The 228,936-nt window shown below is 47.7% G+C and overlaps 3 protein-coding genes and 1 long non-coding RNA gene across 49 annotated transcripts in view; all 4 read right to left on the bottom strand.

Annotated features, from left to right (window-relative positions):
• Positions 1-10,604, bottom strand: part of RAMP1 (receptor activity modifying protein 1) — a 45,002-nt gene extending 34,398 nt beyond the window's left edge. Inside the window, exon 1 of the mRNA XM_027591487.2 lies at positions 10,491-10,604. Within this exon, the coding sequence (XP_027447288.1) occupies positions 10,491-10,542 (52 nt within the window). The 5' untranslated portion in view covers positions 10,543-10,604. The remainder of the gene's footprint in view (positions 1-10,490) is intronic.
• Positions 10,605-19,091: 8,487 nt separating this feature from the next.
• RBM44 (RNA binding motif protein 44) lies at positions 19,092-53,135 on the bottom strand. Its single transcript, XM_027591542.1, is given in 18 exon segments — positions 19,092-20,054; positions 28,095-28,239; positions 28,375-28,520; positions 31,994-32,014; positions 32,016-32,283; positions 33,575-33,648; positions 33,757-33,836; positions 36,283-36,411; positions 37,112-37,226; positions 39,093-39,177; positions 39,310-39,332; positions 39,427-39,610; positions 40,103-40,279; positions 41,446-41,504; positions 41,799-43,399; positions 45,804-45,894; positions 51,392-51,435; positions 53,067-53,135. Coding segments are annotated over 15 exon segments (3,159 nt in total). The 5' UTR covers positions 45,877-45,894; positions 51,392-51,435; positions 53,067-53,135; the 3' UTR covers positions 19,092-20,054; positions 28,095-28,115.
• Positions 53,136-63,481: 10,346 nt separating this feature from the next.
• Positions 63,482-205,307, bottom strand: LRRFIP1 (LRR binding FLII interacting protein 1). Of its 46 annotated transcripts, none has more exons than XM_027588824.2 (26): positions 205,134-205,307; positions 129,744-129,830; positions 123,048-123,065; positions 119,767-119,814; positions 118,453-118,497; positions 117,858-117,908; positions 115,239-115,277; positions 111,241-111,300; positions 108,927-108,989; positions 106,325-106,402; positions 104,955-104,999; positions 103,677-103,745; positions 99,139-99,216; positions 91,660-91,695; positions 91,136-91,258; positions 89,568-89,639; positions 87,628-87,798; positions 83,484-83,576; positions 82,393-82,485; positions 81,212-81,304; positions 79,815-79,956; positions 69,678-69,727; positions 68,033-68,150; positions 67,262-67,341; positions 66,059-66,163; positions 63,482-64,340 (listed from the first exon to the last, which is right to left on the bottom strand). In XM_027588824.2, exons 1-26 carry the CDS (start codon positions 205,227-205,229, stop codon positions 64,230-64,232), a joined length of 2,064 nt encoding a protein of 687 aa, XP_027444625.2. In that variant the 5' UTR covers positions 205,230-205,307; the 3' UTR covers positions 63,482-64,229. The 46 variants fall into 46 exon arrangements, with proteins under 46 accessions (XP_027444625.2, XP_027444627.2, XP_027444626.2 ...); XM_027588826.2 differs by having other exon boundaries at positions 63,482-64,235; XM_027588825.2 differs by lacking the exon at positions 104,955-104,999.
• On the bottom strand, positions 202,136-204,653 carry LOC113919508. Its single transcript, XR_003519041.1, has 3 exons — positions 204,506-204,653; positions 203,628-203,789; positions 202,136-202,853 (listed from the first exon to the last, which is right to left on the bottom strand). It is a non-coding gene; the product is annotated as an uncharacterized LOC113919508 (long non-coding RNA).
• Positions 205,308-228,936: the final 23,629 nt, after the last annotated feature.

Here is a 228,936-nt window from a genome sequence, read left to right as displayed (position 1 = left end):
ACGGGCTGCGGAGAACGGCCGCCTGTCCCCGCCTCGCCCGGCCTGCCCCGTCTGGTTGGCCCCGCAGTGAAGCTGGAGCCCAGCCAGCGCTACCTCCCACTGTGCAAGCCTCCCGTGGCCTTGACCCTGGCCTGCCTCTGGGCTAGTCCCCTGGATGCTGCAGCTCCTACCTGTCCGGGAGCCACCTGCGGCCTCCCCAGCGTGGGACCCTGCTCCCCAGGGTCAAAGACCCCTCCCCACAGATGCACTGCCCTTTTTTTCCTGTCCTGGGAGAGCCCAGAGCCATGGCCATGCCACAGCTGGGATGAGCTGGGGCAGGCTGCTCAGGAGAATCTGGAAACCGGGTTCCATTTTTAGGTACTGGAGAGCAACACTTAATGTGTTTCTTAAACAAGCCTCGTGGGATTTCTTGCACTGGAACGAGGGTACCTTACAGTTTTAAAGCTGACTAAAACTGCCAAAAGTTTTAAAACCAGCTGTGTGGGGTCAAATGGGTCCCGTTCCTGCCTGGCTGCAAATGGAACCACTCGTAAGTCGTGTCTTTAAAAGGCCGTGTGCGGAGGCTGTGAGCAGCCAGCATTCCGTCCTCAGCCTGTTAGCACAGGAACCTTCCCTGGCATGTGCGGTATTTAGGAATTAGGTGTCCTTTTAGGGAGAGTTCAAAGAGACAGCTCCCTCTCTCCACAGAGGAAAAACACCCCTGACAGGAGGGGGCACAGAGGCCGCTCAAAGGCAGCAGGCCACTCGGGCGAAGCGACTGGGGGCCAGAAAGACAGGGCAGCCGGGCACCAGGGGGGCCTTCTGGGCTCGGGCTGCAGGACAGCCACACGGAGACCTTTGGTTTGGGTTTTCAAATGAGAGATGAGGGACCCAGAAGCATGAACCCGATGGATCCCATCTTCTGGGTTCTTGGTCGGTGCCTGCACACCCAGCAGGAAGGGCTCTCAGCCTGCTGCTGCTGATTTCATATTTGCAGAGAGAGAGGCCTAGACCCTGCACTGCCCTGCACGCTGGGGCCGGGGGCGGCGGGGTGAGGGTGGGTGGGGGGCTGAGCTGTGCGAAGGGTAGCGGCTGGGAGGCCTTCCTGCAGGGGTCCTGGCTCGGGGCCGAGTCGGGTGTCCCCGAGGCGCCCGTGAGCTGGGGGAGGAGCCTCCAGAGACCTCAGACAGAGAAGGCCTCGCCTGGGGCATGGGCAGGCTCCTTCACCTCTTGTTCTGTGAAGTGGAAACCTCCTGTACCAGGTAGGCCACCGGGACTGGGTTCCAGAAGATGTGCTGTTCCTAGAAGCTATCCCACCTCAAAACCAGCAGCGCACCTCTGCGGGGTTTTCAATGTGAACCACACTTAGCAACTTACGGGACACTCAAGGCCGGACCCCAGTGGCCTGCAGGGGTGATGCGGAAGGACAGAGGGAGGGGCAGGAGGGGGAGATGACAAAGGCCAGGACACTTTCAGGGGTGAGGGGGATATATGCTCAGTCTTGAGTCCACACAGGTGCATACATGTGTCAGAACCTTCCAAATTGTGCACTTCAAATATATCCGTTTATTCTATGACCATCATATCTCAGTGAAGCTGTCGAACATCATAAATACAAAGGAAATGCCAAGATCTCTGAGTGGTGTGATTCTAGATGATCTTGACTTTTTACCTCATGCTCCTTTATTTTCCACAAGTTAAAGAAGCATATAATTGATAAAATGTGATTTCTCTGCTCTATGCAGGTCTTCCAATAGCCATCAGAAGAAAACCTCGCTCAGCAGGTTCTTGCTGCTGCTGTGAATCATTTCCTGCTCACCGGGCGGCAGGTAGAGAGCCGCCCACTTCCAGGACTCCCCTGGTTATACCCCCTCGGGACCCATATCCCCAGGAAGTGACATGCCTGGGCTGTCACCGAGTGCCCCAGGGCATGACGAACCTAGAACTTGGTTTGAACATGTTGCCCTCAGCCTACTTGGAAAAATGAGAACAAAAGATCAAAGCAACAACAAACTGAAAAAATTAAAACTCTTGTCTGTCTGGTAATAAGTCCTACTGGGCCCTCAAAGCCCCATGAGCTATCACCTCCTCCGTGACACCCAGCACAGAGCCCAGCACAGAGCCCTCCTCTGACCCCGTTGTAACTACCAGCAGGAGCCTGTCCTGAGCCGCCGACCGCAGGACCTTGGGGCCTGCGCCTCGCCCAGATGCAGCGCTGGGCAGTGTAGGGGCTGATGGCACAGGAAATGAAGGAGCGAGTGTGTGGGGAGGTGTCCCGCTCCTCGCCTGTGACAGCCCCCTTCACTTCTCAGGTCTCTTCCGGCTTCTGGAAAGCTCAACGTGGGTTGGGCCTCAACCCTTCCTCAGCCAGGGTCTCAGGAGATGGTTTTCTCTTCTCTCCTCTGAAATACTCTCCCTTCCGTCCCTCCTCGAGGGTGCTGGGGCCGCGTGCCGTGGCACCACATCGTACATGGGCACCTCGGGACACCCGTGTCTCTGTCAGAAGCCCCCATCTGTATTCCTTTTGGGGTTTTGCTCCAGAGGCGGGAGGCCCATGTGATGGATGGCCAGCAGCCAGCCGACACTGAGGCCCGGTGACGTGCAGGTCCCCCAGGGCCGCGGGGGTAGGACCCCCCACCCCCACAGGGAGGACCACTCCTGCAAAGGAGCTGCGGTGCGAGGTCAAGCTGAGACCAGCCTGCTGAGCCGCCCACGGGGCCCTCGGAGTCCTCAGGCCCATCGCCCTCGCTAACGTCCCGGGCGTCCTGCAGGGACGTGTGACGCCGCCGGAGCAGGGCAAAGGATTTTCATGATTGTATAAACTAATTTTCACAGCTCACCAGGTAATATTTGGAATAGGTTTGGTGATACACCGGGCAGCGGCACAGGCATAGGATTTACGAGAAGACCCGAGCGCAGGGGACCCACCGACGGGTCGGGACCAGGACTGCCTGAGGAGGGAAAAGAGGAAGCGCCGTCTCAGGCCCGCGGGCCCTTTCACTTCCCATCCACACAGCGGCTCGCTCCAACGAAGCCTTCATCAAGCAGATCCGCTGCCTGTGACCCTCCTGGCAGACCCCTGCTGTGGCCCAGAGACCCTGCTTCCCCCTCCCCTCCCCCCACCGAAGTGCCTGCTCTGTGCTGCATGTGGGGGCACCTGTTAACATGTCCCCCAAATCCGTGAGAAAACGGGGCAATCAGGCCAAAAAACTAAGTGACGCAGAATGACATCCGCAGGCTGGCAGTGGAGTCCGGCCATGTGTGACTCAGAAGTGAGAAACCACACCGTCACCCCTGACAGAGTCAAATTCCACCCGCAAAGCACGGAATGGCACTGCACACCTGTTGGGATGGCCACCGTCAGGACCCGGACAAGAGCGAGCGGCGGGGAGGGTGTGCAGAACCCCTGGGCGTCGCTGGTGGGAACACAGTCATGGCGGGAAGCAGTGAACCCAGAGCTACCCTGGGGCCCAGCAGTTCCCCAGTTCTAGGCTGGGGCGTCTGCAACAGGTACGTGCACATCTGTGCTCCCCGCAGCGTTAGTCACCGCGGCAAGGAGGGTGAGCGACCCGGATGGCCGGCAACACCTGGACGGATGAACGGAACGGGGTCCATCCACAGCCCGAAACGGCAATCCAGCCTTGAAAAGTAAGGACCCCCATCACGTGCTGCACGTGGACGAATCTCGAAGATACCACGCCGTGTGAAATGAGCCAGTCCCAAAAACGCACAGCCCGCTGGATTCTGCTCACCGGAGCCGCCTTCACGGACGGAAAGCGGGATGGTGGGAGCTGCGGCTGGAGGCGATCGTGCTCCCGAAGGGCGAGCGTCTACTGGGCCCGGTTACAGGCTGGGGAGATGGGAAAGTTCTGGAGACGGTGGTGGGGCGGGGTGCACAGCAATGTGCCCCAGATCTTCCAATGGCTGGGATGGTAAAATTTATGTTATGTGTATTTTACCACAATTAAAAATACAACAGTAAAATGGAAGGAGCGAGGAGGGGGCTGCCGGAAGACGGGGCGCGCGGGGCTGGGTGCGCGAGCGGCCCACGGTCTCTGCGGGCCCAGCGACCACGGAGCTTCCCCGCGTCACCAGCGTGCAGGGCTTTCCCCCAGCTCTCAGCTGCTGACGGGGCTGGGTGACTGAAGTAAGCAAGGACACCTAAGTAACAACAGTTTACCATGAAGACTAAAATCGACACACAAGACCTCAGGCTCCTCCCCCGGGCTCCTGGGCCATTTACAAAGGAAAATTTTGTAAGGCCAGGAAGGAACCCTAACCCACACAGGGGTGGTCCGCAACCCGCTCCCTGACCTCAGCGCAGTAAAAGCAGCATTACTGGGGGAGAAACCTAGGAGCCTGAGCTGTTGGGATTTCTGAAACCTTGCTTCCAAATAATTCATACGTTAAAGAGGAAATTAAAACCACAAACACAGAAACTCTAGAAAATATTACCAGTGGCCAGAAGACAGAAAGTCGGGGGAGGCAGCCCAGAGGCCAAGCAGAGGAGATACTGGACTAGTTTCACTGTTAAGCAGGAAGAACGAAAGCAAACAAATTTGGCATTGAAGGAGAAAGATCTGGTTCTTTGGGGTGGGGCTGGGGACGCATAACAGATATGCCACTGTCCCCTTCCGTCAAGGAACAACATGAAGCTATCCGCCCACGGAGGCCGGCTGAGAAGGGCCAACGTCCACGGATAACAGTTACAACAATAAGATAATTATCTCTATAATTATGTGTTGGATAAAAGGGACAAGTTCACAGAAAATGGGAAACAACCTCGCTGCTATAAGAAATAGGAAACCCAGGGAAGACCCTCCACTATGATGGCGGCCAGAAAGGGCCCGACCCAGCCGGTCCTGCAGGTGGAAACAAGGACCCAACGTGGAGCCCAATGTGGAACCCAAGGTGGGGCTTGAACTCACGACCCTGAGATCAAGACCTGAGCTGAGATCAAGAGTCGGACGCTCAAGCGACGGAGCCACCCAGGCGCCCCGAAAGCATCCCATCTGTAGTAACTGCTAGGATTCTGCAGGGGAAATGGGGTCCTGCCGGAGGGTGGAGGCGCTGACTGCCGCTTCTTAACCAGGCGGCCCTGGTATTAATCCTCCCCATCGGTCCAGAAGTCAGGGCAGCCACCACTCAAATCGCGACAGGTCCTTAGCCAGACAGGCAGCGATGCAGACGTAGCAGCTGAACCAGAAACCTGTGTATTTAACACCAGGGCACACAGAGGAAGTCTGCGGGGGGGCTGGCGCTCCGGCCAGGTCGCATTCGCATTGCTGCGCCCTCCCACAGAGCACCCCCACCCGGTCTCCCTTCCCTCCCCACCAGCCCAAAGACGCGGCCCCTGTCGAAGTGCCCAGTGGTGCGCAGCAGCCACATCTCTGTCTGTGTGTCTGTGGCCTTGGCTTCTGGCCCCCAGCCTGCCCCCCAGCTTCATCCCTTCTGTCTGTGGCTTCTCACACCTTCCCGCATCTGAGGCTCCCCCAGACGCCTCTCCCGGCCGTACCTCTCTGCTGTGCCCCACACTCACGTGGACACCTGCCTGACTGCCCTCGTCCCTGGGTGTCCAAGGGGGCGTCCAACCCAACGTGGCTGCTGTGGTGGGGGCTGCCAATTTTAGCAAATAAAACCCGGGGTCGCCCAGTTCAGTTTGAGTGTCAAACAATTTTGTAACTACTGCACACGACATACTCATATCCAAACAATTTGTCGTTTATCCGACATTTGAATTTAACTGGGCGCCGCGTGTTTTCCTTGGCAGCCCAGCTGTGCAGCTCCAGCTCCCCACCCTCCACCCCTGCGAGGCACCTGGCTGCTCTTGATGCCTCCCTGCTTCCTTGTGGCCCACACCCGAACCCATAGCGAGTCCCTCACTGGCACCTTGGGGACTCTCTGGGGTCCCTCACTCCTGCCATCTCAAGCCTCCGTCCTCACCCCCATCCCACCAGAGCTCCCCGGTCCCCTGCCTCCAACCCGAGGCTATGCAGTGGCCCAGGGCTCTTTTAAACCATGTCTGACATGATTCAGGCTTGCCCACTGCCCAGGGATGAAATCTAAACGTCTTGCCTTGGCCCATAGGATCGGGTCCTCCTTCAACACAAGCCTTGCTCAAAGCCCTCTTCTCTGCAAGCTTCAGCCATAAAAGGCTTCCAGAAAATTCCAAGACTCAGGGCCTTTGTATAACCATCCTGGGGATCTGAGGGGCTCTTTCCAAAGTGCTTGGGGCTTGGGATAAGGGCCCCCACCTCCACCTCCACTCCCATGGGCTCATTTCCTTTTGTGCAAAGAGCACTCTCTATAGATGTCCTTTACAGGGAAGGCTTCTCAGCCTCGGACCCATGGACATTCGTGCTGGGCCATTCTCGCAGGGCTGAGGGGCTGTCCCAGACTGAAGAGGGCAGCCTCCAGCAGTGGGCTGCTGACCAACCTCCCTGGTATCTACCTACTAGAACCCCCTCCCAGTCATGACACTACATGACCCACTTGTGCTTTAGGGCAGATAGAAGTTTCCAGGAGAAATAGTTTAGTGCTTTCCCCAAAGCTCCCTGATCTGTCCATCCACACAGCCAGCAGCCATCTTTCTTCTCACAAACAGACCCACAGAATCTCCTAGAGGCAATCAACATGCAGAGAGAAAGCCAACCTTGGGTGTTCACGTCACCAGGTTTCTAAGTGATTATGCTTTCTAGACTGCCTCCCCCCCAACATGGGGTTCTGCTTTGTGATACATGAACGGCTTTTATTCCTGTTGATAACTGGCCAGAGTACGTGACAATATGGCAGAGTCATCAGTATCCAATTGCTTGGGTCAACTGCTGCCTTTTGCCTTCCCGGGCACGTGTGGCTCAGGAGACTCCTTCCTGGTGGGCCTTGAGGGCCTGGGGTGCAGAGCCCCGGAGAGCATGGGTGGGTGCTGCCCAGGTCCGCAGCACTCCAGCTCCTGTGAGTGACCCAGTGGGAGGAAGGTCGCCCCCCCCCCCGGCCCCCTGCCCAGGGATGGAGGGTGGGGGCCGCCAGGGAAGGCTTCCCAAGGGAGGCAGTCACCTGGGAGGGGCGGAGAGAGAGCAGCCCAGCAGGGCAGTGAGCAGAGGGCAGAGCGGAAGTGAGGGCCAGAGGCGGGCTGGCTTCTGCTCTCTGGTCCCGGGACGGGACGCACCGTGGGACCTGCCCATGGCAGGGAGGGCGTCACGGGAAGGCGAAAGGACACGGTGTGAGGCCTAGTGAGGAACAAAGGCAGGCGGGCCTGGCTGTGGGCTCAGGCCCCCGGGCTCCCATCCCCCGCCGAGTCCTGGCCCGCGCGCCTCTGCGGACCGGGGCCGCTCACAACCTGGGCTTCCAGGGATGATGGGAGTCAGGTCCTTCCACGGCAAAGAAAATACGAAGATAAAACAATCTTAGGGGAAAGAATCTTCCGCGGACAACAATAACTTCATTATGTGAAAACGAACGAGGTCCTGTTGCTGCGTGTTGACATAACCCTCCTCACTAGGAACAAGGGAGTTCTCCAGAACCCGCGCTCGGCCCGAGGTCATCCCGGAGGGCGGGGGGGGGGGGGGGGGTGAGGCCAGCCCCCTGCGTGTGCGGACAGAGTCCAGTCCGCACCATCTCTGTCTCTCCGTGGGCCGGGGCCGGGGCCGGGGCCGGGGCCTGGGGCGGGTGAAGCCACGGCGGCCTCCTCCGCCCGGCTCCCCTTCTCCACACCCCTGCTCGCTCCTCTCAGCTCCACACTGTCCGTCCGTCCATCCGTCCGTCCGGAGGGCTTCCCGGAGTCCCGCTGGAGAAGAGGCTCGTGGGCAGGTTTCCAAGCCCCCGGTGTGCCTGCCGCCCACTGTCCTGCAAACGCGGTGGGGTCAGAGGGTGAAAACACCCCACAGGCTCCATCTGACAGGCTCCAAAGGTGTCGTCGGGAGAGCTCTGTCTGTCTGTCGTGGTTCCCCCGCCCCCGGCTCACAGGGTGGGATGTGGCGGCCGGTACTCAGATCCAGCCGAGAGGAGAGAGACGGGCTTCCCCTCTGCTCCGGCAGCAGACAGACGGTTTAGCCCTGGGGTCCCCCGCCCCCCCTGAGGCCTGCCAGGGGACAGGCCTGGGTTGGGGCCGGTGGGGAGGAGAGCCCCACGCTGCCGGGGGCGGCGGGGGGGGGGCGCCAGGAAGGATGGGCTCGGCCCCCACCGGTGGGGGGCGCAGGCAGCCAAACCTGGGGGTTCTACCCTGGGGGGGGCCCCGCATTTTCACTGGAATTCACACCACAAGCGGCGACCTCATCACACACTCTGCCAAACCCAAATTTTAACGAAATAGAAGCTGTGGAATTGGTTCATTCTGGGAGAAAAAAAATCAGGAGGAACAGAAATAGCTCTTTGCCTTAAGGAAGGGTTCCACCTGAAACATTTCCGGGGCGCGTCGCTCGTGACCACTTCCAGTGTGGACCCAAGCGTCACTCAACAACTCTGGCCCGGGACCCACCATACCCGAACTGACTGGCCAGCGCCAAGAGACAGGAGACAAAAAGCCAGAAATGTCTCCGTGCGGTTAAACACACGAGGAGAGTAAACGAACACACTGAGGTGATTTCGCAAATAAGAAGCCTGCAGCTTTGGATTCCAGGGTGAGAACTGCCTCCGGATTTAAACCAGCAAGACGATCTGAAGTCACGTACATTGCATTGCCTGGGACATCGCCGTCGGTCCCAAACAGTTACACTTGCACTGATACAGAACCCCATATTTCAATAAACACAGCGGCCTTGTAAGAGTGTCCTCAACGGCCCCAGCACGCCCGGCTCAGAGAACAGAGTCGGCCAGCGCTCCTGAGTGGAGCTGGGCGCCCTACAGAGTCCACGACAGACACGGCCCTCACAGCATAACCCTGGGTCCTCTGGAAACGTCCTTCTCTGCTGACTGGTGAAAAACTTTTCCAGTGGCTATATACAAAATTTAAGATGCATGTGGTCCTATCACAGTCTTCTGTAAACAGAAGAGTACGCACAAAGCTCAGGTTTACAATAGCTTGACTGTAAAACTGTTACAGAGAAGTTCTTGAGCCTATGGACTAGCATACTTAAAAAAGAAAGAAAGAAAGAAATTCCACATTGCTATTTTGGGTAGCAAAATCTGCATCGCCAAGGAGATCTGGCTCCTGCTACAACTTGGGAGGAAATACTGTGTGCTCCATGATTCTACTAATTTCTGCTGGCCTCCATGACATTAATTTACTGATAACCTCACAGAGTTGTGTTTATTTGGAAAAATAAAGATATAACATTAGCCAGGCCGCTCAGACTAATGTTAAAATTATAGGACTCTGGACTTGCACAAGAATGTGTGTTATTTTCCTGGTAAACAAGGAAGGTCTTTATAGGCACTCATGACATAGTGTTTATTTATACAGGCTTTAGAAGGTGCAGCTTCTGGAATCCAGGAAAGAGCATTTATTTAGTCAGTTAGGTTTAAAAAAAAAAAAAGACAACCTAGCCCGCTGTCCTGTTAGCAGAGAAATGCTCATTTCTTAGATTACAACAGTAAATTCCATGTCAAACCAAAGGGATCCTAACACAAAAGGATAGAATGCTATTGTAAGAGTTTGCTTTACACATAAATTCAGCCAAAACACTTTAAGGGGCAAGATCAGTCTTCAGATCACCTTATGGCAAGCAGACTCTAAGGGTTTTATGCAGAGGGACTCCTTGATCACGTTACGGCAAGCAAAGACGCTAAGGGTTTTAAGCAGAGGGACTCTTTGGCCAGGTTGCCACCGCGGGGCTCCTGGGCTGTCCTGAGCCCCTCTCCTCCAGGTGTCCCTGGCCATCTCCACTGACAAGCCACACGCCCCCAACCCCTTCACTGTACTGACACTCAGCGGGCACGCGTGCTGCAGGTGTTTCTGACCCACATCACCTGTTCTGGGGAAAGCCCACCAAGTACCAGTGGTAGCTGCAGGTTGCAGTTTCTTAGCATTGCGACAGGAAAGCCCTGAGGACAATTTCAGGGTAAATTATGCTAAGTCTGGTGCACGTTCCTGTTGCCCCTGGGTTTGTTTATAATCTCTCTCGAAACAGAAAGCTGAGTATATTCTGCCTCCTAAGAGGCCCTCTTTGAATTTCTATTAGCCAGAGGGCCAAGGTCACAAGCGAACAAAAAAGCTGTGGAAACGTCCGCGAGGGAGAAGGCTAGTCTCATTTTTGCAAAGGACATCCTAGGGAGGTTTGTTTGCAAATCAGCAACTGCTGTATGCGCCAGTCAGCTTCTCAGCTTTAACTAATTTCTAGATCAGTGGGCCGTGGATCTGAGACCCAGTGCTAAGTCGGCCAGGTGCCCGCTACCCGCGAGCGCCCAAGGACGCCGGCAGGGGCGGCTGCCGCAGCGCGGGCCAGAGCGCACAGGTGCGGGGAAGCGCGTTCCCGGGCATGCGCCAGAAAGCTGCCAGTGTCTGCGAACTCCCAGGCCCCCTGGCTCCCCAACCCCCCAACCGCCCCTCTCCCCCGAGGGACCCCGGCCCTACTCACCTAGGAGCAGGCAGAGGCCGCGCCGCGGGAGGCCGCGCAGGCTCGGGGCCATGGCGCACCGCCGAGCCGGGCCGCCCGCAAGGACTGAGCCCGCCGCGGCGCGGGGGGCGGGAGCGGGCGCGGCGGGAAGCGGCGGCGCGCGCCTGGCCCTGCCCATCGCGGCTCCGGGGGGGGGGGGGTGGGGGTGGGGGTGGAGGGGGGAGGCAGGTCCCCGGGACCGGGCTGGGCGGCTCCGCAGGAGGACGGCTGGCGGGCCGGCACGTGCCGGCCGGGCACGGGGAGGAGGCCGACGCGGGAGGCGAGGCGACCCCCCGGCGAGCCGCGCGCACGGCGAGGAGCGAGCTCGGGGTCGTCCGGACCCTCCCTGGGGGACGGGCACTGAGGCTTCGAGGGAGGCCCCGCGCCGCGCCCGCCGCAAGGGCTGCTCCCGAAATGTTCGCCCAGCGGGCGGGTGTTTAAGCCAGGGAGGGTCTCCCAGCCAGGGCACCTCAGTCTCAACCGGAGCACCATCCTCTCTTCCTCTCCCTAGGTTCCGGGCCACTCCTGCCCCGGGGGGGTCTGTCTGTGAAAGGCTAAGACCACATCTCTCTCTCCCCCAAGGTGCGGGCACTGGAGCAGCCGTGGGGACAAAACCAGCCCCGGAGCTTGGGGAGGCTCTTATTAATCAGAAAAGGACACACAAGGAGGAACTGGAATAAATGCTGAGACCTACACGGGATGAGCAACGGTGTGGGCGCAGGGGAGGGGCAGGTCAGGTGCACCCAAAGGCCCTGGGGCCGGAGTGAACAGGGGTCTTGGGAGGCCTGAAAGGTGGCCTCCCGGTGAATTGCTGCCTCAGATGGGTGATGAGAGGCAGAGGAGGCTGGAGAACCTCCGACGGTGTTCATCAGACTCCGAACTTGAGTAGAAAGAGGACAGCATTAGACTTGCCTTGGGAGGCTGTCACTTTGGGCTTCTGCGGGCGGGGGCGGGGACAAGAAGCCCGGGCATATTCCTTATAGAATGGTCAGACAAGGGCTCCTAGGGGTACACGAGAGGCCTGGGGAAGGAGGTCTCCCCGTGCAGAGGTCTGAGTGGGAGGCATAAGCTCTCCTGGTGGTTGGATCTCACCTCCTAGGGGCTCCTTCCCGTAACATCCTACCACAAGGAGAAGTCTGAGAAATTGACTTATGCTCACTGAAGGCGGGAGGGAGGAGAACTTTGCTGGTTTCATACACTTAGCAGGGTTTCATACGCTGGCCCGGGTCTGCCGTGAAGGACCCCTTCCCTAGCTGAATGAAAGGGAGCAGAGCCACCTGCTGTCTGCTCAGAGAACAGGAGGCAGCCAACAACCTGGCGGTCATCCATCCATTCTTCTGAACACAGGCCGGGAGGGCACCCAGGGCCAGCATGCCTACAGCTGGGGGCCCCAAAGAGTCCTGGGAGTGAGGGGTCTGCGTCAGATGGCGGGGGACGGCACAAGCTCTCTTGACTCGATTAGCCCCTCTTCCTGAACCTTAGGAAGGTACACCCTATGGGGTGGCCTGGCTTCCCCACTTTATTCATTTAATAGACATCTGAGTCCCTACTGTATGCAAGACTGTGTTAAGTAAACAGTGCGGGTCCTGCTCTTCAGTTTGTGAATCTAATGGGAAAATCAAAACTCTCAATAACGACCCATGATACGGGAACTGTACATATGGGGTGTGGGACTCCCGGCCCGCTGGAGTGTAAGACGGCTTGAGGGCCGGCTGGAAGGCGTGCAGGAGGGGACTGCAGGCCAGAGGGAAGGGAACGGTGAGGGGCAGGGCCCTGGCCCAGCTCCACCGCGAACCCCGTGCTAGGGGCCAGCTGCCACGGGTGAGGGCCAAGGGCACGCATCGCTCGGCTATCAGCCTGGTTCTCCGCTCGTGGACGGTGCCGCCCTTCCCACTCCTGGCTCACGAACCTCTCTGCGACCCCTCCACCTCGGGCTCTTTGGGACCCCTGTACTCTCATCAGCAGGCTGGGCAGGAGACATTTTTGGGCAACATTTTCTCTTTGAAACTCAAGTGGGACACAGATAGGACGCCAGAGGAGGGTAGGGGCTCTTCGCCACTCCCTCTCTCCGTGTGCCTGCACATACCCCTGACAGATGCACGCACCCAAAAGAACCAAGTGTACTTCTCAAGTTCCTATGTGTGTGTGTGTCTGCGTGCGGCTCTGTCTTTCCCAGGGGTCTCCATGTCTGCACCTGGGGTCTGGGCAAGAGATACCCAGTAATTACTGCAAGCTCCCTCTCCTGCAAGGGTGGGAACGTGGGCGATCTCCACACTTGCCCCACGGCCATGACACACAAGAGTTGGCAACTTCGCCCTGGCTAGATTCTGTCTGAAGCCTCTGGACTCGTAGCTGGTGGCAGGGAACGTGGGAAGCCATCCTGCTCCCCAGGCACCTCCAGCTAGGTGGACGTGAGGGTGCCCCACGGGGAGGTGAGACAGTGGCCGGGTGCTTGGCTGTGCGCACAGCTAGCTTAGAGACACAACCTTGATAGGTCAATGAGAACTGGTCAACATCACTAAAAATCCAAATTTAACCTAAGAAGACCTCTGCTTCCAGCCAGGATGAAGTAACAGGGACTGGATTTACCCTCCACCCCCCGACTTAAACAAAAACACTGGACAAGACCGATGAAGCCACCGTTATCACAGTGGGCCACGGGCAGGACAGGACCACGGTCGCGGGCAGAGGCACAAGTGAGGTAAGCCCTGACCGCTCGCTGCCTGCAGCTTCCAGACCACAGGGCAGCGGGGAACCCGAACAGAGCCTGGGGTCTTGTGGCGTCGATGAGAAAGCTGGGGGTCCAGGGAGGGCCTGGCCAAGGCAGCTAGGGATGCAGGGCCCCGGAGTACCGGGGAGGGCTGCTGCACAGGGGTGGCCTGCCAGGGGCCCCCCCGGAGCCTCGGCCTCTAATTCTGACTGGTGCTCGCACGAAGGACACTGCCCGAGGCAGAGAAAAGAACCACCAGAAAGGAGCGGGCTGGCACAATCCCCAAGAGCTCACACAGGGCCTGGGATAGCTCCACTTTCCACCAATCCTAGTGGAAAAGCCTTGAGATAAGCAGAACTTCTGACAGAGCAATTAGCAGGCTACTGCCTTTGTAGTCAGAAAAATGGCACACGCTGCCCTGGGGCCACCTAACAAAGCTGAAAAGCAAGAACTGACAAAACCAAATGATTTCCAAGTAACTACTACAGCCCAGAAGACTTAAAAAAAAAAAAAATAAAAGAACGAAGCACCAGGGAACCATAAGACCACCTCACGAGGCCTACCCCACGTGTAACTGGGAGTCCCATCAGACAGCAAGACGTGAACTACGTGTAGACGTTGTTCTATAAACCTACAAATTCAAGAATACGGACAAACCCCAAGCACGAGAATCATGAAGAAGAAAATACACCAACACATCACAATCAAATTGCTCAAAACCAGTAATAAGGAAAAAATCTTAAAAGTAGCCAGACAAAAAGCACATTGTATACAGAGAAACGAATTCAGAGGGCAGAAGAGTTCTCATGGGGATGGAGGGAGGGCGCTAAGTACTGGAAGAGAAAACCAGTGAGAGTTCTGTACAATGTTTCAGTAATTTGCTGATACAAAGGGGAAGATTTTGCTGGTGGCCTCACCACTAGGCTAGCAAGCTAGAGGCTAAGTTTTAGTCATCGTCAGTGATGACGGGGTGGTTCTGGAGAGATGTTTAAAAGTAGTAACTCAGTTCTGTCCTGCGTTTGTGTAGTACAGTTGTTAAGCATTCAACAGAAATAGCAGGACAGGAACACTCTGCTTCATCAAGCTTCAGCTTTTCAAATCCCTCAAGGGAGTCCTGCTGGTAAAACCCAAATACTTGGGACTTGCAAGTGGCTGAGAAAGGCCTGCATTGTTTCTGATTTCCCCAAATGCCCTCTCCAAAAGCAAACAAACGAAAAACAAGTGAAAAGTAAATTCTGCACAAAACTGTGTTGTCAGCAGCACTCGGAGAATTTTAGAGCTGCAAAGTAACTAAGAGGAAGGTCACCAAATGCCAGTGTGTGATCTCTCGTACCCGCCCCCTGCAGCGACCCCACCTCAGTGAGCAAAGGGAGCTTGAGAAGAACTGGGGGGCAGGAGAGAGGGGCTGGCACAGGCCCTAAGATTAAATCTTAATGTCCAAGGTATAAAACATCCAAGAAATAAAAATAAAATTTTAAATATCTCAATACTATGTAAAGTAATAAGAGAAAAGTCAATCTATCCAGAGCTACTGCAGAAAATCAGGAGATAAGATTTCACACACATGAGCCAAGGACCTCGCCCCCCCCTCCACGAGGCTCTATTACAAATGTGTAACATAACTACCCTGGAAGGGATCAGGAGTAAGAAACACCTCAGCAAATTCTGAAAACAGTCAATATGCTGACTGCACCCTGTAAGGCTAAAGACAAGAGGAACTGTACTTCTCACAGGGCCACGGCTTGGAAATGCAGTGACTTCAGGTGTCTACCAGGACTGAGTAAGTCGCAGTGAGTCTGTGTGCGGAGAGGGCCCGAGACCAACTCCGACAGCAGGGAGCACCCCTGCTGACCGGCCCTTGGCTTCTGGATAGCATTCTCCAATACAAGAAAATGGAGTTTGTTGGAGAAGTAGTTGATTTCAGGGCAGGGACAGTAAGATGAGCCTAAAATAGCCTGTGGTGTCAGAAAATGAGCACTTGAGAAAGGATGGCGACTTTCACAGAGACACAGAACCCAACCTAATGATGTTCCTAATCTCTAAAGGCTGATGGCTCCTTGAGTAACAAAATAAGAAATGATAGTATTTATTGTAACTCACAGACCAAATAAACATCATGAGTCTACACTGATCTAAACAACTGAAAAGATAAATTGGGGCGGGGGAAGGACAGCTTTTCCTCACAGGCAAATTCTAAGTAATAAATGTAGAAGGAATGAAAGACATACACAATCGTCATCAAACACACACAAGAATCATTTCAGGCAAGATCTGCTGATGGGTGCTGAAACCAGTGAGCGAAAGTTTTAAGAGAAACAGGTGTTTCCATACTGTCAAAGAGCTCCCTCCATTGTAAAGGAAAAGCAGTAACTTTACAGTGGAGAAACCCAGCAGAGGCCACCATAACCAAGTGAAGGGCATGACCTGTAGGAGACCTGTCATGTACCCCCAGATATGAGGCAATGATGGTACAGCACTCCTGCGGCACTCTTTTAAAAAACTGCATAACCTCAATCTCATCAGGAGAAAACAGCTGATCAACCGTAATTAAGACGTGTTCTTCCAAGTAGCCAAACAATACTCATCAAAATCATCAAGGTCATGAAAGACAAGACAATACTTAGGAACTGATCTAGGCTAGAAAGGGTACAGAAAACGTCATAACTAACCACGTGACATACTGGATTGGGTCCTGTGGCAGAAAAAGAACATCAGGGGCAAAAACTGGTGAAATCTAAGATTTGTGGCAGCAGTACTGCGCCAATGTTAACATCCTGGCTTTGGTAACTTTGTTATGGTTACATAAATTGTTAAACATGAGAAGCTCAATGAAGGGCACACATGAAGTCCGTACTATTTCTGCAACTGTTCCGTAAGTCTAAGTGTTGATAAATAAAAAGTTAAACAGGGGCGCCTGGGTGGCTCAGTCATTAAGCGTCTGCCTTGAACTCAGGTCAGGATCCCAGGGTCCTGGGATCGAGCCCCGCGTCAGGCTCCCTGCTCAGCGGGGAGCCTGCTTCTCCCTCTCCCACTCCCCCCTGCTTGTGTTCCCTCTCTCGCTGTGTCTCTCTCTGTCAAATAAATAAAATCTTTTTTTTTTAAAGATTTTATTTATTCATTTGAGATACAGAGCGAGAGAGAGAGAGAGCATGAGGAGGGGGAGAGACAGAGGGAGAGGGAGAAGCAGGCTCCTCGCCGAGCCAGGAGCCCGATGTGGGGCTCGATCCCAGGACCCTGGGATCATGACCTGAGCTGAAGGCAGACGCTTCACCATCTGGGCCACCCAGGCGCCCCAAATAAATAAAATCTTAAAACAAATAGAAAGTTAAACAGCTCTATACCAAGTACTCAATCTGAACACTGTCCGTGTACCTATTTCCCAGAAGTTCTTGATGAACACTGTAACTGTTCCTAATTATTTCAGGATTGTGTGTCAGTGTGATAGAGAGATGAAGACAGAAGCCTCTTGATCCAGCCACACCTGAATTCATTTCTGGAGTTGTCAATTATAAGCTGATTTTCCTTTTCTTTTCTTCTTTTGTTAAGAGTTGTGTTTTTATAATTTGTCATCAAATACCCTCTAACACACTGACTTTTATGGTCTGCTTTGTTCTAGTATTGAGGCAGGTTACAGACATTCACAGAAGAGAAAAAAATAAATTAAAAAAGTAAAATGAAAATAAAACAGCCGGAGATACAACAAAGTCAGAGTACAGTTGCTACAGAGAGGCGTTACTGCACCCTGCTGGTGGACCGCGGTACCACCAGCGGCACACTGCCTGAAGGCTCTTTGTCCAAGTACCGTGTGTTCTACTTTACGCCATCCCTATGAGGGAAGATACCTACCTCCATTTTACACACCAGACAACTGAGGCACAGGGGAATTACCTAACTTGTCCAAGGCTAAGCAGCTAACAACGTTGGAGCAGGAATTTGAACCCCAAAAACCTAGCTTCAGAGCCTGTATTCTTAAACAGTACGCCACTAGGCTTTCAGCTTCCTGGCAATAAAAGCAAAGTGATATACAGCAATCAGTGCTCACAATACATATACCAACGATATTCTCTGATCTCTCCGGAGACTATCAGCCCTAACTATCCTGCTGTCATTAAGATATAAGTTCTACATAAATAACAGCAGTTGAGGGGTTCTACAGCACTCACAGCTCACGCAGGACTGTCCCCCCGCCACCGCCCCGATAGTCAAAATTCAGGCAAAGATACATGGAACCTGTAAACTCCTATTGTTTGGATTAGCTTCCTATCGCTGATGTAACACACTACCACAGACTTGATGATTTAAACAATATAAATTCATTATCTTACACTTCTGGAGATCAGAAGTCCACCACAGGTCTCACTAGGCTAAAATCAAGATGTCAGCAGGGCTACGCTCCTTCTGGTGGCTCTAGGGAACAATCTGTTTCCTTGCCTTTTCCAACTTCTAGAGGCCACCCTCATTCCCTGGCTCCTGGCTCCCTTCTTCCATATTCACAGCCAGCAACAGCAGGTAGAGATCCTTCTAGAAATGCTGTTTCTCTGGTTTTCTCTTTTGCCCACCCAGATAACCCAGGATCATCTTCCAGGTCAGCTGTCTAGCAATCTTTCTTACTTCTGCAACCTTAATTCCCTTTGCCGAGTGACACATTCACATGCTTGGGGGGGATGAGGACATCATCCAGCTGGAGGTCATTACTCTGCTGACGAGAGGTGACACTTACTAAACATTTTATGTGGAGGTAAATACCCGATAATAAGTAACAATGATAACAGTGAGAAAGCAGTAAAGTTGATATACACAGAGCACTGGCTGGAGAACTATTCCTTTAAAAAGAAACTACTGATTATACTGGGCTGCTCAGTTACACACATAATTATTTGTATATTCTAGCTGATATAGCTAAAATGTTCTTGGTTGTCCCAATAATACAGTGTGAAAGAAAAGTGATTCTGAGCAATAATATAAGTATGTTAAAATTATCTGAAACTTTGCTAGTTTAAAATATTTGAAAACTTGGATAATTTGATCAGTCTTTAGAATTCTACCAGAGTTTTATATAATTAATGTCAAATTAGAGATTTTAGAGGAAGCTAAGTATTGACTTTTTACTTGAGTTCCAAGAGATTCACCAATTACTCCAGTTGTTAGATTGAACTTGGGAAGCTTCATAACAGTACTCAATTTACTGGTCATAACTTTTTGATCTATAAAAGTTATCTGAGCTTTACCTTTAGTTTTTTAACAGGACATTTTTATTTAAGAAACCTGAAAATTATAATATCAAATGATCCTTTCTATATTTTCCCCAAATTGAATGCAGTAACTTGCAGTAACTTCTATATTTTCCCCAAATTGAATGCAGTCTGTATTCTAAAAAGCGATTTTACTTCAAAACCTTTTGGAAACCAATGACTTAGAGGTATGCTTCTTATTGTTGCTAGCATGTTGAAAATAATGTCTAGTCCATGTTTCAACTTTATTCAATGTTAACTCTGAATGCAGCCTTTTAATATAAATAACCATATGATTTAACATTTGGGAAGAAATCTCCACAATCTTGGATTCTACTAATTTGATGTATGGCTAAAAGCAAGGATTCTCAAGTTTCATTTAAGAATTGTTTTTTTTTTTTTTTATCCTGGAACCCAACTCCTGGTAGAATATTTGGGGTGGATCTGGTAATACCTGGAGATAAATTAATATGAAATAAAACCAAAAATCCCTTAAAGGAGGAAAATTTTGAAATCCAGTAGTTTGATGGTTAGCCTTCCCATCCATGTGTATTCCACATAAACAGGATCATTCACACCTGGAAAATGCCATCAAACCTGCAGAAAGTATTAAATTTACAGTGATACTATAGATTCTGCCTTTATTAAATACAAATACATCAAATATGTTAAATGAGTAACTTTTAATCAAATGATACCAACTACTGAATGCTCTAAACATTTTGAACATTTGAAGAAAATAGATATTTAAATGTCCATCTTAATATTGGCAAAACTGCGACTTTAAACAGTATGTTACTTTAAGAAAGTAATCCATCAAAGAAATTTATAGGACATAAAATTAGGCTTTGAAAATTGTTGCAATTTACACTTTAACCTAATAGAACTTACTACAAAAAAACAAAAATAAGCAATATGGTGACTATTTAAGTGTTTTACCAAAGCACACATGGGTTCACTCTTCCTAGTGAAAATAGGGAAAATACATTTAAATGTTTTAGTATATGTGCTGCCGAAGCGAGCCCTTAAATGTTTTATACTAAAGTAAAAAATGCATTAAATGTATCAGAGCATGAATTTAACTGTCTTGGAAGCTTAAAAATATACACATTCCAAAATGTTATGTATCTATGAATTCAGTTTATCTGTTATCCTGTGATCCAATTAAGTCTTAAGATTACTGAAAACTGGAAGTACGAACTTCAGGTAAATTATATTTTTCATGTATGGAGATCGTTTAATGGACTCTGAAACAATAAACCTCTTGGTCACTATTTTTAAAAACCCATTTAACAAAAATTTTTTAAAATAGACATGACCATTTTTTCTAATCCAAAATATGCAACTTGAAGTCTCTGAGTAACAAGTTTGAAATATAAAGTTTATAAACATTAAAATTATCTTGTATTTTTAATATAGAGAAGATGGTAATATTGTAGGAACAACAGCTGCTAGATGTGAAGGGAAGGCTATAAAGTAGAATATACGCAGCTAAATCCACTTATTTAGCCTATTTAATCATGGCATCTTGTTATTACCACAATTATTTTCTAAGTGTTGTAGAACATTCTCTGGAGGAGGGAACTCATGCTTTCCAAGGAAATTCTATATAGATCAAGAAAAGAAGGGAGAAATCAACCATAAAACATACTGATTATGCTAAATCCAATGTTCCACAGAAGTAGATACAAAAGTCCCCCCTTCTCTGCGCTCTTCCTTCCCGAGGTTTCATCAACGGCAGTCAACTGGGGTCCAGGAGCAGGCACAGACCACCCTCCTTCTGAAGTACTGCCAGAAGGTCAGCGGTAGCCTAAGGCCACGTCACCTCCGACGTCACTTATCACGGGGGCATTTTACCATCTCACACCACCACAACAAGGTTAGGGACAGTGTATTTTGAGAGAAACACCACATTCACATGACCTTTATTACACTATATTGTTATAACTGTTTTATTAGTCATTGTTACTTTCTTACGTGCCTAATTTGCAGATTAAACTTTATCACAGGTTTGTGTGTATAGAAAAAAGCACAGTATATATGTAAGGTCTGGTATGATCTGTGGTTTCTGGCATCCACTGGGGATCTTGGAAGTTATCCCCTGAAGATAAGGGGGGACTACTCTAGTTATTTATCAGTACACTCTACTATTAAACCAATCATTGTCATTAAACTCATTTTTCATATTTATGAATATCAAAAATACTCCTTTACATTAAATTCTATCCTTTGACTAAGCATATCACTAAACTCTACTACTACATCAAAACAGAAACAGGCCACTAGATATTATACATACAGAGAACTATTCTGTTTCTACAGAGGAAACCAGAATGTCATTGTGGTAAAAATGATGACAGAAAATGAAATGAACAGAAAAATCACTTAAGTGACACATTAAATCTACTTTCTTCACTGGGAAGCACCTTGGCTGGTATCATACAGGCAGACTCACAAACTGGTTTATTAATGAATACCTACAATATGAAAATCATTATTTTAAAGACAAACATGCCCAGTATAATACAGATATCTCCCTCCGTGACAAAGGTCTGGTGGGTTTGCCTGCAGCCCGTAATAAAATATTTGGGTTCCCTCAGCATGGGGTTCTTCCTGTAATGTAACCCGTTGTATGTGTGTGTGGTTGTCTGCTGGCTCTCACTGGGTTGCCCTAGGTGCACTGAGGCTCGAGGAATGAGGTAAGAAAATAATATTCTGGCTACTGCTATCACTGTGGGAAAAGACTCTTTTGTCTCTGTCCCAGGAGGCTCAGGTCTTTTGCCAGCATTAATGAAATTATGGCAGGTTAAATTGTTAGTTTGCACATAAAATCTCAAGACCCTGAGATTTCTCATGAAGAAAAGATTTGACATTTTATATCTTGCTTGTTCAGAATTTTATCATGTGTGGGTGGTGAATTTTATCTACTTCTGTATCTACTGAAATAAAAAGGTGATTTTTCTCCATTGTTCTCTTCATAGGGTAAATTACATTGAGTTTCAAATGTTAAATGAATCATTCCTGAAATAAAGTCAATTTGGCCATAAAGTATTATTCTTTTTACAAATTGTTGGATTCAGTCTGCTAATACTTTCAAAAGAATTTTTGCATCCACGTTCATGAGATTGGTCTATAATTTTCCATTCCTGTGATGTCACTGGTCTGGTTTCGGTGTCACAGCTATACTGATTTCTCTCGAAAACTTAAGACTGATATTCCTTCTTCCTTAAATGTTTGGGGAATTCATTAATATAGCCATCTGAGCCTGGATTTTATTTTGTGGGAAGAGTTTTATTTATGATTCAATTTCTTTAATAAATACAAGACCAGTAAGATTTTCTATACCTTCCAGTGTCTGTTTTTGTTAAGTTGAATCTTCCTAGGAGGTTGCCCATTTAATAAAGAACTTGAATATGTTGAAGTCATTTACAATGTCCTCTCACCTTTTCAATGCCTAAGATTTGTGGTGATATTTCCTTTGTGAAAAATATTACCTTGTTTGTGTCTTCACTTTTTTGCTTTATCAGTTTCATCAGGGGTCTATCAACTTTATTATATCTCTTCAAGAATCAACTTTGGGTTGACCCTTACTGTATATTTGTTATTTCAGTAGTTTTCACACTTCTTTACTTCCTTTGGGTTATTATTTTTGGTTTTTCTTCTAACTTCTTGAGTTATATGCTCTGCTCATTAATTTTGTATCATTTTTATGATATAGGAATTTAAGGCTATCCATTTGTTTACAAAGCTCTACCAGCATCCCTTAGCTTTTGATGTGGAGGATTTTCATTATCATCCTTTAACTAAAACCTATGTTCTAGTTTTCCTTATATGATTTCTTCTTCCACTCACTGGTTATTTAGACATTTATTTCCAAACAGAGGGATTTCCTATTTATCTTTCCACTGCTGATTTGTAGGTTATTTGAATTGTAGCCAGAGAACACACTCTTTTTCAATCCTTTAGTATTTATTGAGACTTATTTTATGGTATAGCATATGGCCAACTTTGTAAACATTTCAGATGACCTGAAGAGACTTTGCAGTTGTGATGTGCCTTACATTCTATATAATGTCCAATAAGTCAAGTTCGTTATTTGGATTGTTCAAATCATTTATACCATTACTGATTATTTTTGCTGCTTCTATCAGAGAGGTATGTTATACTCTTCCATTATAATTGTAAACTTGCCAATTTCTCCTGATAGTTCTGGAAATAGTTCCTTTATATATTTTAAGGTGTTTTATTAGATGCATGCAAATTTCAAATTGTTATTTATTCTTAGTAAATTACATATTTCTTCTTTAGTAGTAGTTTTACTGCTTTAGAGTTTACTCTAATGTTAATATAGGATGGCTCTTTATTCCATCCTTTTATCTTTTGAGATCCTAATGTTTTTAAGATGTGTTTCTAGAGATACTATATAGTTGGTTTTTATTTATTTATTTAATTTTAATTTGACAGAGACACAGCGAGAGAGGGAACACAAGCAGGGCGAGTGGCAGAGGGAGAAGCAGGCTTCCCGCGGAGCAGGGAGCCCGATGCGGGGCTCGATCCCAGGACCCTGGGACCATGACCTGAGCTGAAGGCAGACACTTAACGCCACCCAGGTGCCCCTATAGTTGGTTTTTAAAAACCCAATCTGACGATCTGAGTCTTTCATAGGAATATTTTGTTCATTCACATTCATATTTAATTATTGATATAACTGGGTTTTCATCATCTTACTAAATATTTGTCCTGCCTATTCTATGTGTTCTTTTTACTCTCCTTTATTACCTACTTTTGTAGGTTAAAAAAACATTTTTATTAATCCATATCCCCATATTAGGATTGGAATGACAAATTTTTAAACATTGTGGTTAAAATATATGTAACATAAAACCTGCCATTTTTGAGTGTACAGTTCTATGGCATTAAGTATATTCACATTGTTCTGCAATCATCCCCACCGTTGATCTCCAGAACCTTTTCATCTTCCTAAGAGTTTAAACAGCAACACCATTCTCCCCCTCCACCAGCCCCTGACAACCACCATTCTACTTTCTGTCTCTATGAATTTGACTGCTCCAAGTACCTTGTGTAAGTGGTATCATACAGTATTTGTCCCTTTGTGACTGGCTTATTTCACTTATCTCAGTCTTCAAGGCTCATCCATGTTGCACTATGGGTCAGAATTTCATTTCTTTCAAGGCTGAATAGTATTCCATTGTATGTATATATCTCATTTTTTCTCTTCATCCACTGATGGCTCTTTGGGTTGCTCTCACCTTTTTAGTTCTTATGAATAGTGGTACTTTGAACACGGGTGTACAAATTAACTGTTTGTGTCCCTGCTTTCAGTTCTTCCAGTTACCCAGAAGTGGAACTGCTGGATCATATGCTAATTCTAAGTTTAGTGTTTTGAGGAACTGTCATACCATTTTCCACAGTGGCTGCACTATTCCCAACCAGCAACGCACAAAATTTCTAATTTTCCCCATCCTCACCAACATTTGTCATTTTCTGTTTGAGGTTTTTTGTTTTGTTTTGTTTTGTTTTATTGGTAATAGCCATCCTGTGGATGTGAAGTGCTGTGTCGTTGTGGTCTTGACAGCATTTTCCTAATGACTAGTGATAATGAGCATATTTTCATGTGCTTACTGGCCATTTGCATATCTTCTTTGAAGGAATGTCTATTCAAATCCTTCGCCCATTTAAAAATTATGGGGCGCCTGGGTGGCTCAGTTGGTTAAGCGACTGCCTTCGGCTCAGGTCATGATCCTGGAGTCCCGGGATCGAGTCCTACATCGGGTTCCCTGCTCAGCGGGGAGTCTGCTTCTCCCTCTGACCCTCTTCCCTCTCGTGCTATCTCTCCTTCTCTCTCAAATAAATAAATAAAATCTTTAAAAAAATAAAATAAAAATTATGGTTGGGTTGTAGATATTCTTTATATGTTTTGGATAGTGACCCTTATCAGATAAATGATTTGCAAGTACTTTCTTTCATTCTGTGGGCTGCTTCTGTTGAGAGTATCCTTTGATGCACATTTTAAATTTTGAAGAAGTCTAATTTATCTTTTCATATCCAAGAAATCATTGCCAAATCCAGGGTTGTGAAGCTTTTCCTTTGTTTTCTTCTAAGAGTTTTATAGTTTTAGCTCGTATGTTTAGGTCTTTGATCCATTTTGAATTAGTTTTTGTACATGGTATAAGGTAAGGTTCCAACTTCATTTTGTGTACACTTTTAAAAATTATTCTTTTAGTGATACCCCAAAGATTACAACATGCATCCTTTACTTATTATCAAAGTCTGGCATCAACTGGCATATGTGTAAAAGGAAAGTTAACACAGCAGGATCGGGACTGCTCTCCCTACGAAGACTTGCTCGCAAGGCTGGCCCTTGGCTAGAGTCTAGGAACGTGGATTTTGGAAGGGTTTCCACCAATCCCTGAAGAGTGGCTCACTGTACCAAAACTGTATGAACAATGTGGTTTATACCAAACAGTTGCTTTCCTTCTTAGAGTCTGGAACTTTGGTATGTGCTAGGCAGTGGTTCCTATGTGACCAGGCCCCAATAAAAATATTGAGCACTGATTCTCTAATGAGCTTTCTTGGTGTACAACATTTCATATGTGTTGTCATAATTCATTACTGGGGGAAACAAGCATGCCTTGTGTGACTCCACTGGGAAAGGACTCTTGGAAGCCTATGCCTGGGCCCCTCTAGACAGCACCATATGTGGCTTTTCCCTTTGTTGATTTTGCTTTGTATCATTGTGTTGTCATACATTAAAGCCATGAGTACAACCATATACTGAGTCATGTGAGTTTTCCAAGTGAATCACTGAGCCTGGGGGGAGGTAGTTACTGGGGACCCCCAACAGTACATTTTACCCTCTTCCCAACCTACAAGGCATTTAGAATAATAAGTACCTAATCTCCTTTCAACTTAGACACTACTATTGTCATATATTTTTTATTGGACCTGTAAAATACCACTATCCTTGTTTTATATAGTCAATACTAATTGATATATACCACATTTTAATCTTCACTTCTCCCGCATCTGACTTTTCATCTAAAACCACTTTCCTTCTTCCTAGAGAACACTCTTTAGTATTTTCTTTACTATAAGTGAGTCTTCTTCTAAGTAATGAATTATCTTAGTTTTGAGTAAAGATATATTTATTTCACATTTATTCCTGAAGGTTCTTTTTTTGAGTATAGAACTCAAAGTTTGTAGAATTATTTGATGGCTTCTGTAAAGAATCAGATGTCAATCTAATTGTACTCTTGAAGTAAATTTTTTTTCCTCTGGCTGCTTTATAGATTTTAGCTTTGTTTTTTTCTCGATATACTGATGTCTTTTTATTTCTCCTGTTTGGGATTTGAAAGGGTTGTACTGAATTTATAACATGATGTTTTTCATCATTTAAAAAATATTTCAGCCATTTTTTTCCAAAAATTTTGTCTATTCTTTTTTCTCTCCCTTCTTTTTGTTAAAACTCAGTTACATCCCTAGACTGCCTCACTCTGTCTCTCTCAGGTTTTGTATCCTTTTCTCTCTCTGTGCTTCATTCCATAGTTTCTTCTAACCTTTCTTTTTTTTTCCTAGCCTAATTCTCACTTCAACTGTCTAATATGCTATAGAACCTATTAACTGAGTTATTAATTTAAATTTTTCTTTTTTCATTAGTGGAATTTCCAATTTTAAAATATTTTCAGTTCTATATTGAAATTCTCAATCTTGTCTTTTGTCCCCCTGAATATAATACGTCTGAATCAGTTAGCTTTTGCTGTGCAGTAAATCACCTTCAAAACTTAGTAGCTTAAAACGACTATCTATTTAAGCTTATAATTCTGCCCATTTAGCAATGGGCTGGACTCAGGTGAAGGATTTTTTGCATCTTGGTTGGGCTTGCTCATGCCTCTATCTACGGACAGCTGCGAGGCTGGGGGGGAGGCGGGGCGGGGTGGGGGTGGGGGGCGGGAGGGGGGTTGATCTCCTGATCTATGCCAGATTCTGTCACATGTTCAGGAGCAGCTGGCTACAGGCTGGAATGCCTTGGCTATCCTCCATGTAATCTTTTGTTCTCTAACAGACTCTCTGGGCTTTTTCACATGGCTGCAGCAAATTTCCAAGAGAGAGCAGAGTAATCAAGTCCTCTTGAAGACTAGGCTTGGAAAAGGCTCAACTTGTCAAAATAAGTCAAAAGGCTAGTCTAGATTCAAGTGGGTGGGAAAACAGATTCCACATCTTGATGAAAGGAGCTTCAAAGTCACATTGCAAAGGGTCATGAATGCAGGGAAGAGAATAATCATGGCCATTTTTGCAAACAGTCTATCACATATAAGCATATATCTTTAAGTGTGTCTGATAACTTAAATATCTGGAGTCCCTGTGGCTAGTTTCTATTACCTAGAATAGGTAATATTTAATAGGAACTAATTATTTCATTTATTAGTTATTTTGGATTGTGCACTCTTATTTACAAAATAACTAGTATACACAAAATTGTTGGTAGAAATAATTTGAAGCCTAAAATGACATTACTTTGTTCCAGAGAATTCTTATCTTCATTTCTGCTAGGCGCATGTCAGAAATAACCCCATATCATTTCACTCAACTCAGGGAATAAATTCTGAAGCTGAGTTACAGTCCCTCTGAAGAACTATTTCTGCTTCATAGTTACTACTGCAGTACAACCTGCTGGGGTTCCAACCCACTGCTGAGAGTTCACCAAGGCCCCATCTCCCTGGCTTCAATGTTATCAGAAGGGTCCCTTAAACGAGCTCTACCCCTTTGCAAATAATGCCAGGGGAAATATGTCCCAAACACTGGGCATATTTTCCTGAGGCTCATCTCTGTACCCTGGCCCACTAATTCATGATCACAGCGATAGCTCCCCAGTGCCTTGTTTAAACAGACATTCTTTACATTTATTCAGCTTTTCTAGCTGTTCTCTATAGCAAGTTGGCTTTAATCACCTAGACAGCTATAACTGCAAACAAATCCCCATTCACTATTTTATAACAAAGAATCCCACGTTTGTGCATGTAATTAAAACACATACACAAATTCTTTGATTCACTTTTCTTCAAGAGGGGGGAATTCCCTTCCCCTTGAGTGTAGAATACATACAGTGACTCACTTCTAAAATGTGACAGAAACCATGGAGTATGCCTAGGTCACAAAGCCACTGCAGCTTCCATCTTGCTCTCTCTCTAGAGAAGCCAGTTGCCACAATGTAAAGGCACTTAAGCAGCCCCAACAAGAGGTCCATGTGGTGAGGCCCATGTGGCCAACAGCCCTGTGAATGAGCCATCTCAGCAGCACATCCTCCAGTCTCAGTCAAGCCTCCTGATGACTGCAGCCCAAGCAACATCTTGACTGCAACACTGCAAGAGTTCCTAAGTGAAAACCACCCAGCTAAGCCACTCCTGAATCCTGACCTGCAAACTAGGAGATGATGAAGGTTGTTTGAGCAATTGCGCTTGGGTAACTGGTTTTGCATTAGTAGTTAACTAATACAGTATGTTTGCCTTTTAATTTTATAATATCCTTATTTTATTACTTTAAATATAATACTATTTTTTATTTGAAAATATCAAGAACTTAAAAATTTTAAGTAATATTTAAATATAAAAGATATACTTGATTTACCTCTTGTTACTTCTTTCATTCCTAACTGGAAGCAGAATTTTTCAAGACAGATGAAGTCATTTCCACAATAGTATTAATAGATAAGCCATTCAGAAAACCTTTATGATTTATTCTTACTTCCTGAAGAGCATCTATAATATGGTCTCTATGCAAAAGGAAAACACACATAAGCACCCGTCTTTCCAAAGTAACACATTCTAAATATGGGTAAGTTATCACATTGAACTATATTTTTACATAAAAATATTAAAACCACTTTAAATAGAATTGTAGTCATTACCTGTGAACTTCTGGATGTAGTTCAGTCAGTCTCTTCATGATTTTGGTAAAGCTACGCAGATTCAATGTATTTGGAGGTATGAATTGAATAGGTGTATCAGGTAATAATTTAGTAGATTCAATCTGTTTACAATTCTTCTTGACACCCTAAATAAGCATTTTAAAGTTTTCTTAAAATCAGTGACCATTACATAGACACTTTAGCTTATTTAATTAAAATTTAAAATTACAAATGGTAAAATAAATATTCCTAAGAAATTTGCTTTGATTTGGGATTATTTATACCAAGTATATTTACTTGAGCCATGTTCAGAGCCATGTATTAAAAAAAAAGTCACACGTTTTCTAATAGTGACAAAATATTTGAAGTTATGTCTACATCAGCCTTTCTCAACTGGGATTCCTCATCTGAACCACAGAACACAGATGTTAACTATTTTCTCAATTTCCCCAAAGATAGGACATAATTAATTCCATTCTCAGTGCAGGAGGGAGTTTAATTCACTACATACAGTGGATATCTTAGGCTTATGGCATGGAGGCTTAGTTCTCTTACCTAACCTGACAGGGAAAGGCTGCTTTACATAGTTAATTATAAATATTCTATATTTACTAAATATGTAATCATCACAGACTGTATGTCCAGAATTGGACCACATACTATGGAAGGAAAACTAGTCATATAAATTAGAAACCCCTCCACCTATGAATCTTACAATCCAATCGAACAGACAAAATTAAAATGATTAATTAAAACCATTCAAGTAGGCTATAAATTGTATGAAACCACTATATTATCTCATAAAGATTCAAACTAAATGAAGAGCTGAGACTTTAAAGTCTAGATGAAAAGACAGGGCAAAATACATAAAATATTATATCCATCCCATCAGAACATTACCTATTTTACTTAATTGCTTATTGCCTTGCTTCACTAGATTTAAGCTATACACGAACACATATTTTTTGGTCTGTTTTGTTCTTTGCTGCTTTCCCAGTGCCTAGAATCTTTATGTATATAGTTGGTATGTAATAACTGCTGAATAAATAAAAGTTTGGGATACAACAGTTTAAGTGATAGTTTAAACCACAGAAAGGATGAGATTTCTAAGAAAGAGCCAAATTACTGCTCAACAACAGTACAGCTACTATTGACTGAGTGCATTTTCTGTGCCCGGCACTGTTCTAAGGACTTTTCTGTATTAAATTCATTTAAACCTAACAACATTTGTGAAGCAGGAACTATTATTCCCATTTTAAGATAAGGAAGCTCAGACACAGAGATTAGGTAACTTGCCCAGTCACATAATAAGTAGGTAGTGGAGCCAGGTTCTGCCTCTCATGGTAGACAATAAATATTCTCTAAATAAATGAATGTAATGAATAAATGTTGAGAAGCTGAGAAAAGAAAGGTGATAATACCTCACGTATTAAATAAAAATCAACTCAAAATCTTTGTGACCATGGGTTTTGCAAAGATTTCTTAGATACAACACTAAAAGCACAAGTTAAAAAAAAAAAAACTGATAAATTGTATTTCATCAAAATTAAGACAGTATTAAAAGAAGGAAAAGACTAAGTACAGGTTAGAAAAAGTATTCCGAAGTCATATATATGTATCTTATAAAAAGTTTGTATTCAGAACATAAAAACCTCTCAAAACTCAATAATAAGATAAACAACAATTCATCAAAGGACACTTGGGTGGTTGCCATAATTTGGCTATTGTAAATAATGCTGCCATAAAAATCGGGGTCCATGTATCCCTTTGAATTAGTGTTTTTGTATCTTTGGGTAAATACCCAGTAGTACAATTGCTGAATTGCAGGGTAGTTTTGTTTTTAACTTTTTGAGGACCCTCCATACTGTTTTCCAGAGTGGCTGCACCAGCTTGCATTCCCACCAACAGTGTAGGAGGGTTCCCCTTTCTCCACATCCTCGCCAACAGCTGTTGTTTCTTGTGTTGTTGATTTTAGCCATTCTGACTAGTGTGAGGTGGTATCTCATCATGGTTGTGATTTGCATTTCCGTGATGATAAATGATGTTAGGCATCTCTTCATGTGTCTGTTGGCTATCTGTATGTCTTCTTTGGAAAAATGTTTATTCATGTCTTCTGCTCATTTTTTAATCAGATTGCTCATTTTTTGTGATTGATGAATGGAAAAAGAAGATGTGGTATACATATACACGGAATATTACTCAGCCATAAAAAAGAATGGAATCTTGCTATTTGCAATGACATGAATAGAGTGTATTATGCTAAGTGAAATAAGATGGTCAGAGAAAGACACTAATACCGTATGATTTCACTCATATGTGGAATTTAAGAAAAAAAATGAGCAAAGGGGAAAAAGGGAGAGAGAGAAACTAACAGACTCAACTATAGAGAACAAAGTGATGGCTACCAGAAAGGAGGTGGGTGGGGGATGGGTTAAACAGGGGATGGGGATTAAGGAGTACATTTGTTGTGAGGAGCACCAGTTGATTTAAGAAGTGTTGAATTACCATATTGTGCCCTGAAACTAATGTACTGTATGTTAACTAACTGAAATTTAAATGAAAACCTTAAAAAGTAAACAACCCAATAAAAATGGCCAAAATATAAACTGGAATGAAATGCTATACACACAGCAATATGGATCAGTCTCAAATGCATTAAGCTAAGATGTCAGGCTAATAATGTTACATAATATTCATTACTATGACATTCTGGAAAAGGTAAAATCATAAGAACAGGAAATAGCAGAGTATAAGACAATGTTCTGGAATGAAGGAACTGTTCTGTATGTTGATTGTGGTGGTGGTTACACGTCAATGTGCCTAAACTTGAAAATACCAAAAGGAGTGAATTTTACTCTATGTAAATTTTTTAAAAAATCTGTGGAACTCCGGGGCACCTGGGTGACTCAGTTAAGCGACTGCCCTCAGCTCGGGTCATGATCCTGGAGTCCCAGGATCGAGTCCTGCGTCGGGCTCCCTGCTCAGCGACGAGTCTGCTCCTCCCTCTGACCCTACCCCCTCTTGTGCTCTCTCTCACTCTCTCTCTCAAATAAATAAAAATAAAAAAAAAAATCTTAAAAAAATAAAATAAAATAAAAAAATCTGTGGAACTCCTATAGGACCCCAGGCACACTTCTGAGCAGCGGAGAGATGAGAGTAAAAGGGGCAACCTCATCATTTTCCATGTAGTGTTTAAAACCCTGATGAGGTAAAATTGAGGGCATGTATATAATAAAATGACTATATTTTATGGTTTTAGTAATTATGAGCCAAGATTAACTGTGAGAAAGGATGAGAGAGTAATTAACTACTTACACAGGAATACTATCCAAGAATAGGTACAAAAAAGACTGCAAAGCACTGGCAAAGAGTCTAGTTAAAGATAAAGAGAAATAATCTATAGCCAGACCTACGAAGATCTACATCCCCCACTCCTCCAAGAGCAACTGGAGTTGTAAAAAAAACAAGTTAGGGTGGATCCAAGGTTAAAAAGGATACAGATTAACATTCTCATTTCCACTTCAAGCTCCCTGATTTTGGAGTTACTTGTTCTACAAAGCTACTTACTGCAGTATGGCCTATACGAAGACCACTGAAGGGATCCATCAAGAAAACTAACCTTCTGGTCAAAAGGAAAAAAACTCACTGTCTTGCTCAGATCCCAGCTGCCTTGGCCTAGTTCTGGGCAATCTTGAAATAGAGGAGACTGAGCTGATTTCTTTGTTGGTGCTTCTCTCCAAATTATTCCAAGTAACTTTATTTCCATTTTTGTAGGAAAGTGGTGATGTATATTCTCCAGGAGTTTTAACAAGCCGCACATTTACTGATTTTCCATTTATTTCTGTCCCATTCATTTCTTTCACAGCCATCTTTGCATCAGTGTTTTTTTTTAAAGCAAGGGATGCATATCTAACATATAAAAAGCAGAAAGCAAAGGGCTGTTAATGACTAAATTGCCTGAGACTTCACTTTATAACTACTGGATACATACAACATATCTTTTACAAGAATAGCTGCCCTTAAAAATAAAAAGGTCAATATACGTACCTTGGGATTAGGAAGAATATTCATTTAGAATAACTAAATAAAAAGAAATTAGGGGAGCCTGGTGGCTCAGTTGGTTAAGCATCTGCTTTTGGCTTAGGTCATGATCTCAGGGTCCTGCGATCGAGCCCTGCATGGGGTTCCCTGCTCAGTGAGGAGCCTGTTTCTCCTTCTCCCTCTGCCCCCCCACCCCACTCCTGTTCTCTCTAAAATAAATAAACAAAATCCTAAAAAAAAAAAAAAAGCAAATTAGGGGCGCCTGGGTGGCTCAGTGGGTGAAGCGTCTGCCTTCGGCTCAGGTCATGATCCCAGAGTCCTGGGATCAAGCCCCATGTCGCATCGGGCTCCTTATTCAGTGGGGGGCCTGCTTCTCCCTCTCCCTGCCGCTCCCCTTGCTTGTACTCTATCAAATAAATAAATACAATCTTTAAAAAAGAAACAAAGATGGGAAGTAAAAGGCAGCATTTCTTATGCTCTTCTATTTAATTTATATTAAAATTTGATGTAAAACATTTGCAAAGTTGCTCTATGACAGAGTAACACAGATTAGTAGTCTTAGGACAATTGGTTATCTATTCTAAAAAAATTAAAATTAATCTCTATACACAAAACATAACCTCAAGGTGGATCAAAGGCTTCAATGTGAAAGGCTAATTTTAAAAACATTTAGCAAAGTAAGATAATGTCCATAGGACCTTGTCGTGGAAAAATAACAGGACCAAAAAAGAAGTTGGAAAATCTAACCAGAATTTTAACCATCTGATTGAGAAAGTTAGGCAGGAGTCATCCTTCTGAAATCACCAGCCCTAGATATGTCAATGGAAGGACATACACCAAATCTGAAAAGGAGTTGTTTTCAAAAGACAGAACTATGGCTATATTGTTATAAGTTCCTCTGTTTTTCTTTTAAAATGTGTTTTCTAAATTTCCACACAGAATGTATAATACTTCAAGTAATAAAAAAGCAAAATTTTTTTAAAAAAAAGGATTCAACAAATACTAAAAGAATATTCACATCAAGTAATACTTCCAGGATCACAAAAGCTCTGCGAAATGGCCCTTGACTTTACCGCCACTGTGGCTGGTGTCCACGACACAACCCCTGGCACACAGCACACACCCAGTAAATGCACCTTACTGAATTTGGGAAACCTACCTATAATTAGTAGAAGAATCGTAAATTGAAATTTCAGAAACTTGGTATTTCTGGAAATGAGACCTTAAATCAGCCTGAAAGAAAAATAAAAGTTTGTGAAAGGTAGAAAAAACAAAAAATAATCAAAATATGAACAATTAATAGATTTTAAAATGAAACTCAGAAAATAAGTCCTGGCATACCTCAGATACTGAAGGGCAGAGACCACCAACATGTATCAAATAACCTTTATCTTTTCGTAAAGGTTCAATATTCTTCATTTCTGCTTGTAGAGAAACATAATATGTGACTATTATTGATATTTTAAAAGAAATGTGAAAAAATTTTATTATCATAAAGCTTATTACAGAGTTATTACCGAACATCAGAACTAGTCTGAAGACCAAGAGCCTAGAGTATAGTTTTAAGATTTTAAGGCCTTAATCATATCATCTTCAGAGACTGGACTGTAGCTCAAAAATGGGTCAATAACATCTCATCAGGACAATCAATTACATCACAATTAAGAAAGGAGTCTTTCATTTGTCTTTGGCTCAAAGACATGCTATCTAGGAAGCTGGATGTGCAGAGGACCCCCATGTTAATCCTGGCTAGGGCTTATGTATATTCCTGTGCTAGGGAAACACCACACCAACAAAACCTTGAAATCAGAAAACTATCAATAGCAGGTATATAGTCTGTTAATGGTAACGGCACCTTAGAAAAAGGGGGGGGGTACAAACTACTTGATTTACATAGCACTTTTTGGGAACCACAAATAGTAGGGTTACAGATATAGTTCTTTCCATTCTCAGAATGCAGGTTCATAGTCTCCATTTTGAAGAGAACTTGCTCTGAAATCAAAAAGGATTCACTGAATTGAAATTCTTTCTGTTTACTGTCAAAACCAATACCTGGCACATGGGTAGTACACGATAAATATTTGGTGCATGAATTCTTAGTTTTAATTTATTTGTTTTATATTTTTATATAACAATGGGATGGTTGTTAAGCTTTAGTTTTTTCACTCAATAATAATAGCCTCACTCCTCCTGAGTGCCCCTCACACTGCAGGCAGGATGCCCAGCACTTCACCCCACAAATCTAGTTCAGTGGTGGCGCTACAATGCAGGCAGACTCCGTCATCTCCAGGCAATAATAACCCAAACTTCTTCATTAATTTACTTCCTTTAGCTTGCTTAACCTCTTTGGTTTATAACGCACAGTCATAGAGAAGACAGTGAAACTATTTGTCTGTATACTTCTACACTGGGGTGTGGAGCAGCAAGAAGCTACAGCAAATAAGCATTAGGAGACATACATTCGACTCATCCCCTTTACCTTGCACTAGTTCAATACAACAAGACTACTAACTACCCCATGGGCAGAACACTGCATGTGGCACTAGAGATGGGTGCTGAACAAACTATAAAAAAAATCCAACCTCACTGAGCTAATTATGTGATGTGGGAAGGCCGTCCATAGATCAAGTAAGGTAAGTACACAGTATGTGCTAAGTGATATGGACAAAAATAATGCAAGGAAAAGAAGTAGTTATGATAAAACTAGATGATAAAATGTCATTTACTTTAAACTGTATATGTGTATGAAATATATGCATAAAATACATAAATGAATGGTAACAGTTGTTACTGCAGACTGGAGAACCTTCAGGTAATTTAAATTTTCATTTTCTTATATTTTGTTTAAAAATCTTTTTTTAAAAGATTTTATTTATTTGACAGAGAGAGAGAGAGAGCACAAGCAGGGGGAGAGGCAGAGGGAGAAGCAGGCTCTCCACTGAGCAGGGAACCTGATGTGGGACTCGATCCCAGGACTCCAGGATCATGACCTGAGCTGAAGGCAGATGCTTCACCGAATGAGCCACCCAGGTGTCCCTGTTTAAAAATTTTAATAAGCATTATTTATGCAAGCAAAAAAAGCCCAATAAAACCATTGCTATTATATCAAATAAAAATCCATGGAAGCATACAGAAATGAAATAAAGGAAGGTAGCATATATTTAGAAATGATAGAAGGGCAATGATCACAGATACTAGAGGAAATTCCAACTATTATAAGCAATTAAAGACTACGAAAGGTGAAAACATTAATCATTTGATCTATTTCAGGAAAGTAAGGGAAAGAGGACTATTTGGATCCCTCATGCCAATGTGACAGATCCACTGAGGGTTCAGAGGAAGAGAGTGTCCAGGAAGAGCACTGGTGTTGGCCCAGAATGGCAGGAAGGACTCGGATCTCTACTGCTAACTAAATCTGGGATTTAAGCTTTTAGCAGTTTTCTGAAAGAAATGAACATTTTAAACTGATTTACTCTCTAGATGGGGCGCCTGGGTGGCTCAGTCATTGGGCGTCTGCCTTCGGCTCAGGTCATGATCCCAGAGTCCTGGGATCGAGCCCCGCGTTGGGCTCCCTGCTCCTCGGGAAGCCTCCTTCTCCCTCTCCCACTCCCCCTGCTTGTGTTCCCTCTCTCGCTGTGTCTCTCTCTGTCAAATAAATAAATAAAATCTTAAAAAAATAAAATAAAATAAACTGATTTACTCTCTAGAAAAATTGACCTCTAAATGTCCAATTTCTCATTTTCTATAATTATAAAGGAAAGCCACAAACAATAAAAATATTAAAACAGTTTAGTTCTCAGAAAAACACAGAAGATGGTTACAAAATGAGCTAGAGTAAGATTTCTTAGTAAATTGTTAAGAACCAACCTTGTGGAAACTTTGGATCCCCTTTGTCTTTTTCTGTTTGATTTTCTTGTATTCCTGACAAGTCAACTCCTGTCAGGTTTTCTTTAGCATCAAACCAGTCTTCACTTATTTCTCGATAATTTTTGCAGTCTGAGAAATTGAATACAAGTAGCTATGAATTATGTATGTTAAACTCTGAGAATTAAGCTTCTCAGAATTAATCAGCATGAGGACAATTACTAGTTTTATGTAAAAATAAGTATCAGCAAAATATAAACTAAGCATAAAGATTCTTTGAGATTTTTTGCTAGCCCCGAATAAAAAATACTATTCTGAGTGATCTGCTTCCCAGTTTTCTTTTAATTAACACTGATTCCTAGCTCATTAAAAGCCTTATTTTTCTCATTTTTAAATTATCCTTTATTGGTGAAGAGACACATTTTTATACACAATAAACAGTAAACATCTTTAAAAGGGATTAATCAGTACTGCAGCTCTATTTCATTAAAATTGAATTAATGATCTTTCCGGAATGATTATAATCTATTCTCATAGAGGACAAAAATAAAACAGTACAATTTACATAGATACAAACTGGACAGAAGAATTTTCAGATTGGAAAACATGAACCAGAAGAATAAATCTGTATTATTGACATTATCAAATATATTAAGTAACCTTACAGATGTTAAGTAGATGTAATAAGAACATACTTAATGTTCATAATCAGAATGATGCCATTCAGTCAATTAAAAATGTTGATTTTGATTTAATGAATGGACACTAGGAGTATTTTAAACTTTGCTACTTGGTTTTGGGCAATGACACAGGACTACATCTATACACTGACCTTTGTCATCGAGTTTCAGCTGACTTAAGTCTACATCTATGTCACCATTTTTTAAACCATCTTCCTTGGGTAGTGCATCCTGTTTGGGATGACTGCTGTCAGACAGTAAGGACATCTGAGGATTAAAATAATAAAAACAACAATAAATACGGACTAACGGTTACTGCACTGTTATTATGTGGCAGGCACTCTTCACTAACATTGTTCAGTCCTCATGACAATGAAGGCAATGAAAGCAAAATCATTTTCTTAGGTCAGCAAACTGAAAGTAACTAACTTTCTGCTTTATGTTGGTCACACTTAACAAGAAAAGGATTTGAACTCAGCCTGTTTTATAGTGACTGACAACACTACCATTATTTAGCAAAGTGTGGCACACACACACACAAGGAGTACTTGAGATGATTTTCAGAAGTGCTCTACTCTTCACATTAACAATTAACAGTAATACATTTAATGTAATGTGTGCTTATATATACCTTTTATTTACAAAAAGTGGCGTTTCTTTCCCATATTTAATAGTTACTTTTTACACATAAATTTATTTAAAAAGGAGAATCATTTAGGGGCGCCTGGATGGCTCAATCAGTTGAGTGTCTGACTCCTGATTTCGGCTCAGGTCATGATCTCAGGGTCACGGGATGCAGAACCCCGTATCGGGCTCCGCGCTCAGCAGGGAGTCTGCTTGAGATTCTCTTTCTTCCTCTCCCCCTCCCCATCCTCCGCTCATGTGCACTCTCTCTAAAATAGATTAATAATCTCAAAAAAAAAATCATTTAAAGAAAAATACAAAGCAAGTAACATTATAGGTAATACATGGCTATGGAAAATTGTGAAGATGGTACATGAGTAGCTGAAATTTAGCAACACTACCCTCCACTGTAATGGTTTTCACACATAACCTGTTAATTTAATGAGACAGGTATTAAAATTTCATCCTAACTTATCATAGGTATTGTCTTATAGCCCAAACTAAGATTATATAAAAATTATTATATCTGTATCTTATATTTTTAAAAATAACTTATTGTTCTCCCAAATAAGGTTATATCATTGTTACCACTACAATGATGAAAAAAAATCCTCCAAAACATTATGTACCATTAAATGAATGTGTTTTAGCAAATTGTATAAGAAATGTGAGACTATAAAAATCTGGTTTTAGATGTTAAATCTTTGTCGGAAACGGAGATTTTTTTTTTAATCAAGTAGAACGATGGAATACATAATTTGCTAAAGTAATTTACTTTTAATCATTTGTTAATAGGAAAGTATATAACTCAATAAACTATTTTACTTTTGGCTTTGAAATGCATCTTATTATTTAAGACTACCCAAATGGCATAACCTCAGGGTGAAGACCAAAATCCGAAAACAGCAACAAAGTTCAGCTTTTCTACGGCACTGCCTCACTTCACAAGGAATAGAGCCTGTGTTTCTACCCCACTTCACACTCTGCAGAGTGCTCTTACACAGACTGTTACCGGACACATAATTCCTTAGGGGACAGAGAGATCAAGAACACCTGTGAAAGGCATTTAAAAACTAATTTTGTCATTTCAATAAAGAAGGAATTAAGCTTTTGCTTTGTCTAAAATGAATGAGGTATTACTTTACCTCATGAGATGCAGATAACATTTTACTAGTTTTAAGCACACTGCATCGGCGTGACGGTGGCCATGAGCCATGGTTGCCTTAGACAGTTCAGGATTATAACTACTGTCACGGTGAGTCATTAGTGTCACTGCCTTTCATCCTCAGCAGTCTCCTGGTTTGATGGTCACCTTACTGAACAGATACCACTGACATCTGTTTGATCAGGACATTATGTTCCTTCTAATCAGTTATATCCCTCAAGTGGTAGTACACAAAGCCAGCTGAGTGAATAAAAAGATGTGAGAGCTTCCGAAAATTATGGTTTATTTTGCTTAAGCCATAAAATTACAGATTTACACCAATGAACTATTTTTTAAAATCTCACTTGAGAGAGTGTCTTTTTTAGGCTTGAAGAGACGTTGACATCACGTGTACTTTGATTATCTACTTCAGGATCTGCTTCTGAAAAGCTAAACAGACAAACATTTCATTAAATAGCTTATCAATGTTCTGAAAAAGGACCAACAGAAAACTCAAAGTTAACCGAATTTAGCAATTTTTAAGATCTAATGAATTCTACATTAGATGAAACCATAACTTACACATGTGACTCTTCTTTCATTAGCTGGAAAGAGAGAAAAGGGAAGAAAAGTCTTTTAGTTTAAAATGTATTCTGTGCAAACAGAGTAAAATTTTAATTATAAAACATACATACACACCGTAGAAGCAAACGTAGAGAAGGCCGATAATAATTTTGATTCCACGGACAGCGGGGGCAGCTCTTCCAGAGGCATGCCCTTGTGTATTTTTTCTTTCAAGCTCTCATACCTAACCTTTAAGTCTCCCAAAACAGACAGTAGTGCTGATCCTAATTCCTTCTTAGTAGAATTACTTGATAAATTTCTGTTCAAAAGTCAAATTTACAAAACTCCTTAGGCACAAGTCATCCATTTAACACTATTATATTATACGCTGAGTTCCAACTCTACCAGATCTCTACAGATTTTTTTCTTTTAAATATTTAGTAAAAGAAAACCAAAGAAGATGTTTTTCTAGGGGTAGCAGAAGCAGCCCTCAGTATATAAGCTAGAGAGACTGTGGCAGGATGTCATGCAAAACTGTGCTACTGACTTCAGCCGTACTTGGGACTTTATAAAGAAACATCCAATCTATCGTTTCACTGGATTCGCCATCCTGACATACCCTGCTGCCTCCCCATGAAATTAAAATGTATGACTTTTTAAAGTCCATTACCCCTAGGCCAGCTAACAAAACCCAGTTACAATCTACCCCTCACTTTGCCTTTCAAAAATAAAAATTAAAGAAATTTTCTGGTATAAATTTAAAGTTTGTAATAACTTTCTAAGAAAATACAGATTTAAAATTAACAATCACCTATTTACCCCTGCCCTGTTTTCCACTAGGAGTTTGTAAATATCAGTGCAGTGGCGGTGACACATCTGATAGTGAACATTTAAAAGGTGCAACTCTGCTTTGATGGCTCGCTGCATGATTTTCTGACAGCACTTTGATGGCAAACTCTTCGCCGGCTCCTTAGAAAGTTGACATTCCCTTTAAAATAAAAGACTGGATTAGGTAAGATTCCAAATATTTTTCTCTGTTAATGACATGCCTCTCAAAGAGATTTTAAATTTCTTAAAATTTTCTGTCAAGTTTAAATCAATTTCTACTAAGATGGAAAGGCTGTAGGAAACATTACATCTTCAGAAAATAAGGATGTCAAGTCAAAGTAAATATATTCTTTCTAGCAGTCAAAGAAGTAAAAAAGTTTCCACTTTATACTTTCTTTTACCAAAAAAGGATTCTGAGGTACAGAATCAACTTTATTTATCCATAATCAATAGATTTTCAACCTAAATCAAGCTTTGGCCAATGTTTTTTAAAGTTATAAGCATTCTGGATAGAAATGGTTCTTAAATGTATTATCTCTCTCTTTTCAAAATATTTATTTATTTATTTGAGGGAGAGCGAGCAAGGAGCAGATTAAACTCATTAGGAGAATGAAGAATGAGTGAAGGAAAAAGTAAAGGAACTCAGAGCATGAAAACAAATTTGGCTTCTTGGAGACCTGCCCTTTCCTCTCTGAACCCCCACCCCAGGTTCTCCACAGATGCAGAGTAAATTACACAATGAATTAAAATCAAGATTAAAATACTCCAGTGAAAGCAGCTATTTACTTCTTCAAATATGTGAAGTTTTCCATAGGTGCTATTTTGTTTTGGTCTAGAGAGGGATCAAATGAAGGAAAATGGAATAATTAAATCAGTATAGATTTGGGTTGAATAAATAAAGATAAGACGCCATGAGTTTCTGAAGGAAATATTGAGATAGAATCTTAGTAAGTGAAAAGCTTTAAAGTGGTGGCTCAGTTGGTTAAGCGACTGCCTTCGGCTCAGGTCATGGTCCTGGGGTCCCGGGATCGAGTCCCGCATCGGGCTCCCTGCTCGGCGGGGAGTCTGCTTCTCCCTCTGACCCTCTTCCCTCTTGTGCTCTCTATCTCTCATTCTCTCTCTCTAATAAATAAATAAAATCTTTAAAAAAAATAAAGTTATACATTATCCTAATATTTATTTATTTGAAGGCAAATGGCTGAAATAGATGATCTCTTAAAGTCCCGTTTAGCTATTATCCCATATGGTTAAACCCCTACAAAAAAACCAAATTACTGTTTTGATTTTTTCCCCATGTATATCTGCAGGTTTATACATCTGATTTACCTTTCAGGATGTTTATTTAAGTCTGTGATAGCAGATGTTTTTCTTAATTCCAGGGGATCCTGGAAAACATGATTTAAAATGAAATTAGAAATAGATCACAAATAATATATGTTGTATCTGGAGTTCCAAACTGGTAAGATGTAAAATTCCAATTTCTAACTGACTTGGTGGTAACAGCTGCCACCAAAGGAGGACAGAGTTTGGCAGCAATCTATTCACCTTTCTCCTCATCCAGCATTTCCTCACAAAAGCCTTAGGGACCCCTGTTATAATTCAACAAACCATTTATTTTATCATACACAGCCTCTATATAAGGTCAAATAAAATTTTATTATTAATCATATTGGCTTTACCTTATTTAGGAGATTTCCATTAGGTTTTGAACTGTCAACGGAGAGAGATTTTCCCAACGATCCTTTTGTCGCAGCCCCTGGTGCATCGTCATCATCCTGACTGCATGACCAATCTGTATTACAAGCCACGCTTCTCTGTTTCTCACTGGGCCATTCACCAGGCCGTGTTTTGTTCATCATTGTGATCTCTGTATTGCTTGAAGTAGATGCTACAGAAGATCTTGCACTTGTTGCCCTGCTGGTTGTGAAACAAGCCCTAAAATCAGCGCTAACATCCACTGTCTGATTAACTGTCACTGTCCCGTTTGCTGCATCTGTCACTAATTTGGGACGTGTTCCTTCTATATTGTGAAAGCAAGTTTTACTTGTGGTACTGCCATCAGCAATCTTCAGGGAGATATGTTCTACTGCCTGACTGTCTTTGACTGCAATCCTCGGGAGAGTAACAGAAAAATCTAAGGCTGGATTAGGAGTATTTTGTAGGCTTTTATAATGTGAATATCCACAGGCAGAAATTACTGAATCATCAAAAATAGAGGTCCAGGATGTGTGACAATCTTTACAGGGTTGGAGTAATGTCTGTGAAGATTTGTCTTGTTGTGATGTGCTAGGATTTTCACGGTGGTGCGACTTTTTGTTCTCAACGATTACATTCCCACAAAAATCTTTACTTTCAATTATTTGACATTTCATTTTGCCAGTGTACATTTTAGTTTTTAATGCTTTTTGAGGGATCAAGAAACCACTCGTAGACTGAGATTCCTGGTTCTCAAGTGGACTACTCCCTAGTACAATTTCATCAAAGACTGTGTGGTACATTAAACTCATCTCTTGTTCCTTACACATTTCATGCTTTGGTTCATGATATTCTCTTAACGCAACGGAATTCTGAAACTTGGAGACATGAGGTGCATCTTCTTGTCCATAAACATCAATTGAATCTAAAGAGATGCTACAATTACTTTCCAATTTAACATGATTACTTTCTAAATTGCTAGCACATTCAACTTCATAACCTGAATTTCTCAGTCTAACAACTTCCAGATTAGGTATGTTCAATGTTTTCATTTGGTCAAAAGATAAATGGGTACTTATGTACTCTTGCTCTTCTGCAATGTGATATTCCTGCTGTGAGTCTTCATCTATATCATGCTTTTCTGCATCTTCAGCAGTTTCTTTATAATCATCATCTGAAATCTTATAGGTTCTTTCCAAGCCAATAATTTTATTACCTTGATATTCCAAAATATCAAAAAACACTCCTTCTCTTTTCTGCATTTCAGAATCTACTTCTGAATTTAAATGAATGAGACTTCCATTCTTTAGTTTCGACTCTGAATAATGTATAGAGTATGTTTCATTCAAGAAAGCAATACTGTCCTCAAACTCGCTAGACTGCATGCTCTCCCTGTTAGGATCTAGACTCCCGGTACAAGATAGCTCCAATAAATCCATTCGGTCAGTACTGCTGACTTCTTTGTCATTAGCTCTTTTTTCTAGTGCCAAGGAATCCCAGTCATCATCAAGAAAAGCCAATTTGGCTTTGTTACAACCATTGGAAGATAATAACAAATCTTCTTTCTTAGGATTAGAAGGTGCATCTGATTTAAAAAAAAGAAGAAGAAAATGTTGGCATCATTAACAATACAGAAGCTAAACACCAGAAAAACCTTAGATATGATCTGATCAAAGCTCTTCCCAATATAGGAATACTTTTTACATTACCCATGACAAATAACCCTTACGGTTGCTGCTATGCACTAAATTTTATTCCCCTCGAAATTCGTATGTCTGTCAAAGCCTTAACTTCCAGTGTGACAACTGGAGATGGGGCCTTTGGGAGGTAATCAAGGCTAGATGAGGTCACAAGGATGGGGCCTTCAGGATGGGATAAGTGCCAGAGAGCTTGCTCTTTCTTTCCACCATGTGAAGACACTGCAAGAAGGGAGCCATCCACAAGCCAGGAAGAGAGCCCTTACCAGAACCTGACCACACTGGCACCCTAATTTGGACTTCTAGCTTCCAGAACTGTGAAAAAATACATACATATTGTTTAAACCACCCAGACTATGGTATTTTGTTATGGTAGCCCCAGCTGACTGAGATAATAGCCAAGATTCTTCTTGAATTCTTTCAGTGGCAAGGTGTTTATTATTTATAAGGCAGCCACTCTATAATCTTTCGGTGCCTCCTAATGACAGCCTCAGGCATTGCAGAAACAAAAGGAAGATGACATTGGCACTGCACCCAAGCACTTACGGCTTTCCTAAGGGTCACAGAGAAGAAAAGGACACTTACATGAAATACAGTGACAGAGTTGTGTTAACGAGCGGGAAAATGCTTGAGAAGAAAGAAGAAGTAAACTTCAGAGGAAACTTCACATTTAAAAAGTGTTTTGAAACAAAACAGTTATTTTAGGCAAATCAAATAGCATGCACATAGAAAGTTAGCTACATGAAAGAACATGGCATTTTCAGGAAATTGTAAGCCACTCTGGAATACAACACCTCTATGGAAATGACAGGAGCTATGAACAGAAAGAGGCCTTTTATAATGTGCTAAGAAGAATGGCTCTTACTCTAAGGCAACAGACAACTACTGAAAGCTTCTTAAAAGGGTAGTCATGAGAATAGAATAAGTTTAGATAACCGTGGCGACAGTGAGAATAAAGGCTTGAAGGGGAGACTGAGGCAGAGAGACTAAGTACAGAAGAGGGATGAGAAGATGGTATAAAAGCGCCATACTGACAAGACTTGGTGGTTGATTAGGAATGGGAGATGAGGGAGAGATGATGGCTTTTGAAATTTTTTGGATTAAGAACATAATCAGAACCACGTTTTATATCAAGATCCAGTACACACACACACATATGTATGTATATAAGTGAAACAAAAATCCTACAAAACAGTAACTACTCAATGTCCAACGCATTTTGGTATTTTCTGGTCTGTTTAATTTATTTTAAAAAAGCTGATCGCAATCAGCTAAATTGATTTCATGACTACCAACTGGTTACCACCTGCTTGAACATCATTCTGAGATAATGCTAAGGTTTACAACTTGGTATTACAGTTGAATGGGCATATTTGGAGCTAAAGGGATAGAGGCACTCTATAAAGAGGAATAGAGAGAAAACAGGGTAGGGGAGGGAGGAGATACTGAGGGGTCAGTTCCAAGCAAGTGAAGTTTGAGGTCAGTGATAAAACACCCACATGTGAATATCTGATAAACTATTATAAATATGGGGTTGGAGCAAAGGCTAGAAGTGTCAGCTTCACTTTTAAATTTATCTGTTTTTCTTAGGGATTTGTAGAGGAGTTAGTTATGTATTCTGGATACTAATTCTTTGTTTTTCATATTTATAATATGAGAGACTTTTTCCTAGTTTATTGCTTATCTTTTAACTTCCTATAAAATCTTATACTATATGTTTTTTAAGATTAGTTAAATGGGTCAGTCTTTTCTTCCCTGACTTCTGGGTTTTGTCTTTCTGGCCTTCTCTACCACAGGATTATAAAAGTATTCTTTTATATTTCATTCTAATATTGTGTGTGTGTGTGTTAAAACCACATATATTCATAAGCATAAAAACTTAGTCATCTTGCTTTTTATGCTCTTGTTATTTCTTATTTTCTCATCTACCATTACCATAGAAAAAGAAATTTCTGATTGGGGTGAAGACAAAACATCTACAACTTGGGTAGCAGAGGCCAACCTGCCCACCTTCCACTTACCACCCTGAAGGCCTGGCTGGATAGAAACCCTCTCTTCTGGCTCACCTTTTCTTTCCTAAATGTTCCATTTACCCGAGAGGTCCTGTGAAGGCTGCCCATATTCACCAGGAATCACCTGAGTGAGTTTGCTAAATTAAAAACACGCTGAATCTTACCACCTTACTAGGAGAAAGGCTTAAAAAGTAGCAACGGTGGACAGGGAACTGCCTTGCCCAATTACAGTTAGTACCTCTCTCCACCCAGAATAAAGCCAACTGGCCTGGCCCCTCACCTTTCTGGATGTTTCCTCCATTATAGTGGGAGCCTTTACCAGAAGCTATCCCCACCACTGCAGTAGCCTGCATCTCTCAAGGATGTGCACTCTAGAAGAGGGATAAATATCAAACTATTATTAGACTTGGCATTATATTTTAAAAACTATTAGAAAATCAAGAATTTAACAAAATGGCAATTATAATCAGAGATTCTAATATAAGAGGGCTGATAAAACTGGTAGAACATTTGAATAACTTTTGTAAAAGCATCAACTGACAGCTAAGTAATAGATTATATTATTTAAACAGACATGGCACATTCTTTTAAAATTTCCAAGGAACATTAAAGGATAATATATTAGGCTACCAAAAAAGTCTTAATCCAAAAAATAGAGTATTGAAGGCTACAGTGTGACCCGCTGATATCAAATCTGGATCAAAAATGTTTCAAAACAAATGATAGACCTATTAAAGCTCAATGAAACAGTATATCCATATCCGTAAAATGGAGTATCTTTCAGCAACAAAAGGAACAAACTGAGGCGTATAATCTCATGGAGTAATCTCAAAAACATTATGCTGAATGAAAGACGTTGGACAAGAGATCACATATTGATGATTCCATTTAAATGCAATGTATAGGGCTGCCTGGGTGGCTCAGTTGTTAAGTGTGTGCCTTCGGCTCAGGTCATGGTCCCAGGGTCCTGGGATTGAGCCCCGCATCGGGCTCCCTGCTCCGCGGGAAGCCTGCTTCTCTCTCTCTCACTCCCCCTGCTTGTGTTCCCTCTCTCACTGTGTCTCTCTCTGTCAAATAAATAAATAAAAATTTTTAAAAAAATGCAATGTATAGAAAAAGCCAATTTATAGAGACAGGAAGTAGAATAATGGTTGCCTCAGGTAGGGGATGGGAAGAAGGGTTAACTGTAAATGGGTATCAAAAAAAAACCCCAACAACTGTAAATGGGTATCAGGGATCTTACTGGAGGGATTAAAATGTTCTAAAGCTGATTTATGGTATGATGGTTGCACCACTTGGTAAAGTTACTAAGACAAACTGTACATTTGAAAGGAGTAAAATATACCTCAATAAAGCTGTTTTTAAAAAGTCACTGACAAGGACTCTTTGAATCCAGCTGCCACATGCGGAAGTCCAAGCTAGTCACTTATAGGACAGTCAAGGCACCCCAATGGGTACATGAGTGACCCCAGAGGAGACCAGCAGAAGAAATGTCCAGCCAACACACATAACCATTTTGGGCCTTCTGGTTCCTAGTTATCTTCACTGTCTATACGTCTAAAAAGCTAAGGTATTGTCAATGGAATTCTGGTGACCAGGTGTTACAAAGGTTCCTGAGGAGTTCGAAAAAAAAAAAAACAAAAACAAAAACTGATTTTGTTCTAATTCTCAACGAACTATTTCAATTAATGACCCTGAACAAATCATCTACGTTCGCTTGCCCTGGGCTACAATGACAAGACATTACAGCTGACCTTTGAACAACACAGGGGTTAGAGGCACCAAGCCCCCATGTGTAATTCTGACTCCCTCAAAACTTAACAATAGCCTGCTATTGATTGGAAGCCTTACCAATAACCTAAACAGTGATGAACACATATTTTGTATTATCTGTATTATATATAGTATTCTCACAATAAAATAAGCTAGAGAAAAAAATGTTAAGAATTTCATAAGGGGGGGTGCACAACTCTTGATTTTGGCTGAGGTCATGATCTCAGGGTCATGAGACTGAGCACCATGTTGGGCTCCACGCTGGGAATGGAGCCTGCTTAAGATTCTCTCTCTCTCTCTCCCTCTCCCCCTCTTTCCCCTTGCTCGCTCTCTCTAAAATAAAAGGGGGGGCACCTGGGTGGCTCAGTCGATTGGGCATCTGCCTTTGGCTTGGGTAGTGGTCCCGGAGTCCTGGGATTGGGCTTCGTGTCAGGCTCCCTGCTTGGCAGGGAGTCTGCTTCTCCCTCTCCCTCTGCCCCTCCCCACCACTCGTGCTCTCACGCTCTCTCTCAAATGAATAAAATCTTTTCAAAAAATTAAAAATTAAAAACAAAAAAAATGGGGTGCCTGAGTGGCTCAGATGGTTAAGCGTCTGCCTTAGGCTCAGGTCATGATCTCAGGGTCCTGGGATTGAGCCCCGCATCGGGCTCCCTGCTCAGTGGGGAGCCTGCTTCTCCCTCTGCCTCTGCCTCTCTCTCTCTGACTCTCATGAATATATAAAGAAAACATTAAAAAAAAGCTAAAAATTAAAACAAACAAAAAACAAAAAAAATTTCATAAGGAATATACATTTATAGTATAGTACCATATTGAAAAAATCTGCATATAAGTAGAGCCACGCAGTTCAAACCCATGTTGTTCAAGGGTCAATTGTATAAAGCAGAGAGCTTACTTGATGGAGACAGCCTGTCTGGCTTTGAATCATGACTTAGCTACTTAATAAACAGTACATACTTCAACAACTGAAAACAAATTAATGACGAGAGCACAGAGTTCCAAAATATATAGGACCTGGTCAAAGTTATAACCAAAAGAAGACACAGCTTTAGATGCTTGTTATTAAGTCTAACTAAATAAGCTAATAAGATGTCAACTCAAGAATCAAGAAAAGAGCTAAAGTACTTATATCAAAAAAGAATTAGTTAAGACAAAAGCAGAAGTGACCAATTTGAAAAGAGTAAAAGTGATAACTAAAACTAAAAGCTATTTGAAAAAATAAAGTACATAAATATCAGACAAATCTCACTGAGAGGACTGAAACACAAGTTAGCAATGAGAAAATAAGCATTTTAGTAAGAGGTTTCTAAAAAGAACTTATAAAACCTGAGATTGCTATCTATACTTCTGATGGATAAATGAAAATTTAACCAAAACAGACAATTTTCTAGGTAGTTTTTAAAAAACGTACAGAAAAAGCTAAACAGAGATCATAGAAAAAAATTGAAAAGGCCATCAAAGATCTATCCTATATCAATTCCTATCAAGCCTACTAAATTCTTACTTGATCTGTGTAAGCAGGGAAGTTCTAGGTCAAGTGAACAAAACTCTAACCTGAATCATAAAAATAGAGTTCTGATCCCTCAATCAATTCTGAGACCTGTGCCAGTTTGTAGACCCAGAACCCCTTGAATGAAGGGGATGCTGGGTTCCTCTTGGGGAAGGACCCTAAACATACGCTACTAAAAATTAAAACTATTAATCTTTCTCCTAGCTTTCTCAAAAGGTTAGCCTTTTACCGAACTAACTGTATAATTGGGGAAAAGGAAATAATCAGACTACTGGCTCTGAAGTGACACTGATTTTAGGAGACCCAAAATGTCACTGTGGCCCAGCCCTCCAATCAGAGTACGGACTTAAAGAGGTCAGATGATCAATGCAATGTTAGCTCACCTCTATTTTGCGGTGGGTCCACTGGGTCCCCGAACCCATCCTGTGGTTATTTCCCCAGTTTCAGAATGCATTATTTTAAGAGACATAACAGATTAACCGAAGGCAGAGTCCTCTCAATAGTTCCCTGACCTGTTAAGTGAGGGCTATTATGGTGGGAAAAGCCAAAAGGAAGGCATTAGAATCACCTCTACCTAGAAAAAGAGTAAATCCCTGAAGGGATTGCAGAGATTAGTGCCATCACCCAGGACTTGAAAGATGCAAGGGTTGTGATTCCCACGTCCCCATTCAACTCTCATATCTGACCTGAGCAGGAGAGAGATGCACCTTGGACATGACAGTGGATTACCACAAGCTTCACTAGGTGGTGACTCCAACTGCAGCTGCTCAACCAGACGTGGTTTCATTACCTGAGCAGGCTAACATCCCACGGTAGCTGGTATGCAGCTATCGATCTGGCCAGTGTGTTTCAGGTAGGAAGCCAGGCTACCATAGGGCTCGTGTTGTATGTTTTCTTTCCTTCAGAAGTCACAGTCCTGTACTGCCTATTGCCCAGTGTCTGGAAACAGCTGTTTCATACACAAGGCCTAGTTTTCAAGTTGTTTTGTGGCAACATGATAAATCCAATTTCTGTTCTACAAAATTATGGCCAGAATCTTCCATATGCTTGAGAGTATGTTTTCTGACTACAGTACAATTACGAATGATAAAAAGGGTAACTTCCCACATATTTTTTTTTGGTGGGGGAGGGGCAGGGCGGGAGGGACAAAGAGATCCCAAGCAGGCTCCACGCCCAGCACAGGGCTCGATCTCACAACCCTGAGAACATGACCTGAGCTGAAATCAAGAGTTGGACATTTAACGGACTGAGCCACCCTGGTGCCCCATACTTTCCAAATATTTAGAAATTAAACCAAACACTTGTCAATAATTCATGGGTAAAAAAACATGTCACAATGGAAATTAAAAAAAATTTTGAACTAAACGATTACAAAAATACAACATATCAAAATTTGTAGTGCTTAGAGAGAAATGTATAGCTTTAAGAGCTTATACTAGAAAAGAAAAAAGGTTTAAGATCAGTGATTTGTCTTAAGAAACTAGAAAAATTAAAACAAATTAAGCCCAAAGTGGGATAGAAATAATGAGATGTAAATAAAACAAAAGTAAATGAATAGATAAAAATGAACACAGCCAAATCTTTGAAGATTATGAAATTTATAAACCCTTCACAGAACACTTAAGAAAAAGAGCAAACACAAATTGCCAATATCATGAATAAAGGAGAATTACTATAGGAATTTACATAAATTAAAATAATAAAGGATACAATGAACAACATTATCTGATAAATTCTACAACTAAGGCACAACCTTCCAAAATGGATACAAGAAGAAATAAATAATCTGGATAGTCCCATATCTCTTCAGAAAATTAAACCTGTAATTAAAAATTTTCCCTCAAAGAAAATTCCAAATGCAGATGGTTTCATTGATGAATTCCATCCATCAACGAAGGTAGAAGTAAAGTCAGAATTCAATTTTAACCAAAGTTCTTTAGAAAGGTGAGGAAGAGGGAAGACTTCCCAATACATTTTACAGATCCAGCAGAATCTTGACACCAAAATCTAAGAAGGATAGTGCAAGAAAAAAATAAAAAGACCAACAGCTCTCATGCACATAGATTCATATATCCTAAAATAATTTTTTGCAAAGCAAATCCAGCAACATATAAAAGCAGTTACTGACCACAGTAAGAGAATAAAGGAGAAAAATCACAGGATCATCTTAAGAGATGCAGAAAAAGAATTTGATAACATTTGTTAAAACTCAGAACCTATTCATGGTAAAAGCTCTTAGCAAACAAAAAACAGTAAGGAGGGCGCCTGGGTGGCTCAGGCGGTTAAGTGTCTGCCTTCGGCTCAGGTCATGATCCCAGCGTCCTGGGATTAAGTCCCACATTGGGCTCCTTGCTCAGTGTGGAGCCTGCTTCTCCCTCTCCCACTCCCCTTGCTTGTGCTCCCTTTCTCTGTCAAATAAATAAATAAATAAAATCTTAAAACAAAAACAAAAAAACAGCAAGGAATGTCCTCAATCTAATAACGGGTATCTACAAAAAACCCAAAAGAAAAAAAAAACTGTATGGCTAACATATTTGATGGTAAAAATTAAACAATTTCTGTCAAAAACAAGACATTTGTTCTCTTACCATTTATTTCATGTAGTAGAGGTCCTAGGCAGTACAATAAATGCCTATAGATTGGAGGGTAAAAAAAGTAAAACTGTTTTTATTCACAGATCATATAACAATGTACAGAGAAAAAACAGATATAGAAAGAAACTACTCAACTAATAAGTAATTTAGCAAAGTTGAAAAATACAAGGTTAGGTGCATTTCTATCCTCTAGTAACAAACATTTGGAAAATGAAAATTTTAGAAGACTATCATTTACAAAAGCATCAAAAACCATTAAAAACTTGGTGTTTAAATGAAATGAGAGATGTATAAGAATTTTATGTTGAAAACTACAAAACACTGCTAAGAGAAATTAAGGCAGAACTAAATAAAAGGAGAGATATACCATGTTCATGGATCAAAAGACTCAATATTGTTAAGATCTGTTCTTTACTAATTCAGCTACAGATTGACCACAATTTCAACAGATTGACCACAATTTCAATCAAAACTACAGAATGATTTTTTTTTGGTAGAAGCTGACAATTTCATTATAAACTTACATGGAAATGTGATGAACCTAGAATGCCCAAAACAATTTAGAAGAAAGTTAAATGACATATGTTTCAAGACTTCTTTATAAGGCTACAGTATTTGCAGTGTAGTATTTAGACTAACAGATTAAGGAACAAATTATGAGAGTCTAGAAAGAAAGCCACTTAATTTTTGAGAAAGGGACTAATTCAATTCAATGTGGAAAGGAAGATCTAAAACATATTCAATATGGTGCCGACATAGCTAGATTTCTGAAAGGGAGAAAAAAATGCCTGCACTCCGTACTTTACAACTTATATGGTAACAGAAGTGAGATAGATCACATTTCTGAATGTAAAAAATCAACCTATAAACTTTCTCAAGAAAATATAGGAGAATATATGCATGCCTCTGGGGGAGGCAAAGATTTCTTAGAATACAAAAGGTATTAATTAAAAAGCTGTTAATTTGAACTTCCACAAAATTTTAAAACTTTTGCTCATCAAAAGACACCACTATAAAAGTGAAAAGACAAGACAAAGACTGGGAGAAAATAGTCACAATTTATATATCCAACAGAGGACTTTCACCCCAATTATGTAAAGAATGCACACAAATAAAATTTTTTAAAAAGACAGTCTAATAAAAAAGGGATGAAATACTTGGATATTACTTCACACATATGTAACACAAGGCATATGAATTGCTATTAAGCATATGAGAAAGTGCTCAGCATCATTAGTTATCAGGGAAATGCAAATTTGAATCACCAACATTCCACTTCACATTCCTCAGAATGGCCAAAAAAAAAAAAAAAAAAGACTGATAACAGCAAATATTGGTGCGGATGGGGACAAACTGGAATTCATAACAACCTTGCTAGAGGGAATGCAAATTGTTAAAACCATTTTGAAAAACTGTCTGGAGGTTTCTAATGATGTTAAACATATACCTACCCTATTACCAAGAAATTACATTCCAGTTTCAGGAATGTGTACCCACCCTTCTCTAGAGAATCATTCTTTAATATATGCTAAGTGTTGAGAATATAGAGGTGATCAGTCTCTGCCCTCATGAAACATGACAGACATATAACAAAGAATTTCCAGAAGTGGGATGGGAGAATAGAGAGGAAGCACATAATGCATTATAGGGTCCCTTTTCTCAAACTTGCCTGATATGGGAATCACTTGGGACACTCCTTAAAAATACAGATTCCAGGGCACATGGGTGGTTCAATCGGTTAAGCGTCCAACTCTTGATTTTGGCTCAGGTCATGATCTCAGGGTCGTGAGATGGAGCCCTGCATCAGGCTCTCTGATCAGTGTAGAGTCTGCTTGAAATTCTCTCCCTCTTCCTCTGCTCCTCTCCCCCTCTTGTTCTAGAGCAAGAGAGAACAAGCAGGGGAGATGGGCAAAGGGAGAGGGAGAAGCAGACTCCCCACTGAGCAGGGAGCCCGACGCAAGAGCCATTATGTCAGGTCATGATCTCATGGGTCGTGGGATTGAGCCCTGAGTCAGGGTCCATGCTCAGTGGGGAGTCTACTTGAGATTCTCTTTCTCTCTCTCTCTCCCTCTGCCCCTCCCCCTGCTCTTTCTCAAATAAATAAATCTTAAAAAAAAAAAAAAAGATCTATCCTAGACTAAGGGTTAGAAAGGCTTTCCTGATGAATTGTCTTTTAAACTAAAATCTGCAAGACGAGCAAGTAGGAGTCTGCTATCATATTGATTACTAAATTGATTTAGTATTCACTTTGACATAAAGGATATAATGTCACACAGAAATGTATTTTGAGTTTTTAAAACTGAGAGTTGTATTTAAAAAGCAATTAAAAACTAATATTCTAGCTGAGTAAGAGAAACATAACCTATATCTACTTTGGATTTCACAGATAATTAAGTAGACAATAATATAGCATGGTTACATTGATAAAGGTAAGGAAAAACTTGTAAAGAAAGTGACATATAAGCTAAATCATAAAGGTCACATGGGGCCAACCACTAAGAAAGCAACTCAAAGGGAACAGAGCTTCTCAAGTTAAAAGAACAAATATGGGATGGCCCCCAGGTAAAATATGGGTAAAAGGAGGAGACAAGATAACTAGACTTAATATGTATAAAAGTGAACTCATTATCATTGATGGTATACTCACTGAACTAGGAACCAAGGAGAAGGAACACTTTTATATTATTTTGCTTCTGGATGGGAAGAAATGGAGATGATGAGTTCATTTAATTCATAAAAGTTTTAAGTGACTGTAACATGTACAAACTGAAATTGATATGCAGTTGTGAGGCTTAGGAATAGTCTGGGCTGGAAGTATTCAACCTCCAATTTAATGTTTCAGAAATTCTTTTTAGCTAATAACGGACAAAATTTGGCCTACTATCAAGAGCCTACTAGTCTTGTATTATTTGGACTGCCCTAAGTCTGGCTAGTGGCTGTTAATCTTTGTGGATATGGAGTTTCCAAAGATTTGGTAGAAGTCACACACTCACTTCCCTGAGAACATACACTTACACACACGTATAATTAAAGGATTTGTGGACTTTTATACTACGTCTAAAAACTTCTAGTAACTCCTGGCTTAAGGGATTTTATTTAAGTAAAGATCCTACTCTCGGAATTCCATGTATTTAAAACAAAGGGTAAGATGAAGAGAAAGCTAACTTATCAAAATAACTGACATTAGAATATACCAGCGGCTTCTTATTTTTTGGACTCAGGAAGTCTTCACATTGTTAAAAAGTATTGAGAACCCCAAGGAGTGTTTGTTTATGTGGACAGTATCTATTAATACTGATGTTAAAATTAAAATAGAAAAATTTTAAATATTTATTCATAAACACTAGCAAACCCATTACTGAAGTAACACTTTAAATGTAAAACTGCATATTTTCAAAAATGCTAGTGAGAAGAGCACTAACATTTGGTAAACCTCTTTAATATCTATTGTGACAAGATGGATTCTCATTCATGCCTGATTCTGCATTCAGAGCTGCATTCAATGTGTTGCAAGCTTCATTCCTAAATATGTAGAGATATCCAACATCGAAGACTTTGACAAAAGGAAAAATTTTGGTATTAAAAAAACACTTGCAAATCACACATCTGATAAGGGTCAACTATCCAGGATATATAAAGAACTCTTACAACTCAGCAACAAATAGACAAAGAACCCAATTTTGAAAATAAGCAAACGAATAATACACTTCTCCAAAGATATACAAATGGCCAATAAACACATGAAAAGATTCTCAATATATCAGTATTCATTAGGGAAATGCAAATCAAACCCATAATGAGATACTACTTTATATCCACTAAGATGGTTATTTAAAAAAAAAAAAAAAGCACACACAGAAAACGTGTGTTAGCAAGGGAATGAAGAAACTGGAACCCTCCTACCCTGCTGGTGAGAATGTAAAACAATTTCCAGTTTGGAAAACAATCTGGCAGTTCCTCATTAAGTTAAAGACAGAATGACCATGTGATCCAGCAATTCCACTCCTAGGTATAGACCCATTTTTATTCTGTTCTCTCCTTTCTCATTTACGAAACGATTCCCTCCTGTGTTTTCAATCCCAGAACCGAGCCAGAAACCACAGGACTCTCTCCTGACACCTCCTTCGTCCCTACCAGGTACTGGCAATTTTAACATCTGACATCTTTGTCAAGGGACCACTGATTCTCACAGAGATCGCAGCAACAACCTCCTGTGTGGCCAGAATAATCTTTCCAGAATGCAAATCTAATCAGTTCAACCTCCTGCTCCAAGCTCAGCAACAGACTTGTCACTGTTCTTTGGATGCAGATTAAAAACTCCACGAAGAAGGGCCTGGGCTCCGCATTAACCCGGGCACCTTGGGTGCCCACACCTGCCACCACACTTCCTCGACAGGTGGGCCACGTGCGTTCTCCTTGGCCGCCGCATCCCCCTTCCCGCCAACCACTTGCAACTCCCGTTCCACCTGCGGGTCCCACTCTAGACCCCCGTACGGCGGGGGAACCCTTGCCGGGCTGGCCAACATGCCACACTTCGGGGAGTCCGGGGCTGCTGTCTGTCTGTCTATCCAGCCGTGCCCGCCCACCGCTGGGGACCCGCGAGCGCCTGTCACAACGATGGGCACGCGGGTGGGTTTCCACCTCGCCCCAGGAAGTAACCGCATCTGCAGGACCGCGCCGCTGCTTAACTCTAGGCTCGCTCTGGGGGCACCAAGTCCGCCTCGGCGCCTGCGAAGCGAGGCTGGGGGCCACGCTCGGGATCGAATGTATGGGTACCAAATTGGGGGGTTCTGGAACGCCCAGGCCACCCGGGAACGTGGAAATCCGGGGCCGCCAAGCCCCGCCCCGCCCCCGGCCGCTAAGGGGCCTAGCCACCGGGACCCGCCACGACTGGGCTTCGCTATGGTGGCCCCCCAGGGGCCCGGCCTGCTCCCCGCGGTCCCGAGTCCACGCCTGTCGCACCTCAGAGCCACACGGCCGCTGACGCCGCCGCCGCCGCCGCCACCACCGCGCGAGAGGCCCCGGAGCTCAGCGGCCGCCGCACCGCGCAGTGCGCTCCGCGTGCGGCCGCGGGGCGCGTCGGGTAACGGACGCCCGCGGACCGCCCGCCACGCGGCGGGCGCTCCCATTGGTCGGCGCCGGCACGGGCGGCGCCGTGATTGGCCCAGCGCGCGGGCGCGGACGCAGGAACGAGGTGGCGGGCTGGCATGGTGCGGAGGCGGGCGCGGGACACGGCCTCCCCGCGGGTGGAACTCTTTCCTGTCCGGCAGCCCGAGGCCCTGGTCTGGATGGCGAGGTGGTGTCAAGCCACCGGACCGGAGAGTTGCCGGCACAGGCCCCGCTGCCCCCTGGTGTGGGCCCAGCGCCCGCGGAGCCCGCCGCCCGCAGTGGCGGGACAGCCCTCACCAACAGGTGTCCCTTCTCATCGTGTCTGGCACGACGCCCGCCCCCGGGCAGTCCGCTAGAGTGCCCCACTCGGGCGGGGGCTGGGGTGAGACGGCAGCGTTGAAGGAAGCATCAAAACCCAGTAATCAAGACAAATAATATTTTAATTTCCTTTAAGGAAATCAAAAGTAGTGAAAAATCCAAGATGAACAAAGTATCCATATCGGCATTCCTAATTTTTCCTTTTGCATCAGGCTCTAGTATGGCTCCGCAAGACACCAGATCCTGTCTTTAAAATGGGCGTATTTTTTTCATCCATCATGAATTTTTTTGGCATTAGTTTTGATTTTTGCTTAAGCCGTTATGTTTCAAATTTCTCAATTTTTTTAAAGACTTTTTTTAAAGATTTTATTTTTAAGTAATCTACACCCAACATGGGCTTGAATTTACTACCCTGAGATCAAGAGTCGTATGTTCTACCAACGGAGCCAGCCAGGCACCCCTAAGTTTCTTTGTTTAAAATCGTTTAAGGTGGCATTAAAAGTTTAGTTTTCTGACACCATCTCCACATTCCCCACCAGCCCTGGGTCCGTGAGATCCTTGCTTCTCTTTGTCCAAGTTCTGGGAGTCTGAGTGTGTAGCCTGCACCACCACCTTTTCTGCCGGGCACCTCTACTGTGACTGGACTCACATAATTGATTCGGGGCTTAAACCGTTCTGATGTGAAGTTTTGCATTTTTATGAAATCTGTCAATCTCTTTGTGGTTTATAGCGGTGATTTTTTTGCCCCATTCCACGTTCAGAATAATGGTATTTACACAACAGCTTTTACTTGCTTTTTATGATTTGATTTTTTACATTGTTTGTTCCTTATGACTTACATTTTTTAATGTTGTGAAAGTTACATGTGTTTAATGTAGAACATGCAGAAAAATGTAAAGAGGAAAACGGAAATCCTCTGTAATCTCACAGAGCCTCCCTTTGGGTATTTTGGGGTAAGCTGCATCAAGAGAGACACCACTGAGACCTTCTCTCCTACAGACTTCAGTAACTTTCTGCCTATCCTCCTGTCCTGGCAGGAACTGTTAACACTTTATTCCACAAACACCTGTGGAGGTCCTGCTGTGTATCAGGCAGGTCCAGGGGTACAAAGCTTAAAGCAGTTCCTCTTAAAGAACATACAGTCTAGCTGATAGCAGAGAGAGCTAGAATGTGTGGAAAAGACCGAGCTGGAAAGCAGCCACACCAGCATGGGAGCTACATTCTGGCAGTCCCCAGAGAACGCAGCCCGCGCCCTGAGCTAGGCTGTGGCTCTCCCCTCACGGGGACCTGTCTGTCCTTGCACCTTTGTCATATCCATAGCTCCTGGCAGAAGCTACTCACTGGCCCATGGTCTTTTATCAAAATGATCTAGGCTAGTGGTATGTTTATTTTTTTTAACTTCCAGATGACTATTAGAATAACTGTGAGATTCACCCCCAAACAATTCAAAGTGATTTTCATAAGAAATGTATTGAATCTATAAATTTGGGAGAAAGTTACATCTTTATGATATTTATTCTTACTATACATCTCTCTAGTTTTTCATGTTGTGTGTCTCCTAGCAGAATGTATAGATTTCCTCGGATATAGGTTCTCGGGTTTTTTAGGGTTTATTACTACTGTTTTGGGGGACTTTTTTCCCACTATTATGAATGAGATTCCCCATATTATCTAACTCTAACAGGTCAATGTTGAGATACAGGTTCCTAGGTATTAAAAGCTTGTTCTGGTGATTATTTCTTGCCTTCATTTGGCTTTTTGAGTCATTTGCGCTGTTGCAGTTACCTCTTCTGAAATGGGAGTTAGCAGCTTTAGCAGACTGGAATCACATTTTTCCCATGTATTTTGTTTTCACATTAATGCATTTATGGTTGCATTCTCCTGTTTTACTTTGCGAAATCTTAACTGTGCTAAATCTTGGGAAATTCTTTTTCTGGGTCTGGCTTTTTGTTTTATATTAGGTACACAGAAGCCAGGCATCTTTTTTATATTACCCCACAGACTGCCCAAACGGTTCATGGGAGGAGAGAACGATTGTTTTGTTCCTTTTATGTTCCTTTACCAAATTAGTACTAGATTTTTAAGATAGTAAATTAGGGACGCCCAGGTGGCTCAGTCGGTTAAACGTCCAACTCTTGATTTCGGCTTAGGTCGTGATCTCAGGGTCGTGAGATTGAGCCCTATGTTGAGCTCTGCGCTGGGCGTGGAGCCTGCTTGGGATTCTCTCTCTGCCTCTGCCCCTCCCCCCCATGACTCATGCTCTTTCTCTTAAAAAAAGAAAAAGCAAATTAAAATATTTTGATATGGAAATATTAAACCACATGATCTTAAACCCCACTTAGTAAAATCACAGTAGGTGAGGAACTACTGGTCTCAGTAGCTACAAAATCCCAGGCTGGCTGAGGCAGGTTGAGAAAATCCACACAGGCTTGAGCCAAGAAGCAAAGGTGGCTTTGCCCTGGGGTAACTTATAAGAGAAAAGCTCAGGCAGCAGAAAATCTCAGCACACCTGAATTGGGGAGGGGGCAACAATTTGTTCAATGTAGAAGAGAGTCAGACGGGGTGCCGTCTTCAAAAGGCAGAGCTCAGGGGACTCCATGCATGCCCATGACGGTGGTGACGGGCCCAGAATCTAGCTGTGAGGGGTAAACACAAACCTAAAGAACCCTCCTCCCTTATCTTGGCCACCCACACCTAAATACAGAATACGTATCCCTTGAGATTTAGGGAGTTCTTTTAACATTCTTGGACCCAGTGCCAACGTGGGGTGGTGTCCCCACACAAAATACCAAGCAATTTTTGGACACCAGCAGGTGTGAACTCAATTCTGACACGATCTACCTGGAGATAGCATGAGATTCCACAGGTTAAGGGTTTCGTCGTACAAGACTATCCCCCCGCCCCGCTACCCCACCCCCGACCCAGAAGATGCCAGTTGCAATTCCAGGCTGTCCCTTGTGCTATAGACTGGAGATTCCAATGGCCTCCTTCGTAGGTCCAGTTAATTTGCTAGAGTGGCTCGTAGAACTCAGGGAAACACTGATTTACATTGACCAGCTTATTAAAGGATGTGATAAAGGATATAAGTCAACAGCCAGATGAAGAGATCTATAGGGTGAGGTCCTGAACAAAGGAACTTCTGTCCTTGTGGAGCTTGGGGCCTAGGTTGGTGGCACATGGAAGTGTTCTTGCTCTCCAAATGTGGAAGATCTCCAAAAAGGAAAAAGGACCCAAAAGCCTCCTCTTGGGTTTTCATGGAGGCTTCGTTACATAGTCATGATTGACTAGGTCATTGGCCATTGGCTGATTCAACCTTCAGTCCCTCTTCTCTCCCTAGAGGTCACGGGTGGCACCGGCATTTCCAACCCTCTAGTCACATAACTGGTCCTCCTGGCAATCAGCCCCTGGCCTTGGATGGGGCCCCAAAGTCACCTTTATTAATAATAAGACACGTGTTTCACCCTATGACTCTGAGGCACTTTCAGGTAAGGTGGATGAAGACCAAACACATATAAGAAATACATTTTGGTCATCTGAATGGCCATGTCTATATTTCTTATAAATCATTATATCACAGGAGCATTAATCTAAGGCTTCAGATGTTTCTAGTTCAGGTCTCTTTCCCCAAGTCTGTGGTGTTCTTATTCCATGCCACCCACGGTATAGGCAATTGCAAAGGGAGACACCCAGCCACGGTCAGTGCCACTCCATTCAGGACTAGCAGAGCCTACTTAGCATTCAGTGCTCCTGGGGACAGAGTAGGAGCCATCTGGCAAGTGGTGACGGGGGCTATTCTGATAGAGAGGGGAAAGGAGCAAGCAGTGGGTGTTGGGAACCAGCCATACCAAGAGATCACACCAGCCAGGAAAGGCAGTGTGGAGGCAAATGTGGGGCTGGGACTTGGGACAACTGCCTGGTTCTTGAGAGATCGGGAGCTGGATGGAAACCTAGTCCTGGGAGGCTCTTGGGCACAGGGGCAGGGTCCCCGACCACTGAGCTGGGGTCCTCTAGATCCTCAAGTATCTCCATACCCAGGTGGGGATGAGGCTGCAGGTGCAGGGAACCAGGCAGGTCCATAGACAGCAGCTCACGTGCAAATACCAGAAAGGCAGGTGCACACATGTGCCACATCTGGCCTGGCCATTTGTAGAAACACACCAGTTGCTTATGCCCCAGTCTGAAAATTGGAACCTGGCTGTCTCCACCTGGCACTTCCCCACCCCCATCCCATGCTGCCCTCTTCTGTGATTATCTGCGTGTGTGGCCATTCTCTTCCTCAGGGCCACCTTCTTAAGGTGGGCATTCGTCTGGTGCTCCCATGAGCTCAGTGCTGTGCAAAGCAGAAATCCATAGTTGCTAAATAACCTAAAATTTCAAAAATATCAACAGTAAGTTTTGATTCTTTAGTTTACATTTCAGACGATCAGAATGGGATGTCAAAAATGAACAATGGAAAATAGCACCTCACCGCAGTTCTGAACTGCGTTTAATTTACGTTATCTACTGGTATTGTCCATTTATAATATCTTTTTAATGGGTTTCTCCGTGTCCTAAATGTCCTAAATGCCACTTTGTTTCTAAAAATGAGAGCAGTTTGTAGGAAACATCCAATAGGCATCTTGGTCCAGGTTTTCCACTACCTCTTTTCTTCTCGTTTTCTAATTCAGGGGAACGCAATGGTTCTCGGCGGGGGCGGCGGAGGGGTGGTGGCGCTTACACCCGGCAATGTCTGAAATACCGGTGTTTGTCATGGCTGGGGGTTGGGCCTACCTGCATCTGGTGGGCAGAGGCCAGGGATGCTGTTCAACATCCTCTGATGCACAGGACAGCCATCCAGCAACCATGGATGATCCCGCCCCGGGTGTCAGCAGTATGTGGTTGAGAAATTCAGGGATGAGAAAAGCCAGCAACAAATTCCCTATAGCCTTATCTGAGGAAAACTCATATTCTATGAAATAAATTTAAAGATCATGTTCTGTCTTCCTCTGGATTTGGAAGTGTGTGTAAAATGGATTTGCTACTTCTGTAAAGATTGGTGGGAAAGGTAGAGACTAAAGGTCTGACTTCTTTGGAGCCAAAGATTGGGGCAGGCCATTTGGGGCAGGTGAGCCCAGCAGCCCCTCCTCTAACCAGTGGTGGCGAGACTTGCAGCCTGTTAACTCCTTGGGCTCTGGCCTCCTCATCTTGTAACCTTACAGGGCTTTAGTGAAAATATGTATCTAACTGTCAGGCATGTCTGAGCGCTCTGTGTATTTGCTTTTAGTATTCTCTGTGATCTCTAGATAGGGAGATTGTGCTGGTTAAACATGTTTGTGTGCAGATGTTGTGGAAGAAATCTTAAGGATAAGACAAGGAAGGGATCATCTCCTTTTTGCCGGCTGGCCCACTACGGTCAGAAGACGGTGCTGAGAGGGGCCCTGCAAGAAGCAGGAGCTTCCCTTCCTGGTTCCTTCTTGTTCACGCGCAGCCTGTGGTGTGAACGTGTGCGACCCGGGGGTGCCCACCCTCCAGCAAAGTTTGCTCCCCAGTCCTGGCCCCTGGTCTCCTGCCTGCCGGTGTCGGCCCCTGGCACCCTGTGCCTTGTCTGTCCCCTCGCGGGTGGTGGCCCCGTGCCTTCTAGTGAGGTCTCAGTCCCAATTTGTCCTCTCTTTGGGTACTCTCCCTCAACTCTAAGGCATTCTTTAGAGTTCTCTTCCATCCTTTTCTCTGTAGCTAATTCCCTGTGGGTTGATCGCTCCCTGTATTAAATTTCTCCTGCTCAAATTACTGGTAGTTTCTGTTGTTGGACTGGACGCTTGCATTCTTGAAAGAACTTGGAACGCTTAATGCTCCTGAGGTAGAACTTCAAACTTAAAAGTCTTTTGAAACCAATGTGTTTTGACAAACCTTAGGTAAATATAAAAACCACGTTGCTGTGGAGAGTTGGCACTTCCATGGGATTAATGGGAGAGTAGGTTTCTGTATTAAAAAACACTGGTCTTGAATACAGCAGCTACAACATGTCTGTGGACACCAACATGTGGATGGGGATTGGATGATCTTATCTATGGCATGCACAGGAAGGAGATCTGAATCATAAACTGTCCTTGGCACCAGGAGACACGAACTCCTCTTGTGCCCAGTGAAATGTTGCCTTGTGTATCCTGGACCCAGACAGTGCTGGGGGACAGACCCTCATGACTTCGAGCACTATGTTGGGAGCGCTGTCTCAATGGTATATCATGTCCCCCACACCAGCATTCTCCCAAGTGTCAACATAAAGTATACTTTCGGGTGATACTGTCTGGCTAATATCCTGAAAAGCTGGCCTGCTTAACCAAGCCAGCTTGAAGCACAACATCCACAAGGAGGAACTAGAAATCAGTAAGTAGTCAAATTTTCTGTTTTGCCCCTGAAGATCATGTAGTTGGACTTTAGTGTGTAACTTCCTCGGTTTGCTTTATAGTCTAAGACTCTTATAAGTGCACTCACTATTTGTTCATTGTGAATATATATATATATATATATATATTTTTTTTTAACCAAGGAAAGAGGGTAAACTGATTTGATATACTTAAAAAAATAGAGATGACTCAAAACGTACAGAACAATGAATATGGAATAGAGATCTTTAGGAGTGGGGAAAGAAATAAAAACCACGTTGCTAAAATCTTTCAGCATTTCATTTTTTAATTGTTCTAATAGTACATTCTTTAAAAGGAGTTCACAACTTCAAGTCCAAGTAGAAGGGTTACATAGTGCGAATGGAAAAGCTGTCATTTTCAGGGGGGCTACTGGCTAATTACCCTGGAAAAAAGTGTTCTTAGGGTTGAACTGATGCAAAAATCCCTTAGAAAAGCTTCATTTGTTGCCTGTAAAGAGTCTTCTTAAGGTCACTTTTACTTCCAGACCATCCCCTTGTTTCTAGTGAAAGAGTTTTGCTTGGTAATGGCTTGTGGTTCCACAGTGTTTTGTGTATGAAAAGCGTAGACTAAGAGATACTACCGAAGTCGCTCAAATTGTAGATTCTGCCCCCAAAGGAAGTCCCGACACTGTAACACGTCCCCTCAGTTTTCAGCAAGACACGTGAAAAGAAAACTCAAGTCCCATTTTAATCTTTACCTAGATTGCCATGTTCAGTGGCGTCGCGGGGCTGCCGTGCCGTGGGACACGCAGCTCCCGTGGGCCCGGTGTGCTTGTTAAATACCCGCGGGTTCGGGGTGGCGGCCCCAGCCTGGGTCGGGGTGGGGGGCGGGGTCCGCAGTCAGAGAGGCATCTGGTGGCTGCTGGGGCCGTGGCTGAGCCAAGCGCTCACCGGGCGCTCTTAGAAGCAGGGGACCTAGCAGCACTCCCGGACAGTAACAGAGGCAAGCCCACGACACCATGCTCTCCATCCGCCGGCCGGGTTCCTGTGCAGACCTGGTGCTCACTGCTGAGACAAGAGCGCACTCCTATTTGCTTTCATTTTCTCCAGACGCTTCACTAAGTGGCCGTTGCTCACCTCAAGCTCTTCCGTCTTGTCCAGTGCACAGCGCAGCTGGAAACAGACGAAAGGCAGCTTTGAGGAACGTGCTTCCTCCCCACATTAAAGGATTGCCAAGATTCCCTCCTGCAAAAGACAGAGCCTGGACCCACCGAGCTCCCAGAAGTGCACGCATCCCTATGTGCGGACACACACATATTTCTTAACTACTCCTTAAGGGGTACAAGGCACAAGATTCTGGCCTCAGGAGTGACTAGGCAACCCTCCTCCTCTGAAACAACTTGACCCCAGACATGGCACAGTCTTGGGGGTCCTGATGGTCTCACGAAACACAAGTGAGGCAAACAGATAAGAGCTGAACCCCAGCCAGTTGGAGGAGTTGGTCCCCAAGGCGTGGGCAACCGGGAGCAAGGTTTCTACAACCAGAAACCAAAGTGGGACTGGCTGAGGCCAAGACGGCCACACCCCGGAGCCAGGCCCCCAGAGCCTGGGAGTCAGAGTGGAGGCGACACCAGCAGGGAGCCATCTGGCCCAACAGGCAGCAGGCCGGAGCGCAGGTGCCCTAAGGTGGGGGTGCAACAGCCCCGTGGTTGTGGAGACATGCACCATCAGAAGAGTCTGCGGCTCTGCTTCTGATCCAAAGCCCTCAGGGAGGGTGGCTGGGGTCCTGGAACAGGTTAGTCTCCCTGCACCCCTTGTCACTAGCAGAGGCAGAGGCAAACCCTCTTTGCAGGAAATTTCCCCAAGTCAGGCCTGGAGTGCTCCTGCAAATCAAAGTCAAGCATCACTACTTCACGAGACACCAAATGCATGAAGGACAAGCCATCTGAGCCAGCAACAGAATAGAGCCTCCAGGACTGACACGTGTCAGTCCTCGGATGGACGTGAAAAACAGAACAGCTGTGTATGACATCTTTAAAGAAATAAGGGTACCTCGGGGCACCTGGGTGGCTCAGTCGGTTGGGCATCTGCCTTCAGCTCAGGTCATGATCCCAGGGTCCTGGGATCGAGCTCTGCATTGGGCTCCCTGCTCAGCAGGGAGTCTGCTTCTCCCTCTACCCCTCTCCCCTGCTCATGATCTCTGTCTCTCTCTCTCCAATAAATAAATAAAATCTTGAAAAAAAAAAAAGAAATAAGGATACAGTTAACAAAGAAGCGTACACGACCATACACCAAGCAACCATCGGGAATGAATACACTTCAAAAAGACGAAGGACGAACAGGAAGATCTACCAGCAGAGCAGTAAGGAGCAGGGAAGGACAGGTGACTAAGAGATACGGGGGCTGCAGGGAGAGGGTCTGACTGCCTCGGGTTAGAGCCCCAGACGGGAAGGGGAGAGACCAGGGGAGATGAATACTTAAGGAGGTCACGGGTGAAAATTTTCTAAACTTGATTTAGAAATAGACTTCATGGATCCAAGAAACACCATACATCCTGAGCACAACAAACAGCAATAAACCTGCATAGGACACATCAGGGTGAAGCAGCGGAAGATCAAAGACAAAAAAGAACTTGAGAGAACCAGGAGAGAAGAGGCCACCTGCAAAGGCCCTGGTGAGAAGGACAGACTCTGGGCGGCCCCAGGGCCACCATCCCGGGGGAGGCCTGGGATTCAGCCCCAGGCTCCCCGGGGCATTGGCTCCGCCCCTGGGGGGTGGCTTGGCACCAGGCCCCAAACAGTCCCGGGTGGGAGCAGGGGCAGATGCTCCCTCTGCTGCCAGGTAGACCATCATTTCCCATTCTTTCCCTGCAAACAGCCTAGAAAATTTACCTCTCTTTGGAGTTTCCGTTTTTCGGCCTTAAGTTCATCTTCTATTTTTTCGGCATTTTCAGCAGCCGATTTATAACGTGATACTTGACTCTCTAACCTTATTACCTAAAAGGAAGGGAAACATCATATGTGTAAATTAACAGGCCTGTTTTCTTTCTCCAGTTGCTTTATCACATGTGGGATCAAAGGGTGAGGTTCATCAAATGGGAGGACAGACCATGCAAACCGGTATGATCTAGCCCCGTGGGCTACTGTGTAGGTTCTAGCCAAGTGAGCAGTTCTGAGCAGCCTACTGCTGCCAGTTGTGAGGGCCGCATCCCTCCCTGACCCTAGTCTAAACTCGTGGCTCCCACAGGGCTGCCATCGCTCCCCGACGTGGGGCCATTCTGCAGGAGAAGGTAGGTCGAGGCAGAACGATGCTGTGGGCAAAGGTTTAGCCAGGACCTCAGCTCCTGTCCAGTCTCTCCTGGGGCGGCATGGTGGGGAGGAAGCAGGGGAGAAGGAAAGGCCAGGAACTAGTGGAGAGAGGAAAAGAAGGAGCCTTGGGGGTGGCATTCCACGGCCAGGCCTGCGACGCGGGACAGGAAGAGCCAAAACCCACCGGAGACTCTCAGTCCGCTGAGACCAAAAGCGTGCTTCCTAAACTCATCCCGTCCCAGGCGTGCTGTTCTCATTTGTTTCCTCAAAAACGTCCCAAAGCGAGAGCCACAGGGGCCCATTAACTGCGAGGGGAAGAGTACTGGTACTGACTTCATCTCTCCCTTGGCTGAGGACGCAGCTTGCCCCAGATCGGCCCAACGTGCTAGAGGCATAAATACCCCCAATCTAGAAACCCGGTTGGGAAAGAAAGGCAGAAAATGCAGGCAAGAGGGATGGCCCCACATGAAGTGCTTTTTAACTAAATAATTTTTAAAGAACCACATTTTTAACCCCCTCCCTCCTCCCCCCGCCCAGCCACATTAGTGATTTTCCACAACCAGCCATCGTTTATAAAGGGTTAGTACCCAGGATGACAACCCGGATCCTCCCAGTGATCTCTCCTTCCCTACTTTCTCTCTGCAGGAGATACACGGAGGGCCCTTTCTGGTTCTGTAAATCTCTGCTCCTCTTTGTGCTCAGCCTTTCAGGGTGAGTTCTAGCAAGTACAAGTCAGTTAATCATCGCTTTCACTGCCCGTTATTGCTTAAAAGTGCACACACATACATTTTGTTCTAATGCGGTTATCTCTTGCTCAGATTTTGCAAGTTTAAATTTGAGGTCGCTGATCTGTCTGTTGGCATCCCCTAAAGGTTGAAAGAGAAGGAAAATTTGTTAAGCTCTTGGGCTTTTAAAATGTTAAAACAATAATTCCTGGGATCCAAGCCCCTACTGAGTACTTGGCATGCAAATCTGGAAGTTCTGGCCTGTGGCCCCACCAGGGGGGTGGGGTGTGTGTGTGTGGGGGGTGGGGGCTGAAGCTGAGAGAGGAGAAGGCACTCTCTCGCTCCATGTGCCCGGGCTGAGCAAGTAAGCGCCAGGCAGGAAAGCCCCTCCGGAGCACAGAACACAAAGACGTGGTCGGGGGAGGAGAAGGGGGGAGGCTGCAGGTAATTTTATCTCCCTTTAAGCCTCTTTCTAGTTTACTTGTTTGGAAAATACCTTCTAATTTTTCCATACAATCAGTTGATCACAAGGCAGTGGTATCCAGCATGGAAAACGCCGTTTCTCACAGCGCATCCTATGGTGGCAACTTGGTGCACGTTTTGGGGCACCTGCTCTAGTCCTGAGGCTCAGACAAGACACCCTCGCTCTGCCCACCTGCCCATCCCTTTCAATCCCACACAGAAACATCTTTGCACTGTTGTGCTCAAGGGCTTTGGGGGCCAAGGGGAACGCCAGGCGTTCTTTGCCATGGTGTTTTTTTCTCCTGTAGCCCAAGTATAATACACACAGGACCCTTAAAAGGTTTACTTGTACACAAGGAGGGACATTTACTTTGCAGATCCATTACATGCATGTCTGTCCCGTTTTCTAAGACATCACTTCCAGGGTGCAGGTTGTCTAGCTTGCCATTCTTCTGTCTCTCTTCCAGCTGTCCTTTGAGTTTCTTAATCTGAAAACACCCACCAATAAAATACGTGAATTTCTCTATTCTAAATGAGGCCGGAAGTTGAGCGTAGAGCCTATGACACAGGAAGCGGTGTGTAAAGGAAAAACCAACACCCCATAAATACAATCAGATGTTGCTGTGGAGTTATTTCGTGGGTCTCCAAGATACCAAAGAGATAGGAGTTATGTAATTCAGCACAAGAAAAATGTAGTAAATGGTTACAATGCACCAGCCACCACAGGGAGTCTCTCACCTTTAATAACCAATCCAAATAAAGAGATGAACAACCTTCGGCCAGTTGGTACTCTTCTCAGGAAGTAATAGCATAATGGGTGAAAATGGAATTGTATTCACCGTATCAGGCAGAAATTATTTTGTTACTCTGGGTGAAAAGTTATTTCTAAGTTTGAAATTCCTCTTGAATTCAGGAGGAGATGGTACATAACATGCTTTAAACGTTTATCTCAGAGTTAGTCAGTGCACTAGTCACCTTTGAGTTATTCACTTAGAAGCCGGGCAGGGCCTTCTGGAGGCTTCCAGGCCCAAAAGTAGTGTCCTCGAGGGCCTAGCTGAGTTGTGTGCTCCCTCACAGAGCCCATGCTCAGGGAGCTGGCTTCTGCAGGGCTCTGCTCTCCCTGGTAGTCAGCAGCCACGACTGTAGGAAGTTCCACTGTCTGATGGGCAGTCTCCCAGCCCTTGTCCTGTTAACCTCCGACCTCTGTGGACCCTGTGGAAGCCCCCGCCCCCCAACAGCCAGCACAAAGCAGAGCAGAGCCCCAGGCACATACTGCCCACTAGTATGCCACGCTGCTCTAAGGAAATACGTACAGAATTAGGATGGATACGTGTTTTTAAAAGATCACAGGAACCTCAATGCGGCTACCACATTGAGTGCTTTCCCCAATTTTGAGAGCAGCCTTCAGCAGAACTGTAAGCAGTATGGCAAAATATCTTTGATTAGGCTTATGAAGGAGACTGGGAGGAATTGAGTTTCCTTAGAAAGTGACTGTGGAAGGACTGAGTAACTACCCTGCACATAAAAAGACCAAACAGGACAGCCGGTTAGTGTTTCTGGAGGTGGAAGAACGTGACGAAGAGGAACCACAAGTAAAACCACTTTGATCAGCTGCAACAAGGAAATACCTTCTGGAAAGAGGTGCTGATCACTGAGGGATCCCAAGACCGACTTCCCTGAGCCAGCGGCAGTCAGAGACCTGGTGTCTGGAGTAACTCAGTGAAGCTCCTGCCTCTCCACGGTTATTCTAGCCCCTTCTAAGTAAATACTGGTTTTAGGCGGCAAATGGCATAGAGCGAACCACATTCGATTCCATGGCCTCGAGTCTTTGGGACACCCTCTCCGAACCTCACGTGACTTACGATGATAGAACTAGTAAGGACACAGGTTGGCTTGGTAATTGCTTTCAGGCATAACGCGTTAGGGTTTTCCCGATAAAGCAAGAAGTTAAGTATGGGAAGGTTCTCGGGCTCAGGTGCTGCTCAGGGAACTCATAAAGTAATAAAATGATTTACCTGTTCCAATAAGCATTCCCGTTCATCAACAAGCTTTTTCAACCTAATATCTAAAGAAACCAGAAAGATAGAGGTTGAAGTGAATCCATGTAGTGCACCGTTCGGCAGCATGCTAAATCGAAGAGTGAGCATTCAGGTTAGTGAAACTAATGATGAAGGTATTATACACGTACCACAGCGAATGAGGCCACACACAGGGCTGGGGGAGGTGTCAGCCGAGGGAGGGTGGGTTGGGTCAACCTCCCACAACATGCTTATCTCGTCAGGGGCAGCATCCGGCTGCATGCAAACAGGCTAGTCTTCTACTTTGGGTTAGCATGCAAGGGCTCTAGGGCCAAACCACACTGCAACACAAGATCTCACAGGATTCATAGTTTAACATCATTAGCAAGGTACAAACACACGGAGCATCGCGATCGGTATCAACGGCATTTTCATTATCCTTGACTTCCCAAGGTCACTTCCCAGAAGAATGGATCTTTCTTTTTTTCTCAGAGACTCCCCAGTGCCACAGCTTTGACTATACGTTTACAAATCAGAGGTCTGCGGACAACACATCCGCTCCCCTGCTCGTGCAGAGCAGGTATTGTCCGGAGAGATGCAGTAACGCTGTGGGTTTCTGTCACCCCTGCCACCCAGACATGGAAGAGTGTCATACACAGAAGCCTTTCAAAATCCCCTGGACATTTCTCTGAAGGGGTGTCGAGTGATGTAATCTGTAGAGTACAGAGGAGGAAACCAAAGCCTGGGGAGGGGTGCAGTTTAGGGGTGTGAGCAAAACCCTACACCAGTTTAAAGGCCAAATCAGGAAGATGTGGCGGTGACAGCGATGCTGATGGGTACTGCAGGGTCACGCTGTGCCAGGCACGCCCGAGCAGCTGCGCCTTCACCCACACAGCCCTACAGGTGCGCCCTGCTACTTTATCTCTCTTCCACAGGCGAGGGCCCACACCTCTAACCACTGCACTCCTCTATTGCTCCAGATCTAAACCCAGACCCTGGAGTCGGAGCTGGACTCCTGGCCCGAGACCCTTTCTCCTGAGGGCACTGTGCTTTCACTCGACGCAGCTTTGATTCACTGTGTGAGAAAGGAAATAAACAATCCGTATAAAATGCACTTGTTTTCATCTAAACAATCACCTATCTACATTCTCATCCAAGTTACATGCTTTCTCTAATTGTTCTTCCAAGCACCCTACGTTATTTTGAAAGGCACAACCACAAAATAAACTAAACCAGAAATGTCAAGCATAACATAAGATAAATTTATGATCCTCTGGAGTTCCCTTTTAATTTACACAAATTGCTTCCAATAGTTTATTCTTTCTCTTCTACAAGCCCATCCAACACTGAAACATCAATGTCATAAGCCCAGCTCTTTATTCAATATTACTTTTTATTTTATCTTATATTCTCTATACAAAACCCGTAGGCATCCTAAGCAGCAATGGGTATGTCAGAAAGTGATCTTGAATCTCATCTATCTGTTGTACAATTTTATTATTATAGCGCTTCTGTTATAGCCTGGATAGCAAGGACAAATAAATGTTAAGATAGAAGAATGGAGCTGGCCAACAAACACAAAACAAGGGTAACATGGCCTTCACTTGTATGGGGAGAATATGAAAAACACAGAAGTGAAATTTTAAGGGAGAAAAGTTTTACAGCAGAACTGGAGAGGAAGTTTAAACTACATCGTTTGAAGGGAATGGAAAAAAAGAAAGCGAATTAATTGGCTAGGAAGAAAACGGGCACTACTTTTGTAGTTTTAAAAATCACCAAGTCTGATTTGTGGAGCGCACAGCCGCTCATCATCGAGATGCTGACTGCATTCCTTCCCCAGAGCGCTGCAGACCTACCATTGCCCTGCATTTAGAAAGTTCCACTGCTCATCGCTGGCCTATAATCCCCGATGATAAACAGACATAAACTATTCATTTAAGGCCACAATTGCAGTGCTGAGAAACAAGGCAGGGGAGAACATGAAGTCACAGTGTCTCAAATTTAGAGTTTTCTCTTGTACGGAGAAGAAGTCAAAATGAGTTGGCTATGAAAGGATTTCAATTTTTTAAAAGTCTGTTTTTTCTGGGTTAAATTCCAATAAATGTTCTGGAACACATGTCCAGAGGCCCGTGAAATGAGATGCACTTATAGTGGCGAGGTCTGAGGACAGTCCCCGGGGGCAGACAGCGCAAGCAGCTTTGAAATTCTCTGAGCCCCTGTTCTCCTTGGTCTTTCTTCTGGCCTGTACCTTGTCACCTCACCTGTCCAGGGACAGCAAGGTCAACCCCCAGCAACGACCCCAATCACTAAGGACTCCCTCTCTCTGCACTGCTTTACCTGGATCTGGCCCACAGCCCTGGGGGGCAGGTTCCAACTCCATTTTCAGAGAGCAAATGAGACACAGTGCGGGTGAGTAGCTGGCTCATAATAACACCCCCTCAGGAGCAGAATTTTCATTTTGTGGGTTAATTTCAGCCATCGTGGGCCTCGGGCTTCCTCTCCCAAGGCAGAGGAAAATCACCTCCTCTCCATATTGAAAAGATAGTGAGGGGGAAGCCGAGGTCTCTCAAGGAATCCACTCCCGCCTTGCACTGACTTTGTCTGATTATAATCCATGTGGGCTGTTTTCATCATCCCTGGGGCCAGCCTCCCACGCCAGGAGAGCACCTCCTTCCTGCAAAAGGCAGAAGAGGGACAGGGTTTTTCTCCTATTTATAGGGCCCAGGAGGTGTGTACAGATGGGTACTGTTTATGTCAGCCAAAGCTGAAGCCGTTCACATCTTGAAAAATATATATGCAAAATATGTATATATGTAAATAATATGTGTAAAAATATATGTAAATACTATGTAAATAATGTATAAAAAATACAAGGGGCATTGGATAGGGTAAAAGGGAAAGAGTGATGGGCGCCTGGGTGGCTCAGATGGGTAAGCGTCTGCCTTCGGCTCAGGTCATGATCTCAGGGTCCTGGGATCAAGTCCCGCATCGGGCTCCCTGCTCAGCTGCGAACCTGCTTCTCCTTCTGTCTCTCTCTCTGTCTCTGTCTCTTATGAATAAATAAATAAAATCTCTGAAAAGAAAAAAAGGGCAAGAGTGAGGGTTCTTTCTCCTGAAAGACAAAGTTTTCTCTATATGATCATCACACTGATTAAGCATGTATTCTAACGTAACGTAGGCACGAACACCCCTTCCTTTTTTTCCGGAGCCTGGACATTTGGCACGAATCTCACTGCTGTGTTCCCCTGTTTCCATGGCATGCTGTTCAAGGTGGTCTCCTAGGAAAGGGGTCTACCGTAGAAAACAGGAACCCCAAACTGCATAAACCCCCAGGACTAGCACTCCAGGGTCCTAGTGATAGTAGAGATTTTAATGTTCAGGTCATTAGGTTTTCCGTCTGCTGGAAACACTAAACATTAGTAGAAAGTACTCAGTGCAATACAACTCATTTCTAAAAACCCCTGAAAAACATGTTATTGCTTCTCCACCTTTGTATATTATCAAAGAACCTCTAATTCAAAATTTTGTTGCCTTAAACTATTTTCTACGTACACCCATGATTATAATTAATTATACTTTTGAAGGAAGTACACTTTATATACAGTGGCTATGTTCTGGTTTGGGGCTGGAAGACATCCCTGCTTTTTGATTAAGGTATCAGTGATGAACATTTTCCTCTGCTCCGTATGGGACTGAAACGTCAGGGGCCTTGGTTCCTCTGGGGATGTGGCTGATAGGTAGCCTTTCGATCCTCTTGAGTCTGAATCTTTTGACACTGCATCTTTCCAAATTGCCTTATACACCTCTGTGCCTTCTTCACCTGAACATCCCTAAGGTCCTACCCACTTCTTGGTAACTTGAGGGCCTTCCCGTGGACATCAGTTACTGCTACAATGTCACGTCTCCCTTGGCGCAGGGTAACTGATGCTCACAGTGGAGCCTCTTAGATTATCAAGAAATGGCTTGGCTGTTTAGAATCCTTTTTTTTTTTTTGCTCATTTCCTGATTCTCAGCTCTCCACTTCCACTAGAAGCTGGGTCCTTTCCGCTCGTCCACTGGCACAGTGCCTTCCAGATATGAAGTGATCAAAACGTCTGTTACTTAAATGGATGCGTGAATAATCGAGACGCCTGGACAGCTGACATGAGGGGTATGAAGTGTGCCACAATGTCCTTAAATGTGCTGTTACGTAACAGAGGAAAAGACCTTAAAATGGGTTGATGATCTCACCGTCCAGTGAGCTGGGTTACTGAATCATCTCCCCAGGGGCCTCTGAAAGTAGGAATGAGAGCTCTTTCTGACGCCCATTCCAGGCTGAGTGCGCTTTGCTAAAGTTAGAGGCATCTGCTGCCCCCTTTCAAGGGCCTTTGCAGCCCTCGGGCTGGAGACTCTCCAGCAAGCCTTGTAGTTTTCCACTCCCGTGGCCCAAGTGGGGAGGGTGTATCAGTTCCCTGCTTCAGGACGCTGACATGGGAGGAGTCAATGCTTACTTGCCAATTTCACCATATCCTTCACAGCATTCTTAGAATTGGCACACGTGAGCAGAGCACCAGAATGGAGAGCCTTCTTCGCTGGGGCTCCTCACCGGAACCACAGACCACAGGATATTCTATGAGGGAAGATCTTCCCAGTTCTCCCCAGGAGGGCACAACACTAGCCCCGGTCTAGGTACCAGGAGAGACGTTCATTCATTACTGACGAAGTAATGAGTCTTTCACACAACACAGACAGGGAATTAGCAGCCTGGAAGTAGGCGCTACTTTGAAGATAATAATTATGTAGAACAGTAGCCACAGCCGAAGTCAAGTAGCCCAAAGAGTGGAATCACAGGCTTGTGAAATTATAAAATGTTTTTATTTCAATTACATAATAACACTTATGCTTACCTCAAATTTTATTGAGGTTCTGGTCTTTTTTGCATTCAATTATACCTTGTAACAGTGACATGAATTCATATAATCTTATAAAGTGTCAACAGCATTCATAATGTACAGTCCTTTGTGATTTTAGTATTTTACAATTGTTTTTTTTATTCAACTTTACAACTATTTTAAAAAATGCTTCCTTGTACAGAAAATATGTATTTCCTTCAGGAAGACCAAATCAAGAATTTTCCAATAATATATTGAGATAAAACAAATGAAAATATTTATACCAAAATGCCAAAAGTGATCCAACTATTTAAAATATCCTGTTATAGTTCAATTAGCAGTTTGCACAAGAATGGTACCTTTTGTATTTTTCTTTCGAATATAAGACAAATAGAAAGAGGAGTAATTTAAGAGTTAAAAAAATAAATTTTAGAAATGGTCCCCCTGCACAAAAACTGCATTAGGAAGTGCAATTTCAATGTATGTCTCTTCCAGAAACAAATTAAAAAAATTTTTTTTGTATAAAATGACTCTGGTACATAATCAGCATGAAGTGAAGTCAAAATCTACAAAATAAATTCAGGTATCACCAACAATGAGATCAAAAGTATCAGTTTGAGATAAAATACTTATATATGAGGTAAAGGGAATTAAGATGTCCCAGTGCTTTAAGATACTTATTTCTTATCCCTAACATGATTAATTACTGTCCTAAGGTGCAAATCTTATCACTCAGTGATCTATACACTATTGGGTCATTTACCTCCTTTTAAAATAAAATACCGTATAGATTATAACGTACACATCAAAATCAAATATGAAAGGACATATATTTGAATGAAGACACATTAACTTAAATATCAACTATACTCACAAATCTCAGAATGCCATTTGGTCATTTCAATCGGGTGCTGGTGTATTTGGTCAAGAATATCAGCCTAAGGCAAATGCTAAAGAGCTTCATTCGGATTGTAAGCAGAAACACGCAGTGTCTATTGTCTGACACGCCGGAATGTTCTCCATTAGGACTCCTACTGATTACAGGTGTGTCTTTCTTTCTAATCTGGGTGATAACCTTAATGGGGAAGAATACGTCTACAAGTAACAGTCTATAACTCAACGTGGTGGATAGCTCGGTAGCTGAACTGTCCTATGGTGCATCTATCTCAATGTGGAACGTTTTAGGAACCTCACCCGTGGAGAGAGCAGACGAGCCTCTGGCAGCTGGGCTTCATGTGCGGTCCTTGGCCCCTGTCCACTTACGACATGGTACAGTCTTCCTTGCTTCTGCCCTTCTCGCTTTCGCCTCTCAGCTCGTCCCTGCCTTCTGAAGTGGAGGCTCCCAGCTCCCCTGTGGGTGCTAAGTCATCGTTTTCTATGACCTTTTTGACTTCCTGACTGGGCCCCCCTGCCATCTCATGCTGCTCTGTACTTCCTGTTTGAGGGGCACCATCACCGGCCTTGGAGGGACCTTCACTCTCCGGCAGGGCACCGCTGGGCACCACTCCACTCCCCGGTTCGGGAGGACCGCCGGGAGCGGCGCCATCTTCTAGGACAGCCTCCTCTAAATCCTTATCACTGGCACTCGTGCCTGATGATGGGATTGTGTCACCCCCCACACCTAATGTGCCCCCGTCAGCTGTTTCTCCCCCCGCCTTAGCGTTTACATCATTATCTTCTCGGTTAAGTTTTTTATCCAACTCAATTCTAGGATTTTCTGGACAATCAACATTTTCACCACTTCCTGCTACACTTTTCTCTTCTGGACTTTCAGTTACCTCATTTTGTGCTTCTACAACTGGTTTTTTGTCGGTAAGAGCTACTTGCTTGTCGTCCTTCACCTCACTTAAATCTGAGTTCTGAAATGTTAACTCTTTCTTAGCATCTTTAAGGGTTTCTACAGGCACCGGTGTTTTTTTCTTCTTGTTTTTCTTCTTGTTCTTTGTCTTCTTCTGTGATGAATCCAGTGCCTCTCCCTGTTGGTCATTCTTTTCTTCCTTGGGTTCTTTCACATCTAGGGGCTTGCTTTCGGCATCTGCCACAGCAGGACCTGCTGCTCCCCGCAAACTGCTTTCTGCCTCTGGACAACGAGGAATGTTCTGCACTTCTGTCTGGGTTGGCTTCTCATCCCTCAACCCCCTTTCCTCCTCCTCCTTTTCGTCATTCTCCCCACCTACCGCTGTGCTCGGGGGCTCCTGGGGCTCAGCAGCTTCCTGCTTGGGGAGCTCTTTGTCTAGGTCCTGCCCTGCGCTTGGGTCCAGCTCCGCGGGGGCTTCGACAGCACACTCTTCATCAGGACTCACGTGGTCATCGCTGTAGGTTGGAGGGCCGGAGGCTTCTGTGCCCACCTGCTCCCCGAGCCCCGTTAGCCCTGCCTCCACCACGTCCTCTGTGGGGCTCCCACCTTGCTCCCCAGTGTCTGCGCTGCCCAGCCCTCCGACTTCAGATGGTTGCAGAGAGGCAGATTCTTGACATGGCTTTGTGCTACCCTCTCCCAAGTGGGTTTTCAAGTCTTCCTGGTTTTCTGCAGATTCTTTACTGTGGTTTTTGATATCCAAGGCATCGTAACTGTCCTGCCCAGTCCCAGGACCTGGGATTTCACCATCACGCAAACATTCAGACTGCTCAAGGGAAGCCCCAGTCCTATCATCTGGTGTGTTTATGACCTCATTGGACTCAACCTGCTCTGTATTTTCAAGGAAGGAAGCGTTCTCTAGGATCTGGTTTTGAGCCTGCTCCTCATTTGTGGCATCTGCTAATACTCCTAGGGAGGGGGCACTGTCTTCAGAGGCTTTCTGGTCCTTGGCATTTCCACCAGGATGGAACACCTCTGTGTCCATACACTCCTGTGCGGGGTCCTCTTTGTGCTGTTCTTGCTCAGTATTCTGCAAGATTTCTTTTTTCCCCACATTCTCCACAATTTCACTTTTCACCTCCACTTCACTGGCTCTTCCTAAAAGACCATTGAGAAAATTGAAGGGACCCCATGATGTGGTGACCACTTAACATACATTACAGCGTAAACACACGTTCTCTCTCCCACCCGACCCCATTCCTAAGGAGAGAGAGTCATCAAAGAATCACACGGAACAGAAGCCTTGGCCAGGTCTGTGCGGCAAATCAGTCATTAAATCAGCCAGCATTCGATGCGCGGAGGCCACCGCCACCATCTCGAAGGTGAGAGTGGCTGCTGGTGCCGTCCGGTGTGAACTGGTTTTCAAAAAGTGCAGTTAAGTTTTAACAAATAGAGCTCTGGATCAGGCAGCCAAACAATCCAAAATAATGGGTTTAGGAACGACCTAAAGTTCGTTTCTAAATGCACAGCTGGACAACTCACACTTCTTTGCCTGTCAAACTGCACTGTGCGTCACATAGGCCTAAAACCACCTTCAAGAAATTTTTAAAAGAAACCTTCACTCCACCTTAAGAAACTCAGCCTCAAGGTCAATCTCAAGGAAGATACTAACCTGAAATAGCTCATGTGAGGTGAAAAGAAATCCACCCCCACCATCTAATCACTGTGTTCCTGAGAAAGTAGCCTGGTGCCCTAAACTCCTCTGCTCCATCCCCACAGGGTCTGGCGGGAGGGCCAGCAGGTGGCAACTGCTTACGATCAAGATGACCACTTAATCAATAATAAGTTATTCATCCACTGAAGAAGTACAAACTAAAAACATGCTACGACTTTGGAATGGAGGCTTATGTTTTAGATTCTCCAAACAAACCAACCGCCGGCATATCAGATGCCATGTTGTTGAAAGTCAAAGCCTGATAATTTTATTACACCGTGATCTCCACAGGTGGGTGCACTTACCCCAGAGAAAATGGGAGAAGTAGCAGGGCTTCTAGTTAGTTTTGCTTCACCCTTTAAAGATGTCTGTCAGTGAATATGTTTTATAACACACACTTTGTATTGATGAATAGTATGTGTATATATAAATTAAAAATACACGTATTGGAAAGTTCCCACAATTCTTTACTGATAGGGATATGCGATCAAAAAACATTTGGACACCACTTACGAAAGTGATATTTCTGGTTCTTTAAGGGTTGGTTTCGTAACGGTTAACAAAGATTTATAAAACGTATGTTTGAACAAGAGCAACATGATCAAATTCCTAGCTGCTCACACAGTTTATATACAGGTAGGATGAAAACCAATCAATTTATCGTCTTTCAGTAACTTTTAAGCAATTGAAAGCGCCGTGTCCCTTTAGGAATCATCGAGATAATGAGGTACATCTCCCTATGAAGCAAGTCCTGAGAAGCTGCGGCCTACAGGTTTCTACATTTCCATAAATAAAAAAAAAAAAAAGGTGAAAGCTTCTATATGGAAATTAAGAGACACGGGGTCTGAGCACATTCCAGCCTCACTGTAGAAAGCAGGAATGCAATGGGTAATGAGGGACAAGGGAGCCTTACCTGCCGGCTGCAACTCCAGGCTGCACTCCGGATTCAGAAGGCTTATTTTATCCAAAAGCCAAATATTATGACCAATATTAATCGGTGAATCTTTTCAGATATTTGCAAATTGTATCAAGTATTCTTACAATTTACTGGATTCCCCAATTTATATTCCTCCCGAAGCAAAAACTGACGGACAAAGGAACATCACCTCTGACGAAGGGGAAGGCACCCCTTCCACCCTGCCCACACTCCCCACCGGGGGCTGCCTGTCCGCCTCGCCCCTCCCCCCGCCCCCCCAGCCCAGGGCCACTGAGCGGTAGCCTGAGAATGGCACCCAAGACATACTCTGTCACAAGCCATCTTCTGTCCACGGCACCTCACACCCTCAAAACACTTCATGGTGTGTGTAGGATGTGCAGTGTTGGCTTCGAACCAGGGTTAACTATCTTACTTTACAGCCTCTGCTATTCTGATCTTTGGAAATGTCCGTAACGGAGTAAGTTAGGAAGCCATCCTCGGCCCGTGGCTGAGGAGAACCAACTAGCACTGTCAGAACTGTCCCTTAATTTCTGAGACAATTCTCCTTGCATTCACAGTTTCACGTGGTGGCTTTGAGAAGCAAGAGAAATGTATTCCTTAGCCATCGGTGGGGAGCACTGCACAGAGATGCACACCAGACAACACGCGTGGGTGATCACATCGTGTGGCAAGGGCACTCCCCAGAAGTGGCAGGACGCATGGCATGCTGTGTGAGTGTTAATTGATCAGTGATGATTACGTCAATTCTAATGATGCACGGAGGGTGAATTGATGCGGACTAGAGGATGAAAAGACCCAAAGGAAGGTGAGCACTTACCTAGCGTCCCATCCCCTGCCGTCCTGAGGGCGTTTAACTCTTCTTTCGTTATCTTGGAAGGACGTTGGTGTCCGACGTCATTTAGAGTGTCTGAAGTCTCTCCATTGGTAGCTAGCTCTGAATTTAGGACTATTCCATGTTTCTGGGAACAAAAACAGACTCGTAATACTGACTGATACTAGGTTAAACTCTATTTTATTAATAATAATGAAAAGGAAGTTATTTTTCCTGAAGTTGGAACAGAATCAGAGAAGTGGTAGACACCACACTCGTCAGTGTCCTCTGAACACACACAAATCTGGGATGTCTTCCTCCACGCTCCAATCCACATCTCAATGGGCTGGTGATGAGACACTATTAACATGCATCCTTTTTAACCGGAGGTAAGGGCCTGCAGGCCGCCACACGGTACTGCAGCAGGCAAATCACTGCAAAGTGACCTCACTTTTAAAACCCTGGTTGCATTCTTTAAAAAGAGAGACCGAGATAAAGAAAGAGATACATGTGTGTTCTGGAAGGAATAAACACAACTTATGTTACAGAAGGAATACAGAAGCGGCTAGAATGTTTGGTATCTTCAAGGGAAATATAATTCGTCCTCACTACACTGTGAAACACTCTAGAAACAGTCACACTTCACATGGATCACGGACTCACTTGCTACCCCCGTGCTTGCAGCTCTCTCCTTGAGCTTGGAGGAGGCCCCAGCGCCAGGCTCACAGCCCTGGGAGAAGCGTGATAGGAACCTCTCCCCCTGGTTGACTGCTCTGGCCTTGACCCCTGATAATGAGCAGCTGACCCTGATCTGTTTCCACTGACGATCTCAGAATTTGCCATGGCCATACCCCCTCTTTTCAACACTGTCTCCAACGATGTTGATAACCCACCCCGAGCCCGTTTTCCTTCACTCGGTGTCCAGCCAGCAGCTGAAGACCCCTTGACATGGTGCAAACAGGACGTGGAACGTTCCTCAACCCACGGGGTCTCAAAGTCTAATTAGTGTGAGCCTCCCCCACGCCACCAACCAGTTGGAGAAGTCCTTAAATTTGAGCCTTTAATATAAAGAAACATACACATTGTCTAACTTGGAGTAATGTCCTGGAGAATTTATCAATGGGTATGAGAAAAAAATGTAAGCAGTATATAAAAAATTCTTGGAAATCAGAGTGGCTTTCAAGATCAGATATGCTTGTGAACATCTAAAGGGAACGGGCAGACCCGACCAAACCTACGTTCATTCATTTCACGGGTCTCTTCGGTGTCAGTTAACCGAAGATTTGAATTGATTAACAGAACTCAAATCAATGAACACAACTAATTAACACCAGTACACACACACAGTCATTCTTGAGAACATGGATTTTTTTTTTTTTTTAAACTATGCTTTGGCTTCATACCTTTAATTCCTCTTGCAGTATGACTACTTCTTCTCTAAGATCATCTCGGTCACTCCTTATGGAATCAAAGAACTCTTTCTGCCTCTCTAAAGCCTGAGTGTGAGCAGAGCAAAGAGAGAGAGAAGTTTGCGTGGGTGAGCAGGTGACTGAAACGAGAACAAGGAGGGTTCCACTACGTAGAACACTGCCAGAGTTAAAGCACTGTGTAGAGGCGCTTCAAGACACAGACAAGAGGCAAATACTAAGCTTCTCGTGAATTTGTGGCAGCCAAGGAACGTTCCCTCCTGCCGCCTTAAAGGCACTAAGAGGCCGCTGTATGTGCACAGCTTTCTAGCGCGGTGAGAGAATGGACACAAGCCATGCACCCATTCAAATGAGAGAGAAACGCGGAATAAGAAGAAATGCGTAAGAAACCCCAAGTGATGACTTAAGACTCTTTTTCTACATTGATTCTTGGTGTTCGCTGTCGCAGACGAACATAAAGTAGTCCTAAGGCAAACACACGTGCGCATGCTTGCCAGGTCCTAAATGAGGGTGGATGGGGATACAGAAGGGAAAACCAGCACAGCCTCCCGCGGCACAAGCACGACGCTGGGCCCCAACACCTGGAGATCCGCATCAGAGCGGTGCGGGACGGGCTGCTGTGTTTTGGAAGCCATTTGTCACTGGGAAGCATGGCGGTTACTCTAAGTGGGCTCCGGTCTTCCTACTCGTCACTCGTAAAGGCAGGTGGGCTGTGGTTGCTTTTCTTGTTAAAGGAGAGGGGCCTGGGGTCTCCACGGGGACAGGTCAAGGGGGGAACACACGGGCACAGCACCTGCCACCTTGCAGCTTCCTCAAATGCCTTCAAGAAAGGCCCAGGCCACACCGGACAGAGAATCCGAGAGGCCCGAGCCTCCCCATGTCCCACCTGCCCTAGGGTGCCTCCCTCACTCCTTGTAGCTCAGGCTGCTGCTGGCCCGCTCGGTGCAGGCTCAGAACCCAGTTAGCGTCGACAAGGTGCCCACACCATGTCGGAAGTGCACTTCAAGTTCAGAGTTACTGTCAGCTTGAGTAAACGAGTGTATTCTCCGTATTATCAGTTCTGTGTCACGTGGGGGTGCATGCATGCTCACACAAGCGTTTCTGCATCTGCTAGTGGACTGCCCCTTTGAACAGTTTCACAGACTCGGGAGTCCTACCCCTATCTTCTTGTCTTTCCACTCTATTGTTTCCTGAAGATCAGAAATCTCCCTGATATAACTCGCCTGCTTCTGCTGTAGCTGTCGGATTTCCTGAGGAATAGGAACAGATAGAAAGAAAGCAGATAAAGGGTTAAGCAGGAAGACAAAGTGCAGGGCTCGATAATCCGATAATCCAAGAGCGGTGACTGCCGGTGAGCCCACAGACACGTGTGGAGGAGGTACCAGCCCCACTTCCTGCGTTAGCCCGGATTCGCCTCTCAACGCCGGAACCTCTTCCTTGGCCTTAGCCTCCAGCGGCCAGAGAAGCGGGCAGAGACCCTGCCTGGGGCACATTCTTACTTACAGGCACTAGTTCAAGTTCTGATCGAGTTCAAAAGTTAGAACCAACCCTGTATCAGTTTCCTACTGCTAAGGTCACAAGGTGCCATTAAGTCAGTGGCTTAAAAACAACGCGAATTTATTCTCTTATAGTTCTGGAACTCAGAAGTCCAAAATGAGTCGATGAGTCTGATGCACTAGAATCAAGGTGTGGGCAGGTCTGGATTCTCTTCTGGAAGCGCTAGGGGAGAACCCATGCCCTCCCCGCCTTTTTTTTTTTTTTTTTTTTGGCTTCCAGAAGCCACCGCATTCTTTGGCTCTTGGCCCCTTCCTCACGTGGGACCAGCCTTGCTACCCCCCTCCCCCCCACCGGACCTCCTCCTGCTACCTCTCTCGCCTCCCAGCATAAGGACCCTGTGATGACAGTGGGCCCCCAGATAATTTAGGGTCACTCCCCATCACAAGGCCCTTCACTGCACCACACCTGCAACGTCCCTTCTGGTGTGTAAGGTGCCACATCCGAGGTCCTGGGGATTGGGACCTGGACATCTCAGGGGGCCATCATTCTGTCGGCCATGCCTCTCAAAACAAACACAAAGCCCCCCCAAAGAATGAGAATCTTCACCAATGAAAGGAACCATTTTCCTTAAGTGAGGCATGGAGAATTAGCCTAAACTCTCAATTTTCGAGGAAATGGTTAACTTTCGTAATGAACTCCCCAAATACTCCTAAGACACAGAAGGAAGAGCAAACGAGGGAGCGCCACTCACCTCCAACAACTCTTCCCGCCGCTTCAAGGCCTCCTTCGCTTCGGCAAACTGGAACTGCAGGATGCTGTGGGCATGCTTTTCCCTCTCAAACTCCTACACGGGAGGGAAAGAACATGGACACGGTGACGGAACCACACTTTCTTTCAAGGTCACGTCCCCACGACTTACGCTGACCTTGGAACAAACTACCTATTACCACATCATCACAATTTTCAAGGCCTTTTTAGCAACACGAGCCCACTCCTCTGGACTCTCTGATTTCCTGTAAACTTCCCTGTGGACCTGATGCATCAGACAGGTGCTCCCTGAATCTTTCCAGGACGGCAGGGCCTGGCGGGGTGGGGAGGGGGGCCCTCTCCATGGGGGCCGTCTGTGCGGGGGGCCTGGAGGAGGCAGCTCTGTGAAGGACTTCGGTTGGAACTAGCCCTGATTTTGAAATCTGACAATGAATACTCTTTAGGATAAAAAGGGAGGTAAATAGGGTCTCCTTTGGTAAGCTTATCTTATTAAGTGGATGGCCAACCCTGTACCCCGGCGCCCCCACTCCAGGGACAAAAGCACAGTACTGCACAATCCATGAGGATGGTCTGGTACCCAGCCGTTTAGGACAGCAGGGTGTATACCTGCCAGGTCAGTCAGGGGGTTAACCTGGAAGGGACGTGACCTTCGCTTCTCACCCTGGCCTCACCTGCTCACCCACTTTCTGAACTTCGAGGGTGACTGGTCCCCTCCTAGCTGTGACAAGGGCCTGCCTATTGGGCTCTGCTTGGTCCCTGTTCCCCCGCTTGGGACAACATTCCAGGATCATCCAAATTCTCTGGAATTAGACTTGGGGGTTCTTGGTCTACTTCCTGATGCCTGATTGAGGACATCCTAGGGGTGTTTAGGATGCATCAGAGTACCCTCCCCACAGTGGGGTCCACAGTGAGCATCTGCTCCTATGACTGTATAACCTACGTCATCATCGGGTCTCATGGGAAACTCCTCCTTTGTTTCAGAGTTTAGTTCTCAGGAACTTCATAAGTAAAATTCTTCTTTAGCTCCTAAATTCTATAGCCGTCAAAGAAGGAGACCTTTGAGTTGTTAATGGCACCTTGGTTTTAACCCTTTGGGATTTAGGGGATAAAGCCCGTTTAAAAAAAAAAAAAGTGACACAAATTAGGTTTTCTGTTTACCTCAGCAACTCTGAAAAATTGGACAATATCCTAGGGTTTGACAGACCAACTAATTCCTAAAACTGAAAAACAAGTATTCCTTGCTTTATATCCCACAAAGAACATCTAATTAGTCTTTTGTCATTGATTTCAACATAGGCTCAGACTTCTTGCTGCTATCATAACAACTTAATTTAGCTTTAATGAAGGTATGTAACTCTTAAATGGAATAAAATAAATGAATATATTTGTAACTGGCTATCTCTCGATGCTGTTAAAAGATAACAAAATAAAAATCCAGAAATGTATCTTAACAGGAAATTATTTTTTTTTAAAAAAGATATTATTAAGTCATCTCTACACCCAACGTGGGGCTCAAGCGTATGACTCCGAGATCAAGAGTTGCCTGGTCTACTGGCTGAGCCAGCCGGGTGCTCCGACAGGAAAATCCTGAGGCACCCGATTATGTCCATCCGAACACGCTGGTTCTCTGTAGGCTTGGTTTTTCCTGGTTACAACTTTATCTTACATACAAAACACAATGTTCTACCAGTAAAACTGTCTCTAGTTTACAGAGTGAAATTGTGCATATTGATATTTCAAAGCCCTCTACAAAGAGCATGGCATTTTTATTCACAGATGTTCGGGTTTCCTGGACAAGTGGAGAACTGGTATCTACACACAGACACACACACACATACACACCCCCCCCCCACAGACACGCCGTATGCCACACACACACCCCACAGACACGCCGTATGCCACACACACCCCACAGACACGCTGTATGCCACACACACACGCACACACATACACACCCCCAGACATGCCGTAAGCCACACACACACACCCCCCCACAGACACGCCGTATGACACACACACACACACACACACACACACACACCCAGACACGCCGTATGCCACACACACACGCACACCAGACACATCGTATGCCACACAGGCACGCACACACCACACACCCACACACCACACACACCCCCCACAGACACGCCGTATACCACACACACACTCACCCCAGACACGCCGTATGCCACACACACACCCCCCCCCAGACATGCCGTATACCACACACACACCCCACAGACACGCCGTATGCCACACACACACACCCCATAGACACGCCGTATGCCACACACACACCCCACAGACACGCCGTATGCCACAAACACACCCCACAGACACGCCGTATGCCACACACACACCCCACAGACACGCCGTATGCCACACACACACCCCACAGACACGCCGTATGCCACACACACACCCCACAGACACGCCGTATGCCACACACACACCCCACAGACATGCCGTATGCCACACCCCCCCAGACACGCCGTATGCCACACACACCCCACAGACACGCTGTATGCCACACACACACGCACACACATACACACCCCCAGACATGCCGTAAGCCACACACACACACCCCCCCACAGACACGCCGTATGACACACACACACACACACACACACACACACCCAGACACGCCGTATGCCACACACACACGCACACCAGACACATCGTATGCCACACAGGCACGCACACACCACACACCCACACACCACACACACCCCCCACAGACACGCCGTATACCACACACACACTCACCCCAGACACGCCGTATGCCACACACACACCCCCCCCCAGACATGCCGTATACCACACACACACCCCACAGACACGCCGTATGCCACACACACACCCCACAGACACGCCGTATGCCACACACACACCCCACAGACACGCCGTATGCCACACACACACCCCACAGACACGCTGTATGCCACACACACACGCACACACATACACACCCCCAGACATGCCGTAAGCCACACACACACACCCCCACAGACATGCCGTATGCCACACACACACATACACACACACACACACACACACACCCAGACACGCTGTATGCCACACACACACGCACACCAGACACATCGTATGCCACACAGGCACGCACACACCACACACCCACACACCACACACACCCCCCACAGACACGCCGTATACCACACACACACCCCACAGACACGCCGTATGCCACACACACACACACCCCATAGACACGCCGTATGCCACACACACACATACCCCACAGACATGCCGTATACCACACACACACCCCACAGACACGCCGTATGCCACACACACACACCCCCACAGACACGCCGTATGCCACACACACACACCCCAGACACTCCGTATGCCACACACACACACCCCCCCCACAGACACGCCGTATACCACACACACACCCCACAGACACGCCATGACACACACACACCCCAGACACGCCGTATGCCATACACACACACCCCCACAGACACGCCGTATGCCACACACACACACCCCAGACACTCCGTATGCCACACACACACACACACCCCCCACAGACACGCCGTATACCACAAACACACCCCACAGACACGCCATGACACACACACACCCCAGACACGCCGTATGCCACACACACCCCACAGACACGCCGTATGCCACACCCCCCCAGACACGCCATATGCCACACACACACACACACACCCCACAGACACGCCATGACACACATGTCCCCCCACAGACACGCCGTATGCCATACACACCCCACAGACACGCCGTATGCCACACACACACACACACACACCCCCCACAGACACGCCATGACACACATGCCCCCCCACAGACACGCCGTATACCACAAACACACCCCACAGACACGCCATGACACACACACACCCCAGACACGCCGTATGCCACACACACACCCCCCCCCCACAGACACGCCGGATACCACAAACACACCCCACAGACACGCCATGACACACACACACCCCAGACACGCCGTATGCCACACACACACACACACACACACCCCACAGACACGCCATGACACACACGCCCCCCACAGACACGCCGTATGCCACACACACTCCCCACCCACTGTTTTCTCTCACACTGGTGCTTACTTTGTTTTTCTCATCATACTGCCGCCTGGACTCAGCCAGCTGCTCTTCAAGCTCCAGCAACATATCCTTTAGGGTATCGACCTGGTACAGGAAGTTCGTCTTTTCATTGTCCAGCTGAGCATTGGAAACCATAGCCTTCTTGTATTTCTCTTCAACTTCTGCTAATGAGTCCTGCAGAAACCGTGTCATGTTTTTGAAATTGTATAAGAGAACAAAAACAGAGATTAGCTCAGTGCTCTTTGAAGAAAATAAAAAAAAAAAACAACCCAAAAAACTAGCCCTATTTTTAGACTTTATTTCTTAGGGCAAATGGATCAGAATAAGAAACACACGATAATTTCAAATGCACAGAAATTCCCCCCTTTCAATGGGGTCAAGTCGGTTATTAACCACTCAGAATATTAGTTATTAACTTAGAAAGTTAGTTCTTAATTGTATCTGGGAAGAAGACGGCTTCCATGGCCATCAGCACAAGGGAGACACGTGACGGGGAGGCTCTGGGCCTGACCCCGTGACCTGACCGCGGGACTCGGTGGCGCCCGTTGTAGCAGCGTGGGCCGTTTGACAGGTTTCGGAAGTAGTCCCTCACGAAATGTGACCAGAACCCCGGCAAGAGCCAGTGAGTGTCGGCTGAGAGAACGCGACACCTGCCACTGTCGGCTGCCCCTGTCTGGGCTTGTGAACCAGGAGAGGATTAGGTGGCATTTTAAGTTTCGACCTACAGGACGACTCAACAAGCTACACACGTCTCACTGGGTCTGTCCTGGAAGGACAGACGGCATTCCTTTGGAAGGACAGCCCCGGGGAGAGAGGCCTGCAGAGGAAACACGGCCCTCCTGCGGCTCAAACTCTCACTGGCCAGGCAATGGAGGGGAGCAGCAAGTTCGTCCCCAAGCACAGATCAGAGGAAGGGGACCCCAGAACAGGGAGGGTGAATCCCTGGGGGTGGGAACCACCCGAAGCTAAAGAGGGGTGGGCACTGCGTGGTTAGGGCCTCTGAGGAGGCCTCACGGAGATCCGTGCTACGCTCGCCTGCACTTGCGAACCAGGGTGACAATTTTAGGTGGGACCCGTGGCTCCTGGGCTGGTTCCGTGACCCCCTTCTCACCATGCATTCAAAGTCAACCATAACTTCCCCCTCTCTTCAAGGAGAGGTGACAAGCATGCCCGGGATTAATTCGTCATTTTAAAACAAACATGGCCTCTGGTTGGTGCCCCTGTGATAGAAAACTCAAGACTATTCTGGGGGCCCTTTCTGGGGACCTGAAGAGGAAGTAACAGGCTTGCCACCTACTGCTAGAACCACAGAGAACACAGTCCTCAACTACCCACCTCACCACCGAGGAATACGGCAACTAAATTTCCTGGTTGGCACACGGCAGTGATAACACATTCTTACAGTAGTGTCTATTTGCTCAGATAAACCCGAGAGGGTGCACGTTCGGACGCTGCTTCAATTAGTGGAACTTTACAACATGCAAGCAAGTACTTTGGGTGTTTCAGAAGCATGGCAATAATGACAGCCTTCCTGGTACACATCCGATGCTTTGAGAAGCAAATTAAGTGAAGCATTATTTGTATGGAGCGACTACAGACAGTGAAGAAAAACCCTCAAACCCTTCTGCAAGCATACGGTGCACTTCTGTGGGAAGTGAGAAGAAACCTGGGTGTGGGCCGGGCGAGGAGGGTGAGTCAGAAACATGCATCAGGAAGTGTGTTAGTAACTGTTTCTACTGAGGGTTACAGGGCCCAGGTCTCGGTTCAAAAGCTGCATCAGGGAGACCAGTCAGGGCACAAGGCCATGCCCGTGTTCCTGCCACCTCGAATTCTGTAGTCTGGAGGCTCTTGAGAGCGAGCATGCAGTCTATGTGTCTTCTTCAGGTTTTCTGAAGTTAAACTGGGTTAATACCATCAGCCCACACTTCCAGAAACTGGTATACCTTCATCTCTTTCAACCCCCGCATGTATTTGCCTTCTACGTCCTGAATCTGGTCCTTTAACTCATTCAGTTCCTAGGAATTGGCAAAAGAGGCAAATGACATCGGGGGGAGAAAAGTGAGCATGACCACAAAGAAAGAGAAGCCGTCCCCTAAATCTTTTCTACTTCTGGGTCGTTTCCCTCGTTTGGGGAGTCTGGGCAGTGATTTTCTTTTCTTCTCTCTTTTTTTAAGTGTTGAAGGAAAATAAAATGAATTTCAAAATCACAAAGCTTAAAACTGAAGTCTATCTCATATGATATTGTCACAAAATTTTACAAAATGCAGATCTATATCATTATGTTTTTGCACAATTTTTTATAAAACAGACAAAGGAGTTTCCAAAAGTGGAACAGGTTCTTTTACTCATATTTGATAGTTAAAACTCAGACTCTTTGGGTTGCTACCTGGTGCTAGATAGAGGAAAATACTAAAGGTGGGACTCAGCCGAGCTCCGCCCCTGCATTTACAGAGCCTCGCTCGCGTCTCTGCTCCGCACTCCTGGGGCCCGGCGTCTGGTCTGAGCTAGACTCTCAATACACGCTCGCCGAGCGAATGAACGGTGCTCTCAAGACTACGAGCAGAGACGACTCAGGATTGCAGCAAACTGCACTTGGACGCAGCAAAGGGACGGGCAAAGAGCCGCTGGTGGCCCAGGGAGGGCGCGCGGACGTTTTAGGAAGAGCAGCCCACAAAAACTGTCCTTACAAAGCACAGGACTCTGAAGGCACTTTTAGGGAGCCCAGACCCCGCCCTGGCTGATGCTAGATCCCTTCTCTAACCTCCCTGGCAGGTGGTCATCCAGCTTCAGATACCACCTGCAGCGGGGTTCCCTTTTCACCAGTTTTAATTAATAGAAAATTCTTCCCTCAACGAAGCCAAATCCCATCCTTGACATTTCCCCCTCGGGCCTTGGCTCTGCTCTCCAGAGGACAGCCAGTCTCTTGAGCTTCCTAATTACTTTTCCAGACAGTCCTGCCTTTGTCTCTTACATGCTCAGAGTGGCCCCCATCGAGTGGTGAGGTTGGAGCACAGAATGATGCTTACATTCCAGTGGGAGGAGAAAAAAAAATCACTAAAACACAACGATGATCTATTCGAGGCACAGTGTGCATACTACAGATAGAAAGGAGGGGCATATTCTAGGCAGGGGAGGGGGGACACTCAAAGGGCAGGGGAGTGTTGTCAGGAGCAGTTGAGTAATCTGGGGTCCAGAAAAATGGAGACTATTCCAGAAAAACGGAGACCACCTGTCTGTGCACGCCAGGTATACGGAAGGAGCCGAGCACCGCAGGGTGTGCCCGAGGGCCCAGGGAGGGCAGAGGGCACGGGTCTGCCCAGCCGGGGTGGGGCGGGCAGGTGCAGCAGCTTCTTGCGGGAGACCCAATCTGAGCTGGTCTTAGTGTGACTAGAACATGTGAACGTGGGGGAGACTGGACCCAGAAGAAAGATCCAGACCTTTACAAACTTATGCTCGAAGACCGATTTTCCTAAGAGGCTCCTCTAGGACACAAGTAGGTAGGCAGCCTTACCTTGATTTCCCTAATGGACGCCTCTGTGTCAACAGAGATGGAGGTGTCCCCACTTCCCCTCCGAGAGGTCCCGCCCAGGGAGGCCAGGGCGGCTGCAGACAGGCCGGGCAGGCTACGTGAGCCCTGCAAAGCCACAAGGTCCAAATGTGATTTCAGACAAAACCAGAGTCCCCTGCAAGTCTACTGTATGTTGTCAAATCTCCAGGGGCTTATGGAAAGCAATAAAGAGAGGTTCACTTTGAGGGGCCTCATGGAGACCTGGGAATTAGTCTGGGTCAACCCGAAGCTCATGCCTGGGTCCACGGTGGATGCCTCTGCTCTTTGCAGGCTTTAACACCCAGGCTGGAAGTGGCTCTGGGGGACTCCCTGGAGTTTGTGGTGCCACATGCACGCCCTGTTCACTCCCGGGTGGGCATCTTCATTCAAGGTTAACCAACGTATTCTCTTGTCAGTTTTGTCCATACACGTTGGGCCTCACGTGGTTTATCAACAACACAACATAAAGGCTTCCAGAGATTCCTTACCTTCTCGGTGAAATCTTTTTCTGGTCTCTCTTCCACCTGTGGAGGAAAATGGACAAATACGAAATAGTTAAGAGCATTAAATGGACAATATGGGTTTAGAGAATAAGATGGTAACACATTAGCTTCCTTTGTAATTTAAAAACTGCTTTGCCAACGAGACCCGCGGATCCGCTTCTGCCAGGCCATGCCGGGCACAGTGGTGGCTTGCAGGCAGCTCACGGTGCCACTGTGAACTTCACCGGGTGGTTTTTCAACGTTCGTAATTTCCACGGGAACACGACGTCTGAACGACATACACACCGACCGCAGGAAGAGCCTAATCAGGGATTTGTGAATGAACCAAATTGGCACAGGTTTCCTTCACAGCTTCCCACAGCCCTGCGTGTTGGTCCTGATGGGGGGGGGGGGCGGGTAATGATGACAAGCTCCAAGCCTGTTCCCCCCGCTGTTACTATGGTTACAGCCAGAGAGCAGGACCAGGCCTCTTGCTGCCTGGGTCTCTAAGGCAAGAGGAAGCAGCGGAGCCCACTGCAACTTTTCCTACTTCTCCTGAATAATGGAGCCGAAGTGAAGATTCTGGTTTAACCATCTTGGGATTGATGCCCAGAAGTGGGGAGCCGGCAGGGGGTGAAGGCACAGGAGAATCTGCCAGGTGAAAAGTGAGACCCCAGAATCTGGCTTTTCACGTGTCTCTGAGGCTGCTCTGTCCCTTCTTCAGGCAGGACTCTCGGGGGACCCAGAGCAGCCTGTGGGCCGTAGCTTTGCCCCCAAGGGAGACCCTGCACCTCGAAGGGGTCTGGGCGCCAACAGGCTGAGGCTGGCAATGGTGCCACGTCTCTTTGCTGAGCATCCCACAAAGGCCAACTTTCTTTTTTCTGCACATTGAGGGCTCCTTTCCACAAACCCACTGGGAAGCTCACAGAGGGTGAGAAAACCCCATGCCCACTTGTCTCCAAATCCTCTGGGGGAAGCTGACAACTAGCATGTCTCCGATCCTCCTTCCTGTAGCCCAGATGTTCTTAACTTTGACCTCCGTGGAGCCGACTGCAGACCACAGCTCTGCCTCGGCAGACCCGGTGGGCAGCCAGGAGCTCTGCAGGTACACTCGCACATTCAACCACAGACAGTCTGAACTCAGGTCGAGGAGTCCAAACAGAGCTGGCTGGGAGGATGTGGCGGAGTGGCTCACGGACACGAAAAACAGCCCATCATGAAGCTGGACTCGGGAGAGCATGAAGATGTGGGGCTAAGCACTGGTCGGGACACCGCAGAGTTCTGGGAAGACCAACACACCCTGTCTTGTGCCCACCCTGGGCCCACAGTGGGCTGGACGCTCAAGGCCTCACCAACCTGTCCCCCACTAACAGCTACCTTCTCTCCTCCAAACCCATCACACCTTCACCTTTCTCTTCGAGGGCAGGACACCTAAAGCAAATAGTAAAACGAGACCGCGAAGTGTAAGAGCGGATCAGCCAACCAAGCAGCTCAAATGGAATTCCCACAGAATATACTCGATTAATCCAAAAGGAGGTAATTTTCAAAACCAGCTCCTAGCTCAGCCAAGCTCAAGGGTCTCCTACTCAACAGATCCAAGTTCAGCCCCGGGGTCTCATTCCCAAAGCCACCCCATCTGGTCTCCCCGACAAGGCCCACACTTGGGTCTTCAGCAAGAACTCCCTATTTTCATCTCGCTGGTCTCCTTACTGTCCTAAGAGCAGGAGAAGAAACTAGAGTGAAGAGGCCCATCCCCAGGCTGGGGGGATGGATCCAAGAACAGACTGGCCTCACTCCCGGTTTGTTAAATAAGCCCTGGGGTGGGGGTGGGGGCTTTGGATGCTAGTCCCGCCCCGCCCAGAGGACTCTCCTTTCCGCTTGGCCACAGCTGGCTATCCTCCGAGGGCCCACGCCAGCCCGTGCGTCTCCCGCAAGTTTCCCAGGCAATCTCAGCCTGCACATGCCCTGTTCCACTGCTTGACGTGGACCAGTGACAGCCCATTACGGAGAGCTCACTCTCCAACCGTGTGCCATGCCTCCTGCCATTTGTTGGCATGTGTGTTTGGTAGTGTAAACACACACACCTAGAATTACTATTCTTTCTAGACGTGCATGCCACAGCAGCCTGAGGAGACGCTCCGGGGGGGGGGCTGAGGTGGCCTTCGGTCAAAATGGTTCTATCTCCTCGTCCCTGGCAGAGCCCCAGAGAGCCCGGGGCCAATGTTCTCACTGTGACGATTCCAGCACGTCAAGTGTGGTTCCTCTCTTCACTCGGGAATAAAAATATTCCTGAAAACTTCAAATCACTGAGGAAAAGCTGACTATGTATCAACTGGTGTGCAGGGGAATCAATGTATTAAGTCCCCTGGGCCCGAGGCCCTCACTCCCTAGAATCGCTTAGTTGGCAGGGCACGTACTCATGAGACGAAAACAAGGAAGGTAATGTAACTACTAGTCAAATAGGAAGAGCCAGCGGCACTGACTCTCAGTTACCGCCGAGAAGCTGGCTGCTCCTTGCCTCTGTGGGTTACACAGAATCTTTCCAAGTGCTGGTCAGCAGCAGGTAAATATTCTGTATACAAATGAAAGTCCAGAAATCCGCCTACAGAGATATCTGTGCCCGTAAAAGGAGGACCCCACGTTTTTTCAGTATTTCTTGTGATAAAGATGAGGAAGAACACAGACCAGACCAAAAACACTGTTTTGGGGGGGGTGGGGGGGCAGTCCTTTAACACTGCTGTGTTCTGCCTTGTTTCCCTCGATACCATCAACATAAATATTACTTTTGTAATTTGCAAAACATCAAATAAGGAAGAAAAAAACCTAAAACCACAGCTAGTTTTTTGGTTTTCAAAAAAAAGGTCTAAAAATAGTTTTAAAATAGTTTTAAAAAAGCCTTTGCTCAGAAATACATAATGGACCCAGAATGGGAAAATTTAGGCTGTGTTTTTAAGTAGAGACCATGCAGGGAAAAAAATGAAACTCTCAAGAGTTATAGCCAATCTCTGCTTAACCGCTGTTCCAATCTCTTGTGTACACATTAGGGTAAGTGCCCTTAGTCCGTTTCTGAACGACAAAGGATACGTGTGCTCACGGGCCTTTCTGAATTCCGAAGGACAAGGAGCCCCGGGGACAGCGACCCTGCAGCAAGGAGCTGCCGCAGTCCCGTTAGCTGCCACTAGATGGCAGCCTGTACAGACCTGGGCGGGGGTGCCGGGCGCTGTCCTAGTCGCTGTGTGACATGGTGTGGGGGAGGCCATGGAGCAGACCCGGGGCAGAGCAGGACCCAGGGGATGCCGTCAGGTGCACCTGCTGCAAGCCACTGAGGCCCATACCTGCGCGGGGCCTGGGCCAAGCCACGGGGCCTCCGTGAACACCGGCGTCCTGGTCCACGCCAGGGCAACGGGGCCCCACACCCGGCAGGCCTTCGCTTTGTCACTCCCCCGAACCAGCAATTCTAAACCTTTGCGGTCGGCGTGAAAACTTCACAGTAACAGATTTATGACGTGTGTGTACCAGCATTTTACAATCACAACCGAGTGTCCACAAAGACAGCTTTTAAAATCAACCAGAAATAGTCACTTCTAAACAATTTCTGTTGAATTTTAGATTTATGGCAACGCTTCCTTTCAAAAACAGGTGATCCAAGTAGCACATTAAGTATTTTATTAATTCCAACCTTCTGACATTGTGTCTACACGAGCATGCTACTCAGCCTCACTTCAACATCGAGTCTGCTGAGGCCTACAGTTCCCAGGCTTCCCTATCATCAGCCGGCCTGCCCACCTGCCCAGAGACAACACGACACGTGAGCATGGCTGGACCCTAGCAGAGAGGCCAGGCACAAAGGATCTATTCCTCACGGTGTCCCCAGCCTCCTGCTGGGCAACCCCAGGCCCCAGATGCAAAATGGGACCAGAGGAGCTGTGTCCGCACACAGTCCCTCTCAACAAACAAACTGACAATAGCGAACATTGCTCAGAAAACACCCATTTTAAGGGCAATCTTCCTTCAGATATAAATAGTAGTCAAGTCTTCCATTGGCGTGGAAATTTCGGGTTTTCATCCAATAATATTGACGTTCTCCTGACTTACCCTTGGACTCCTGGAGTCACACCATGACCTGTGTTTCCACCTGCTGCCCCTGCCTCTTCATACAACAGAAAACATCGGTCACTGCGGTCTTTTGTTTTTCTAGCTAAACGGGCTGGAGGTTCCAGTTTGTCACTCATGTTTTCTCTAAATACACACAGGAACATGAATCTGGGCTCCGCTCAGGACACCTCTGGTGGATGTGTCAGGAACACGGCAGCCTCTGCTGGATGCCCGGCAGGATTCTGGGGCCTGGATGACACAGGGGTGTGGGTGTCACCAGGCGAGGCCCTCCGCGCGACCACCAACCTCCCGATTCCAACTCTCAGAGCTTCCTGCATCTCTCCCGGGGAGGCTGCATCATATGCGTGCCCGTTTGTTGCCTGCCTGTCTCCTCCGGCCTATGCATCCCATATCTTGCTCACCACTGCAGCCCCATGCCTAGAACATTCTAGATTCTCAGTAAACACTGACTGAAGGAAAGAACCCCAGAGCTTCCTCAAGGGGAAGAGCCCAGACTTGTTGGAGAAGCACTTCCAGCTTATCTGCAGAACGGGAACAATGTGACTGAGGTCCTGAGGTGGCGCAGGCATCTGCTGAGAGGACCGAGGCCTGGGGGATGTCTTTGGGTGCTGAGGCACCTTTATTGTCTTCAAGTGGGAGGAGCAACCACTTCCTCCATTCTGGTTACGTTTGCTCTTTAAGAGTGCCCCCCTCCGGGGGGGGGCACAGGGCTTTCCTCCACACTCAGCCTTCCAGGGCTGGCCCTTGCCCGAGTCCTACTGCCTTCCCAGGGAGGCTCCTGTCCCCCGTCCACTCTCACACTCCCCTGGATCCACATTCCTGATGAATCAGCAGGCCACGGATCACTCCCCAGGAGCCAGGGGAGCAGCGGTGGGAGCCGTCGATGCCCAGATGGGGCGGGACAATGGCCAGTCCCACACAGCCCGCGAGATGCTGACCTTCGCTTGTGAAATGTGCCAACGGTAGGGCAGTCGGCTGACCTTCGTAAATGAGCGGTTGTCTCAGAGAAGAGATAAAGATGGTTTATATGTTTGTAGTGAACTGAAAAATCAGCTTGGCCACAGGCCTAATGGCGTCACTCACTCAGAGCTCTTCTGCCCACCTTCCCTTCAGAGCTCCATTGTGTTTCCTGTGCTGTAAACCCAGAGAACTAAACGAGAAAGAGCTTTAGGATCAGAGGGGCCCGGCAGCCCCAGTACCTGCTGCTTTTTCCCCTGACGGTACCTGGAGAAGCCCCGAGGACGGGCACAGCTGAGGCCAGGCCTCTCCCGGCCGGCCCGCCTTGCTCACCAGGTCCCGGGGACGCGGGCACGTTTCACGCCGCCTCTCTGGTTACGGTCACCCACGGAACCCGCTTTATGTGGGTACATTTTCCACAAATGTAGAAAGCACAGGACACCGAAATTTGTGTCTGATCTTGGCCACTTCAGTCTAAGCGACTAGACGAAGTCCCCTTATGCTGTGGCCTTGTCCTAATGTCTGAAGAGACCCAAAGCAGTGAAATAATCATGGCATTCATGGCTCCGTGCTTCCCGGGAGCTGCACCAAGGAGCTGGACCCAGGGGGGCTCGTGCTCCTTCGCAGGGCAGGCCAGGGCCACCTTCTGTCAACTGCAGATACTTCCCAAAACGTGACTGAGCGTGAGTGAGTATCATGCCTAAAGAAGACGATCTCCGTTAAATTTACCGTGGAAAAGTTTTCTTCCCAGTAGCTCCAAGGCTCCCCATGGATGAGTGTAACATGCGGTGCTACCACAGAATATGAAGGACACCGCACAAAGCAACTCGTCCGATTTAAAAACTGACGTCATGTGATATTGAACAATGAGTATCTTCCTATTCTTGCTGGGCTGGTCATCAGTGGAGCAATGAGCCCCTGGGCCCCGTGGGGCGCCTGCCACCACACCTTCCCGCACAGCCTGAGCGGTCAGGCCGTGGCTCGCCTAGCCTCCTCAGGGCTAGGCTCCAGGGGCTCTCATGGCCATGAAGGTGGCTGGTGGGTGCGTGAAACGTGGAGGCGGCAGGGACCGGCGCTGGTGTTTACAGAGCAGGCAGTCTTCACTTCCATGAAGAACTAGGCTCTCCTGTTTTAATCCTGGGCCCCTTGGTCTGTCTCTTGTTTCCTCATCCTCCATGTGTAAACGGTGGCCGGGAACACTCTTCCCCATCAGGAAAACGCCAGTGCAGGCCCAGGGATGACGGCTCTGGCCTTGGCCTTGGAGTCAGGGTCAACAGAGCACGGGGCAGTGTGGCTGCCCCACTCACAGATACGGGTTCAGCTGCCAGGGATCTGCAGAAGCGGATCCGGTATCTGCATTTGCATGAAACATCAAGGCTCGAAAAAGACTATCTAATTTAAAAAAGGAGCAAATCACCAGCAACCAACAGGTGCATCTATACCAGCAGGAAACCTCAGCTTGACGGCCTCTTCTCTGATGCCGAGGAACACTCCCTAAATTCCAGGCGTCTGCACATCTAACCCTGGTGCTGTATCACTAAGCTGAGAACCACATTCGAGCTTCTCTGTAACTGGGGACTAGGGCAAGAGATCCATTTTGCCGGCTTGGCTTTCTCGTAGTTGGGGTTTATCAAGGAGGGCGCCACTGGCCTTTGACGTGGCGATCCTCAGCCGCACGGCCTGGGCATGCGTACCACACAGCCCAGCGCCTGCCCACTGGACGTTGTGCCAGCCAGCCCAGGTGTCCCCCGGCAACTGCCCTGCACAGCCTTGTCATTAAAAGAACATACGGCGCCCTCGCACAAAGCATCGGATGAAGAGAAACCGTCTGAAATTGCAAAGACCCTGGGACAAACACGGACCACGGACACGGAAAGGGCAGGAACTAGCTGGAGAGGAACAGGAAGGCAGCTCTGTACTCTCCCCGATCCCGAGTAGTGCGAGAGCCAATGGCACAATGGCAGCACGGCCCTTCCTGGTGATTTTTTGTTCTAAAAACCGTCTGGGTCCAGTAACAGATGACATTACAAACAAAGTTAAAAGCCAATCCTTCCAACTTTTAAGTCATAAGAACCCCCACACATCACGTACCCGGCTACATTCCTCCCACTGTACAAAGCGTCCCTCCTCCCAGGCAGCCCCACGCACTAACTTCTTCCACGATCCTTTAGACATGTAGCAATGCGATTCTGCTATCACGGAATAGTAGTATTCTAAATTTGGAAGCATTTTTCCCAGTTGCGTTTCTGCTCAGACCTGGAGTAAGTCACAGAAAAGCCCTCCTACTTTACGCTGCGTTTGGGCCCTTTGGAGGCGGAGGGTTCCTTTTGCAGGACAGTGGAGTCAAGAGCATAAGGGGCAGGAGGGGGGAAGGAACAAAGCGGAAGGTAGCGGGGCAGGAGGCGCACTCACCACTGGGCTGGCCCGCGCCGAGCTGGCTCTGGACGAGGCTCGGGAGCTGGAGTTGAGGTGGCCGCCGTGCTCTGAGGGCTGCCCACACAGCCGCCGCCACGGGGACGCAGACAGAAACAAAGGGACAGGGTCAGCAGAGCTACAGTGAGCGCGGAGGTCAGCCGCACACCATGCAGAAAGGACAAGGGTGAGTGTGGAGAGCTGGCTCCCCTTGGAAAGGAAGGCTGTGTCGGCCACAGCTGCAAATACATGCCCACTAAGAACAGAAAAAAATTAGTCATAATATCAGAAGAACACAGGATTCTTGGTTAGTGAGAAGAAAGTAATACAAGGCATCCCGTTCAAGCCGGGCGTGGAGTCATGCCTGGTGCCGGCACAGAAAGCCCCCTTGGCCACGGGGAGATGACAGTTTCTGAGGCCCGGAGCGCCTGGTAGGGTGCTTGGCTTTTCAGCGGTGGGAAAGTTTGCTTCGTTGCTCTTTCCAGGGGAAAACAACGTAAGATCTAGGGCTCCTCCAAAGTCAGGCATGGCTTGTTTAAAGTGCCAGGTTACTGGTCGGGTTGCCTGAATGAAGGTTTTTTGTTTTGTTTTTTTTTAATCTGTCTCTCCACCTGCCTGAACGTTCTCTCTTCTGGCAAAAGAAAACACCGTAACTCACTGACCTGGAAGCGATGCCCTCTTAACTTTGACTTCTATTTACCTTTGTTCCGGTCCTACATAGATTTTTGTGTGTTTTTGTTTTAATCTTCCTTTCCTCTTGAGTGAGGTGGGCGAGGAGGGGAGGCAGGATTCAAACCCGACTGAGGGCCACAGGCACCCAGTGGATTGTGGCGTGGCCTCAGGGGGATAGTCCCAGAGTAATAGCGGCCCCTCCCCATCCAGCGGCCCCCCCCCCCCCCCCCCCCCCCGCTGAACACCAGGCATCCTGCCAGGCAGGGGCTGACTGTTCTCTCTGCTGCCCACACCACCCCACTGGGCCCTGCAGGCATTCTCCCTACTGCAAATTCTAGCAGGCACCTAACTGCAGAGGTGCTCGTGACTCCCATCTTAAACATCACCTTTTAGTTTGCACATTTTTCCACCAGAACGTAATCCCCTGAGGGCAGGTCTGTGTCTATTCTCTGCTGAATCCGCAGGGACCAGATGAGGCCTGACACACAGTGTAACCTCAAGAAATACTTGTTGAATAAACAATTTCAATTTCAGACTATAAACAGCCAGACCCACCCTACCTATTCATCATTCTTCTCATTCCTTTATCCGATTACGATTTACTACATAGTTAACACTTATATGGAACACATTGTTTCCGATGCACAGATAAATCTGCACACGCCGTATAAGACAGTCATTGCCACACTTGGCACACATAAGAAATTTACCACTTTTACTACTCTCAGCTTTTGCTTTATTATGCAACATAAAAGGAAATACTTAAGGTTAGTACTTTAAGAAAAGAATTTTGCCTTTGGGTTCACTGACACAAGAGCTAGGAAAACTGTCCTCTGGAAAAATCCTACTGTGTTCTCTGTCATTCGCGTTCTGGTTAACCGTGCAGAGACAGGACAGGTTGCTGTTAACAGGGCTGACTGCTGGCCCAGGTGTTCCTTTTTTTTTTGTTTTTTTATTTTTGATTTTTTTTAAATTTTATTTTATTATGTTAAGTTAATCACCATACATTACATCATTAGTTTTTGATGTAGTGTTCCATGATTCACTGTTTAACACCCAGTGCTCCATTCAATACATGCCCTCTTTAATACCCATCACCAGGCTAACCCATCCCCCACACCCCTCCCCTCTAGAACCCTCAGTTTGTTTCTCAAGAGTCCACAGTCTCTCATGGTTCATCTCCCCCTCCGACTTCCCCCACTTCATTTTTCCCTTCCTACTTTTTTTTTTTTAACATGTAACGTATTATTTGTTTCAGAGGTACAAGTCTGTGATTCAACAGTCTCACACAACTCACAGTGCTCACCACAGCCCAGGTGTTCCTACTTCCCTAGTCAAAACTGCTCTCAAATCAACTGACGGATCATGCGGGAAGGAATAAGTTTCGGGTCTGTATCACCCTGGTCCATGTGTCAACTTTGAACAGCTTGTGTTTGGAAGCCAGCATGGCTGGTGTGGGGCTGTCATATATTATAAAGACTCTGTCCAGGCTCCATCTCTTACGGGCCATGGGACTTTGGAAAAGTTTCTCAGCCTGTCACCTGGGACACAGAATTGTCAGGATGCTGGCCACACAGAGGTGCTGGGGGTTATGCAGAGAACCTGGGCGGGGGGGGGGCTCTCCCCTGCTTTCCTTTTCTGCCACAAGCAACTGGATCCGATGGCACCAGTAGTGACTGCTCCCCGGCGTGTCACACACAGCCACCATGCACACAGCTTAAGGACGGTGAGGAAGATATAAAATAGAAAGGTTTTCAAGCAAAATAGCGATACTTAAAAGAGAGCTAGTCATTTACTCTCTAATCGTTAAACTGTAACGAAGTCATTTAATTGTGAACATACACTGTAGATGACGCTACCTTCCAGGGGAGGCTAACAGAAGCTAGACGCTCTGGAGATGGGGATGAACCTTCCAAACCGGGATCAGGACCATCCCGTGCAGGCGTGGGGTCAGCCTGGACTCAGGTCGAAGCAGAGGGTCCTTCTCTTCAGCTCTGTCTTGGGCTGAAGGACATCAGCCGGGACCCCCGAGGGGGGGGTCAGCCTCCTCACTACGGGTATGCGTATCAGCCAGCGGTCACAGCTGCAGGCTGGACCAGAGCCTGAGGAAGCTCTCACCCCAGCCACATTCCCAAACGTGGGACACTGGCATCCACCAGGAGGGCAATGTCGGGGCTTGGGGAGACACCGAGGATGGAGCTCAGTGAACGAACGCCCCTCCCATCCAGCCTGCTAATTTGCTGCCAAAGATCTCTTCTGAGGGGTTTTACCCCAGGGTTCCATTTGTCCAACTTAATTCAACAAATGCCTGCTGAGCTCTTTCTGCATGGGAGCGCAGTGTTAAGTGCAGGAAAAAACTTTTTACTCTTTGACTTCTTCTGCATGGCTTGATGCCAGGGACATGTGGCCGTATTTTAGACATTTGTGCTGTTGGGACAAGAAGACGTTTGACTTCCTGAAGTTCCCGAACGCCACCACTCCTAGGTGGTTCCTACAGGAGGCAGAAAGCACAGAAGTAAGAGTGCTCAGCGATGCTTGAGAAGAATCGGGGGCTCGGCTTCTCTGAAAGTCCACCTGCAGAGGCAAAGTGGAACTGAAGGAGAACAGGCACCCCACCTGCTCGGAAGCTCTACTTCAGTCTTCGGAAAGTACCCAGTGCTTGGGGAAAGTTTCATTCTCTTGAAAAATTACTATGCGGTCTTTTTTTCTGATAAGAGAAAATCCTTTAGTTGCATTTTATCTGTCACACGCAGGCCAGAGCTATTTCTCCAGTAGGCATGATTTGTGAGCTTCTTAACGGCCTACACAAATGTTTAAGAACTGAGAACTAAGATATAATATAGTGGGCTCCGCCACGTTTCAAACGGTATGCAATATAAAATTAATAAATGTTTAATTAGACGTCAACAGAAACTAATGCTATGTACAATATTTATAAAATTTACATTCTAAAGAAAACAGTAGGTGTGGCAGCTCTGTAAGAATTCCTGAATATTTATGAACTACAATAAGCCAGAAATGGGATTATTTAACTAATTTAGTAGTCAATTAACATCAAAAGCAACATTATAAAAAGCACGTTCGAGTAGTTCTTTGTAACCCCTGTGGGCCCCGGGTGGTGTGCCTGCACGGGACTTGCACAGGACCTGCGGAGAGCAGCCCCCGCGGAGGAGGAACCCCCGCGGAGAGCAGCCCCCCGCGGAGGAGGAGCCCCCTCGGAGAGCAGCCCCTGCATGCAGAAGCATCCACACCAGATGGGTGTTCAGTTTCACCTGCCCCTCAGGACAGAGCCAACCAGCCTCCTCACTTCCATGGACTGACTCCATTTTTCTATTTTGCTTCCCTCTTTCATTCACTCATTTTTTTCACTCAACAAGCATCTCTTGTACCACACCTTTATCGTGAGAGCCGAGTCTGTTATTTCAAATCCTTAGAGGAGGTGGAAAGACAGCAAAATAAAAGGGAATTATGTACGGGTAAGATCCTGAGTCTTTAAATTTGTTCCTCTTCCTCGATTATCCAGAGGCGACAATAACTGTGGCCCGTGGAACGCCCCTCTCTTTCCTATTGTTACTTTAAGCGCACCTCACCCCGTGTGAGTACTGTTAGTGTGTTGCAGGGAAAGGGCCCAGGAACCTCAACTAAGGTCCGTCTTCTCCCTTGAACTCAATGTAAATTGATGTGTGAAGACATCAGCCCACCAGCCAGAGGCATCCGTGACCCTCGCTACAACAGAAAGTTGAGATGAGACAGTGCTTCCTCCCTAGAACCCCGGTTCTCTCCAGTGGCTGGACCTGTGCCCAGCAAGCCACTCAGGGGCATGCAGCACACGGGAAGAAATTCGGGAACCAGAGAAAATGCCTTACAGCATAGAAACTGCAGGCACTGCTCCGCAGAGCCCCGCCGAGCAGGCTGCTCTCATCAAACACAGACACCTGTGACGAAAAACAGACGGGCAGGTCAGGGCACCCTTCCCCCTCCTCAGTACCCATGACACAGGAAAAGGTAAGCAAAGGAAGGCTGACCCGTGAGGAGAACTGTCCTGCACAAATCAGACATGCAGGGAAGGCCTTCAACTGCCTTCACAGGCAAAGAGCTGAGCAGAACAGGCACATGCAAAAATCTAAGAGAGAAACCAGTTGCTGTCAACCGGCATGCAGTGTACTCTCCGCTAGGTCCTTAAAACGTATTATTCTGAAAAACATCCCTTGCTAAGTAGGAACTTGTTAATCCAGACTTCGAGGGAGCAGATATTTCAAATATCCTGAATTTTGTCATGGCATCCTCATACTTGGTATTTAGAAAATGACACTAATAGAAAATGACTCTGGAATAAAACAGCATGTTCATATAGTTCAGTATTTTATAATTTTTAAAAAATTGCTAACTACAAAACAATATTTGATTAACCTGAAAATCCCATATAATTAAGCCCCAAGGGTGAACGGGAGTTTACAATGCCGCGAATGGCCATCTGAAACTTTTCCCAGCTTAAAGGAACTTCAATTTTCCCTATTTCCCCTGGAGGACACAGCTGGTCTGTTCAGCCAGTTATATACTATTTCTTAAGTGTGAAATCTGATGGAAATTCAGAAACTTTTTAGCAATACAGTATAACTACTTTGTTTAGTATAAGTTTCCTGCAAGGCGTAAGTACCTTGTATTTAAAACTGGAAATTTCCCAAGTAATACAGCACAATACATTAACATCTGTTAAGGTTACCAACGCAATAAAAAGCCATCTTTCTTTCTGCCAGCAGATTAAGTAAAAGATGTCACTGCTCCATTCCTAGCTAACAACCCTATGCGAGCACATGTCTTCCTGGAGCCTGAAGTGGTATGACAGCTACTGTCAGCTTCGGGGAGAGAGAAAACCCAGATCTGGCCAAAGGGGACTGGCGGATACCATGGCATGTGTGAGCTCCACGTAAAGGCGTAATTCCCAAGTAGCGGGGCTGCAGACATGTGCATCCATGCTCCCAGAGCAGGTGTGTAATGGAGTGGAGTGCGCGTGTGCAGGGGGGTGGGGGGTGGGGGGTGCAGGTCAGGGGACTGTGGTGGGGGCGGGGGATGGGGAATGGGGTGGGGGCAGGTCAGCGGACGGGGGAGGGGCGTGGGGGCAGGGGGGCGGGCAGCACACGCACCCGGTAACTCCCAGCAGGCCGGGCAGCGCTGTAGATATAGGAGGGCTGGAGGACAAGAGCAAATGGCAGGTTTTAAAAGCCTTGAGAAAACAGCAACAAATACTAGTGACAAGAAAATCACGACGCTTTCAAGTGCTGACAGCCAAATTATTGCCCAACGGTTAGAAGAAAAAAGAAGTCAATGCAGGGCCCATGTTTCAGTACATCAATAGATGCAAATCCAACTTTTAAAATGGCCACGGCCCCCAGGATCTCTGAAATAGGACTATTTTCTAGTCGCTTCTTTCCAGGCGTTCCTGGAGGAAAGGGCCAGGGAGTGAGACAATGGTGACAGAGTGAAAACACCACGAGCAGCCACCAAACCCACAACTCAAAAGCCCAGGTTAATCACGCACTCAGGGGTGTTAATGCATAAATTTCCACACAGGAGGAGCGCGACGGAAATGGCGCTTTTATTTCCATCACGTGATCCCAGTCACGGTCGTGAGGACCCAAAAGGAGCTGCCAGACGGTGCCGGCCGGCGAGGTCTGGCAGCCCCCTGGGTCAGAGGACCCGGACCCACAGCACGGATCAGGCAGAGTCGTGCCCGGGTGGGCAGGTGCCAGAGCGAAGGGCAGCTCCCGGGGCAGCCGGGCCCTGGGTCCAGAACAGGATCATGACTCATTTGCAGGCAGAGGCCACGTAAGCCCGCAGTCCAGGGCCACCAAGCCAGTCAGGGATGTGCATGACCAGGGGTGAATCGCTCAGCAGCTCGGGGGGATGACAGTTCAACCTCCACAGCGTGATCTGTCCCGGACTCCGACACCGAGAGCCCCGTGTGAGAACGGGACTCATATGCCTACAGCTGAAAAGGCCGGGCCCCTCAGGGCCTGACCCGCACACCGGCCTTGGAAAAACAGGAAACAGGGGCGACTGAGCCAAAGAGAATATCCCCGTTCGCCCACTTCTCAAAGATGGAGGAGTCAGATTAAGCACAAAAGCCTTCCAAATTGCTTCCTGGACACATTTACAAGAGAAAAATATTTTTAAAGAAACAAATGAAACCCCAAATGGGGAACAATTGCTGGAAAAGGAGGAGAGACCCAAGGGACCAATTCTTTGAACCTGAGCTTTTGGAAATATACGTTTAATAGAGCCTCCTTCTTCCTCAATTCCCTTTTTTCTATATAAGGTCGCAGATTATTCTGATAAGTTTCAAAACGCTGAGAAAAGTCTTAGCAAGTTAGTCCAGACGAATAAAACGCCTGCTGAACTCTGGTGTCTGGACTTCAGATGGAGGAGGTTGAAGTGTCCTCATACCTTTGCTCGGAAAGTGAAGGGACATACGCAGAAGCAAAGAGGGAGGAAGCGGGTGACACGGAGAACAGACCCGGTTTCCACTCTGGGCAGACAGGGGTTTGGGAGCAAGGCCAGCACCAGGAAGCCCGAGGTCGGAGCAGGACAGTCCCTGTAATCAGAGAAAATGGGTGGGAGGGGGAGAAGGGCTCACAGCTTCGTTTCACCTCAAAGGTCCAACGGTATCGTAAATTCACACAAATCTGCTTTTTTACAACAAAATCGGTAAAGGGCATGCACTTAATGGAGCAGGGAGAAAGGACAGTCAGAAGGAAATAAAGACAGTCTAGTTAATCGACAAAACTGTGACGTGGGACTGAATCAGGAGTTCTGAGTCGACATATAGGCAAAATTAGATTTCATTAATTTTAATTGATAGTGAGACCATCGGGGTTTTCAAGGTCTTTGTAACTGAAGCTCTAAGTTTTAAAGTTTGGTGGGGGAAATTCAAAACTAAGAATCAGCAGAGGTATCAACCTTTATGTAATAAAATATTTCAGTGGACGTGATCTCTGGCGTCGCTTCCTTAGGTACTGACGTGATGCATGTGCGTGTTCAGGATTCAGAGAAGACAGGATAGATTCAGGGTCTAATTCTGAGACCAACAGTCTCTCAACATTTCTGGGGAATACTACGGTATCCATGGTTTCCCCAAATAAAACGTTCTATCCAAATTAAAGGCTCCTCGAGAAGGAAGCCAGCAACTTCAGGCTGCCCGGCAATGTTCTACCACGCGAACAAGCATGGGGCAGTCCTTGAAGGTGAAGTGGTTCCCTTCCAGGAACCTGATGGCCCCTGAAGATATCCCGCCATCCCTTCAAGGTCCCAAACTTGTGCCTGTCATTCCTCTGTGTGGCATAAGCTACACCCATGTGACCTGAGGGGCCAGCAGGTGGAACTCTGCGGGGGGGGGGGGGGGGGCAGGGAGAAACTTTCTAATGTTTCCCACAAATACTGAAACTTGTTCCAGTGGTTGGGAGAACATTCTGTGTAGAAACCATTTTGTCCGCCCCTCTGGGGGACATGGAAAGCCCACGACCCGGGTGGGGGAAAAAGCGCCCACAGCTGCGGCCGCCATGCCCAGGGTATGGGTCTGACAAATCCAAAAAGACTGGAGAAATATGTAGAAGAGTCTTCAGTACTCCATACAACATTAATACCTTTCTGTTTTTATATTTAAATAAAATCAAACAAGCCTGTGTGTTGTGCAGCAATAGATATACCTAAAGAGCATGATAATTACCGGAAGATTCTGCGGGCCGGTGAGTAAGATAAGATCTCAGGAAGAACAAGGGTGGGGACATGCGGCCTCATGAAAGTTCTGATGTTTAATGTTTGGAACGGATCCACTCTAATTTTGACTTTAACGCTCTGAATGTGGGTTATATCTCTTAAATGAATTTAAGTGAGTCAGAGACATGCTTAACTTTGGTGAATAATTCACATCTGCATATTAGGTACCTCTCACCATCTTCTACTTTAGAGCAAGTATCTCAGCTCGGAAAGTGAGGAGGAAGTAAAGTTTTCCGAATGAGAAAGTGCTCTTTGCAATAGCAAATCTCCCACCGAAATACACACAACACACAAAAAAATTCAAGATGGTGAAACCCACCAATAGTTGGTGCTTACAGCAGATCTGATGATATTCAGTCAAAATTCACCTACTGGCGGAAGAAGGGATGGGGGATGTCCCCCATTTTGTCCTATATGTCACATATGAGGCTGGGAGGCACCAGTGGGAGTTTGGAAAGTGGGCAAGCAAGCTGATGGGGAGATGGAGCTGCCAGCCATGCCTGGAGCCCCCCGCAGCAGGGGTGAAAAGGGTAAGGGGTGAAGCATGACAAGGGAGGGTGGAGCTCCACCTGCTTAGTTTCTCTTTATTTTCTTCCTATGTATTCTTCATGATTCAGTTCACATCCTTTGTTACGACACTTACTTCTCCCCATCATCCTACTGCCGCTGCACTAGTCTACCTGCTAGGTGGGTCTGTCTTCTACTCTAGAAGTAAATGCTTCCAGAGTACCTACCTATCTCACCTGTTTATCTTTGTGACCTTCCTACCTGAATTAGGTCCCTAGTGTTTGCTAAGTGATTATGAAACTTACCTAAAACAAACAAGCCTTACCTATGATAAAGGGCTCCTAAATAATTTAGAAATATTTGTGCCTGTCGAGATTGATGCATGTCCTTGAAGTATGGGAAGGAACCCTGTTGTGCAGACATTTGGATTTGGATTTGGTCTGATTTCCATTCCTAGTACATCCCTGAGAAATTGCCATAAAGTTTGCATGTACCCTACAAAGTAATTGTTTTCAGGAACGCTCAAGAATTACAAGGTTTTTCTTATTTTTTCCCCTTTTGATTGCTTCTGACTACAAAATATCCACATGAATCCTTTCTTTCCTGTGTCCAACTGAATGCAAATATGATTCAAGTGCAAGATGGGGGGGGGTAAGCCTGAATTAAATGTATCATGTTAGTTACTGCTCAAAAATGTACCTTAACATCCATCCAAATGAAAATTCATAAAATAGGTGTTAAAAATGAAAAGAGAGCTGAGTTCACACACAAGATGGCATGCTCCAAAACCTGTGGTTTCTGAAGAGAGGGTGTGAAAGATTTAAATGAGAACCAACCAACGTCTCCTCTCTGGATGATGACAAGGTAGAGAATCTGCCCTCACCGCTGTAGCTGGAATTCTGAGAACCAAAGAAGACATGGTAAGTGGTGAGCACTTTCTTACTGTCCCCAAAGCACTGCCTGTCCCAGTCAAAAGGCAAATATAAAATGACCGAACCAGTATTGGTACTCCAGGAATACCAACGTAGTGTAAGAATCAAGACACTCTGCTACGGCAGAAATGCTTACCAACTAGAAGTTCTAGGCTACAGTTTACATTTCAGTGTCTGTATCTTGGCAATGGCCTATGGTTTAACTCTTACTGGTTCTCACAATTTTTCATCTCTCGTATTACTTGTACTTACTTACTAAATCTCATGATGAGGCGTCTATCACCTCCCAACGTGGACTTTCCTCATTACATACTCTCTTAGGGAACTAAGATTACGTCTGTGGCAGATTTGCAATCTTTCCTCAGCCCAGCACGTGAAGGCTTCAGCTCTCCCGAGACCGGGGGAGGGGGGAGCTGCAGCCTGGGGGGGTCACCCCCAGAATGCGGTGGCCTGCAGCCATCTTCAGAGTGACCCGGCATCTACTTTATCAAGATCAGAGTCTGCATGGAGAGGCTCTGTGGTTCTTCAATCGGTGTATTTCCTGATTGTTTATTAAATCCATTTTATGTGCAATTTTACTTTGTGGTGAACAATTTTATAATCAAGTTCTTTTGCATCTGATGTCTAGAGGCACTGCTTAGATCTCAAACCAAATCACAGAGAACATTTTTGCCGTTTGAACGTAAAAATCAAAGATGAAGATATACGGGTGTACGTATGACATAGAGCTTGGTGCTCTCCCTTTTGTCCCTGGCGTGCGGGCAGCCACATGGCCGGGATATTCTAGAGAAGAATGATACCAGTGGGTAGAAAGTGGATTACAGAACTTCTATAGTAACTTCCAGCTCTAAACGAGGGGTCCTTACGATCAATTCTGGTGAAAAGTTGCCAATTAGTCAACGTAGCCCCAACAAGCAGTCCGGGGCCGGGAGAGAGTAGTGCGGCTCCTGCCCTAAAAAGCCGGCAGGGAACAGTCCGCGGGAAGGCTGAGCAGGAAACGCAACTGTCCACGCCCCACAAGCACAGAACGGCATGCTGCTTGGTTCTGCCCCTGGACTACTGCCTTCGCAAAAAACATAATCCAAAGGCCGTCCATGTAAAAACATAAATAGGAAGACGCAGCCTTTAAACCAGGAGGATTGTTTTAGTTTGGAACGAGAAAAGTTTACGTAAAATGGACATGTATGCCATCCATAATAGGACGAGAGGCGAAAAACCTCATCAGCCAGTTTCAGAAAGTTAGATGGGACTGGGTTACCCCTCTGAAACCTGAAAATATAATTCAAGTGTATATATATCTTAATATGATTAAGATAAATTAAAAAGAAATACTATTTGCACAACTAGTAAAATTTACTATAAGGAAAAAAGTAAAGCAAATATAGGAATACGAAGATTTTAGTTAATTTCACATATAGTAGATCTGCAAGTCACGAAACTTAATTAGAATGTACGCAGTTTCACTTCGTAAAGTCCCTTAAGTCTCCCTGCTAAATCCAAAGCCCTCCCCGCTTCTCCTGGACTCTCCTGCCACTGGTCCCTTTCTCCTTTCTCCCACCACAGGGCATTACACTGCTCTTCCACTGCCTCCTGAGCCTGCACTGGGGGCATCCCGTGACCAGTATTCAGGGGCACATGGACCCTAAAATACATGTCTTTAAGATGACAAATGAGGGGCGCCTGGGTGGCTCAGTTAAGTGTCTGCCTTCAGCTCAGGTCCCGCTCGGCAGGAAGCCTGCTTCTCCCTCTCTCTCTGCATGCCGCTCCCCCTGCTTGTGCTCTCTCTCTGTCAAATAAAGAAATAAAATCTTAAAAAATAAAGAAATAAAATGACAAATGAGAGATGGGCACAGAGGGTGAGAATATGCTGAAAGTAAGTATACCTGAAAAAGCTGAATATACTTAATATAGACGTTGTGCACATACACCTAGGGCAGCAAAATAATGAAAGAGCAAGTATTTAATTCAACACATTTTTAAACCTAAGAGATTCTTTTTAATACCGATCTCTTGCAGTAACACTTTGAATGTTAGAAGGCTAACATTCCAAGAATGTTTACCAGTTGAAAAATTAGTTTTCATTCATTTATGGGGTGGGGCTGGGGAGCGGGTAGTGACCCACTATAACAAAGAAAAATAAGCTAAATTTAGCGATATTTTGTTTAAGCTTTGCAGCAACCTGTTGGCATTTTGTGTCATGTAAATTTACTATACTAACCCTGCCAGATCTTCTATTCAGGGACTGGGATCCATAGAAGTCTCCATCATAACCATTTGTCTGTTTCAATGAAGAAAAGAACACTGACATCAGTATACAAATGAAGACACAGGCACCAATCAGCAAGGAAGAATTAGCTGGGTATAAACTGAGCTTTCTTAGTGGAGCAGAGGAATGACAAGCCCAGGATAACACAAATCTCAGCATGCCCCTAGATGCCTCCGTGCCTCTGATCCGCTCTATTACGACTCAGGAGAAATCCGAGACAAATCTCGGGACAGTCGGGCTCATCCGATCAGCCCAGGCAGTATTACTTGTAACTACAGGTCACTCTAGGACTTCTGTGGGGTGCAGCACATGGGCATGGGCGCGGCTGCTTTTGTCGGCAGTTTTCCTGTCTCCAGGTTTGTGACGATGCCACAGAAGTCCTAGCTTTGCAGCAGCCTGAGCGCCAGGAAGCAGGGTCACGACCCAGCCTGCGTCAATCAGGTTTCGGCTCTTGGTTCATAGGTAGGTCCTTGAAAATTATGGCCCATTATGAAGTTGTATCCAGAAGGTTCGGAAATAGCCTCTGTTCAATCTATAACTCAGTGCAAAGGTTCATCATGGAAAAAATGTTTATTGTGGGTGTGTATCCTCTATAGGATCCTCTATAGGAGCTCCTCATTCATCTAGTCTTCCTGAGTTACTTTTCAAAATGAAATCTGAGGCGCATTTCGCGAGTTCCTAATGTGTCCTCCAGAAGAGAGGATGAGTAAGTGTGTGCCCACCTCCCTTCTCTTCCTACCTCTACACCCACATGCCCGCAGCCAAAGCCCAGCCTTTCTAGAATTGGTCTCATTCATCTATAAGGACGTTTCTGCTGATCGAAGACAAGAGCTGCCAAGTGTCAGAGACATAACCCGCTCTAGAGATAGAAAACGGAAAGCAGTCCACACAACTGGTACAACTGGAAGGAGGTGCCAGGGCGTAAGGGAAGGGAGTCCAAATTCCCAGTCAGTGCTCTGTCACGTGACATGATTAAACAGGTTTGCTTAATCCTCTGGCACCTCTACTTCCTCAGCTGTGGAAATGTGCACAGAAATCCGTACTTGACAAGGCCACTGAAGGCTAATTCTGATTAAAATGAGTATCCCAAGTGCCTGGAGCAGTGCCCTCCTGAGCTGTGTGCTGGCAGGTCCCCAGAGCCCACGGGGAACAGGAGCGTGTCCTTGTTCACAGGGTCTGGCGACAGGAGACTGGTTAGCATGTATGTTGCAGCTACGACACTCATGAAGAATAAATAAATCAATTTCTAGACAGATCGTAAGTCCAGATTCATGAAATCGTGACGATCAAACTACCTATTTAGTTACAACTCAAAAACAAGTCAATTTGAGGTTTCTAAATCAAACAGGAGAGTGTGAAATCCCTCAACTTTAAATCTGAAAACTCTGATGAGTAACGTTAAGACATCTCTGAAATAAATTTGATAGTAAAAAATCCTTGGAGATAGGCAGGAATTTTACTCAATCTACTTCCCTTTCCTCTCGACCGACCGACAAGACTATCTGAGATGGAAATGTGTGTCAGGGACTTGTAGATTTCAGACCACAGTCTTATTCTTTTGGTGGCTGTTTAGAGACTTGTTCCTGGAAAAAAATTAATATAATAATAAAGGCTAACATCAATCAATTGTAGATGACTTTGAGTTTTCTAATCAGCGAGGAAGTAAAACATACCACATATATAAGCCCCCTGGCTTTCCACAGTTGTTTTGTGGACTACATGCTGCTCTAGATAAACCGTTCCCTCTGGTCATCTCACTTTCTATGCCAGCAGAGCAGGGCAAAGGACAGGAGAGCGAGTGCACCCCTCATCTGTCACTGTTTCTCTTCCAGCCTTCTGTGGCCATGCAGGAAAAACTCTCCCTTCACAGGCTCTGTGGACATCCACACTTTCTGTTGTAATGCAATTCTGTCATTGGGAATATATTCCTAGCATGAATTCTCAAATCCATAGGAGCTCACTGACATCCCTATAGTGAAAATGACTTTGACCTCTTAAAGGACACCACCGTTTTCCTCTTGGATAGTTTTTATGTGTTGGATTTGGGTGGGTGGAGCGGTTTTTATATGTAGCCCATAACAGGATAAGGAGAGTTGAAAATTAACACAGTAGAATAAAAAGTCCACAGATGGTGTATCAACTTCATCTGAAGTCAGGTCTCACAGATGGTCAATCTTCTTTGCCGCAGAGACTGTTTTTTCAACACCCCTTACTGTGCATCATGGTGACCTCATGTGCCCCTGACCTGGGCAGTCAGAACACCTAAAGCTGGGGCCAGGGTATGTGAATCTTACACACAGTAACACTGCGGAGCGCTGCTCTCAGAGAGAATGAAATACATAAGACATTCACAAATTAGTATTTTCTAAAAGAGTGTAAGTAACATACAAGAATGAAAACCTTATCAACACCAATGATTCCAGTGGTACCTTGTGATTAGTCAGAATGCTACCAACCACCCTGCCGTTGCTATCAAAGCACCAGCGCACTTCACACTGACCATGCAAGCAAACATCGACCGCTATCTTGTTCGATTAATGATGTTAGATCATTTTTATACTGTCAAAAGATCACATCCAAGGGCAGGAGAGACGGGAAGCAAAATAAGAAAGGCCAAATCAAACCTCTGAAGTGCAATATTTGATGCACTCAACTTAGTTTGAAAACAGAATGAAAATGGAAAAGAAAAACAAAATCCAGAACGTATTTCTGACTATTGCTAACACATGTACTCATTCATTCCACCAGGACTGGCCCTTAAGTACAGTTTATTATCAGTTTAAAATAAGAAGGCTAAAAATCTGGAAATACACTGTGCAGACATTTACTTAAGAGAACAAAAGAGCTGCTAGAACCGAGTCACTCTGAAGTGCTGTGGGAAATTCTGTGAAGGGCACTTCCTGAATCTTGTTACGTGCCTCTGTGCCTCGCGTTCTCCACGGCGGATCTATTGCTCGCCAGTGGCTGAGGCCAAGACCGGGCTGGAATGCCCGGCTCCTCCGTGGCCACCAGCTTCTGTCTGTAAAGCGGTGAACTGCAGCCCTTCCAGGAGGCTCAGGGGGCAAGTGTGTGGTGCAGAAATATGGCACTATTCATTACCGTCTTCAAGGTAAAAACTACATTTTAACAAAAAGTTGCTAAGTAATTTTCAAAGGCAGTGGAATGAATGAAGCACAAAATGCTTTCAGAAGAAGTCCTAAAACATGAAGTAGTGCATAATCTGCTGTATCACTTCAGTGCAGAGGCACTTTATTGCTCATTTCTGGCGAGATTCGATTTCTCTCCTTTTTGGCGTCATTTAAATGTACAGGTTTTCAGATGCACAGGTTTTTCTGCGCAAAAGGTGCAGACAGACAGATGTAAGAAGGGAAGTTCCAAATCAAAATCTAAAGATTTCATTTTTGGTACCGGAACCGAAGTTTTTCTAAAACAGCACTTTTTGGCAAAAGAGCCAAATTGCACATTTAATTTGAATGGATGCAGATTAAAAAATAATGGATTTTTCATTAGAGAAAATGACTTTGACTTTAATCTCTTGAAAGGAAATGTAGAAGTTTTGGGAATTCTTGATTTGATTTGAGTTCCTTGAAAGCAAGACACTCTAGTCCTGTCTTGGTACCCACAGCTGTTAGCACAGCGTGTGGCAGACAGCTGGTACTCGAAAACCGCGTGGCGAGTGAGTGTGTTCAAGCACGGAGCCTGACCCTGAGGATCAGAGACACACCCAGGGGTCTCTGCAAGAAGAACGCTCACTCTGGTAGGTACAGCTGCCCTCCAGCCTGCCGCACCACCCCAGGGGGCCTGGTGCACAGCATGTGTGTCTTTCTAGACAAAGACAGACTTGGCTTTTTGGACAAACACACCCACGAGATTAGTGGAAACACCACAGGTTAGTCCCCATCACACAGCACTATTAGGATCACGCCTCAACACCTATCCGACCATCTCACCCAGGCATAAGGACCCCCATACTCCAAGTCAGGCTGCGACTGTCAGCATGAGGGTGGAAGAGGAAAAGAACAGAAAACAGTTGCCAAAATCAATTACAAAGCGAACCCAAATGTCAGAAAACATAAAGCAAAACCCAGGTAATCTTGAAATCGTGAAAAATTACATTTTTACATGCCTTCCAGGATCTCACGTGTATTTACAAAAGGAATCACATTAGAATAAGAGCCATCATAAAATCCAGTAATATTAAATAAAATTTGCATGGCAAATGTTGCTATAATTCATGAAATCTGAAGCAGTTTGAGCAATCTTACTTCTTCCTCTATAAAATACATTCTATTTATATTAGGCAAAATGTGAACACATACATCACTATCAATTTTTAAATAAGAAAAATTAAAATCTTATGATATCCAAAATCTAGGTTTACTGAGAAGAATGCCCATGCAAACACTGGGAAAGTAAAATTTCCCCCCATCTTTAAGGGTTTACTATCGCTGCCAGTTGAATGAAGAAGGCCTGTATTTTGAGAATGTCAAAAAATAAAAGATATGATCTTTGAACTTTACAAACTAAAGATTTCAGAATATTAACATATATCAAAGCAGAACACACTGACCCTGCATAGGGAGTGCGTGAAAGGAGGTTCCTCTCTGCAGGGCAGCTGGTCCGCCAATGAACGGAGGCCAGAGCTCCCAGGCCCCTGAGGGCTTGGGGACTGATGCTGTCACCTCCTCACTGCTCTGTGCTTGTCCTGAACCTGTCAAAGGTTACTTCATCTGTCATCTTACTTCCAGGATCCAAGTTCTCAAGGTCTGTGATTTTTTTTTAAAGTATTATTTCATTAGACCAAGTATATCATGCGAAAAATAGCGTAGGAAGCCACCTGGCTAAACACAAGAATCCTGTCCACTGTTGATTTTCCACTTTCTGCTCCTCTCTTATTTCATGTCCAGATTGTGGGCCTCTTCTATAAAATTTTATACCTTAAAACAAATATGCTGGAAGTCTTGGCAGAGAATGGTGACTAGCAAAGAAACTTAACTCATGTCTGGTTAAAATCACTGAAAATGAAATGAATGCTATAAACAATGATTTTAATAGTTTTAAACTCTTTGGGGTCAGGAATCTTTCTGAGGATCTTAGGAAAGGGACAAGTTCTTTTCCCAGAAAAATCCAAGTACACACAAAATCTTGAATACAATTTCAGGAGGATCACAGATCTGAAAATGGATACTGTGATAGATTTGGATTCTGTGTCCAATTTCTCTGCTGTTCTCTCTTGAGCCTGCATTAATCAGATTTTGTTCTCACCATTTCCACCAAAAGTTTCCTTGTCAAGGTCACCGACGTCCTCCATGACGCTAAGGCCAGTGGTTGGCCCTTAGTCCTATGCTCCCTTGACCCCTCCCCCTCCTCCTGAAAACAGTATCTTCTTCTCTTGGTTTCAAGGACTCAGCCTTCTCCTGCGCCTGCCCAACATCTGTCATTCTGTGTCTCTGCCACAGATTCTGCAAACTGAGTTTTGCATTTATAATGCTTTGGTTAAATGTTACTTCCTCTAGCTTGACTCTTGTCAGAGACAAGATCTTTGAGGAAGTTATAACCGTATGGCTAAGGGGAAAGTTTCAGAGAGCAAGGAAGCTCTTCAACTGACTTCACATCTGAACCGTTACTTTCTGGCAAAATCACTACGATCTGCTCTGGGCACTGCTAAGACCATGACAATGATTGCTCAACAGAACAACAACGTGTTACCTTTACACTTACTGTTGTGAAGCCAGATGAAATACACATTCACGGTGCATATAGGAAGTCTAGGTTTAATTGTCTAATTTAATTGTCATGGTGATCAAAAACAAGCCTTCTGCTCTATACACTTCTTGAGCGAAACAGACGGCTGCATTGAGACCTACTTCCTGCCAGCAGTGACAGCAATTGTAACCTGGTCGTAAATAAAACTGACAAGCTCAGAGTAATGTACTGACTTTAAGAGCGAAGCAAAACACAGTTTCTCTACTTCACTTCCCAAGGCATGCAATGTTTTCAAGTCTCATTATGGAGATTTGGGGAATATTTAAGGAAAAACATGTATTTGTCTTTGTCAACCATCAAGCTGTTAGTGATGAGATTTCATCACAGTTGACCAAAGGTAAGACTCCTGAGGGTGAGCAGTCCTGGGGCTCATGGATCCAGCCTGTGCCAATTTCCCACCGGGCAGCCTACAGCAGCTTTCAAGGAGCTACGCAAAAATAGCACTGAAGAACGGTTACTTTACCTGAGATGCAAATCTGACTGGGAGCACGTATGCCAATAGACCCCTTCATCACAGCAGCATCGCCAAGAAGCTTAATCAAGGCGTGGCAGTGCTGTGATGTGGAGAAATATACAGACATTATGATGTCCACTCTTGGGAGAGAGACACAACAGAGGGCCCTATGCTTATCAATAATCTCTCTGCAACACAAGGAAACGCCCCACCTTTGATTAGATTTCAAATGAGCCGCTTCTCAGGTAGACTCTGGGGTAATGAATAGGAAATGTGAACACAGGGATACAGCACAAGGATGGCCAACCATAAACTGTACCATGCAAACCCAATCATTCTGGTTACTAACCCTCAGACTTCCACGACTACCCACTGACATGCGCTCATCTTCATCAGAAGCCTAGTAAAAGAAAGGATGAAAACAACCATGAAGCATAATATAAAGAAACCCATGTCCAGCTTCCAGAGAGATGCGGCCGATCTGACACCACAGCAGTGGGGCAGATCAGGCGCCTCTGGAAACCTCAGTGGACGTGAGCCTACGTCTTCCCCAAATGGGCCTTGTGTGTGCACCTCTGTTTACAGAGGGCTGTTTTTAGGATGCTACTGCTTCAAGTTAATTTCACTGAAGTGGTGTTATTTACTTTGGGGGTAATCTACAAACAGAGCCTCAATGCATATCACTCTGCAAATTATTTGTGGGTACTGGATAGCAAAAGAGCATTAAAATTGTCATGAATATATATTAATACTCAGAAATTTCCCATTCTCCCCTCACAAAGTTAGGTCAAAATGCTAGAAGTCGAGTTCACAATCTTTGTTTAGATAATAGTATCAATAGTAGTTAGTTTCTTCCATAATCATCACTAAGGTATATGTGATTCACGTATCTCAGCCACTACAACTATAAATTAGACTTCAATCAAAGTGAACACAGTACTAACCGATGTGTTTCTTCTGGATCTACGCGAATAGCGCTCACTGTCTTCCTACCAAAGCAATGGAAGAAACAGTATTAAAGGTCAGATATAGACAAAACAGAAGCCATAGTCTGGTTGTGACACAATACAGTATTTCTGATATAAATGTCAAATAAATATTTTCTTTGATGCCATTAAAAAGGCTTCAATTAAACCACTGAGGAAGAATGTTTTCTTTGGGGGGCATGTAAGCACACAAGCAGTTGGCATATTTCATTCTGGCTTTAAAAGTGGGAAAAGATGGGCCTTTGTTTGTCCCTAACCTCTACAATGTGGTCCATTTTAACCAACCTACTTTTCCACCTACATTCAGAACCTTATTCTCTCTCCTTTGGGAATCAGAAGATAAATCATTTCCATAAAAGCTCGAGTAAGGATGTCACCCAATCTACTACATTTTGTGCATTCTGAGACACACAGTTTTTCACATTTGGATAGCTCTGATGTGGGGGTATATCTTACCATCAAAGTCGTTCACATTAAAATTAGCAGCGTTTTTTTCTTTCTCAGTGGTATAGAAAACAATGAGGCATCTTTTACCTGGGTCTTAAGATGCGATAAACATACATCCGCCATGGAAGCTTAAAACGATGGTTTATACATACTGAAGGCCGAAATTAATCATTTCTTTCAATAGAAGAAGTGTATACTGTTCATATTTCAGGAACTATTCTCTTTACTGTTCTACACAGGTGTCTAAGATATTAGGAGATAGTTTTACATTTCCTTGGATTATTTATGCATAAGAGACATCGAATATGACATTTCCACACTGGCCAGGTTCTCAGTTGCTAAAAGTATGTGATGATGTTCATAAGGCCATTCAGTAAGTGTCAAGGACAGTAGGAGGTGGGAGGAACTCATGTGGACGAATTAAGGAGAGGAGTGGGTCCACGTTCTTTTGGGGCCAGTGGACAGCAAGGGGAATGCTCCCCCTTCTAGAGCCTCATGCCTGGGGCACCATCTCCTCCTGAGTGTGCTAATGGAGAGCCCTTGGCCTGAGGAGACAGGGCAGGGTGGCACTGGAGACCACCAGCGGCTAGCCTGGAGACTCCAGGAGTCAGCAGCTACTGACCAGACCAGACAAAAACGCCAGCCAGGACCAGTTCTAACCCAGCTTCATACGGATATAAACAATCAGGCCAGATGCAGAAGTCCCTGGAAGAAAATCTCTCAGTATTAAATTATGGTACAGTAGGAATCTATCAATATAATTAAACTTCCTAAGAATCAAATTATAAACTATTTCAGTTTCTTAAAATTGTATTCAAGGCCTACCATCCACTGCTCGATGTCACCCCATTTTGTATCCAGCCCATAATACTTCTATAGACAGAAGGGAAAGAAAATTAGGCAAGACGTGAAACAGTAACCACATAAGATACTGTTCTGACATGCATTTCCAAACTGCTGCCCAAGCCACACGGGGAAGGGAGCATGCTGAGGCACAGCAGTAAATACCACATTCGGGGCTATGCAGGGAAGTGCCTCCAGTGAGGGGGGCCCATGCAGAGAGACCTCCTCATCTCAGCCCCTCCCAGGCAAGCCCACTGGGCCAGGGTGGAGCGGAGCGCTGCGGAGCGGAGCTGAAATTTGCCCGTGCAGCCCCTGTGTGAGGCTGTTCAAGCCTGCGGAGCCAAGGTACTCGAGCTGCTACAGCAGCGAGAAAGCCCAGGGGACGGGGAGAGAGCGCGTGATGACCCCTAGGTTTCTGGTGCCCTTGCTCCAGCTATCTGATATCTACACTAAACTTAGGCCCATGATAATTTATGTTCTTTGGATGTCTTCATAGCATGTCACTGATGGAAAGATGACTGAGTGGCTAAGAAGGGGCTTGGAACAGAAAAAAAAATTTATGGTAGCAGGTTATATTTGACATTTTCTTTAGCAACTGCCTCCATGTTTTTACCTTGCTTGTCTCAGCCCCGGTGGTCCAAGTTAAAATTAGAAAGCAGATTCAGAAGGCTACTGCGCTTACTAAATATAGTCATTCCCAAGATAGGCAGGAGCCCAAGTCTAGTCTCCAATAATGGGGTTTTGCATTTCTCCTCACTTTTCCCACAATTCCAATAGAAAAAGCAAGGGATGACCAACCAAACCTCCATATCATCTAACACAGATGTGGTTTTCCTCTTTATACGTTAAAACTTCATAATCAGAAAAAATATTAGATGCTAGAAGTCCAAGACACGTTTTGAAGTTGTTTTCTAATTGCCAAAACATGCTGCTATGTTTGGCTTAGTTTCAGTTTATTTTGAAGGGTGGCCAGATTTTAAATATAATGGCTTCCCGACAGTCTTGCCCCTTTCTCTTAGGGTGCTAAGTAGGCCTAGTGGAAAAGAAAAAAAACTGAAGGGAGAATTTAACCATGCTTTCCAAATTTCAACCAATACAAAAATGTAACATATCAAAACTACATGCACCTAGTCTTTTTCTGTAAGTCACTCTCCTAACTTCGACTGAAGGGAAATGCAACAGCTTAAAGCCATTTTGCATTCAGCTAATGTTGGCCCTGCTCTCATAGCCAAATTCCAGGTTTCTCACCTGTAAAATGTGACACCATCAGCCCTCTTCAGCTCATGGCTTGATTACAAAGATAGAAAGAAGACAGTTTTTGTTTTTAATGGGGGCCTATATAAAGGCACAAAAAATATTTCAATTCCAACAGAAGTCTGTATGATCTGTTCTTCTATTTTCATATTTCCCTTTTTTTGCCAATTCTATACTTGTATCAAATACTGCACACCATCTCTTGCTCTTTTTGTGATAAAAATAAGAACTAGCATTCAAAATCTTCCATCTAGTTTATGGTGACCTTACACATCACTGCTGCGCCTGTAGCTACATTTCCCCGCCTGTAGCTACATTTCCCCGTCATTTCAGGGAGAGAGAGCACCCCCCTCCCCCAGCGGAAAGTGCAACTAACTGGAAGTTCTGATGTTAGTGAGCAGGCAGCACAGCCAAGTGCGGAAAGCATACAATGTTTCAAATGTAAACGACTATGATTAGCCAGTGAGTCATGCAGAGGAAGCAAGAACCAGACTTACAACACAAAAGGTGCTCGACTTTCAGAAATAGCTTTGGTTCAGTAGAAGAGAAACCATCACACAGAATAGCCAAGTGGACCGAGAGAGACGTTTACTGCCTCCTCTTTCTTTTCTCAAATCTTAATGATAAGGAAAGCCTTCCCTTCCCTTGGCACATCTTTGTTATAAAAATGTGTATCTGCTTTTCTACTGTGGACTTCCTGAGCTCCTTTCTAGGTTACTTTGTATACCAGTTAACATTCTAAGGAAGGTCTAACATTATATCCCTGGTGGGTTACTAAACAAAAATAATAGTGCTCTGGAACCAGAAAGGAATGGGCCAAAGTGTTAATTACTAGGCGGGTCTCTTTCCTAGGTTTTGGACAGTTTGTTACAGGGAGGGTTCCCCAGCCTTGCCAGCTTTGCCTCTTGTTAAATTCTTCCCAGCACTCTGTAAGTATGTTTGGATCTAGCTTCAACATGCATTCCAATACCAGACCCTACAAAAACTAATAAAGTGCAAATAGATTCTGGCACCCATTTATCTGATTTGTCCACACTCTTCTAGACAGTAGTTATGCAGACTGGGGGTGGGGGACAGGAAGCAAAGGCAATCCAGTATTGTAGCCAGTAAAGGAATCCATGGCCGGAATTTTAAATTTACTGACCGTGTATTTAAAAGGACCTGCTTATTCTAACCTCTGAAACGGTCATCTTATTTTGATTTTCTTAGCTGCTCTAAAAGAAAAAAAAAATACAGTTCTTAGATTTATAAAAAGCAACGATAATAGATGTCAGAAGTAACAAACTAGATTCAGGTTTGGGAAAGATTCACTGTAGACATACACTATAAATTATCAGGGAACCAACCACTCCCTCCATCATCGACGAGGAATCAGGAACCACTGATCTAGTTGTTTCGACCTTAATTTGTGTGCCTGGCCTGCTAGTGTATTTCTCTTTAAATCTCAGCTGCTTCTAAGTGCCTAGGAAATAGACATGCATGCTACCACCATGAATGTTTAGGGATAGAGGGCATGTTTATTTTAAGCTATTGGATTTTACTGTTGTGTCATTTTTTTAATCAGATTTTTAAATCAGTATATAACAATCTCTAAATGTGTGATAATCTGCACTGAGATTTTAAAATTTTTCTAATAAAATCATATGGAAGAATAATCTTTCTCTTTACATATCTGACTTCAAAGGTATCCCCAATTCTGAAGTGTGATTTTATTTTGTCTTAGAATTTGTTTTTCCCCGAAGAAACAATTTTCTAATTCCTTGAGAAAAGCAGAGATGAGGAAAACATTCTGTGGACAGAGGTGCATCTGATGGTTGCTTTTTTCTGGGGTGGAAGTAGAGATGACTTCAGCATTCTTGATCAAACCAATTTGTAAACAAAGCAGTAAAAAATTCTATGTATTTTCAATGAAAGGCATTATTTCTGAAAGGTGACCAGGCCCTTGGCAAGGCAAAAAAAAAAAAAAAACGAGTGCATGCAAATTAGAAAACAAAGAACAAAGAGCCTACCTTTTGAACCTGATAGATCTACAGAGAAGGGCAAAAGAAACAGGAAAAGAAATATGAAATCTAATTACAGAAGTAGTTACGTCAGAAAGATAGGTTCTCTAAGTCTCCGGAAATGTGAAGAAAAGCCATACTGGAAAAAAACCCAACACTGAATACCAGTAGAACACGAAAAATGTTTGAAGTCTCAATGAAAGAATTATTAATTTCCTAACTCATTTTACATTCTATTTCAGATACAATGGTGAAACCTGGGCACACACACATGGGGTCCCTGCAAGAATCCTGGTATGATTCCACTGCATGGGTCCATGTGACCCATTACCAGCAGTGGTCCGTGTAACCCATTAAAAGCACTTCATCTTCAATTCGAAATCTCTTTGCCCAGTGATAAAAGTTCCACTAGAAAGTAAAGAAACAGAATTGGAAAGTCAACTGGTCAAGTTCACATATAGGGAAGGAAGATGCTTTCCTGTTCTGATTCATGCAGGTACAAACAATGCCAGGAAAATGACAGGTAAAGGAAAAGCAATCACTAGAATAGAATGGAAATATTTTTTTAAAAAGCGGATTATTGCACACTGACACATTCATTTGCTTCCGATGTTTCTCCTAATTGTGTAGTAATCATTAGGTAAGACTGAGATTTCAGACTCATTCATAGAACAAAACATTTGCTGAGTCAGGCTTTATTCAAGGCACTGTCAACGCTTGGCATTTCTGGTCTTACACAGGTGGCACAGGTGAGTATATTCAACATTATGACCATATGACACACAGTACTCTCCATGAAAACGTTTATCAAGTCAGTAGCAATGAAAGAGATGCATCCTGTTCATCATATTGGCTGGTCATCTATTACCATTTTGTTTCTGTTAGTGGAGGTCCTCATGTGAAGTAAAAGGTTCACTTGGAGTTCCCAAAGAATATCTACATATTATTCTTCCCTAATGAATCCATTCAAAAGGAGCTCATAATCCTTTTAAACAGTCCCACAGCACAGGGAACATAGGTCATAGTCGGGTCTCAATTTGCACAGAGAAGAACCATGATGGAGAGAGCGGGAGGGCTGGGCAGGCCTGGGTGGTCCAGGTAAATCCACAGCCAGGCCACAAGCCCTGCGTCCTCAGGGTCTGTGGGCCTCGAGGTCAGATCTATGCTCCAGCATAATATCTGCTTGCTCCCCTCACCCCTCTGTGCACTCTCCACGCCCGACTTGGGGTATCCCAGGCACTAGTGTGGTTCCAACCACAACCCACCTCCAAAACCCCCAACCTTTGTCACTGGCTTCCTGCTTCCTGGCCCCCAAGGACAGTCACCCCTCCTCCTCCAAGGAGTCAAGGCTCTGTCCACCGTCCCTGGATCTGAGCTCCCTCTCCAGGAAAGCCTCGCCCCTGCTCAGAAACACCTGTGTAGAGGTGGATGGCTTGCCACCAGATGAAAACAGAGATCGTGTTTCTCAATTTTCTTACACCAAAATATCAACCCTACTAGTTAAACACTGGCCTTCCAAAGCATATTCATTTCCACTTAATCAACAACTTAAATGCCAATGGCTGGGGCTATCAGATTGTATAACCTCAAATTGCGTTAGCTAGTTCTAATAAAAGCCAGGCCCAGAGATATGATATGCAAACGGCGGGCTGAAAGAAGTGTTGTCTGTACACCTTCCTAAATCCTTAGACCCTGCTAGCTTGTCTCGCTTCCCCCTCTAGAGGTAGACACAAACACTCACGTGGGCACATGCGTGCACACAGGTACAGTGCCCCCCTCCGGACTTGGCTCACATCAAGAAAGAGCTAGATGAACAGCTAAAGCTTCTGTGTTCTTGCTAACCAAGCTGCCTATTCTGTGTTTACTATACTGCGCTTCCAAGGCCACACCAGTGGAAAAACTGGTTTCCCGGGGTATGCTTCTGCTTGTAAAATGACCGGGATTATGTGCATCTTCTCTTTCCCCTCTGCTGTGGGTGCCAGCCAGCTCCCAGACAACCGGAATCCCAGAGACTCCGCCCTGGATTTTTCTTGTTAATTACACATTTGTCTTTGGAGGTAGAGGGCACACCAGGAGGACCACACTTTGAAGCCGTCAGGCCTACATGCGAATCTGGGCTTGCCCATTTCTTAGCTGTAGGGATAACTGTCCACTCTCCTCCCCTGTAAGTCAAACTCGGGCAGAGTCCCTCACAGATTGTGACAGCACCCAGGTGTGCTGCTGCCCCGGACCAGGGGCTCTAGGACGTCCCTGTGGTTCCCCTCTGCCCCACCTCAGCTCTCTTCGACTAGCAATAAAATATACATCTATTTTAATTTAAACCTTTCAAATCCCCCCTTTTTTGAAGCATTAGATAAACTTTAAATATCAATGCTTTCATATTTCAAAGACCCTCAATTTCTGCTAGCAAAATCATCATTTGGATGGTTCAGTGCTGCTGCTGAGCCAACCAAATCAGTATAAACTGCAGGACAGACTGGGGCAGGGTGTGGGGGGGCTCCCTCCATGCTTCATCCCTTCCTTGACCTGGCTGTGCTTGTGTTCTGCCTTAGCCCACATGCCACTCCTTCACTCAGCGTCCCAACAAGCTGTGTGGACCAGGGTTAGTTTCTCTGCTGACTCCCTGACACATACAGATTATCACTGTGCACACTAATAAATCCCACCATGGGAGCTGGTCATCAGGCATGTGACTGACCCCGAATAAGAGTCTGAGGTGAGCAGAGAAGGAACTGTAGAGGTGCCTCCGCTAACTCACTGCCAGTTTGTGGGATCACCCAGGGAGGAGGGTGGGATCACCCAGGGAGCAGGGTGGGATCACCCAGGGAGGAGGGTGGGATCACCCAGGGAGCAGGGTGGGATCACCCAGGGAGGAGGGTGGGATCACCCAGGGAGGAGGGTGGGATCACCCAGGGAGCAAGGTGAGCACAGGTGGTCTGTGGGATCACCCAGGGAGGAGGGTGGGATCACCCAGGGAGGAGGGTGGGATCACCCAGGGAGGAGGGTGGGATCACCCAGGGAGCAAGGTGAGCACAGGTGGTCTGTGGGATCACCCAGGGAGGAGGGTGGGATCACCCAGGGAGCAAGGTGAGCACAGGTGGTCTGTGGGATCACCCAGGGAGGAGGGTGGGATCACCCAGGGAGCAGGGTGGGATCACCCAGGGAGCAGGGTGGGATCACCCAGGGAGGAGGGTGGGATCACCCAGGGAGGAGGGTGGGATCACCCAGGGAGCAGGATGGGATCACCCAGGGAGGAGGGTGGGATCACCCAGGGAGGAGGGTGGGATCACCCAGGGAGGAGGGTGACATCACCCAGGGAAGAGAATTAAGAAACTGGTGTTCACCAGAGGTACCTTCTCACAGGCAAAGCCAAGCTTTCCTGCTGGCCCCTCAGAACTCAAACCCACTCGCTGTGGAAACCCGCTCCCGCGTCTGCAAGCCCCTCTGTGGTGTAGCTGAACACTGAAGGGACCCCAATGACCACCTGCTTTTGTGTGAGACGTTCCTTGGAATTCAACTCAAGATACAACATCTGATTCCCAGGAACCACTTCAACGTCTTGACAATAGACGTGAAACGTGGTTAAAATGGAGAATGTCACAATTCTAATATGTGTACGACCTCGGAGGCCAACCGTGGCGTTTTTGATCAGATCCCTGGTTTTAATCAGCTTTTCTCTGCAAAGCTGAGCTCCTCGGCCAGCACCAAATGCCGGGGACGGGCTGTGCTGCCCAGGAGCGGGGCTCTGCCAGCGCACAGGCCCAGGTTCAAGTGCCCTGGGGCGGGAGACAGGGGGCTCCCCTGCCCCGTGTGCCCAGTGGGGGCTTCCTGGCCTCGTGAGGCTGCTGTGAGGGACAGTGGGAGCCGAAGGGAGCAGGGGGGGCTTTGCTTCTAAAGGAGGCCACTCAAACAGTCATTTTCGCGGCTCAATTCTTCACTTTCGTTTTCTAAATCAAGAACTTTTGCTAAAGAACTTTGTGAGTGATAAGCCACTTATGTTATCAAGCACGTATTTAAATCAGCTCCACCCGTCATTAAGGACAGGCCATAGTTAATCTAAACACATAATTTGGAAAACAGATGTGTATATACATACCGCATAATTCATTCTTGTCTCGGTTTTGTAGAAATTTCACATCGTACTCTTGGTGAGTGTAAGCTTCTCTTACACTGGAGGACGATGATAAAATTACGATTCCTAACACCAGCCTGAGTGCCTGACCGTCCCCCGCTCTGCCCAGGGCCGGCCCGCCGGCTCCAGCAGCGGGCTCAGATGCAGCCACAGGCCGCCAGAGACAGCAACGCTGCTGGGACTCAGTCAACTGTGGAGAAGCTGGTAGAGCAGGAACACGTGTCGGGAAGTTCTCCCTACAAGGCTTTTACGACCTTAATATACCAAGGAACTGGGGGCCTGTTGCAGAACCAGGAGAGCAGATTAAAACCAAATGAGCCCCAAGAGGGCGGTGGCCGTGGGCCCCTGACGGTGGTGCAGCCTGCAAGGCAGAGTTCGTGGCCCAGGTCGTGGCCACCTTACCGCCCCACTGACGTGCTCCTTTCTAAAGCGGGGCAGGGGGTAGCAGCGTCCTGCACACAGTGCGTGTGCAAGTATTTGCTGAACGAACGGAAATATTCTAACGGGAAACGGACACCAGGCAGTTTGAAATAAGCATCTGAAAAAGGAAAAATATCTATTTTTAAAAACCAGTTCAGGCTAAAAGAACTTTTCCATTGGGTGGCCTCTAGTTACTATTAATACCAGCGTCTGAGTTTGCAGAAGCTGCCTGGTGTCGGGGGGGGGGCTCCTCCAGCATGGTGACAGGGTCTCAGACAGGTACATGACAAAGTCTACAAGCAACCAGATCTATACTTTTTCTCGACCTCCTGTTCAGATACTTCTCTCCAGAAATGTTCTGGAAATGTGTCTCTGAATGATCTTCGACCATCGCTCCTGGTGAGACGTGTCCCCTAAGCTGGTGGACGGGTATCCATCAGGCCCCCATCCCGACTGGGGCCAAACCTCACCCTTAAGTGAGGTGACAGGAAGGGGTGCTTCACGGTAGTCATCAGTGCAACGGGCGAGTCCAAATCACCCACGTGAAAATTCCAGAGTGCCTATTTCCAGTTTTAAAATGGCAACTGTGATTCTCGGGGGGAAGGCACTGGGAAAATGCCAAACCCGTGCTTTGCATAAATTAAGAGAAAAAGTACAAGAAATCAAAGCAGAAGTAATTCTACAGGCAGAATATCTTAGAAACTAGACTTAGTTCTGACTGTGTTTGTATTTCTAACGAGGGGGGAGGACGTGGTGAATTACCTTCAAATATTTGTTGAGGCTTTACCCACGTTGTAAACACAGGATGAGTAGTAGCTAAAGCCTTGTTGCAGGGTGGCAGCTCGCTCATCTGCTTGAGTCGCTTCCCAGGCACCGCTGGAGCGTGGTGTGGCCCTTCTCTTGGAAACCACGTCCCCCCACGTCCCCCCTCGGGGGCCCCCCTGCCCTCCCACCACTGGGCCTGTGGTTTGACTCTCCTAAGTAACATCCTGGCCTGGAGCTTCTAGCAATCTTCAATCCATTCTTCAAACCCCGGGGAAGAGGTTTCTTCCCCAGATTTGAATCTGGTCATGCCCCTTCCCTGCGTGAACCTGCCCACCATGTGGTGTGGTACCCCTCCGCACGCAGGGAGTGGCCATGAGCACGTCAGGCTGGTGGCCGGGCCTCCCCCTACGGGGAATGTGAGGGCGTGCGCTGGAATCTGCAAGGATTTGAAGAGAAACTGGAAATGTAGGTTTTTATCGGAAATCTCACATGCTTTAAAACACTGGCTCAGCTTTAAAATTCTGGCTATGTGAAATCAGCCCTAGGAAAAGCACCTGGCTGCCTCTCTCTGGCTCAATAAATCCAAATGTTCTGAACAAGAAAAGCCCTCGAGTGGGGTCTGGTGTGGATGCTCCAGCAGGGTGTGGCCCACAGAAAACACAGGTCTGGTAGACGGGGACTTGCTTCCTCTACCACCCTGACTTCAAGGTCACAGAAAAGCTCACTGCTCTAACCACAAGTTCAAGAGTCCTCGTGCTGTCCATATGACCTCGGCTCGAGCTCGAGATTATGAAAGTAAGTCGCAAACAACATGAACAGGTGTGTAAGCCCATGCCTGAACACTTTCCCCGGGGTGGGGGAGGGGCAGTTTCTTCCCTAACTATTCCACCATGGTGTATAGTCTGTTTTCTGCATCACACGTGGGTTTCAGGCATCATGAAACTTATTAAAACAGGTAAAAGCCACAGGAGAAATATTTGTAAACAAAATAGTTTGGTGAGTTTAAAAAAGTAATATTCTGTCCTTTCACATTTTAACTCAAGAGGCTTGATATTCTAGCTGGACAGTTGGGACCTTGAGGTTCAGAACCAGCACCTCTTGGCTCCTTTCAGCCAGAAGGCTGGGCTGCATGTATGCAGGCAAGTGGCCGTGCGGGAGGCTGTCTCAGGATCTGGCAGGTTGAGGACTGGGACAGGCACGCCTGGTATCCGTGCTATGTGCACTCCCCGGCCTGACCTTGAACAAAAGTCACAGGCCCGGTGCATTCCGATCATGAGCAACGTCAAGCGGACAGGTGCGTCAATAGCAACAGGTGTCTCTGCACTTGCATGCTCTACCTAAAATAAAAATGCCCGTGAAAGGAACCAACGCAGAACTTCAAGTGTTACCTCTTTCTGCTGCCGCTCCAGCTCCTTCATTCGGATCTCTCGAGCCTCGGCGCGGGCTGCCCGCTTCGCGGCCAGCCTCGCCTCCGCCTGAAACAGATGGGAGATTTCATGAGAAGACAGACCAGTGGCTCGTTTCGTGTGAACAGTGAGGCTGTTAGTAAGAGACTTTGTTTGGGGTTTAATAAATATACAATAACACATCGCAGACTCATATGAGTTAAAGGTCATCAGGAATGACAGTAGCAGTGGTTACAGTAATAAGGATCCCTACTGTTTATGGAGCCCTTACTAAATGCCAGGCAGGCACAGGTTTGTTTTCTTTTTAAAGATTTTATTTATTTGAGAGCGAGAGACAGAGTAGAAGCTGGGGGAAGGGGCAGAGGGAGAGGGAGAAGACGACTCCCCACTGATCAGGGAGCCTGAGATGGGGTGATCCCAGAACCCTGAGACCATGACCTGAGCAGAAGACAGACGCTTCACCAACTGAGCCACGCACGCGCCCCTAAGTGGGCACAGTTCTAAGGACTTTATATATATTGTGCCATATACCCCTTGCAACAGCCTATTAGGTAGACACTATTCCCATCCCCAGTTTATAGAGGCGGGAACTATGGCACAGAGAGGGTACGTAACTTGACCAAGGTCACACAGCCTGTAAGTGGCAATGCTGGGCGGTGTGCCTTCCTCCGGAGCTACAACAGACAACTGCCCGGGGCAAAGCATTAGAGCTGGGCAGGACCACAGGCCACTGGTTCAACCCCTCCCTTTTACAGAGCAGGGCACAGGGCTGAGACTCTGACGCTGCTTTCCAAAACTCCTGTCTAGTCACCTCTCAGGACGCCCTGCTGCCCTCAGCTCCCCCCCTCAAACACCTGCAGTGCTGGGCAGCTCGTCTTTTCTCAAGACAAGTAAGACCAGAGCAGGACGGTCAGTGAGACCTAGCTATTAGAAGCATTACATTAAAACAAAACAAAACAAACCATCTCCATGCAACTCTTTATCAACTTGGATAGCTATTTAGCCAAACTGCTGAAGACCACTTAAAATGTTGGACCAGGGCTGACCTGCGCCCTTCAACCTGCCACTCAAACACTACTTCCCGCTTCACAGATCCCCTGTCGTCTATTCACTATTTCAGCCGACACAGCACACGGCTCAGTGAGGACCTGGTGCAGGTGTACCCGGATTCGGGTTTTTCGGTGTCAAGCAAATGCCACCTTCTTTCCACCGTTTTTTGGGGGAATGAATACACTTGTAATTCTCCCACCGACAGTTCTGTAGATACAGTTTCAGGTGTTAAACTAGGGCCATGAGAAGTGTGGCCAGTGGTCCAGCAAGCAGGAGGTGGCCCAAATGTCATCGCCCAGCTTCTCCCACAGGACCAGGCTCACATCAGGGGGGTGGGGCCTGGGGTCAAGGATGTCCATGTCCCCCATGCCATACTTGTACTGACTTACAAATTTATCTTCTGTCCAAATTCGAACCTAGGGTGAAAACTGACCGTAGCTGATGTGTCAGAGATTGGCTGGTGTGTGGCCTTATAAGGAATTTCTTCTGTAACTTGGTTCACTCGTGTGGTTCCTTTAACAACCCAAGCCCAGGTCCCTCAAGTCAGGGGCGGCGGGGGGGGGGGGGGGGAGGTGGTGTCAAATATCACAACTGCCTCAGAACATCGATACCTTGGTGCCATTTTCAATTTTCTAAACCATGTTACACTGTGTGAAGGGCCACTCGGGGTCTATAAAAAGATCCAGCAAAGCTCACAGGGAGGGGAAGGGAAGGTTTGTTTGATATCTGGCCATGATGAGATGTTACAGTCCCATGGCCGGGCCAGCAAGACGACTAGGTTCACCCTGAGTGCAGCCTGCTTCCCTGCCTTCCTGCGGGGAGGCCGGGGCTCCCTGCCTGCCAGCTCTGGGGCTATGTCTAAGCTGGTACAGACCAGGCCACCATAGCCTCCAGCTTGGGACCGGGGCGGAGGGGGGGCATGGAGGTGGGCGAAGGCCAGGGGCGGAGCGGGAATATGAGAAACAGGAAAGGGAACAGAAAAAGGGAGGGCTGCCAGGGGGGACACAGGCAGAGAGGAGTGTGGCAGGCCCGATTCTCAGGGGGTCCCCAAGATTCCTGCCCTGGTGCACTTGCTCCACATAATCCTCTCCCCTTGAGTGTGGGCAGCACTGTGAGTAGGAAAGATGCCCCTCCTGTGACTGGGTTTCGTCGCATGGCAAAGAGAAACGCAAAAATAATTAAGGTCCCTCATTAGCTGACTCAATCAAAAGACAGATTATCCTGGGTGGGCCTCACCTAATCAGGCGAGGCCTTTAAAAGAGGGTCTGGAAGTCAGACAGACTCTCCTGCTGGCCTGGAGAGAGCATGGTGGCCTGTGTGAGAGGACCACGTCAGGGGCCACGTGACAAGGACCAGCCGGTGGGCTGTAAGAGCCGCGAGCGGCCCCGGTAGACAGCCAGTGGGAAAATGGGACCTTGGTTTTGCAACAATAAGGAGCTAAATTGTGCCTATGACCCCGTGAGCTCGAGAGGACCTCAGGCTCCAGAAAGGACCACAGCCCGTGTGACCGTGAGCAGAGGAGCCGGTAAGCTGTGCCCAGAACTGTGACCACAGAGCCTAATACGATAAATGTGTGTTTTAGGTTTCTGGATATTTGGGATATTTGTTACAGAGCAGAGATAAGGAGATAAGGAGGCGGGGTCGGCTCGCACAGGGTTAGTGTCTCCGAGCTGCGGGGGATCTGAGCACTTACACACCCGCCCTGTCCTGCCCTACTCTCATCTAGCTCTGCTTGGGACTGGGCCGAAGAGCCCTCAAGAGACCACCTACGTGAACATGCAGTCCCTGACCCCTGGCGCGACCTCCCCACCAGACGGGCAGGCCTCCAAAATAACATCCCACCAGACCACATAGACTACATCCCAGCTACCCCGTGGGCCTCCCTGCACCCAGGAAAAGGCTCCGGTCATGGCCCGCCCACTCCTGTGGTCCTCATGTCCAACCCAGGACGTCTGTCCTGGCTATGAGAGGACAATGGCGCCAACAGACCAAACCCCACCAGCCCCCAACTTGAGGGACCCGGGCTGGGGATGGTAAAAAGGAACCATGTGCATGAACCAAGTCATGGAGTAAATTCCTTAGGAGGACACATCAGCCAGCCTCGGAGACACACCAACTGTAGTCAATCGACCTCAGGTTAGAATTCAGAAAGGGGAAACCTTTCTTTTTTCTTTTTTAAAGATTTTATTTATTTATTTGAGAGAGAGAGAATGAGAGAGAGCACGAGAGGGAAGAGGGTCAGAGGGAGAAGCAGACTCCCCGCTGAGCAGGGAGCCTGATGCGGGACTCGATCCCGGGACTCCAGGATCATGACCTGAGCCGAAGGCAGTTGCTTAACCAACTGAGTCACCCAGGCGCCCAGGGGAGAAATTTCTAATTTAGTACAATTTCAAATCCTTGCAATTGCCACCTTCCTCTTTTAGGATTCACATGGGACTCAGGCAGGAAGCAAGATGCCCGTGATATAGGAAGTGGTAACAATCATGCTCGCTTCTGGGAATCTGGCAAATTAAAAACCAACAGACATAGAGGCCAACATTTAAACCGGTCCAGAAACTCTGCACACCCAACTTTGTGAGCACAAGACTAGACCAGCATCAGAAGCCTGGCCCTGGCCTGAGATGCCTGAAGGAAAAACTAGAGAGTTCTGACAACACAATTCACCCTAAAACAATGACATTGTCAAGAACACCAAAGAGCCTGACCCAGAGCCTAAGAGACAGTGATCACCCAAATGATCCTTGCCAAATCACCAGAAAAAAATCTGTTTGATCAAGTCATTAAATGAACAAAAACTACAAAATAGCTCTGGTCCACCACAGTGAGAAGCAAACACGAATTCATTCCCCTGCAGCATTTCCTGGGAGGCCCAGCCCTGCCCTCCGATTGCCCCAGGCCAGGTAAAGGCTTTCTCTTGGCCTCCCTGTGCCTCGGGCCACTGCTCCTATGTACGGGACAAACCCATCACCACCCGCCACTTTTGTGAAATACAAACTCACATTCTTGAGGTCACAGCCATGTCAGTTTGTAGGAGAGTTTCCAAATGCTGACTTTCACTTCTGTACTTAGCTGGTGGGGACTGCAGCTCTTGGTTATCACCAGCCCAGGCCCACCCAACCTTGCCACACCTTCAGACATGGCCAGGGAAGGACCTGCAGACCGCGGTGGGGGTCCCCAGTCTCCGGAGGAGAGAGCCAGGGCTGGGGAGTATAGTGATGTGGCGGGGGGGGGGGGGGGGGGGGACAAGGTGGAGAAGCCTGAGGGCCTGGGGTGTAGACCCTAGCTCTCAGGCCCTGTATCTGGAAGCTTATCCTGAAGGAATGTGAAGCCACTGGAGGGTTTTACAAAGGGACACAGTGGGGTCGACCTCCGAGAACCACCGTTCTGGCTGAAACGTGGGGAACGAGAAGGTGCTGAGTCTGTATGGAATCCAGGAAGCAAGCCCGTGAACGTGAACAGGTGGGATGAAGCAAAGTGGCGTGGCCACAGAGGGCGCTGGAAAGGGTGCCAGGAGCCCAAGGTCCTGAGGAGAGCCCGTGTGCTCCAGCAGCCAGAGAACCCTGGTGAAGAATCCCCACGTACCACGTCCGGATGCTTGTGACGCGCAGGGTGCTGCCCCAAACCTGGACGTGCCGAGCACCCAGCCTGCTGACCCCGGCACGCCTCCAGGGCCTGTGTGGGTCTCAGAGTCGGGGTGTGCCGCTACCTCGATACCCCCAAACTCCCAAACTCAAGGGAGATGACAATGGTCCATCGAAGCTGGAAGGACGAACGGAAGGGACAGAGAAAAGGGAAGGGATGGGTTTGTGGAATTCAGGACAGAAAGTACAAATGGCACAGGGGTTCAGAAAAGCAAGCTTGGAAAACAAGACGGCGCACCCCTGCCCAGTGAGCAGTCTGCTCCATCATTCTTCAGCCCCCATGGAGCTTCTTGGCTGCTCCCCTGAGTGACCTGCGACCAAGCTCATTCTGTGACCTCAGGGCACCTGCTGGGGCAGCAGCAGGGCAAGCTGGCTGGGCCCCTCCTCCGGGGTCCTGGGCGGCCCTCTTCCCTTCCTACAAGAGCCAACAGGAGAGGGGCGCCAAGCCTTCAGCATCTGCTCTCACCGGCTCCAGAGAAGGCACAGCTCTGGGCCCCAAGCCTCCTCCCCACAGCGTTTTTGAGAACATACTAAAATATTTAAGACTGAAATAGTATCATCTCCATCAGATTTGCCTTCTGAGAACTAGGGGGAGAGGGGTCTAAAGGGCTGTACGCTGACAACTGCTGGGCCCTTCTGTCACAGTGTGCCCCCCACCCCGAGGATCCGCACACCTGGGGATGAGTTAGAGATGCAGAATTCCCCCCCTGGCCCCCCCATCAGAACCTCTGGGGTGGGGCCCAGCCAGCTGGGCTTCAACATGCTCCCAGTGTGTGTGGGGGGGGGGGGGGCAACACTTCCTCAAGTGTGGGGACCTCTGTCTTCTGTTATCCCATCTATGTTTGGGTATGTTTGACATTTTTCATAATAAATAGCAAAATTTTAAAAGGAAGGGAGAAAGGGGGAGGCAGGCAGAGCGACAGGAAGGAAGGAAAGGAAGGAGCCCCCAAACCAAAACCACGCTCAGGGCTGCTAGAAGGTGGCCGGGGGTGTTGCTGGAAACTCCTGCAGGGCTGCCGCTCCCCCAGCCCCCCTGCCGCTCCCCCTGCCGCCCCCCCCAGCAGGCCCCTCCAGGGTCTGGGGAGGAGCTGATCCAGCCAGGCTCCCGGCCAGAATGCAGTGTCGTCCTCTCCCCTGACGGGCCAGCCACGCCCTTCTCCCCCGGGACCCGCTGCCCTGGCCTGGAACCCCACAAATGGAGCTTCAGAGCTGCTGGGCTTTTAAGCAAGGTGCCCGCTGATAATGGAAACAGTCGAGAAAAGAAGCCTCCACTCATCACCAGAGGTGCCCTAGAATAATTCTAAACAGCAGAGCCCTTGACTCCCCAGGGCCTCTGTTATAATTTATTGTACTGCAGGTAGGACAGCTCTCCCACGCGAGGGTGTCGTGTGCGCTTCCAGAGCTGCTGCAGACACAGAGCAGCACAGGCCTGACCCTGGGTCCTCCTCACAAGCGGCTCACACACCCCGGCTCTCCCAGCAGGGTCTCCGGAGGCACCGAGGCCCCCAGCCTGGGGTTGGCCGCAGAGGTGCACAGGTGGCCGGGGGGGGACGACACATGTCTCCCCCACAAGCCCCATCCCCGCAGCATAGGCCTGACCAGGCCGGGGAGCGAAGTGAACAAACCAGGGGGCAAGCAGGAGTCCTTTAGCAGGGTCACTACGTTCTGCCCGCAGCCTCGATGGACTCCGGTTCCAGAGTGGGTTCCCCACGAGCAGGACCCGGGAGACGGCAGTGAGAGGAACAGCCAGAACGGGCCAGGCCTCCTGCTCAGAGCCCCGGACGGTCCCCAGTGTGACAGCCGTCCCAGGGTGCTGGCTGGAGCTCAGGGACCGCCCCGCTCGGCAAGGGACCGTGAGGCTGAGCAGAACGGCAAGGAGGAGTAAGGACCTCCGCACGCCCGGCCGCCCCGGCCAACCTTACCTGCGCTCCCGCCGGCTGGGGGAGATTCTGCCTGCGGGACGGGACGCTGCCCAGCCTGGGGCAGCCACACACCAGCCCTGATACCTCGTCCCCCAATCCCGAGGACATCTTGGGGGCTCGAAGAGCTCTAAGGGTGTCTGTATCTTTCTTGTAGCTCCTACCCGTTTAACTACCCGGAGGACCCCGTGCGATAATGCTCACAGAGCCACAAGGTGATGAACACCCGTGGAACGGGAGTCCCAGAGCAGGATCTGCGGCTGTGGGAGGAAGACTCGGTCACTTCCTGGAGAGCCTTGTGCTGCTTCACGGCAGCCCGGCTCCGTGCGTACGCGTCCTCGGCTTCGACGCTTTCCTAGGAGTCCAGCGGAGCATGGAATTCTATATCCCGAGACCGCGCGTCCTGCGGCCACAGAAAATGGTCTCACTCTCTCTGCAACTCTGCAGTTGCTCCCAGGGGTTCCAGAACTCTACGCGGGAGCTGGATCCCGTCTGGGTTTACAAGCCCCAACTCGGGGGTGATTCTTGAGAAACGGGACTGAGATGCGCTTCTGTCCCTTCCTCCAAGGGGGCTAAGAGGCTTCTGTCCCCGACCGTCTGCATCTCCTGGGGGCTGGAAAGGCACCACGACAAGGGCTCCAGAAGCGAGCTGCCACGACTATGATGCAGAACCCTGGGCAGGCTCACGCACACTGCTGACGTGCTGCCCACGGTGCGCCACGCTCTGTGACCATGTGCGCTGCCATTCTAGAACAGGTGTTCGGGAGGAGACTGTCCCCACACATTAAGAACACCGCTGGGGTCCATGGAGAGAGGGCTGGGCCGTGGCCACACCTCAGGGACCCCAGTGACTGCCACCTCTTTGTTCTGTTCGCTCAGACGTAACGTGGGAATGAGCCACATGCAATCTGTCGGCTGTAGAGCATTCTAGAATTAGGAGGAAGTTTTGGTATTGATTGTACACATTCATTTTGGCCTTCAGGTTTTAGAATCAAGCAGAACTGAGAAACCGGACTTCTCTCCAGGCCGCATAATCTAACCAGAGCTCATCAGCTCTCAGGGAAAGGTTCGCTCCTGCGAAGGTAATAGGAATCTCATGCAGCTGAAGCCTGAAGCTATGACAAAGAACCAATTTTGTTTGGAAACAAGCAGAGCCTTCTGTCCATGTGAGATTCTGCCCCAGGATGACAAAGGCTCACGGCTCCCGCCGGGGCAGGCTGGAAGCCACCGAATCGCTGAAGCCCGCATACACGGGCCCATGTGAAAGTGCCTCATAATGCGCTGCCCATTTCCCACCTGGAGTGGACGGCTGTGCAGAGTAACCGCGAGGCTGACAGAGTTCCTTCCCAGAGTGGCCTTTGCTACAGGAAGTGGCAACAGCCAGCTTGTTTTCTGGGTAAATCCCTAATCCCTTGTGTGTGGCAGATTCTCGAGATGGGCTGCTCTTCAAAGCAACCAAGTGGAACAAGGGACGTGTTCTCCCACAGGGCCACGAACAGGGAAGGGAGCGTGCTCGCTAGCAGCTCACACACAGTGACTGGTGCCGCCTCTGTACCCCGCACCCACCACCCCGTGGCCCTCGGCCGCCATGTGCACTTCATGCCAGTCTCAAAAGACATGCTCATCTTTCCCAAACCCTTGCTTACACGATTACTGTCCGTTCCCCCGGTGAAGGGCCGCATGCTTCATGGCCATGCCTGTAAGTACAATCACCATGGAGGGGAAGATGCTTTGGGACTGCATTTGTTGATGGGGGCAGGGCCAACTCGTTAGAGGGCATTTTGGAAATGTGGGGGGCATTGTGAGGATGTCATGATGACTGGAGGCAGGCACGGATAGCATGTAAGGGGCAGGACATGGCAGGCCAAGCATCCTGCATTCAGACAGGCCTGCACATTGAAGAACTTTCCCACTGACGATTCAGACGGAGAGAAGAAAAATAATTTTTAGATCTACAAACTGATTCCAACTTACGCATAAAATCAAAATACAATTTGCACAGTTTTAACATACATTGGATGTTCCAGGAATGCAATCAGCATTAAAATTGAGGGAAAATGACTTGGCTCCGTTCAGAACTTTCTCAAGAGTTAATGACCACTTAGGAATGTCAAGTCACCAACAGCAACAGAACGCATGGCGTCTGAGTCAGCACCACACACCTGCATCTATCTGTGTTTGCGGCTATGGCTCGGGGCACACGTTTGCACACCCATGACTGCTCCCCTGGTCTTCTGGCACACCCAGAAAGGGCTGGAGCGTTTCTCTATCCAATCCACTTTCTGTTACTGAGATTTACCTTTATTTTATTTCTTTGCAATGCAACAGTTGACATATTATATTGACTTGACGTTATGTGTACCAGCAGATTTTACCACGTATGAATTCCATTTCAGGTTAGCAACAAGGATGTTAAAAACTTGTTACAAAAAGGGGGCACTGGGTCCGACTGGGTTGAGAACCATAGCTTTGAAAGTGCAGAGTGGAATGGGGGAGCTGAGCCTCTCTACGGCTCGGCCGCGGTCCAAACAGCCCAGCCATAGGTTAAGGGCACGGGGCTGGAGGCTGCTGTGTGAGCCACAAATGAAACATGACACGCTTTGTCCATTTTACTTGAAGGTTTGGAAAACAGAAAGTTAAAGACTAAAGTTTAGGGGCGCCTAGGTGGCTCAGTCGGCTGAGCGTCCAACTCTTGATTTCGGCTCAGGTCATGATCTCAGGGTTGTAGGATCGAGCCCCGCATCTGGCTCTGTGTTGGGGGTGGTGGTGGTGGTGTCTGCTTGGGATTCTTTCCCTCTGCCCCTCCCTCTGCTCACTCTCAATCTCTCTCAAATAAATAAATAAATAAATAAATAAGTATTTTTTGTTTTAAAAGACTCAGGTTTAACTAGTTATCTACAACACCATGTTTCCATCAAAACCAAGTCCAATGAGTTCTGGAGTCGACTGTAAAATCATCAAAGAGTTTTATGATAAAACAAACACCAGCCTTCAGAGAGGTCTCTACCTTGCAAGGCTTGGGCCATGGGCCTCCAGGAGCCCAGACCAGGGCACCTGGTAGAAAAGCCCAGAGCATCCAGCACCACCTCTCCACAGGCTGGGCCACAGGGCTCCGGGTCTCTGCATGCGGAGACCACCCAGAGAGGGGCCTCAACACCCAGCCTCTGGTTCTGCTCTACTGTTTATCAGTCACATGGGCTCTGACAAACTACATCACCTTTTTTGTTGTTGGTGGTGGTGGTATTAATCATGCAATATTTATTTATTTACATCCTTCATTTTATCTTATTTCCACGGTAATTAACGTACCATATTATATTAGTTTCAGGTATACAATATAGGGATTTAACAGCTCCATACATTACTCTGTGCTCATCATGGTAAGTGAGCTCCTTCAACCCCATCACTTACTGCCCCCCTCCAGCCCCCTCCCCTCTGGTGACCATCAGTGTGTTCTCTCTAGTTAACAGTCTGTGTTTTGGAAACTGCATCACTTTTGGACGTTAGCCCTCATCATAGGGAATGGAGGAACCAGGCTATGTGATCTCTGGGAGCTTCCTTTACTTCTAAAATGCTGTGCCTGTACACCAGGGGTGAATTGTTTCTACAGTGAGACTGTCAGTTCTCTTTCCCCATTTTGCTACTAGAGATCTCCTGACTTTGCCTTCTGAATAATGAACTTCTTAAAAGCACCCCACATACCAAAATAACAAACTGGTATGATTCAGGAACAGTATTATTCATGTTACTTTATAGAAAGCAATGACTAGTAACATTCATCCAAACTTTACAAACTGACATTTACCCAGTCATCCCAACACAATCTTCAGTTTAGCAACTACTCATACTGATGTGGATGAATAAACAGTTGCACAGTATCCTCCATGTGGATACATTTCTCCTCTTGCTGTTAACAGAAGAGGAGAGAGAGTTTTTTCTGAGCTGAGAGAAGGTTCACATTTCCTTCAATAGCCTCAATGTGCTGGAAAGACAAAGGAAAGCATGACAGTCACAAATAACCATGTGTGACTGACAGGTGAGAGCAGCTTGGCCCCACCTGTGCGGCTGGCCCTCCAGGTGACAGGTACCCTCCAGCCAACGCATCTGGGCTCCACTCCTTTCACCTCAACCTGCTCTACAGATGGTCTTCCCTGCAAACCCCACATTTTAAGGTGTCATGAAACATTGACATTGTTCCTTCTCAGAATAAGGCTGGACACTCCGGTAGCACCAGGGCTTTCCTACACCGGGCAGCGCACAACCATTTACAACCTTCCCCCTATTCAAGCGATACTCCTGGAACCAAGCCAGGAGAGAAACAGAGACTGACTGCATCATTTCTTTTTCTTTCTTTCTTTTTTTTTAAGATTTTATTTATCTAAGAAAGAGAGAGATAGTGAGAGAGAGCATGAGTGGGGGAGTGGGAGAAGGAGAAGCAGGCTCCCTGGAGCAGGGAGCTGGATGCGGGGCTCGATCCCAGGACCCTGGGACCACGACTGGAGCTGAAGGCAGATGCTTAACCGACTGAGCCACCCAGGCGCCCCCAGAGGCCATCATTTCAATTCTCAGTGAGCTTATCTGTCTGGGTGGGGTGGGGTAGAGCCACACAACACCCAGGAAGGAGGCTCCTGGGGGATGCCGACACACGTAAAAGTTACAAAGTTAGGGCAGTGTGAAAATAGAAAAATAGAAATTTCTGTGGCTCTTCCATTTTTACTCTTTTCCTTATTTAGAAAAATAAAGTCCACTGAAAGTTCTTTTGTCTGCGGTGCCTGCATGGCTTAGTTGGTTAAATGTGTCTTCCCAGGGTGGGGTCCTGGGATGGAGCCCCTGTAGGGCTCCCTGCTGTGCTGGGAGTCTGCTTCTCCCTCTGCCCCTCCCCCCTGCTTGGGCTCTCGCTCTCTCTCCCTCAAATGAATAAAAAATCTTCTTTTTTAAAAGGCTTTATTTATTTGAGGGAGAGAGAGAGAGAGCGAGCAAAGTGGGGGGAGGAGCAGAGGGAGAGGGAGAAGTAGACTCCCCGCTGAGCAGGGAGCCGGATGTAGAGCTCCATCCCATTATGACCTGAGCCCAAGGCAGACGCTTAACTGACTGAGCCACCCAGGCAGCCCAATAAAAAATCTTAAAAAAAGGAAAGTTCTTTTGTCTAATAACTACCAGAGAGAAAGGATATGTCTGATAAAATGAAAATGTCTCACTATGCATTCGGGGGCAAGGCCATGTGTCCTAAGAGGCTGCCTCAGTAACAAGAAATGCTTCCGCCCCACATGGGGATGTGAAACCCCGGGGGCTGCAGAGAGAAGCTCACAGCAGTAGCTGCTCGCCAGACCCTCCGTGAAGGCTACACTGGTGACAAGTATCAGCACCAGCTCTGAGTCAGCAGGCCTGGGCCTGAGCTGGCTCTACCGCCTGCTAGCTGGGTGCACTTGGGAAAGTCCCCTGACGGTTCTGAGCCTCAGTTTCCCCTTTATCTGTATGTGGAGATAACCAAACAAGGTTCTGGCAAGGGTTAGGGAAGCTGTCTACAGAAAACATTTAGCAGGGCTGACACTGCAGGGTCTGGGGATGTTGCCTGCTATTAATACTTACACAGCATCCCCTCCAGCAGCTAGGGATCCAGCAGGGCAAATTCAGCTCAGACTGAGTTCAAAGGCACTGGGAGAGGGGCGCCTGGGTGGCTCAGTTGCTTAAGTGTCTGTCTTCAGCTCAGGTCATGATCCCGGGGTCCTGGAATCGAGCCCCACACCAGGCTCCTTGCTCTGAGGGGAGCCTGCCTCTCCCCCTGCTTATGCTCTCTCTCTCTCTCTCTGACAAAGAAAATCTTCAAAAAAATAATAATAAAAATAAAGGCACTGGGAGAAGACAAGCAAGCAGAGGCACCCACCAGGAGAATGGGCACAGGGGAATTTCAGAGGAGGGAGGGGAGGTTCCCAGCCCACACCAAAAGGCCACTCTATTTCTCTTCCCCTTGGAAGATTACACACCCATTTGCCACAAAATAAAAAAGACATGAGGATCAGAAACGAGGTTGCTTTGAGAAGTCTGATTACACAAACATACAAATGAAACATTTTGGTTATAATTAAAAGTCCTCATTACAGTAATTTAAGATAAATTGCTTCCCTACTACAAAGTAGTTGTGCTTTTCGACTCAAGGCAAAACCACTTACATGGCTTTAGAACTGTCAAGTTACTGTATTAAGGAGAAAACCACTTGAACTCTGGCTCTCACCCAAATGAATGTATGAGTCTCAGAATACACATTTGTGTTGTTGTTGGTTTTCTTGTTTATTTATTCTGGAATTTGGCCAGGGGAAGGGGATTTTAGTAGTGGTCTCAATCAAATGCATGGCAATTCTGAATTATTACATCATGGATGTAGTAAAAAATAGTTGTTTAACAACGTGGAAAAAGAAGCCAATGTAATTTTATCTAGAAAATAAATAATGAAAATTTAGTAAATCCGTTCCATGAAAATTAGTTTCTTTATTTAAAAAAAACAAAAACAAGATTTTGGTGGCCCAAAGTAAAAGCTGTAGGTAATAAAAACTCCTTTGCTCCCTACCCCATTCCAACCTGTAGTGGGGGTGTAACAGGCTTAATCGATAACAGGTTAGTGATTTGAACCTTATGGCCTCTGAGGTTCCAAGATTAATACTTTTAAATATGAACAGATACTTGGAAACACTGAGTAACTAGTCATAAACAATGCCTCTGCTGAGTCACATAGCCTGATTTTTCAGGGATAACAAATTCCTCCTGAACATTGCCTTTTGAGGAGCACACTTGTTGCACCAACATTTGCCCCCACAATTCTGTAGAAACTAGATAAGGACCTCTAATCAGCTAAGACTCCAATCAACTTCACTTGAGAACAGTTCTGCAACTATAAATAACTTGATTTCCTGTGCTCCCTATAAGTGGCAGTTTAGACTGCAGGGTTGGTTGTTTTTTTTTGTTTTGTTTTGTTTTAATTTGCTAAGGAGGCTTCCGCTATGTTGAATTAGCTCAGGCTGAAGAGAAAGTAACTCTTAAAGCAAAAGGGAAATTTAGTCTCCATCTCTGCCCTAGGGGAACACTCTTAATCCTGTAAGAAAAGACCTTACTTCACTATTTTTGTGTCTTAACTGCTTGGGAAAGTGACCCATCTAAAACAAGGCAGATTTCCAGGGCTCAAAATCTCAGACTGAGCGACAGCCAGGCTTACCACCTTTGCACTGACTGCAACCCCCACACTGGTTAATGCTCCCGCTCGCCAAGAGCTGGGGACCTTGGCACAGCTACCTACAATGATGACATGGGGCTTGGGAGACCGTGTCCACGTTCGGCCCAGACAGGCTGTCCTCAGGACAGGACCAGTGGTTGTGAGGGCTTAGTGCTAATCAGTATGTGGAAAGAGACCAGAGGTGACACAACCCGTCATAAGCATGAGGAAGTTACAAAAGTTAAAGAAATGTATGGTTTCTACACTCACAGAGCTCCAGGGCCAGAGCTCACTGTTGTGTAAGGCACCCCCCAACTGGCCATTCAGCACTTCCTTTTATTTATTTTATTTTTTATTTTTTTATAATTTTATTTTTTTTAAAGATTTTATTTATTTATTTGACAAAGAGAACACAAGCATGGGGAGCGTCAGGCAGAGGGAGGGGGAGAAGCAGGCTCCCCTCTGAGCAAGAAGCCCGATGTGGGGCTCGATCCCGGGACCCCGATATCATGACCTGAGCTGAAGGCAGACGCTTAACTGACTGAGCCACCCAGGCGCCCCTCAGCACTTCTTTTAACCAGACCCTTAACCTCATAAAAGAAGGACTGAGTTTTACTTCTATTTCCCATGCCCCACTCTAAAATACTTTTTGCTGCTATTTACTAAAAAACAAAACAAAACAAAACTCCTATAATAGGTTTACAACTTCTTACTGGAAACCCCCGGGGCCAAACAGGTTTCAGAATTCAACGTTTTTGGATTTTAGAAGGGTAATATGTTGCATAGGCCCTTATAGTCCGCAATCACCAGAGTAACAGCCCTCAACCAAGGACATCCCCAGGCTGCAGAGAAATGTATGAATATTCACAATGAGGGGGATAAAGACAGAAAATAGCCTCCCATCAGCCAGGGCAGGCCTCCCTGCCAAATGAATTCTGCCACAGACTTAAAAAAAAACAACCAACAAAACAAAAACAATTTTCAGTTTTCAGAGCTTACTGGATCCTCGAATTGGGGGTACAGTGAAGCACCTCAATCAAAGCCCACTCCACACTCTCCTGTGACTTACCCCCACAGCTCCTCGATGAAGTGTGCATGGGTTAATGGGACCTGGCAGCCGGTGCCACAGGCAGCCCACGTTACTTCTCATTCCTCCGATGGCCTGTCCCTCCTGTGCTCACATCCTGGTTTTCCATGTTTACTCTTTTCTCCATCAACAGCTCCCTGCCCAGCACTTCGTCCCTCTGAGCCCAACTCTTGTCCAGGGCTAACAGCACCCTGCTCTGGCCATCTATGGTTTGTCTAGGCGGCTCTGCAGAACCCCAGCATCTCCTAGCAAGCTTCTCCTCCTTTCTTCTTCTGAGGGCCCTTCCCTGATGGTGACATAAGGATCTCTCCGTAAGCTCCCAGGCCCCCAGACACCAGCCAGGTGAAGGGCTGGGAACCAGCTCCAAAGGTCTGGCTCATGGCAGGAACTTTAACCGAGGCCATAGAAGCAGCACACTAACCCAAACTTTAAAAACATCCACCGGACAGTACTCAGCAAGGAAAGCAACCTTCAAGTGTGGATTCATCAAAGTCTGTTTCTATGCCTCTCCCTGGCGTCTACCAGGAAGCTCCCCAAGGTCAGGGCGGTCCTATTTACCTTGGATCCTCCACAAACACCTAGTAGATGATTAATTTCTGCCTGATGAAGGAGTGATTGTGTCCTGCTCACCCTTCTATCAAGGCTTCCACAAAAGCCAGGAAAAGTGAAAATCTAGGTAGGGTCTCTGCAGTACCGACCTCATGGTTCTTTTCCAAAGTGCACCCTTCTGCCTTTATATTTCCATTCGCAGTCAACCACAAGCTGCCAGAAAATGGGTAATTACAAAACTCCCCTACCTTACCCCATGACCAATTTTAAGGCCCAACTATCCCTATATACATGGATCCCAGTATTGGGTGGGTATTGAGCTGGATAACTGCAAAATCCCATGCATGGAGGATCCTGCCCAGACCTGGAGACCCCAGGAGACTAACCAAGGTGGATTTTGTGACCGGAGACCCTGGAGGTATTTGGAGCAATCGGGCTCAGCCCCACTGGTCCTAAGGTCCAGAGCAAGATAAGTACCCCAAACTACCCCGGCCACTGGTGGTACCAGCCTCGGGGTGAGGGCACCGGCTTCGGGCACCAGTTCTCAGGTGCTGTATTTTGTAAAACACCAAACCAGCAGCTGCGACTGAAACTCGACCACGCGCAGGTCTGAGACCTGGGCTGGACCCACGGCCATCGCCGGCTGGGTTAAGCACGTCCAAGGCCGCCACTACAGGCACAGGGGAGCGACCGAGTTTCTTTTGGTCCCGGCGAGGGGCGGCTTCGTCCAGTAAAATGTGTTTCCCAGCGCTCCAGGAGGACAGTGCACACGCAGCCGCGAACGCCCCCGACAGCAGAGCCTGCTCCCGCCCGCGCATCGTAGCGTAGGGACGTTCGTTTCAGGGAGCGCCGGCCACGCGGAGCCCACCCCGCACTTCACCAGGCACAGACGACTGCGGCGGAAGGTGCCCGCTGCCCCGAGCCTTAGAACGGCAAACAGAAGCAAAGCGAAAGTTTGGAAAACGTGCTTTCCTCTTACCAGTTTCTGAGCTTCTGGGCTCAGACAGTCTATTTCCTTGTTCTGCGTGGCCGCAGGGTTGGTCATCCTGCCCAGCTATAAGTCCGCCTTCTCGAACAACCGGGAAAGAGACTCGGTAAACTCCTCGGATCCGCGGGCGGGCAGGCTCTCAGCGCAGCCGCATCCCCAGAGTGGCGGGATTACTGTTCCCGGAGACAGAGCGCGCTCGCAACGGGAACTCGCCCTTCCCAGAGCAGAGGCGCGTCTCCGCCTTTCCCGGGCTCGGGCGCGGCCGGGGCGGGGCGCAGGTGGCCGGGGCTGGCCGGGCCGGGGGCGGGGGCGCCCGGGGGCCGAGGAGCCCGGGCCGCCTCGTGAGCGTTCCGCCCCCGAGGGTCCCCCGCCCAGCCGCGCGCGCGCCCCCCGCCCCCCGCCCCCGCGGGTCCTCCCCCACCCCCACCCCCGCGCCCACCCCCAATCCCGTTCAGCCCGTGCGCCCCGTCCTACCCGCCCCGCGCCCCAGCTGCGCGGTTATCAATCACCGCCCAACCCCCTCCTCCAGATACCGGAAAGGCGGAGGTGGGCGGGGGAGAAAAAAAGCCGGCTCCGCCCACAACCCCGCCCCGGCTGCGCGCCCAAAGTCGGGGAAGGGCAAGTTGAGGGGCCGTGGGAAGAGGGGGCTCGCCGGAAGAGCCCACGCGGGGCAGGGGTCCGCTTGCGGAGGGGCCCGCTTGCGGAGGGGCCTGTGCCGGTCTGCGCGGGGGAGGGGTTCTCAGGGGAGGAGCCAGCGCCTGGCGGGGCCTGCACGGGGGCGGGGCCTGCACGGGGGCGGGGCGGACTGCCGCCCTGACCCCGCCCCCGCCCCGCCCCGCCCCGCCCCGGAGCTGTCTGCGCCGTGCTCCCCGCGGCTCCCACCCCGCGACGTCCCCAGAACTCGGGCCAAACTGAGCTTCTACGTTGCCGCAACCTCCGCCCGAGCACAGCAGCACTTGCCGGCGGGGGTACCCCGTTAACGGGTCACCCCGAGAAGGGCCGGCTTCCAGAACCCCAAAACCGCGCCAACCGCGCCCGCCTCCCGCTCAGCAAGCCGGCGCAGCGAAAAGCTGGGGTGCCAGCGGTTCGGCGCGGATCCGGGGGGGCTGCAGCGCGGCCGGGACGATGGTGCGAGGCAGGGGCCGAGCCGAGAGGAGAGATGGCAACGGCCTTCCCCGCACGCGCCTCCTCCAGCCGCAGGAGGAGGCTCTTTCTTTTCAAAGTCCAATGGGCAGAGCAACGCCACGTTTCCCGACCTCGCCAGGCTGGGGCAGATTTTCATGGGAACGCTGACCTGTCCTGGCCAGGCCCTGTGCCCGCGGTGCCTGGAACCTGACTGCGCGCCCTCCTCCTTTCCCCCCTCTCCTTCGACGCTGCCCGCCTACCCAGGAGCCCCTTCTCAGAAAGACCACCTCCCCGCCTCCAAACCCGAACTTTGAACAGAATCGCTTGGCCTAATTCTCTGCAAAGGCGGCTCCAGAAGGTCTTGCGAGACCACAGATTCACCTTTCGATGTTACAGTACCCCAATTTCCTACTCTGCCACCTCATCCAATTCTCGCCAGCATGTTAGCGCAAGACCCGTGCGCACGGACCTTCTTCCCACTGTGGACCGGGCGCCCCTGAGCACCAGGCTTCACAGGAGGGGGCTCGTAAAGGAAGGGGTTAACTCGGAGGGTGGGCGGACAGAGGAGGTACCCGAGGAGGATCCGACCTAGTTGAGAGGGTAGGGGCCACAGAAAAGAGAGGCTGAGTAGATGTCTGGAGTGACCGCTGTGGGAGGAATTCACCAGGCTTCAACTTTGATTAAGACGAACACAGCGCCAAGCTTTCCAAGCTTTGACGGATAGCATCGTTAGGTTTCCCAAAATAACTTTCAAAGAGATGGAAATGCCCACATTTTAATACCTGTTTTCTTGCTATACCTCTTTTTAAGTATGTTACTATGTTACAATTCCTAATTCTTGAAAGTTAAATTCACTGAAGAAAATAATTTTACACTGTTCTGCATAAACAAGTACGGAACTTACGGAATTTATCATGGAAAGCAATTATAATTTTAGTTTTAACTCCACAGATGAGAATAACAGACAATAAAATAGCCGTCTTTGAGACTTCAGTTTGAATATTCCAATCTAGATAGGCAAATCCTAGAGCTACTAACCATCCTAAACCCTGTGACCACATCTCCCAGGGCAGGGCACAGGGAAAAGGTGTCATTTCCTGGAAGGCATCTGCATTCTCCCCAACCCCCAGGCAGCCATCCGGTCTCTAGGTATCAGCTCCACGAAACCATGCAGGGAAGGGGTTAAATGGGCTCTGGAATTAAAGCACCTGGTTCAGAGGCACCTGGGGTGGCTTAGTAGCTTAAGCATCTGACTTTTGATTTCAGCTCAGGTCCTGATCTCAGGGTCCTGGGATCTAGCCCAGCAGCAGGCTCTGCACTCAGCAGGGAGTCTGCTTGTCCCTATTGGTCTGCCGTGCGCCCCTGCCTCAAATAAATAAATAATATCTTTTTTTAAAAAGATTTTATTTATTTGACAAAGCACAAGCAGGGGGAGCAGGCAGAGGAAGAGGGAGAAGCAGGCTCCCCGCTGAGCAGGGAGCCTGATGTGGGACCCCATCCCAGACCCTGGGATCATGACCTGAGCTGAAGGCAGATGCTCAGCCGCCTGAGCCACCCAGGCAGGCATCCCAATAAATAAAATCTTAAAAAACAAAAAAGCACCTGGTTCAATTCCTGGCTCTGCCACTTATTGTGGGATCTAGAGCAAGTTGCTTAGCCCTGTGTCTCAAGCTTCATCTGAAACATGCCAATGGTAAGGATAGTGCCCCCGGTGTAGCGCCCCCGGTGTATGGGAGGACCAAGGGCACCCACGTGCAGACCGCCCCCCCTCCCCCAGCAGCCCTGCTGGCTTGCTGGAAATGCAGACCAACACTATTGGTCAGCCACTCTGTTCCCTTGGTCGCCAGAGTCCCCATACAAGTCACCCAGGCCTTCCTGTCCTTCTCTACAGCAGGAAGGAAGTGGGGCAACAATAGGTTCAAACAGCAGAGAAACGGGATGACCAGAGAAACTTTGGGAAGGGCTGGCTGCAGAAGCTGTGGGTGGCAGGAGACTGTCAGGGAGTAAGAAGCGACTACTTTTAGTCCTAGGAACAAACTAACGATACCAGCAATAAAATAATAAGAGTCAGTGCCCAGGAGATTTCTTATTGCACAGAGTGGTAGCACATTAGAGAAACCTGCTGTTCTAACGCCCTTCCAGATGGGACACCAGCGCCTCTGAGTGTGTTTCAGTCCAGCTGACCCCGTGAGATGGCCAAGCCTCAGAACCATTCCAGCCACGGGCAAGTGGCAAAGTCTATACTGTGAGTAGAGCGAGCCCCGAATCCTAGTTCTTGGTGTTATTATATAGATCTCGGGGCCCAAGAATAACGCATAAAGGGTCTATCTAGTCGCCTTCTGTTAGTTTTGATTATAACTAGGTCTCTAATGGAAAGGGCCCCTCATTGAAGCCCCCTTCCCAAACAGGCCTTTTTTTTTTTTTTAACTCATAGCAAGGCCACTTGTGAGGATGATTAATGAGTGACTGGAACCTACAAACTTGTTTTTGGAAAGTGCACAAAGACGTCAGAGACAGGGGTGCAGCTGTGAAAAGTGACGTTCAGTAGAATGGGACACACTCCAAGACACCTTTTCCCCGTGCTCACAGCTTGAAAGACGCTTGGCACAGTAACAGAATTAAAACCGCCTGAGAGTGTCAGGTGAGAAGGAGCACTTAGGAAGCCCTGGGTTCCCAGGGTGTCTTCGAGAGGCCTGAGTGGCATGGGGTGGGGGTGCTCAGGAACAAGGCGGCCCTCCGCCTAGCCGGGACCAGTGCTCCCCCAGGTCCTTATATGAGGAACTGTGAGGTTAAGGACACTGGTCCAATTTCCCAGTTCCACTCTCTGTTGGTCAGGGTGCCCCTTGTAACAGGTTGACTGGGAGTTTCCAGCCCCTTCCCAGGTGCCAGGCGGTTAAGGACCTGCAGACAGGCAGTCACTGCTCAGGCGGGGGAGCTCTGTACGGGGGAGGCGCTGTAGGTGTTGTAAAAGCTCTCCCTTGTCCTAGGCATTCCTAGAAGCCGCCAAGCTTGGGATCCTCTGTGCCCTCCCGACAGAAGTTAAATGTCCAACATCTAAAGAAACAGTCCTCCGACGTACCGTAAGATTATATGCAGGGACTTAAATTTCTTAAGGAACCCCTAAGAAAAGAACCAAAGGTAAATAGAGCTGTCTCACTTTGTTCTGGGAACATCAGAATCATAGCTAACCAGCAAATGCCAGAACATTTAACCAACGTGGCCACACCCAGACTTGGTTTACTCATCTCCACAGTGTTGGCCTGTTGCCTGATTCACGAGCTTCGCCTCCTCCTGTGGTTTGGTTCTAAGTGCTAGAACCACAGAGACAAGCCCTTCCTGGGATCTTAGCACAGAGCAGAGGGCAGACGGTGGAGGTGGGGGAGGGGCTCTCAGCCTCCCCTTTAGTCAGATGACTGACCCGAAACCATTTTTCTAAGTCACACCCATAATTGCTGTTTTTTGTGAACATGAATCACTATTCATATTGATTACAACAAAATAAACAACTCTAAATACTTTTATAAACAATGAGCTTATTTTACTTTTTTTTTTTTTTTTACTTTATATGGATCCTTTTGACTAATATCACAGAACACCTCATATTAAAAAGCTGGTTCATGAGGAGATTACCCAGGCCTGCACAGCACTTTTCCGTTTACAAAGCACTTTATACACACACCGAGGCCCACAAAGGTCGGATAACTTGTCCGCAGACCTGCACTGTAAGAATGAGGCTGGGCTCACTGACCCAAGTCCCCACCAAAAGTCTGAGCCCTTAGCATCCCGTGCACAGCACAACAGAGTTGCCCTCCTCCCAGCCACCACCCAGGGGTCCTCACTGGGAATGGACAGTCAGCAGACAGGCCAGGTGAATGTTCTCAGTGGCCCCCCCGGGCTTAGCCTGTACCAGTAACCCCCTCTTCCACTCCAGGGGTGCCGAAAAAGCCGTGTACACACCCAGATCAATGTGCTAGCCAGCTTTCCCCAGAAAGACTTAGGGCATTGGTAGGGGGCATCTAATGGAGGGCAGACGCTGCCTGGCATCTGCAGAGAAGCTGCACCCCATGCAGCAGTGAACATAGCTGGCGGGCCAGAATCTGGACTGTCTCCAGTGGATAGAAGCATCTGGAGCAAGAGTAGCTGAAAAGAAGACTGAGCTAGTTTCCTGCTCAGGCGCCTGGGTAGCTCAGGCACCTAAGCATCTAATTCTTGGTTTCAGCTCAGGTCATGATCTCGGGGTCGTGAGATGGAGCCCCAAATCAGGCTCCGTGCTGGGCATGGAACCTGCTTGGAATTCCTGCTCTCCCTCTCCCCCTGCCCCTCCCCCTACCTACTCGCACGCTTTCTCTCTCTCTCTAATACATACATACATACCCACATATAGCTCCTGCTTATGGGGCACTCGCCTGTGTTGGGTGTCATACAACCACATCCTTCATTCTCTCAGCTGCCTACGACTTGGCACTCACCCCCCCTCCACTAGGAGTGGGCCCTTCCAGGATGGGAGGGTGTTCTCGCCTTGGGACACAGGAAGCACTTCACAAATGATGGAGGGGTGCGTGAATGATTCTCCTGATAAAATGGAGGACTTTGGCAGGTTATCATTAACTCTCACTGATCTACTCTTTTTTTTTAAGATTTATTTATTTGAGGTAGAGGGAGTGAGAGTGAGGGAGCAAGAGAGCACGAGAGTGGGGAGGGGCAGAGACAGAGGGAGAAGCAGGCTCCCCGCCGAGCAGGGAGCCCGATGCGGGACTCGATCCCGGGACTCCAGGATCATGACCTGAGCCGAAGGCAGTCACTCAACCAACTGAGCCACCCAGGCGCCCTTTATGATGTGATTTTAAGTGGTACCCACAGCCAACGGGGAAATTTAAGGGCAGGTGACATGAATTCAAGGGTTTAAAAATCAGGCACTCCCACTAATAAGCCGTTTGACTTAAAGACGACCTGACTTAAGGACAGATGAGAACATCAGAAGTGAGCCCCCTTCCACCCCAAAGTACAGAAACTCCTGAAACAGCACCCCTAAAATCATCTCTCTAAGGAAAATAAAGACTAGTTAGCACACTTCAGCATGGCACTAGAAACACATGCCCACACCCTACTATAAGGGTATTTCCCCTCTGCACCCGATGCCCTGAAATACAGGGCCAAGATCAGTCATCAGCTACTAGACGCCAGAAAAGTATCAGATCATGAACAACTACTTTATCATCAATTTGTATGAACTGTGTATCTTTACAGAAGACTTTAACATAGAATCAAGAAGCCTTACCTTTGAAAAATGAGTATTTCAGATGAAATTCAAGGGAAGTTTGAGGAAGAGCAAAGACCAGCAGTCTGGAGAGGCATGTTTGGCACAAGAGTGGAAATTCTGGAATAACTGGAGATCAAATAGCCACTCCTGACCACGTCACTCCCAGTACCAGCAAAGAGGTCAATTACAGGCACTTTTATACCCAACATCTTGTGGGGCGGCTTCGACCCGCCTTTGAACAAGGGGAGGGCGTGGTTCTCTGAGCCCACTGGAGGCTCTCGAAATGCTTCTTCTGACCAGGAGGTTTGGTTTTAGCTACTCAGATTATACTGAAGCACCCTCCTCTTAACCCCACTTCCGTGGAGGCATCCGGTATCAAATGTGGGATTAGACTTTATGAGGGAACTCTAACATAAATAGAGAGCAGGGTTTCTTAACCTCAACAGTGTGGACATTGTGGGCCAAACCATTCTTTGCTGTGGCATCTGTCACGGATGTTTAGCAGAGTCCTTGGCCTCTCCACCCTACTTGTGACAACCCAGAAGGTCTCCAGATATTGCACAATGCCCCCGGGGAGAAGTCCTGGTCTAGAGGGGCTTATACCTTCATCAAAGGCATCCACGTTGTACCAGAACAGTGACTTATCAACTTATCCAAATAAGTCATGCTCCAATAGATTCACAGCTACCCATGCACAGAAATCATGGTCAAGAAGAACTATTTCAAGCCACCGCCTAGTATCTCTGGTCCTCTTTTTTCTTTAAGTGAGAACTCAAAAGCAAGGTTAGTTGTAGCAGGAAGAAAGTCAGCACCAGGCACTGCGAGACAGGACGTGGGGGCCACAGGGTGGGAAGTTGGAAGCTGAGATTTCAGATGTAGTACAGTCATGCCAAGGCCAAGGCCAAGGCCAAGGGGTAATGGTGGAAGTAAGAGCCTTGCAAGCAAGAAGGTCAAAGAATGGAGTTTTGCTTCCTGGCCCATCTGGGCGGGTAAGGGCCAAGGAGTCGGGGCTGAGGGGATCCCCAGCAGCCTGCACAGCTGACCCGGAGGCCCAGCGATTCCTGCAGAAAGCCCTCAAACCTCCAAAGTGGAGACTGGGGGGGTGGTGGTGGGACATCTGGCTGGAATCCCTGCTTTGCTGCTTATTAGTTTGTAGTTTCGGGGACTCCCGTGACCCCTTCCAGCGTCCTATGTAAAAGGGGAGGGACGCAGCTACCCTATAGGAGGGCAGCTCACAGTGGGACCCCAGGCTGGCCCGAAGAGCTTGCGGCACATTCTGTCTGTTCTTCCAAAGCACACAGACTATATTTCCTGCAAGATAAGGGACTCTGGAATTACAGTTCACATACAGGTTTAGAGAAGCCGTAGGTAGTCTTGGTCATTTAATTAGTTTGGATTAGGTTTAAAACTTTAATCAGCATTTTTGGAGCACCCAGGGAGCTCTGCCCTCTGTCAGGCAACTGCCCCCGCTCAAGCCCAGAATTTTGGCATTGCCTACTGCTCTTCCCAAAGCCAGGCTTTCGGTGTTCCCGCCCTTAGACAAGTATATTATGAATATGACTAGGTAAAAATGGATGCATATAGACAAAGACTGGAAGGAAACACAATAAGCAACACAGCTGTCCTATGCAAGCAATGGCATCGGGGGAATTTTATTGCTTTTCAGAGTACATTTAGATATTGTTAGAATGTTCTTTTTTTGTAATAGGTTAAGGAACTTGAACTTTATTCCGGGAGCAGTAAAGGACTCACTGGAAGTATTTGAATAGGGAGGTAGGATTTTGTTTGAACAAAGAACCCGTAGGCTACAAAACAAGTTGAAAATCGCCCTCATTCTTTTCCAAAAATTTCTTGATGGTTTCACTATTTACTCTTCTAGATTAATGTTAGAGCCCACTTGTCAAACACAGAACCAGTCCTGTCCCCTAAACTGGAATTTTATTTGAATTACATTATATTTATAAATTATTTGGGGATGGATTAACATCTTTACAACATTGGGTTTTCTCATTCAGAAACAAGGCATGTCTCTCTCCATTTTAAAATCTGATGTGTCCTTCAGTATACTGTAATAGTTTTCCTCATATAGGTCCTGCGTATTTCTTTAGTCCTAAATACTACCTTTTTACCTTAAGTAAAAAAAAAAAAAAAAAAAAAAAAATCATTGTGGGATATGGCAGTGCTATGGGTTTTTTTTTTTTTAATATTTTATTTATTTATTTGCCAGAGAGAGAGAGAGAGAGAGGGAACACAAGCAGGGGGAGTGGGAGAGGGAGAAGCAGGCTCCCCACGGAGCAGGGAGCCCGATGCGGGGCTCGATCCCAGGACCCTGGGATCATGACCTGAGCCGAAGGCAGATGCTTAACTGACTGAGCCACCCAGGCACCCCTATGGGTTTTTTTTTTTTTTTTTTAATGTCATTACAAACGATTGCAAACTGAGCTCCCAGCTTTTGACTGATTTTTTGCATCAGGCATACGCACAATCTGCGGGTGGTTACACATTCTACCTCCTCTCCGGAGTTACACTGCGGATTTCTTTGTCCTGTCTGCACATCAGAAGGGCTGTCAGAATAAAATTCCAGCGGCCCTGGTCTACTGGTCTCATCTTAACATGGGTCCTCCACACCCAGCAAAACAGCAAGGATGCAGCAGCTTCGCGAGTTAGTGCTTGTGCTGTAATCACACAGGGCAGGACTCAGAGCTTGTTAGAATTTAAATAGCATTAAAGTTGCCAATAAGGTAAGCACAGGATCTGTTGTCAGTCACCTGCCGAGGGACCCAAAAGGAAGCAAATGACAAGTCTGAGAATAAGACGCTCTTGGCTAAAGGCTAGAATCTAATTTTGATCAATAAAAGATACATAGTCAAAGCAATTTGTAGAAGGACTAGCACTGAAGCGGGTGGAAAGTTAATTATTGTTGGTGTTTGAATACAATTGCTTTTTGCAGGGCGAGGCCCCTGTGGAGGAACACACCGGGCTCAGGTCTGTAGGGCCAGCCCTGCCTGGGCGGAAAGCTTCGAGTCTGTCTAAACTTGCTGCTGGGGGCGCCTGGGTGGCTCAGTCGGTTAAGCGGCTGCCCTCGGCTCAGGTCATGATCCCGGGGTCCTGGGATTGAGCCCCGCATCGGGCTCCTTGCTCAGCCAGGAGCCTGCTTCTCCCTCTCCCTCTGCTGCTCCCCCTGCTTGTACATGCTCTCTCTCTCTCTGTCAAATAAATAAAATAAATCTTAAAAAATAATAATAAATAGATAAACTCACTGCTGGCCTCCGGCCAGTGATACAACTCCTTTCTAGGCCTCGGTGTTTTCATCTGTAAGATAGGAGTAATGATGTTACCTACTTCGTATGGCCTTATAAGCATCAAATGGGTAATTGTTCGTAATCAATATTTAACTAAATAAAAAGCCAACTGTAAATGCAGGGCAGATTCTTGGTCTCTATAATGCACAATGTTACAAAATAATTTCAGGAGCATGCAATCTAAATCTTACATATCCAGTCATCATTTACCAAAGGGTGTGGGAGTTAACTTTTGTCCCAGACCAACCGCCCCTCCCTATGAGCCTTCCTGCCCCGCCCAGCACGGCTCTGCCTACCCAGTCTCCTGCTCAGAATGCACAGCTTGCATGTACCCCCTGGCACTGGTTCAACCCTTAGAATCCCAATACTAACTGGAATTCCACGTCAGGGGGGCTCTTGCAGAAGTGACCAAGTTACCTTCCTAGAACAAGAGGCCTGAACTTGGCCATCGTTACTTTCTTTGAGGTGCATGGTCACTTCCTAGTTGCGATTCTAATCTAGATGCTGGACTTGAACTTCACAGGCCCGATAAGGAGATATGACTGTGTCTCCAAAGAATGGTGTTAGGCAAGAGAAGCTCATGAACTTCTCTTTTCGGGTAAAGAGGCTCTCCTACAGTAGGTATGGGTTTTTGAAAAAGAAGAAATTATCTGCAACTAAGAATATTAAATCTTTTTTTTTAAGATTCCATCCATTTTTTGACAGAGAGAGAGAGAGAGAGAGACAGTGAGAGAGGGAACACAAGCAGGGAGGAGTGGGAGAGGGAGAAGCAGGCCTCCCGTGGAGCAGGGAGCCTAATGTGGGGCTCGATCCCAGGACCCTGGGATCATGACCTGAGCTGAAGGCAGACGCCCAACGACTGAGTCACCCAGGCGCCCCCTGCAACCAAGAACATTAAAAAGATAGAAATATTCAGAGATTTCAGCTCTAATATTCTATGATTACCTAACATATATGTCCTACATTTAGACTAAAACATAATAGAACTATCTTTATCTCTGGAAGAAGGCAAAGGCAAGTAGGCAGTGAAGAACAGAAGTCTGGGAGAAAAGGCAGGGGAGGGGTGGTCCAACTCTAAGACCTGCCTCCTGGTGGCCACAGGGGAGCATTTCCAGGGGCCCTGAGATAAATGTTCCAAATTTGCTTAATAATATCAGATAATATAATGATAAAATGGGGCCTTAGCACCCATGTTCTCTTTATGTCAATCCACGTAAGAAATTCTAATTAATTCATATTAAATACAAAAACCAATTTATTCCTTCATAAGTGGAAGTAACCCCGAGTGTCCATCAGCAGATGAGTAAATAAACACAGTGTGGTCCGTCCACACGATGGAAATATTACTGGGCCTTAAAAAGGAGGGAGATTTCAACACCTGCTACCATGTGGATGAGACTTGAAGACATTATGCAAAGTGAAGGAAGCCAGACACAGAAGGACAAATATTGTCCGATTCCACTTATACAAGATCCCCGGAATTGTGAAATTCACAGAGACAGGAAGCAGAAGGGTGGGCACCAGGAGCTGGGGGAGGAGGGTAGGGAGTCCGTGTGTCATGGGGACAGAGTTTTAGTTTGGGGAAGATGAGAAAGTTCTGGAGACGGATGGCAGTGATGACTGAACAGCATGAATGCACTTTAAAACAGTAAAGATGCTAACCTTTGTTATGTGTATTTAGCACAATTTTAAAAATAGTGGTAAAAAAACTCCAATTTACTCTGTTTATGCAGTATCACAAAAGAAGGAAGAGGAACGTCAGTGTGGAGTTCTCCCCAGAAAACTGAAGTTATATGGTGTGAGTTCCAAGAGTCTGCACTCCACGTGAAATTGGCCACACGGAAGATCTGGAAATCCGTGTGGAAGAAATCTTCCAAGTATGTGACCAGTGCACATATTTTAAAGCCATCTCCCTGCCATGACCTCTCTAAAGCTGCAGTTCATGGAAGTCGAAAGATTTAAGTCATCACGGCCCTACATGAGTTTTCAGATACCATCAGCACAACAAGAACAATTAGGACTGGCAGGATGGCATTCTATGCGGACAGCTGCTAATTTAACTTAAAAAAGGGAGCGGGGCGGGCATGAGGCAAATACTGTTTGCTTTAAGTATCACATTTTACATTTTAGCCATTTTACCATGGGAAAGCAACACGCAATAGCAAAAATCGTGTTAATCAGATTCACAGAAACAGAAAGAAGAATGGTGGGTTCCAGGAGCTCACGGAAGGAGACAGGGAATTGTTTGATTGGGACAGAGTTTCAGTTTGGGAAGGTGAAAACATTCTGTGGATGAACAGTGGTGATGGTTGCAAAACAATGTGAATATACCTGAGATGCCACTCACCTAGAACGGTTACATGGTAAATGTTTTGTTTTTTTGATGAGCATGTACTATTTTTAAAGGAGGAAAAAATAACACAAAGTTCATTTTCTTCCATAACTTCATTGGAAAAGAAACGAAGGAAGAATGGAAAGAAAAACCTTTATGTTTTGTGTTCCTAGAGGCTTCTAAACCTAATGAAAGAAACTGTAATGAATGAGGTGGGCGACCACTTCTACTTCATCCCTGTTTTTCTATCACACACGCCTCCGGCAGGCCAGTGGGGACCTGTGGCTGATCTCAGAATAATATTTTTAAATGCTTAAAGCAAAGTATATTGGGTTACAAAGTAAATGGGTTATTCTGAAATATATTATTAAAATGTATTTTTAAATCGTGCTACAGTGTATCAGTCAGAGTCCAATCAGGAAGTCTACACCAGTCCTGGTAACAGAAGGGTTGCGTACAGGGGACCCAACGAGCAGGTGCTGGATGCCTGAGAAGGTAAAGGGGCTCAGGTCGCACGGAGGCAATGACCTTGGGGACAGCCAGGGCTGGGTTACCGTGCTCCAAAGGCCGGGGGTACCCAGAGCTCTGAGCAGGGTGTTTTAGAATCTGGCAGGGCTCCCTGACGACGACGGGAGTTTCTCCGTGTGGGACAAACACTGGAGGCAGAACGGAACCCTGCGGCCGTTGCCCAGAGACGCGCAGAGAAACAGGAAGCAGGCAGGAGGAGTGGTTCTTTGTGCGGCGCGTGCCCTGCTGGCTGAGCCCCAGCCCCAGCCTCACAGCAGGGGGAAGGAGTGGGGGCTGGAGCTTAACAGCTAGCACAGAGGCGGGCTTCTGCACTAGTGCATTCAGTAACAAGAGTTCGTACCTGCCATAGTGTTGACACAGTGGTGTGCACTTTCCCCAGCTGCCTGCAACCACTGAGAAGTGCCAAGCAACACCCGGGCTCTCAACTGGTGGCCAAGTCACACACACTTCGAATACACTGAGGTGTTTGGCCTATATTCAAATTGGAGGTAATGCTGTTGTTTTTCCTATGCAATTTCAGGGATCTCTTGAGATCTAACCGAAGCCTTTTGGGGGATTCGTGGACCCAAGGTTAAGAATCTTTCTGGGTCTTTTAAGAGGTCAAATACAGTTCTTTGTCTTGTTTAATTTTGCTTTTAAAAATCGCACACTTGGGGCCCCTGGGGTGGCTCAGTCTGTTGAGTGTCTGACTCGGTTTTGGCTCAGGTCCTGAGCTACTGGGCTCAGTGCGGAGTCTGCCTGAGATTTTCCCTCCACCTCCCTCTGCCCCTCCACTTGCGCTCTTCCTCTGAAAAGGATAAATAAATATTTTTTTAAAAATCACATGCTTGATCATTGATACCACATCTCTTTTATGCTTTGAAAGAGAAAATAAAAATAATGCAAATTCATGCCTTTGTGCATACCTCTCATTTCATTGATACTATCAACCACTCCTGCAAGTAGTGAATAGTGATCTTTGCATTTTATTGACGAATTACCTATTTCTGAATGCCACAGAAAGTAAAGAGAACACACACTGCACTTACACCCTTGTCCCACACTCATGGTGGAGGTGGGTTTTTCAGATTCCTGGGTGGTCTTCAGAGTGTTTCCTGTAATGCCTCTTGCCTCTTGGTGGGGCTCCCCTGGCCCCACCAAGTTGACCATGACCTCGCTGTCCTGAGCACCAGGGCAGTATTTCTCCCCCTGACTTCTCCAAGCTTCAGTCCACCTGCTCCTTGCCCGTCCCAAAGGCATCTCAGACTTGACACTTCCGAAGCAGAACTCCTGTTGTCTCTGAGACTCCTCCTGCATTTCCTCTCCCATGGGGACACGACCAACCAGCGCTCCCTAAGCAAGCTTTACCTAACGTCTCTGTGCCTCAGTTCGCCCGTAAGTAAAGGTGTGGCAATAATGGCACCGACCTTACAGGATTGTTGTAGGGACTCAAGAAGACCACACTTGCACGGTGCGCTCACAGAGCTTTGATGTCCTCAACGCCCACACACGCCTGCCGTTGGCCCTCTTCTCAAGGACGATGCGGCCCCGCTTCCCCCTTGAGTTCCCCAGGCAGCCAGCTTCTGCTTCAGTACCACCGTGGTGCCCTCCCACCAGTCAGGTCTCAGCGGGCCTCCTCACAGTGATTTCAGTTACCCCCCAACAGCGCCCCCAACACTGCTGCCAGCGCCATCCCTTCCAGCCCCTCGTTCGCTCATTCATTCAGTCAACAAACACGGATCGAGGGCCTACCACTTGTCACGTACCAAGCCAACTCTGGATTAACAATGACAACAGGCCATCACACCTCCCAGGGGGAAGACGGGTGTTAGATAATCGCAAGTAATTAATTATAATTGTGAGAAGTGCCATGACATTAAACAGAAATGTGCCCACAGGGTGCCAGGCTTGGGGAATGCCGATGGGGACACAAAGCTTGGGGCCTTCTGAGGAAGTGAGAAGTGAGTAGCCTGGCTGGGAGAAAAACTAAGCCCTCTTGTGAAACCTCTGACGGCCTTCCCCTGGAGAATGGGGTGAAGCCCGAAGGCCTTTTAGATGTCCGTCCAGCTCTCCTTGATGAGGCGCCCTGCCACGGGCCACGCCTACACTGTCCCTCTCAGCTCACCGACCAGTGACAGGTGAATCCACTCTGCCTCCTGGTGGTGACTCCAGCCTTAGAGAGAGAACCCCCAAATTTCTCTCTTTTTTTTTTTTACTAAAGCAACTTACAAAAATTTAAGTATTTGTAATAAAGGAGGGCCCAACCCTTGGCTGAAGAATTTAGTTAGCAACCTAATCCATAGCAGAGTTTTATTTAATATAAAAACAAGCTCACTTTTTTACGTCTTGTACAGTGAACATACATGCATTGATAAGTCTATTTTTAATCTAAAAAGTTTGAACCCTTCTATTGCCCATATTGTAACAGAATTCCATCAAGCTCTAGGAAAACACGGCAACTACCTATTAAAGAGAATGAAAGTCAGTACTTTGCGGGTTACGTATAGCAATACTTGAAAAGACAAGATGAATCACACTGAAAATACAGAAGGGCTTTGTTTAGACCTTCAAGCTAAGGGAAATATTTTAAAATTACATATCATCCATTTTTAGATATTTGTAAGATTTTATTTCAATATATGATAGTTACTTTCCTAGAATAATCAGAATAGGGGCCCCTGGGTGGCTCAGTCATTAGACGTCTGCCTTCGGCTCAGGTCATGATCCCAGGGTCCTGGGATCGAGCCCTGCATTGGGCTCCCTGCTCTGCGGGAAGCCTGCTTCTCCCTCTCCCACTCCCCCTGCTTGTGTTCCCTCTCTGTCTGTCAAATAAATAAATAAAACCTTCAAAAAAAATCAGAATAATAACCCAAATTTAGAACAATTAAACTTAAGTCAATATTTTTTTTCAAGTAAACTCTACCCCCAACGTGGGGCTTGAACTCACATCCCCGAGATCAAGTGTCCCACACCTGCCAGGTGCCCCAGTCAATTTTTTCTTTAAGGTCAAGATAAAATTAGTATTTCAGGGGTGCAGAAAATTCTCTGCTTTCCATTTTGAACAACTAATATGGCATCAGATACCTAAGAATTTTTAATCTTTTATTTTACCCAATATTTTATTTTTCAAATATTCAGTTTTCATTGAACACAAAAGTCTAACTCTCTTGCACAAAAACTGCATGTTCCATTTTTGTTTTAAGAAGCTCTGTTTTGTGGTCTACTATATTTAAAAAGTCACTAACAAGTTTCTAACAAGAAATCGACGGTGTTGGCCCTTCCTCTGCAAAGCGGGTCCGTCAGCGACTGAGGGTCCCGAGGCTGAGACAGCCGGCTGTGTGCATCCACAGAATTCTAGAAACTGTGAGGACTTACTACCATTTCCCTTCTATCACTTAGTAAAAGATGCAGATATCAAAGCGAGGCAGAGTTTTCTTTCCCACCTGCTGAACAGTGAAAAAGCGTTAAGAAACATGTTGTCAGACTAGTCAGTAACATCACTGAAATATAATTTACTTAGGTGGTTGAAGATATTTCAAAGGAAAACCAGAGACAGACGCGCGCGCCCAGGCACAGGCACGCGCGCGCCCAGGCACAGGCACGCGCGCGCCCAGGCACACAAAGCCAGTACAGGTACTGACTAGACGAAGGCGCTGGTGGTGGGCCCCAGCCCCTGGCCGGCTCCCCCCCCGCCCCCCCCCCCGGGGCCGCGGGAACTGGGGGCAGGAGGAGCGCGCAGCTGGTGCACCGCTCAGAGAAGCCCCTGCACCCCAGAGAAGCCCTCGCTCCCTGTGCGCTCCCAGCTCCTCCTACTACATTTCTCTTTAGTCGTTGCTAGAATATAAAAGACTACACACATTTTGTCGTTGTAATGGTTCACTTCTGATTGGAAATTGTCCGACTTAAGTGTTCAACCAACCGCACCTGTATGCCAGCGAGAACCTCTTTGGGCTATCCTGGGTTTCTTTTTCTTTACTTTTTTTTTTTTTTAAGGTTTTATTTCGGGCACCTGGGTGGCTCAGTCGGTTAAGCGTTTGCCTTCGGCTCAGGTCATGATCCCAGGGTCCTGGGATGAAGTTCCGCATCCCCTGCTCAGCGGGGAGCCTGCTTCTCCCTCTGCCTCTGCCCCTCCCGCCTGCTTGTGCTCTCTCTCTCTCTCTCTCTCTCTCTCTGGCAAATACATAAATAAATATTACTTATGTATTTGAGAGAGAGCGAAGGAGGGAGAGAGAACAGGAGAGGGGGGAGAGTCCATGTGATCACCGCTGCACAAGCCTCCCGGATGCCGGAGCCTGGCTCACGCAGGCGCCCTTCGAGCTCACTGAAGCCTCGGCGGCCCTGAAAGGTCAGCGTAATTGTTCCCGTGGCATCATGGTGGAAACTGAGGCTTGGGGGTGAGTAGTGTACTCAAGCGGTGCAGGACTATCCATGGTCCTGACTCTTTCCCACCCCGTCCCTGGCTACCGTCGGACAAATGTTTATTCCCTCTCTTAAAACCACAGCTGGGAGGGGCCTCCAAACCCAATCCAGCTCCTACAGGAGATGTCATTATTCCAGTCTTGACAAGTGACTTAAGGCCTCACGGCCAAGCCGACACACCAACGTGTCAGGGCGCACACGTCCTAGAACAGAGTGACCGCCATTTGAACAATACTGCTTTTGGCCCCCAGCTGTGTTTATAGCGACAGCAAATAGCTTCATTTGGGACAGTTGTCTTCCTCTCTGTGAAAAAATCCAGTTGACAGATCATCCTTAGAGTATGCATTACTTTTTCCCTTTTAGAATTGTAGCCACCCACCACCCTTTTTCAGATGTCCAAAAGCACAGAAAACCTGCTCCTCCCTGCTGGGTTGTGTTGACAGGTTTGGTGCTCTCTTTCATCCCGACGCCCCTGGTCTCCTGCCCGAAGCCGACTGACTCTGGAGGCCGCGATGTGGGACACAGGGCCAGGTGAAGGCACCTCACATGGGGGTGGGAATGAAGGAGTCCTGTGGGCCTCTGCTCGTCAACAGCTGTTTCCTAGGGAACAGTGTGCCGGGACGGCCAGCAGGACACTGTGATTTTGAAAGACAGGTGTGTGTAAGTGTTTACCCAAAGGTGGAGCCCTCATTTCAATCCTACTTAGCCCCACCCTTCGGCTCTCTTTCATCTGCTCAGCTTGCCCTGAGAACTTGAACTTCTTACAGGAGGAAGCCCAGCGGAGAATCACTCTTAGGGCTGTCAAGCATCTGCCTGGGCAGTCTCAATGGAGAAAAACATTCGCCATGGCTACGGAAAGGTAAATAAATAATCTGCAGATCACCAAAACAAAAGCAAAAAAACCTAATCCTCCAAGACATGCTTTGACAATTAGCAAAAGAGCTTCCAAAACCAAAGCATCAAAGAGCTACCAGTTTATTGCTGCCAAACTCACAAAGGCTAAGAATAATCACAGCTCTTGACCCTGCGGAGGAGAAGCCGCTTCCAGACCACAGGGAGGCGAGTGTAAACGGATACAGACTTTCAGGAAAGCATTTTGGGAACAAGTCTCAGGATCCTCACACAGGTTTACGCTTCTCACATTTGTATTTGCTCATGTAATATTCTGATTTGAGGAGGTAAGTTTAAGTACCAGAAAGTATTTACTCATAAAGACATTTGCTGCCATGTTATTCACAACTGTGAACAAACACAAAACGCAACCTCTTTGTGTCCAACAATACGAAAACAAGGATCTGATGCGACGTCCTTTGTGCCACATTCTGTGACCATTACAGCGGTTTTCAGAGCATTTGATACAAAAGTTGAGCTTATTTCTTTCCTTAAAAAGAGAACAGAGGTGCCTGGGTGGCTCAGTCGTTAAGCATCTGCCTTCGGCTCAGGTCACGATCCCAGGGTCCTGGGATCGAGCTCCGCATCGGGCTCGGCGGGGAGTCTGCTCGGCGGGGAGTCTGCTTCGCCCTCTCCCACTCCCCCTGCTTGTGTTCCCTCTCTAGCTCTCTCTCTCTCTCTCTGTCAAACAAATAAATAAAATATTTAAAAAGAGAGAGAATAAAAATGCAGTATTTCCAAACACGCAATTGAGACTATGTTCAAAAACGTCCATAGGTAAAAGATCAGAGGAGAATAAAACAAAGCGTTAACAGGTTTTACACTTGGTCACAGTACAGGGCATAATATTTATTTTCTATTGTCTGAATTTTCCTTGTTATTTCCTACAATAAACATGTATTACAGTTAATATAATAAATCAAGTATTTCTTTTCATCAACAATATTTATCTTTTTCAGTAATTGCTTCATTTATTCAACAAAAAAACTTGTTTTAGCCAAACCTTAGGACAAATGCTGTGAGGATAATATGGCCCTATGCCACCCCTGTGAAACCAGGGAGGGCTTTCTGGAGGAAGGAGGAACTGAGTCTGGAAGGAGAGCGATGGGAGACACTGTTGTTGCATAGCTCAGTATGTTTGGCATGCAAGATGCCGTGGGAGGGAGATGGAAATGAGGAGAGAGGGGAGGCTAAGATTTTTAAAGATTTTATTTTATTTTTTTTGAGAGAGAGAGTGTGCAAGCAGGGGTGAGTGCAGAGGGAGGGAGAGAGAGAGAGAGCCTCAAGCAGGCTCCATGTTCAGCTGAGAGCCCACTGAGGGGCTCGATCCCACAACCCTGAGATTATGACCTGAGCCGAAATCAAAAGTCGGATGCTCAACCGACTGAGGCTGCAGGAGGAGGCTAAGGTTCGAAATCTATTCTGGCAGCTCCAGGGAACCATTAATAAGTGTGGTAAAGAGGGGGTGCATGGCATGAGGTTTGTGTTCTGGGGTCAGGGGGACAGCGAGACGAAGACAGATCTGAGGTGGGAGATCTTGGGGGCAGACAGACTAGCAGGCCGTGGAGGCAGCCACGTGAGGTGACTGGGCCTCAGCTGAGCCGGGGTCCCTGCTCTGCAGAGGGAGGGAAATGGGGGCGCTCCGGCTCAGGCAGCTCTGAGACACGGCAGGGACAGCCGGCCAGCTGGGGGAGCTCAGAGCGGGGTCGGGGCAGGACGTGGAGGAGTCGTGAGGGATCAAGGCCGTCAGCATGGTTGGAGCTGCTGCACAGGCCCGAGGACTGACAAGGGGGCCGCAGCAGGACCAGGCAGCTGGGGACGTGGAGGGGACAGGGCAGGCGGTGTCCGGAAGCCAGGTGGGGGCGCTGGCCCGCCTGGTGGCGCCCGTTCCAGTCATTTCCCTTTGGCGTCCCACGTGGGCAGCGTCATGTCGGAGGACCGGTGCTCAGGGTGGCCTCTGCAGTGTGACCCGGGGCTTGCCTCGCACCCCTCGGCCCCCACCCCACCTCTCGGGGAGAGATGGAACCCCACTGCCCCAGAAGAGGGACAGGAAGAATGAAATACCAGTCAGTCGGGGCCGCCCGACAGCTGTCCCAGGAGCCTAAACACGATAACAACGGAGGTGCCTCGCTGTCGCTGCTCGGTGGGACCTGTCACCACACCAGTGCTGCTCGGTGGGATTGGTCAGCGTCCCACGCGCACACAGCCAAGGTGCTGGACTCGGGGCAAGGAGCCGGCTCTGGAGCTCGCCCAGTGCCCGGCTCTGCTGAGCACCGCACCTGGTTTCTCTTATTGAGTTCTAACAACAAGCTCACGAATTAGTGTTTTTCAGGTAAGGACACTGAGGCACAAAAAGGTGTAATAACCTGCCCCCGCGCTGGTGGTGCAGCCGGGGCCCGGGGCACCTCCTGGGGGGGCTGCAGGCCCCGAGGAGTTTTGCACCAAAGACACTTCATGGTAGGGGGTCACGGAGCAGGGTGGACGTCGGCATAGAAACTCTCCTGCAAATCCAGCTGCAAGGAAGAGCCTGCCCCAGAGGATCCTATAGTACTGAGGGCAGTTGGAGCCCATTTTCCAACAACAAAGGATGCCTGTCCATGCTTGCTGCCTGGAGGCGGCATCACCCAGCCAGGCTGCAAGGCCTTTCATCCTTCCATCTGATAAGCGAGCCAGCTCACGCTGAAATAGGCGTAACAAGCCCCCGGCCCCTGACACACAAGATCACTTTGCATGGCATCCAGTTTTAATACTAATAAAGTTTGTGAAGAGCGTAGAATTATTTTATTTTTGTAGTACCTTTTGGCAGTTTTGTGCCATAAAATGAGCCACTCAGAACAAAATCCCAATTTTAAATGTTCGGCTGCTAATAAATAAGGTATCATATTAAGATATTTTGGCTAGAACCTCTTCGACCTCAGCCGCAGCAACTTCTTCCTAGAAACATCGCCAAAGGCAAGGGAAGCCAGAGCAAAATGAACTATTGGGATTTCATCAAGATAAAAAGCTTTTGCACAGCAAAAGAAACAGTCCACAAAACCAACAGAGGGGAGAAAATATTTGCAAATGACATACGAGATAAAGGGCTAGTATCCAAAATCTATAAAGAACTTATCAAACTCAACACCCAAAGAACAAATAATCCAATCAAGAAATGGGCAGAAGACATGAACAGACATTTTTCCACAGAAGACATCCAAATGGCCAACAGACACATGAAAAAGTGCTCAACGTCACTCGGCACCAGGGAAATCCAAATCAAAAGCTCAATGAGATACCACCCCACACCAGCCAGAATGGCTAAAATTAACAAGTCAGGAAATGACAGATGTTGGTGGGGATGCGGAGAAAGGGGAACCCTCCTACACTGTTGGTGGGAATGCAAGCTGGGGCAACCACTCTGGAAAACAGTATGGAGGTTCCTCAAACAGTTGAAAATAGAGCTACCATACGATCCAGCAATTGCACTACTGGGTATTTACCCCAAAGATACAAATGTAGGGATCCGAAGGGGTACGTGCACCCCGATGTTTATAGCAGCAATGTCCACAATAGCCAAACTGTGGAAAGAGCCAAGATGTCCATCGACAGATGAATGGATAAAGAAAATGTGGTGTGTATACACACACACACACACACACACACACACACACACACACACACACACACACACACACTGGAATATTATGCAGCCATCAAAAGGAATGAGATCTTGCCATTTGCAATGACGTGGATAGAACTGGAGAGTGTTATGCTGAGTGAAATAAGTCAGTCAGAGAAAGACATGTATCATATGACCTCACTGATATGAGGAATTCTTAATCTCAGGAAACAAACTGAGGGCTGCTGGAGTGGTGGGGGGGTGGGAGGGATGGGGTGGCTGGGTGATGGACATTAGGGAGGGTATGTGCTATGGTGAGCGCTGTGAATTGTGCAAGGCTGTTGAATCACAGATCTGTATCCCTGAAACAAATAATGCAATATATGTTAAGGAAAAAAAAAGAAGAAGAAGATAGCAGGAGGGGAAGAATGAAGGGGGGGAAATCGGAGGGAGAGACGAACCATGAGAGACGATGGACTCTGAAAAACAAACTGAGGGTTCTAGAGGGGAGGGGGGTGGGGGGATGGGTTAGCCTGGTGATGGGTGTTAAAGAGGGCACATTCTGCATGGAGCACAGGGTGTTATGCACAAACAATGAATCATGGAACACTACATCAAAAACTAATGATGTAATGTATGGTGATTAACATAATAAAAAAATTTAAAGAAAAAAAGATATTTTGGCTTGTAGCTACATCTGGGAAGCAACTCATTCTTATGTAAAGAGTGGATGCCGACCCTGGCTCTCTCTCTAAAATCTGTCAGAAAAGTTCGGATCTCTGTGTTTTGTAGGTTACAGATTACTTCATTTATATATGTTTTATTCAGAATCGCAGGCTCTTAAAATCATTATTTTTAAAGATTTATTTATTTATTTTAGAGACAGAGAGAGAGCACGAGTAAGGAGAGAGAATCCCAAGCCAACTCCCCATTGAGCTCGAAGCCCAATGTGGGGCTTGATCCCACGACCTTGAGATCATGACCCTGAGATCATGACCTGAGCCAAAACCAAGAGTCAGAGGCTTACCCGACTGTGCCACCCAGGTGCCCCTTAAATTAAAAATTATTTTAAAATATAAACACAGCAGGAGAAAATTCACTCTGGTAAATAAGAAAATCACTGTTGTTTTTCTTAAACTAAATTAGTGTTGTATTTTACCTTAACATTTATGTGAAACTCCCAGAGTTTAATTTCATTAACTTCAAAAAGCATCACACAGTTTTTTCCACAAAAAGTAATGCGGCATTTTTTGACATTGAGTAAGAAGCTTATTTAAATGTTTCATGAATAATTAAAATTGTAAGTATTCTTTAAGATGTGGGAGAAACTTAAAATCTTTCAGAGTCAGCACAGTGCAATGGCCGATGATAAGTCTGAAGTCATTTATTAGCTTCCAGAAAAATCCCTACACTCAATTTTATAAATAGAAATTCTTGGCTGTCATGAAATTCTGCAGTGTAATGGAAAACCAAATTAAGGCGGCGTGAACATTAGTATGCTCCAAAAGTCTCCACAGATGTGCACAGCCTTTGAACCTAGCAATCTTACTTCTTACTGCCGGCGGCAATCAGAGATGCACGCAGATGACTGAACACGGGTGCTCATTTCCATATTATTTATAGTAGAGGAAAACAGGGGCTTAAGGAGATAATTGTGGTAAATACACATAAAATACAATGCAGCCACTGGGCAGAAAAAGTAAAATGAGTATTTTATAAAACGTCGTTTCCTCAAAATCTAAAAATTCAAACAGAGAAATTAAAAGAAGGCAACAACACACTTCCAGAGATCAGACACTCACAGTTTGGAAAGGAAGTGCCTTTAGCTTCTGAGCAGCATTTCTTGGTGGAAAGCTCCTTTTTATCCAGAATAAAGCCTTGCTTCCTTGGAGCTTTGGCCGGACACCCCAGGGTGTCTGCCATCATCCCAAGCCTGGTCTCGGGCCCCTGGCAGCTGCGGTCCCCTGGGATTCTGCCCCCTCCACGATGTCACGGACCCTGCTCAGACTGAGGCCACCAGGGGCCTCCCGACCGAAAAGTGCCAGCAACATTCTTCTCCCTGTGGCCCTTTGGTCTTTCGGCCGCTCACTGCACTGCCCATTTCCCTGCCGGGTGACGCTCCTCTGCCCCCAGCTCCAGGCATGGGCCAGGTGAACCTCCTGCTCATCTGCTTCGTCTCTCCGAGAGCCCCAGTGCTCCGTCCTCAGCACCCCGCTCTCCTGATCTCCTTAGTTCATCTCATGGGCCCACGTGGCTCCCACCATCCCTGAACTTGGATGACCTCCCTGTCTCCTCTATGATCCAGGCCAACATGTTCGGTGGACGTTTGCTGGATCGTTCCATTAGGGCAGCCCTCCACCACCTCAAGCACAACACTTTCAGAACCTAACTCTTCCCTTGTTCCCCACCCTGCCCACCAACCCAGTAGCTCCCCAGTCTCCATAAATGGTGCAGTGACCTCGCACTATCCACCCCAAGCACGCTCACCGGAAGCCTGGAAGTTCTGCTGTATACCTCTTTCCCTCCTTGTCCTACAGAAGGGATCTTTATCAATCATTTTTTAAAGCCCCCAATCCTGGTCCTTTTCATTAAATCAGTTATAGTTGTTAGTGTTAATCAATGCATTTTAATTCAGAGAAAATAGGTTTCACTATAAATAGCCAGATGGAAAATGGGAGCATAAAACTGTCCCAGTTACAAGGTGTTATTAATGGATGGTGTTGCAGGACAAACAATTATTTCAGGTCAGTTTATGACATATCATTATACATCTTCCCAAGAGAAAGGAAAAAATGCATTCAGTCGTTGGACCCGAAGGAAAAAAAAAAAGGCTTTCCTTATCTCATCTAAGGGCTTCAGAGCACATAGCACACACCACATACTTCAACCTTGAAGAACAAAATCATACAGGTGATGCTTAAGAACACCGTGCCAGGTGAATATCGTCCTCCAAAAATTCATGTCTACCCAGAACTTGTGCATGGGACCTTATCTGGAAATGGCTCTTTACAGATGCAATCAAGCTTAAGAGGAGGTCGTGCCGGGTTAGGGTGGTCCTGCATCCAGTGACTGGTGTCCTCATAAGAAGAGAGAAACTTGGACACAGAGACTCAGACATACAGGGAGGACGCTACGTGAAGACAGAGGCAGAGATCGGAGGGACGTGTGTTCAAGCCGTTTCGTTCTGGCAATCTCCAGAAGCTGGGAGAGAGACAAGGAACAGACTCTCCCTCAGAGCTTCCAGAAGGATCTCATCCTGCTGGCACCTTGATTTTGGATTTCTGGCCTCTAGAGCTGTGAGATAATACATTTATGTTGTTTGAAACCCCCGGTTTGTGGCAATCTGCTATGGCAGCCTCGGGAACCCAAACACTGTCATATGTCGAGCTAGGCACACACGGCCTTCAGCCAGATTTTACATTTACTCATATTCTGGGGACCTCCCGGTACCTGGGTGAGGCCAGCCCTCGCCACGATGCCTGGCCACAGAGCTGCAGATGGTGCACTCAGCTTTCCAGAGCTGTCCTAGGGCAAGCACACGGCCGCGCACTCACCCCCCTGCTCTGTACCTGGGGCCCGGACTTCCTCCTGGGATGTGCTCATCAACTCCTACGTCTCCGTAACAGATGTTAGCATCATTTTGAAATACCATCCATGGTGATGAGGCCGTAGGGATCTTCACTGTTCTCCTGCCCGAGAGGATCAACAGTGGGGACAGAGACGCCCATAAACCAACGCTCCCAGGGCGGGGGTGGCAGCCGGCCCAGGGGTGGAGAGCAAGGCAGAGAGATAAGGATGACGGAGCGACAGCCGAAGTCCCAGATTTGACTCAGATTGGGCAGGACAGACGGGTTGCTGGGAGGACAACTTGCAGCAGCAGCATCGGGGAGTCAGCCTGGACTCTGCAGGAGGGGAGCCCGGAGATGTGGGGGCACCTAGACAGGCTGGACACCCCAGCCAGTCTCCACTGTGTCCCCAGAACTAGTAGCAACTGGGCCAAGCTGACCGTCCATCAGAGGGGAGAAGCAGGGGGGTCCAAGGACAGCCCGGCTACCTCGGGGGCTTCAGGCCAGCACCCCCAGGGCTGGCCCCTGGCATATGTCACCTCAGGTACAGCCCCAGTGAGGCAGCCCCAGCCCAGGAGGCTCCCCAGGGGCAGAGAGAGAGCAAGGCAGGCTCGCAGGCACAGGGACTGCCCACCTTCAGTGTGAGGCTGAGCCCGGCTACACCTTTTTCCTTAAGAAGTGGACGGCCCAGCTTCATTCTCTTCCAGACTGCTCTTATTGGGTGGTTATGAGGGCCTTTCCCCTGCACGATCCTGGGTTCCCTGGAGAGCACCTGAACAGAAGTCCCTGCAGGTCCAGCGCCCTGTCCCTCACGGGAGAGGCCATGAGGCACCGGTCAACCGGGACGCGGTGCTACACGGGGATGCTTGGCGCCAGCCCCGGGACCTCAGGACTGAGGGTTTCTGGAACCTGAAACTGTCCCCGCGTCTTTGGCTCCCCGCCCCCACCTCCCATCTTCCATTTCATCTGCAAGTGAAGCCCTCCACCCACTCCACCCACCTCACGACTTTCTCGGGGGCTTTTGGGCCCCGGACCGTGTGAGTGAGTGCCCTTCCGGAGACAGAGCCGAGACAAGCTCTCTGCATCTGGCTAGCAGGCAGCAACCTCAGCCTTAACAGTTGGAACAAAGGAGCTGCTGCGTTAGGATGAGTTTACCATTGCTGCGCTGGCCCGTGACTCAGGACTTGATCTTCCTTCCTGTCGGCACCCGGGCCCCAGCTGGAGCTGACCCTCTCTGGGAGGGCAGCAGGTGGCCTGCACTGCCCTGTTTCCTCCCGGATCTAGCATGCCGCCTCCTTCTTTGTTGATTTGGTCTGGATGGCGTCCTGGATGACACGCAAATGACCTGACCTTGCATGGCACTCAGTGAACAGAATAGGAAGAACTCTCCTGAGGGCTCCGAGGGCAGCCATGGACGCACGCCGGTCCCACGAGGACGCTGCCTTGGAGGGCTCTCTTCCTGAGGGAGGCCAGCTCCCCTTAGAGCAGAGCTCAGGCCAGTGCCCGGGCTGCAGGTGCAGCAGGAGCCCAGCTTCGAAGAGGATGGAGGAGGGGTTCCTGTCTGGAGCTGGGGGCCCGGCTTCGAAGAGGATGAAGGAGGGGGTTCACTCTCGGGAGTGACCTCACTTTCTCTTGCCTGTTCTCCGGTAGTGCTGGTCTCCTTAACGATACTTTTGAGTTTTTTTCACATGTATCAGGAAGATTGGCCTCAGTGATGCAAGCTGCAAATATTTGTTCCGTTCGCTGTCTTTTCACCTTTTTAATGGTGGCTTTTGCCATAATGAATACATTTATGTAAAACAAATCTAAACACTTTTCCTTCTGTAACTTCTAGGTTTCATACCTTACTTTGAAAGGCTTTCCCATACTATGTTAAAATTCCCTCATTTCTTCCTGTAATTTTATGGTTTCACTTTTAAAAATATTTAAATCTGGGGCACCTGGGTGGCTCTTGACCTCAGCTCAGGTCTTGATCTCGGGGTCGTGACTTCAAGCCCCACGATGGGCTCCACCCAGGGCATGGAGCCTACTTAAAAAAAAAATTTAAATCTTTGATTTTTGGGACGCCTGGGTGGCTCAGTCAGTTAAACGTCTGTCTTCGGTTCAGGGCATGATCCCAGGGTCCTGGGATCGAGTCCTGCATTAGGCACCCCGCTCCTCGGGGAGCCTGCTTCTCCCTCTCCCTCTGCTGTTCCCCCTGCTTATGCTCTCTCTCTCTCTCTGTGTCAAATAAATAAATAAAGTCTTTAAAAAAAATCTTTGATTTTCTTGTAATTTATTTTGATATAGATCGTGAAGTATTAACTGACTTTATTCTATTCCATATGGTTCTCCATCTGTGCCCATACCATTATTTAATAATTTATGTTTTCCCCACTGGTTTGAAATGCTCCTTTTGCCATATACAAAAGTACATTATTTATTGGGATCCATTTCTGCATTTTCTACTTTGTGCCATGACCTGCCTGTTCATGAGATATGCTAGGGCCATACAGTTTTATTTATTATAGATTTGTGATGTGTTTAATATCTTAGGGCTCATCGCCCATATTAATTTTACTTTTTTTGGAATTTCCTGGTTATTACCGCCTGTTAACTTTTCCATATAAATTTTGGAATCAGATTATCTAGTAAGGAAAGAAATCCTATTACTATTTTTATTGGTCCTTGCATTATGTAGATGAACACGAGGAGGCTTGATAGTTTTACAATGTTAAATCATCCTATCCAGGAACATAGTATGCCTTCCGTATTCACTGCATAAATTGTATTCAGGCCGGCCTTATTGCTTGCTATTTTCAGTATTCCTCAGTTATTAAAAATGGGGCCGTATCCTCCATCATTTCTTCTTTTTTTTCTAAAGATTTTATTTATTTATTTGAGAGAGACAGCACGAGAGAGAGAGCACGAGCAGGGGGGGAGGGGAGAGGGAGAGGGAGAAGCAGGCTCCCCCCTGAGCAGGGAGCCCAATGCGGGGCTCAATCCCAGGACCCTGAGGTCATGACCTGAGCCGAAGGCAGACGCTTAATGGACTGAGAGCCCAGGCGCCCCCTCTGTCATTTTTTTCTAAGCAAGTACTGCACGACCATACGGAAGCTACTGGCTTTGGTGCAGGGCTTCATGCCCCACCGTCTCACGGACTTCTTGCATTGTCTCTAATAGTTTCTCAGGTGGTTTCCTTGGTAACAGCACTTCCTCACCTGTTTTAATCTTGGTCCTGCAGTTCAAGCAGTGCAATGCTCAGAGCCAGTCCTTTTGTGCAATTTTTTAACTTATCTCTTGGTTGCACTGATTCTCAGACTTGGGTTTTTTAAAAGACACTGCTAACTCAGTGCCAACACCCGAGCTCCTGACTTAGTGAGTATGGGGTGTGGCCCAAGTACCGGGATTTAAAGGATCTCCAAGTGATTCCACTGAGCAACACGAAATGGAAAACACTATCTACAATAGTTTGTTCACAAAGGGCTTATGTGAGGGACATTCCTGAATTCTTGCACTTTCAAAAATGGAATTCTATTTCCTTACATATCCTTTCAGAGAAATTCTATGCATGTATAAACAAAAACAACTTTTTCCTCTTTTATGTTTGAATGACAGGTCGGGCTATATAATTCTCGGTCATACTTCCTTTCCAACTGTCCTTTACTTTGAATGTTGCCATGGGAAGTCTGAGGCCAATGTGAATATTTTTCCCCTTACAAGTGACCTGATCTTTTTGCTCACTGCCCGAGGAAATCTTTATTATGGCTGTTGAGAAACTTGATGTGTCTCAGTATCGACTGCACTAGGACTATGTTTTCTGGGATACAGTGTAGATTCAAATCTCTTTTTCTTTCTGGAATGCTTTATTAATTTATATTTTGAAATATTCATTCTGTTCCTTTTATTTTGGTTTTCTTCTTTGGAGACTCCAATTTTGCAAAAGTTGACTCTCCCCTGCTTGTTTTATTAATCACAATAGCATCTACAAAGGTGTAAAAAGTATAAGTACACACAGATACAAGGCATATGTATTTTTACTCTGTGCGCCTGCTTTTCCCCAAAGTGAAATGCACATTCTAGTTACATTTTCTGTCCTCCTTTTGCCTTTCTGTTTTTATTTGCACCATACAATGAGTTCATTTTTATTGCACTGGGACATGTATAACTTATAAGTAAGTAACTGTACATGTGTATTTTTTTTTTTTTGTTAAAGATTGATTGATTGATTTGACAGAGAGAGACACAGCAGGAGAGGGAACACAAGCAGGGGGAGCGGGAGAGGGAGAAGCAGGCTTCCCGCCGAGCAGGGAGCCCGATGCGGGGCTCGATCCCAGGACCGCGGGGTCATGACCTGAGCCGAAGGCAGATGCTTAACGACTGAGCCACCCAGGCGCCTTTGAGAAGGTATTTCAATAGATGTAAAAACCATGTAGCTTCACTTGCCATAAAAGGGCATAAATGTAATTTGAGTAAATCTATTTGAATAAAATAAAATTCATGCCCCATTGCTACCCAGGATAATAGCTATTACCTTTCCTTTAATTTTTCTTATGGTAACCTGGAACTGCATAAAAAAGAAGTCTGCAATCCCAAATAAGCAAAAGGGAATTGTATAGGTAGTGCTGACTTGCTTAGGCAATATTTGTTTTATTTTGATTTTTAATACATAATGTAGAATGCATCAAAAATCAGTCTTTTTTTTTTTCTTCTTTAAGGCTACAGCTGTAATTCCTACCAGGTAGACACCTCCCTCCCCCACCCCCAATCTCCCAACCCCTGCACAGGAACTGTAGGTCCAGGGAGTCAAGGTGAGAAATGAGATGAAATAAACCAGAAACAACCTCAGGAGCAAAACCAACAGTTTGCTGCACAAATACACCTCAGACTGGGGCACCTGGGTGGCTCAGTTGGTGAAGCGTCTGCCTTCGGCTCAGGTCATGATCCCAGGGTCCTGGGATCGAGCCCCTCTCTCACTCCCCTTGCTTGTGCTCTCTCTCTCTGACAAATAAATTAAAAAAAAAAAATGCACCTCAGACTGGGAACGTAGAACTTAGAGTTGAGAATCAAGGCCAGAAGGAGACGTCTACCCTGGTTATAGAATCATGGTCTTCAACCACAATCTAATGAGGAAAAAAACAGCAGTCTTTCTCTTGTTTTCTATAATTTCAACTGAGGATTTGGATATTTTTGGATATAAAAAGACATAAAAATATCTTTGGATATTTTTTCTTTTGTTCGTATGATTGGGTTTCAATCGATACCAACCTGCCATATTGTTGTCTACAGTGAGTACACAGAGCTGGCTTTGGTTAAATCATATTATGGGATTAAAAAGATGGACCATCTACTTCTGATCACAACACAAGTGAGCAGATGAGCTTCCCCTGATTTAGTAGATTTAGATGACCTGCCCAGAGCTTTTTCTCTTGTTTAAACATGGCAGAGTTATGGCTAACTTAAGAATCAATGGGGGGGGCGCCTGGGTGGCTCAGTCAGTTAAGCGTCTCTTTCAGCTTGGGTCATGGTCTCAGGGTCCTGGGATAAAGTCCCATGTTGGGCTCTCTGCTCAGCGGGGAGTTTGCTTCTCCCTCTCCCTCTGCTGCTCCCCCTGCTTGTGCTCTCTTCCCCCCTGCCCCGTCAAATAAATAAATAAAATCTTAAAAATAAAACAATGGGAACGTCACTCAGCACTCCACAAAATGGGGATTTTAGATTCATCGAATTGCCACTAGGAACTCAGTTTCTTTGAAAAACTGTAAATATCCACCTTCCACCTTCCTTTTAAGCATAAAAACACTCTCCATGAAAATGTGAGCGATGCTCTCTCTTGAGGGTGGCCTTGAGAGTCTTCTCAAATGAAAGCCTAACTAAAATCACTTCAGCCTCCTTGCTGTGCAATTGTGATTTCAAAGCATTATTTTTGATTGTTGTGCCCTAGATCGTAGTTCCTAAGTCACTGTGCACAGGAGTACTTTCTTTCACCAGGGGAGGTGCCCAAGCCCACCCCGGGCCCATCCGTAGCTCCCAGCCTCCCGGGCTGCATGTCCCTCCCAGAGGGGCGGCCTCTCGAAATCATGTGCTGCTTTTCAAATTAGTGACTCACACCGTGAAATAATAGCTAACCTTTAAACGTGTTTTTTCCGGGCCACACACCCTTAGCATTTGAAAAAGTCCCTCATAAACCCTGAAACCAACTAAATACTCAGGAACCTTAAAATCATGTGGATAACAACTCCATCTGCGACTTGGACCATGAGTTTGATCTCATTTCATTCTAGATCAAGATCTTACTTCCACCGAGACTCACAGCCACGCATCGAGCTCCTTAACACAGTCAGATTGCTATTACGATGAATGTGTGTGTTACCTCCTCCAGGAATGGGCCTGTTGAAGGTCATGGACAACAGCACTGTCAAGGCGTCGATATGTAGCAGGAAGGGGGCATGGGGCCTGACGTGAGCCACCAGCGGCCCCGGGGGGCGAGTCTGAGTCCTGACGCTGAGTTCTTGGACAACCGTGGGCAATGGAAGAATCTCATTTTTCAAATAAAGGGGATGGGGCAGAGATAAATCATCTCTAAGACCCCTTCCAGCTAAGTTACTGTGGTCATTTGATTTAATGCCATTCATCTAGGAGGGCACCTCACAGCTGTCCCTGTTTGGTCTGAGCAGGCAGCTCAGCGATGCTTTTTAATACGTACCTTTTATGGAGTCAGAACCCGGGCGGGAGCAGCTGCTCCCCATCCAGTCACCAAGAGGCCCGAATGCCTCCCCGCTAATAAACACCCCGGGTCGGCCCGCCCTCTGCGTCCGCGGGCCAAGTGACAGAATGGAAAGGAATGAAGTGGTGCATGGCTAGAACACAAAAGGCCGGCCTCAGAGCTATTTGCAGACAGACAGTGTCTCAGGGAAGTTCAGGCTCTCGGCGGCAGGCCTGCCTTGCTGAGTTCCTAGCTGCTGAGCCAGGGGCTGCTTCTTGGGCCGAAGCCTGGTTAGGGGTGGGGAGGCAGACAATGGGAGCCGCAGGAGGTCCCGAGCGACCAGTGGGGGTGAGGAGGAGCCCGGGCCACCCTCCGAGTCTCCTTGTCATCTGTGGGAGTGGATCTGATGGCCCCCAACTGTGGGGAAGTCTTAATCACAGAGCCAGAAGGAGAGCCAGGAGGCGCCAGGCCCCTGGGGCATGGCCTCTGATGAGGTCACTGCACCCAGCTGAGAACACTGGACAGTCGTAACACGGCAAGGGGCCTGGACACACGGCACAGATGCGGGGAGGCGTGGCCCGCTCCCCCAGACCGCGGTCCTTTCACGGTGACAGGGGGACAGTGGGCCAGGGCGCCTCTGTCCAAGGGCTCAGCTGCGGACAACGGGCAGCAGGACCGACCAGCTCCATGACGTGTAATCACACACCGTAAGGTTCATCTACTTCATGATCTACTCATCCGCAAGCCACGGAGTCCTAGCAAATTTACAGAGCGGCCCGACCATCAGCACAATCTAATTTTAGAACATTTCCATCACCCCAAGGATATGTTTTATATAATCTCTTTGGTACAGTCTGCTGTGCAGACGCACTCCCCAGAAGCACTTTTAGCCCAGCCTGAGATATTTGGTATCCAGACTTTACTGGAGTTTTTACTACCTCCAAGGCCACCATGGAGTAGTCAAAATCAATCACTTCCTCTCCTTAACTTGGTGACATTTTTTATGTGTCGCCCTTGATCTTCTACACAGCTGCGCTCCCTCACAGAATGACGCCCCATTTCCCTCTGTTTTTTATTTCTCTCTGGTCCCCACACGCTCATCCCCACCCCCATCAGGCACTCCGGCTCCCACTACCCACCTTGACCCACAGCGCAGCCCTATCTCAACCCCAACCCCGTGCCTTGTGCCTTTTCTTTTGTGGTAAATACACATAACATAAAATTTTACCTTTCTAACCATTTTTAGGTGTGGGGTGCAGCGGCATTCAGGACATTTACATTGTACCACCACCATCATCATCTCCAGAACTTTCTCATCTTCCCAAACCAAAACCCTGTGCCTACTGACTACCGACTCCCCCAGCCCCTGGCACCCACCACTCTACTTGCTATCTCTGAATCTGACTCTTCTGGGGACTTCCTATAAGTGGAATCCTACAGTGTGTCCTTTTGTGACTTGCTTACTTGACTGAGCACAATGTCCTCCAGGTTCCTGCATGATGTAGCATGGCACAGGATTTCCTTCTTTTTTAAGGCCGAGTCATATTTTCTTGTATGGATGGACCACATTCGCTTCTCCATTCATCTGCTGATGGACACTGCAGTTGCTTCCACATTTTGGCTCTTGTGAATAACGCTCCTATGAACATGGGTGCCCAGATAGCTTTTTTAGGTACTGATTTCAATTCTCTTGGGTATGTACCCAGAAGTGGAACTGCTGAATCATATGGTAATTCTATGTTTAATTCTTGAGGAATCCCATTCTCTCTTGAGACTGCTTCAATTGGGGGTCCACCCCCATGACTCCATGAACCAGCTCTCAACAAAGTCATTTCCAAATCCACTGGGTACCTCTCAACCCGACCCTTCCCTGATCCATGGGTGTTACCCGACACAGGTGATTCTTTCCTTCTTTAAACACTTTCCCCATTTGGAGTCGGGGCAGCAGCTCCGCCTGCTGGCTCCCTACCCCACTGACCCCTCAGCCCTAGTCCTTGTTCCATGGGTGATCTCACTTCGTCTTGTCCCATCGGTACATGGGCGACTCCCAAATTTATACCCCCAGCTGAGATCTCTCTCTTGAATTCCAGACTCACATCCACCTGCCCCATTTACTTCTCTCCTTGGATGTAAAATAGGATTTTCAGATATTGCATGTGCCAAATGCAACTCCTCACTCCCCGATTTTCCCAGTCTTCCCAACTCAGAGAGTGGGAGCCCATGGCTTTTCAGATGGACACATTTACAGTGGAAGGATCTGTTGTCACCACCTGTGCCCAGTGATCACTAAAAGTGGCACCACCGCTGAGGACCTCTGATGTGACACAGAAGGAAGCACACAGCACTGCCCAGGAGGGACAGGTGCGCCAGGATTTGCAGAATCACTTCTCACACCAGCTCCATGTGGCTACTGAGCAGGGGAACAGCCAAACCCAGCTGAGCCACCAGAGCAAAACACACTCCAGATTTCAAGGCTTGGTGAGATACAAAGATTGTAAAATATCTCATTAATAATTTTTAATTGATTAATGTTGAACCGGTACTATTTTGGATATATCGGGTTATAGCCAATATATTATAAAAATTAATTTCACCTATTTCTTTTTGCTTCTTGTCAATGTGGCTACTATAAAATTACACTGTGGCTCACACCACGTTTTGGACGGCACTACTCTGGAGCTAACTCTCCTCCACAGGAAATACAGAGGAGAGAGGAATGAGTATAATGACAGCAGAAGGGAGCCACCCCTAAGTCGAGATTGCAGGACAGTCTCGTGGTCGGGGGACCCGGTTTCCACAACATGGCAGGGACGGCGGGCTGCCACAGATGGAAAGGCACTGACAAGGCAGAATGCCCAACCGTGATGCCTGGATGCTGGTAGATCCTGATTCAGGGAAACCAACCGTCAAATGATATTTTGGAGATTATTAGGAAAGTGTTATTAGGGTTTGCCGACTGGACGATGGGATGAATTCACGTCAGATTGGCTATTTGGGAGAGAACTGTGGCTGTGAGAGCGAACGTCCTGCTCTGAAGTTCCGTGCACTGGAGCGTGCAGGAGTGAAGCGACACGGTCTCCGGAATGTGCTTCGAACGAGCAAGGACAAAAGAAAAAGAGAGCTAGGGGAAGCTCATAGGGCAAAGTCTCGTGGAATCTAGCTACTCAACGTGCAGGTGTTTATTGTAGTCATCTCCCTAATTTGGGTATGTTTCAAGTTTTTTATATTACAATTCATTTTTAAAAACTTCCAACATAAAGACTGTGATCCACATTGTAGAAACTAATTCTGGCATGCATCTTGGGGACTATGAATTTGCCTCTGAACTCTCCTAATCAAAAATCTGCACCCCAGAGTGACCTGTGACCATTTCAGAGGAGCATGTGGGGGATGGAGGGCAGAGGTGCCAAGAGAGCAATTGGGGTTTTCTTCTAAAACTGACTTTACTCAACACCCAGGCTAGCTTGTGTCAAACCCCCACATCCACTCACTCGGTGGCTCAGGGCAAAACCCCTGGGGTCATCTCTGGTGTCTCTGTTTCTCTCCTCTCCTGTGTTCGATCGGTTAGCAAGCCCTGTGGGCTCTGCTTGTGGAAGGAATGCAGAATCTGACCACTTCTCACCACCACCACTGCTCCACTTGATGCAGCAACTACCACCTTTCCACCAGCTCACTGCACCTGCATCCAGTCTGGTCCCCCCCGCCCCACCCCGAGTGTGCTCCTCAAGCAGGGCCAGCCTTGCTCACAGAGCTGATGGCCATCCATACAGGAGTCAGCGTGAAGGGTGTGCGCTTGGGTTTTGCAGTGCACAACCTACACAGCCATATACAACGGTCTTACACACAGCACCATGAAGAACCCTCTTAAAACAGAGGCCAGAGCAGACCTGTCTTCCACTGGAGGCGTCCAACAACCACCCATTTCCCTAGGGGAAGAAGCTCGAGTCTAACAGTGGCCTGGAAGGTCCCATAGGATCCAGCTCCCCGCTGTCTCTCTCCCTACTCAGCCACACAGCCTCCCTGCTCAGGTCTGCTCTCCACCTGCAGCCTTGGCACCGATGTTCCTTCTGCCTGGAATAGCAGCTTATCAGGGCGCCCTCTGCTGACACCCCATCACAACAGCAACCCCCCTTTTCCCTCCTTACGTCCCCGCTTTCCTTCCCTGCACTTTTCAACACCTGACCTGTTACAGAATTGTCTGTTCAGAAGTTTATCTTTAGGGTTGGGGGCGGGGAGGGTGACGGCTTTGCCTCGTGCATTGCTGTGGCCCTGGCACAGAGGACATGATCAGCAGAAACCTGCCCAGGGGACGGATGGGTGTTGAAAGAAAGGTGGTTGAGGTAAGGACCACATCGTACGTTCTGGCCCCAGCACGTTGCTCCCCGGTGGGGCTGGTCAGAGATTTGTTGAATCAGCAAAGGAATGAAGAGATGAACGTACAGGTCAACACGCAGAAAGGCAGCCCCGGGCTCGTGAGGCCAGAGTGATGCCGTCCCCCATGCTGTTCTGAACCACGAGAGGGAGGAGGCAAAGACCGGGGGCACGAAATGAAAAATAAAACAATGTCAAGACACTGACACTGGCAACAGCAGCCTGAAAAACACCATCTTCTTTTTAGGAAATGAAACCTAAAAATACACTGAGTGGCCCAAGGTTGGCCTATAATTGCATCTAACGTCACCACGCTCTTAGCTGAGTCCAACTGATTAAATAGTGCCCACCCTGTGAATGCACCAGGGAGAGGGGGCCGGCTCCGGGCCAAGCAGCGGTGTGGACGCCCCCACTCTGCAGCTCTCCCTCCTGCTCCTGTAGAAGCCACAGCACTGAGCACGGAGGCCGGGCAGTGAAGGAAAGCCCCCGTTAGAGCGCAGGCTTGTCTGCTCTGAGCATTCCTTGGCGGGAGGTGGGGGGGCTGTCGCCTGGGTGGTGCAGTCCATTGAGCATCTGACTCTTGGTTTTGGCTCAGGTCATGATCTCAGGGTTGTGGGATCAAGCCCCTCATCGGGCTCCATGCTCAGTGGGGAGTCTACTTGAGATTCTGGGGTGCCTGGGAGGTGCAGTCCATTGAGCCTCTGACTCTTGATTTCAGCTCAGGTCATGATCTCAGGGTCATGGGATGGAGCCCCACACTGAGCTCTGTGCTGGGTGCAGACTCTGCTTGAGATTGCTCTCCCTCTCCCTCTGCCCCTCTGTGTCTCCCCTTTTCTCAAAAAAATAACTAATAAAATAAAGAATTCCTTGGGGCAGCCAGAACAGCAGAATGGAAGCTCTGGCTGCCGCCACACCATCACACCCAGAAGGCAAAAGGAAGAAAATCCTGAAAAGATCTGAGTCTTCCAGGATTCTGAGACAATGAGGTCAGAGGTCATAAACCGCTTGATTTCAGCGCTTTTTCCATCCTTCTCATGGAACCCCGACATCACCTGTGTTTTGGGGGATGCTCTCCAAGCACGCCACACACTCCCATCCCTCCCCCATCTAGGCTGCTCCGGCAGGGGGAGGCGGCGGCCCAAGCGGGTTCGAGGAAAAATGGTTGCAGTTGCTCCCCAGAGAACCAAAGCTGAGACTCTGTGACTTGAAATTAAATGCCAGGTCCTGTTTAATGTCACTTGTTTCTCAAGTGTCCGGAGTGCAGTGGACACACTGGGCACTCGAGAAGCAACATACTTTTGATGTGTTGCCACACAATTTCAGAAAAGAGCAGTCTCTAAAAATAGGGGAAAGAGGAGCATTCGGGTGTCCGGAGAATCAGCAGTTGCAGGAAGACGTGGTGGGTAGGGTGGCTATTTCCGGTCTCCACATTCTTACGACACCAAGTGTGGCCGTGCACGTTTATGGGGTCGGGGGGGGGGGCTCGGGGCTCGCCTCCACCCCCAGCTGGCTGAGGGGCAGCTTCAACACAGGAACAAAACGAGTGTAACACTAGAACCCAAGTAAGAAAGCAGAACCACAGGCGCCTGGGTGCAGGCGGTTGAGTGGCTGATTCTTGATTTCGGCTCAGGTCGTGAGATCGAGCCCCGCATCGGGCTCCATGCTGTGTGTGGAGCCGGGCTGAGATTCTCTCTCCCTCTGTCCCCCACCCCCCCAGCTAAAAAACAAAGAAAGCAGAGCCAAGCAAAACGACCAGTGTATTTATACGCTGTCTCAATTGTAGGTTTAGATGCTGCTGTACTCAGAACCAGCACTCAGTATTCGAGAATATCGAAGAAAAGAGTAAGTTCTTCTCCCAGATTCTGGAAACATCCACACACAGATGTGGCTCCTGCCTTAGGAATAGTGTGAAATGCAGTCTTGCCAGCAACCCCAACTTCTCACGAAAATACCCACGAAGGCATAATCGTTTGTAAGGCAAACCTTCCACCACCTCAGCTGCAGGCAGGACCCGGGCGAGTCCATGCTAATGGAAAGCCGGCAGAGGGGCTAGAAGAAAAGTCCAGATGGCTTCCCCTCATGGCAGCACCAGGCTCTGGGGCCCACGGGGTGAAATCCAGCCCCTGATCCTGAGTCCCATACACCCCCTTCGGGGGCTGCCTCATCTAAGGGGAGGGGTGCTTTCTCCCGTCTGGCTCTGCACCTGGCAGGTGGGTCTTCCTTCCCTTTCTACTTTGTACAGAGGCCCTCATGTTGGCTTGAGGAGCAAGTCAGGCACCCTCCGCCAACTGCACCTGGAAATGGTGTGTCATGCGGGGTAGAAAGGCCGAGAGCCAGTGAACAAGTCAGTGGCCTCTGTCCCTGCCGTGCTGAAGTCCTTGCAGAGGGAGTCACCCGGCGGTGAGCCTGTGAGGCCCCCCAGACCTGTGATGGGTGTCTCATGCGGGAGCAAGAGAGAAGCCTGTGCCACTGTAGGCCTCTGAGATTGGGGGTGTTTGCTCCTACATCATAACCTAGCCTATCCTGATGATGCAGGAAATTCAGAGTGAAAAAGGTCAACCATGGAAAAGCCATGTGATGGCAAGTGGGCAGATTGATAATAAATGATCCCGGCAGGTCATTGCTCCTTTCTATGACTGTTTCTTCCCTTTTGAGGTGGGAATAACATCCCACCTGCATCTACCTGTCGTAGTCTGCACCAGCAGCTACACCAAAATGCGACCTCCTGGGTGGCTTACACAACGGTTTGGAGGCTAGAAATCCAATATCAAGGTGCCAGCAAGTGTGGTTTCTGGTGAGGGCTCTTCTCCTGGCTTGTAGACAACCACCTCCCTGCTCGCATGGTTCTTTGTGCACACACAGTGGGAGATCACTTCCTGGGGTGTCTTCTGACGAGGACACGAATCTTACTGGATCAGGGCCTCACCTTCATGACCTCTTCTAGATGGAATTACTTCTGTGGAGAGCCCATCTCCAAATACAGCCACACTAGAGATTAGAGCTTCCGCGTAGGAATTTGGGGGCGCCTAAACATTCTGTATACACACTACTTCATGTGAAGGTTTAGTGAGTACAAAGGGTACAAACCACCCAGGACATGCTCACTGCTGACGCCGCTGGTCTGTTGTTGTTGTGATCTTATCATCAAGGGCGCCCACATGAATGATCGAGCTAAGGGTGGGGAGAGGTGCTGTATCACAGGAGGGAAGAACTACCTAGACCAGCACGTAGGCAATTCTTGTGCTCCTCAGAATGCCATCGACACTACTTTGCATGCTTTAGCGTTGACACTTTCTACGGAGAGGTTTATAATTCTCTGCAATCCAGACATTTTGTCTTTAATGATCGGGTCTGTGTTTTCTTCAATCTTTCTCACATTCTATCACCGTTACAGGCATACCTCATTTTATTGTGCTTTACTTTATTGTGCGTCACAGATACGGTAGTTTTTACAAATGGAGGGTTTGGGGCAATCCATTGTCAAGCAAGTCTACTGGCGCCATTTTTCCAATAGCATTTGCTCACTTTGTGTCTCTGTGTCACATTTGGTATTCTCACAATATTTCAAACTTGTTCCTTATATTCGTTATAATGATCTGTGCTCAGTGATCTTTTTGGGCACCATGAATGGCGCCCATAGAAGACAACAAATGTGACCAATAAATGTCGTGTGTGTCCTCACTGCTCCACCCACTAACTGGCCGTTCCCCATCCCGCTCCCTCTCCTCGGGCCTCCCTGTTCCCTGAGACACAACAATATTGAAATTAGGTCAGTTAATAACCCTGCAATGGCCTCTAAGTGCTCAAGTGAAAGGAACAGTCACATGTCTCTCACTTTCAATCAAAAGCTAGAAATGTTGACGCTTAGTGAGGCAGGCATGTCGAAACTGAGACTGGTCAAAGGCTAGGCCTCTTGCACCAAACAGTCCTCCCAGTTGTGAATGCAAAAGAGAAGTTCTTGGGGAAATTAGAAGGGCCATGCCAGTGAACATACGGTTGAGAAAAAGCAAGACAGGCTTATTGCTGATGTGGAGACAGTTTTCATGGTCTGGATAGAAGATCAACATTCCCTTAAGCCAAAGCCCAGTCCAGAGCAAGGCCCTGACTCTCTTCAATTCTGTGAAGGCTGAGAGAGGTGAAGAAGCTGCAGGAGAGAAGTCGGAAGCTGGCAGAGGTTGGTTCAGGAGGTTTAAGGAAAGAAGTCAGTCGTCAGTCTCCATAACATACAAGTGCAAGGTGAAGCAGCAGGTGCTGATGGAGAAGCTGCAGCAAGTTGTCCAGATCTAGTGAGATAACGAATGAACGTGGCTACACTAAACAACAGATCTTCCCTGTAGACGAAGCAGCCTTATGTTGGAAGAAGAGGTTATCTAGGACTTCGACAGCTAGAGAGGTCAGTGCTTGGCGTCAAAGCTTCAAAGGACCAGCTGCCTCTCTTGTTAGAGGCTCATGCAGCTGCTGACTTAAAGCCAATGCTCACTGACCATTCTGAAAATCCTGGGGATTTGGGGATTAGAAATCCCCAAATCTACTCCGGGGGAAATCTACTCTGCTTGTGCTCTATAAATACGATAGCACATCTGTGTACAACATGGTTTGCTGAATATTTTAAGCCCACTGTTGAGACCTACTGCTCATAAAAAAAGACTCCTTTCAAAATATGACTGCTCACTGACAGCGTACTGGGTCACCCAAGAGCTCTGATGGAGATGGACGAGATGAATGTTTTCATTCCTGCCCATACAACAACCATCCTGCAGCCCATGGATCAAGGAGTCATTTTGACTTTCAAGTCTTATTATTTAAGAAATACATTTCATGAGGCTCTAGCTGTCATTGTGGCTCCGCTGATGGATCTGGGCAAAGTAAACTGAAAACCTTCTGGGAAGGATTTACCATTCTATATGTTTTATATTAAAACAGTCATGACTCACGGGAAGAAGTCAAAATATCAACATTAATAAGAGTTTGGAAGAAGCTGATTCCAGCCCTCATGGATGACATGGAGAGTTCAATCCTTCTATGAGGAAGCCACTGCAGATGGGCTGGAAACAGGAGAACTGGAATTACAAGAGGGGACTGGATTGCTGCAATCTTGTGATAAAACGCGAGGGGTGAGGAGTTGCTTCCTATGGATGGACAAAGAAAGCGGTTTCCTGAGACGGAATCTAGTCCTGGTGACGATGTCACGAAGACTGTTGAAGGGACAACAGAGGATTTAGGACATTACGTAGGCTTAGGGGATAAAGCGGTGGCAGGAAGTTCTCCTGTAGGTGAAATGCCATCAAACAGCCTCACATGCGACAGAGAAATCGTGAAAGGAAATAAATCAATGTGGCATATTGTTGTCTTATTTTGGGAACCTGCCACAGACACCCCAGCCTTTAGCAGCCACCACCCCGATCCATCAGCGGCCGCGAACATCAACGAAAGAAACTCCTCCAGCGAAAGGACTACGACTCGCTGAGAGCTCAGATGACGGTGTGCATTTTTTTAGCAATAAGGTATTTTTTAATTAAGGTGTGTACATTTAAAAAAATGCTATTGCATTACTATTGCATTAACAGACTAGAGTATCGTGTACACAAAACCATTATGTGCACTGGGAAACCACAAATGTGATTTGACTCGCTTTAATTCGGTAACTTGCTTTACCGCTGCAGTCTGGAACCAAACCCGCAGTATCTCTGAGGTATGCTCGTATTTAAGATGTTTTCTGAAAGACAGATACTGCATTTTCACTTCTTCCCATCAGACTTCTCCCCTCATTTTCAGTTACTCTAACAGTAGAAAGCAGGAAACAAAATAAGCAAAAAACGCCATCCGCTGAATAACAGTTATCTGGGGTTGACTGGCAAAGCAACTTTGGCTAACGGGATTGTTCCCTACTGTGACGTTTGTCAATGTCACGTATCAAAAAGCATTTCCAAGCCAAACCTGTGCTGTTAAACATTGAGTTCTCTCCTGAAACTGAGGCCATAAATGACCAGATTATGAAAAGTGACAGAGAGTAAAGAAGAAAGTCATTGTTCTTTCTACTCATCATGTAAGACCTTCATTCAAAAAATGACCCACTATTTAGTCTCTCCCCATCCCTCCAAAACCAGAAATTTCACAGCATTATCTTCGCTGCCTATCTGGTTTGCACTGGGAAGGAGCATGACTTCTCCCGGCCACACCAAGGTGAAAGCCGGAGTGCCAGTGGAAAGCAGGAGAAGGGGCTCTGGGAGCACGGAAAGAAGGTTAGAGGCGTCTGCATCCACAGCAGTGAGCAGCACACGTACAGTTGCTCATGAGGCCCAGAGAGCTGGCTGGCGTGCCGGCAGTAGGGGAAGAGGTGAAGGCCACGGGGCTGGGCCAAGATCAGGCACCATGACACCACGACACGCTCGAGGGCTTCCCCATCCTGGCTCTCCGATTCACTGCTCATACCAAATAACCTGCTTTTTGCATCCACATGTCACAAAGAATTACTGATCCGCTGATGGACTTCAGAGTGGGACAGGACATTTGCACAGCCTCAAAGTATCCCTCTCAAATTTACTAATTATGGTGAACGTTTCAACCTAGGATTACACCTTTTTTTAGGAACGGGGAGCTGAAGTCCCCTCCCTGGATGGGGGCTGCATGTAGGGACTCACTTCCAGGGAACAGAGCTGGGGGTGGGTATACTAACCCTGCAGCGGAGTATACCCAACCCCTCCCTAGCTCAGTGGTCCAGGTCAATGTCGTCAGTGATGACATCACGGCACTGCCTGCTATGACGTGAGCAAGAGGGTCCTTCATCTCCATGAAATTCTCCCTCCACATCCATAAGCTCAGTCTAATTAGGCAAATCCAAATTGAGAACATTTCACAGAAACGTCCACCTGCATGCTCTCGACGTCTCTTGCGCGCAGGCCAGCACCATTCCCCTCTAGATGTTTCCAGTGACTCCTGGTGTGCACAGCGCTTTTTAGAACCACATCGCTTACGTGAGGTTAAGGTCAGGCAAAGACAGCTATTTATTGCACCTGGCAGGCTTATTAACACACCTCACTTCCTCCAGTCCCAACCCTGCACCCCAACAGGGAAGTCACACAATAGAATGTTCTGCAAACACGATCCAAGTTTCTTCAGCCCCTGGTAGCATGCCATCAACCTCAGGAGAGCTTTCCTGGACACAGTGTGTGCCTTTTTTAGGGAACGAGAGCTCACTGTGCTGGCAACGTGCAGCGCAATCCGATCGCCCACACGCCAGCCAACGAAATCAAAGCCCCATCCCCAGGATCGTTCAGAGATTTTTTCCAAGTGCCCACATAACACAAAAAGTCACTGGAGAAGCACAAGAGAGAAAAGGTCACAAAACAAGGAAAGAGGGAGCAATTATCAGATAATCAGGAGGGGGGGGTCAGAAAGCTGCCTGCTTGACCGCTCCTTCTAGGTCCTGTTATGTGAGAGGGAGACAGGGGGGCTCACTATGCTGGCCCCAAAATGCACACTTCAGAGACTCGACGCCTGGCCGAGCCAGATCCTGCTCGCCATGGCCTTCTACTAAATCTCATTTGCACATAGGTGACCACTGATGATCGCTGAAATCTTGCTCTAGTCTCAGAAGAAACTGAACTGTCCAATGTGACTGAAGTCAGGTTAATGCTGTCCGTCTGTCCGTCCGTCGTCCATCCATCTCTCTGCTTGCTCACTCACCAGAACCCGGAGGCTGCCCCTGGGGGGAGGGGGAGGATACTCCGGGCTCTTGTCTGGGGAGGGGGGAGGCCTCTCAGGAGGGGAGCTCCTCCATGGCAGCCTCGCCAGCCGGAAGGGCATGACAACACTCGTATCTGTGACTAGAACGAATCATCCAGTCCCCAGGCAGGTGAGCAGGAAAAAGCCACACTGTTCAAACAGGAACCCTAGCGTCACCGCCGTTCCTGAGCTCTGGAAGCAGACCCAGCAGTAGAGCAGCTCACGTAAGGCAGCCCCTCTTAATCTTCAGTGTGCATCAGAACCCCCGGGGGGCTCTTCCGAGCACAGACGGCCCGGCTTGCCCCCAGGGCTCTGGTGCAGTAGGACGGATGCCAAGAGGCAGCATTTCTAACGTCATCCGAGTGCTGTGGGCACTGTGTCCGGAGGCCCCATTTTGAGGACCATTGATCTTAGGTACAATCTACCGCCTTCAATTCCAGCCCAACGTGCTTTGTTTTCTCAAAGTTGGTCAAGCAACTCAAACAGCCACCTTCCTTCAGAGACGCTATTGGAAACGTCCCTATCTGAGTGATTAGAACCATCTAGGTGACAGGCTGCCCTGATTCCACCCCATGAGGGACCAGTGGTTAGCAAGAGAAGGCACAGAGCCAAATAGATGCCATTTACTGCAACGTCCAAATAAAGGTTGAAGAGTCCAGGGTCTTCCTTTGCTCTTGAGGAAAGGCTTGATTCAGCGACTCCCTTCTGTAACGGACAGGACTCTGAAAGGAGAAAGAAGAGAAGCTGCTCTCCCATGGATGGGGTCTTGTCACGCTTATGCCTTCCCGGCACAATGCAGGCTGCAAACTGGGTCAGACCACAGGGAAACTGAGGCATGAAGAGATTTCAGTGAAGGCTGGAGAAGGCCTGGGCCCTTGCTGCCCCCCCAGCCCTCCCTGAAGAGCCTGGAACATGGCGGGGGGGGGGGGTCTGTGGTCGTCGTGGTGATGGTGACCCCTGTCTGTTTCCTCCTCACCTCCACAAGGACCTGAAAGAATCAGGGGTCTGGAAGCTCAGAGAAGGACCGCCTGCAGAGAGCGGCTCCTGCCCTCCCCCCCAACAACTCTACCTCCCACCTTCCCTGACTCCCACACTAGGCTTGCATCTGCTTCCTCCCCTACTTTTAGAAGAAGGCAACAGCACCACCAAAAAAGAAATAGAGAGTGCTCTGCGTAAAGAAAAATGCACAGCTCCCGAGGTTAATCTGCTCCAAGTTCAGAAGCAGCTACAAACCAGCACAAAACATCTAAGTGTTAAGAATCTTTTCTACACTTTTCTGACAGTAATACCACTGCCACCTTACATTTGCAAAGCCCTTGAGGCTCTGCGTGCATGATCTCAACTATTTCCTCACTTGTGCCCCATGCAAATGCTGTGAGACAGGCAGCAGGTGCTACCCCTCCTTACGGTTAAGGAGGCCAGCTGAGTGGGGCTTGTCTCCAGGCCTAGTCCCTAGTCGGGCAGCTCAGAGCCTGGAGCCTGGAGCCTGGAGCTGGAGCCTGGAGTAGAGCCCAGAGCCTAGAACCTAGAACCTGGAGCCTGGAGTAGGGCCTGGAGCTGGAGCCTGGAGCCTGGAGCTGGGGCCTGGAGCCTGGAGTAGAGCCCAGAGCCTAGAACCTAGAACCTGGAGCCTGGAGTAGGGCCTGGAGCAGGGCCCAGAGCCTAGAACCTAGAACCTAGAGCCTGGAGCCTGGAGTAGGGCCTGGAGCTGGAGCCTAGAGTACAGCCCAGAGCCTAGAACCTAGAACCTGGAGCCTGGAGTAGGGCCTGGAGCTGGAGCCTGGAGCCTGGAGCTGGGGCCTGGAGCCTGGAGTAGAGCCCAGAGCCTAGAACCTAGAACCTGGAGCCTGGAGTAGGGCCTGGAGCTGGAGCCTGGAGCCTGGAGCTGGGGCCTGGAGCCTGGAGTAGAGCCCAGAGCCTTGAACCTAGAACCTGGAGCCTGAAGCCTGGAGTAGGGCCTGGAGCTGAGGGTGGGAGCCAAGCCTCTGTCTGTCTGTCTGGATCTCTGTAAATGTGGGTGGGTGACAGGCAGGGGGCCAGTGAACACACATGGTCGGTGGCCACAATGACCCCCTGCCTTGTTTCCGGGGGGGGGGTGTGAGGAGACACAGGTGCCTTGGTGAGCAGCAGGAGTCCCTGCCCCAAGCATTGTGTGTGTATCCCCTCATCTGGTCCTCACAACCACAAATCATCACTGCCACTTTATAGGTGGGAACACCGAGGGGCCACGTGGCTTGTCCAAGGTGGCAAAAGCAGTAAATGGTGACACCAGGCCTCAGACCCAGGTCTTCTGACTCAGAGTCCAACCCTGACCCTCTAGGCTGTATTTTCTTAAGGGTGTGCAAAGTATCTCTCCTCATGGGAATCAGGAGGGAAATTTATTTCACTGGTTTTTTTTTTAGGCTTTCCCACACTGCCATCCATTACTGAAAGTAGCTATCATGCCAAGGGAAACCCAAAAGCAACTAACACAGCCCCGGCCTCGGTGGCACAGTTCGGTGTGACATCGGGGATAACTGTGGTTTGTGGGTGGTACTGGCCTCTTGCTGATGAATTCTGACGAGGTTATCAGTATGAAGACGGACGATTCTATCTCCTGATCTCTTGTGACAGTGGATGAGGTTTCAGGATTTAGAAAAAGTCATCAGTGAAAGCCACTCCGTGTAATCCATGCATGAATTCTGACAAAAGTAGCTCCAACCACTTGGAAGAAAAATCCCACATTCAAAGGTTTTCGTATCAGTACGAAGACCAGTCACCATCACACTGCCAAGGAATTCCCCTTTCTGCTTTGACCTGCATTCACTCAGCAGGTGGTTTTCAAGTGGCTCCTACATGCTGGGCTCGGGGGTCCCCCGGCCATGGGGTCTGGCGCAGCCCCTGAGAGCGCCCCCCTCTGACTGGAGACTGGAGCTGCTAAAGGAAAGTGCGGCCCAGAGAATAGAAGTGTGATGGGAGGTGAAGGGGCGGGGGTGGGGGGGGGTGGGGGGTGGGGAACCCGTACTGCCACCTCAGGCCCTGGGTGGGAGCTGCGCAGGCCTGAGACTTCCCAGGAGAAGGCAGAGCCAGTCGGGTGAGGGTGGAGGGGACTGAGCACTCCCAGAGGAGGCCCAGACCTCGGCAACCGACGTGCCTCATCTCACGAGGCCCCCAGCTACCCCGTCTTCATCCTACAGCTGAGGAACTGAAGCTTCAAGCCAGCGAAGGCCCACGTCCCAGAGCCCCTGAGTGGCAGAGCTGGCCTGCTTCTATGTCTCCTGAAGAGATAAACCATCCACAGAGAACACGGCACGGGCGTAAGGAAGGAGGCCTGATGGTGTCTGTGAAATCCAGTAACTCAGAATTTCAAAAAGCTGGATATAAAACTGGATAAACAGAATTAGTTATTACTGTATCATTGATGGCGTATTATCACGTGCATCAAAAAAGAGACGACAGGCCCAAAATGGAGTCACTTGTGCTAAGCCCCACGTCGGCAAACCAAGACTTAGAACTCCACCTAACTGCAGTTTCAGCCCCTCCCAGGAGCGTAACCTTAGCCAGTCAGGCTGGAGTTACCAGGGAGGTGACCTGCCAGCCAGTTCCCTGCCATCCCCACATGGAGAAGGTCTTGACTGAAACAATCCACTCTTCACCAGAGACTTCCTTTCCCTGCCCCTCTGGCCCAGACAAGACTTCATTTCCTTCTGCTCCGAGGGGCTCCCTTTACTTCTAGATGGGATGCTGCCCATTCATGGATCACTGAACGAAGCTGATCGGGTCTTCACATTTACTCCGCTGGATTTTAGTTTTTAACATACGTGATGCTCTTACCTGTTACACTTTTCTATGTGACATCATTTTAACAAGTCAGTAATCAGACAGTCTAGGGTATGGCCTGCCAAACTGCAAGGCAGTGCCCCCACTCTGTCCTCCACTCTATATAATTATGAACCACCATGTTCTATCTAGGAGAAGTTGGAAAAATGTTTAGGAAAGAAAGAATACACTAAAATAGTGACATTGTTCAACACACACACACACACACACACACACACACACACACACACACACACACACACACACACAAAACCCAAAAAATCCAAGCAAAAAAGATCTATTAAGCCAAAAGGAATCCTAAAGCTGAATTTTCAGTTATGGAGAGGGAGGGTACACAGCATGTTTTCCTTAACAAACTGCACATCACAGTGGAAGCCAGGGGTCTAAGCCACGGAGGGGAATATGACGGGCACAGAACATTGTCATGGTTAAGTCACTCCTGTCTCACCCTGCAGCCTGAGGGGGACACACATGCCCTGGGGCCAAGGGCACAGAGAGGGCAGAGGGAAGGAGAGGGCTGGGACAGCACCCATTTTCACACTGTCACTGGGGGGGAAGGGAGAGGTGGTCTGCATGCCACCTTCTCAGGGACAAGTGTCTGGGCACCAGGCAGGGACCCTGCACGGGACCACCCACGGTCTAGCGGTCTATTTTAAGAAATTCAGCTGTGAACGGCAAAAGCAACATACTTTTTAGGAAATATGGGGACACTTTTAATCCTATGGAAATGTGCTGTTGCTGGCCTTCCCGCTGTCCCACACCTCGCCCCCTTCTACCTGGGGGGGTCTGGGGGGGGACTCTGGAGTCCTGATGGGCTGCCAGCATCCCCCCCCCCATAAGGCTTCCCTCCTCCCTCAGCAGCGGGACTGCTGTGCCCACAGACAGCTGCACAAAGGTCCCATTTGTGGGGCCACAGTGAGTGGCACAGTGGTGGGAAAAGGGAAGGGGAGCTTCTCCATGGGGCCTTCTTGTCCCTCGCGGCATCTGCCAATGTCTGGAGCATTTCTGTTGTCACTCTCGGATAGAAGACAGGGAGGCTGTTAAATCTCCTACAAGGCACAGGACGGCCCCCCAGCAGAGAGGGATCCCTCCGAATGTCCGCAGTGTAGAGGCTGGGAGTCCCTGAAGCACAGGACGAGTAACAGGAAGGCCGCGTGACCACCGCTTCCCTGCGACCTTCTGAGAGGTCAGAGAAGCCCAGAGATAAACCCTACAGCGGGTGGCGGGCCCGCTGCCTCCAGCATGTGGACCACAGGCCCGGAGGCCAGGCTGCCTGATGACGAAGCAGCCAGAAAAGCCTGGTGGCGTCTTACTCCGGATTCTTAAATTCAAGGCCAAGAAGCAAAAGTGCCGTTGAAAACAGAACGCCTGTCCTGTGCCGATGCTCAGCTGCACCTGTGCTCCGGATGCTAAGAAAGCCACGGGACCCTGAAGGTGCACGCGGAGCTGAGGTGGCCACGGTCCATGTGCTCACTCGGCGTCCATCTAGCCAGTCCCAGGACCGTGGCCGCCCCCTGCACACGGGCACTGTCCTCCCCCGGGGCACATGCTGGCCAGTCAGGCGGTGCTGCGGTCTCTCTCTGGAGGTGGACCCCGCCCCCAGGAGGCAGGGGACCCCAGGGTTCAGTTAGCGCCCACATGGGCCAGGCTGCCATCACTGCATTTCCCTGGGACCGCTCATTACCCCAACCCCCCCAGGAAATATAAGGAAAGGAGGCTCGGATACAGGGATACGATACCCCCTGTGGTCCCCCAACTTCAGAAGGCTGATGGTGCTCCTCCCACAGACCAAACGTGTCCCCAGGCCGGACTGGGTTCCCGCGCAGTCCTGCCGCTGGGGCCCCAGGGCTCTCCTCCCTCTGATGCTCAGCCCTGCTCTGCATGACGGAACACACCCCTGTCACGGCATATTTCGGCAAAGAAGAAATCATCGCTCTAAAGCCTGGCTGCCCATCTGGCGGCCACGAGCAGTAAGTGGCTATTTAAATTTAAATGAATTAAAATTAAATAAAATTTAAGATGCAAGGGGCGCCTGGGTGGCTCCGTCGTCGTTGGTTGAGCGTCTGGATCCTGATTTCAGCTCAGGTCTCAGTGTTGTGGGATCGAGCCCCGTGTCGGGCTCTGTGCTCAGCGTGGAATCTGTTTTTCTCTCTCTCTCTTCCTCTGCCCCTCCCCCTGCTCATGCTCGCTCTCTCTCAAGTAAATAAATAAATAAAATCTTAAAAAAAAATTTAAGATGCATTTCTCAGACACACTAGCCATGATGCAGGTGCTCCACAGCCACCCAGGGCTGGCGGCTACCACAACACGCAGCAGGGAGAGAGAGGGCTGCCGTCACTGCCGAAGGTCCTACTAACCAGCACCGTTCTGGATGATTTTAGACATATCTGGCATCACTTAAAGCAGTATCTTAGGGAACCCGGGGTAGAGACACGTTAGCTGTTCAGTCAGCATGGAAATCCCATCTCTCTATCAACCTGGAAAACTCCCCATCCTCCCCTATGTCTAAGGGATCTCATAAAAGGAGGCGAAAAATAAAAATAAATCAAGGGGGATGGTAAAAAAAAAGGGGGGGGGGTAAACTTATAAGATGCAGCTTAAAAGCAAAACAAAAACTTTAGATTTCCTGGTTCTTTTAGGTTTAACTATTCTACATGACCACTGTGTGATTTTTCATTTACTCCCCCAAGCCAAGAAGTGGGTGGAAGCATTGCAATATAATACTCCAGCAAATGGCTCTGGCTCTTCCATACTTGCTGATCTGAGAGTTTACCCACTGCCAAGACCATATCACATTCTGCCTACCTAAACTCTCCAGGTGTTTTATGTTTGTTTTATATCTCAGATCTTAGAGAATTTTCCTAACAAATAAGTGAATTATCCTTGATGCGTACAGCTATGAAAATTTTATTTTTTATAACTCCCTTTGTTTGCTCACCTAGTTTGATATTTTATTCCACTCTCAATGAAAGAATATCATAATGACCGGTTCCCTTGTCTGGGCTGTATGGACATTAGAGATTATTTTGTCCCGGTATAAATCTCAGATTAATTTTTGGCATTCTTCTCAATCCCACCACCCCCTTAAGCGAAAATAGAACTCTATCTGTAGGCACCAAATTAGAGAGGTTTGGCTTGCTAGCATTAAGCAGTATTCCCTTCTAACACTGAAGCAGTCCGGGGCATTGGCTTGGCAGCTGGGGGACCTGGGTTCAGATCCAAGCTGTGTGCCTGTCCCCTGAGAAGGTAGTGAATGTACCAGCACTTGAGCCACCCTACTGCACCCCTGGTGCTGTCCTGCTTGCATCCTATGGCACCTCTCCTCCTGGCCTTTCACAAAATTGTTCTCACAGTGTTTTAGTGACTCATTCTCAGAGCTGAATGGACAGCCGAAGATCACCATGCATCTGGGAGAGGTCAAGATGAAAGACAGAGGCCACCGCAGACAAAGGACCAAAAGAAACAGACCACAGTACAGGAGACAAAAGAAAAGTTTTGGAGAAAACAACAACAAATTAATATCCTCAGAATGATAAGAAAAGGAGCCACATTTGTGAATCAGAAAGAATGCCATAAAGAAGGAACAAAGAACAACAACCAAAAAACCCCCCACCTTTTAGAAATTAAATACAGAACAGATAAGTTTAGCAGAAGGCGTGGAAGATAAAGGTGAGTTATCTCCTGTAAAGCACCACCAAGAGAAGAAATTTAGAGAAGTGGAATGAAAAGAAAGTTATTCCCAGCAAAGGAAATGACGTAAAAGAGAGCAGAGGAAATGATGGGGAGGAGAAAATTCAGAAAATTTCCCAAAACTTTAAGATACATGTTTTCAGACCCAATGACCCCAGTGAATGCTCAATAAATGGAAAATAACCCATCCAAAATACTAAAGATCAAGAGAAGTTCCTAAAAGTCACTACAGAGTAAAAGCAGAGATTATACAAGATACTGGAAATACACAATGCATCAAAATTCTCAAAGCAATCCTGAAGGCTGGAATCAAGTGGAAAAAAATGTCTTAAAATTGTGGTAGAAAATACCTTTAAATTTTACTTTCTTGATCATTATTAGTTTATTTTATTGAAGAGGCAATTCGGTCACATGGTTCAACAACCAAAGAGCCTCAGGTCTCGTGGGCGGCTCAGTTGCTTGAGTGTACTACTCTTGATTTCTGCTCAGGTCATGATCTCAGTGTCGTGAGATAGAGCTCCACGCTCAGCAGGGAGTGTGCTTGAAATTCTCTCTCTCCCTCTGCCCCTCCATCCCTCACTCTCTCTCTTTCTCTAAAATAAATAAATAAATCTTAAAAAAATATCCAAAGAGCATGAAAAGTGACACTTGATGAATCTGCTTCCACTCACACCCCACACTCCGTTGGTCTCCCAGGGTTTCTTTGTGCAAATGCAGACAAATCACCGCCTTTCTCACGAAAGGGACAGCACGCGAGTTTTGTTTTCTGCACCTTGCTTCTTTCAGTTGATAATACATGCTGGAAATCATTTCAAAGAATGCGTAGAAATCTTTGTCGTTCTTTGGAAAATTATTTTTAACCTAGAACGCTATAGTCAGCCAAACTATCACTCAAGTATGAGGGTAGAATACAGACATTTTCAGACATGCAAATACTTGGAAAAGGCACTCTTTCTCAGGAAGCTACTGAAGGACGTGTTCCAGCAAAATGAGAGAGTAGTCTGAGGAAGAATTTGATACGGCATCTGGCAAAGAGGGATCGAACAACAACAGAAAAGTGGGGAGCTCCAGAATGGTGGCAAAGGGAAGAACAGCCGAAGTCCGGAGAGGGTCTAGAGGACAGACGTCCCCAGGGGTCCATATCCAGGAGGGGACGAAGGGGAAATGGTAGGCTGCCTGGTTTGCTGAGTCACACAGGAAATAGTACTGTGAGGGGTCCTGTTGAAAAGTTTTTGAAGAACTGGATGTGACTGATATGTAGACAGAAGAGCAATTGGGGGAAAAAAAAAAAAAAAAACAAGTCACGAACTCCAGAAAAGGCAGAAAGCTGTCCAAGGAGAGAAACGTCAGAGTGTGCTGCTTGGCTCCGCAGCCACACCTCATGTGACGTCCCCATCACCACCTGCCTTGACAAGGCACCCGTCCTCGTGCTGGGGTCTTTTCATGAAAGAGCTCATTTACCCTCATAAACACCTGTGGAAAGTGCACTCAAAATTTTCCCATCTTACCTACGGGACAACTGAGGCACAAAGCGGTGAAGCAACTTGCCCGAGGTCACAGAGCATGTGGCAGGACCAGGGTTCGAACCCGGGAATCTGACCCTCCTAGCACCATACCCTGTACCGGTCTGTGGTTCTACTACAAGATTATTGTGGTGTGCAGATGAGGGGAGACAGAACCGGCAGAGGGCCTGAGCAGGGCCCCAGCCTCCCAGCCAGGACCTGCAGCGGTCCACGGCTACACTCAGGCGATCAATAGAGTACGCACGCGTATTATTTATAAACACGGAGCTAATCGCCAGATTGTTCAGGGTCTCACCGGGTCATTAAGAACTTGGCCTTTATGCAGTGATATGAGAAGCTGCTGGAGAGTTTTAATTAGAGAGGCGACATGAGCTGACATATTTCAAAGGATCCCCCAGCTGCTGTGTGGAGAATGGCCTGAGAATGTGGGACAAGGGTAAAAACACGTATCACCTTAGTTAAATAAACATTACATTTTAGAAGTTGAGAGAATGAAAAAAAAAAATGGGGAGAGATGTAGCAAGGACAGAAGAGTATCAGCTTTCCCATGAACCGTCAAGCCCGGTGGCCAGAGGTCAGCTGGGGACAACAGTCCCAGAGATGGGAAGCAAGTCGGCTTGACTGCAGGACAGGGCCGGTAGCTGGGCCCCGGATGGAGCCAAGGACTGGATCCAGGAAGTGGCAGCAGCCTGGATGCTGAATGGGCACCTTCTCAGTTACCTTGGGCAAGTCACTAGCACCTGTGAGCCCGCTTCTGCGTGTCAAACAGAGATACTCTCAGCTCTGCTGGTGGGACTTAATGTAATTATGGGGGGAAGCTTCTGGGAGTGCCTGGCACCCTGCAGGCCTCCGAAGCTACCTCAGCTCCCACCTGCCCCCTTTCCAACCCCATACCCTGACCAGGCTCACTAGCAACTAGGCTCCACTGGAACACAGGTCCCCTGATTTCTACCCACCGTGCCACCTCTGCAGGCCACCCACATACAAATCACAGCCCCAGCCACAAAACCAGTGAATCATGAGGGTCACCCAGAAGGGGGAGAGGGAGACAGATGGCTGGCTCTCTGACAGAAATAGCTGTGGGGCGGGGCCCGCACGCCATCGCCACCGGCAGGACCGTCCACAGCTGAGTTTCTGATTCCACTCCCACCAGGACCATCTTTTTGGGAATCACCGAGATGGCCCAAGGTCACGGGCGCCACGTGCAGCTCCCCCGGGGCCCAGACTCCGTGCGACACATCCCCCGTGAACGCTCGTGTTCCCAGCGCTCACTGATGGTGCACCAGGCTCTGCGAGTCTGTCTGGGAAGGTGAGCTCGGGGAGGGCCTGTGTTAGAAGTGGGGGCAGGACAGCTCTTCCCACGGTGCTCGGCGTCTGACTCCCCTCATCCCTTCCCACTCCCGGGAAGAAGGGGGCACGACAGTGTCCCCGCTCGCAAACCACTGGCAACACCCGAGGACACCATCCAGGCCGTGGCCACCATGTTTTGAGCTGGCGGCCCACCTCAGAAAAGCAACTTCACCTGGAACTAAGGCCTGAGGGGGACTGCTCGGCTGTAGCAGCAAGGGTTAAATGTCCGGTTAAATGCTGCTCTCTGTCCTCTCACTGAGGGCAGGCGACGGCACCGGGAGACCAGGAGTGGGTGTCACGCCAGCTGTGGGCTCACTCCTGGGCTGCACCATCCCAGAGGCGCCGGACCTGCCGAGAGCCAGAGCAAGGTGAAACGGAGGCTCCAAGCTGAAGCCGGTTCCCCGGGGCCGTTCTGGAAAAGCACTTGTGTATCCACCCCCCCAGCTGGGCCCACAGACGCCTTGAGGCTTGAGGAGAAAGGAGACGGGTCCCTCAAGACAAGCTGGCCTGTGAAGGCTATTTGGGAAGGGTGTGGTGAGGGGGTAACATGAAAGGGGTTTGAGGATGAGAATGTCCTGTGTGTACAGGACCACGCAGAATGAAGCACGGGGTCGTCCGAAGTCGGGGTCCCCAGAGGCAGAGCCTGAGGCAGGGATCTGTCTGTGGCTCTATATCCGGGGAGCACAGCCCGCAGAAGAGGGGTTGAGGGGGCAGGGGCAGGAGGGGGCCTCCGCTGGAGTGTGCCCTCAGCCCCATCCCACAGGGAGCTCTGGAGCCGGAACGGCACCAGAGTGGGTTCCAACTCGAACTCGAAGCGAGCGGAGGGGACATTTATATCCTCACACCCCTCAGGCAACAGCTGCAGACTGCCCCGGGGGGTAGGGGTGGGGGTGGGCTCATACCCCTCCCCCACAGCGACTGCTGGGTGGCCAAGGGCGCTCACAGGCCAGGGAGTCGGCACCCGCCCACAGGGGGGAGCTGGGTGGGCACCATCGGTGCCCAAGGGACCACCTCCCAGTGGGTGGGTCTTGGAGAGGCGGCCGTGGGGACAGTCTCGGGGAGGGCACTGTGCTGTGAGCGGGGAAGGGCATCGGACCAGGGCCCGTGTGGCCACAGGGCATGACTCACAAGGCAGCTTGTGTGTTATCACTATTTGTTAAAATTTTGTTGTCGCTCTCCGTTTGAGAGGAATGCTCTGAATTGCCTCAGGCATCGTGAGAGCAGGCTCATGCCCCTCCGTGGCCGAGTGTTGAATGAGCAATGTGGGATGCTACCAAAAATCTTGAGCCGAATGTTAAATACGGCAGGAGAGAAAAATATATCTGCTTTCAAAACACCTTTCCCCAGGGTGTGAGAAACACTGCTCACGCCTTCAGCGGCGATGAGCATCTCCAGGTGCTTACTGGACCTTCTTCCTGACAACATCTTGCCCGAATTCCACCTCAGAAGCGAGTACCTGTGCTAACACATCTACAGTGTTTTCAAGTTACGAGTCCATTTACTAAAAACCGGCCTCGGGTTAAACCACAGCGTAACTGCAGAAACAGGACTGTGTCAGCTTCCACCGGTCAGGGTGCGCTTCTCGAGCCCTCTGCAGGGGCAGCTGAGCTCCCCTCCCAGCCCTGCCCACCCGCTCTCCCTCCTGCCCGGTGACCCTGCCCGTGGGCCCCAGGTCACCCCAGCCCAGAAGGCTCTGCTTATTCTCTAGAGGGCGCCTTCCCGGATGCCTGACCCATGCCCACCCACCCCCTGCCACCTTCCGAAACAGTCCCCAGTTTTCATTGAGTCTCCCACACCTCCCCGAGGGCTTCAGAGGCAACAGCCAACTCCCCCCATTTCCAGGATGGGCCTGACGGGTCACAAGGTAGGACTCCCCCGGCCCTGCACACCCTGGCCCAGGGACTGCCGTGGGCGGCTGAGTCCACAGTCCTGCTCACAGTTTGGCTCGGGGGTAGCCAGGGAGCCACGTGGAGATTTGTCAGGGAAGATACTTCTAGCTCTCAAGAGAGAGACTGGGTGTGGGCTCATGGAGGGCAGTGTGGGAACACGGCAGACGCATGTCAGCCTGAAGGTGAGGCCACCCAAAAAGGACAGCGCAGCAGATCCAGCTGCAAGGTGCTATGGAGGGAAGCAGCCACTGGTGGGGCTGGTGGCCAGGAATCCATGCTCCAGCCAATATATTTCCCCTTGTGGAGGCCAGTCCAGGTCAGCGTTTCTGTCACTTCAAAATAACTCGACATGCCACTTCCTCCAGGAAGCCACTTCTGATTGCCACTCCTAGTCCCCTCAATAAACTGGAACTCTCTCATTTCCAAACTTTCAGGGCACAATATCCATGGCCTTTTACTATCAGATCTCTTCCTATCTTCCGCTCTCTTATTGATCTACAGGTCAGACCCCTTTCTGACCCAACTCTTCATGGGTGGATCCTCTTCAGGTCCATCTCTGAATCCCAGTCTCCCTAGGACAGGTGTTTGGAGAGCACGGCAGGCATCTGCTGAATCAATGCACAAATAAGAATGTACTAAACTTAAGACAATTTTGTTAATTTTTATAAGCACTCAAGAACTCGACGGTGAACAGATACTTGCCATTTCGATCGTGATTCTAATTTTTACAGTTGGGAAATATAATTCAATTTGTGGTAAAACATAAAATGTTGCACCTGCTCCCTCCAACATTATAGATACCTGCCACTTAGTGCTTATAACAAGCCCATCTGTGGTTGGTTTTATCAGGAGGATAGGTGGCTGAGGCTCACATTTACCTGGTTACTCACTGTATGAAAGGCCACCAATCTGCAGTGGGTTTTAAGGGATGTATAAGAGTTTGCCCGGAAAGCCCTTTTCTTTAATCCTGACTGCCAAGGGGGATTTCTTTCCCGCACTTTAGAGACAAGAGAACAGACACTCAGGGGGGTTGAATGACTCACTTCCCCAGGATCGCATAGCTCCTCCATGAGGTGTGTGTGTTGTCATAGCCCAGCACTGACTCCCCAGTCTGAATCTGTCACTGCCTACCACCGTCTCCCTGGCTGGGGGCCAAGACCACGGGCTCCCAATCCTCGGGACCTCCAGGATGTCAACCCAGGGAGCATCCCTAGCCTTTGCTTCCAATCCAAACCAGTAGGTACGAAGTAGACTTTGGGAGCTCTCATTCTTCTTGTTCCTTTGTCCATAAGCACCGACAGAAAGACGAGGCCCAGGGGTCACCCGTCACCTCTGTCCTCCCAGGGAACACTCGTTTGGTCTTAGGGTCAAATACATACCTAAGTGACTGTCCTCACAGGAGTGGGGATTATATTCAAGCTACTGCATTTAGCCAATGTCTTTATTTAGCCCAATGTACTTCAAGTCCTGGTACTTCTTTTGTTTGTTAATTAGCGCAACACACTTCGGAGCACCTACTACACGTCTGACTGTGTGGAGCTCTGGGGAAACAGAAGAGAAAGATTTCGCCTGCCTGGGTGTCACCTTCTACAGCATGAGCAGATTATGCTGAGGAGAGGTGACTCCCATACCAGGTGCAGGGAGAAGAGCTAGAGGAGCCAGATGGAGGCAGGGAGCCTTTTGCCTGGGGTGATGGGGGCGGTCTCACAGAGGCCACCAATCTGCAGTGGGTTTTAAGGGATGTATAAGAGTTTGCCCGGAAAGCCCTTTTCTTTTCATACAGAGAAAAACCGAAGTCTTTATCCATTTCAATATTCAACAAATACTGACTGACAGCCCTATGTCCATAAAAGCAAAATCGAGTATTGGCAACTAAAAACACCTAAGAACTTGTTATAGAGTGGACCTCAGTAAATAGCTGAATGACGCAACCAGAGCCCACAGCCTAAATGGCCTGGAAGTTTTTCCACTTGAGAGCAGTGTGGTATGCCGACGAACTCCACATCATATGGAACACTTGGAAGGGAGCGCATGAGGAGGGATGAGCTGCAGCTCTATAGTTAGCGCGCGCGCGCACACACACACACACACACACACACACACACACACACACACACGGGACACTGGAAAGGTACAAAAGGGTATGCGAGAAAAATCAGGCATCCTTTGTCACTGGGGCCCAGTGGGCTCCCCTTCCCCAGGGAGCTGCCGCGGCCAATCCCAGGGGCAACTTTCCCATGTCACCGGTTTATTTCACCTGAAGGTTGGATCCTTAGAGGGAAAGGCACTTGTCCAGCGCGCACACAGTGCTCCTTTAATTTGCCACGCTTAAAGTTCACCACCAATCTTTCAAATGAACTGTCCAGAAAGCTTGGACGAAAGCCCCTCAGTGCGCCTGGACCCGTTCTCAGGCTCCCTCCAGAAACAAGATTCACAGTGACCCCAAGCTCATGTCCATGTCACGCACCTGCGTGACAATCGATGACCCATGGTCACAGACAAGAAACAGGCCATTTCGCCAGGGCCATGTGGCCTCCGGGGACGGTCCACGGGCCTCCGGGGGGCGGCCTACTCCACCCCCACCAAGCGGCACGACAAAGCGGGGCGCTCAGCCCCGACCCCACGGTCCCGCCCCTCTCCGCGCCGCCACCCCAGCTCCGCTACCGGAGGGGGACACAGTGGCCCCACAGTGGGGGAGGGGTCAGCGTCGCCAGCCTGTCCCCAGGGGCCAGAAGGCCGGTGTCTGGCCCGCCGACATCCCGCCGGGCCCGCGCCCCACCCCCCGCCCGCGCCGCGGGCGGACGGACAGAGCGACCGACCGAAGCGCGACCGCTGCGGCGGCGCCCCCGCCCGCGCCCTGCACCGCGGGCCCGCGGGCCGCCCACCTCGCGCGCGATCTGGTTCAGCGCGTCGTCCTCCGCCGTCAGCCGCTCCCGGTTGGGGAGCCGCTTGCGCCCCGAGCCCTGCGTGCCCATGTCCATCCGCCGCGCCGCCCGCTACTGCCGCGGGGCCCGCCGCTCCCGCCGCTCGCGCCCCTCTCGGGCCGGCCCCGGCCCCGCTCCGCCCCTCCCTCCGCCGCGGCGTCATGGCGTCAGCGGGCGCGGGCCGGGGACGCGGGGACACGCCGGAGGGGGGGACCTGGGGCCGGGGGCGCGGCGACACGCCGGAGGGTGGAGGGCACACGGGGGCTGGGGCGCGGGGACACGTCGGAGCGGGAGACGCGGGGCCGGGGCGCCAGGGACAAGCGGGAGGGGGGGACGTGGGGCCGGGGGCGCGGCGACACGCCGGAGGGTGGAGGGCACACGGGGGCTGGGGCGCGGGGACACGTCGGAGCGGGAGACGCGGGGCCGGGGCGCCAGGGACAAGCGGGAAGGGGGGGACGCGGGGGCCGGGGGCGCGGCGACACGCCGGAGCAGAGGGGACGCGGGGGCCGGGGGACATGTCGGAGCAGCGGGGACACGGGCGCTGGGGCGCCGGGGACCTGCGGGGACGCCAGGTGGGACTGGGCCTGGGACGCTCGGGGACGCCAGACGTGGAGACAGCGGGAGGTTTGGGATGGCTGGGGCTTGATGGCACAAGGACACGGAGGTGACGGGGGCTGCGGGGGCTGCGGGAGCAGGTGAGTAGTGGGGGCGAGGGACTGCGGAGGGTTCAGAGGCGCCGGGAGGCCTGGGGGCGGGGCGGCACTGGAGGGTGAGCCCCGTGGGTGATTGTGGACCACCGGCTCCAGGGCAGTGGCTGCCGGTGGAGCTGGGACCTCTGCAGGGGCGCTGGAAGGCTCCTGGGAACTGGGGTTGCAGAGAAGGGTTTGCAGGGGGGGCAGTGCAAGGGTGTGGCTAGGATGGGCGCCCCCCATGAGTTGGAGTCAGGCAGTCAGTCGCAGATGGGGTCAGAGGCAGGCTCTGGGGTCAGGCCCAGGGCCATTCAGATCCACTCACAGCTACCAGACTGGGACCTTGGCCAGCCTTCTGAGCTTCATAGCACGTTCAGAATCATCCCGTTGATGTAGGCGTTTCCTTCTTCACTTGCACGTCCTCTGTGACTTACCACTTCACCCCTGGGTCTCCAGCTGTTGAAAAAGGAATGAATTTACCTGAGCTTTACCTTCTACACTCTAAAAGTGGATTTTAAAATAAACTGGAGAATCAGATAAGGTTTACAAAGCCATTGCCTTCTTGGCCACAGTAATGATGCAAGTAACTGTTAGCTGTCCCTACCGAATTAGAAAAGAGGAAAGATGCTTGTCCCAAAGTTACTGGGATGTTTGGACGTGTGGGGTGCGGAGAGATCTCTAATGGGGCTGGGGAAGCATGGGAGGGAGGAGGCCGTACCGAAGTCACTTGTATCCCTCTCCCACCCCCACCAGAGCCCCACAGGTGAGTACCGTGAACATTTTGGTATATTTCTAACCAAGTGACTGTGACCAGGTTGGTTTGGGTTCTTAGGAAGTAACTAGGAAGCTGGATGGAGCAGGGAACAGAAAGGGGACTCTGCAGTAGCAGGGAAAGTTGATGAGGTTTTGTTGCTGGGGAAAGCCAGTGAGAAGACATAGGAGGGGCGGGGGGAGCAGAGCCAGGTGCTCAGCACACCTGAGCGGACTTCAGTGCAGTGGGTGGAGCAGGCAGACTAGGCGAGTGGTAGGGCTATGACCTCGTTCATTACCATATTCCCAGAGCTTGCACACACCTGACACATTGTAGGCGCTGAGGAAATGTCTGTGGATTGAATCTCCTGCGCCATATTACACCACTTAGGACCCCATACCCCTTGGATGACATAATCCTGGCTGGAGGAAATCATCTCTAGCTCTGCCTGTAGCCTTACTGGAGGTGGCTCACCCCTCTCCTAGACCGTGCGATGACTCTATGTCTTTGCTCAGACTGGTTCTCATTCCTATTACTTCACTCATTCATTCACCCATACCTGCTACCTGGCAGGTGCTATGCTGGGGACTGGGGCGTAACTGTAAAGGACACAGACATGGCCGCTGCTGTCCCAGGACTTATCTGAGATACCTAGAACTCCTCTTCTCAAGCCCCATTAAAGCCTCCTACATCTCCTTTCTAGAGGAAGCCTCCCCAACTCCCCAAGGCTGCCATTCCTTCCCTCACCATTCTTCATCAGAACTTTGAGCCACTTTTTATTCCAGCACTTAAATTCTTCCATAGCGGTCTTCAGTTGACACGAGAGGGGCAGGGACAGACCCTGTCTCACTCACCCTTCTGTCCTCACTGGGGATGGGATGTGCGGCTACTTCATCATAATGGGAATGTATGGTAGAACTTGGGGAACCAAGTCCAGTCTCCAGCCTTCCTACTCACTGGGACAGAGTGACTTGGCTTTTGTCCAGAGACAGAGGACTCACTCCCTCGGACTGGCCAGAGGTGTTTCTAAACAGTCCCAGTCCCTAGGCAGTGTTCTCAGATATCGGGGTGAATTTCATCCCTCACCTCTCCTCATCATCCCCCACTCCTGAGAAAGAGCCACCCCTTGGGAATCGTCAGAACCAGTGTTGCTGATCCTCAGTCCTATGACCTCATGACCTCCCAGACCATAGTCCAGGTGCTTTTTCCTCCTCCCTGGCTATGTGCTCTCAGACTGGCTGGTTGTCCCTTTAGAATCAGTGTTCACCTTTAAGTGGAAATACTAATGCCTGCTTTGTCAGGGGGGGGGGGCAGTCCATGTAAAGAGGTATTTCAGGGCGTGACACAGGTAGTTAACAAATGGTCCCTCCAGATCCTGGCCCCAAAGACCTGGGTCCAGAATGAATGGTGGGTGGCCGCTCTTGCTGGGCATGGCGGGGCAGGGGGGCAGAGACATTAGGCTACTTTGTGGTCTCCCCTGTTCTTGTGGTGCCCCTTGGAGGGAGGTAGAAAGCTATGAGATCTCATCCAATCAGGCTGAGCCCCAGGTTCATCAAGAAGCTGAAACTTTCTCAGCCCTGGACCCTCGGCCTCACCTGCATGGTAATCTGGGAACCTAGTTCTACCTAGAAGAATTCTCCATGGTTGGGCCACTACCACCACCGAACCCTTCCTATGCAGCCCTTTTCTTATGTTCCTACTCCAGGTGCCTACACTACCCATGAAGGGTTATTTCAGAGCAGGAGAGAGAGAACATGCATTACAGTCCCATGTCCAGGCGGAGAGAATCAGTATATTCATCTCCAAGCCCGGTGCAGAGTCCCTTCACAAAGAAACAGATGCCATGTTCAGGAAAGGTCCGTGACAAAGCGGTGGTAGCCAGGGCATCTTTGGTGAGGGGCATCCCACAGTGGAGCCCGCATGGAATTTCCATCCTCGGCACAGTGATCCCTTTGTTTGGGAACCTCATTAGGCAAGCCTGTGGGCTGGCTGGCTGGAGGAAGGAGGTAATGAGCACCTCTGAGGGGCGTCATCCAGCCTCCAGGCCCTCCGTGGGAGGTCACGTGGGCTGGGGGGTGACTCACTTGGGTCCATTGAGCAAGACTTGCTTACAGTTCTGCCCCAAATTTCTTTGACTTGTGTTCTGGCCTTGCTCTTCCAACGAACGTGAGATGGCATGACCTCACTTGGAGGACTGCTAGAGAAAGCCTGGGGAGAATTACAGCCCCTCACAGGGATGACTTGAAAGACAGTGGACAGAACGTGGGGCCGCAGTCATGCTCGGAACAGGCTAGCTGAGGTCAGCATCTACATGTCCTATGCTTGGGAGGTGACTGGCTGGTCTCCAGGGGCCAGCTGGCCTTTGTTTCCTCACTTAGCGGCTCGTACACAGCATATCCGAAGTAGAACATTGGACCAATACCCCTTCCAACCCAGTTTTGCCATTTCCAGTTACTTTTTCATGTCTCTTGGGGTTGAAACTTTAGAATCATCTTGGACTCCTGTTTCTCCCTAAGCTCGGATTTATTCTTTCCTTCCTCTCTAGCTGATCCTTTCCATCGCCCTTAAGCATCTCTGCTGACACTTGATGGTCTGTACCTGGCTCACATTATCACACCTGTGGATTACTTGCTGTGAATCATTTCTTGGACTTGGGGTCTCTGCGGTGGTGCCCACAAGACAATCCATTGAAGCACAGAAAGAGTAGTATACTAGAACTTCTATAAATATGTATTTTAAACTAAAACTAAAAACGCTATATTCCAAATATTAGTTTGATATTGTGGCCCCATAATTTGACATGAGGCCCTAAGTATTAATATTTGATACATAACCTCACTTGAAGTGGCCTCATGTCACGTCATGATGATACACAAAGTATTCCCAGGTGCTGGTAGTGGCATTCTCTCTCCTGAGATCATTTCCAGAGTATTTTAATGTATTTGAATTAGCAAGGTTAAATGGATTTATGGATTACACAACCTAGTTTTAACTCAAACTCGAAGAGTAAACCAATGGCTTCAAAGGATTTAAACGATTCTTTAAAAAAATAATTCCCCCAAATCACAAACAGGAAAATGAGATACAGATTTCTGAATCCGAGTAGAAGTTGTTCATTGACCGCAATTAAGGTTATTAGATATGATGAGAACAGTTAGTAATTATTAGAAACAGTGAAACTTGAATTTACATTTCATATCATTAATGATTAACTTCATTTTAAGTGGATATTGTTCCTTGATTTACTAACCAATGGTGGTAGATTATGAAGATAATTTACATATAAATCAATATATAAATATTTACAGGGGTATTTAAAAATATTTAGTGATTGAGTTCATGGTAATAAAAGAGTCTGGGTTCTAGACCAGTAAGTCTTAAATGTGGGGGGATTATGAACTCCTTTGAGAATCTGATGAAAGCTGGATTCCTCTCCCCACTCCCCACAAAAAGGCATGTGAACGGGAAATTCGAATATGATTTTAAAGGATGATACTTTGAAATTGTCCTGAGTCATTTGACTCCCATTCCATTATCCCCATTCAAGCCTTTCTAACTTACTAGGGAGAATCATCTTCCAAAATATCCTTTTGTCATGTTGCACCCTCTAGACTCTAGAACAGCTCGCTAGTGGCTAGGGTGGCAGGTCTGGAGCATCCCAGTGGGTGTGACTTGTGTCACCGGTGAAGTAGGACTAATGACAGTTGAAATGCTGAAGTTCGTGAAATTATTTGCTCTAAGTCATATTACCATAGTCATATCATCCCCACCGAGTGCTCCCCAGAGGCAGGGATTTTGCACAAATGAGGCACTTTGGTAGGAGAACATCACACCTGGTGTGATGCCATGTGTGTCTCCGGGGAGAAAGCTGAGGGTGGCTGTCCTCCTGCACACAGTGTCAGCTCCTTGCCAGCCCCTTGGAGCAGCAATGCCAGGACAGCATTCCTGAGACCTGGGACCACGGTTTCATACCCCAGAGAGCCTTGTTCAGGGTCATGGACCCATGGGTGCTCTGAAAATGTTTGTGGCTTGATGGTATAAAGAGCCATTTGATAAGATACCATATGAAGGAGGATGTGAAGACCAATTTCCCTTCAACTTGTGGAGGAGAAATGCTGCAGATACTTACTGATAAGCAATGGAATAAATTTTCTCCTAGCATGGGATTTATTAACTATACTTCAGGTGGTTTTAAAAATAGGGGTCAGAGGACTTTTAGATTCTAGCAATGGAGATGAACCTTATATCAAACTAACCTTCCTGCCGACAACAATTACAAACTCCAGACAAAATATAAAAAAGAGCCATTCTCAGGCACTGGAGAGTCATCAAAATAGCTAGAGATTGGAGTGGCTATAACTTGTGGAGTAAAGGAAGTAAAAGAAGTGACAATACTCCCCCAGAGGACATTCTCGGGCTTCAGGGTGCCCTGGGGATAGAACCGAAGGTGATTGGACAGAGGAGCTAGATGTTAGGGATTGGGAGGCTAAAGCACAGGTGGGAATTTAGTGAGGAAGTCCCAGAGAAGGGGGCTGCATCAAGGATTGAGCTTCAGGATCTACGTACTGACTTATTCAGAATCCATAGCTGAGTCCTGAAGTAGGTGTGTGAGGTGGTATTCCAAGGCACTCAGAAGAAAGCAACAGCTGGGTTGAGCAGAGGTTCTAGCAGCTGCCTACTGCTAGGGAGATGAAGCAGGAATTCAAGTCCAACTGAATTAGAGGGATGTGTAAACACTTTGAACCTTTCACTGAAACTCCAGAAGGACTACCCCTTAACAGTAAGACCACATGCAAGGACTTAAGGGTTATGCCAAGAGAATCAAAATACACTTCCTGGAGCAAAGCCTAGAGCTGAGTCTCAGCAAATCAAGGTGACTCAGGATAGAGGTAACTGCCTGCTAGAACCAAAGTCAGCACTCTTCAAAAGAAGATAATAGAATCCAGAGTCGCTGGCAGGTACTGCCCTCTGTGTCCAGCACAAATAAATAGTTCCTAGCAAGAAAATGTGACTCAAGAGGAAAACTAACCAGTCAGGAGAGACTCACGGGTGGCTCAGGTGATGAGATTAGCAGATGAGTAATATAAAATAACAGAAAGATGGGAATAATGGATGAAGTGAGAGGGAATCTCAGGAAGGTTTTAGGAACTCTAGCAATGAACCAAATAGAAATTGTAGAACCGGAAAATATAATATTTGCAATTAAAAACTCATTGAATCATGTGAATAGATCGGATAATGTTGAAGAAAAGCTACTAAAACTGAAGGAATGGTCAATAAAATTACCCAAACTGAGGGACAGAAAGAAAAGACATTAAAAATAACTCTCAAACAACCAGGTCCCAGGGATTCAGGCCACCACAGTGGTCAACTGACTTTGGACAGAGACACCAGGATAATTTAAGGGAGAAAGGATAGTCTTTTTTTTTTTTTTTTTTAAGTGAATGGGGCTGGAACAACTGGGAATCCATAGGCAAAATACAGTTTGACCCTCACCTCACAGCAAACACAATAATTAAATCACAGTAGATTTTAGGCCTAGCCCTAAAAGCTAACGCTATAAAATTTCTAGGAGAAAAATGGAGGAGAGTATCTTTGAGACCTCGGTGTAGGCAAACATTTCTTAGATAGTGTACACTAATCATTAAGTACAAATTGATAAATTGGATTTCATCAAAATTAAACATTCCTGCTTATTTAAAAATTCGATTATTAAAATGAAAAACAAGCCACAGTCTGGGAGAACATATCCACAGTACATAGATGTGACAAAGCACTTCTATCCAGAATATATAAAGACTTCCTACAAATCAATAAGAAAAATATAGATAAGTCCTTTAAATAATGGGCAAGAATTGTGGAAGACAGTATGGAAGTTTATCAGAAAATTAAAAATAGAACTACCCTGTGATAGAGGGTATTTACCCCCAAAATACGAAGACAGTAATTCAAAGGGATACATGCACTCCTATGTTTATTGCAGCATTATTTACAATAGCTAAACTATGGAAGCAGCCCAGTGTCCATGGATAGATGAATGGATAAAGAAGGTGTGGTATATACATACAATGGAATATTATTCAGCCATTAAGAAGGATGAAATCGGGCACCTGGGTGGCTCAGTCGTTAGGCGTCTGCCTTCGGCTCGGGTCATGATCCCAGGGTCCTGGGATCGAGTCCCGCATCGGGCTCCCTGCTCGGCGGGAAGCCTGCTTCTCCCTCTCCCACTTCCCCTGCTTGTGTTCCCTCTCTCACTGTGTCTCTCTCTGTCAAATGGATAAATAAAATCTTAAAAAAAAAAAGAATGCAATCTTGCCATTTGCAACAACATGGATGGAGCTAGAGAGTATAATGCTAAGTGAAATAGGTCAGTCAGAGAAAGACAAATACTGTATGATTTCACTCATATGTGGAATTTAAGAAACAAAACAAAGGAGCAAAGAAAAAAAATAAAAGAGAGACAAACCAAGAAACAGACTCTTAACTCTAGAGAACACCCTGATGGTTACCAGAGGGGAGGTGGGTGGGGGGATGGGTGAAAGAGGTGATGGGGATTCAAGAGGACACTTATCGCGATGAAAAAACTAAAATGAAATGACTAAAATAAATAAATAAAAAATGGGCAAGAGATTTGTGGGCTTACACAGACACCTTGTATAAGGATACACACAAATGCCCAAAAACTACCTGGAGAGGTGCTCAGCATCCTTATCATCCAGGATATGCAAGCTAAAACCAAGTCACACTCCACTTCACACATGCTGGAATGTCTGCAGTGGAAAAGCCTGGCAAGAGCAGGTGTGGCTGAGGATGTCGAGCACGTGGGACTCTCAGACATTGTCGGTGGGAGGGTAAATTGTGTAGCCACTTCGGAGTGCTGTTCTTAGAAGCATAACCTACCTTGTGATCTGGTCCCGTAACTCCTCGGTGTTCACCCAAGGGAAGTGAAAACATGTCCACGAGAAGATGTGTACGAGAACATTCCTAGTAGTCAAGAGCTGAAAACCAGCCCAGTGCCCATCAACACGGGAATGGATAAGCACGTTGTAGGGACAGAGGCAGTACCACTCAGCAGCAGAAGCTCACAAAGCGTATAGACGGTACGGTGGATGAATCTCTGAAACATTATGTTGAGTGAAAGAAGCCAGACACGAAACACTGACTGATTCCATTTCTATGAAATTCTAAACCAGGCGACACTACGCTACGGTGATACAAGTCAGAGTAGTGATTGCTTTCTGCGGGGGAGAGGGTGGGGTGACTGCAGAGCGGCACGAGGGAACTTTTGGGGGTGACGGCACTGTTGCGGCCCTGCAGTGAGGGGGCTGCTGCATAGGGTGACCAACCGTCCAGGTTCATGGGGAGTAGGGGCTTCCTGAGATGTCAGACTTTCAGTTTTAAAACAGGGAGAATCCCAGAAAAGCTGAAACCAGTTGGTCCCCCCACATGACACGCAGGGATGCATTTGTCATAAAAGTTTTGCATGCACACCTACCTGCATGTGGAGGTACATCTACACTTAAAATCCATATATCTTATTACGTGTAAGTTATACTTCAATACAAAAGAGTGTTTTAGGGGAGCCTGGGTGGCTCAGTCGGTTAAGCCTCCCATCTTGGTTCCAGCTCAGGTCAGGATCTTGGGATCCTGGGATCGAGCCCCCAGGAGCTCGGCTCGATCAGCTCGGAGTCGGCCTCTCTGCCTCCCTCTCCCTCTGCCCCTCCCCCCACTCACCCTCTAAACTAAATAGATGAATTAAAAAAAAAAAGTGTTTTAAAAGGGAAAACAACCAAACTAATGAAAACAGAAGCTGACAACAGAAGAGAGCATTTGCCTTTTAGACAGCAAATCAAACTCAGTTTTAATGTAATGGCTTTGAAGGGACCATAACTTAAGGGGCTGCCCAGCCCATCACCTGTACACATCGCTTCCTCCAGGACATGGGGATGTTGGATAAACAAAGGGACAGCTGGTGTTCAGCGTATTCGATACCTGTCTTTTGGGAGAGTTTAGCAGGTTGGGATAGTTCCACCAACTTCCTTCCTACCATTTGTTGTGGGGTCTCAGATACTCACAGCACACAGTTTTCCTGCAGAAGGACCTCTGGTAACATCAGGACCCCAAGATAAGCAGATGATTTGCCCACAGTGCACGTTGGCTTGTTTCGCTTGCGGTGAAAGGAATCTCGAAGCTCACGCTGCCCCCACCCCACCCCCTGCCAATTAATCCCCGTAAGCTTTTCCAGACTCAGGCAGGCCAGGGTGTTCTGGGCGATGTTTGGATTCGGATTCGCGGTTGTTTTCCGTTTGGTGCTTGCCTGGGTGACCTTAGGTGCAGGCTGGTCCCTGTGTGATCCAGGGGTTTGCATACATGCCCGCACATCTGGGGACGCACTCTGAGGGGGGACGTCACCGTGGCCTTCCCCTGCTTGCGTGTAGCAGTTAGCGAACGCAGCCTTTCCCCCTCTAAGTACCGCTGTACTTCCCAGCAAAACACTGCCCTCACCAATTCCTCACCCCCAGTCCTCCATAGCAGAAATCGAGCACAGGTGTGTCAGATCTTTTTCATTATTATGGGAAGATGATTGCCATATTTTTGGCAGTGGCTTTTAAGAGTGCTCCGTGTCCTCAATTTGCCAATTTTTAAACCATACAAACATTTCACCAAGTTTCTGTTATGCTGAATAATGCTCTAAGGACTTTCTCCCTGCCCCCCCCAAAAAAAAAATCAGTGGAAATTTCTGCACTTGAAGATAGTACCGACCAATTGAAAACATTCTGGAGGGGCCCACACTCTGCCTGGTTTCACTCTCAGCTGTAACAGTGCTCGGGGCCTGGGGCCAAGGCGGAGCCTCCTTGCCAGCACCCAATCTATTTTAGGAACATAATAGAAAAATAGTTTGCCACTTACTCATTTGCATCCTGTGCTCAAGGTGAATTCTTTACATCCATCTCCCCAGACAAAGAACAGTGTATAACGTTTGCTACAAGCCGTTTAAAAAATTCAGCTTTGTTTCAAGCAGAACAAAGATTATACGGTTTTCTTCCTCAGACACATTTTTCTTACTCACAGTAAAATGTAATCACAATGCAAGCCTTGGAATGATCAACTGAAATAATCCCCCCCCCCCGCACACCCTGCAGAGTGCCTGCCCGAGTCCTGCACTCGTATATATGCACTGGAACACCTACTGTGTGCAGTGTGACCTCAGAAGAGAAGGAGAGGGAAACCCAGTTCCTGTTCTCAGTGGGTCTCAAGGCAGCAAAAGGAGCCAAAGCATGAGTCAAGTACAGAACCACCCTTCTCCAGTGGAGCTTCTCCCTGGCAAATCAGGAAAGAGCACCTGGTTCATGGATGGATATGATTTTTACCCACAGGAAGAGACAGTAGCACAGGAAAGTCCAGGCAGGGAAGCTGGGCACAGCACCCTCGCTGTTCCATGGGCCTTGCGGCCATGATTTCACTGCCCTAAGAACAAAATGTTAGACCGTGAAGGGTACGAGGTTATGCCACCCCAAAATGTGTCTCTTTGGCACGAGGGTTATTCTGAGCTGATTATTTTAAGAAACAGTAGACACAGGAGAAGCTCAGAATGCAGAGTAGCAGTTGCTCTTTTGTAAGAGAAATTTGCATGTACAGAGGCAGCTCTGGGTGTGGGGGTGTCTCCCTCTCCACCAGGAAGAGAAGCTGACTCTAAACCACAAGGAACTCTGATCAGTGGAGAAGGTGCCACTCAAATTTGCACAACCTTATCCTTGCTTACTGTGCCTTTCCTGCTGACCTCCCCGTAACTGGACGCCCACTCTGCCTTTTGTCTTTGGCGGAAGATGGAATTTCAGCTAGTGCCTTGGATCACCTGGGGAGTTACTCATTTTTTTCTGGGTATCTCCCATGTGTGCATGAAGTGCACATGTTAATAAACTTCTGTTTGTTTTTCTCTTTGTTACTCTGTATTTTATTATGGGGCTCTCAGCCAAGAACTCAGAAGGGTAGAGGGAAAATTATTGTTTCTCCCCCGCAACTGTCTCTGTGTCTGCTCCGGGAACACCAGTGCTGTCATTCTGAGAAAGGCACTCTGGATCCTTGCTCAGCACCAGACCTTAGCTATTGACCAAAGCCACAGGCTGCCCTGATAGGGCAGAGAGGAGACACTGCTCCCAAGAGGAAGGAGGGCCTCTGGCCTTGGGGAGGAGAGTGGGGGTGGGAAGGTCAGGGATTAGGCTGGGGCACAGGTCAGGGCTGATCCCAGGAACGAGGGCCACCCTCCAGAACCAGCCCAGAGAAGGGGACACTTTAAGAGGTGCCTGAGAGAGGAGAGCAAAGAAGAGACAGTCCAGGCCACATAGCCACAGGTAAGCTTGTGTGCACCCCTGTGTGTGTGTGTGCATGCGTGCATGTGTGTTCGAGCAGAGTACATCATTAACTTTCTGCTTCCCAGTCTTGGGCAAGAACTTGCTTTTGTCTTTCTGGGTGGTTGATGAATGCATTGTGGGGGAAACCATCAACAGGCAGGATACTCGAATTATTTCAGTTCCTAAAGGAAATGTGTCTTTCATTCCTTCACTCACGTGGCCATTTAACTCTGTGCTAGGCCTTCTTTGGGTGGGAAGCCCAAATTCTTGTTTTTTTCATTTACCCACCATGCACTTGTTCACTCACCAATTCAATAAGTATTTACTGATGGTCCTCCGGGAACAAGGCAGGTGGGTAATCTCTTTTGGTGGAGTCCAAAGGGAAGCAAAGCCTTTTTCTGCATACTTGAAGACCCTCTTTCTCACTATTCTTCTTTTTTTCTTTCTGAGAGAGAGAGAGTACGACGAGGGAGGGAGGGAGGGGAGAGGAGAAAGGGAGAGAATCTTAAGCAGATCTCACAACCCTGAGATCATGACCTGAGCTGAAATCAGGAGTCCGATGTTTCACCAACTGAGCCGCCCAGACGCTCCTCCCCCTCGCTATTGATGGTAGCACATCTGGGGATTTTACAGTTGCCAGTCCTGGTGTAAAGAGCCTTCTGCTGTGGAATCTTACCACAGCCTCTGCTTCCAGTTCTGCCCCCTGGGAAGGTGTCTTCTGCATCCTGCCATGTTCTGGGGAGGACAACCGTCTACTTAGGAGAAGAAGCCTTCACAGCAAACCCAGAGAGGAAGAAGGAGACATGGAAGCAGACCACATACCTGCCTTCCTTTGCCTGCTTCCAAACTGGCATTTCTTCCAGTGCATCTCCTGCACTTCTGGGTTGGGGACGTGGGCACTGAGTGCTTTTGGTGATTCGGGTTGTCCTTTATGCTCTCAGGGGCTCATCATACACTGTAATGGCCACATTTATTCTATTCCTGGTGTGAATAATTTAATTTATAGTACTCTTTAATTTTTTGAAGTTTTCGTTGGGCTTCTCAGTACACAGTAGGCTCCCGGGGGCATTTCTTTGTGGCTCCATAGCTCTCTGGCACAGTTCCGGGGGCAGGAGAAGGTTTTTGATAAATATTTAATGAGGGATAAGTTTTGAGATCTCTTATGAAAGAGGAATGTTGTGCTCACTCCATTCTGTGTTGGTCAGACTTCTTTTGGGGGTTTGGTCTAGTTCTGGGAGTAAATTTATGTGGGGTATTGACGAAGTGTCCAGAAGGGCAACTGGGGGAGGGGGATTTGGTGATGTGAAGAAGCTGAGCAGAGTGAAGATAGTGAAGGCCGAGTAGCAGGCGTGGGTGCAGGTCGCTAATGCAAAATGAGGAAGGATTTTCTCAGTGTTAGACCCTAAGGGGCACAAGGAGCCTCCGGGCAGAAGGCACTGTCTAAGAGAGGCCCAAGGAGGGTCTAGCATCAAGTCGGGTGGTACCCCCCCCACCTGTGTTTCCTTACCACTAGTTCCAGACATAATAATAGGCAGTTCATGAAAAATGCACTTAGGATCCAGCAACTTTGGGAAATGCTGGTTTAAATCAGGTTGAACAGGTTACACCCCCACGGGACTTCTCAGTCTCTTCTAAGTGCAAATGTGCATTGACTCTCCAAGAAGGGATTGCACGGAATGGTCATTCTAAACACAACTGGCCACAGAGCCCTTGTCCTGGAATCATATCACACAGGTCTAGAATGCACAGAGCCCACTTTTGGAGATAAGAGTATAGGTCTGTCGGACCAGACATGGGTCAGGGGCTCTTTCAGTTGCCAGACAGCTGCAGAGTGACTCAGCCACCAAGCTGGGTGCCCTACTTAGAGCGTTCTGTGGCTGCCTTAGTCCATCCGGGTTACTATCACAGAATGCCATGGATGGGGTGGCTTACAAACAGCAAATCTTTATTTCTCACAGTTCTGGAGACTACCAAGTCCAAGATCAAGGTGCTGGCAGATTTGGTGTCCAGTGGAGGCCCACTTCCCAGTTCAGGGACTTGCTGCGTCCTCACATGGTGGAAGGGAGGAGAGATCTCTCCGGGGTTCCTTGTACAAGGGCACTAATCCTACTCATGACAATTCTGCCTTCATAGCCTACTCCCCTCCTAAAGGCCCCACCTCCTAATACCATCAGAGGAGGGTGGCGGTGGTGTGGGGGGTGGGCTTAAGTTTCAGCAGGTGGATTTCGCAGGGACACATCAGTGGTTTCAGCACAGCCATCGGTGTCTTTCCTTTCTGGAATCAGAACGCATTTTAGGTACATTTGCCCTGATAAATTGAAACGATATAAAACCAGATTGGTTGTCACGTTTTAGAGTTTGTGGGCTGTGCACAGCATGAGTAATAATTATCACATGATCATTGTTAAAGTAAAGCCATCACTCTGGGGTTGTCTGCCCTGCTCCAAGGAACCCCCTTTCTGCTCAGGTGTTTGTTCATGTTCATCGACTGGACAGTCAATGGGCCATGGGTATGTGAGTTTGGGGTGGGGACAGAGTGACTGACAGCCAGGCAGGGCTGATCCCTCAACCATCGCAGAGCTGAGGGCTGCTGTGAGCAAGCAGAGGTAGAGAAGCAGGTTCCAGGCTCGCTGTCCTGGGCTTCAAAGAGCAACCTCAAGAGATGGATAATAACATCCCTTCTATTCCTGGTAGCTTGAGTTAATTTAGTAACTTGCAGCCAAAAGAATGTTTTCAAAATACACTGGAGACTGCTAGGGAACATCGGTCCCCAGCCCCTCCCTGGCTTCCGGTGGTTTACCGCAATCTTTGGCATTCTCTGGCTTGTAGAAGCATCCCCTCCATCTTGGCCTAACTTCCCCTTCTTGTAAGGACACCTGTCACACTGGAATAGGTCCCACTGTGATGATCTCACTTCAGCCTGATGACCACTGTTTGCCTCTATGTCCAAATGAGGTCTCATGCTGAGGTACTGGGCGTTAGGACTTCAACTTATGAATTCTGGGGGGACACACTGGGCATTTGCTCAGGTGCAGACCTTTGGAGGTTCCTGAACCAAGAGAAGTCTTTGGACTCTAGGCACTTATACTAGGTTGAAAAGCATCCCCCCAAATTCACGTCCGAGGAACACCAGGGATGACCAGGAACCACCAGAAGCTGAGAGACAGGCATGGAACAGATTCTCTCTCAGAGCTTCCAGAAGGAACCAACCCTGTTGACACCTTGATTTCTATGCCTCCAGGACTGTGGGACAATGCATTTCTGTTGTTTGAAGCCACCCAGTGTGTGGTCATTAGTTACATCAGCCCTAGGAAACTGGTGCAGAACGTAACTCACCCAGGGCCTTCTGTGAGGCTAATCACCTGACAGAACATCAGACCAAGCCCAGGTCCTTCTGAGTTTGGCCCCACATGGCTGCATGGATCACATACTGTGAGGCTTCCCCAGCCTTTCCCGGGCCCTAGCCGATAGGTGCTGTGCACGAAGTTTACCCAACAGAGATAATGATTGTAACATGAGCACACACTCACTACATCACTTGTTAGTTCCAAGTGACTAACTAGGACGATCATATTCTCTTGTTAAGCACTTGGCCACAAGAACAGAGACCAAGAAAAAACAAAAGGACAGCGGCGGGACTCTAGAGAGGTGGCAGATTAGAATTTGGTCCCTAGTACTGCAGCAAGTCCTGAATCCCTACAGCCCAGCCCACAGGAGATCTACTGCATGGCCAGCGTCCCCCACCACTCAAGTCCCTGTCCCTCCTTACAGCTGAAAAACTGACGACATGGTGGCCTTGTCCCCGCTGGCTGGGCAGGGACTGGGGACCCTGCAGCTGGGGAAAGAGGGAGCTGAGTTGGTGCTGTGGAGCCTCAGGGTGACGGCGGCACCAGCACCAGGCAGGAGCCCCCATCTGAAGACTGGCTCCCCAACCAGCAGCTGGTGCAGGTGTCGTCCCCATGCTTTGCAATTGGATGGGTTTTGGGGCAGCACTCGGATGAAAGCGCTCTTGCCTCTCATCCCTGCAGCTGGAACCTCCAGCACCACTCCCTGTAGAGGCCCGGGTAGAGCCTGCCTGGCCTCTGCCTTATCCTCCCCCACTGCAGAGAAGAAAGTGCTGTTTGGCGAGCAAGGGCCATGGCCTTGGCATCGGACAGACTTGGGTTTGGAGCCCGCTCTCTCCTTTGCAGTTTGTGGGACCCGGGGCAGGTCTCTGACTTCTCTGAGCTTCAGTTCCTGTACTTACGAAAGATGAATAAAGGCAGGCTTAGGCCACAGGAGGTTGTGAGTGGTCAAAGATTCGGTAGGTACCAGCCCCAGCCCAGAGCCTGGAATGGCATGAAGCAGTTGTTGGGGGGGCGGGGTGCGGGGGTGGGCGCGGATCTTGGCTCTGGGAGGAAGGGACCTACTCTGGTTGAGATCCGTGTTGATATACTTTCCTCTGAGGGCCTCCCCATTGTGCTCAGGGTAAGGCAGCTAGAACCGATAAGTCTGAGGAGTCACAAAATGAAGTTCAAGCTGCCAGAGTGGCTACAAAATAAGGGGCAACATCTTAGTTTACTGAGAGTTTTTTGTCATGGAAGGGTGTTGGAGTTTGTAAATGCTTCTTCTGCATCTATTGACATGATCATGTGATTTTTCTTTTTCAACTTCTAAATGTAAAGGATTACATTAACTGATTTTTGAATGTTGAACTATCGTTGCACAACTGGGACAAATCTCCCTTGGTCGTGGTTGAATGACTCTTGTTATAAATTGTTGGATTTGATTTGATAATATTTGCTGAGGATTTTTGCTTCTGTTCATAAAAGATATTAGTCTCTAGTTTTCTTATAATGTCTTTGCTTTTGGTACTAGGGTGATGCTGGCCTCATAGAAAGAGTTAAGAAGTAGTCCCTCTACTTCTGTTCTCTGAAAGAGACTGTAGAGAATTGGTATGATTTCTTCTTTAAATGTTTGCTAGAATTCCCTGGTGAACCCATCTAGACCTGCTCCTTTCTGTTTTGGAAGGTTATTAATTATTGATTCAATTGCTTTGATAGGTCTAAGCCTATTGAAATGATTTCTTCTTGTGTGAGTTTTGGCAAATTGTGTCTTCCCAGGAATTGGTCCATCTCATCTAGGTCATTACATTTGTGGGCATAGAGCTATTTATAGTAATCCTTCATTATCCTTTTATTGTCCGTGGGCCTGTAGTGATGTCCCCTCCTTCATTTCCAATGTCAATAATTTGTTTCCTGTCTTTTTTCTTAGCCTGGTTTATTCATTTATTGATCTTCTCAAAGAACCAGCTTTTGGTTTCTTTGATTTTCTCTATTGATTTCCTCTTTTCAATTTCACTGATGTCTCCTCTAATTCTTAGTATTTCTTTTCTCCTGTTTACTTTGGATTTAATTTGTTCTCTTTTTTTTCTAGTTTCCACAGGTGGAAGCTCAGATTATTGATTTTAGATCTTTCTCCTTTTCGAATTATGTGCATTCACCACTATTTCCCTCTGAGCACTACTTTTGCTGAATCTGGCAAATTTTGATTGAGTGTATTTTAATTTTCATTTAGTTCAAGACATTTCACCACTATTTCCCTCTGAGCACTACTTTTGCTGAATCTGGCAAATTTTGATTGAGTGTATTTTAATTTTCATTTAGTTCAAGACATTTTTAATTTTCCCTTTAGATTTCTTCTTTGCCTCACGTGTTATTTGGAAGCATATTGTTTAATCTCCATGTACTTGGGGATTTTCCAGTTATCTTTTTGTTACTGATTTCTAGGTTAACTTTGTTGAGCTAAGAGCAGACACTGTATGATTTCTATTCTTTTAAGTTTGTGAAGGTATGTTTTATGGCTCAGAATGTTGTCTATCTTGGTGAACGTTCCATGTGAGCTTGAGAAGAATGTGTATTCTGCTATTGTTGGGTGGAGGGGTGGAATCTTAAAGAGAAGGGAACCACAGAGGAGAGAGCCCCCAAATACTGCATGTTGATTGTCCTCAAATCCTTAGCTGACCTCTCAACAGTGCACACACAGGTAAGACTTTGAGAAGCCCGTAGGGTGTGAAGAGCTGACAGAGCCTCAGCCTCTGCCTACCGTAGGAGAGACAGAGTTTGAAGTTTAAGTTCTGCCAAGTAGAGGAGCTTGGTAGACCCCTCAGGCTTTCCATTGAGACCCCAGAAGGGCCTCAGTTTAGGAGCAAAGACTATGTGCCAGCACTAAGATTCACCCTAGTAATGGCAAACCAAAATAGGTCTTACCCTACCAAGGTGTAAAACAAAGTTTCCACAGGTTCATGGTGATCCGCCAGTAATTTAACTGGCTGCTAGAAATAAGTCAACACTCTCCAAAGGAAAAGAATCTAGAATCTTTGCAACCCGTCATTCACAATATTTAATACATACCAACAGTTCCCAGACATGAAGAAACAGGAAAATGTGACCCATGGTCAAGAAAAAACAAAAAAAACCAACCAATCAAGAGAAACAGACCCACAAACTAAGCAGATGTTGGAATTAGTAGACAAGGAGTTTAAAATACTCTGACAGGGGCACCCGGCTGACTCTGTCAGCAGAGCATGCGATTCTCAGTCCCAGGGTTGTGAGTTCAAGCCCCAGGTTGGGCGTGGGGCCTACTTAAAAAAATAAAAACAAACAAACAAACAAACAAACAAATAAATAAAATACTCTGACCAATATGGTCAAGGATCTGTATGCAAAGAAAGATCTTTTAATAGGCAAAGAAGCGTGAATTTCAGAAGAGATTTAGAAATTCTAAAAAAAGTACCCAGTAGAAATCAGAGAACTGAAAAATAGGATATAACATACTTAAGAAACCAGTAGAGGAGAAAGAAGGAAATACTACAACTACCTGATGAACTCAAAAGGAGGTGGAAAGGAAGAACAAAGAAGAGAAGGAACAAATAGGAAATGAACAGCAAGCTGGTAGACTGAAGCAGAACCAGGTCCTTAATGACATCAAAGGGAAATGGACCAGGCACACTAAATTAGAAGGTAGACAGGATAAACATGTTAATAGTCAACTCAGTATGCTGTTTTGAAGACATGCACAGGAAGCATGAACATGCAGACAGGCTTGCCCACTTTGCATTTGGGGGTCTGTACTCCTGTACCTCCTCTCCAGCCCTATCCCTCACCACCCGCACTCCCAAGTCAGCCCTGGGAGGCCTGGACTCAGGTGGCCAGGAGGGCAAGGCCCGTGGAAAGCAAGAACTGGGGAGCAAGGAGAGAAGGCAAAGTCAGAACTCCTTTAGAAGGCACGTGGCGGGAAGGATGGGGAATGTGCTCATGCTCATGAGTTTGCCCCACCAAGGGCTGCGCTCAGAACGTTTATTTCTAAGTGGTGTACTTGAAAGCTGAAACACGTTATCCTACTGAGAGGAGAAATAGGTTCTTAAGCCAGGCGACAACAGCCTAGGATTGACAGGTAGATTGTTCGGTGTTTTATCAAGCATGCTAATGAAATGGTAGCTGGTGTAGCGCTTAACTGGTTTAGAGGAAGTGTCAAGGTCATGATGCTCAATCTCTGGGAGCCTCTTAAGTGTCTTCACGTATCCAGTCTTCTTGTGTCTCCCATCAATTAATGTTTGGTAGCTTAATTACTTTTTATCTGGTTACTTTCTAAAAAGTCTATCCTTAATAATATTATAGCTGATGTCCTTTTGGATTTTCTAAGAATAAAATTATCCATAAATAATGACATTCATCCTTCTTTTTTATCTTAATTTCTCTCTTCCTTCCTTTCTCTCTTTCTCTTTGTTTGTTTCTTTGTTTGTTTCTTCCTTCCTTCCTTCCTTTCTTTTTTCCTTCCTTTCTTTTTTTGCTTTTGCTGTCATAACGTGTGAATAAGGATATATAATGTCATGGAAAATAATAATAAAAGGAAAATTTATACAGGGAATCCTTGTTTGGTCCCCTGTTTTTAATTAGAATACTCCTACTGCCTTTCCATTAAGTGTAATGTTAGTTTTGAATTTAAAAATAGGTCTTCCAGTCTTCAGAAATCCTTCCTTCTAACTCAGGAATTCCTCACACTGAGTTCATGGGTGAATCGGTCTGATCCAGCAGTATCCTGAAATTGTGTACACAGAATTTTCTCTATGCACTTACATGTGAAGATTTGTTCAGCCCTTACTTACCCGCTGACTATTACGTGCCAGGCTTTTTCCTGGCCCCGTGGTTACAACAGTGAACACAACAGTTAACAAATCCTGCCCCTAGGCATTTATAGTCTAGTGGAGGAGACAGCAATAGGCAATAAGGAAAATATAAATTTTGTGAGCTGTTGTGTCATGGAGAAAAATACCGCAAAGGCCGTGGGGTAGGGAGTGCTTGGGTAGGTGGGCAGAGGAGGTCCCCTGCAGAGAGTGATATGTGAGTGGGCTCTGTTGTGGGCCGAACCGTGGCCCCCTGAATGACGTGCCCGCGTCTCAACCCACGGTACACGTGACCATGACATTATTTGGCAAAAGGGTTTTTGCAGATGTAATTGAATTAAGTAGGGATCTGGAGATGAGATAATCCTGGATTAACCAGTGGGCCCTAAATCCAAGGCAAGCGTCTTTGTGAGTGGAGGAGGCGCACAGAGGAGGCCGTGTGACGACGAGTTTCCAGGGAGAAGGAGCCTGAGTCAGGGTCGTGTGCGGCCAGAGGAGAGTAGCAGAATGAGGTCAGAGGTCACAGATGAGGGCGGCTGGCAGGGGGCAGATGACCGAGGCCGCCCGGGCCACAGTGAGGACCCACCTGAGCCGCTGGTCTGGGTGAGATGGGGAACTTTGGGCCGAGTTTCTGCCTGAGCAAGTAAAATGCAAGGATAGAGGTGCCATCAACCAAGACGGGAAAGGCTGCAGGTGGAGCAAGTTTTGGGGGTAAATCAGGACGTGGAGTTTGGACTCGGTAAGCTGAGAAGCCCAGTGGGCATCCGGGGGACGATGTCAGGGAGGCCGTCTGGTGCAGGACTCTGGACTTTCAGGGGTGGGCTAGGAGGGAGACCCCCATCGGGGAACCATCAGCTTTTCACGTGCCCTGCAGGGTGGTGAGAGCAGACAGAGGGTGAGGGGTGCAGGGCCAGAGGGGGATGGTGGCCCCCAGGGTGTGCGGGTCCTGGACACGAGGAGGCACCAGCAGAGGGGACGGAGGAGGAGCAGCGGCCGGAAGGTGGGTCCGAGAAGCTGCAAGAGGAAAGTGCTCGCAGGGGGGCTGGTGCTCACAGGTGGGTGAGGGCGGAGGACCGGTGGTCTGGGCAGCTTGGAGGCCAAGGGATCATCGGGAGCTTTCCAGGGCCCGGGAGGTGGCCACACCCACTTGGAGCAGGGTCAGGAGAGAAGGGGAAGAGGGAGTGTGGACCCAGGCAGAGGCAGCTCTGAGGGAGACGTGGTGCAGGAGGGCGTCTGTCTACAATGTGGATGGGAGCACTCTACAGGAAGGAAGACTGGCTGAGGCAGGGGTGAGGGGCACGGTGAGGACTGGTGCCTTTCATGGAGGTGCGGGTGGGAGGAGACCCAGGCCTTTGTCAGGAAGGTCAGCTATCTGCCCCCAGGCAAGGAGGCGATGGGGCCTACCTCCCACCAAGCCTCCCAAGGCAGGGGCGGTGGGGTGGGGGGCAGTCTCCCTGACGTCCCGGTCCGCTTAGCAGCCCCCCTCTCTCGCACTGCCTACAGGACTTGTACACTTGCTGCCTTCCTCTGGGTCATCCTTCCCTCTCTGGGCTTACTTCGTCAATTGTAAAACAGGATAAAACAATCAGGCCTGCCCCTAATATTTGCAGGGACTGGGACAGGCATACAAAACGTCGTGCATATACCATCTATCCAAGTATTTAAAAGTTACAAATGAAGCCAAGCACACGCATTGTTGAGTAAAGTATGTCCCATCCTCCTACTTTGGCAGGCATACCTTCAAAAGAATCCAGAAGCCGAGGTTTGCATTCAGAACCCTCGGGGTCCCGGGAGGGCTGGCCAGGACGTGATGGCCCAGCCTCACTGGCTTCCTTTGCTCCCCGCCTGCGTCTGTCTCTCACTGGGGGTGGCATATGGGTGCCTGCCCAGCCACACACCCATGCTCCAGCCATGCTGTCCACCGCCGGCCTCTTGTGCACCCAGGCGGCCTCGTGTGCTTTGGGAGGGTGGACCCCACGCGGAGGCCCATGCAGGCCCGGTGGAGGGCAGTGGGGTTACTCGGGCAAGGAATTCTTCGTCTCCAGATCTGGGAGTGTGCTCCAGAAGTGGGGGCCCTGTGACCTTCTCACCCCCGGGAAGGGGCACATCGGGGTAAGGGGCCCACTGAGGGCCTTCCGGGTGTGGCTCTCAGTGTGGGTTTGCCGTGAGGGTGACGATGGGATCAGAACCCCAAGTCAAGGATCAGCACAGCGCCTGGCACATGGTAGGTGCTCGATAAAACGTTGCTACTTTATTTTTGTTATGTTTCTAGTCGTTGGGAACCGGACGAGGTGCCTCCACCCTCAGCCCTCTGGCCACCCACCCCAGACTATGCTTGCGGGCAGCATCCCCTGCGTCCTCGCCCTCACACTGCTCAGCCGCTTCCCTTCAGAAAGCCCTCCTTCCGAGGGTCGTTAGGGAAGTTTCTGGTCCGTCTCCAGTGTGTCAGACGTTTCCTCCCCAAAGGAGTCTGCCTTGCGCCTTCCCGTTCTGTCTGGTTCGGTGAACCGGTCTCCTCTGCCCGCTCCCCGTGGACTGTTAGGCTCCAGGCCGAAGCTGAGGTGGCCACCCCTCACTGCACAGGCCCCTGTCCCAGCTTGTGGGTCCTGCACACCACGGGGCAGGACTTTGCTTCGTTTGCTCTGCCCAGCCTGGCGGGCAGCCAAGCGCCAAACTGATTGCTGAGCTGAGGAATTTAAGTTGGTGTTCAGAAATCCCTGCTGGAATTTTCCGTTGAGATAAACAAGGGTGAAGGTTTTGAGGCAAGGCAGGCGACCCTTTTCTGCTTATCTCAAAGGCCCTAGGAGATAAGAACATTCTGGAAGATCTGTCCCTCAGCCATCTATCACACTGAGACTGATCCTTAACGCCTGCTCTGTACCGAGGAGGAAAGGGAAGCCCTCTTCCCCACAGACCCCCAGACAGGCCCACTGGGCACGCCTCCTGGGAAGGGGCTGTATCGACGGTCCGGGCCACGCTGGGGGCCTCTGCAACAGGAGCCGGGGGGCCGTGGGGTCCAGGCAGGTCGTTGGCAGGGCCCGCTACATGACCTGATAACCGCGTCGAAAATCTCAGAAATGTTTCTGTGGCAGTGGCTCAGGCGTTCGCCACGTGACCCCAGGGAGGCAAATGGGTGGAAAGTTACGGAAGGCCCGTGTGGATGGGAAGGAGCCCGCATGCAGGGGGGCCGCCTCAGGGAGCAGAGGAGCCCCCGTCCCTGGAGATGCTGGAGCAGAGACCGAAAAATCCATTGGCAGGGGGTGCTGCGAGAGTCTTCCGATGCCAGATAATCTCTAGGGGCCCTTCCGGCTTCAAAATTCCAGGATTTGGGTTTTCTTTCAAAAGGGGAATCTGAGCCCATGAATAGGTGTACTCGTATACGTGGGTTGATGCAGGGGCATAGCAAAGTGGCAGCTCTGTTAATGCCAGGACAGGGAAGTTGATGAAATGCCAAGAGAGAGAGCTAAAAAGTTGGCACAGCTCTATCAAGATAATATTGGCGGTGGGCACTTAAGTAAATTGCTCGTGTACTATTTTTGCCTGGTTTCCACAGCAAGCAGCGGTGATTAGGGTTATGGGGCAGAATGTGCTCTGTCGATCCTCCCTGTCGGGGAGTTTCTTTGTGCCTGGGTCTGACTGTGTCCATGTGGGAACGCATCTTCAGACTGATTGATTGATTGATTTAGAAATTTTATTTATTTGAGAGAGAGAGAGAGAGCATGAGCACCAGGGAGCTGCAGAGGGAGAGGGAGAAGCAGACGTCCTGCGGAGCAGGGAGCCCAACACGGGGCTCAACCCCAGGACCTTG

This window comes from Zalophus californianus, chromosome 3 (genome assembly GCF_009762305.2).
Source record: "Zalophus californianus isolate mZalCal1 chromosome 3, mZalCal1.pri.v2, whole genome shotgun sequence".
Classification (NCBI taxonomy): domain Eukaryota; kingdom Metazoa; phylum Chordata; class Mammalia; order Carnivora; family Otariidae; genus Zalophus; species Zalophus californianus.
This window is presented reverse-complemented; position numbering and strand designations above follow the sequence as displayed.

Coding starts and splice junctions, on each gene's coding strand:
- LRRFIP1 (XM_027588780.2), bottom strand. CDS start 205,229: ATGGACATGGGCACGCAGGGCTCGGGGCGCAAGCGGCTCCCCAACCGG. Junction 118,498..119,766: donor GTGACATCGAGCAGTGGATG/GTAGGCCTTGAA, acceptor TTGCTTTGGTAG/GAAGACAGTGAGCGCTATTC. Junction 117,909..118,452: donor GATCCAGAAGAAACACATCG/GTTAGTACTGTG, acceptor TTCTTTTACTAG/GCTTCTGATGAAGATGAGCG.